This window comes from Bufo gargarizans, chromosome 6 (assembly GCF_014858855.1).
Source record: "Bufo gargarizans isolate SCDJY-AF-19 chromosome 6, ASM1485885v1, whole genome shotgun sequence".
NCBI classification, from domain to species: Eukaryota; Metazoa; Chordata; class Amphibia; order Anura; family Bufonidae; genus Bufo; species Bufo gargarizans.
Window position 1 is genome coordinate 117,620,531 of NC_058085.1, and position 278,726 is coordinate 117,899,256.

Here is a 278,726-nt window from a genome sequence, read left to right on the forward strand (position 1 = left end):
TCCTCCCCCCCATCATTGGTGGCAGTGTCAGTTCCGATCGGAGCCCCAGCAGTGTAATGCTGGGGCTCCGATCGGTTACCCATGGCAGCCAGGACGCTACTGAAGTCCTGGCTGCCATGGTATGTTAGTGAGCAGAGAGCAGCGCATTATACTCACGTGCGCTGTGGCCGCCGGTCGCTCCTTCCTCTGTCTGTGCGGCGGATTGCTAATGCTTACAGCATTAGCAATGCGCCGCACAGACCGATGAGAAGGAGCGACCGCCGGCCACAGCGCACGTGAGTATAATGCGCTGCTCTCTGCTCACTAACATACCATGGCAGCCAGGACTTCAGTAGCGTGACTCCTGGCTGCCATGGTAACCGATCGGAGCATTACACTGCTGGGGCTCCGATCGGAACTGACACTGCCAATGATGGGGGGGAGGAGGGGGACCCTGTGGCCACTGCCACCAATGATTAATACTGGGGAGGGAGGGGGGGGTTGCGTTACCAGAGGGGGCAGGCAGATCAGAGGCTGGGGGGAGGGGGGAGGCAGATCAGAGGCTGGGGAGAGGCAGATCAGAGGCTGGGGAGAGGCAGATCAGAGGCTGGGGGCAGGCAGATCAGAGGCTGGGGGGGAGGCAGATCAGAGGCTGGGGGGGAGGCAGATCAGAGGCTGGGGGGGAGGCAGATCAGAGGCTGGGGGGAGGCAGATCAGAGGCTGGGGGCAGGCAGATCAGAGGCTGGGGGGAGGCAGATCAGAGGCTGGGGGAGGCAGATCAGAGGCTGGGGGGAGGCAGATCAGAGGCTGGGGAGAGGCAGATCAGAGGCTGGGGGCAGGCAGATCAGAGGCTGGGGGCAGGCAGATCAGAGGCTGGGGGGAGGGGGGAGGCAGATCAGAGGCTGGGGGGAAGGCAGATCAGAGGCTGGGGGCAGGCAGATCAGAGGCTGGGGGAGGCAGATCAGAGGCTGGGGGGAGACAGATCAGAGGCTGGGGGGGAGGCAGATCAGAGGCTGGGGGAGGCAGATCAGAGGCTGGGGGGAGGCAGATCAGAGGCTGGGGGGGAGGCAGATCAGAGGCTGGGGGGGAGGCAGATCAGAGGCTGGGGGGGAGGCAGATCAGAGGCTGGGGGGGAGGCAGATCAGAGGCTGGGGGGGAGGCAGATCAGAGGCTGGGGGGAGGCAGATCAGAGGCTGGGGGAGGCAGATCAGAGGCTGGGGGGAGGCAGATGGAGAGAGAGTGGTTAATGGAGACTGCAAGCACCACCTTGGCATGTATAAAGTTATTGGTTTAGAGAGGGGTTAATGAAGGCACCTCCAAGGTGCTTTCATTAACCTCTTCAAACCAATAACTTTATACATGCCTAATGCCAAGGTGCTTCCATTAACCCCTCCAAACCCAATGGGCATGTATAAAGTTATTGGTTTGAAGGGGTTAATGGAAGCACCTTGGCATTAGGCATGTATAAAGTTATTAACCCCTTCAAACCAATAACTTTATACATACCTAATTACGTACGTTATTTTAAGTAGCTTTTTCTTATTAGATTACTCGATGAATCGAGAAATATAATCGATAGAATACTCGATTACAAAAATATTCGTTTACTGCAGCCCTAGTCCCAGGTGCATTATCTTGCCCTTATCAACATTAAATTTTAGTTGCCAGATTTTTTGACCATTCCTCTAGTTTTCCTAAGTCCTTTTCCATTTGGTGTATCCCTCCAGGAACATCAACCCTGTTACAAATCTTTGTGTCATCAGCAAAGACACACCTTACCATACAGTAGAGCATTATAGCAACACACAGTATACGGTAGAGCAGTATAGCACCCAGCATACAGTAGAGCAGTATAGCACCCAGTATACAGCACCCCACAGTATACAGTAGAGCACCACACGGTATACAGCTCCCCAGTATATAATCTCATACAGCAGCCCCCCAGTATATAATCTCATACAGCAGCCCCCAGTATATAATCCCACACAGCAGCCCCCCCAGTATATAATCTCATACAGCAACCCCCCAGTATATAATCCCACACAGCAGCCCCCCCCCCCCAGTATATAATCCCACACAGCAGCCCCCCAGTATATAATCCCACACAGCAGCCCCCCTCCAGTATATAATCCCATACAGTAGCCCCCCCCCCCCTGGCCCCAGTATATATTCTCATATAGCAGCCCACCCCCCAGTATATAATCCCATACAGCGGCCCCCCGGCCCCAGTATATAATCCCACACAGCAGCCCCCGCAGTATATAATCCCACACAGCAGCCCCCCAAGTATATAATCCCACACAGCCTCCCCCAGCATACAATCCTCAGACCCTCCCCGGTAGTCACATCCACCTCTCCCGCGCTGACAGACTCTCTCCCCTCTACAGACGCTGCTGAGAAGCCATCCCTGATCTTCCTACTCTGCAGACAGTCGGCCAGTGCCTGTGATAGCAGAGCACTGCCGACCCACATGACCTACCCTTCTCCTGCAGGCTGCAGCAACACTGAGTCCTGGAAGAAAGAAAGGACCTTTGATTACCTCATAGCAATGTGACCAGTAATATCTCTATGTTACTGGTCACATGGTGATGATGTCATGTAAGGTCCTTTTCCCCACAGCTCTCACTTTCACAGTTCGCTCTGGAGTGTTGGTGTTCTGTCAGAATACTATACCTTACCGGCACGCAGGCAGGCATGGCAGCACCCCCTGTAGCTGACTAGCTGACAGCCTGACACCTGGGCGGACGGCCCTCTCCCCCGCTGCCTTTGGGCCCCCCAGGAACAACTGGGCCCGGGGAAGCTGCCCCTTTTCCCTGCGTTAAAGACGGCCTTGGGCTTGGGACAACATAAAAAAAAGAAAGCATTAAAGGGGCAGGGGCTATAACTACCTTTGAGCCCTATGTGTGCACGTCCCTGGTGGAAACCCCCCATTAAAGACTCCATTGTAGAAACTACACCGCTCAAGTTATTCAGTACTGATTTTACAAACCTTGTTAACCCTTTAGGGGTTCCACAAGAATTAAAGGAAAATGGTGATGACATTTCAAAATTTCACTTTTTTGGCAGATTTTTCTTTTTAATCCATTTTTTTTCTTAAAGGGATTCTGTCACCCCACTAAAGTCTTTTTTTTGGCTACTTATAATCCCTATACTGCGATATATCAATCTATAATGCTATTACTCATTTTGGTTCAGCAGTTAACCACTTCAGCCCCGCTAGCTGAAACCCCCTTCATGACCAGGCCACTTTTTACACTTCGGCACTACACTACTTTCATCGTTTATCGCTCGGTCATGCAACTTGCCACCCAAATGAATTTTACCTCCTTTTTTTCTCACTAATGGAGCTTTCATTTGGTGGTATTTTATTGCTGCTGACATTTTTACTTTTTTTGTTATTAATCAAAATGTTACGATTTTTTTGCAAAAAAATGACATTTTTCACTTTCAGCTGTAAAATTTTGCAAAAAAAAACGACATCCATATATAAATTTTTCGCCAAATTTATTGTTCTACATGTCTTTGATAAAAAAAAAATGTTTGGGCAAAACAAAATGGTTTGGGTAAAAGTTATTACGTTTACAAACTATGGTACAAAAATGTGAATTTCCGCTTTTTGAAACAGCTCTGATTTTCTGAGCACCTGTCATGTTTCCTGAGGTTCTACAATGCCCAAACAGTAGAAAAACCCCACAAATGACCCCATTTCGGAAAGTAGACACCCTAAGGTATTCGCTGATGGGCATAGTGAGTTCATAGAACTTTTTTTTTTGTCACAAGTTAGCGGAAAATGATGATGATTTTTTTTTTTTCTTACAAAGTCTCATATTCCACTAACTTGCGACAAAAAATAAAAAATTCTAGGAACTCACCATGCCCCTCACAGAATACTTCGGGGTGTCTTCTTTCCAAAATGGGGTCACTTGTGGGGTAGTTATACTGCCCTGGCAATTTAGGGGTCCAAATGTGTGAGAAGAACTTTGCAATCAAAATGTGTAAAAAATGACCGGTGAAATCCGAAAGGTGCACTTTGGAATATGTGCCCCTTTGCCCACCTTGGCAGCAAAAAAGTGTCACACATCTGGTATCGCCGTACTCAGGAGAAGTTGGGGAATGTGTTTTGGGGTGTCATTTTACATATACCTATGCTGGGTGAGAGAAATATCTTGGCAAAAGACAACTTTTCCTATTTTTTTTATACAAAGTTGGCATTTGACCAAGATATTTTTCTCACCCAGCATGGGTATATGTAAAATGACACCACAAAACACATTCCCCAACTTCTCCTGAGTACGCCGATACCACATGTGTGACACTTTATTGCAGCCAAGGTGGGCAAAGGGGCACATATTCCAAAGTGCACCTTTCGGATTTTGCAGGCCATTTTTTACACATTTTGATTGCAAGGTACTTCTCACACATTTGGGCCCCTAAATTGCCAGGGCAGTATAACTACGCCACAAGTGACCCCATTTTGGAAAGAAGACACCCCAAGGTATTCCGTGAGGGGCACTGCGAGTTCCTAGAATTTTTTTTTTTTGTCACAAGTTAGCGGAAAATGATGATTTTTTTTTTTTCTCTTTTTTCCTTACAAAGTCTCATATTCCACTAACTTGCGACAAAAAATAAAAAATTCTAGGAACTCGCCATGCCCCTCACAGAATACCTTGGGGTGTCTTCTTTCCAAAATGGGGTCACTTGTGGCGTAGTTATACTGCCCTGGCAATTTAGGGGCCCATATGTGTGAGAAGTACTTTGCAATCAAAATCTGTAAAAAATGACCGGTGAAATCCGAAAGGTGCACTTTGGAATATGGGTCCCTTTGCCCACCTTGGCTGCAAAAAAGTGTCACACATCTGGTATCGCCGTACTCAGGAGAAGTTGGGGAATGTGTTTTGGGGTGTCATTTTACATATACCCATGCTGGGTGAGAGAAATATCTTGGCAAAAGACAACTTTTCCCATTTTTTTATACAAAGTTGGCATTTGACCAAGATATTTTTCTCACCCAGCATAGGTATATGTAAAATGACACCCCAAAACACATTCCCCAACTTCTCCTGAGTACAGCGATACCAGATGTGTCACACTTTTTTGCTGCCAAGGTGGGCAAAGGGGCACATATTCCAAAGTGCACCTTTCGGGTTTCGCAGGCCATTTTTTACACATTTTGATTGCAAGGTACTTCTCACACATATGGGCCCCTAAATTGCCAGGGCAGTATAACTACGCCACAAGTGACCCCATTTTGGAAAGAAGACACCCCAAGGTATTCCGTGAGGGGCACTGCGAGTTCCTAGAATTTTATTTTTTTTGTCACAAGTTAGCGGAAAATGATGATTTTCTTTTTTTTCTCTTTTTTCCTTACAAAGTCTCATATTCCACTAACTTGCGACAAAAAATAAAAAATTCTAGGAACTCGCCATGCCCCTCACGGAATACCTTGGGGTGTCTTCTTTCCAAAATGGGGTCATTTGTGGGGTAGTTATACTGCCCTGGCAATTTAGGGGCCCATATGTGTGAGAAGTACTTTGCAATCAAAATGTGTAAAAAAATGGCCTGCAAAATCCGAAAGGTGCACTTTGGAATATGTGCCCCTTTGCCCACCTTGGCAGCAAAAAAGTGTCACACATCTGGTATCGCCGTACTCAGCAGAAGTTGGGGAATGTGTTTTGGGGTGCCATTTTACATATACCCATGCTGGGTGAGAGAAATATCTTGGCAAAAGACAACTTTTCCCATTTTATTATACAAAGTTGGCATTTGACCAAGATATTTATCTCAGCCAGCATGGGTATATGTAAAATGACACCCCAAAACACATTCCCCAACTTCTCCTGAGTACGGCGATACCAGATGTGTCACACTTTTTTGCAGCCTAGATGCGCAAAGGTGCCCAAATTCCTTTTAGGAGGGCATTTTTAGACATTTGGATCCCAGACTTCTTCTCACGCTTTAGGGCCCCTAAAAAGCCAGGGCAGTATAAATATCCCACATGTGACCCACTTTGGAAAGAAGACACCCCAAGGTATCCAATGAGGGGCCTGGCAAGTTCATAGAAATTTTTTCTTTTTCGCAAAAGTTAGCGGAAATTGATTTTTTTTTTGTTTTTTTCTAACAAAGTCTCACTTTCCGCTAACTTAGGACAAAAATTTCAATCTTTCATGGACTCAATATGCCCCTCAGCAAATACCTTGGGGTGTCTTCTTTCCAAAATGGGGTCAGTTGTGGGGTGTTTGTACTGCCCTGGCATTTGAGGGTCTCCGCAATCATTACATGTATGGCCAGCATTAGGAGTTTCTGCTATTCTCCTTATATTGAGCATACAGGTAATAAGATTTTTTTTTCCGTTCAGCCTCTGGGCTGAAAGAAAAAAGTGAAAGGCACAGATTTCTTCATTCGCATTGATCAATGTGGATGAAAAAATCTCTGCCAAAAAAAAAAAAATGGAGGGGAAAGGCGTCTGCCAGGACATAGGAGCTCTGCCCTACATCCATACCCACTTAGCTCGTATGCCCTGGCAAACCAGATTTCTCCATTCGCATCAATCGATGTGGATGAATAAATCATTGCCGGGATTTTTTTTTTTTTTTTTTATATATATATACAAATTGTTTGCCAAAGCATAGGAACGCCGCCTCCTCCTCAGCTCGTATGCCTCGGCAAACATATCTGTTACTGCAGAGGAGAAAATCTCGTCTTGCAGCGCCGCATACACCGACTTGCGTGTAATCTGACAGCAGCGCAATGCTTCTGTCAGAATGCACATCGGTGCTGCAGCTGGTCGATCGGTTGGTCCACCTGGAAGGTAAAAAGACAACAAAAAAAAAAAAAAAAAAAAACATGCCGCAACGCAATAATTTTATTAACTTTGCAACAGAACATGTAACTAACTTTTTGAACTGAACATTAATGTGTTTGCTTACTGGTGTGATTTTTTTTTTTTTACCTTTATAGAACAAACCTCTCCTTCCCCATGGGTCAATGTGCAAAGCGCAAATCGCCCAAAGATGTGGCGAAGTGCGTTATGCACTTTGTCCCATGTGAAAGGAGACGTTTGCAGCAGCAGTGAGTGAATGGGCCCTAATAGCCCTGTGTGCCTATCCTGGTGAGATGATCCCTATGCTAATAGTGTACCTGTGAGTGGTACTTCCGGAAACACTCTCCAAAGCATAGGGCAGGGTGGTCAGGACAGTCAGGACAGAAATAGCGGGTGTCACGCCTTATTCCACTCCTGCTACAGACACGACATCTTTTTCGGGGTGACGGTTGGATTGAGGTACCAGGAACGACATTGGGGAAATGTCGCTCGTGTAGACGGCTAACTACACTGGTGGATGGGGCCACGGAACCTCCTGGGTACAGGAGGTTCTCGATGATCTCTTCCTGAAATTTGAGGAAGGATCCAGTTCTCCCAGCCTTACTGTAGAGAACAAAACTATTGTACAGAGCCAATTGAATTAAATATACAGACACCTTCTTATACCAGCGTCTGGTTCTGCGGGAAACTAAATACGGAGACAACATCTGGTCATTGAAGTCCACCCCTCCCATGTGGAGGTTATAGTCGTGGACTGAGAGGGGCTTTTCAATGACACGGGTTGCTCGCTCAATTTGTATTGTCGTGTCTGCGTGAATGGAGGAGAGCATGTAAACGTCACGCTTGTCTCTCCATTTCACCGCGAGCAGTTCTTCGTTACACAGTGCGGCCCTCTGCCCCCTTGCAAGACGGGTGCTAACGAGCCGCTGGGGGAAGCCCGCGCGACTAGTTCGCGCGGTACCACAGGCGCCAATCCGTTCTAGAAACAAATGCCTAAAGAGGGCCACACTTGTGTAAAAATTGTCCACATAAAGATGGTACCCCTTGCCGAATAAGGGTGACACCAAGTCCCAAACTGTCTTCCCACTGCTCCCCAGGTAGTCAGGGCAACCGACCGGCTCCAGGGTCTGATCTTTTCCCTCATAGACCCGAAATTTGTGGGTATAGCCTGTGGCCCTTTCACAGAGCTTATACAATTTGACCCCATACCGGGCGCGCTTGCTTGGGATGTATTGTTTGAAGCCAAGGCGCCCGGTAAAATGTATTAGGGACTCGTCTATGCAGATGTTTTGCTCTGGGGTATAAATATCTGCAAATTTCAGGTTGAAATGGTCTATGAGGGGCCGAATTTTGTGGAGCCGATCAAAAGCAGGGTGGCCCCTGGGACGGGAGGCGGTGTTGTCACTAAAGTGCAGGAAACGCAGGATGACCTCAAATCGTGTCCTGGACATAGCAGCAGAGAACATGGGCATGTGATGAATCGGGTTCGTGGACCAATATGACCGCAATTCATGCTTTTTTGTCAGGCCCATGTTGAGGAGGAGGCCCAGAAAAGTTTTAATTTCGGAAACTTGGACTGGTTTCCACCGGAAAGGCTGGGCATAATAGCTTCCCGGGTTAGCGGTTATAAATTGTGTGGCATACCGATTTGTTTCTGCCACAACTAAGTCTAAAAGCTCCGCAGTCAAGAACAGCTCAAAAAATCCCAGGGCCGAACCGATCTGAGCTGTCTCAACCCGAACTCCAGACTGGGCGGTGAAAGGGAAAACTACAGGTGCGGCTGAAGTTGGGGACTGCCAATCAGGGTTTGCCAGCACCTCTGGGATTCTAGGGGCTCTACGGGCACGTCTTTGCGGTGGCTGCGACGGGGTCACTACTGCACGTGCCACCGTACCAGCTTCAACTGCCCTTCTGGTGCTCGCTACTTCACCAGGTTGTACGGCAGTGCTGGTACTAGGTCCAGGAAGGGCTGGGCTGCTGGTGTATGCCTCACCACGTAATCCGACAGCACCAGCCCCACTCTGCTGCTCTTGAAGCGGATCCTGCGCAACCTGCGGTCTAGCGACACGGGGCCGGGTACGCCTGGTGGTATCAGGGACCTCAGCCTCCTCGTCCGAACTTTGGGTCAGAGAGCCACTGCTTTCTACAGGTTCGTATTCTGACCCGCTGGATTCATCAGATGAGGGTTCCCACTCCTCATCCGACTGGGTCAGAAGCCTGTAGGCCTCTTCAGAGGAATACCCCCTGTTAGACATGTGGGCAACTAAATTTAGGGGTATTCCCTGAGACTACCCAAGGAAAAAAAAGCAAGCCTGTCTTACAAAGGGGAGGCTAGCGAAGTACCGGAGGCCGCTGCGGTTGATAAAAAAATATCAAAACTGATTTTTTTATCGCCGCAGTGCGTGTAAATTGAATGTGCAGCGATCAAAAAAAAATTGTTTTTTTGTCACTGCGGTGGGGCGGGTGTGGGGGCGAACGCACGTGTGGGCGAGCGATCAGGCCTGATCGGGCAAACACTGCGTTTTGGGTGGAGGGAGAACTAAAGTGACACTAGTACAATTATAGATCTGACCGTGATCAGTTTTGATCACTTCCAGATACTATAAAAGTACAAATGCTGATTAGCGATACGCTAATCAGCGAATAACGGACTGCGGTGCGGTGGGCTGGGCGCTAACCGATCCCTAAACTACCTAACCAAGGGGCCTAAACTATACTGAAACCTAACGGTCAATACCAGTGAAAAAAAAAAGTGACAGTTTGCACTGATCACTTTTTTCTTTTCACTTGTGATTGACAGGGGCGATCAAAGGGTTAATTGGGGTTCAGGGGGGTGATCTGGGGCTAAGTGTGTAGTGTTGGTGTACTCACTGTGAAGCCTGCTCCTCTGCTGGATCCAACCGACGAAAAGAACCAGCAGAGGAGCAGGCAGCCATATAACAGATCATATTTACAAATATGATCTGTTATTCGGCTCTCTGATTGGATTTTTTAAAAATCAGCAACCTGCCAGCCAATGATCACGGCTGGCAGGTTGCTGACGAAATAGTCCTGAACGAAATGCCGGCGCGAACTGCGCATGCGCGGGCGCATATTCGCGTCATCTCGCGTCTCGCGAGATGACGCGTATATGCGTGACTCTGCGCAGCGCTGCCACCTCCGGACCGCACATCTGCGTTAGGCGGTCCGGAGGTGGTTAATAAAAAAAATATGCAAATGACCTGTCTACCAGCAAGTAGGGAGGCTACTTGCTGGTAGCAGCCGCATCCTCCTTTCATAAAGACGCCCCCTCCTCCTGTTGATTGACAGGGCCAGCGACCGCTCTCATCCTCTGGCTGGCCCTGTCTGCATTCAAAATCTGGCGCCTGCGCCGTACCTCTCTTCAGTCTGTGCAGGCGCACTGAGAGGAGGACGCTCGCTCGGCCGCTCCTTCCTCAGTGCGCCGGGTGTAGATGTGACGTCATCGGCGCAGGCACATTGAGGATGGAGCGGCCGAGCGAGCGTCCTCCTCTCAGTGCGCCTGCGCCGACTGAAGACAGGTACGGCGCAGGCGCCAGATTTTGAATGCAGCCAGAGCCAGCCAGAGGACGAGAGCGGTCGCTGGCCCTGTCAATCAACAGGAGGAGGGGGCATCTTTATGAAAAGAGGATGCGGCTGCTACCAGCAAGTAGCCGCCCTACTTGCTGGTAGACAGGTAATTTGCATATTATAAAAGTCAGTTTTTTGAATTATCTACTGAACCAAAATGAGTAATAGCATTATAGATTGATATATCACAGTATAAGGATTATAAGTAGCCAAAAAAAATAAAAAAAAGACTTTAGTGGGGTGACAGAAGCCCTTTAACACAACGAGGGTTAACAGCCAAACAAACATCCATATTTATTACCCTGATTCTGCGGTTTACAGAAACACCCCACATGTGGTCATAAACTGATGTAAGGGCACATGGCAGGGCGCAGAAGAAAAGGAGCGACGTATGGTTTTTGGGAGGCAGATTTAACTGAACTAGTTTTTAGATGCCATGTCCCATTTGAAGCCCCCCTGTGACCCCATTTTGGAAACTAGGGGACAGGGTGCCAGTTTTATGTTTTTGTGTCTCCATTTTCTCAACGCCATATTTTTATTTTTTTTCTGCCGATAGTCTGGTGCAGGGGCTCGTTTTTTGCAGGAAGAGTTGATGTTTTTATTGGTACCATTTTTGGGCACATATGATTTTTTGATCATTATTTTTTCACTTTATGAGGCAAGGTGACCAAAAAATTTGTCATGTGACATTTTTATAGAGCTGGTCGTTATGGACGTGGCAATAACTTATATATATACTTTTTCTTATTTATTTAAGTTTTACACAATAATAGCATTTTTGAAACAAAAAAAAATTGTGTCTCCATAGTCTGAGAGGCATAGCTTTTTAATTTTTATGACCGATTGTCTTAGGCCTTGTGATGAATACCACCCCTCGTGTCCGCTGACGTCAACCACGTCGAGCTCACGAGACCCGGTATGATCACAGGGTTTACCAAAAACGTGAAGTTACGCCCTCCAGAGGAGCACGTAAGGTCAGGCTGGTATAGTTTACACACACACCTCCTGTCCACGCGGGCACAGAGAGGCAACAAGCTGGAAGGGCCTTTTCACTGCCACAGTGAAAACAGCCCACACTCAGACCGGGTAACTGCCACCAGTTTCTCATTTGATATAGGCCCGGTCCGCTAACGGGATTATATAGGGTCAGAAACCAACCCGCGGTAGCTTATAACTAGGCCAAAACACGGACGTGGGGATTCGTGATCGAAATACAAGATAGCACAAGATTAAACTATAGATTTAATCGCTGTAAGAGCACACTAGATATGACACAATATACACAGACAATATATACAGTGGTCTGAGATTACAGATACAGATTATATGGGTACAACTGGGCTAAGCAGTGTAAAAGGAAGTTACCAAGTATGATGAAAGTTCTTTGTGATGTCCTGAGCTGGAGTCCACACGAGGGGCTGTGATCTCCTGCTATTTCCTGGGTCCCTCTAAACACATGTGTAGGATGTGACCCCTCTTCAGAGAAAAGACGCCGCCTACTTGCTGGCACTAGGCTTTTAACCTGTAGCCGGCCCCTCCCCTCCATGCCTCAGGGAGGGGTCAACTCCCCCTCTTCTGGGCTGACGGTGAATGACCCACAAAACACTTTAGGGGTCATAGCTCCAGACCAGAGGGTCACAGGGAGATGGTTCTGGGACTAATGGACCTGCCTGGGTTCCGGCTACAAGTAGAGCCCAAACCTGGTACCGGTAGGTGGCTTCTATGGGGAGATATGGGTATCTCCCTACCCCGACTGGGTACGAGTAAACAAAGACCATGGGATCGTACCTCGTGGCCACCGTGACACAAATATGTATCTGGTTTGCGCCTGCGATGGCCAGGTGATTCATAATTCCTTATGAGAGGTAGGTGCCAATATGTCTAGGAAATCTCATTGATCCAGGCAAAAGCAGATACCCACAGCAGGGGGTTTTCCTGCAGATTCAGGTGGCTCCCAACTGCTGCACAGAGGTGTGAACTTCTCCTTGAAGCTTGGACCCCCTGAGGGGTGTCTTCCTGGCCAACTGACACTCAGTTGGCTGGGGGGGGGGGGGGAGTGGAAACTTATTTGGCATGTACACAGAATCATGACAAGAGGTGCATCAAATTACAATCAGAGCTGGGGGCTTTGAAGCAGGGAAATCCTGTAGATTTCCCTACCTCTGCTGTCTGTCAGCAAATGGGGGGTGTGAGGACATGGCTGACAGTAAATATTAATCCATATTCCTCACAGGCCTCATGCACACGACCGTTCTTTGGGTCCGCATCCGAGCCGCCGTTTTGGCGGCTCGGATGCGGACCCATTCACTTCAATGGGGCCGCAAAAGATGCCACCACTCCGTGTGCTATCCGCATCCGTGGCTCCGTTCCTGCGGCCCCATTAAAAAAATATAACATGTCCTATTCTTGTCCTCGCTTTGCGGACAAGAATAGGCATTTACAGTTGCAAGAAAAAGTATGTGAACCCTTTGGAATGATTTGGATTTCTGCACAAATTGGTCATAAAATGTGATCTGATCTTTATCTAAGTCACAACAATAGACAATCACAGTCTGCTTAAACTAATAACACACAAAGAATTAAATGTTACCATGTTTTTATTGAACACACCATGTAAACATTCACAGTGCAGGTGGAAAAAGTATGTGAACCCTTGGATTTAATAACTGGTTGAACCTCCTTTGGCAGCAATAACTTTAACCAAACGTTTCCTGTAGTTGCAGATCAGACGTGCACAACGGGCAGGAGTAATTATTGACCATTCCTCTTTACAGAACGGTTTCAGTTCAGCAATATTCTTGGGATGTCTGGTGGGAATCGCTTTCTTGAGGTCATGCCACAGCATCTCAATCGGGTTGAGGTCAGGACTCTACTGGGCCACTCCAGAAGGTGTATTTTCTTCTGTTTAAGCCGTTCTGTTGTTGATTTTCTTCTATGCTTTGGGTCGTTGTCCTGTTGCAACACCCATCTTCTGTTGAGCTTCAGCTGGTGGACAGATGGCCTTAAGTTCTCCTGCAAAATGTCTTGATAAACTTGGGAATTCATTTTTCCTTCGATGATAGCAATCCGTCCAGGCCCTGACACAGCAAAGCAGCCCCAAACCATGATGCCCCCACCACCATAATTCACAGTTAGGATGAGGTTTTGAGGTTGGTGTGCTGTGCCTCTTTTTCTCCACACACAGTGTTCTGTGTTTCTTCCAAAGAACTCAACTTTGTCCACAGAATATTTTGGCAGTACTGCTGTGGAACATCCAGGTGCTCTTCTGCAAACTGTAAACGTGCAGCAATGTTTTTTTGGACAGCAGTGGCTTCCTCTGTGGTATCCTCCCATGAAATCCATTCTTGTTTAGTGTTTTACGTATCGTAGATTCGCTAACAGGGATGTTAGCATATGCCAGAGACTTTTGTAAGTCTTTAGCTGACACTCTAGGATTCTTCTTCACCTCATTGAGCAGTCTGCGCTGTGCTCTTGCAGTCATCTTTACAGGACGGCCACTCCTAGGGAGAGTAGCAGCAATGCTGAACTTTCTCCATTTATAGACAGTTTGTCTTACCGTGGACTGATGAACAGCAAGGCTTTTGGAGATACTTTTATAACCCTTTCCAGCTTTATGCAAGTGAACAATTCTTAATCGTAGGTCTTCTGAGAGCTCTTTTGTGCGAGGCATCATTCACATCAGGCAATGCTTCTTGTGAAAAGCAAACACAGAACTGGTGTGTGTTTTATAGGACAGGACAGCTGTAACCAACACCTCCAATCTCATCTCATTGATTGGACTCCAGTTGGCTGACACCTCACTCCAATTAGCTCTTGGAGATGTCATTAGTCTAGGGGTTCACATACTTTTTCCACCTGTGCTGTGAATGTTTACATGGTGTGTTCAATAAAAGGAGATTTTTGTGAAACTCACCTGTAAAATCTTTTTCTCGTCTTTTCCATTGGGGGACACAGACCATGGGTATAGCTTAGAGGTATTAGTAGGAGGGACACTATGCAAATGAAAGAGCTCCTCCTCCTCGGGCTATACCCCCAGACTCCACCAGGAGGAACTCAGGCGTTGCACAAGCAGTAGGAGAAGGAGCAAGAAAAAATCATGGAAACCATCGGACCAAGCCATAAGGTCCAACCAGAAACAGAAAAACTGAACTAAAGACCCCTCCTGCAACAGGAATAATGGGTGGGAGCTGTGTCCCCCAATGGAAAAGACGAGAAAAAGATTTTACAGGTGAGTTTCACAAAAATCTCCTTTTCTCGTGCTTTTTTCCATTGGGGGACACAGACCATGGGACGTCCAAAAGCAGTCCATGGGGTGGGAAAAAATATCAGCACCGCCAGGAGGAACGCCCCAACGGTCAAACAGGAACCACAGCCTGCAAAACCCTGCGGCCAAAGCCGCATCAGCCGAAGCCAGTGAATGCAACTGACAAAAATTTGCAAAGGTATGCAAGGACGACCAGGTGGCCGCCGTACACAGCTGAGACGCAGAGGCACGACTGCGTCTTGCCCAGGAAGCCCCCTCCGCCCCAATGGAGTGAGCGGCAATCCTAGCCGGGGGAACTCCACCACAAGCGTGACAAGCCGCGGAAATAGCCAAGCAGATCCAGAGTGCCAAGAACGGCGGACGGAAGCAGTAGCCGCGAGACACACCTTCAGGACCCGTACAACATCCAGGGAATGCAGAGTGCGTTCCTTGGGGTTAGCCGGAGAAGGACAAAAGGAAGGCAGGACAAGATCCTCATAAAGGTGGAAGGGAGAGACCACCCTGGGCAAAAAGAAGGGGACTGGACGGAGCACAACTTAATCCTGGTGGAAAACCAGAAAGGCTCCTGACAGGAAAGAGCGGCCAGCTTCGACACCAGTCTGACTTAAAAGCTCGTGATGGGATGTGAACTCACAGCCACTGCATAATAGCCCAGAACTTTAATCACTACGCTATGTAGCTGTATCAGAAGCTATGGTCACAAGGAAGTCCAGATGAGAACAGTCAGAGAGACCCTCCTCAAAGGCTCGAAGGGGGCCGACTGCAGAGCGCGCAGAATCAAATTGAGATCCCAAGGAGACAAAGGGGGAACATACGGGGAACCGAATGCGCCACCCCCGAAGAAAGGTCACCACCGGACCCTTAAGAGCATGGGACCTCTGACGGCCCGCGCCGAAACCTGACCTTACAGGGAACTAAGCGACAGTCCCTGCAGAAGCCCAGACTGAAGAAAAGACAGTACCATCAAGATGGAAAACCGAAGGGGAGGGAACCCCGAACCCTCAAAAAAGGATAGGAAGGCCATCCAGGTACGATAGTAAATCCGGGAGGAAGAAGACTTCCCCGGACTGATCATGGTCCTAACCACTGAATCCGAGAACCCCATCTTCATCAGGATGGCGGTTTCAACAGTCACGCCGGTAAACGAAGAGACCGCAAATTCCGGTGGAAGAACGGGCCCTGAGACAGTAGGCCCTGTCCGTCGGGAAGAGGCCATGGGGCGTCCGCCAGCAACCGAGCCACGTCCGAAAAACCACGCGCGGCGAGGCCACTCTGGGGTGATGAGAACGGTCGGAGTCCCTTCCGCCTCGAACTGGCGTAGACCCTTTGGTAGGAGAGGAAAACAGAGGAGGCTGAAGTCCTGCCACGGAGACACCTGCGCATCCATCCGTACGCCTCCGGATCTCGGGCGCGAGCCAGGACCACTGGGATCTTGTTGTTGAACCCGGACGCCATTAAGTCCACATCCGGACGGTCCCATCTGTGGCAGATTTCTTCGAACCCTTCTGAATGCAGAGACCACTCGCTTGGATCCACCGTGTTGTGGCTTAGAAAGTCCGCTGTCCAGTTGACCACTCCTGGAATGCAAACTGCTGACAACACCGGAACGTGCGTCTCCGCCCACGTCAGAATTCTCTTCACCTCCTGCATCACCATCCGGCTGCGGGTCCCGCCCTGATGGTCGATATAGGCCACGGCCGCGGCATTGCCCGTTTGAACCCGCACTGGGAGGCCCGCAAGGAGAGAGGTCCAATAGGAGAGAGAGAGCGGAAAAAATCGCCCTCAGTTCCAGAAAGTTGATTGGAAGGCGAGACTCTGCCGCCGACCAAATTCCTTGAACCGTGCGAGACTGGAAAACGCCCCCCCAACCCAGGATGCTGGCATCGGTGGCGGCGATCGTCCAGGAGAATGCGAGAAAGGAACTCCCCGACCTCAGGTTCATCGGGAACAGCCACCAAGGGAGAGCTGCCCGAACCCGCTGAAAGGTAAAGGATCTCCTGTTGCGCCAGGCGAGTGTGAAACTGGGCATATGGAAGGCCTCGAAAGAGGCTACCATAAGACCCAGGACCTGCAAGTATTCCCGAATGGAGAGGCACGGGGAGCGCAGCAGATGCGACACTGCCCCCTGGACCTGGGAGGACTTGAAGGCTGGTAGAATACTTTGGCAGCCGAGGTGTCCAAAATCACCCTCCGGAAGGAGAGCCTCTGGGACGGGAAGAGGCAGGAGTTTGGGAAAGTTACCAGCCAGCCGAACCGTTCCAGGGTCTGAACAGTGATCCGGACGCTGTCCGTGGTCTGCGGTAGAGAGGGGGGCCTCTATCCGGATATCGTCCCGATAGGGCAGCAAAGGAATGCCCCTGGTACGAAGAAGCGCCATGAGCGGTCCAGGACCAGTGGCAAGGACCCGCGGGGTGGTCGCCAACCCGAAGGAAGGGCGACAAACTGACAGTGTCGACCCATAATGGCGAAGCGCAGGAATCGATGGTGGGATTCCGCAATCGGGACATGTGATAGGCCTAGGAGCAGCAGGGCGGGCTGACTGGGCCCTCTAGTGCCGGGAAGGCTGGTGCAAAGGAAGGCCTCTTTGCGGGTGACCTGAGACCCCCGGCGGAGGAAGCAGGCGACGGCCTACCAGATGAGAAACGGCAAAAGGCATGCAGAGATGAACTCGTCCAGCTGATCCCCATAAGGTCTGGAAACCCCAAAGGGGAGATTAGCAAGGGAACGCTTGGTGGAGGCGTCAGCGTCCCACACCTTCAATCAGATCTCTTCGCGCTGAGTGACAGAGATGGCCAACCTGCGGGCAAAGAGGGAAACAATGTCCCTAGAAGCTTCGCAAAGAATCTTAGAAGCCTGAGACATCTGGAGAACCAACTCCAGTGTGTTAGTAGCCGCATCTCGTACCGCCAGTTCCTGGTGGTGGTGTTGTAACCACACCGAGAGAGCACTGGCTACCCCTGCTGAGTGAAAGGTAGGTCACAGGGACGCGCTGCCAGCGAAAAAAGGACCTGGAAGAGAGTCTATGCGTCTGTCTACAGCATCCTGGAAAGAGGAACTGACTAAGACAGGAAGGGCCACATAATTGGCTAATCCGGCCACCGGAGGATCCACCTTAGGGGGAGGAGACACCTCTCCTCGCCGTCAGCAGGGAAAGGAAAGTATATTCATGCGCTGGGTGGTCGAGAACCTTATTAAGACTACCCCAGGCCCTGGACATGACCGCGGAAAAATCCCTCATGGACCGGGAACATGGTAGTCTCCGACTGCCTGGACGGAAAAAGGGGGAACTCCTGACCAGTGGAAGGAGGAGAATCCCCTTGGAGAATAAAGGTGTCTCGGACAGTCACCACTAAGTCAGCCACCCTGGTGGAGAGCTTAGGCGAGGGGTCCCGCTCCATGACCTAATCAGAGCCGGAAATTCTCCTTCAGACTTGCGCTCCCTAAGGGAGGGGAGAGTCGCCCGAACGCGCCTCTAGACGAGGGGGGGGAGAGCCAGAGCCATCCGAGGAGGGATGCTGCTGCTCACGCTCCCTGTTAGTAGTCGGGCGTCTTCTGTGGAAAACCACTTAGAGAGGTGGTTGGCGTCACAGGATTTGAAAATGCCCTATAGTCCAAAAAGGACCTGGCTCGTCCGAGCCGGATAATTCTCCTTCGGATTACTCTCCCTAGGGAGGGGGAAGAGCAGTCCGCAAGCGCCACCAGCGAGGTGAGGGGGGTGGAGAGACGGAGACATCCGAGGTGGGATGCTGCCGCTCACGCTGCCTCTTCGTAGTCAGTCACCCACTGTGGGGACCACTGAGAGAGATGGAGTCGTTAGCGCCACAGGATTAAAAGACATGGTTGCCTTGGCGACTAAGACCAATTTAGCGGCCGCGCTGGACATGGCAGATGCCCAAGCGGGGACCGCAGGCCCCCAGGGACGTGGAGGAGGGGTGGAGGAGGGGGGTAAGGCAGGGATGCAGGTAATACTTATCTGCTCCTGCAGATCTTCTCCCTCGACTCCAGGACCAGCAGGGATGCACCTCTTCAGGCGTCTGACTCCTTGTCCAGGAGTGCAGTGTTCTGGTGGAGGGTGGCAGCAGGAGACCCAGTAGCTGGTGGGATACCGGAGCTGCAGGTCGAGCCCGGATCCACTTGTCTTCTTTGGGGGGCAATGGAGGCAGCCAGGCAGCGTCCAAGGACGGCAGCGGGCATTCCACGGGGGACCAGGAAGGCGCCATGCCGACCTGTGTCCCCATCTAGAATAATGTAAACAATTTTTGAAGGCTGAAAGGGGTTTTGAACTCAGAAAGCCTGGACATGGGGCAGCAGCAGCAGTACCACTGAGCTACCAGCTTGCCTGGCACAAAACGGAGTAGAGTGATGAGGAGCTGCACGGCCATGAGCAAACAGAGTCTCCGGTGTAAGGAGAGTCAGAGCGGCATGCCGAGGCTCCGCCTCCCCGAACGCGTCATTATGGCGCGAAAAAAGCGCGCGAAAATAAGCGCGCGCACGAAAAATAAGCCGCGAAAATAAGCGCGCGCGCGAGAATATATGCGCGCACGCGCGAAAATATGCGCACGCGCGAAAATAAGCGCGAAATATGCGCGAAATAAGCGCCGCGGAAATAAGCACGCGCGTGATTTCAACAAACACCACGTGGAGGAGCGGCCTGCCGGCGGGCGCTGAGGGAGCGCAGCAGCCAAGGCCCGACGAGAGAAGCGCTGAAGCCCACAGTTTAAGGGGGAAGAGATGCCAGTACTCCAGTGCCAAAATGAAGAAAGTGCCCCATCAGGATCCTTCTTCAAGCTCACCCAGGTAGCCACAGACAAACAGACACAGAGGGAGGGGGAGGGATTGGGCAACACTTATCTGCTCAGCATGCTCCCTCGATGTCCAGACCAGCAGGGATGCGCCTCTTCAGACTTCTGACTCCAATCCAGGAGAACAGTGCTCTGGAGGAGGGTAGGCAGCAGGCGTCCCAGCAGCTGGTGGGATGCCGGAGCTAACAGGTCGAGCCCGGATCCACTTATCTTCTTGGGGGGAAATGGAGGCAGCCAGGCAACGTCCCAAAGACGGCGGCGGGCACTCCACGGGGGACCAGGAAGGCGCCATGCCGACCTGTGTCCCCATCTAGAATAAAAATAACAAAAAGGAGTAGAATCAGAGAGTGTCAACCTCCTTCACCAGACACTAAGCAAAGACTGAGTTCCTCCTGGTGGAGTCTGGGGGTATAGCCCGAGGAGGAGGAGCTCTTTCATTTGCATAGTGTCCCTCCTACTAATACCTCTAAGCTATACCCATGGTCTGTGTCCCCCAATGGAAAAAAGCACGAGAAAAACATGGTAACATGTAATTCTTTGTGTGTTATTAGTTTAAACAGACTGTGATTGTCTATTGTTGTGACTTAGATGAAGATCAGATCACATTTTATGACCAATTAGTGCAGAAATCCATATCATTCCAAAGGGTTCACATACTTTTTCTTGCAACTGTATATTGCCAGAGCCTGTTCCGCAAATTGCGGAAGGCAACATGGGCGGCTTCCATTTTTTTGCGGACCGTTTGGTGTTGCGCTTTATGTGATGTTAGGTGACCAAATTTTTTTTCACCTGAGGGGTTAAGTCATGTGATATTTTTATAGAGCTGATTTTTACGGATGCAGCGATACTTAATATGTATACTTTTTTTTTATTTATTTCACTTTAACACAATGATAGCAATTTTGAAGAAAAACATATTTTAATATCTCCATTGTCTGAGAGTCATAGTTTTTTTTTGACCGATTGTCTTAGGTAAGGTCTTTTGCGGGATGGGGTGACTGTTTGATTGGTACTATTTTGGGGGGCATACACCATTTTGATCGCTTGGTGTTGCAATTTTTTATGCTTATTTTTATTAAATTGCTTTTTTGGCACTGTTTTTATTTTTTTTATGGTGTTCACCTGAGGAGAGTTAAGTCATGTGATATTTTTATAGAGCTGGTTGTTACAGATGCGGCGATACCTAATATGTGTACTTTTTTATTTCACTTTAACACAATAATAGCATTTTTGAAACAAAAAAAATATGTTTTAATGTCTCCATGTTCTGAGAGCTATAGTTTTTTGTTTTTTTGAGTGATTTTCTTATGTAGGGGCTAATTTTTTTCGGGATGAGGTGACTGTTTTATTGGTACCGGGGGTGCCTTCTCTCTGGGGTGGCTTGCTGTAGGCAGCCACACGATTAGCGTGGAACGTCCATTCAGAGATAAAAATCCACCCATAGGACGTTTATATACTATGGGCGGATGTGAAGTGGTTAATAAAGCCCAATAGAAAAAATATTTTTAGCTCAAAAGGAGTACAATGTAAATAATAAAAAAAATGCCCCCAAAGGTGTACATAGCCCTGTCATCTCTCCTGACATGTCTGGTTTAGTAACTACTTGCATTCCCCATATAACAACAATTCTTAAAGAGGAACTTTCATGCCAGATCCAATCACAGCGGAGAGCGTCACAGCCAGGGAGAAAAAAAAGCTCACCTTCGCCCTGGTTGTGACGCTCTCGGCTGTGATTGGATCACGGCACAGCCAGGGAGAAGGAGAGGCCCATTGAGAAACCCTGGCATCTCCTCCTCCTCCCCCCTCCTTAGCATACTGTTGTGGAAACTATGATGCGGGCTGATCACAACTATTAATATTTTTACCACAACAATACTGAGTGTGAAAACTGCAGGGGGGCACAGCAGGGTGTAGGAGCGATATTTTAAAAAATCAGGCAGGGTGGCAGCATCAGCCAGGGTGGCAGTACCCCACAAGTAAAGGTATTTATCTCAATTAATAAAAAAAAAACATGAAAGGTCCTCTTTAAGACTCTATGTTGTTCCATTCCCGTACTATTCCTGCTAGAAGTTTACAAGTAAATTGCCAGCAATTTGCAGAGAAGGTACTACTGAGTGTTACCAGTAGTGGGTGTGTCTGACTGTGATCAATCAGTGCTGCTGGTATCAGATTGATAAGAGACACACCCGCAACTGGTAACACCCAGCTGTACCTTTACTGCAAGCTGCTTGCAATTCATAAACTTCTAGTAGCAAAACAGAGGAATGGTACAACATAGACAAAAGAATAGATGTTACAGAATTGTTGTTAAAGTCTGGAGAGGTGACAGGTCCTCTTTAATGGAACCTACAATGCAGATCCGAACATTGCCTAATCCAATTATTTAACCTGACTCTTTCTTGGACTGGAGTTTTGGATAGCAAATATCTTCAAAAGAAGAAGGATTATGTAATACAGAACATCAAATGCTACATTTTAGTGTCATTATGTTTGTCACCTGATAGATACTGTAATAAAATGTGAAAGATCTCTATAGGCAAAACTTTGAAATGACCCAAAGTTGATGCACGTGCTTGTCTCTCCTCAGCTGCGGGTACTGCAAGGCGTCGCTTACTCTTTTTAAACTTCGGGTTAGGAATGACAGTAAAGGTGGAGCTGGAGGAGAGTGCCATTGATATCGGTCCTCACACAATGGCTCTGAAAGACACGTGAACAGATCTTGTTAGTGCAGAAGCTTCTGTGAAATGAATTGGCTGAATTCATATTAACACCAAACAACAAATGCAAATGTTTATTATAATCTATCACAGACTACATTGGCGATGTATTAAAGGGGGTTTCTTCTATATTGATGGCTTAGCCTCAGGATAGGTGGGGTCCAGCTCCCGACAACCCTGTTGATCAGCAGTTTTCCTAGGCCAATGACGTGACGTTCGTTGGTTTCATGGCTTAGGGGCAGATCAAGTGATTGGGCCTGAGCTGCAATACTAAGCACAACCACTACAGAATGCATGGTGCTGTGCTTCATATGCTGCGAACAGGCCGCAGCACTCACTGGAGTGCGGTTGCCTTTTCAAACAGCTGGGGGTCCGAGAGTCAGAGTCCCACCCCTATTGGTGACCTATCCGGATCATAGGCCATCAATATAATAGACTCGGAAAACTATTTTAAAACAGTAGTTGTTTCATATTCTGGTGTTAAAGGGGTTGTCCTATCTCAATATCTCTAGCATAGTGCTAGGACAGTGGTGGCGAACCTATGGCACGCGGGTAAAAGCTCTCTCTGTGGGCATGCGGATCGGTGTGGGTCATGCATAGGGTTGGCACCTGTGCACTATTACTAATCAGCACTTCCATTGTGGAGCACTCATTAGTACAGCCTTTGCCCCCATCCTCTGCTTGTGTTAAAAAATAAAAAAAACGTACGTCATCCATTTGATTGCACCGCGGGGAACACTTGCTGCTCAGTGGATACGCAGGACAGGACCTGCACTCCAGCGTGATGATGTTTTGCAGCACTGACTGGAAGGAACAGGACCTGCGAAACATCATCACACCAGAGCACAGGTCCTCTCTCGCGTATCCAGTGAGTGTTGCCTGCAGCAAGATCAAATGTATGAGGCAAGGTTCTTTTTTTTTGCACAAGAAGAGTGGGGAAGGGGGCATTAATGATACTGTGGCCTCTAATGGGGGCATTATTAATACTGTGAGCCATTAATGGTGGAAAAATAATACTAGGGGGGCTCTAATTTTACTCTGGACCATTAATGGGAGCCTGATTAATACTGGGGGCCACTAACGGGGCCTCATTAATACTGGAAGCCACTATTGGGGCATTGTTAATCCTGGGGCCACCAATGGGGCCTTATTAATACTGGAAGCCACTATTGGGGCATTATTAATGCTGCAGGCCACTAATGGGGCATTTTTAGTACTAGGGGGCGCCAACGGGGGCATTCATTTTACTAAGGCCTGAGTAACGTCACGCCCCCCATAGCTTAAAGGGGTTGTCCGGGTTCAGAGCTCAACCCGGACATACCCCTATTTTCACCCAGGCAGCTCCCCTGATGCTAGCATCGGAGCATCTCATGCTCCGATGTGCTCCTTTGGCCTGCGCTAAATCGTGCAAGGCAAGGTCTCTTTTGTTTTCAATGACACGCGGCTGGGCGGAAACTTCCACCCAGCAGAGTGTTCGGTGACGTCACCGGCTCTGATGGGCGGGCTTCAGCGCTGCCCTAGCCGTTTTACTGAATAGGGCAGCGCTAAATCCTGCCCATCAGTGCCGGTGACGTCACCGGGGTTCCTGGCAGCCCCATACGTCACCAGATCTCCAAAAAATGCCTTTGCCCTGCATGACTTAGCACAGGTCAAAGGAGAGCATCGGAGCATGAACTGCTCAGATGCTCATGTCAGGGGGGCTGCTTGGGTGAAAATGGAGGTATGTCCGGGTTCATCTCTGGACCCGGATAAACCCCTTTAACTTGGCCAGTATTTTTCAGTATTCCGGTTAAATTGCTGTTGGCAATTTGCAATAAATAAGTGGGTTTTGGGTTGCAGTTTGGAGCTCTCTAAAAGGTCCACCATCACTTTGCTAAGATATGTTATGAAAGTCAGATAGGTGCAGATCCCACCTCTGGGACATGCTTGTATCTCCAGAACGAGCCACTGAAGTGGAGGAGAGCACACCGCACATGTGGATTGTCTTCTCCATTCACTGCTATGGCTATTTGGGAGTAAACCATGCAAAAGCAGGCACCTCTCCATTCCTCGCTATGGGAATTCTGAAAATAACCAAGCACTGGTTCAACTATTACTGGTACTACCATAGTGGTGGGGACATCTGTAGCCAACACACAGTCAGGCCTCTCGCACATGGTCGTTCTGTGCGGCTGCTGAGACGGATCCAGACCCATTCAACTTGAATGGATCCGTGACCCGTCCGCAACGCAAAAGAAACAGAACAAGTTCAGTTTTTTTGCGGTGCGGAGACATTGAAAGAAACCCCATGGATAGTGCATTTGTGGGGTTCCATGGATCCGTTTCGCACAGCAGCTCCGGATTGCGGACCCATTCAAGTGAATGGGTCCGCATCCGTGATGCAGTGAGCACATGGCTGGTGCCCGCATATTGTGGACCTGCAATACGGGCCACAGCCGGCAACAGCTGTGTGCATGAGGCCTTACGGCAATCTCTGGGACTTAGGGGACATTCAGATGGTGGTTTTTGCTTGTACAGATCCCACGCTAAAAAAAGTCAGCCACCTACTGCCAATTTTTGTCACATAATATGGGCAGTGTGCACCTCAATAAGTAATGTTAGTTATACAGCACAGTAAGGAATTAAAATATTTCTAATATTTGTTCTAGAACCTTCACTGTAGAACAATAACCCTCAGTATTCCTCAGTACTACAACCTCGGAATTCTGTAACCCAGTAACCTGCTCCTTGACTATACTGTATGACAAGAACGGAATATAATGCACCCCCACACCACAAATACACATTATAACGTATATGGGACACAGGTTCTCACAGGGGGTTACGGCAGCGACGCTGGAGGAATCTGAGGAGGCATTTCCCGCGCTTTCTCCTCACTCCAGGCTCGCGCTCACCCCGGCTCCTGGTCTCACGCGGTTAACCTGAGGCTGACATGGGCGGTGTCGGAACACGCGAAGAGCCAATAGGAGTGACGCTTGAGGTGAAGTGGGATGATTGGCGGGCTGTACGTCCAATGGAGGGCTTGGTGTGCTCTCTCTTCCCTCCCTCAGAAAGGCGGTCTCTGGTGATATAGCTATTAGTGCGTAATGGCTGAATGTTGTTAGGGACAAGGTAAATTAGCAGTAACCTCTATAATGTGTATACACCGGGACTCTGCAGGTATAGTAATGCAAGGTCTGCTAGGCCGAGAGAAATATACTACTATACTGTACTAACCCTGACCTAAAAGATGTACTGAAGCGAAACAATATGGTGCCGAATGAACAATCCGTCCACTAGTGCTATACAGTGAACACATTCAGTAACCATTTTTATATTTTTTTTTAGTACATGTGGTTTCAAAACCAGTTGTTTATTGCGTCCTGTTTTCCGTGATACATATTTTTATTTTAATATATTTTTTTAATCCCCAGGAAAATAAAAAGAGAAAAGGATATTTTTCCACATTTTTCTCTATTTTTTTCAATAGCGCAAATTGTATTTAGAATGCTTTTTAAGTTTTGTGCCATCTATTATAATTGCTTTTATATAGGGGAGGCTAGAAGCTGTGGTGGGGACTATTAATGGTGTTGTTTTTTTTAGTTCTTCCTTCCTTTCTCACATTATATTATTTTATTTATTTATTGCTAGTCCTCCTTGTAAAGGTGCAATTACATGGCCCGAGAAACAGGCAGATCATTGGCAACAACCGATCCTGCAAATGGCTGTTCTCGACAATCTGGCGATGTAAATGTGCCACCGATCACCCGATGGATTGCCACCAATCATGGCTTCTAGGCAGCAGATCATGTGGTCTAAACAGTGATCTGCTGCTCAGAAACAAAGATTTTGTATGAGGACGATCCCTCGTCCTCATACTGTGTAGGAGATTGCTGCATGTAAATGTACGGTCTCCTTCACTGAGCGAGCAGCCGACTGTCGGGAAGGAACACTTCTTTCCTGACAATCAGCGGCTCGGACGGCACTTCAACATGTGGCATTTATCATGTATAGAAAGTTAATACAAGCCACTTATTAATGTATTGTGATTATCTATATTGCCTCCTTTGGTGGCTAGACTTATCTTTCCATCACATAATACACTTCTCGTTTCCATGGTTACGACTACACTGCAATACAGAATCGGTGGCCGTACTTGCACACTATAATAAAAAGCACGGGCCTCTGGTGGCCAGGACCATACCGGTGCTTTTTCCTATAGTGTTCACACATGGCCACCAGTGCTGGACTGCAGGGTGGTCGTAACCCCTAGATATGAGCAGTGTATAATGTGATGGAAAAATGTGTCCATATTGCTTCCTTTACTGGCTGGACTATCACAATACATTAGTAAGTGCCTTGTATTAACTTTCTCTACATGATAAATGCAATTTGCTGAAGTGAGACAACCCCTTTAACCTCTTGGGGACATAGGGAGTACAGGTATGCCCTGATGTCCCGGTACTTAAGGACACAGGGCTTACCTGTACGCCCTGTGTATTTCTGATTACTGCTACGCGGCGGGCGGTGATCGGAACTGTGTGCCTGGGACAATGCTGAGGGGGGTCCTGTGACCCCCCCCCCCCCCCCATATCGGCGATCGCTGCGGATTAACCCCTTCTATGCCGCTGACCGTGGCATAGAAGGGGTTTGTGCTTGAGTGAGCCCATCGAGTCCCCCTGATGCCGTGCAGAGGCTGCCCAATGCCTTGCACAGCATCGGGACCTGCCTTCTACGGGTGCCGAGGAGATCCAGCCTCAGGCTTGGTCTCCTAGGCAACCTGTTAGTGTATGACTCAGTGTCATAATCTAACAGGCAATGCATTACAATACAGATGCATTGTAATGCCTTGCAGAGGGGATCAGACCCCCAAAAGTGAACATCAGAAATAAAGTAAAGAAAAAAAAGTTAAATAAGTGTTTTTAATAAAATTAATATAGTAATAAAGTAAAAAAAGAAAGTAAAAAAAAACCCTTTCCCCTGATTTTATAATAAAAAAAACAGAAAAAAACAACAAAACCCACACATATTAGGTATCGCCGCATCCGTAATGACCGGCTCTATAAATATATCACATGATCCACCCTGTCCGATAAATACCATAAAAAAAAAAAAATCGCTGTAAAAAAAATAAAAGAAGCAATTCTTGTCACCTTACATCACAAAAAGTGCAACACAAAGTGATCAAAAAGGTGTATGCCCCCCAAAATAGTACCAATCTAACCGTCGCCTCATCCTGCAAAAAATGAGCCCCTACCTAAGACAATCGCCCAAAATATAAAAAAAACTATGGCTCAGAATATGGAGACACTAAAACATAATTTATTAATTTTTAAAAAAAATGCTGGTATTGTGTAAAACATAAGTAAATAAAAAAGTATACATATTAGGGTAGGTATCGTCGCGTCTGTAAGAACCTGCTCTATAAAAATATCACATGACCTTACCCCTCAGGTGTATACCGTAATAAAATAAAAACGGTGTAAAAAAAAAGCTATTTTTGGGTTACCTTACATCACTAAAAGTGCAACAGCCAGCGATCAAAAAGTCATACGCACCCCAAGATAGTGCCAATTCAAACCGTCATCTCATCCTGCAAAAATCATACCCTACCTAAGGTAATCGCCCCAAAAACTGAAACCCCTCAAGTGAATACCGTAAAAAAATAAAATAAAAAAAGTGTAAAAAAGGCCATTTTTTGTCACCTTACATCACAATAAGTATAATGGCAAGCGATCAAAAAGTCATACGCACCACAAAATAGTACCAATCACACCGTCATCTTATCCCGAAAAAAAAATGAGCCCCTATACAAGACAGTCGCCCAAAAAATAAATAAAACTATGGCTTTCAGAGTGTGGAGACACTAAAAAAATCTTATTTTTTATTTTTTTCAAAAATGCTTTATTATGTAATACTGAAACAAACAACCCCCCAAAAAGTAGTTATATTCGGTATTGTCGCGTCAGTGACAACCTGCTCTATAAAAATACCACATAATCTAACCTGTCAGATGAATGTTGTAAAAAAAAAAAAACGGTGCCAAAACAGCTATTTCTTGTTACCTTGCCTCACAAAAAGTGTAATATAGAGCAACCAAAAATCATATGTACCCTAAAATAGTACCAACAAAACTGCCACCTTATCCTGTAGTTTCCAAAATGGGGTCACTTTTTTGGAGTTTCCACTCTAGGGGTGCATCAGGGGGGCTTCAAATGGGACATGGTGTCAAAAAAAAAGTCCAGCAAAATCTGCCTTCCAAAAACCATATGGAGTTCCTTTCCTTCTGCACCCTGCCGTGTGCCCGTACAGCAGTTTACAACCACATATTGGGTGGTTCTGTAAACTACAGAATCAGGGCCATAAATATTGAGTTTTGTTTGGCTGTTAACACTTGCTTTGTAACTGGAAAAAATGGATTCAAATGGAAAATGTGCCCAAAAAGTGAAATTTTGAAATTGTATCTCTTTTTTCCATAAATTCTTGGGGAACACCTAAAGGGTTAACAAAGTTTGTAAAATCAGCTTTGAATACCTTGAGGGGTGTAGTTTGTAAAATTAGGTCATTTTAGGGTGGTTTCTATTATGTAAGCCTCACAAAGTGACTTCAGACCTGAACTGGTCCTGAAAATGTGGGTTTTAGAAATTTTCTGAAAAATTTCAAGATTTGCTTCTAAACTTCTAAGCCTTGTAATGTCCCCAAAAAATAAAATGGCATTCCGAAAATGATCCAAACATGAAGTAGACATATGGGGAATGTAAAGTAATAACTATTTTTGGAGGTATTACTATCTATTATAAAAGTAGAGAAATAGAAATTCGCTAATTTTTTCCCAATTTTTGGTAAATTTGGAATTATTTTTTTTTATAAAAAAAAATTAAATATTTTTTACTCAATTTTACCACTGTCATGAAGTATAATATGTGACGAGAAAACAATCTCCGAATGGCCTGGATAAGTAAAAGTGTTTTAAAGTTCCGTAGCCCCGCAAAAAAAAAAAACATGTCCTATTCTTGTCCATGTTAGGCATTGTTACAATGATCCGCAAAAAAAAAAAACGAATGGCATACGGATGTGTGCATGTAGGCTAAGGCTGGGTTCACATATGCATTGATTTTTCCATTCTTCCGATCTATCAGAAAAATTATTAAAAAAACATTTTTTGATGTTAATTTTTCTCAATTTGCATCAGTTTCTGCATCAGTAGTTATTTTTGATGGGAGAAAAAGTACAGCAGACAGGACATTTTCTCACATCAAAAATAACTGATAACTGGTGCAAACTGATACTCAAAAAGAAGCCGATCAGTTTTTTATTTTTTTGTTCTTATGACAGATCAAAAGAATGGAAAGCTGAATGCAGATGTGAACGAGCTCTATCTGGGGTTGACATATTAGCCCTAGTTACAGGGGGGACAGTCTCTCGGGTCTCACTGTATAACTGTCCCCTGGGTATTGGCTAGGGCTGGGCGATATGTCCTAAAATCTATATCGCAATATAATTTGAACTGAAGCATGTGCGATATATTGCGATATGTTATTTTCTTCTGTATGTATAAAACTTAAAAAATGCCATCAGCCCCATGCCATTGCCACCATCATCATGTCCTCCAGCCAGCTCCATCAGCCCCATGCCATAACCATCCACCCCCCTGTAGATTCAGGCCCCTGCTACTTACCTTTCCTGCACGGCTGGCTGATGGAGTCCGCAGGAGACGGGCCGCGTCTTCTTCCCAGCATGCACTGGGAGGGACCTGACGTCACATACAGCGTCAGCCAGCGTGCTGACGATGTGTAAACGCAAGGCCCTGCAGTGCTGTGCAGAGTTGGGAGGCCACGGAGCATTGTGTGAGAAGCTTCTTCAATTCACTACAGCTCTGTGGTTATCTATCGCGATGTGGCGATTTAACTAAAATCTATATCGTCGGCCGAATTGATGACTATATTATTGTATAGTGTTTATATTGCCCACCCCTAGTATTGACCCACTGTAAAGTTTCCCTGTAGGCAGGGTTGGCAAACTGGGCAATTGCCCAGGGCCCCCATTGTCTAAGGGGCCCCCTGCTTCAGTGATGATGTTCAGCTGAATGTCCTTGGAAGCAAACGTGTGAACAGCTGCTCTTTACAATGCAGTGTAAGGTCCTCCCCAAACATATAAGAGAAATTATTACCACAGCGCTCACAGCTCGGCACCAGCAGCGCTCTTCTACTGGAGCTGTAGGAGCTGCGATGATGTCAAGTGCAGGAGGCGGAGCTCAGCAGAGACGACGTGATAAAGGACCTGCGATGACATCACCATCATGTGACCAAAACAGGAGTAATGGGCTGTGAAGAAGACCAGTGATGTCGGCATGGGAAGAAGTGAAGAAGGATGGATTCAATGTAAGAGCCAGGGAAATGCTGGGAGTATAACAACCGCCTGTTGTTATAATGGCTTGGACATTATGTGCTCTGATATTACATAATAACGGTCTAGACATGCTGGGAGTTAGTTTTCTCCTGTATTTCTCCTGCTGTAATTTGCTCTGAAATAGGGCCAGGGCGATGGATAGGTGAGAGTAGTCGTCCGCCTAGGATGCCACCTCGCTACCCATAAAGGGGGTCGCACTCATGGCCACATGTGTGCAGGGCTGTGGAGTCGGAGTCGAGGAGTCGGAGTCAATTTTGGGTACCTGGAGTCGGAGTCGGCAAAAAATGACTCCGACTCCTACTAAATTTAAATTGGAATAAAAAAATAAAAAAGCAAGTTTAAATGTCTGAATTCATAAACAGTTATAATTAATGACTTCTCTACTGTAAGAATAAAGGCCAATGCATGCAGTGCCTCACGTAACCGCAAAACAAACGCGTTTAGTGATGTGAAGAAGCATGCTTTTCATATGCTTCACTATATGGCACGCAATGCACAATTAGGAGTGGCAATACATATACTTTCCATTGTGTTGTGTTCTGATGTTACAGGGAACACAATGCCCATGGTTTACCTAGCCTCTCACTGATAAGGGATTAAGTAAATATGTGTTTTGCAGGACTAGAGACACTTGTATAAGTGAAGGGAATGGAGGGTCAATAGTTCAAGACTGAAGCTGTAAACCATGGATGTCAAACTCATGGCCCTCCAGATGTTGCAAAACTACAACTCCCATCATTCCCTGATAGCTGTAGTATGCCCAGGCATGATGGGAGTTGTAGTTTTGCAACAGCTGGAGGGCCACGAGTTTGACATCCCTGCTGTAAACCATTGGAAAAACTGCTGTCATTCAGCTAAGGCTATAAAACGTGTAAACTCAGAATGTTATCTTAAACTTTAAACATGACTATGGGATTCTTCTAGGGAAATCATGTTTTAAAATAAATGTCCCTTCTTGGATCCTCCCACTGCCCTGTCTTCAGCAGAAGATCAGCACACAAAGGAGAAGGCAGCAGCTTCTGCCCAACTACCTCTCTGTGCTAGAAGAGCTTAGAAGAACTTCTTTCTTTCCTTCAAGGAATGTATAAAACAAATTTGCATATTAAATACAGAGGAGTCGGAGTCGGAAGTACAAAAAACTGAGGAGTCGGAGCATTTATCTACCGACTCCACAGCCCTGCATGTGTGGTCATTCAACCTCACAAGCCTCATGCTGCTATACCTGAAGCCTTTGAGGCATTAGAACAGTGCAAGAAGCTGCAACAAAATCAACGCGACCTCCTGCGCGGAGTCTCGTGTGATCACATTATCACACGAGACCCGGTGCAGGAGCCGTGATGTCATTGGGTCCCCATGCCTTACAAAAAGTGTAGTAGCAAGCTATCATAAAGTACCATGTACCCCACAATGGTACCGCTGAAAACATCACCCCAGCCTGCAAAAAATGAGCAACTACACAAGACGATTGAAAGAAAAATATAAAAAATATGTCTCTTAGAAAATGTCGACACAAAAACTTTTTTTTTTTTCGAATATGCTTCTATGAGGGTAAAGATCAGACCCTGGAGCAGGTCGGTTGCCCTGACTACCTGGGGAGCAGTGGGAAGACAGTCTGGGACTTGGTGTCACCCTTATTTGGCAAGGGGTACCATCTTTATGTGGACAATTTTTACACAAGTGTGCCCCTCTTCAGGCATTTGTTTTTAGAACAGATTGGCTGCTGTGGCACCACGCGACCTAGTCGCCGGGGCTTTCCCCAACGGCTCGTTACCACCCGTCTTGCTGCCTTGTGTAACGAAGAAATGCTTGCGGTGAAATGGAGAGACAAGAGTGACTGTTTACATGCTCTCCTCCATTCACGCAGACACGACAATACAAATTGAACTCATGGGAGGGGTGGACTTCAATGACCAGATATTTCTCTCACCCAGCATGGGTATATGTAAAAATACACCCCAAAACACATTGCCCTACTTCTTCTGAGTACGGCGATAGCACATGTGTGACTCTTTTTTGCAGCCTAGGTGGGCAAAGGGGCCCAAATTCTAAAGAGCACCTTTAGGATTTCACAGGGCATTTTTTACACATTTGGATTTCAAACTACTTCTCACGCATTAGGGCCCCTAAAATGCCAGGGCAGTATAAATACCCCACAAGTGACCCCATTTTGGAAAGAAGACACCCCAAGGTATTTCGTGATGGGCATAGTGAGTTCATGGAAGTTTTTATTTTTTGTCACAAGTTAGTGGAATATGAGACTTTGTAAGAAAAAAAAAAAAAATAATCTTTTTCCGCTAACTTGTGACAAAAAATAAAAAGTTCTATGAACTCACTATGCCCATCAGCGAATACCTTAGGGTGTCTACTTTCCGAAATGGGGTCATTTGTGAGGTGTTTCTACTGTCTGGGCATTGTAGATCCTCAGGAAACATGACAGGTGCTCAGAAAGTCAGAGCTGCTTCAAAATGTGGAAATTCACTTTTTTGTACCACAGTTTGTAAACTATAATTTTTGCGCAAACCAATAAATATACACTTATTGCATTTTTATTTTTATCAAAGACATGTAGAACAATAAATTTAGAGAAAAATGTATATAGAAATGTAGTTTTATTTGAAAAATTTTACAACTGAAAGTGAAAAATGTCATTTTTTTTGCAAAGAAATCGGTACCGTGAAAGTAGTGTAGTGCAGAATTGTAAAAAGTGGTCTTGTCATTAAGGGGGTTTAAGCTAGGGGAGCTGAGGTGGTTAAAGCCTTTTGGATGCTTTTCTTTTCACCACTCATGACATGTCTGTTCTAGTAAATAATTGTTTTCCACATGAAATGACAGTTCTGGAGTATTTTTCCTATGAATCTATAGTGTGCAGTTCCTCTATTATTCCTGCTAGAAGTTTAGAATTAAAGGTACAGCTGGGTGTTGGCAGTTGGGAGTCTGTCCCTGCACATCTGAAATTATCCAATCAGTGCTGCCAGTGTCAGACTGTGCAGGGACACATCATTGGATCCAGAGGCTTTCCAGCTTTTTAACCAGTTCCGGACCGCCTTACGCAGGATTGCGTCCTGCCGGCGGTCCTGCTCTTCTGGGTGGACGCATATACGCGTCCTCCCGCGAGAGCCGAGCTTTCCTGTGAACGCGCGCACGCTCACAGGTACGGAAGGTAAGGGAGTGGATCTCCAGCCTGCCAGCGGCGATCGCTCGCTGGCAGGTTGGAGATGTTTTTTTTTTTAACCCCTAACAGGTATATTAGACGCTGTTTTGATAACAGCGTCTAATATACCTGCTACCTGGTGGTCCCTTTTGTTTGGATCGACCACCAGAGGACACAGGTAGCTCAGTAAAGTAAAACACTACACTACACCCCCCCCCCCCCCTGTCACTTATTAACCCTTTATGAACCACTGATCACCGCATACAGACTCCCTGATCACCCCCTGTCATTGATCACCCCCCTGTCATTGATCACCCCCCTGTCAGGCTCCGTTCAGACGTCCGTATGATTTTTACGGATCCACTGATACATGGATCGGATCCGCAAAACGCATACAGACGTCTGAATGGAGCCTTACAGGGGGGTGATCAATGACAAGGGGGTGATCACCCATATAGACTTCCCGATCACTCCCCTGTCATTGATCACCCCCCTGTAAGGCTCCATTCAGACGTCCGTATGATTTTTACGGATCCACGGATACATGGATCGGATCCGCAAAACACATACGGACGTCTGAATAGAGCCTTACAGGGGGGTGATCAATGACAAGGGGGTGATCACACATATAGACTTCCTGATCACTTCCCTGTCATTGATCACCCCCCTGTCATTGATCACCCCCCTGTAAGGCTCCATTCAGACGTCCGTATGATTTTTACGGATCCACTGATACATGGATCGGATCCGCAAAACGCATACGGACGTCTGAATGGAGCCTTACAGGGGGGTGATCAATGACAAGGGGGTGATCACCCCCTGACATTGATCACCCCCCTGTCATTGATCACCCCCCTGTAAGGCTCCATTCAGACGTTCGTATGCGTTTTGCGGATCCGATCCATGTATCCGTGGATCCGTAAAAATCATACGGACGTCTGAATGGAGCCTTACAGGGGAGTGATCAATGACGGGGAGATCAGGAAGTCTATATGGGTGATCACCCCCTTGTCATTGATCACCCACCTGTAAGGCTCCATTCAGACGTCCGTATGTGTTTTGCGGATCCGATCCGTGGATCCGTAAAAATCATATGGACGTCTGAATGGAGCCTTTCAGAGGGGTGATCAATGACAGAGGGGTGATCAATGACAGAGGGGTGATCAGGGAGTGTATATGAGGTGATCACCCCATATACACTCCCTGATCACCCTCCTGTCATTGATCACCCCCTGTAAGGCTCCATTCAGACATTTTTTTGGCCCAAGTTAGCGGAAATATTTTTTTTGTTTGGTTTTTCTCACAAAGTCTCATATTCCACTAACTTGTGTCCAAAAAATAAAATCTCACATGAACTCACCATACCCCTCACGGAATCCAAATGCGTAAATTTTTTTAGACATTTATATTCCAGACTTCTTCTCACGCTTTAGGGCCCCTAAAAAGCCAGGGCATTATAAATACCCCACATGTGACCCCATTTTGGAAAGAAGACACCCCAAGGTATTCCGTGAGGGGCATATTGAGTCCATGAAAGATTGAAATTTTTGTCCCAAGTTAGCGGAAAGTGAGACTTTGTGAGAAAAAAATAAAATAAATCAATTTCCGCTAACTTATGCAACAAAAAAAAAAATTCTATGAACTCGCCATGCCCCTCATTGAATACCTTGGGGTGTCTTCTTTCCAAAGTGGGGTCACATGTGGGGTATTTATACTGCCCTGGCTTTTTAGGGGCCCTAAAGCGTGAGAAGTCTGGGATCCAAATGTCTAAAAATGCCCTCCTAAAAGGAATTTGGGCCGCTTTGCGCATCTAGGCTGCAAAAAAGTGTCACACATGTGGTATCGCCGTACTCAGGAGAAGTTGGGGAATGTGTTTTGGGGTGTCATTTTACATATACCCATGCTGGGTGAGATAATTATCTTGGTCAAATGCCAACTTTGTATAAAAAAATGGGAAAAGTTGTCATTTGCCGAGATATTTTTCTCACCCAGCATGGGTATATGTAAAATGACACCCCAAAACACATTCCCCAACTTCTCCTGAGTACAGCGATACCAGATGTGTGACACTTTTTTGCAGCCAAGGTGAGCAAAGGGGCACATATTCCAAAGAGCACCTTTCGGATTTCACCGGTCATTTTTTACAGATTTAGATTGCAAACTACTTCTCACACATATGGGCCCCTAAATTGCCAGGGCAGTATAACTACGCCACAAGTGACCCCATTTTGGAAAGAAGACACCCCAAGGTATTCCGTGAGGGGCATGGCGAGTTCCTAGAATTTTTAATTTTTTGTCGCAAGTTAGTGGAATATGAGACTTTGTAAGGAAAAAATAAAAAATCATCATATTCCGCTAACTTGTGACAAAAAATAAAAAGTTCTATGAACTCACTATGCCCATCAGCGAATACCTTAGGGTGTCTACTTTCCGAAATGGGGTCATTTGTGGGGTTTTTCTACTGTTTGGGCATTGTAGAACCTCAGGCATCATGACAGGTGCTCAGAAAGTCAGAGCTGTTTCAAAAAGCGGAAATTCACATTTTTGTACCATAGTGTGTAAACGCTATAACTTTTACCCAAACCATTTATTTTTTTTGCCCAAACATTTTTTTTTTTTTTTTTTTTTTATCAAAGACATGTAGAACAATAAATTTGGCTAAAAATTAATATATGGATGTCGTTTTTTTTGCAAAATTATACAGCTGAAAGTGAAAAATTTCATTTTTTTGCAAAAACATCGTTACATTTTGATTAATAACAAAAAAAGTAAAAATGTCAGCAGCAATAAAATACCACCAAATGAAAGCTCTATTAGTGAGAAGAAAAGGAGGTAAAATTCATTTGGGTGGTAAGTTGCATGACCGAGCGATAAACTGAAAGTAGTGTAGTGCAGAAGTGTAAAAAGTGGCCTGGTCATGAAGGGGGTTTTAGCTAGCGGGGTTGAAGTGGTTAAAGGCTATGTACAACTTTGGCGTCAATTTCTTTAACTTATTTTTGTCTAAAAATCATATTTCCAATTGGCCTTTATTAAAAATATTGAGCTGTTCAGTCACAAAGGGTTAACTGTTTTTCTAACTGTGTGATTGGTACTTTTACTTTGTGCTGTTATCTAATAACCCTTATCTATAAACTACTAAGGCCCCTTTCAGACGGGCGAGATTTCCGCGCGGATGCAATGTGTGAGGTGAACGCATTGCACCTGCACTGAATCTGGACCCATTCATTTCTATGGGGCTGTGCACATGAGCGGTGATTTTCACGCATCACTTGTGTGTTGAGTGAAAATTGCAGCATGCTCCTCTTTGTGCGTTTTTCACGTAACACAGGCCCCATAGAAATGAATGGGATTGCGTGAAAATCGCAAGCATCCGCAAGCAAGTGCGGATGCGGTGCGATTTTCACACACTGTTGCCAGGAGACGATCGGGATGGAGACCCGATCATTATTATTTTCCCTTACAACATGGTTATAAGGGAAAATAATAGCATTCTGAATACAGAATGCATAGTACAATAGCGCTGGAGGGGGTTAAAGAATAAATAAAAACAATTTAACTCACCTTAATCCACTTGATCGCGCAGCCCGGCTTCTCTCGTCTTCTTCTTTGCTGTGTGCAGGATAAGGACCTGTGGTGACGTCACTCCGGTCATCACATGATCCATCACCATGGTAAAAGATCATGTGACGGACCATGTGATGACCGGAGTGACGTCACCACAGGTCCTTTTCCTGCACACAGCAAAGAAGAAGACAGAAGAAAAGCCGGGCTGCGCGATCAAGTGGATTAAGGTGAGTTAATATTTATTTATTTATTTTTAACCCCTCCAGCGCTATTGTACTATGCATTCTGTATTCAGAATGCTAATATTTTCCCTCATAACCATGTTATAAGGGAAAATAATACAATCTACAGAACACTGATCCCAAGCCCGAACTTCTGTGAAGAAGTTCGGGTTTGGGTACCAAACATTCCGATTTTTCTCACGCGCGTGCGAAAAATCGCGCATGTCCCCGCAACGCACCTGCGCCTTTTCCTGCAACGCCCGTGTGAAAGGGACCTAAGGGCTCATGCCCATAATTGTAAGGGCTCTGTGTCTGTGCTGCAGACCCCAAATAGCAGTCCGTAATTTATGGGCACCTGCCTCAGTGTGCCCTCAGTGCTGCGGATGCAGATCCATTGACTTAAATGGGACCTAAAACGGACCCACGGAAGCGCGTCATAGTGTTTTCGTGGGCTTTGGATCAGTGCCTCCGCTCCACAAAATATAGGATATGTCCTATCTTTTGCCGTTTCTTGCGGATTGCGGACCCATTCTTGTCAGTTGGTCTACATCCGCAGCATGGAGTGCACATGGTCTGTGCCTGTATATTGCAGACCTGCCGTTTGCGCTCCACAATAAAGCAGGGAGCCCTTATGGTCGTGGGCATGATGCCCTAATGCTCATGCATACAGCAGACTGTGAAGGAGGACATTGTATGAAGTACCACCCCATGCAACGTTGCAGGTTTACTCTGTGAGTGACTCTCTGAGCATTGCATTCAACCCTGAAAAGCAGTGCTTCAAGGCTTGGGGTCATCTGGGTTATTAATGAGGTTTTAAAAGAAACATCAGTACATAAATGAAAGTATGCGTGATTGTCTGCGAATATTGGCGTGGTTCTGATGAGAACCAGCTGTGCGGTCCTGTTTTGTGCTGAGCCTTTCTTGCCCTGTTTATGAACTTCTCATGTTCGGCTATTGTTGTGAGCCCTGTCTTTTTGTCCTCCCTTGGCAGTTTTTCTTTTATTCTTTGTTATTAATTCAAAACATTTCATATAAAAAAAAAAACGTATTCGACGACTGTCATCCGTGGGAGTCATATACTGTATATGCTGGGATTCATCTGCCCCTGAGCTCTTCATCCTTGTAGGAAACAGCAAGTTATGGCAGCCATATTCTGCAGCTGAGGAGCCATGGAGCTCTGGTCTCCTGCCACCTCTCAGACAGTAAATGGGTTGTCGGGTGAAGAACCTCGCTGATCATCCAATGCTGCTATTTAGACGCTTACTGGATCCCCATTGGTCTCTGCTTCTTACCACAGAAAACTGTAGGAGATAGAGATACCTGCTTAGCCAGTGACTGGATCCGCCTTATAGCCAGTGATTGCCTGAGTAGCCGACTACAGATATTTCCTGTGTGTCAAGCTGGGACCAAAAATTGAGGCCAGAAGAGAGCTGGAATGGCAGTGACGGAAGATTGGAAAGGGGGTAATGTTTCTTTTTTAAATCCATTCTGCTCCATATATATAAAAAGTGGTGACAACATCATTGACCTCCTGCAGATTGTTTAGCTTGAGGCCGTGCACTTGTCTACATATTTTTATTAGGGCATAATATACAGTTGTGTTCAAAATAATAGCAGTGTGTTTAAAAAAGTGAATAAAGCTCAAAATCCTTCTAATAGCTTTTATTTCCATACACACAAATGCATTGGGAACACTACGCATTCTATTCCAAATCAAAACATGAATAAAAATATATCAAATTTGTGTTGTTCCTCAAAAAAAAGTGAATATTTGACTTAAAAAATATAGCTGTGTTTGTATTCTTCTTTACAAACTCAAACATTCGCTATATTAACTGAAAAATGTTTGAAGATTTTGCTTTCCTTTGAATCACTTAAATAATATTTAGTTGTATAACCACTGTTTCTGAGAACTGCTGTACATCTGTGTTGCATGGAGTCAACCAACTTCTGGCACCTGTGATCAGGTATTCCAGCCCAGGATGATTGGACTAAATTCCACAGTTCTTCTCTATTTCTTGGTTTTGCCTCAGAGACTGCATTTTTTTATGTCACCCCACAAGTTTTCTATTGGATTAAGATCCGGGGATTGGGCTGACCACTCCATAAGTCAGTCTTGTTGGTCTGGAACCAAGATGTTGCATGTTTACTGGTGTGTTTGGGGTCGTTGTCTTGTTGGAACAGCCATTTCAAGGGCATTTTCTCTTCATCATAAGGCAGCATGACCTCTTCAAGTATTCGGATGTATTCAAACGGATCCATGATCCCTGGTATGCGATAAATAGGCCCAACACCTTAGTATGAGAAACATCCCCATATCATGATGTTTGTGCCACCATGCTTCACTGTCTTCACAGTGTACTGTGGCTTGAATTCAGTGTTTGGGGGGTCGTCTGGCAAACTATCTCCGGCCACTAGACCCAAAAAGAACAATCTTGCTTTCATCAGTCCACAAAATGTTGTGCCATTTCTCTTTAGGCCTGTCAATGTGGTCAAATTGTAACCTCTTCAGCACATGTCTTTTTTTCAACAGTGGGACTTTGCGGGGGCTTCTTGCAGATAGCTTGGCTTCACATAGGCGTCTTTTAATTGTAACAGTACTCACAGGTAACTTTAGACCTTCTTTGATCTTCCTTGATCTGATTGTTGGCTGAGTCCTTGCCATTTGGGCTATTCTTCTATCCATTCGAATGGTAGTTTTTTCACTTTCTTCCACGTCTTTTAGGTTTTGGTTGCCATTTTAAAGCATTTGCCATTTTAGCAGAGCAGCCTATCATTTTCTGCACTTCTTTATATGTTTTCCCCTCTCTAATCAACTTTTTATTCAAGGTACAGTGTTTTTCTGAACACTGTCTGGAACTGCTCATTTTCTTGAGAATTTCAGTGAAATGCACTGTTACCAGCATGTACATTTGCTGCCTTCCTTCCTTAAATAAGGGCAATAATTGCTACCTGTTTTTCAAAGAATGAGTGACCTCACTAATTGAACTCCGCAATGCATATATTTTGAACATGCCCCTTTCAATAAGTGATTGAATTACAGAGAATCAGCAGCATACATGTCATGACTGTTGGGTCTGTTGGATTTCTATTACTCTACTACACCTGCTAGTAAATTATTTGTCATGTAGAAATATTATTTCTACCAAAAACAGTGATCGATCAAGTTAGTGATGTCTGACTGCTATTATTTTGAACACAACTATAGATGCCCTAAAATGAAACCGTTTGATGTACATTAACAATGAATTAAAGTGGTTTTCTGACTATCTGATGACCTGTTTTCAGTCGGGGGCGGATTGGTCATAGATCTTACAGGAAAATTTCCCAATGGGCCAATGCATAGGGGGCCGTCTGAGCCCTCCTCACAGCCGGTCAGTGGAAGTTTTTGGGGATCTATTTAGTTATGGACTGTAGTATTTGGCTCAGTTTTTTTTAAAATAACATTCCACAATATGGTATGGCTGGCCCCACTTACTTGTGTTGGCCCTGTCTTCCTCCAATTTTGTCAAAACAGGGCCCTTTGTAGTATTTTTTCCAGGGCCACTTTAAGTTCTCAGTCCACCCCTGTCGTCAGTATTTGATCAGTAGGGGTCCGACCCCGATCAGCTGTCTGAGAAGGCACTGGCGCTCATGTGAGTGGCCATCTCGCAGCTTTAACAAGCACCGCACCATCCATTGTATAGCGGCAGTGCTTGTTATTTCAGCTCATCATCATTAACTGAATAGGACTGAGCTGCGCCTAGGCTATGTGACCCATGAACACGATGGAGTATCGATGCCTTATCAAACTGTTGATCAACTGTGGTTCCAGGTGTTGGACTCCCACTGATCACATCATCAAAAAGTGTTGGAAAACCCGTTTTAACGGCTTAATGCATAATGCCGTACGTGTATGGCATTATGCACCCACAATTGTTTGGAGTGGGCTGCTGTGGTGAGCCTGCTCCAAAGACAGCGGGTCCCAGCTGTATAATACAGCAGACACCTGGTAGCAATGACGGGGAATGGCGATCACGCCGAATCCTGTCACTTAACCCCTCAGATGCCGCAATTTTCTGAGTTCCAATCAGTTACCATGACTAGGGCTGCAGTAAATAATTATTTTAGCAATTGAGTATTCTACAGATTATTTTTAAGATTAATCGAGTACTCTAATAAGAAAAAATGAATTAATAGACTGTTTTCCTTTATAAAAAAATAATAATAATTAAAGAGGTTGTCCCACTTCATTAAATAGGTTTTATCTAATTTATTTACCCCCACAGAACATATCTTCCTATCTAAGTCATAATCAAAAAGCTACCTTTCTTACAAAAAATCATGTTATGCGATCCCTTTGTTGATTTCGGTATCCCATGGATACGGCCTCTTTCGTCCGGCCGCATCGCTGGGCCGCGCCTGCGCACAACAGCTGAACAAGTACTCGGGCCGCCTCTCCATTCCTACAAGTACGCGCACGTCCGCGCATGCGCAAATACAGGAGGCGGGTGCCGGAATCAAATAGCCGGCACCCGACCTCTATGACAGGGAGCGGGACCTTAGGGGTTAACTGCCGCTGATCGCAGCCCCCTATCATAGAGGTCGGGTGCCGGCTATTTCACTCCGGCACCCACCTCCTGCATTTGTATTAACATTGGTGGCGCAGTGCGCCCCCCCCCCAGTATAATATACATTGAGTGCGGCCACCCCCCCAGTATAATATACATTGGTGGCGCAGTGGGAAGTGCCAATGAGGGTTAAAAAAATAAATAAAAAATTAACTCACCTCCACCAATTGATCGCGCAGCTGCCGGTCTCCTGTTCTTTCTTTAGGACCTGTGAAAGGACCTGTGGTGACATCACTGTGGTCATCACATGGTACATCATATGATCCATCACCATGGTAATGGACCATGTGATTAGCTCAGTGACGTCACCACAGGTCCTGAAGCAAGAACAGTAGACCGGCAGCTGCGCGATCAATTGGTGGAGGTGAGTTAATTTTTTATTTATTTTTTTAGCCCTCATTGGCACTTCCCACTGCGCCACCAATGTTTATTATACTGGGGGGGGGGGGGTGGCCGCACTCAATGTATATTATACTGGGGGCAGTGGGGGGGGGTGGCCACGCTCAATGTATATTATACTGGGGGGGGGTGGCCGCACTCAATGTATATTATACTGGGGGGGGGTGGCCGCACTCAATGTATATTATACTGGGGGGGGCGCACTCAATGTATATTATACTGGGGGGGGCCGCACTCAATGTTTATTATACTGGGGGGGGCGGGACCTCACATACATTGTCGGCTCCATGTGGATGACTCATCCACATGAACGAGCACGCAAGGACTGAGCTCTCAGGGTGAGTCATGAGGAGGCGTGGCCAGCCTTCACTCAACTACAGGAGCCAAACCAGGAAGTTATCAGGACATCTACTGCTGGTAAGATTAAAAAAGCAAAGTGGGACAACCCCTTTAATAGTTTGGACTTTTTTAGATGTGGCGATATGTAATATGTTTATTTATTCTTTATATATTTTATATGTAAAATAGGGAAAGGGGGGCGATTTATACTTAATTTTTTTTTTTTTTCTCCCCTTTTTTTTTTTTTTGTTATTTAATAACTATTGCACTTAGGGGCTAGAGCTTTTAATCCCTTGTCCTATTCACCCTAATAATCTCTATTAGGGTTAATAAGACTTTACACTGTCGCTGCTGCCCTTTGCATAATGCGCACAGCATCAGGGATGTTACCATGGCAGCCAGGGCTTCAGTAGCGTCCTGGCTGCCATGGTAACCGATCAGAGCCCCAGGATTACACTGCTGGGGCTCCCATCACAAGCTGCCACTGCCAGCAATGAACAGGGGACCCTGTGGCCACTGCCACCAATGATTTTAATACTGGGGTGGTGCACTGCGCCACAAATGACTTTAATACTGGGGGAAGGGGGGGGCACACTGCGCCACCAATGATAATTAACTTTTAATACAGATACAGGAGGCGGGTACCGCCGGCACCCGCCTCCTGTATTTGTATTAAAGGTTAATTATCATTGGTGGCGCAGTGGCCAGGCACCTGCTATGCTGGCTACTTGACTCTGGGGAGGACACTCAGGAGGAGGAGGCTGCTGCCGTTCGCAGAGCTCACTTGCTCAGATGGCGCTTCAGTGTATTTACTCTCCGTCCCGCCTCCTGCTTTAATTAATAGCGCCACATTCATTGGTGGCAGTGGTGCGGGCAGCTTCATAGCCCGCTCACTTCATTGGGCTCAGCGAGGTCATGTCATAGGAGGGAGGGACTCCCTCCTTTTGAACTGTCTGTGCGCACGCCAAGAGCCATAAGAGGAGAGTCTAGTTAGTATAGAAAAAAATGAACATCCTGATACCGAATAGATACTGGCATAAAAGTATTGATTGGGTATCGAAAGTTCGATACCCAAAACAACCCTAACCCTAATCGTATTGAGCTGCATGTTTTTAGTGCACAGTGAATGCCATGATCGAAGCATCTAAAGTGGAATTCGATCTGAAGTTTAGGAAAAATTCAATTCGCAACGAAGCCTAATTTCCTGGCACTTCGTAATAACAAGTCGTTTTTCCTAAAATGGCGATTACAAGTGTTAATAAGTGAAAGTAAGACGCCCAGGAACAAGAGATCACCAATAATGCAGTGCAGCAGATGCCATCCCTTATAATGTCACAGCCCTATAAAAATCCTAATCCCGCCCTGTCTCTGCCATTTTACAGTGATCTGAGCATAGGGACAGATGTGCCAAGTGCTAGGGACAGTGTTTAACAAAGCTTAAGTTGTATAATTTTGGATAGGGAGACTGCAGTGACAGTATAGGGAGTTTTTATACACTGTATGGCTGTATGGAGAGCATAGGGAGAGTGCAGGGACTGTAATCTGAAGCTGAAGGAATCCATAAGAGACAGCTCAGTTTGCATCAGTCCCTGCACATAGCTATGTAACTGAACACTGTCCACCTTGTTTAATAGAAAAGCAATTCCATTACTCCTTGATTGTCAAATTGGGGTGAATAAGTAGTGTAATTTAACTGTTATTGGGATGTCCCCCTTGTTAAATAGATAAGCAGATCTATTACGCCTTAATTCTCAAATTGGGGTGAATAAGTAAAGTAATTTAATTTAACTGTTTTTTGGGGTGCCTGCCGTGTTAAATAGAAAGCAATTCCATTAGGCCTTGATTCTTAAATTGGGGTGAATCTCAAAGTGCGGTCAGGGTGCCGATGTTGGCACCACGGCCCTGTGTCAACATATGGGGCATCACCATAAAATGGCCTGAGAAAACCGTGGAGCTAATGTAGTGGTACAGCCTGACGCAGCAACCGCTGCATCTCTCAGTGGCCCCCACCCCTTCTCCATTATTTAAGGCTCCACCACCTCATCAGAAGGGAGCAGTGTTTCCTTCCCATCGTCTTTTGGTTCTGATGCACCTGCTAACAAGTGTTCCAGACTAAAAAAAATAACCATGAGCCATTGGTTCCTAAACAGAAAAATTTAGTTGCCAAAGTAAATCTTTAGTCGCCAAATTTAAAATGCAGATAATTATAATAAAAAAATAAATAAATAAGACGCAGGTCACAGTAGTCAACCAACTCTGCATATATCAGAATACAGCACCACATACCTCTTACATCCAGTGATATCTCCGGTCATGTAGATGTTCTCTTTCCTCCTTTTGACCCAGACCGCCATTACAAATTCTTTCAGCCACGTCTCGTCTCCACAGAGTTTGTTACACAGACACGTTAAATTTTAAAAAAAAATTTCCATCATCTTCCACATCCTGGTGTCCCGACAATGTCTGCCACTCCCAATACTGTGCCCACTATGCTCCCCAATGCCCCAGGTACTATACTGCTGAAAAAATAGTGACCCCAGTCGAAATTATGTCCCTATAGTGTCTACAGCAATTATAAATGTTCCCTAGACTGCCCCGGTAATAATAAAACCCTAGATTGTACTCCAGGTAATGCCTGTATAGTGTCCCCAAAAATAATGTCTATATTCACAGCCTGCTGGAACGTTGAAAAGAAAATAATAAAGTATTTATTAAAGCACTACGTTAAAATGGGGTATATTATCAAAAACAAATAAAAATCAGTCAACCAGGATCCCCACTGTATAGAGGGATAAAACAAAAAATCTACATGTAGGAGATCCTGGAAAAAGGTCCAGCGTTTGCTAGCACGCAAGTGCTCTTGATGGCTGCAAACAAGGACTCAAAACGAGCACACTAGGGCGGAGATGAATGGACATAGACTAATGGCTATGATAACTGTGGCAAACATCGCCACTTATAGAATGTCTTTCTTGTCTGTACCTCTTCCCCTCCCCCCTCATCCTCCCATCAGCCCTTGCTATTGTCTGACCCCACCTCTCCTTGTACCATAGTAATCTATGTATTGTATGTAAATGAGGCTGTTGGAGGTTTGAAAGCAGGTGCACATGCCTAGTAAAGTCAGTTGACTCCCAAACTGTGTGTCGTCCAGTCACTGGGGAAATTGTCTCTTGAATATTGACCTGTTTCTTCAGCTACAAGGGGATTTAAGTGAAGATATTGAGGGTATATCTTCAAGCTCCGCAACAATTGGTGGCAAGCGGCGGGATTCAAACCGCACAGCAAAGCAGCAGTTCGTTGAAACAGCCATTCGGATATACCGGAGTTCAAGAATATGTGCAGTCATTCGAACGAACAGTGAATGGAGACGAATTATGCAACATTGAAACGAACTACGTTAAAGGAATTATTGGAAGCAAGGGGAAGAAAAGCCAGCAACAAAACCAAAGCTACTCTTGTGGCCGAACTCATGGAGGGGGACAGAGCGACCACTGCGGCAACTCCACAGGAGACAGAGCCAACGGAATTTGCAAGAGAGCTCAATAGCAGGTTAGCTTTTTACCCAAACACCCCCTCCGTGGAGACACTAGAAAGACTGATAGCAGATGTACACGAGTACATTGTAGCTAAGCAAAACGCTATTCAGCGAGTTGGGGAAAGAGCCCCAGCGCCCACCAGCACTACCCAGGGAAAAGCTAAGATTCCCTACCAAGCTTTTAAAAATTACACAGAAGGAGAAAGTGATATTGACGAATACCTACAGGATTTCGAAAGGTTGTGCCAGCTACGCGACATCAGCCCAGCCGACCAAGTACCCCTGCTGGCAGGTAGATTGTCAGGCCGCGCCGCAGAGGCATACCGAACCGTCCCAGACGAAGACATCAGGAATTATCACAAAGTCAAACAAGCCATCCTAGCACGGTATGCCATTACCTCTGAGGCATACCGACTCAAATTCCAGGACATCAAGAAACAAACAAAAGACTCACACACTGAATGGGCACACCAACTACAACGAGCCGCCAAGGGGTGGATGGAAGCGACACGGGTCACCACTATGGAAGAGATGTTCCAGTTAATAGTAATGGAGCAGTTTTTTAATGGACTAACCACAGAACTGCAAAATTGGGTACGAGATCGCAAACCCCGTACCCTACCAGAGGCAGCCAAGCTAGCTGACGAGTTCCAAGACACCAGACGAGACCAACGCACACCACACCGGACCACGTATGGATCTACCACCCCTCTGCCAGCAGTGACTACCTTGGCTCACCCACGACCAGCTGCGAGCCACAACCAGTACCCTCCTAGGTACAATACCCGACCACCGATCCGCTGCCACACCTGCAACCAACAGGGGCACATCCAGAGAGACTGCCCACGTAACCGACCTCGCCAGAACTGGAACTACCAGGGTCCTTCTCCCCCCAATCGGGCTGCAGTACACTGCTGCCAAAGAGAATCTGTGCTCCCAACATCCACAATCACCTCAATAGAAGAGCCTCTGGGGATCCTACACGAGGTAAACCCCATACAAGCCGCCTCAGACAACCGTCAGGGGCACTGCCAGGTGGTACACATGGAGGGGAAGAGTATACAAGGATTACGTGACTCTGGGGCCACGTTAACCCTGGTCCGAAATCATTTGGTGCCTAAGCACACCCTCACCGGAGACTGTGTAGCTGTACGGGTGGCAGGGGGAGCAATTTACAAAGTTCCCACTGCCAAGGTGCATTTGAATTGGGGGGCAGGGCATGGAAACGTGGAGGTGGGAATTATGCAGGATTTGCCCGCTGATGTTATTTTGGGCAACGACTTGGGGGAGCTCACCTCTGCTTTTGTCCCTCAACCAACTATCCAAGAGGCCTACCCGGTTGTTACCCGGCAGCAAGCACGCACCACGGCTCCATCCGATCACTCTAAGGCTCAGGTAAACAATATGCCACACACCCCTCCTATTCTCCCCTGGGATGCCCCCCTGGAATTTGGCAGTGAGGTGGCCCTAGATCCCTCCCTGCAGGTATATAAAGATAGGATTAACAAGGACCAAGGAGGGTTGGAGGGAGAGAGATATGCTTGGGATAAAGGTCTCATATACCGCTATGCAGAGAAGGTAGTAGCAGGGTCCATACCCGTGCCCACTAAGCAGTTAGTGGTACCCCGAAAGTATAGACAAGAGTTGCTGCGCATCGCGCACGATATACCATTATCAGGACATTTAGGAATCAGCCGAACGAAACATCGGCTGACACAGAACTTCTTCTGGCCAGGTATCTCAAAGGATATTAGACAATACTGTCAAACGTGCGATACCTGCCAGAGGGTAGGGAAGAGAGGGGATCGCTATAAAGCCAAACTCAGATCCCTGCCCATAATTGAAGAACCCTTCAGTCGAGTAGCCGTAGACATAATAGGACCCCTAGCGAAACCCAGTCCCTCCGGTAAGAAATACATCTTGACCGTGGTGGACTACGCCACTAGATACCCAGAGGCAGTGGCGTTGACCAATGTACATGCAGAGACTATAGCCGATGCCCTTATGCAAATATTCTCCCGTATGGGATTTCCCCGGGAGATTATATCGGATAGGGGCACCCAGTTCACTGCAGAGGTCACCCACCAACTATGGAAAGTGTGTGGGGTGAAACCGATCTTAAACTCCGCCTACCACCCCCAGTCCAACGGGCTCTGTGAACGGTTTAACGGAACACTTAAACAGATGATCCGCACGTTCATAGACACTCAAAAAGACTGGGAACGGTTTTTGCCCCACTTGCTCTTTGCCTATAGGGAAGTACCCCAAGAATCCACGGGATTCTCCCCTTTTGAATTATTGTTCGGGAGGAGAGTGAGGGGTCCCTTAGACCTTATCAGAGAACACTGGGAGGGAGGGGTAACTACGAATGGTACCCCTATTGTTCCATACGTGTTGGAGTTTAGGGAACGCTTGGAGGCTCTGACCCAGGCGGTACGTACTAACCTCCAAGCGGCCCAACAACGACAGCGCAGATGGTATGATAAGGGGGCCAGGGACCGCAGCTTTCAGGTCGGGCAGAAGGTGTTAATCCTACGGCCAGTCCCTAATGACAAGCTGCAGGCCTCCTGGCAGGGCCCATACAAGGTGGTGGAGCAAATCTGTGATACCACCTATGTGATCGGCCCGTGCGCTGGAGCAGGGGGCAGACGCATGCTCCATGTGAACATGCTGAAGCCCTACTACGAGCGCATAGAAGAGGTGACTGCTATTTGCGCCTCTGCCGCAGAGGACTTTGACAATTTACCTCTCCCAGACCTCCTAGAGAAAGAGGGCCAGAAAGAGGACCTGGAAGAGGTTCAGTTAGGTGAACGGCTGAGTCCCCAGGAAAGGGCGCAGGTTCATAGTCTAATAAGGGAAAAAGGAACCACTTTTTCTAATATCCCCGGGTACACCCCGTTAGCCACCCACAGAGTAGAAACACCAGGGCAGACCCCTCTCCGCCAACCTCCTTACCGCATACCTGAATCTGTAAAGGATAATATGCGCAAGGAAATTGAAGAAATGCTAAAACTAGGAGTTATAGAGCACTCTGAAAGCCCTTGGGCCTCCCCAGTAGTTCTGGTGCCGAAGCGGGATGGGACTACCCGCTTCTGCGTAGACTACCGGAGGCTTAATGATAAGACCATATCCGATGCCTACCCTATGCCCCGGATAGACGAGCTCCTGGACAAAATGGCCAGGGGCCAATACCTCACCACAATAGATCTTTGTAAGGGGTATTGGCAGATTCCCCTAGCCGAAGACGCCATCCCTAAGTCGGCGTTTGTCACCCCGTTTGGCCTGTACCAGTTTAAGGTCATGCCATTCGGGATGAAAAACGCTCCGGCTACTTTTCAGAGGATGGTGGATCGGCTATTGGATGGGTTCCAGGAGTACGCTTGCGCCTATCTAGATGATATAGCGATCTTCAGCAAGTCCTGGACTGAACACCTGACCCACATAGGAGCCGTACTAGACCGTATTAGGGAGGCAGGATTAACTCTGAAACCCAGTAAGTGCCATATAGGGATGGCAGAAGTCCAATACCTAGGACACCGGGTAGGGAGTGGCCAACAAAAACCTGAACCGGCTAAGGTAGAGGCTGTAGCCAAATGGCCAACCCCTCGGACCAAAACTCAAGTACTGGCATTCCTAGGTACCGCAGGATACTACCGTAAATTTGTACCCAACTACAGTACCCTGGCCAAACCCCTCACCGATTTGACCCGCAAGAATCTTCCTAAGATAGTAGTCTGGACCCCAGAGTGTGAGCAGGCATTCCAGCAACTAAAAACGGCTCTTGTGAATGCACCTGTACTTGCCGCCCCTGATCCAACTAAACGCTTTCTTGTCCACACAGACGCTTCTATGTTTGGATTGGGGGCAGTACTGAGCCAAGTCGGAGAAGATGGCGGCGAGCATCCAGTGGCTTACTTAAGCAGAAAACTTTTACCCCGGGAAGTAAGCTACGCCGCCATAGAAAAAGAATGCCTGGCCGTGGTGTGGGCCCTTAAAAAGCTGCAGCCCTATTTGTATGGACAACCCTTTTCCTTATTCACAGATCACAACCCGCTGGTGTGGCTGAACAGGGTGTCAGGAGACAATGCCAGGCTGCTGCGCTGGAGTTTGGGGCTGCAGCCTTTTGACTTTACCATCCACTACCGCCCTGGGAAGCAAAATGGCAACGCTGACGGGTTATCCAGACAAACTGAACTTGAAAAGTGATCTGTGAGCGCTCCTCCGGACATCCCCAAGCCGATCCGTTGGGATCAGACTGTGTATGCCGGCTTGGTTCTGGGGGAGCATTGTGGCAAACATCGCCACTTATAGAATGTCTTTCTTGTCTGTACCTCTTCCCCTCCCCCCTCATCCTCCCATCAGCCCTTGCTATTGTCTGACCCCACCTCTCCTTGTACCATAGTAATCTATGTATTGTATGTAAATGAGGCTGTTGGAGGTTTGAAAGCAGGTGCACATGCCTAGTAAAGTCAGTTGACTCCCAAACTGTGTGTCGTCCAGTCACTGGGGAAATTGTCTCTTGAATATTGACCTGTTTCTTCAGCTACAAGGGGATTTAAGTGAAGATATTGAGGGTATATCTTCAAGCTCCGCAACAATAACCCTATCCCCTATTGATAGACACTTATATAGGTGAGAAGAGCCGCTAGTCCAGTGGATGGTAGATAGCTCACTATGAACGGCTGCCTAGTAACACTAAGTGTAGATGAAAAACGAATAATTCATGTTTTTAAGATACAGCAGCCTCCCCATACACATACTCACGGCAGGGATAGATGATGCAGATAGGCGCCTATGATGCAGATCCACTGCTCCGTGTATGTGAGGCAGGGGGCTAAAGGAACCTTATATCTGCCAATAGATCAATTGTAAATCCCAATAGGACAATCCCCCTTGAGTATAACGTACAGCCCTGCCTGAAAGAGCTCGTGTCTAAACAAGCACACAGGCTCACTGAATATGGCCCTGCCTAGTGAGCTACATCTAAGAAATACATAAGCTCAAGGCGTTTCTACATGGTTTTGATACCCCACGTGTTAGGAAAGTATTACCTGTAACAACATAGCTGCCGCACCGTTTTGTGACGGCATTGGCGCTGTGATGGTCGTATGCGGCCGAACACATGCCGAGTTGATATAATGATAACTCCTCCCACCAGAGGAGTGTGCCGGTGTGAGCATCCAATCAAAAGTGTGGGCGTGTCAGTGGACCAGCCCACTAGACCTGCCTCACGCAAATAGGGCATCTGTCCAGCCGGAAGGGGTGCGCATGCGCACTGCAGTTATTTCTGGAATCGAAGATGTGGTATAGTTCAGATACAGTGTCTGGCCTGGATGGAGTAAAAGGGGGAGCACATTGAGGGTAGTATAACATGCAAAGAATGCACAAACAGATATGGACACTAAGGGAGGGACTATAGATGGTGGAAGAAGATCCATTATCCATAGCAGATCAAGCTGTGGTCCCATAGAGAGCAAGTCTAAGGCAAATTGATAGAAGGAATCAATATCAGCCATAAACAGGGGCACATAGCACTCGATACCAAAGTAGTGCGCGCTCCATTAAATATAGCATGCAAAGGACATACAGTGGGATGCGAAATTTTGGGCAACCTTGTTAATCGTCATGATTTTACTGTATAAATCGTTGGTTGTTACGATGAGAAATGTCAGTTAAATATATCATATAGGAGACACACACAGTGATATTTGAGAAGTGAAATGAAGTTTATTGGATTTACAGAAAGTGTGCTATAATTGTTTAAACAAAATTAGGCAGGTGCATAAATTTGGGCACCACAAAAAAGAAATTAAATCAATATTTAGTAGATCCTCCTTTTGCAGAAATTACAGCCTCTAAACGCTTCCTGTAGGTTCCAATGAGAGTCTGGATTCTGGTTGAAGGTATTTTGGACCATTCCTCTTTACAAAACATCTTTAGTTCATTCAGGTGTGGTGGCTTCCGAGCATGGACAGCTCTCTTTAAGTCACACCACAGATTTTCAATTATATTCAGGTCTGGGGACTGAGATGGCCATTCCAGAACATTGTACTTGTTCCTCTGCATAAATGCCTTAGTGCATTTTGAGCAGTGTTTAGGGTCGTTGTCTTGTTGAAAGATCCAGCCCCGACGCAGCTTCAGCTTTGTCACTGATTCCTGGACATTGGTCTCCAGAATCTGCTGATACTGAGTGGAATCCATGCGTCCCTCAACTTTGACAAGATTCCCAGTCCCTGCACTGGCCACACAGCCCCACAGCATGATGGAACCACCACCATATTTTACTGTAGGTAGCAGGTGTTTTTCTTGGAATGCTGTGTTCTTTTTCCTCCATGCATAACGCCCCTTGTTATGGCCAAATAACTCAATTTTAGTTTCATCAGTCCACAGCACCTTATTCCAAAATGAAGCTGACTTGTCCAAAGGTGCTTTAGCCCACCTCAAGCGGCACTATTTGTGCTGTGGGCGGAGAAAAGGCTTCCTCTGCATCACTCTCGCATACAGCATCTCCTTGTGTAAAGTGCGCCGAATGGTTGAACGATGCACAGTGACTCCATCTGCAGCAAGATGATGTTGTAGGTCTTTGGTGCTGGTCTGTGGGTTGACTCTGACTGTTCTCACCATTCGTCGCTTCTGTCTATCGGAGATTTTTCTTGGTCTGCCACTTCGAGCCTTAACTTGAACTGAGCCTGTGGTCTTCCATTTCCTCAATAACTGTGGAAACAAACAGCTGAAATCTCTGAGACAGCTTTCTGTACCCTTCCCCTAAACCATGATGGTGAACAATCTTTGTCTTCAGGTCATTTGAGAGTTGTTTTGAGACCCCCACGTTGCTACTCTTCAGAGAGAATTAAAAGAGGAGGGAAACTTACAAGTGACCCCCTTAAATACTCTTTCTCATAATTAGATTCACCTGTGTATGTAGGTCAGGGGTCACTGAGCTTACCAAGCCAATTTGAGTTCCAATAATTAGTTCTAAAGGTTTTGGAATCAATAAAATGACAACAGTGCCCACATTTATGCACCTGCCTAATTTTTTTTAAATAATGATAGCACACTTTCTGTAAATCCAATAAACTTCATTTCACTTCTCAAATATCACTGTGTGTGTCTCCTATATGATATATTTAACTGACATTTTTTTATTGTAGCAACCAACGATTTATACAGGAAAATCAGGACGATTAACAAGGTTGCCCAAACTTTCGCATCCCACTGTAGTTTCATTCAGCCCTTAGGGTGGACAGTATCCAGTCTGAAAATCCAAAAGGTTTCTTTGCGGAGCAATATCGTATTAATATCGCCAACGTGTGTGGATTTTCTAATCTGTTCAATCCCTTGTACTTACAGCACACTTGGATTGCCGTCATGATAATCGCAGATGTGATGTGCCACAGAGGTATCCCTATTGTTTCTGATGTCCGCCAGATGTTCACCAACCCGCCTCCTCAATTCTCCTCTGGTTTTGCCTACATACTGTACACCACACTGACATGTAAGTAAGTACACGACCCCTACTGATGTACAGTTGATAAAGAATTGGATGGAATATCTTTCATTATTTACCAAGCTCATGAAATATGCGCATTTCATCACATTCCGACATATCACACATGAGCCACATGAATAGGTGCCTTTCAGCTGATTTTTTTTTTTAGCCATGTACTTGGTGTGGGGCGTATATAAAGGCTGTGCACCAGTCGGTCACGTAAGTTCGAACTGCGTCTGTAAGTAATGGAGGGATGTTCTGTTACTAGTGCACCAATATCCGGGTCGGATTGCAGGATAGGCCAATGTTGCTGCAGAATGTTACGTACCTGCTTATGAGCTTTATCATATGTGGCTATGATTCTCGGGCTAAGGTATGGTGACTCACTTATACTATTGTTCCAAGACGTAGCCCCCTCAACTCTGGCTAAACGCTGCATCCTTAGGCCACTTACAGACCATCTCAGATACCAAAAGCTGTTATATAAGTGGCTGTACCCTTTTGGTCTTTCTTTGGCAAAAAATGTCCGCCGTTGTGTAATTCGTACACCACAAGACCTGGATTCTGCATGGAACATTCTAGAAATATCGCCTCTGAGTATAGAACCCTGGTTACCTGTGGATATCACTGTATCTGGCTTACCCCAGCTTCCTGCCCTGAAGCCCTGGGAAGTGCTCTACAAGTAAAAATCCTCCAACAGCAAAAGGCGCCTAAAGTGAAGTGCAGTAATTCTTCTGGGCCTATAACTTCCTGATCTGTGCTGCAGTCATTGAAACCTATTCAATTCAAGATGGGATGTCGTACCGCCTCTCAATAAAGAGGATGTCGTCCCAAAGACCTTGCTTAGTACCTATGGTCGAATTTTCTGCCTTAGATGCGCATATCCAGTCATAGGTATTCCAGCGTTAGTTGTCACATGCCATATCGGGCTGTCTTAAGAGTGTCCTGTTGTCACTACTAAGAGTGTCGCTGTTGGCACAGTATATCCGCTTTAGAGACGTTACACCAAAGATGTTATAGATGTTGTGCATCATTGCTTTATCTGTTTGTCACCTGTTTTGTTTAGCAGGTGTATGTGTTGAAAGAAGCATGGGCATGAGGGTACGGGTTGGTATGCTGTTTCAATATCACCTGCCCTCACATGTCCCTGCAGTGTGGTTTAACACTAGGGGCCTACAGACGTTTTTGCTTCTTGTGCTGTGGGATCTGCTAAATGTCACAGAGTCTAGCACAACTAGCAAAGTGCTAAATTAACAATCACTTAATGTTAATAAATGTTCTTTTGTTTTAATTTCACTTGAGGTAATGCGTTTTATATTACCGTGAATGATGTACCAGTGAACTGAATTGTTTGCTACTCTAAGCTACCCATGTCAGAAGTAAACATAACTACCTTTAAAGTGAGAGGTCTTAACACGTTCCAAAAAAGGTCACAGATCCTCACACTTTTATGAAGAAAAATAGAAGCAATATTTGGTTTCTACAAGAGACCCATTTTAGAGTGAATAAGATCTCTAAACTTTCCCATACTGAATACACACAGTGGTTTCACAGCACGTATAAGTCAGCTTCTAGGGGTGTTAGTGTTGCAATTAGTAAAAATATACCTTTCACACAATAGGACCCAGAAGAAAGATTCATCTTTGTCAAGGGAAAAATTGGTCAATTAATGGTATCGCTGGCAGGTGTCTATGTGCCCAACACCCATCAGCACAAGTGGCTCAAATTGACTCTCACTATATTTCTGGAATTTGCTGAAGGTTTAGTGATAATCGGGGGAGATCTAAATGTCGTTATAAATCCGACTTTAGACACCTCAACGGGGAGTTCCACCAAATCCCAGAAAACGCTAGGAAGAATACAAAGAACATTGAGTGACAGCCATTTAATAGATACATGGAGGACGCTCAATGTTTCAGATAAAGATTATACATTCTATTCAGCTGTTTATCGGTCCTACCAACGATTAGACTATATTTTAGTATCTGAAACACATCTAGAGTGGATATGCTAATCCAATATTGGCCCCATCACTGTTTCAGACCATGCCCCGGTAACAACTACACTCACCTTCACTAATCTACCTATAAAGGAATGGATTTGGCGACTAAATGAAACCATAATAGATTCAGACGAACATGTATCTGATGTTTCTCGCAAATTAACACACTATTTTTGAGACAATAAAACCTCAGATACCTCTCAGACTATAGTCTGGGAGGCTCATAAAGCTTTCATACGTGGCGAATTTATAGTTTTGGGATCCAAACTCAAAAAAGAGAAACAGAAAAAACTTGATTCATTGTTAGGCCAAATCGCAGCCATAGAATCCACCCAGAAACAATCTAAAATGCATCTAGATCAAGGCGAACTAATCTAATTGAGGAGGCAACTAAAGGAGCGTCTTAACATAAAATGCGCAAAAGCCTACCAGTATGTAAAATTCCAACAATATATGCACGGGGTAAAGGAAATAAATTAATGATGCACCTGATTAACAAACGGAAGGATAACACAATATGTCTCGGCCATTAAAACGGGTAACTGAGCTTTGGTCTCCTCTACTAAAGATATAGCAGAAGAATTCTGCTCTTTCTACATGAAATTGTAAAACCTAGACACCACCCATGGTGTCTCATCTGAGGGCCACCAAGCTAGTGAAAGAGAGAAACACATAGACGAGTTTTTAAACAATCTAAATCTCACTAAACTGAGCGCTGAGGAGTGCTCTCCTTTACTGAAGCCTTTCACAGAAGAAAAGATCAAAAAGATTGTTAAAGACATGCCCTTCGGTAAGGTTCCAGGGCCAGACGGCCTGCCAGTCGGGTACTATAAAAAATTCCTCTCCATCCTAGCCCCTCACATAACTAACTCGTGCCAGGCCCTAGCTGAAACTCCCCCAAAGCAATCACTTGAAGCTGTTATTACCATAATCCCCAAAGAATGTAAAGATGATAGGGAATGTGGTAACTATAGACCCATATCCTTACTTAATCTGGACATTAAAGTATGAGCCAAATTATTAGCATCTAGACTTAATACCCTTATTCCTAGAATCATCAATCAGGAACAGGCTGGATTTGTTCTGGGCCGTGAGGGAAACTTCCAGTCATGCAGACTCATTAATGCAATCACATGGGCCAAGAATAAAGCACGATATCTCGTTCTTCTAAGTACAGATGCGGAAAAGGCATTCGACAGTGTCAATTTGGCTTTATACACAACGTACGCTTCATAGATTTGGAATACCTGACTCTTTCATTAAGGTGGTTATGTCTGTATATCGCTCTCCCAATGCTAGAGTGAGAGTGAATGGAACATTATCCAGACCTTTTGGCATCTCTAATGAGACACGTCAAGGGTGCCCACTTTCTCCTTCCCTATTTAAAATGGTGATGGAGACTTCAAGCTGTTCGAGATAACACGCTGATAAAAAGTTTGACAGTGAACAAACTTGAGCATAAATGTTCTGCTTTTGCGGACGACCTCCTGCTCCTTGTGACAAATCCAATACAGGCGTTCCCACAGTTTCTAGAACTCTTCTCCACATTTGTCTCTTTATCCAATTTTAAGATCAATTATTCCAAATTTGAAGCTATGAGTGTGTTGCTCCCGCCACACATGGTCCATTTTCTCAAATCATCCTTTCCTTTTAGGTGGAGCCCAGACTCCTTAACAATATCTGGGAATAACACTCACTAATGACCCTACAAGACTATATAGAACCAATTATATTCTGCTCCTGAAAAAGATCCAAAGTCAATTGTAATCTCTATCGTTACCCTGGGTGTCCTGGTTGGGTCGTAAAAACCTGCTTCAAACATATGTTGTCCCAAAACTATTATATCTACTGCAAATGGTTCCTATACATGTCCCACAGACATTCTTTAGACAGGTGAGATTGATTTTAGCAATCTTCCTTTGGAAGGGTAAAAAAACCTACAATTGCTTACGACAAACTAATAAAAGATCGCTCTCAGGGTGGATTTGGTCTACCTGATTTGGGTTATTATTATAAGGGTATACAGCTGAAGAGATGGCTGCAGCTGTGTATCCCTAATTATAGAACTTTGGGGTCCAACATTAAGCTAGCACTCTTGTCAAGAAAACAATATGCGGGTCTCTGGGGGATTGGTGAGCCCTCAGTATTTCCTGCGGGTTTAACTAAGGGTCTGTATTTGAATATACATCCACCAATACTGTCACCCGCCTCTTCTTTGACCCTCCAAGGATCCTGCCAGTAGAGACCATTCCATACTTACTAAAACCAGACACAACCCATACTCCTCCACTTCTGGAATCTTCTAGAAGGTATACAGATCTCTACACTTATGACAGCTAAACTTATGACAGCTAAAATCTTCAGAAGATATACTGCCCTTCTGCTCTTAAACTATCAAGGAAGGAAACTTTCTAGCTAGACAAGAGTTACATCCTTCATGTAAGATTATAGTAACTAAATACACTACTTTCCCTGCGCCTACTTGGTTTGAAAAATTTGCATTACATGACAGAATACAGAGACACACCATTTCACTCCTATATAAGTCACTGATTTCCATGATGAGTAGTGGGGTTCTAGCGTTCATTAGAGCATGGGAGAAGGACCTAGATAGAATATTAACTCCACAAGATATAACCCACATTTTTAGGAGATCCCATGGATTTTCTAGGTGTATAAAAACACAAGAGCACTCCTATAAAGCTATGACAAGGTGGTATAATGATCCATCCAAACTATTTAGAATGATGCTTTCAGACACGACACGTGCCTGAGGTGCAAAACACAGAAGAGCACACTGGGGAATATTATGTGGTACTGCTCCATCATATGCCCATATTGGGAGCAGATTGAACAAAAAACTAACGAGATTTGTCGGACCTCAATTAAGTTCTCCCCCAAGTCGGTTCTACTGTGGCTTCCCTCAAATCACTGGCAACCGTCATGCTCAGACTTACTGACCCTGCTGTTACAGACAGCTAGATTATTGATCCCACTCTATTGGCTAAAAGCTTCTCTATTGGCTAAAAGCTACGAGTCTCGTAGCTGGCGCATGCGCTATGCGATGCCCGGTCCTGGCAGGGCATCGCAATACCTACTGCGCATGCGCCGGCTACGAATTTGTCCGCGCAGCCGCAATGGAAAAGGCGAGGGGAGGGGAGTAAACGGGCGGTCACAGGCACAAGGAGGGCAGGGTTATGAGCCGTTAGGGAGGTCCGGTCTTGGGCTCGAAAGATTGAGACACCGCCCTGGGCACTTGAGAGGGCTCGTTTACACAATCTTCAAAGTTCATTTTTGGCAGAAAGAAGACTCGGTTATATGCAACAAAGGTACCGTTTTTAACTGCTGGGTGGCACATATAACGCTATAGGATCTGTCTAATATGGTCAAATGTGGTGACAGACTCCCTTTAATAAAAAGAGATTTGTTTAAAAAAAAAAAATCACTTAATTCAGAGCAATTCCTTTTTAGCCCTCAGATACTGTCCCTTGGGGACATAGCGGGAGAACGGAGCGGCGCCCTGGAATAATAGTAAGTGCAGTAAGGTGCCGCTCTACACAGCCTGATAGTCATCTTACAATGTTTGGACCGATGAAAGGTCCTCTGTAATGTCAACCAATTGGGCCTGTATTTCACCTCAGAGATCCATGAGTGCGAAATTACGTTCCTGGATCTCACCATCTCATTGGGAGTTGACAGGAAAATTACCACCAACCTGTTTAGAAAACAGACATCTACCAACAGCCTGCTACGGTGGGATAGCGGTCACCCACTAGCCCTGAAGAAGGGAATCCCTAAGGGACAGTATGAATGGGTTCACACCCGTTCCGCAATTTGCGGAACGGATGCAGACCCATTTTATGGACGTGTGAATAGACTCTGTTAGTGATGCACGCCGATGCACACATCTATACACTGTATGTGACCTGCATGTCATACTGACGCACAGTAACTTTCACTACCAGAAATGACTATCTATCTGACAGCTCATGTATCATGCTGAGCTTCAGGACCAAGAGTAGTGAGGATGCATTGTGAAACCACTGGCACTAGGAGATCTCACTCTGTCCCTGCTTACCAGTCGGCAATTCTAGACCGCTTAAAGAATCGTTATACAGTTGGAGTATGTTTTGTGCTTCTCTTGTAGTTTTGGCAATTGATTCACAGAGCAGTGTCCTTAATATAATCACACAGAACAGAACATTCAGTTTTAGCTGGAGCTCTGTTCACTGTGTCTAATTGTCAACCACATCTGCCCACCACATGTGGCTCCTCTCGAGCGCTGCCACAGGTGAGTCAGGTGCAGAGGATTCTGGGTATTGGCATGAAAATAAAAACATTTTGTCCACTGCTGCTTTTAGAGATTGTGAATTTGCCAAGGACCGTTAATTAACATTAAGAACAAGGCAGTTGTTTTTTTGTTTTTTTTTTGTTGTCACAGAGAAGGTCTTATATGTATTATTCACAGGTATGGGACTTTGTAAAGGCATGTTTTATAGCTGTTGTTGTAGGCAGTTCCTCAATATAAGTTATTGAGTGTTATTACATCAGTGCTAGAGAAAGTGACTCTTTCCATTTCAGTTTATGTAGTAAAGTGTAAGGTGCAGATGTAATATATTATGTGTTGCCAGAAGTTGTTGGACTTTCCATTCCAAAACCATAGGCATTAATAGGATTCAGGCTCCTTTTTGTGGCTGTATCAGCGTCCACTCTTCTGGAAAGGCTTTGCCTAAGATTTTGGAGCTTGTCTTGAAAATGTGTCCCCGTTCAGCCAAAAGAACATTTGTGGGATCAGGCACTGAAGGCATTACAATTCATAAGGTTGCGGTCCGGGCCATACAGGTTTCTCCACATGAAACTCGTCAAACCATGTCTTTATGAACCTCCCCATGTGCACAGGGGCACAGTCATACTGGAGGAAGAGAAGGCCTTCCCCAAACTGGTCCCATAAAGTTGGAAGTGACAATTGTCTAAAATGTATTTGTGTAAAGCAACATTAGCATTATCACTGTAAATAAAGGCCATAGTCATAACCCTGAAAAACCCATACCATTACCCCTTCACTAAATTTAGCAGTAGGCACTGTAGCGTTCTCTCTCTTGTCATTTGCCAGACCCAGATTCATCCATCAGGCTTCCAGATACTTCAGTGGCAGCATGTTACACCTCTCCAGCCAATGGAGGAACATCATGCATGGTGATCTTAGGCTTCTGTGCAGTTGTTTTAAAATGGAAACCCATTTCATGAAGCTCCGAATGCACAGTTCTTGCACTGATGTCTCCTCCCGAGGCCGCCTGGAACTCTAGTGAGTGAGATGACAGGGGATGGAGGAAATATCAACGAGTGCTTCAGCACTTGGCAGGTCTGCTCTACAACTTTCCATGTTCTACCGCTTCATGCCTGGCGCTTTCACATTACAATATTAGGGCTTACAGTTGATCGGGGCAAATCTAGCAAATCAGAAATTTCATTAACTGAATTGTGCAAATGGTGGCATCCTTTATAGCAGAGTCCCTTGACATTACATCATTATGCCGCCTCACTGCATTATAGCCGTAACACCAGACAAGGTAAGTACGTATTTTTACAGGTCACTATGACTGGCCCCTATACAACCTTTTTAGTATATGAAGTTCATATGCTCCTTTGTACTTAATATTTAGCAACATGGTTTTCTTTTTATGTTTGTATTTGTAGAAGAGAAAGCAGGGCTGGACCAGATATGTTATTTTGGATCAGTTTCCATTTTCATTTATAAAAGGAACAGGAAGGGAAAAACAAGAATCTAAATGTGAAAAGACCCTTACCAGTAGCACTAAACATGTTTTATTCATGTTTTGCAAGATTCAGAAATGTAACATAACAAAGAATCTCTTCATACACAATCATCATTATCCTGTTTTGAGAAGAGGCAGATACCGCTCGACTGTCAGGATTTCCAGAACAATAGAGAAATATCCTCTTGTACTTTTAAGCCAGTTGTATTGGAAGAAGGAACATTTAACTGCCCACCCTGACCCACTTCCAGATTAATTAGGATTCCTTGTTTCTGAGAGCATTATTTGGCTTGAAACTGATGGAGAGCTGCTGGCAAGAACACAGTAAGACCGGCCTCCTGAGATTAACTGTGATATTGCTGGAAGATATTTTTCACTTAACAAACGCGCTAAGTGCTTTTATATCAGTGTCCTCTGTCAGACTTCACACATCACATCTTGTGTTTCCTCCATCATACCTGTATATCATTTTTGCGTCCGTCTGCCATTAAAAATGAATGAATTCTCCCATCACATCCTAATAGACCCCTGCTTTCTATTTAGGAATTCATCTATACACACCAAACCCTTTAATAAATGTGTTTAAAAAAAAAAAAAAAGGAATTCATTCTGCTTTTATTTTCATTTAAACTCTTGCAGTGTCCTCAGTATACATAATGCCACCTGGACATCAAATACCCCACCATAGTGCCCCCTTTAATAGTGCCCCATATAATGAATGCCCCCTTTAAAGACCCCTGGTATTATTAATGCCCCCACTAGTGCCCTCCAGTATTATTAATGCATCATTAGTACCCCCAGTATTATTTATTGCCCCATAAGTGAACGCCAGTATGATTAGTTTTCCCATTAGTGGCCCCCAGTATGATTATTGTCCCTTACTGCCCCCTGTATTATTAATTCCTCCATTAGTGGCTGCCAGCATAAAGAATATCCTATTCTGCTTGTCTTTAAAAAAAAATAAAAAATTATAATTTAACTCTGCCCTTTGATTAAAAAAAATGGCCATGTGAATAGCCTCATTGACTTTAATTGGTTCTAAAAATGGCCATGTAAATATAGCCTAAGAAAATACACACTTGGAAAGATATGAGTTTACTAGCTGGATGACTGGCGTTCAGTTAGTCTGGTGTCTCCTTTCAGCCATTGTGTTGTCTACTGTCTCTCCTTTCCTGTGGATCTCCAGAGGAAGTGACAAGGACAGGAGGGACAGCTCCATTTTGGAAATGAGGCAAGGCAAATACTTATAATAGCATTTCTGGACTGTGCCTAATGTCACAAGATGTACACATACTTTTGATTTTTTTTGTGGTGAGATACTTTGGCAAGGTAATGTATGGGTTATTATATGTTAAAAATAAGGTTAAAGGCATTTTTCCACAGATAGCATTGTATACTGATAGGATATCAAGTAACTGTCTGATCCTTTGGGCCTGACAGCTGGGATCACCACAAAGCACAGGTACTCGGGTGCTTAGTAATCCCCTCTGAAAGTAAGGGCTCATTCATACGACCGTGGTTTGGTTCCGCATTTTTTGTGGCTCAGGTGCAGACCCATTTACTTCAATGGGGCCGCAAAAGATGCGGACAGCACTCTGTGTGATGTCCGCATCCGTTGCTCCGTTCCGTTGCCCCACACAAATTATAAGTCATGTCATATTCTTGTCTGTTTTGCAGACAAGAATAGGCATTTCTATAAAGGGCCGTCCGTTCTGCAAATTGCGGAAGGCACACGGGCGCATCCGTGTTTTGCAGATTTGCAATTTGCGGACCGCAAAACACAGCACGGTCGTGTGAACAAGCCTTTAACAGGAAGTAACAGTACAGCATATACCGTCCTTTTCACCTAATAAAACATATTTTTGATGTAAAGTATTATAAACATCTGAAAAATGTTCATAAACCAGAATGGGGGAAATGTATACATTTTCTAACTGTTGTACAAAAGTCACATATTTTAGTGTAACTGCCGTTTCTTTTTTTTTTTTTTTTTACACTTCCCTTTCCACTTTTGAAAAGTGGTATAAAAGTGGGCACAGCTTAAAAAGTCACAAAAGCAGACCAGCAAGGTGGGTGGTGTAGGAAAAGCGAAGTAGAATTTCTAGACAGTTTAAAGATGTGCCAAAATGATCGAACATTGTACGACTTTTGATAAATTTGGTGCATCTTCTGCCAACTCTAAGGGTGCATTCACATATCCATATTTATTTTGTGGTCCGCAAAACGTGGATCCTCAAAAAATACAGATGATGTAGGAAATGTTATAAGTAGCTTACTGAACCACCTATGAAATACAGAAGGTATGACTACAGATTCACTAAGTATGTGTTAATTGTGGGACTGGAGCCATGGGTAAACATGGTGCCCACGCGCACATGCAGCGGGTGCCCTGGCCGGCGGGTCTCTGCTGTTTCAAACAGCAGAGACCCGCGGCTAATGACCGCGAAAGGCAATAATGTCGATCGCTGTCATTAAATCCTTTGGGTGCCGTGATTAAATGTCCTTAAGTGTCCTTACCGGCATTCCCTGCGGCCAATGGGGATGCCGGTAATTGAATTTAATACGATCGGTCTCTCTGAAGAGACCCAGGGTATTAGAGCTGCAATTTATATGTTGGCCAGCAGGTGTCAGGCCAACATAAGAAATGAGCAATTCAGCTATTACTATGCTTCTTTATGGAACATGGTAATATTGAAGAAAAAAATACTGGCTACAAAAACGTGAAAAAAATATCTAAAAAATTTAAAGCACCCCTCCTTTCCGTAGAATAAAAAATTAATACATAAATAACAAAAGAATATAAATATCATGGGCATCCCCGCATCCAAAAACGCCCATACTGTTAAAATATTTTTCCAATACCGAGAGTGGCCTAACGGAAAAAAGGATAAAAATGGCCAATTTGCCATTTTTTCATTGCTTCTCTTACCCAATGTGACTAAAAAGTCACACACACTCCAAATAGTATTAATAAAATATACAGATCGTCCAGCAAAAAATGAGCCCCCACACAACTCAGTAGACACAACTATGGGAAAGTTATATAGTGAGGTAAAAAATTTTTTTTTTAAAGGGAACCTGTCATCAACTTTATGCTGCCCTTACTAATGGCAGGATAAAGTAGAGACAGGTGAGTTGATTTCATCGGTCTATCATTTAAAAGTTAAATGTAAGTGGTTGCTGTGAACCAACATCACAATCATTGTAGACTGGGCCTGGAAAAGGGTCCCGGCCACCAGAGAAGAGTCCTGGTTCTTCATGATGTCCTGCTCTCCTGCCCACCTGCTGATGACTGACAGTCTTCTACCTATTTTTTTCCCTTTCCTCTCTAGGAGAGAACTGTCAGTCATCAGCAGGTGGGCGAGGAGAGCAGGAGATTATGGATAAGCAGGACTCTTCTCAGGTAGATGTGACTCTTTTCGAGGCCTGGGCTGCAATGATTATGATGCTGGTTCTCGGCAACCACTTACTTTTAGCTCATAAGTGACACACCGCTGACATCAGCATTTCTGTCACTATTTTATGCTGCCCTCAGCAAAAACGAAAAAAACCTCTGGTATCCAAGGGGTTAAAGAGGTTTTCCAGGTGTTTAATATTGATGACCTATCCTCAGAATAGGTAATCAATATCTGATTGGAGGGGGTCCGACACCCCCGTCAATCAGCTCTTTGAAGAGGCTGTGGTGTATAATGGCTGTGCTTGGTATTGCAGCCCAGGCCCATTTACTTGAACAGGTTGGACTGAGTTGCAACTAGGCCATGTGACTGATGAACATGACGTCGGCATCGCAGCCTCTTCAAACAGCTGATCGCGGGGTGCCAGCGGTTGGACTCCCACCGATCTGAAATTGATGACCTATCCTGAGAATAGGCCATCAGTATTAGGCCTCTTTCACACGACAGTATGTCCATTTCAGTGTTTTGCGGTCCGTTTTTCACGGATCCGTTGTTCCGTTTTTTGCTTCCGTTGTGGTTCCGTTTCCGTTCCGTTGTTCCGTTCCGTTTTTCCGTATGGCAAATACAGTATACAGTAATTTCATATAAAAAATTGGGCTGGGCATAACATTTTCAATAGATGGTTCCGCAAAAAACGGAACGGATACGGAAGACATACGGATGCATTTCCGTATGCATTCCGTTTTTTTGCGGACCCATAGACTTTAATGGAGCCACGGAACGTGATTTGCGGCCAAATATAGGACATGTTCTATCTTTAAACGGAACGGAAAAACGGAAATACGGAAACGGAATGCACACGGAGTACATTCCGTTTTTTTTGCGGAACCATTGAAATGAATGGTTCCGTATACGGACCGTATACGGACCGCAAAAAACGGCCCGCAAAACGGAAAAAAAAAACGGTCGTGTGAAAGAGGCCTTAAACACATGTAAGGCTGCTTTAAGTAGCTCAGGAAGTGGCATCCATTAGCATCAGCAGAAAATACTCTGAAAGGTTATCTGTCATTGTGACAGACCCGTTTACTTAGGTCAGTGATGGCTAACCTTGGCACTCCAGCTGTGGTAAAACTACAACTCCCAAGATGCCCCCCTTGCTTGGCTGCTCTTAGGGTACTTTCACACTTGCGTTGTTTGATTCCGGCAGGCAGTTCCGTTGCCTGAACTGACTGCCTGATCAGGCAAACTGTATGCAAACGGATGTCATTTTTTCTGACTGATCAGGCATTTTTCTGACTGATCAGGATCCTGATCAGTCAGAAAAATGCCTGATCAGTCAGAAAAATGCATTGCAATACCGGATCCGTTTTTCCGGTGTCATCAGGCAAAACGGATGCGTTTTTTTTTTTTTTTTCATTTTTAAAGGTCTGCGCATGCGCAGACCGGAAGGACGGATCCGGCATTCCGGTATTTTGAATGCCGGATCCGGCACTAATACATTCCTATGGAAAAAAATGCCGGATCCGGCATTCAGGCAAGTCTTCAGTTTTTTTCACCGGAGATAAAACCGTAGCATGCTACGGTTTTCTCTTTTGCCTGATCAGTCAAAACGACTGAACTGAAGACATCCTGATGCATCCTGAACGGATTGCTCTCCATTCAGAATGCATGGGGATATGCCTGATCAGTTATTTTCCGGTATAGAGCCCCTGTGACGGAACTCTATGCCGGAAAAGAAAAACGCAAGTGTGAAAGTACCCTTAGAACTCTATAGAAATAAATGGAGCATGCTGGGAGTCGTAGTTTCACCACAGCTGGAGTACCAAGGTTAGCCATCACTGACTTAGGTCATCAATATTGAGGACCTAATGGGTACTGTTTTAACTAACATACCCTTTTCAGGCCAAACAAATGGCAACCAGCCACCCCTCACAGAAGCTTGGAGAGGACTCTTGTGATTTTGTTTAGAACTTATTGTTTCAAGGAAATGTGTAAAGCTGCCAATGCACACTAGATGTATGCTGTCTGAACCTGCTGATTTTGGCAGCAACAGCCAACTATCTCATGTATGGGACCTTATGATTCTTTTCCAGTTGACTTATAATGATTGTTTTCAACATACCTAATCCTTTTGTTCTCTGGGAGATAAGTTGCCCTCAAAAAGTGTCTGGCTGCAGCTTTCTCCCCTCTCCCGTTCACAGCACTTGCACATTTAGTCGATGTAGGTTGTGGGGACTGGTAATAATAGCCGTTGGCCGAGCACTTTTTATTAGGGTATCAAATACGGTGTGATGACAGCATTTTGTATTTTTTGTATTTTAGATTTCAGGTTACAATGTGGTTAACCTGCACAGATACATAAATTCATATTATCATATGTAAAAAAAAACACCAGGACTAGCAATAGAAAACTTTTAATTACAATATAACATGGCCATGCTCAATCTAAGTAAATCTGACCAGCAGTTAAAGTATCCATGCATGCCAGCAAATTCTGTAGATGGGACAACACAGCAGTGGTTTCTCAGGTACAAATAACAGTAACGTTAGGAACCCTGCTACACAGCAAAAATATATATTGTAACCTTAAACATCCACATTGTCTAAACTGTTCCAAAATAACAGCGGAGGTGACAATACTGGTATACAGCAATGGATAGTGAATGTAGGTTGATGGAGATAATAACTTATAATTAAGCTGGCTAAAAGCTGCAGTCAAGGACATGTACCCTGAGATTTATATCTGCCTACACATCAGCTTTTTCTGTGATGTATATTGCTCTATAATGTGCTAGCAGCTAAGCTTTTATGATATTTAGCAAAGTATCATGGAGAAGTAGCAAACACTACCAATGATTGATGAGCACCAGGGTTGCCGAAAAGTTACCGTAATTATAAGAGAAACATGTTGGGTATATTAATATTCTGTTTGCAGAAGTGTAAAGCACTGTAACAGAATAGAGATTAAAAATGAGTAGCGTCAACAGAAGTCGTGAACATAGAGAAAAAATGCCAGCTTCTTTCTGGTGCAGGTTCACACTGTTGGGACAACAATCCTGTGTGGTCCTCAGGCCATCCTCTTTTGTTAACGTAGCATGGTTGTAGAAAAAGTAGATAAAGGGGTTGGGGGTCTGTAGGCAGATTAGTATACAATTATTTACCCTCACTACACCCCCTTTTCAGGAAACTGGCAAGGCTGACTAGGTAAATTTTTGCGCAAGTGCCATTGAAAAAGTTACCCACACTGCAGTTTGCGACTTTTTAACACCATGTGGCCCGAAGTGAATGAGTTAAGTAGAAATCTCATTCACATGCTGTGGAAATTGACCTGCAGTGCAGATTGTTTGGTCTGCAGTACATAAGTTTATGTTGTGATTATGGATATTTGGAAGATTTTACCTGTTGACTTTAAAGGGAACCTGTTATCAACTTTATGCTGCCCATACTAACAGCATCATAAAGTAGAGACAGGTGAGTTGATTTCAGCGGTCTGAAAGTTAAAAGTAAGTGGTTACCGAGAACCAACATCACAATAATTGCAGACTGGGCCTGGAAAATAATTTCGACCTCCTGAGAAGAGTCCTGGTTATTCATGAATTCCTGCTCTCCTGCCCACCTGCTGATGACTGACAGTCTTCTACCTAGTTTTCTCCTTTCCTCTCTAGGAGAGAACTGCCAATCATCAGCAGACCTGTGCTGCAATGATTATGATGCTGGTTCTCTGCAACCACTGACTTTTAGCTCATAAGTGACACACTGCTGAAAATCTGTATTTCTGTCACTAATTTATGCTGCCCACAGTGAGGTCAGCATAAAGTTGATGACAGGTTCCCTTTTAAGGGAGACGTGAAAGAAAAATCTGCACTGTTTTTCACATCAAATCCACACCAAAATCTGTATGATTTGCAAGTTACATGTGGATCTGCCCACAAAGTGCATAATTACAGCAAGATTACACCTTAGGTTTTTCCAGGATTTTACTATTGATGTCCTATCTCTGTGATGGCTAACTATAGAGCTGCTCCCACTGAAGTGAATGGGAGCAGCACCAAGGTCTGTCCACTATAAATAGAGCCGTGTTGTTACCCCGAAAAAGCTATGTAGCTACCCTGAAACAGCTGATCAGCAGGGAAGTGCGGCTGTCAGACCCCCACCTTTCTTAAGAATAGGTCAAACCCTGGAATAGCCCTTAAAGGGGTTGTCCGAGTTCAGAGCTGAATTCGGACATACCCTCATTTTCACCCACTCTGACATGAGCATGGGAGCATTTCATGCTCCGGTGCTCTCCCTTGCCCTCCGCTGGATCGTGCAGGACAAGGGGTGTTTGTTTATATTGTCACACTGCTAGGTGGAGGTTTCCGCATAGCAGTGTTGTCTGTGAAGTCACCGGCTCTGATGGGCAAGCTTTAGTGCTGCCTTAGCCGTTTTACAGGCTAGGGCAGCACTAAAGCCTGCCATTAGTGCCGGTGACGCCACTGGGCTCACTGCTAGGTGGAGGCCTCCACCTAGCAGTCCTAATGGAGAGCCCGGTACATCACCGGATCCCCAATTCAGCGCAGGGCAAAGGAGAGCTTTGAGTATAAAATGCTCATATTAAGGGGACCAGACAACCCCTTTAAGCAATCTATTTTGTGGGACAAATATTTAATGCTGAACTAACAATGCGTGATCTCTCCACATCTGATGTAAAGATGCAATATTCTCAGTTGTCTTTTCACGGCAAATGAGTTGACATTCTTTGTCACAAGGTGGATACAAGATTTATAATGTCTTTGCAGGTAACCTTTTGAAAATAAAGTAAAATTGTATAGAGCTTTGCAGTCCTATGGCAGGTATGAGACTGACTTCTAGATGTTTAATGATGGGATGCATGCTTTTACTAGCAGGCTGAGCTCTGGAGTGGTATAGTTAGGCGAGATGTTGAGAAAGTCTTTGAAATGGATCTTCTGATGCATATGGTTATTCATGATGAGATGTATTGGTTTTTAGATATCTGACAGCCAGGAATAATTTTCTGTTGATAACAGACTGTGGTACTTTTCAGGGCAGATCTCTTGTGGACAATGCAGTATAATCTCTTCTTATATTAGAAATGGAGATGTATTGCTGTGCAGGGAGTGCAGAGAGAAGAAAGTAATATATTCTGGAGTTAGGAACGAGTCTAGAGTGAGTTCTTCATCTTGTGTAGTCTTTAAAGGTGTAGTTGGGCATCTGTTAAGCTGGATGTAATGAACTTAGCATATTGGGAGGTCCCAGCCCTTCCATCTCCCTCACATGAAGGGGTTCAAGGGCTCTTATTGTTCTGTCTTCATGAAGCCATCTTTATCAAGTCCTGGTGTCGGGTCCACCACAGTGTACACACCTGGACTACCATGGTTGTTGAACTTCATAACCGCCCAGTGATGAGGATGATACTGCAGTGAATTGGAAATTCATAAGTGTGTATTATAGAGGAGACATGATTGTCATTAACCCTAATTTAAAAAATGTTACACAGGGGATTCCAGGCTGCCTCTCAGCATTTTACCCCAGTCTCTGCCTCCCTATATGTGCCATCTCTGCCTGTCTCTCTGCTTATCTGACTTGTTGCCAGGCAGCGCTAACCTCTGGCATCTCTGCTCATTTATCTCTGTTCCCTGCACATCTCAACTACTGAGTGCAGGGAAGAGGGAGAAGAACAGAAGTGGCAGTGACCACAGTACTATGTCCCAGTATACCTACTGTTAGCACTGGCAGTGCCATTCTCCTCTTCCCTGTTAGTTACTGAGCGCATGGAGAAGAGGAGATTGGGACTTCCAATGCTTAGTGTTGACAGTAGATATACAGAAACATAGTACACACTGTCAGCGCTGTTCTCTGTCTTTCCAGTGATCACAAACTAAGAAACACAAGGAAAAGACAAGCAGAGATGCCAGCGGTTAGCACTGGTGGCAAGTTAGATAAGCAGGGAGACAGGCAGGGACTGGAGTAGTTATAGACAGGCAGCAGACAGCACTTATTTCCTTAGTAAGCCGCAGAGACCTATGGCACCTGGTTGCATCATGGCCACATTTTGGATGGGCAGTTTTTAAAGGGTGTTTCTGGGTCTTTTATATTGATGACCTATTCTCAGGATAATAGACGGTTCAAAGAAGGTAGCACAGCAGCATATCCAGTGTGACTTTTATTGGGGACCAGAGTGCACACACAAGTACAACGTTTCGGCTACGCAGTAGCCTTTCTCAAGTATGAGAAAGGCTACTGCCTAGCCGAAACGTTGTACTTGTGTGTGCACTCTGGTCCCCAATAAAAGTCACACTGGATATGCTGCTGTGCTACCTTCTTTAAACCGTCTATGTCCATGGGACGGCGTTGGATTGGCTGTCCCTCCACGGCTGGGGCATTCCATACAGGCCAGAAGGTCCATTTTTGTGCTGCTCTACAACTACTTTTATTACTATTCTCAGGGTAAGTCATCAATATGTGATTGGTGGGGTTTCAACTCCCAGCATCTCCACCGATCAGCAGATTGAAGAGGCTTTGGTGCTCCCGTGAGCGCTACATCCTCTTCGCAGCATACCAACAGTGCCATACATTGCATAGTGGCTGTGCTTGGTATTGCAGCTCAGCCGCATTCACTTGAATGGGTCTGAGCTGCCTCTAGGCCATGTGACCAATGAATATAAAGTGTAGCAGGGCACACCTGCACTTGAGGTCACACAGGAGAGTAGGGTGGATAGTTATATATTTTTATTTATGTCAATTCAATACAAGAAAAATATACTTATAAAATTATTAAACAGTATGCTATATAGACTTAAATTCCTCTAAAAATGGGTATCGCTAAAATGTAACAACACATGTGTGATCCTATGGGAAGGATATCTTGATGGCCAAGTTCCTTACTAATGATAGTGTCCAATACACTTGGTATGATCAGGTTTGTATTGTCAAGAGTCATAGATTGAATGCCGTATAGTCAGAGTGCCACTCACTCCGGTTTCTTTTGCCGTTAGTTGACAATGCAACAGATCGCTCTGCCTGTGTATACACTCGTTCGGCACTTTTGTTACTTACAGTTCTGTAGGTTTGTGCCGACTGTGCTGAAATTTCACGTGGCGTCCCACGTGTGATGCGTTATTCAGGCTGCGGTATATCCTCCAGGAGATAAAATCAGGGATCCACGGTAATCCACGGTGATCAGTTGTAGAAGTGCAGTCTCAGTAATTTGGTAAACTTCAGTTCCTGCACGGGTACTCAATCACGCAGGCAGGTCAGATGTTGCTGCGGCTGATGAGTTTTAAAAGATTTTTCAATTTTTTCTACCAAGTTGTGATTACCAATCCCGTTACTCCTGGTCGACTTGAAGCGCTTCAATACGTCCTTAGTCTCATGGAATTGTCCTACCAGGTAGGACAATTCCATGAGACTAAGGACGTATTGAAGCGCTTCAAGTCGACCAGGAGTAACGGGATTGGTAATCACAACTTGGTAGAAAAAATTGAAAAATCTTTTAAAACTCATCAGCCGCAGCAACATCTGACCTGCCTGCGTGATTGAGTACCCGTGCAGGAACTGAAGTTTACCAAATTACTGAGACTGCACTTCTACAACTGATCACCGTGGATTACCGTGGATCCCTGATTTTATCTCCTGGAGGATATACCGCAGCCTGAATAACGCATCACACGTGGGACGCCACGTGAAATTTCAGCACAGTCGGCACAAACCTACAGAACTGTAAGTAACAAAAGTGCCGAACGAGTGTATACACAGGCAGAGCGATCTGTTGCATTGTCAACTAACGGCAAAAGAAACCGGAGTGAGTGGCACTCTGACTATACGGCATTCAATCTATGACTCTTGACAATACAAACCTGATCATACCAAGTGTATTGGACACTATCATTAGTAAGGAACTTGGCCATCAAGATATCCTTCCCATAGGATCACACATGTGTTGTTACATTTTAGCGATACCCATTTTTAGAGGAATTTAAGTCTATATAGCATACTGTTTAATAATTTTATAAGTATATTTTTCTTGTATTGAATTGACATAAATAAAAATATATAACTATCCACCCTACTCTCCTGTGTGACCTCAAGTGCAGGTGTGCCCTGCTACACTTTATATTCACTAAATCCTTTTGAAGATTGGGTGTAATCTTCCCGCAGGTGCACCCACTCCATTTTTTGCCTAGGAGGTGAGCCTTCTCTAAGCTTTTTCTCATGTGACCAATGAACCTGACATCACTATTAGAGATGAGCAAAGTATAAAAAAATTTGATTCAGCTGCTTCACCGAATTATACAAAAAAATTAGCTTAGTGACGAATTACTTCATCACGATGCGCACTTCTTTGTAAGTAGTGGGTGCAATGACTGGGACCGGCGATTGCACAGTAATAAGAGTGTAAAATAAAATAAAATAAAAATACTTGCCTCATCCATTTGCTCGCGTCGGTTGCTGCCATCTTGACTGAAGATCTAGAAATCTTGCGCAACCAGTGATGCCGTTGGCCGGTATGGTGACGTAATAAGTCACCACTCGTGGGATTTTGTGTGTGTAAGTTCTTCATGCCGGGAGCAAATGGATGAGGTAAGTTTTATTTTATATATATATATTTTTTTTTTTTTTTTTTTTTACTGCCTTTCAGGGAAAATTGATTTGCTATCGAGAAGCATGAGGAAATTTGGCTATGCAGCGAATCAATTTGGTGAACTTTGATTTGCTTAACACTAATTACTTGCCTAGGAGGCTGCAAGCGTGTTCATCAGAACACCACGGCCGCTTCAGATAGCTGATCATTGGTGGTGTGCTGGAGCAGTCAAACTTGATGCTAGGTTGTCATTTATAGACGACCCAGAATACCCCTTTAAGCCTTTGAAAATATCACAGGATCTATTTAACAAAATAATAATTTTGTAGCAGTGCAGTCAACATTACACTTTTATTTTGAATACACATGAATAATTTAGTAATTTGGCACAGTACCCTCACCTCTATACAGCAGTGTCTCCCTTGTTTTCCTTTATGATGGTTTATATAGATGACAACAAGGATTATGACGGTGATTAGCAGCACGGCCAGTATTATGCCCACAATTGTGCCAGAATGCACATGAGAGGCGCTCTTCTTTGGAATCTCCTCAAGTGGTTCTAAAAGAGTAGATTATACACATATAAAGGTATGTAATTGGTAGTATCAGGCTCAGCTAAGGTTTAACCATCTGACTTCTTGTCTGTGTACTTACCATCTCCCACATGCGTCATTTTTGTGTCATCTACATTAAAACAAAATAACATAATAAGGAATAGTTTAAGAAATCACCAGTAGCATAGAAGTAAAGGTGTGTGAAATGATTGTATTTATACTAAAAATGGGAGAGTAGAATTTGCTGAACATGCTTTAATGGTACGGCCACAGGGTCAGGTGTTTTTATGCAAAACCAGGAGTGAATTAAAAATGGAGGAGAAGTTGTATTTGTCTGTTTGTATACGTTCTCTCCTTTTATGATATTCTCCTGATTTTGGCTTTGCAGAACGGCATGCAGAAACCTGGCCTTGTGGTGGTATCCTAAAGGGAACTTGACATGCTAATTTTTTTACTGCTAAACTGTCACCATAACTTTTTACATGACCAGATAATGCTTTTAAATATGCCCCTGTATGCCAACAGGTAGCTGGGAAACAGTGGAGCAGTCTGGTGCCACGCTATTTCAGTAGCTCCAATTGCAGTGCCTGAGAGCTACTGAACCAGCGTAGCACAGCAAGCTATACTGCTTCCCAACTCAGAAACACCATAGCTTGCTGCGCTACACTGTTTCTGTAGCTCTCATACACTGCAATGGGAGCTTCTGAAATGGCTTCTCCACTGTTTCCTGGCCACCTGGTGGTTGGAGCTTAGTCCCATCTCGCCTTAGTAATAGCGAAATCAGATACCCCCTTTAATAAAACTATTCTATTTGTAGAATAGCCATTTAGGCTGTGTCAAAAACAGTCATACAGTCAGCACTTCAGCCCTGCTTCCCCTGGCTTGATTGAGATTTCGGCCTCTGTACATCACCTGCGGCTTCCATACACAGTGGAAAATGTCTGATACTAATCAGCATAAAATGCACAAATTTTTAATCTGCAGCTTGTCAGCTTATGTATGGATTTCAACGGAGGGTGTCACCCTTTTTAATGCAGAGGGTGAAATCCTTGGCAAATCCGCTGCCAAATCTGTGGTAAAATCCACATGTACGGGTGGGTTCACACTAGCGTTATGGAGTCCGTTATGGCTTTCCGTTATAACGGAAAATAACGGAATCCATAAGACCGAAGGACGGCTCCGTTATGCTGCCCATAGACTTGTATTATGACGGAATGCAAAACGGAAGCCTTTAAAAGTAGAGTTGAGCGAACACCTGGATGTTCGGGTTCGAGAAGTTCGGCCGAACATCCCGGAAATGTTCGGGTTCGGGATCCGAACCCGATCCGAACTTCGTCCCGAACCCGAACCCCATTGAAGTCAATGGGGACCCGAACTTTTCGGCACTAAAAAGGCTGTAAAACAGCCCAGGAAAGAGCTAGAGGGCTGCAAAAGGCAGCAACATGTAGGTAAATCCCCTGCAAACAAATGTGGATAGGGAAATGAATTAAAATAAAAATTAAATAAATAAAAATTAACCAAAATCAATTGGAGAGAGGTTCCATAGCAGAGAATCTGGCTTCCCGTCACCCACCACTGGAACAGTCCATTCTCAGATATTTAGGCCCCGGCACCCAGGCAGAGGAGAGAGGTCCCGTAACAGAGAATCTGTCTTCATGTCAGCAGAGAATTAGTCTGCATGTCATAGCAGAGAATGAGGCTTCACGTCAGCCACCACTGCAACAGTCCATTGGCATATATTTAGGCCCAGCACACACACAGGCAGAGGAGAGAGGTCCCGTAACAGAGAATCTGGCTTCATGTCAGCAGAGAGAGAATCAGTCTGCATGTCATAGCAGAGAATGAGGCTTCACGTCAGCCACCACTGCAACAGTCCATTGTCATAAATTTAGGCCCAGCACTAGTGTTGAGCGGCATGTCCCATATTCGAATTCGCGAAATTTTGTGAATATTCAAAAGAATATTCTTAAAATATTCGCGATTATTCAAATTCGTTATTATTTCGCATATGCGATAATTCGAATTATCGCATAATACATATGCTATGCAAAATTCACATGTGTGCTAATGAAATCGCCTTACGAAGATTCGCAACTCAATTCAATCACTAATGTATGAATGCAATGCCCTTTGCCTCTGTTCTGGGACAAGTGTAGATATTCGCATGTGCGCTAATAAAATCGCCTTACGAAGATTCGCACCTCAATCACTTTCTAGGGAATGTGAGACTTTTGGGAATCAATCGAGATACAGTGGGGGGTGATGACAGTAGTTGACAGAGTACAGATCAATGTAATCTGTAAGGTGGAAAGTAAAATAAAAAATACGAATATTCGTAAATCGAATTTTACGAAGTTCTACGTATTCGCGAATATGGTGCTATACTATATGAATGCACAGGCCTTTGCCTCTCTGTTCTGGGGACAAGTGTAGATATTTGCATTTGCGTTAATAAAATCGCCTTACGAAGATTCGCAGCTCAATTCAATCACTAATGTATGAATGCAAAGCCCTTTGCCTCTGTTCTGGGACAAGTGTAGATATTCGCATGTGCGCTAATAAAATCGCCTTACGAAGATTCGCAACTCAATTCACTAATGTATGAATGCAAAGCCCTTTGCCTCTGTTCTGGGACGTGCCGATATTCGCATGTGCGCTAATAAACTCGCCTTACGAAGATTCGCAACTCAATTCACTAATGTATGAATGCAAAGCCCTTTGCCTCTGTTCTGGGACGTGCCGATATTCGCATGTGCGCTAATAAAATCGCCTTACGAAGATTCGCAACTCAATTCACTAATGTATGAATGCAAAGCCCTTTGCCTCTGTTCTGGGACGTGCCGATATTCGCATGTGCGCTAATAAACTCGCCTTACGAAGATTCGCAACTCAATTCACTAATGTATGAATGCAAAGCCCTTTGCCTCTGTTCTGGGACGTGCCGATATTCGCATGTGCGCTAATAAAATCGCCTTACGAAGATTCGCAACTCAATTCACTAATGTATGAATGCAAAGCCCTTTGCCTCTGTTCTGGGACGTGCCGATATTCGCATGTGCGCTAATAAAATCGCCTTACGAAGATTCGCAACTCAATTCACTAATGTATGAATGCAAAGCCCTTTGCCTCTGTTCTGGGACGTGCCGATATTCGCATGTGCGCTAATAACATCGCCTTACGAAGATTCGCGCCTCAATCACTTTCTAGGCAATGTGAGTAAGATCTGAGCTGTTGGACCTTTGGGAAACAATCAATTATATGTGTACTGTAATTTTGTGGGGGGGGGAAAAAACAAAAAACAAATATTCGTTTTTACGAATATATAGCACTATATTCAAAATATTCGCGAAATCGCGAAGTTGCGATATTCGCGAAAAAAATTTGCTTTTCGAATATTCGCGCTCAACACTACCCAGCACCCAGGCAGAGGAGAGAGGTCCCGTAACAGACAATCTGGCTTCATGTCAGCAGAGAATCAGTCTGCATGTCATAGCAGAGAATGAGGCTTCACGTCAGCCACCACTGCAACAGTCCATTGGCATATATTTAGGCCCAGCACCCAGGCAGAGGAGAGAGGTCCCGTAACAGACAATCTGGCTTCATGTCAGCAGAGAATCAGTCTTCATATCATAGCAGAGAATCAGGCTTCACGTCACCCACCACTGTAAGAGTCCATTTTCATAAATTTAGGCCCAGCACACAGGCAGAGGAGAGAGGTCCCGTAACAGAGGATCTGGCTTCATGTCAGCAGAGAATCAGTCTGCATGTTATAGCAGAGAATCAGGCTTCACGTCACCCAACATTGGAACAGTCCATTGGCATATATTTAGGCCCCGGCACCCAGACAGAGGAGAGGTTCATTCAACTTTGGGTAGCCTCGCAATATAATGGTAAAATGAAAATAAAAATAGGATTGAATGAGGAAGTGCCCTGGAGTCCAATAATATATGGTTAAGGGGAGGTAGTTAATGTCTAATCTGGACAAGGGACGGACAGATCCTGTGGGATCCATGCCTGGTTCATTTTTATGAACGTCAGCTTGTCCACATTGGCTGTAGACAGGCGGCTGCGTTTGAGGCCTAGTATTTAGGCGCTGGGTGACCGGTATGGATTTAGTGACAGAATTAGACTTGGAAATGCACAGTAGCGTGTGTGTGAAGTTATTCTGAATGACCCTATGTGCACCTTCAATATTATATACCCTTTTAGGGATAGATTTCAAATAGCTCTGATATAGCAGAAACCACTAAATTATGAAATTGCTAAATTGGGAATTGTATTTCAACCCAGAACAAGAAATGTGCTTGAACGGACACTAAATAACTCGCCCAGCTACAGCACTAACGACAGATTTAGCTGGATATGAATTTGAGGCCTAGTATTTAGGCGCTGGGTGACAGGTATGGGTTTAGTGACAGAATTAGACTTGGAAATGCACAGTAGCGGGTGTGTGAAGTTATTCTGAATGACCCTATGTGCACCTTGAATATTATATACCCTTTTAGGGATAGATTTCAAATAGCTCTGATACAGCAGAAACCACTAAATTTTTAAATTGCTAAATTGGGAATTGTATTTCAACCCAGAACAAAAAATGTGCTTTGACGGACACTAAATAACTTTCCCAGCCACAACAGGACAGCGTTAACGAGAGATTTAGCAGGATATAAATTTGAGGCCTAGTATTTAGGCGCTGGGTGACAGGTATGGGTTTAGTGACAGAATTAGACTTGGAAATACACAGTAGCGGGTGTGTGTGAAGTTATTCTGAATGACCCAATGTGCACCTTGAATATTATATACCCTTTTAGGGATAGATTTCAAATAGCTCTGATATAGCAGAAACCACTAAATTATGAAATTGCTAAATTGGGAATTGTACTTCAACCCAGAACAAAAAATGTGCTTTGACGGACACTAAATATCTTGCCCAGCAACAACAGTACAGCGGTGGGTAACGAGAGATTTAGAGGGATTTAAATTTGAGGCCTAGTATTTAGGCGCTGGGTCACCGGTATGGATTTAGTGACAGAATTAGACTTGGAAATGCACAGAAGCGTGTGTGTGAAGTTATTCTGAATGACCCAATGTGCACCTTGAATATTATATACCCTTTTAGGGATAGATTTCAAATAGCTCTGATATAGCAGAAACCACTAAATTATGAAATTGCTAAATTGGGAATTGTACTTCAACCCAGAACAAAAAATGTGCTTTGACGGACACTAAATATCTTGCCCAGCAACAACAGTACAGCGGTGGGTAACGAGAGATTTAGAGGGATTTAAATTTGAGGCCTAGTATTTAGGCGCTGGGTGACAGGTATGGGTTTAGTGACAGAATTAGACTTGGAAATACACAGTAGCGGGTGTGTGTGAAGTTATTCTGAATGACCCTATGTGCACCTTCAATATTATATACCCTTTTTGGGATAGATTTCAAATAGCTCTGATATAGCAGAAACCACTAAATTATGAAATTGCTAAATTGGGAATTGTACTTCAACCCAGAACAAAAAATGTGCTTTGACGGACACTAAATATCTTGCCCAGCAACAACAGTACAGCGGTGGGTAACGAGAGATTTAGAGGGATTTAAATTTGAGGCCTAGTATTTAGGCGCTGGGTCACCGGTATGGATTTAGTGACAGAATTAGACTTGGAAATGCACAGAAGCGTGTGTGTGAAGTTATTCTGAATGACCCAATGTGCACCTTGAATATTATATACCCTTTTAGGGATAGATTTCAAATAGCTCTGATATAGCAGAAACCACTAAATTATGAAATTGCTAAATTGGGAATTGTACTTCAACCCAGAACAAAAAATGTGCTTTGACGGACACTAAATATCTTGCCCAGCAACAACAGTACAGCGGTGGGTAACGAGAGATTTAGAGGGATTTAAATTTGAGGCCTAGTATTTAGGCGCTGGGTGACAGGTATGGGTTTAGTGACAGAATTAGACTTGGAAATACACAGTAGCGGGTGTGTGTGAAGTTATTCTGAATGACCCTATGTGCACCTTCAATATTATATACCCTTTTAGGGATAGATTTCAAATAGCTCTGATATAGCAGAAACCACTAAATTATGAAATTGCTAAATTGGGAATTGTACTTCAACCCAGAACAAAAAATGTGCTTTGACGGACACTAAATATCTTGCCCAGCAACAACAGTACAGCGGTGGGTAACGAGAGATTTAGAGGGAATTAAATTTGAGGCCTAGTATTTAGGCGCTGGGTCACCGGTATGGATTTAGTGACAGAATTAGACTTGGAAATACACAGTAGCGGGTGTGTGTGAAGTTATTCTGAATGACCCTATGTGCACCTTCAATATTATATACCCTTTTTGGGATAGATTTCAAATAGCTCTGATATAGCAGGAACCACTAAATTATGAAATTGCTAAATTGGGAATTGTACTTCAACCCAGAACAAAAAATGTGCTTTGACGGGCACTAAATAACTTTCCCAGCTACAACAGGACAACGGTAACGAGAGATTTAGAGGGATTTAAATTTGAGGCCTAGTATTTAGGCGCTGGGTGACAGGTATGGGTTTAGTGACAGAATTAGACTTGGAAATACACAGTAGCGGGTGTGTGTGAAGTTATTCTGAATGACCCTATGTGCACCTTCAATATTATATACCCTTTTTGGGATAGATTTCAAATAGCTCTGATATAGCAGAAACCACTAAATTATGAAATTGCTAAATTGGGAATTGTACTTCAACCCAGAACAAAAAATGTGCTTTGACGGACACTAAATATCTTGCCCAGCAACAACAGTACAGCGGTGGGTAACGAGAGATTTAGAGGGAATTAAATTTGAGGCCTAGTATTTAGGCGCTGGGTCACCGGTATGGATTTAGTGACAGAATTAGACTTGGAAATACACAGTAGCGGGTGTGTGTGAAGTTACTCTGAATGACCCTATGTGCACCTTCAATATTATATACCCTTTTTGGGATAGATTTCAAAGAGCTCTGATATAGCAGGAACCACTAAATTATGAAATTGCTAAATTGGGAATTGTATTTCAACCCAGAACAAGAAATGTGCTTGAACGGACACTAAATAACTCGCCCAGCTACAGCACTAGGGACAGATTTAGCTGGATATAAATTTGAGGCCTAGTATTTAGGCGCTGGGTGACCGGTATGGATTTAGTGACAGAATTAGACTGGGATATGGCCAAAAAATGAACAGACTATTGCTGGTTAAATGCACTTGGTGTGACAGCTTCACCCTGATGTAGGCTTTAGCCAAAAAACAACCACACCATTGAGGGTTAAATGCACTTGGTGACAGGCGCAGCTTGCCCCTGATTTTGTATATGGCCAAAAAATGAACAGACTATTGCTGGTTAAATGCACTTGGTGTGACAGCTTCACCCTGATGTAGGCTTTAGCCAAAAAACAACCACACCATTGAGGGTTAAATGCACTTGGTGACAGGCGCAGCTTGCCCCTGATTTTGTATATGGCCAAAAAATGAACAGACTATTGCTGGTTAAATGCACTTGGTGTGACAGCTTCACCCTGATGTAGGCTTTAGCCAAAAAACAACCACACCATTGAGGGTTAAATGCACTTGGTGACAGGCGCAGCTTGCCCCTGATTTTGTATATGGCCAAAAAATGAACAGACTATTGCTGGTTAAATGCACTTGGTGTGACAGCTTCACCCTGATGTAGGCTTTAGCCAAAAAACAACCACACCATTGAGGGTTAAATGCACTTGGTCGCAGCTTGTGCTGGCGCACCACAAGACACAAAATGGCCGCCGATCACCCCAGAAAAATGAGACTGACAAACGGTCTGTGCAGCCTAAAAACAGTGAGCAATTGAGGATCAGCAGCTCAATGATCCACAGCTGCAGATCGATCAGTTAATCAAGTCCTTTGGAGGAGTTAATCTGCCTAATCTCGCCCTACTGTCGCAGCCGCAACCTCTCCCTACGCTAATCAGAGCAGAGTGACGGGCGGCGCTATGTGACTCCAGCTTAAATAGAGGCTGGGTCACATGGTGCTCTGGCCAATCACAGCCATGCCAATAGTAGGCATGGCTGTGATGGCCTCTTGGGGCAAGTAGTATGACGCTTGTTGATTGGCTGCTTTGCAGCCTTTCAAAAAGCGCCAAGAAAGCGTCACAAAAGCGCGAAGAAAGCGACGAACACCGAACCCGAACCCGGACTTTTACGAAAATGTCCGGGTTCGGGTCCGTGTCACGGACACCCCAAAATTCGGTACGAACCCGAACTATACAGTTCGAGTTCGCTCATCCCTATTTAAAAGCTTTCCGTCTTAATAGAAGTCTATGGGGAAGCATAACGGATCCGTCTGGTTTCCGTTATGCAGAACGGAGAAAAAAAGTCCTGTTTGTTTTCCGTTTTGCATAACGGGACCCAGACGGACCCGTTATGATTCCCCATAGACTTCTATTAAGACGGGTCAAAACGGAATGCCTCTAAAGGCTTCCATTTTGACTTCCGTCTTATGCATTCCGTTATTTTCCGTTATAACCATGTTATAACGGAAAGCCATAATGGACTCCATAACGCTAGTGTGAACCCACCCTAACTCATGTGGATTTTGCAGTGGATTCATTGCAAATTTTTCTGCAGATCTCCAGTGGATTTTCTGCTTGAAAATACATCCTGTGTGGATATACCCTGAAGGGTTAATCTTATCTGCACATCCAATGTATGTGTTTTTACAGGAACACGGAAAGATCTTTACAGCAGAAGGTATTTACAGTACATGTTCTCTTTCAGCACATGTTCACGCAAGTAAATTTATCTTTAAGGCCTCCTGCACACAAACGTGTGCGCCCAATGGCCGTGCTGCGGCCCGCAAATTGCGGGCCGCCATGCATGAACACTGACTGCGGGGCAGCCGCAGCGGATCGCGGACCCATTCACTTTAATGGGTCTGCGTTCTGCAAAAAGATAGGACATGTTGTATCTTTTTTCAGAACGGAAGTATGGGACGAAACCCCACAGAAGCACTCCGTAGTGGTTCCGTTCCACACAGTTCCGCATCTCCGGATTTGCGGACCCATTGAAGTGAATGGGTCCGCATCCACAATGCAGAATGCTCACGGAACAGCGCCCTTGTATTGCGGTGGCTGCCAGCAAGTAGATACCCTACTTGCTGGTAGTGAAGTCATTTGCATATTTTAAAAGATCGATTTTTAGTGAAACAAAGTCACAGAGCAAGGTAAGAGCCCTATATAGGGAATAGTCATCCAATAAGGATTTTAATATGCCCAAAAATGAAAAATGAGTTTTGGGGGTGACAGAAGCCCTTTAAGGCTTGAGGGAGATTCCTGTTCATCCTTCCTTTTGGAGGAACAGTTTGTCTCAGTTCTGACATTAGTACCAGGGTCCTATAGGGTAAATTAGGACATTAGGTATTCCTGTGTATGAACTCGCCTATCTCTGGGGTCTGTTCATACTGGTAGTTAGACAGGACTTTGATTAGGGTTTTACTAGGAGGTGTCCATCTCCTTTCCCTAGTTTCCAGGCCTTATTCCCTTACCCCTTTCCCTCCTATGTTTGGTGTGGTGTTTCCCTCACACACCCGAACCTGACAGTTAGCCACATGACTCCTCAAAATTTGATCAAGTTGTGTAGGATGGTTGTGCGATGCTTCCTGTTTTTCCGATGTGCCAGTTATTGCCACTTGTTGCAAACTGAAAGGGACAGAATCCTTGAACTGAGAGACCTTAATCACTCCAGTAGATCACTACACGTCTAGGATTAGTTGTCAGCATGGTTGCTTGTCCTGGTGGTTGTAAGAACAACAATAAACTGGAGATACACAGAGGCGAACCTCTGCAAGGACGGATACTCTGATTAGAAGAATACTGCAAGGAAAATTGGACATCATATCCCTATCTTAGAGTGGCAAACAGGGTCTACACAAACCATTAGAAGGCGTTTGCACTGCATTGGGCTACGAGCCATATGTCCAGCTACAGGTGTTCAATTGATCTCACACAATTGGTCTCAAAGGCCATCATGGTGCACAGCAAGACAACAGAGGCTGGAATGAAGGTCTATCCTCTACAGCGATGAATCCCGCTCTTGTCTCTAAAGCAATGATAGCCAGAAATTGGTCTTGAGACAACATGGGCAATGCCACGAAAAGGCCTTCACAAGGGAACATCACACTGGTCCTACTCCACGATAATGGTGTGAAGTGGCATAATTTATGTTAACCGGATCCCTCTAGTCTTCATTTCAGGCAAACTACCAGTTGGTTGTTACATTGATTTGGTCATGGAATCAGTTGTATGCACATTTCCTCAAAGTGTCCCGAAATCTGTTTTTCAAGAAGATAACACCAGGCCAAATGTTGAGCTTGCTACTATGAGCAGCCTACATTGCCTAAATGTGCTACCGTAGCCTGCAGAATCTCTGAGCTTGTCTCCCATTGAGACATCTGGCTCATCATTAATCGGCAATTGCAAAGGGAGCTGCCAGTGACTGATCTTGATGATTTGTGTGCCCTACTGCATTTACTATGGAATAACTTACTTCAAACAACCATTAATAATCTTATTGATAAGCATGCCAAGGAGTGTAAGGATGGTTTCACATGAGCGAGTGTCACGGTCCGGACAGCTCTCGTCCTGAAAAACCAGCACTGCCGGTGTCGCATAGCATTACATTGATTTATGATGCTCTGTAACCCTTACAGTTCTGGAATGTATTGTATAACACTGACAGCATTATGTCAGTGTTATCCAATGCATTCCAGAGCTCTAAGGGTTACATAGTATCATAAATCAATATAATGCTATGCGACCCTAGCAGTGCTGGGTGTTCAAGACGGGAGGTGTCTGATACCCACACTGGGAGTCCAGAGCGTGACACTCGCTCGTGTGAAACCAGCCTCAGTGTATTTTTGTTCGTGGCTCTCATACTCAATACTGAATAAATCTAGACCATTTTAAATATTTTGTTTCCATTTTCTTATCATTTGCATAGTTACAAAGTTAATACGGTTAAAAGAAAAGCCAAAAGTCCATCATGTTCATACAAGGGATAGCTGGGTATGCGAATCCCAGAAGGAAGTGAGACTCAGATTTCTACACATTTTCATAAGCATCAATGTCATTTACTTTTAAGAATTCATCTAAACCCTTTTTAAAACTGTTCCCTGTTCCTGCTGTGACCACGTCCTGAGGAAGTCTATTCCTCAGATTCACAGTTCTTACAGTAAAGAAGCTTTGACGCTTCTGGAGACAGAACTTTTTCTTCTCCAGTCGGAGGCAGTGCCCCTTGTCTTTTGATATGGAACAGTTGTTCACCATATTTCTTGTATGACCCATTTATATATTTGTATAGGTTAATCATGCCCTCCCTTAGGCATCTCTTCTCAAGATTAAATAAATTGAATTATTTTAATCTTTCTTCATAATAAGACCCTCCACGCCCCCTATCAGTTTAGTCACTCTCCTCTGTACTTTTTCCAGCTGCAGTGCGTCCTTTCTATGGACTGGTGCCCAGAACTGAACTGCATATTCCAGATGAGGCAGTACCAATGCCTTGTAAAGTGGTACTATTACATCCCTGCCCGTGAGTCCATGCCTCGTTTAATGCATGACGATATCCTGGTGGCCTTAGAAGCAGCTGATTGACATTGTGTGCTGTTTTTTAATCTACCATCTACAAGGACACCCAAATCCCTCTCTATAAATGACTCTCCCAGTGCTACATCACCTAGGACATATGATGCGTGGAGATTATTACTACCAAGATGCATAACTTTAGATTTATCCACATTGAACCTCATTTGCCAAGTTGATGCCCAATCACTGAGTGTTCAAGTCAGCTTGTAGTTTATGGACATCTTCCATAGACTGTACAGTACTACATAGCTTAGTGTCATCTGCAAAAATAGAAATGGTGCTATTAACCACTTCAGACCCGCTAGCTAAAACCCCCTTCATGACCAGAGCACTTTTTACACTTCGGCACTACACTACTTTCACCGTTTATCGCTCGGTCATGCAACTTACCACCCAAATGAATTTTACCTCCTTTTCTTCTCACTAATAGAGCTTTCATTTGGTGGTATTTCATTGCTGCTGACATTTTTACTTTTTTTGTTATTAATCGAAATGTAACGTTTTTTTGCAAAAAAAAGATATTTTTCTCTTTCAGCTGTAAAATTTTGCAAAAAAAACGACATCCATATATAAATTTTTCGCTAAATTTATTGTTCTACATGTCTTTGATAAAAAAAAATGTTTGGGAAAAAAAAATGGTTTGGGTAAAAGTTATAGCGTTTACAAACTATGGTACAAAAATGTGAATTTCCCCTTTTTAAAGCAGCTCTGACTTTCTGAGCACCTGTCATGTTTCCTGAGGTTCTACAATGCCCAGACAGTAGAAAAACCCCACAAATGACCCCATTTCGGAAAGTAGACACCCTAAGGTATTCGCTGATGGGCATAGTGAGTTCATAGAACTTTTTATTTTTTGTCACAAGTTAGCGGAAAATGATGATTTTTATTTTAATTTTTTTTTTCTTACAAATTCTCATATTCCACTAACTTGCGACAAAAAATAAAAAATTCTAGGAACTCGCCAGGCCCCTCACGGAATACCTTGGGGTGTCTTCTTTCCAAAATGGGGTCACTTGTGGGGTAGTTATACTGCCCTGGCAATTTAGGGGCCCAAATGTGTGAGAAGTACTTTGCAATCAAAATGTGTAAAAAATGGCCTGCGAAATCCGAAAGGTGCACTTTGGAATATGTGCCCCTTTGCCCACATTGGCTGCAAAAAAATGTCACACATCTGGTATCGCCGTACTCAGGAGAAGTTGGGGAATGTGTTTTGGGGTGTCATTTTACATATACCCATGCTGGGTGAGAGAAATATCTTGGCAAAAGACAACTTTTCCAATTTTTTTATACAAAGTTGGCATTTGACCAAGATATTTTTCTCACCCAGCATGGGTATATGTAAAATGACACCCCAAAACACATTCCCCAACTTCTCCTGAGTACGGCGATACCAGATGTGTCACACTTTTTTGCAGCCAAGGTGGGCAAAGGGGCACATATTCCAAAGTGCACCTTTCGGATTTCGCCGGCCATTTTTTACACATTTTGATTGCAAAGTTCTTCTCATACATTTGGGCCCCTAAATTGCCAGGGCAGTATAACTACGCCACAAGTGACCCCATTTTGGAAAGAAGACACCCCAAGGTATTCCGTGAGGGGCATGGCGAGTTCCTAGAATTTTTTATTTTTTGTCGCAAGTTAGTGGAATATGAGACTTTGTAAGGAAAAAAGAAAAAAAAAGAAAAATCATCATTTTCCGCTAACTTGTGACAAAAAATAAAAAATTCTAGGAACTCGCCGTGCCCCTCACGGAATACCTTGGGGTGTCTTCTTTCCAAAATGGGGTCACTTGTGGCGTAGTTATACTGCCCTGGCAATTTAGGGGCCCAAATGTGTTAGAATTACCTTGCAATCAAAATCTGTAAAAAAAATGGCCTGTGAAATCCGAAAGGTGCTCTTTGGAATATGTGCCCCTTTGCCCACCTTGGCTGCAAAAAAGTGTCACACATCTGGTATCGCCGTACTCAGGAGAAGTTGGGGAATGTGTTTTGGGGTGTCATTTTACATGTACCCATGCTGGGTGAGAGAAATATCTTGGCAAAAGATAACTTTTCCCATTTTTTTATACAAAGTTGGCATTTGACCAAGATATTTTTCTCACCCAGCATGGGTATATGTAAAATGACACCCCAAAACACATTGCCCACCTTCTCCTGAGTACGGCGATACCAGATGTGTGACACTTTTTTGCAGCCTAGATGCGCAAAGGTGCCCAAATTCCTTCTAGGAGGGCATTTTTAGACATTTGGATCCCAGACTTCTTCTCACACTTTCGGGCCCCTAAAAAGCCAGGGCAGTATAAATACCCCACATGTGACCCCACTTTGGAAAGAAGACACCCCAAGGTATTCAATGAGGGGCATGGCGAGTTCATAGAAATTATAATTTTTTTTGCATAAGTTAGCGGAAATTGATTTTTTTTTTTGTTTTTTTCTCACAAAGTCTCACTTTCCGCTAACTTAGGACAAAAATCTCAATCTTTCATGGACTCAATATGCCCCTCACGGAATACCTTGGGGTGTCTTATTTCCGAAATGGGGTCACATGTGGGGTATTTATACTGCCCTGGCTTTTTAGCCAAATAGGAAATAATTATTTGACCCCTCACTGATTTTGTAAGTTTGTCCAATGACAAAGAAATGAAAAGTCTCAGAACAGTATCATTTCAATGGTAGGTTTATTGTAACAGTGGCAGATAGCACATCAAAAGGAAAATCGAAAAAATAACTTTAAATAAAAGATAGCAACTGATTTGCATTTCATTGAGTGAAATAAGTATTTGAACCCTCTAACAAAAAAAGACGTAATACTTGGTGGAAAAACCCTTGTTTGCAAGCACAGAGGTCAAACGTTTCTTGTAATTGATGACCAAGTTTGCGCACATTTTAGGAGGAATGTTGGTCCACTCCTCTTTGCAGATCATCTCTAAATCCCTAAGGTTTCGAGGCTGTCTCTGTGCAACTCTGAGCTTGAGCTCCCTCCATAGGTTTTCGATTGGATTAAGGTCCGGAGACTGACTAGGCCACTCCATGACCTTAATGTGCTTCTTCTTGAGCCACTCCTTTGTTGCCTTTGCTGTATGTTTTGGGTCATTGTCGTGCTGGAACACCCATCCACGACCCATTTTCAGTTTCCTGGCAGAGGGAAGGAGGTTGTCGCTCAGGATTTCACGATACATGGCTCCGTCCATTTTCCCGTTTATGCGAATAAGTTGTCCTGTGCCCTTAGCAGAAAAACACCCCCAAAGCAAAATGTTTCCACCCCCATGCTTGACGGTGGGGACGGTGTTTTGGGGGTCATAGGCAGCATTTTTCTTCCTCCAAACACAGCGAGTTGAGTTAATGCCAAAGAGCTCTATTTTGGTCTCATCAGACCACAGCACCTTCTCCCAGTCACTCTCTGAATCATTCAGGTGTTCATTGGCAAACTTCAGACGGGCCTGCACATGTGCCTTCCTGAGCAGGGGGACCTTGCGAGCCCTGCAGGATTTTAATCCATTGCGGTGTAATGTGTTTCCAATGGTTTTCTTGGTGACTGTGGTCCCTGCTAATTTGAGGTCATTAACTAACTCCTCCCGTGTAGTTCTAGGATGCTTTTTCACCTTTCTCAGAACCATTGACACCCCACGAGGTGAGATCTTGCGTGGAGCCCCAGAGCGAGGTCGATTGATGGTCATTTTGTGCTCCTTCCATTTTCGAACAATCGCACCAACAGTTGTCACCTTCTCTCCCAGCTTCTTGCTAATGGTTTTGTAGCCCATTCCAGCCTTGTGCAGGTCTACAATTTTGTCTCTGACATCCTTGGACAGCTCTTTGGTCTTTCCCATGTTGGAGAGTTTGGAGTCTGCTTGATTGATTCTGTGGACAGGTGTCTTTTATACAGGTGACTAGTTAAGACAGGTGTCCTTAATGAGGGTGACTAATTGAGTAGAAGTGTCTAACCACTCTGTGGGAGCCAGAACTCTTAATGGTTGGTAGGGGTTCAAATACTTATTTCACTCAATGAAATGCAAATCAGTTGCTATCTTTTATTTAAAGTTATTTTTTCGATTTTCCTTTTGATGTGCTATCTGCCACTGTTACAATAAACCTACCATTGAAATGATACTGTTCTGAGACTTTTCATTTCTTTGTCATTGGACAAACTTACAAAATCAGTGAGGGGTCAAATAATTATTTCCGCCACTGTAAATGTCTAAAAATGTTTACATATTTGGATTCCGTGAGTGGTATGGTGAGTTCATGTGAGATTTTATTTTTTGACACAAGTTAGTGGAATATGAGACTTTGTAAGAAAAAATAAACAAAAAAATATATATATTTCCGCTAACTTGGGCCAAAAAAAATGTCTGAATGGAGCCTTACAGGGGGGGGGTGATCAATGACAGGGGGGGTGATCAATGACAGGGGGGGTGATCAATGACAGGGGGGGTGATCACCCATATAGACTCCCTGATCACCCCCCTGTCATTGATCACCCCCCCCGGTAAGGCTCCATTCAGACGTCCGTATGATTTTTACGGATCCATGGATACTTGGATCGGATCTGCAAAACACATGCGGACGTCTGAATGGAGCCTTACAGGGGGGTGATCAATGACAAGGGGTGATCAGGGTGATCACCCCCCTGTCATTGATCACCCCCCTGGTAAGGCTCCATTCAGACGTCCGTATGATTTTTACGGATCCACTGATACATGGATTGGATCCGCAAAACACATGCGGACGTCTGAATGGAGCCTTACAGGGGGGTGATCAATGACAGGGGGTGATCAGGGTGATCACCCCCCTGTCATTGATCACCCCCCTGGTAAGGCTCCATTCAGACGTCCGTATGATTTTTACGGATCCACTGATACATGGATTGGATCCGCAAAACACATGCGGACGTCTGAATGGAGCCTTACAGGGGGGTGATCAATGACAGGGGGTGATCAGGGTGATCACCCCCCTGTCATTGATCACCCCCCCTGTAAGGCTCCATTCAGACGTCCGTATGATTTTTACGGATCCATGGATACATGGATCGGATCCGCAAAACACATGCGGACGTCTGAATGGAGCCTTACAGGGGGGGTGATCAATGACAGGGGGTGATCAGGGAGTGTATATGGGTGATCACCCGCCTGTCATTGATCACCCCCCTGTAAGGCTCCATTCAGACGTCCGCATGTGTTTTGCGGATCCGATCCATGTATCCGTGGATCCGTAAAAATCATACGGACGTCTGAACGGAGCCTGACAGGGGGGGTGATCAATGACAGGGGGGTGATCATGGGTGATCAGGGGTTTATAAGGGGTTAATAAGTTAAGGGGGGGGGGTGTAGTGTAGTGTGGTGTTTGGTGCGACTGTACTGAGCTACCTGAGTCCTCTGGTGGTTGATCCTAACAAAAGGGACCACCAGAGGACCAGGTAGCAGGTATATTAGACGCTGTTATCAAAACAGCATCTAATATACCTGTTAGGGGTTAAAAAATTCAGATCTCCAGCCTGCCAGCGAGCGATCGCCGCTGGCAGGCTGGAGATCCACTCGCTTACCTTCTTTTCCTGTGAGCGCGCGCGCCTGTGTGCGCGCGTTCACAGGAAATCCCGGCCCTCGCGAGATGACGCGTATATGCGTCGTCGTGCGCAGGGCTGTCGCCTCCGGACCGCACATCTGCGTTAGGCGGTCCGGAGCCAGTTAATCCCCGCCTCAATTTCATTTAATAAATAAATTGAATAATAGAGGGCCTAGCACTGAACCTTGGGGTACACCACTTATAACCTGGGACCATTCTGAATAGGACTCTTGACCACAACTCTCTGGACACTGTCCTTCAACCAGTTTTAAATCCAATTACAAACTATACTTTCCAAGCCTATAGACCAGGGGTGCACAACCTGCGGCCCGGGGGCCACATGCGGCCCTTAAAACCATTCTGTGCGGCCCCCCAACCATCTGGTAACAGACATGAATGCCTATGTCTTGTGGCTGCTCACATGTATTTTTCATGTATTTCTCCCATTAGATGGGAGTCCTGGAAGTGTAACTCGACATTAATGGTATATAATGTGTGTTCAATATGCCATAAGTACAATATTTCAGTTGTTAATACACCTTTAAATTTTTATTTCGGTCCTCGTCATTGGTTCAGTCTGGCAATGTGGCCCCCAACCAGAAAACGTTGTGCACCCCTGCTATAGACCTTACTTTACCTATTAAACGTTTATGAGGTACAGTATCAAAAGCCTTTGCAAAATCCAGAAACACTACATCCACAGCTGCCCCTCTGTCCAGGCTACTACTCACCTCCTCATAAAAACAAATCGGGTTAGTCTGATAACTTCTGTCCTTGGTAATCCCATGTTGGTTATCACTTATAATATTATTTATAGTCACATACTCCTGTATATAGTCCTTCAAACATTTTTCCTACGACAAAAGTTAAACTAACTGGTCTATAATTACTTGTGGAGGACATAGATCCTTTTTTGAATATGGGCACCACATTTGCCTTGCGCCAATCATTTGGCGCTATACTGGTTCCTAGAGAATCTTTAAAAACTCTTTAAGAATCTTTAAGCACTCTTGGGTGTAATCCATGTGGACCCAGAGCCTTGTTCACATTTACCTTATTTAACTTTGCTTGGACCATATCTGCAGTTAGCCAATTGAGTATCGCAGCCAAAATTCATTCATTTCACTAGTATTGAGCGGCCCCTAGGCAATGTGAGTGATGAACATGACATCAAATGGCCTAGACAAAGCTACAACAAGGCCACTGCTCTACTGCGTGTGCTGGTGCCGTCTCAAACCATGGGGGTTCTGGGTATTGGTTAAAATATCTTGGAAAACCCCTTTAATGTCTATTGATCATGTGATTTTCATAATTCCACAAATTTTCCTTCTTGGTGTTGCAGTTTCAATGTTGAGGAATTTGTTTACATTCAGACACCAGTTTACACATACAATAATCTACATAAAACGTTGAATAGCTCTGCAAATAATTGCATTACTGATTCTAAGTTACTCCCTATTTTGGGCATTCGCTGGCCTGGTTCTGTTAATGTGCTGCGCAGAAAATGAAGCCGTTGGGACATCCAGGAAGCAGTCATGTTAGTAAATCACAAAAATAAAACCAAACACAGTATGGGCTCATGCACACGACAGTAGTTTTGGTCCACATTCAATCCACATATTTTGCAGATTGATTGCAAAACCATTGATTTTAATGGAGCCACAAAAGATGTGGGCGACACACTGTGTGCTGTCCGCATCCATATTTCCATTCCGTGGCCCTGCAAATAAATAGAACATGTGCTATTCTTGTCCATGTTGTGGACAACAATAGGCATTTCTAAAAGAAGGCAGAACATACCGATCCACAAAATGCAGAACGTACATAGCTGATATCCATCTTGGTTACCATGGACAGCAGCGACTTACGCAGGTTGTGAAGATGGAGTCTTTTAACCAAGGTGAGGTGATAGTAATGCCTCTGTACAGCTGCTAATGACACATTATGCACTTTAGGAGCATTTGGGAAAAATTGGTAAGAGTTAGAAACCTCTTAGTCTAATGGTCTTTTAGGCCCAAATGCCTTAAAATGCCTGACTTGATCAATGCCTTTTTGTATTGTTTATTTAATGTGTTTTAGCCTTTTATTTAAATCATTTCTTGTAGGAAAGTACAGTATGTGTCCCCCATGTAATGTCACTTCCTCCGTCATTCTGCAGATCCAAATACCTCAGTGAAACACAATAAACTACACCATCAGCATAAAAAAACACATTGCAGTACAAAATAATGCCCCAGCAGCACAAGTGCCTCTTCAGAGGCTGCCCCTCTGTGTTGCATTCTGTCCTACTCCACTTGCCTTAGGATGGCAATATAGTTAAATCCGGAATCAGCAGGGCATGTGTGGTCGCCAGCCAGGTACATAACTACTGGACGCCCCCATCGTTAAATTAACTCGGGGAACAATAGATCATTACTTGCCTGGCTGGAGGCCATGAGGAGGGCTCAGGGGGCCCCCTGGGTATCAGCCCATCAGGAAACTTCCCTGTAGAGTCTACGGCCAATCCGCCCCTGGCTGTACCTGTGCGATCACGTCGGGAGCCTGGCTGTAAGTGATGGCCAAAATTGCAGATAACTTCGATCCTGGAGGTCAGTTATGATCATGGCATCTAAGTGGATCACAGCATCTAAGTGGTTTGACAGATGGAGGAGGCTCTCTTATTAACCACTTCAGCCCCGCTAGCTGAAACCCCCTTCATGACCAGAGCACTTTTTACACTTCGGCACTACACTCCTTTCACCGTTTATCGCTCGGTCATGCAACTTACCACCCAAATGAATTTTACCTCCTTAGTTATAGCGTTTACACACTATGGTACAAAAATGTGAATTTCCGCTTTTTGAAGCAGCTCTGACTTTCTGAGCACCTGTCATGATTCCTGAGGTTCTACAATGCCCAGACAGTAGAAAAACCCCACAAATGACCCCATTTCGAAAAGTAGACACCCTAAGGTATTCGCTGATGGGCATAGTGAGTTCATAGAACTTTTTATTTTTTGTCACAAGTTAGCGGAAAATGATGATGATTTTTTATTTATTTTTTTCTTACAAAGTCTCATATTCCACTAACTTGCGACAAAAAATAAAAAATTCTAGGAACTCACCATGCCCCTCACAGAATACCTTGGGGTGTCTTCTTTCCAAAATGGGGTCACTTGTGGCGTAGTTATACTGCCCTGGCAATTTAGGGGCCCAAATCTGTGAGAAGAACTTTGCAATCAAAATGTGTAAAAAATGACCGGTGAAATCCGAAAGGTGCACTTTGGAATATGTGCCCCTTTGCCCATCTTGGCAGCAAAAAAGTGTCACACATCTGGTATCGCCGTACTCAGGAGAAGTTGGGGAATGTGTTTTGGGGTGTCATTTTACATATACCCATGCTGGGTGAGAGAAATATCTTGGCAAAAGACAACTTTTCCAATTTTTTTATACAAAGTTGGCATTTGACCAAGATATTTTTCTCACCCAGCATGGGTATATGTAAAATGACACCCCAAAACACATTCCCCAACTTCTCCTGAGTACGGCGATACCAGATGTGTCAAACTTTTTTGCTGCCAAGGTGGGCAAAGGGGCACATATTCCAAAGTGCACCTTTCGGGTTTCGCACTCACACATTTGGGTCCCTAAATTGCCAGGGCAGTATAAATACCCCACATGTGACCCCACTTTGGAAAGAAGACACCCCAAGGTATCCATTGAGGGGCCTGGCAAGTTCATAGAAATTTTTTTTTTTTCGCATAAGTTAGCGGAAATTGATTTTTTTTTTTTTGTTTTTTTCTCACAAAGTCTCACTTTCCGCTAACTTAGGACAAAAATTAAAATCTTTCATGGACTCAATATGCCCCTCAGCAAATACCTTGGGGTGTCTTCTTTCCAAAATGGGGTCAGTTGTGGGGTGTTTGTACTGCCCTGGCATTTGAGGGTCTCCGCAATCATTACATGTATGGCCAGCATTAGGAGTTTCTGCTATTCTCCTTATATTGAGCATACAGGTAATGAGATTTTTTTTTCCGTTCAGCCTCTGGGCTGAAAGAAAAAAATGAACGGCACAGATTTCTTCATTCGCATCGATCAATGTGGATGAAAAAATCTCTGCCCAAAAAAAAAAATGGAGGGGAAAGGCGTCTGCCAGGACATAGGAGCTCTGCCCTACATCCATACCCACTTAGCTCGTATGCCCTGGCAAACCAGATTTCTCCATTCACATCAATCGATGTGGATGAATAAATCATTGCCGGGATTTTTTTTTATTTTTATATATATACAAAGTGTTTGTCAAAGCATAGGAACGCCGCCTCCTCCTCAGCTCGTATGCCTTGGCAAACGTATCTGTTACTGCAGAGTAGAAATCTCGTCTTGAAGCGCCGCATACACTGACTTGCGTGTAATCTGACAGCAGCGCAATGCTTCTGTCAGAATGCACATCAGTGCTGCAGCTAATCGATCGGTTGGTCCACCTGGAAGGTAAAGAAAAAACCAGGCCGCAACGCAATAATTTTATTAACTTTGCAACAGAACATATAAACTTTAACTTTTTTTAACTGAACATTAACCTTTTTGCTTACTGGTGTTTTTTTGTTTGTTTTTTTACCTTTATAGAACAAACTTCTCCTTCCCCATGGGTCAATGTGCAAAGCGCAAATCGCCCAAAGATGTGGCGAAGTGCGTTATGCACTTTGTCCCATGTGAAAGGAGACGTTTGCAGCTGCTGTGTGAGTGAATGGGCCCTAATAGCCCTGTGTGCCTGTCCTGGTGAGATGATCCCTATGCTAATAGTGTACCTGTGAGTGGTACTTCCGGAAACACTCTCCAAAGCATAGGGCAGGGTGGTCAGGACAGTCAGGACAGAAATAGCGGGTGTCACGCCTTATTCCACTCCTGCTACAGACACGACATCTTTTTCGGGGTGACGGTCGGGTTGAGGTACCAGGAACGACATTGGGGAAATGTCGCTCGTGTAGACGGCTAACTACACTGGTGGATGGGGCCACGGAACCTCCTGGGTACAGGAGGTTCTCGATGATCTCTTCCTGAAATTTGAGGAAGGATCCAGTTCTCCCAGCCTTACTGTAGAGAACAAAACTATTATACAGAGCCAATTGAATTAAATATACAGACACCTTCTTATACCAGCGTCTGGTTCTGCGGGAAACTAAATACGGAGACAAAATCTGGTCATTGAAGTCCACCCCTCCCATGTGAAGGTTATAGTCGTGGACTGAGAGGGGCTTTTCAATGACACGGGTTGCTCGCTCAATTTGTATTGTCGTGTCTGCGTGAATGGAGGAGAGCATGTAAACGTCACGCTTGTCTCTCCATTTCACCGCGAGCAGTTCTTCATTACACAGTGCGGCCCTCTGCCCCCTTGCAAGACGGGTGGTAACGAGCCGTTGGGGAAGCCTGCGCGACTAGTTCGCGCGGTACCACAGGCGCCAATCCGTTCTAGAAACAAATGCCTAAAGAGGGCCACACTTGTGTAAAAATTGTCCACATAGAGATGGTACCCCTTGCCGAATAAGGGTGACACCAAGTCCCAAACTGTCTTCCCACTGCTCCCCAGGTAGGCAGGGCAACCGACCGACTCCAGGGTCTGATCTTTTCCCTCATAGATCCGAAATTTGTGGGTATAGCCTGTGGCCCTTTCACAGAGCTTATACAATTTGACCCCATACCAGGCGCGCTTGCTTGGGATGTATTGTTTGAAGCCAAGGCGCCCGGTAAAATGTATCAGGGACTCGTCTACGCAGATGTTTTGCTCTGGGGTATACAAATCTGCAAATTTCTGGTTGAAATGGTCTATTTTGTGGAGCCGGTCAAAAGCAGGGTGGCCTCTGGGACGGGAGGCGGTGTTGTCACTAAAGTGCAGGAAACGCAGGATGGCCTCAAAACGTGCCCTGGACATAGCAGCAGAGAACATGGGCATGTGATGAATTGGGTTCGTGGACCAATATGACCGCAATTCATGCTTTTTTGTCAGGCCCATGTTGAGGAGGAGGCCCAGAAAAGTTTTAATTTCGGAAACTTGGACTGGTTTCCACCGGAAAGGCTGGGCATAAAAGCTTCCCGGGTTAGCGGTGATAAATTGTGTGGCATATCTGTTTGTTTCTGCCACAACTATGTCTAAGAGCTCCGCAGTCAAGAACAGCTCTAAAAATCCCAGGGCCGAACCGATCTGAGCTGTCTCAACCCGAACTCCAGACTGGGCAGTGAAAGGGAAAACTACAGGTGCGGCTGAAGTTGGGGACTGTCAATCAGGGTTTGCCAGCACCTCAGGGATTCTAAGGGCTCTACGGGCACGTCTTTGCGGTGGCTGCGACGGGGTCACTACTGCACGTGCCACCGTACCAGCTTCAACTGCCCTTCTGGTGCTCGCTACTTCACCAGGTTGTACGGCAGTGCTGGTACTAGGTCCAGGGAGGGCTGGGCTGCTGGTGTATGCCTCACCACGTAATCCGACAGCACCAGCCCCACTCTGCTGCTCTTGAAGCGGATCCTGCGCAACCTGTGGTCTAGCGACACGGGGCCGGTTACGCCTGGTGGTATCAGGGACCTCAGCCTCCTCGTCCGAACTTTGGGTCAGAGAGCCACTGCTTTCTACAGGTTCATATTCTGACCCGCTGGATTCATCAGATGAGGGTTCCCACTCCTCATCCGACTGGGTCAGAATCCTGTAGGCCTCTTCAGAGGAATACCCCCTGTTTGACATTTTGGGCAACTAAATTTAGGGGTATTCCCTGAGACTACCCAAGAAAAAAAAGCAAGCCTGTCTTACAAAGGGGAGGCTAGCGAAGTACCGGAGGCCGCTGCGGTTGATAAAAAAAATCAAAACTGATTTTTTTATCGCCGCAGTGCGTGTAAACTGATTGTGCAGTGATCAAAAAAAAATCTTTTTTTTGTCACTGCGGTGGGGCGGGCGTGGGTGAATGCACGTGTGGGCGAGCGATCAGGCCTGATCGGGCAAACACTGCGTTTTGGGTGGAGGGCGAATTAAAGTGACACTAATACAATTATAGATCTGACCGTGATCAGTTTTGATCACTTCCAGATACTATAAAAGTACAAATGCTGATTAGCGATACGCTAATCAGCGAATAACGGACTGCGGTGCGGTGGGCTGGGCGCTAACTGATCACTAACTACCTAACCAAGGGGCCTAAACTATACCTAAAACCTAACGGTCAATACCAGTGGAAAAAAAAAGTGACAGTTTACACTGATCACTTTTTTCCTTTCACTAGTGATTGACAAAGGGGTGATCAAAGGGTTAAATTGGGGTTCAGGGGGGTGATCTGGGGCTAAAGTGTGCTGTTTGGTGTACTCACTGTGTGCTTGCTCCTCTGCTGGATCCAACCGACGAAAAGAACCAGCAGAGGAGCAGGCAGCCATATAACAGATCATATTTACAAATATGATCTGTTATCTGGCTCTCTGATTGGATTTTTTGAAAATCATCAGCTTGCCAGCCGCGATCATTGGCTGGCAATCTGATGACGAAATGGTCCTCTACGAAATGCCGGCCCGAACTGCGCATGCGCGGGCCGCATAGCGCGTCATCTCGCGTCTCGCGAGATGACGCGTATATGCGTCGTTGTGCGCAGCGTTGCCGCCTCCGGACCGCACATCTGCGTTAGGCGGTCCGGAGGCGGTTAATTACCCATCTGTGACCCACAAACTTGATCGTGGGCTGCTAATGGCTTGTCACAGCAGCCAAGAACCTAGTAAAGGCTATTGCCTTTTAAGCTGTGCCTCTTGGTCAGCGAAAAAGAAGCAGTAAGTGCAGAGATGGCAGTGGTCCTGAGAAGCATTGGAACAGGAGCAGGTAAATATTACTTCTCTTTGCATTTTAAGTATATATATTTTTTAAAATAATTCAAGCTGCTAAACAACCCCTTTAAGGCTGAAATAAGCCTGGTGGGTAAAGGGTTTAATCATAATACAATGTCTATGGTTGATTGTGCCTAGCGGACATGTGCATAACATATAATAATTATGAACTAATCACCCCTTCCATCCTCTGGATCAGACATTGATTCATACATTACCTTCTGTAGTGAGATCTATGGAAGGTGTCGGTGTGGATGAGCCTTCTTTGGATGAGGTGGTTTTGATTGTGGTGTCAGCTGGGGTGTAAAAATCGATGTATTCCTCACACGATGTCTTATTCTTTTGAATAAGGTAATGGGGAAAAAAAGATGACTTTATTCAATTCTGTTTTTATAATACAGTGTTTCAATGTCCTGCAATACAAAAGTCTGCGCACCTCTTTCTCACATCCGTATGTTATCCAGTCCTGTCGATAACGGTCAATGCCACTGGAACATCTGCACAACATTACATAAGATAAGTGGTTGCTAATTAGTAGCATTATCGACATTGGCACCACTGTTGGAGAGCGCCCCACTGAATGAATGAATCTTTTTGAGAGGGTTAACATTTTTGGTGGCGTTACTGTATCTTATGGTTCCCACAGATAACTTGTCACAGCTATTTCTCCTGAACCCTCCATATAGCTGAGCATTCACGTGGTCTCAGGGAGAGTAGAATAAGCTGCTGCCTCTTGTGGTAGCTTATATCCTGTAAGAATAAAGGATTGGCCATGTTCAAAACCAACATGGCCAATCATTGTTTTCCCCCGGCAACTGCCGTTGGTGGAAATTCTGAATAAACGCCCCCATACACATGAGATTGTCGGCCATTCCTACCAAAATGGAGGGTTCAGCTGATGTTCATCTATGGCCAGCTTAACAGATCTACTTACTCACTCACCTAGACCTCTTGCACATGACCGTATGTATTTTGTAGTCTTTAAACTGCAAACTATGGGTGACGACCATGCTGCATCTGCTTTTTTGAGGACCCACTGACTTCATTGAGTCTGTGCTCCACATTTTGTGGCCAAGTATAGAACATGTTCTATATTTTTGTGGAACGGACATACGGATGTGGGAAGCACACAGATCATCCGTGTACTTTCTGCATCCGTATGTCAGTTCCTCAAAAAGATAGAATATGTCCACAAAATGCGTACCACAGACACTTTGAAGTCAATGGGTCTGCATAAAAATGTGGATGGCACATATCCGTATTTTACAGATACGCAAAACAGATACGGTCATGTGCATGACGCTTGACATGCATTCAGGTCAATAAATATTGGGACATTAGCACAATTGTAAGATTTTTGGTTCTATACACCACCACAATAGATTTGAAATGAAGCGAACAAGATGTGCTTTAACTGCAGACTGTCAGCTTTAATTTGAGGGTATTTACATCCAAATCAGGTGAACGGTGTAGGAATTAGAGCAGTTTGCATATGTGCCTCCCACTTGTTAAGGGACTAAAAGTAATGGGACAATTGGTTTCTCAGCTGTTCCATGGCCAGGTGTGTGTTATTCCCTCATTATCCCAATTACAATGAGCAGATAAAAGGTCCAGAGTTCATTTCAAGTGTGCTAGTTGCATTTGGAATCTGTTGCTGTCAACTCTCAAGATGAGATCCAAAGAGCTGCCACTGTCAGTGAAGCAAGCCATCATTAGACAAACAAAACAAACCCATCAGAGAGATAGCAAAAACATTAGGCGTGGCCAAAACCACTGTTTGGAACATTCTTAAAAAGAAGGAACGCACCGGTGAGCTCAGCAACACCAAAAGACCCGGAAGACCATGAAACACAACTGCGGTGGATGACCGAAGAATTCTTTCCCTGGTGAAGAAAACACCCTTCACAACAGTTAGCCAGATCAAGAACACTCTCCAGGAGGTAGGTGTATGTGTGTCAAAGTCAACAATCAAGAAGACCACCATAGTGAATACAGAGGGTTCACCACAAGATATAAACCATTAGTGAGCCTCAAAAACAGGAAGGCCAGATTAGAGTTTGCCAAATGACATCTAGAAAAGCCTTCACAGTTCTGGAACATCCTATGGACAGATGAGACCAAGATCAACTTGTACCAGAGTGATGGGAAGAGAAGAGTATGGAGAAGGAAAGGAACTGCTCATGATCCTAAGCCTACCATCAGTGAAGCATGCTGGTGGTAGTGTCATGGCGTGGGCATGTATGGCTGCCAATGGAACTGGTTCTCTTGTATTTATTGATGATGTGACAAAAGCAGCAGGAAGAATTCTGAAGTGTTTTGGGCAATATTATCTGCTCATATTCAGCCAAATGCTATAGAGCATTGAGCATGCATTTCACTTGCTGAAGACAAAACTGAAGGGAAAATGCCCCAAGATCAAGCAGGAACTGAAGACAGTTGCAGTAGAGGCCTGGCAGAGCATCACCAGGGATGAAACCCAGCATCTGCTGATGTCTATGCGTTCCAGACTTCAGGCTGTAATTGACTGCAAAGGATTTGCAACCAAATATTAAACTGTGAATGTTTGATTTATGATTATTATTATGTCCCATTACTTTTGGTCCCTTAACAAGTGGGAGGCACATATGCAAACTGTTGTAATTCCTACACCGTTTACCTGATTTAGATGTAAATGCCCTTAAATTAAAGCTGACAGTCTGCAGTTAAAGCACATCTTGTTCGTTTAGTTTCAAATCCATTGTGGTGGTGTATAGAGCAAAAATGTAAGAATTGTGTTGATGTCCCAATATTTAAGGACCTGACTGTATTTTGCAGGACTTTATAGACATCATCACTTGCTGTCCCCAGTGGAGCTCACCATCTAAGCTTTGCAGTGTGGAGGGAAAGCCACACAAACACAGGGAGAACATGCAAGCTCCTTCCAGATGTGAACCCCAGTGCTGCAAGGCACCAGTGCTAACCACTGAGCCACGAGCTGTCCATCTAATAATGGAATCTAGCTCATTACAGTAGCCAAAACATAACCTAAACTTTTTTTTATCATAGTGATCAGAATGACCTTCACATGTGTCTGGCGATCTGGTTCAGTTCCCCTCCGGCGTGAAGCAGAAAACGCTTGGGGGGAAGTGAAGCCAGAACCGATCTCATAGTTCCTATGTGATTGTTCTCATACTGCTGGTGCATCAGTTGTGATGTCGGATGTCAAATAACTTGGACAGAAAATTGCTGCATGCTATCAATATATAGAGGCAGTACACATACTGTATATCGGTTGTGAAGTAGCTGGCCCGACACAACTTCTAAAGCGGGCCTCAGCATTATGACTTATTTATAAAGACTCACCTTTGTAGTACATGGCACCAGCTACAGTTGAGGCTAGAGGAATAGGTCAGGCACTGGTCGCAGGTTGTATGCTGCAGGCATGCTGAATTCAGGGAAAGTACAGTTTAGTGTCATTAAAGTGCATTACATAAAGTACATTGTCTAAAGTCACCTGCTTGTTTCCTATATGGTAATGAGTGTATGTAGAAACAATGCCACCCACTTCATATTTCACATTTGCCATTGAAGTTTTTATGATAAAGGAAGGAAATGCACAGAAACGGGGGAAATGCCAGCAATATACATTGTAACACCCCAGCAGTACCTAATAGTTTTCTAAGTGTTTGTGAGCCTCTCCAATAACTATGTAAGTGAATTTTCTGAGCAAATTAAATCTCAAGAGTGGAAATAATTTCAAGAGGATATATGGGAAAACCTGTGGAAGACCCTCTTGTACATGGTGTCCCTCAGACGTCATGTGGTGAAATAGGCACCAGTGATAGAAGTAGAACATTCCAGGGCTGGATCTGAGGGGAGGGGGGCAAACTGGGCAATTGCCCAGGGCCCCCATTGTCTAAGGGGCCCCCTTCTTCAGTGCTGCTGTTCAGTTGAACGTCCGAGGAAGCAAATGGGCTTTACAAACTTTACAATGCAGTGTAAGGTCCTCTCCCTCACATATAAGATAAATCATTACCACAGTGCTGACAGGACCTGCGATAATGTCAGATGCAGGAAGCGGAGCTCAGCAGAGAAGAGGGAATGAAGGACCTGCGATTACCTCACCATCATGTGACCAGAACAGGAGGCAGAGCTCAGCAGTGCAGTAAAGTAATGAAGAAGACTAGCCATGTATGTTAAGAAGTATGGATACAATGTAAGTGCCAGGGAAATGCTGGGAGTTCTAGTCCTCTCCTCTTATACCTCCTGTTATGTAATATCAGAGTTCATAACAAGAGGAGGTATGAGGAGAGGACTACAACTCCCAGTATGTCCAGCTTTTTATGTAATATCAGAGTACATTATAAGAGAAGAGGACTACAACTCTCAGCATGTCCAGGCCATTATTATATAATATCAGGGTACATTATAACACCCTGGATATGCTGGGAGTTGTATACCTCCTCTTATAATGTCCTCTGATATTACATAACTGCTTGGACATGCTGGGAGTTGTAGCCTTCTACCTCCTCTTGTAATATACTCTGATATTAAATAATAATGGCTTGGATATGCTGGGATTTGTAGTCCCATATTCTTATACGTCCCCCTGTAATGTGCTCTGATATTAAATAATAAACATGCTGGGAGTTATAGTCCTCTCCTGTTATACCTCCTGCAGTAATGTGCTCTGAATTAGGGCCAGGATGGTGGATAGGGGAGGGTAGTCATCTGCCTAGGGTGCCACTACGCTACTCATAAAGGAGGGGGTACTCATGGGGGTCCAACTTCACAGGCTGCTAGGCCTGAAGCCTGTGAGGTGTTAGAACAGAGCAAGAAGCCGAAATGACATCACTGCAACCTCCTGCTCTGGGTCTTGTATGATGACGTCATCATGTGAGACCTAGAGCAGGAGTGGTGATGTCATTGGGACCGCATGCATCAGGACACAGCAACACAAGCCACAGATAAAACTGCGGCGGGACGGCAGGGAGGCATTTTTTATTTATTTTTTTCTTGGGGAGTATTATCACTATTAGGGGCAATATTGCTAATGAGGGCAGTCTGGGTGTATAGTATAGTGTTTGTGGACATGGAGGGGAGCAGAACAGGCACAGTACTGGGGGTAGCTTCAAGAGGTTCTCTGGGGTTTTTCACATTGATGATAGGTCATCAAAATCAGATCGCTGGGAGTCTGACACCCACCACTCCCGACGATCAGCTGTTTGAGAAGAAAGCGTGCGCTGTGCGCACATGCCGTCTCTCTTCCTGCTCTGCTGCTGTATGTCTATGAGACAGCATCAGTGAACAGCACGCGCCGTCTCTTCAAACAGCTGATCAGTGGGGGTGTTGGATGTCGGACTGTGATTTTAGCACATTATTACAAGATGTGGGCCCCCTCTTTTGATTTTGCCCAGGGCAACATTTTGTCTAAAACCATCTCTGGTTTTATGATAGCTCATAGGAGCTAAGTACACTACATCATAATCCTGTGCTGCTGGATAAAGATGTGCGACTTGACAGAAGACTATGGTGAATCAAATGTTCACAGATTCACTCATGTCTACATATTAGGTGCTGGTTCTAATTTTCATATGTTAAAAAACATTTAAAGAGGACCTGTCACCTCTCCTGGCAGGTCTGTTTTAGTAACTTCTGTGGAGCATCTATTCTTATGACGATTAGTAAGTTCTGTGGAGCATCTATTCTTATGACGATTAGTAACTTCTGTGGAGCATCTATTCTTATGACGATTTATTATACCTGCTAGTAGTTATGAATGAATTGCCAGCAGTTTGCAATGAAGGTTCATCTGGATTTTTGGGTGCCTTCACACACGGCCGATTTTGTAGCAGAAAATTCCACGACTGAAAATCTGTTCCATTCACCTTAATGGGACTTGCAGAAACCAATGTGCTTGCTGCCCCATTCAGATGAATGGAACTGATTATCAGTCGCAGAATTTTCTGCCACAAAATCTGCCACCTGTGAAGGCATCCTTACCAGTTGGGGTATGTCCCTGCACAGTCGGACACTGACAGCACTAATTACAAATAAACAGAATTAGGCCTCCTGCATACTACCATAGGTGTCCTGTTGCCGTATTGCGGATCCGCAATACACGGGCACCGTTCCATGTGCATTCCGCATCATGGATCGGGACCCATTGACTTAAATGGGTCAGCAAATCCAGAGATGCTGAAAGGACGCAAGAAACACTACAGAAGCACTATGGTGGGGTTCCGTTGCGTACTTCCGTTCCACAAAAAGATAGAACTTGCTCTATCTTTTGCGGAACGGACGGATGCCGACCCATTCAAGTTGAATGGGTCTGGATCCGTCTAAGCGGCTGCATGGCGGTTGCCCGTGCATTGGGGACCAAAAATTGCAGTCCCCAATGCATGGAACGGAACTAATGTGTTCATGTGCAGGAGGCCTAAGGCTAGCATAGGATTAAGGCTAGTTTCACACTAGTGCTAAAATGTTCCAGCAGGCTGTTCCAGGAGTTCTTAGGATCCGGCATTGCTGGATGCTAGCGGAATGCCTGCTGGCCCCATTAACTATAACGGGTTCAGTGGAGATCCGGCTGTACCCGGACAAATACGAAGAGAATCGGCCGTATTCCTGGTATTCCAAGCTGGACCAGCCTGCCGGAAGGCTGTACCGCATTTGTGAAACTAGCCTAATATATGTGCTTTCATTTATTATATTTTTAGATTACTTGGTAGAGGGGTGAATTCCACAACAGTTTGACTCTTAATCCTATCGAGGTCCACCTGTACCCGATGATACTCGTAGATAGAACGCCTCTGGGATGCTGTATGACAGGAGAAAAATAAAAGCATGTTTTTATATTATCCTTCATCAGTGCTTTTCAGTATTTTAACTTTTTCTTTTTTTCTTTTTTTTACAGTGGAAACTGTATGGATAATGTTTATTAAAGTGCTCTTGTATATTACTATGTAAACTTTACTAATTTCTTAAAGGGAATCTGCAGTACTGCATGACTATAACTACAGATAAAGAGTCCAGATCTTTTTATTTTCCTATTATCCCCCTTCCCCCACTTTCAGTGCACAGTCTGCACTGCTCTGCTGTTCTAACATAATTGAGAGGACTCATCAGCGCATGCACAGCAGTCCCAACAATGTATTTCAGTGCAGCTCTGAGAGCTGACAGCGGAAGAAAGGGGGCAGAAGGAAAATAAATTGTGATTTTGGCTCATTATCTGTGGTACTACTCATGTATTACTGCTAAGAATAGTCCAAGATCGTGGTGATGGACGCCCTTTAAAAGGGCATTCTTATATTAAAGGGATTCTGTCAGCGGGACTATGCTGTGTAGAGACAGACTTTCTGATTTCAGTGGTCTGTCACTGCCATGATGACATTTAGTACTTATAGAATAGTTACCCGCCGAAGCCTGCAGCACAACTAGTGCTGCGAGCGAAATGAGTCTGATGCTGCTCGTTTTCCCCCACCTCCTGACGATACTTGACCTGTTTCTTTCCTATGCACAGCACTATATAACCTCAGACTCTCTGAGGCAGAGCCATATTCAGAACTGCCCTGTTTTATTGATCTCTAATTATTAATGTAATTTTTTGTAGTATTAAACATTGAATTACTTTCAATTAATATTATTTTATTAATATAGATTAAAAAGGTGATATCCAAAAAACACCCATCGGTATAAAATTAACGTTTTGCAACTAACCTGAGACTTCTAAGAAAGGGTCAAGAACTACAAAAGCATCAGAGAGGCCGGATTTTACAGGGTGCTGCTCCGAACTGATATTTTGCACTGGTAAAGGAATCTGCAGGAAAGTTATAACCATAAAACAACGTAGAACATAGCACTTCTTTGTGATCTATAGGATCCATAATACAAGTTACACATTTTGTCAACCTCTAAAAATGTTCTGCGCCTATGCATCAGTGTGATTTAAATGATTAGGAATGTAAGACAACCAAGTCCATATGAGTTGTCCTTCTCCAGTTTGTGAACGTATTTGTGCAGACCTTCAGAGTGCCAGCTAGAAACACAACAGATTATGTTGTCAGTAGCTGAGATCCTGTAGTTGTGTCATACTGCTGGTATCACCGCTCAGCAGTGGGAGCCATGATGTAGGTAGAGTATGGCATGTGACGGCTGAGTAGAATCATGGGCTGCAGCAGTCACATACCGGCTGCTTGGAAACAAAGACCAAGGCCACTGTGCCAGATCAGTGAGGTATCAAAGAGGTTTTCTTTTGTTTGTTTTTGTTATAACATTTGGTGCCTTTAAAAAATAAGAAGAAGTTGGATAACCCCTTTAGTAAAGGGGCATCCACAGTACATGACTTTTAGATTTTGAAGACCTAACGAGCCATGTCTCAGTAATTGCAGAACAAATGTCTGTATGTAGCTCCAATCTGAGACTGAAATTATACGTTAATTTATGAGATGTCATTTATTTTAATGCTCCCAGAGAACACATTGCAGCATAACCTTTATTATGAGTCAAAAGATTGTTACTGATTTTTCTTGAACTTAAAAGGTTTTCTAGGACTGATAGATCAGTATCTGATCGGTGGAGTCTGACACCCAGGTCCCCTGCAGATCAGCTGTTTGAGAAGGCACCGGCGCTGGCAATAGTGCCGCAGCCTTCTTGCGGCTTTACCTGTGCCATGTGACATCACGATTATTGGTCACGTGGCCTAGGTGCAGCTCAGCTCCATTAAAGTGAACGGGGCTGAGCTGCGATACCAAGCACAGCTGCTATATAATGTACAGCGCTGTGCATGGTAAGCAGAGAGACTACTGTGAGCGGCGGTGCCTTCTCGTATAGCTGATCGGCGGGGTCCCAGGTGTTGGACCCCCACCAATCAGTACTAATGACCTGTCCTGAGGATAGGACCGGCACAATTTATTTTCTTTATTGATCAGATATGAAGACACTTGTGATGTGTTTCGGCTCAGGGAATGAGCCTTTCTCAAACAAGCAAGTGTTACAAAGAGGCAGAGATCACATCATATAGATCAAACGTAAAGCAAAAAATATATTTTTGTTGTATAAAATCACAGAAAATCCATCACGTTTTCTGTAAGAAAAAAAATGAAGGGAATTTTTTTTTTTTATCAACAGGATTAAAATTTATCAATGTCTGGATAGGCTCTGGCCATAATATTCCAATGTTTATTATAGAGCTGCATTTATTTATCCAAGCATGATATTTCACTATAAATGGAATCAGTGGTTTTTTAGAGTATGAATTTCAGAATCCACCGATGATATGCTACAAGAGGTCTAAAAATATACATGATATGGTGGTCAAGGCTGATGTTGGCAGTGATAAAATGGCGAGACAGATGACACTCTCAACACCTAGAAGAGGTACATTTCCCTGTTTGCAGTGTATACATTGCTCAAGTGTAATTGGAGAAGAATATTTTACTCATCCACACACAGGTCAGAGATTCTCTATCAATGGCTTTTTCACATGCAACAGTAATTTTGTTATATACATCCTGAAATGTCCGTGCGGACTCATATATGTTGGTGAGACATCTACTAGAATGAAGGACAGATTTTGTAAACATAAATCAACCATACGGAAAAAGAATTTACTACTTCCAATACCGTACCACTTTGATCAATGTCGACATAACATCTTACAATTGCGTTTTCAGATAATAGAACAAGTACCTTGTCCACGGAGAGGTGGTGACCGAATTAAATCTAAAAAACGACGAGAAGCCTTTTGGATCCACAAATTGCAGACCCTGGAACCAAAAGGGCTAAATATGACCTGAAAAGTTTCCTTCGATGTAGAGTTTACTCTGAGCATAAATTTTAATCCTCTTGATAATTTTTTTTTTTCCCTTCCCTTTTTTTCTTACAGAAAATGTGATGGATTTTCTGGGAAAAAAATTTTTCTTTGCGTTTGATCTACATGATGTGATCTCTGCTTCTTTAGTATAGTTAAATAGTAACACTTTTGTATGCAGCATACAAATAATTTAAAAATATGTGATCTACTTTGAACACTGATTACCTTTTTCTGCTTCCGATTTTTTTGTATACATGATTTAACCTGACGTCATATCCTGTGTCTTGCGGGCTATTTAAATCCCAGATTTTTGTCTTGTTATGCCTGTTTGAGAAAGGCTTGTTCCCTGAGCCGAAACGCGTCACAAGTGTCTTTATATGTGACCAATAAAGAAAATAAATTGCATCCGAGTGAGTGCCGGTCTTATCTTCAACTATGTACATGGGAGTCTCACCTTCGACACGTGCACCACGCCATAGAGAGGACGGAGTGTCAACTGCTTTTTACTTGACCTGTCCTGAGGATAGGTCATCCCTTAAAAAATCCCGGGAAACCCCTTTAAGTTTGTGTATTATTTATAGACTATCAGGGCTTGCAATTTCTGGAATCATGACTAAAAAGCGTGGTTGAATGCAGCTGCAAACCAGTATACAGGAGGAAAAGCAAATGCCACCTCTTGGAATACAAATATCTTGTCTTAAGCTCAACAGTAAAAGGCAGTGCGTTCTCTTTGAAAATGGCACAACTACTTGTTGCCATCTACATGAAATTTCTCACCTCTGTTCTGAACACTTCTGTACGTCAGAGTGATAAATCTCCCTTAGGAACTGAATGACACACAGTGGAGCCTGTTAATTTCTTGTGTATAACATCTCCTGGTACGAGGGGGCAGGGGCAGAGCATGGCGCCAGTGAGCAAGGTCCAAATGAATAATGTAGAGCATGCTCACCACCCCTCATATCTTATGGCACCAGGAAGGAGTAAAGGAATTTGTAAAGTGATGACACTTCACTGCAACATGACTGCCTTTATTTACTGTGTAAAGCATGGACATCTGTATTGTAGCCAGGTCAAATTAATTTTTTTCCAGATTGTAATTTCGATCAAGAATATACCATTTTTAATCATTCATTCAAACTTTTATGTAATAATAGTAATCATATACCTCTTTGTACCCAAACACAATCCGTCCATCATTATATAAAGCAGCTAGAAAAGTAAAGTTTCCAGCATTTTCTCTGTCATGGAGACGAACTTGGTTCCACTGAACCACAACACATGTACCTGTCAGAGACAACGCAAGGTTATGCTTGTGAACATTTTCTATTCACATCAGTATACATGTTCTCTTTAAAATCATTACTCAGTAATGCAGTGAAAAATTGTCTTCTAGAAGTATGTGCTCTCAAAGAAGAGGGGTCATGTTCAGTGGGTAAAAGGGAATTGAAAATATATCACAGAATATATCACAAATATATCCCAGAATAATCTGACTGTAGATTGCAGCGCTTCTATAATACTGTACTTACCATTGTCCCTGTACCTGATTGTAGATTCCTTGGAGTAACTCGGGTTGAAATTTGCCATTAGAGGTGCTATGTACTGTGTTGCAGTCAGCATGCTATGAAGGATGTCACCCATAAAGATAAAACCTGGGGGTAATCCATATATTATTTATATCTTGTAATATATAATTAGCAAAAAAAAAAAAAAAACAACAAAACAGCAGGGTTTTATTTCTCTCACCTCCAGTAGCTATTGTGATGTGCCTCAATGGATGCCCATAGAAAGGGAAGTCAAAGGAAAGAACGACTCTCTGTAAGCGAAAAATACATACGGTAGATGATATACAGTGGAGGAAATAATTATTTGACCCCTCACTGATTTTGTAAGTTTGTCCAATGACAAAGAAATGAAAAGTCTCAGAACAGTATCATTTCAATGGTAGGTTTATTGTAACAGTGGCAGATAGCACATCAAAAGGAAAATCGAAAAAATAACTTTAAATAAAAGATAGCAACTGATTTGCATTTCATTGAGTGAAATAAGTATTTGAACCCTCTAACAAAAAAAGACTTAATACTTGGTGGAAAAACCCTTGTTTGCAAGCACAGAGGTCAAACGTTTCTTGTAATTGATGACCAAGTTTGCGCACATTTTAGGAGGAATGTTGGTCCACTCCTCTTTGCAGATCATCTCTAAATCCCTAAGGTTTCGAGGCTGTCTCTGTGCAACTCTGAGCTTGAGCTCCCTCCATAGGTTTTCGATTGGATTAAGGTCCGGAGACTGACTAGGCCACTCCATGACCTTAATGTGCTTCTTCTTGAGCCACTCCTTTGTTGCCTTTGCTGTATGTTTTGGGTCATTGTCGTGCTGGAACACCCATCCACGACCCATTTTCAGTTTCCTGGCAGAGGGAAGGAGGTTGTCGCTCAGGATTTCACGATACATGGCTCCGTCCATTTTCCCGTTTATGCGATCAAGTTGTCCTGTGCCCTTAGCAGAAAAACACCCCCAAAGCAAAATGTTTCCACCCCCATGCTTGACGGTGGGGACGGTGTTTTGGGGGTCATAGGCAGCATTTTTCTTCCTCCAAACACAGCGAGTTGAGTTAATGCCAAAGAGCTCTATTTTGGTCTCATCAGACCACAGCACCTTCTCCCAGTCACTCTCTGAATCATTCAGGTGTTCATTGGCAAACTTCAGACGGGCCTGCACATGTGCCTTCCTGAGCAGGGGGACCTTGCGAGCCCTGCAGGATTTTAATCCATTGTGGTGTAATGTGTTTCCAATGGTTTTCTTGGTGACTGTGGTCCCTGCTAATTTGAGGTCATTAACTAACTCCTCCCGTGTAGTTCTAGGATGCTTTTTCACCTTTCTCAGAACCATTGACACCCCACGAGGTGAGATCTTGCGTGGAGCCCCAGAGCGAGGTCGATTGATGGTCATTTTGTGCTCCTTCCATTTTCGAACAATCGCACCAACAGTTGTCACCTTCTCTCCCAGCTTCTTGCTAATGGTTTTGTAGCCCATTCCAGCCTTGTGCAGGTCTACAATTTTGTCTCTGACATCCTTGGACAGCTCTTTGGTCTTTCCCATGTTGGAGAGTTTGGAGTCTGCTTGATTGATTGACTCTGTGGACAGGTGTCTTTTATACAGGTGACTAGTTAAGACAGGTGTCCTTAATGAGGGTGACTAATTGAGTAGAAGTGTCTAACCACTCTGTGGGAGCCAGAACTCTTAATGGTTGGTAGGGGTTCAAATACTTATTTCACTCAATGAAATGCAAATCAGTTGCTATCTTTTATTTAAAGTTATTTTTTTGATTTTCCTTTTGATGTGCTATCTGCCACTGTTACAATAAACCGACCATTGAAATGATACTGTTCTGAGACTTTTCATTTCTTTGTCATTGGACAAACTTACAAAATCAGTGAGGGGTCAAATAATTATTTCCTCCACTGTATAGACTGCAGAACGAAGGAAAGGGAGTGAGGTTGTAAACCAAGGTTACAGTAGTAAAGCTTACAGTGATCCAGACAAGACCATGCAAGTATAAATAATGTACACTGTAAAAGATCTAGTAATGTTCTACAGCACTATTACTGGATATCAATATAATATAAAACGTAACCTTTATTATACTATTATATTAAAATAACCCCACATATAGCACATATTGAACGTCCTACATATAGCACATGATGTAGGAAGGGGCAATTTCATAGGCAGGGTGGTTATGTAGACTTGGGGCTCTCTCCCTACTAGTCATCCTAAACTTTGATCCCTGCCTACAAAACAGAATGGCCGCCCCGATAGGGGCGATCCCATATTCAGGAACCTCCTATATGCCCTAGGATGGCCCTGAAACCAGGTGATACCGGCCCACCCTATTGGGGTGGCCTATAGTTGATAATGTGGACTCATCTAGATGCACAAAAAATAATAAATGCAGAATATATCAAAAATATATTTGCTCATATATGATGATGGAATTCATATTCCCCCAGTAAAGATTATTATGAGCAAAGCAACAGTCCAAACAGATGCCAAGTATACTTTCAACTCTATTGTATATTATTGATGTTATTAAAAGGGTACCTCCATAGTTAGAAAATACTAACACATATATAAGGTCCCTTTGTCCCAATCCCAACATGTTTTGCCCGGTTTAATAAATCGGGCTCCTCAGGGGACACTCAACACGTGTCCCAATAGGCATCAGACAGGTATAAAGTATAGTTGTCAAACATTCAATGGTAACAGTATACCAATAATTAATAACTTTTTCAGCCGCGAAATAATGATCAAACTCGAACCATAGACCAAAGATTAAGTTTGGCTTGCCGCTCCCAACTCTCCTTAACTGGTTGTGCCAACAATCAAGATGCCAACTTGTAACACCAATCTAGTGCTTTCAACGTATCGCACCAGTTCAATTGTATGTGTTCACGTCTCAAGTACGTGTTACATTCATTTCGAAATTTACCCATCAAATCATATATAAACTGCAATTCTACTGGGGTTATTTATGTGGTGGAATGTAAACAATGCGACTTACTGTATGTGGGTAGTACATCTAGGAAATTCAAAGCAAGAATTCTTGAACATATAAACTACATCACAAATTCATCTTATGTGAATATCTCCAGTGCAGCAAAACATTTCATCACAGAACACAATCATTCATTACAGTACTTTTATGCTTATGCTATTGAACAAGTTTTTACTCCGGTTCAAGGAGGGGATATTAAAAAGCTAATTTTACAAAGAGAAGCCTTTTGGATATTCAGATTAAAAACTAGATCCCCAACAGGCTTAAATTTGAAGAAGGAACTGATGCATGTTTATTTAATATATTTTCAGAATCAGCATTTTATGTTCTTACATTTCCACCAATTTTTCTTATATTTGTATCAGCCATGTGTATCCTTGTTGCACTATACGCAGTGATTAACAATAGTTTAGTTTATTTTCACATTTGTATTCAGATTGTGCGACTTGTGGGACATGCAAGCTCATGTTCGCGGTTTTTTGTAGGATAAGACTTTGGATTTTACCAAAACGCAAATGAGATCCATGGACTATATTGCCATCCATTGCTTTTATTAATGAGCACACAAAATGTCACATTTTATATGTTTATTGCACTTTGTATGTAATAAGGATAGCAACAATCAATGAAAATGAGGCTACACACCTGTCTCCTCCTTCCCCCTCTCAATAGAGTTGGAAACAGGAATAGTCCTTTATAAATCTCAGTTGGTTGGGCAATTCCTTTAGTCATGACGAAGAACTTTTTTGTTCGAAACGTGTAGACTATTGCTGGAGTGAGAGGATTTGTGTCGATGCTGTTTTATATACTTTAAAACGCCCACACCACCAATAAAGAAACGAGCAACTCAGAGATACTTCGGTGCTGGGTTCAACTTTGTATGTTTTGTAAAATAAAGGTATCGTTTTAATCAGCATGATCAACCCTACAAGGCAGTGTGCCTGGTTTAATAGGTTTCACAGAGCCTCTTTAAGTCATGATAAGCTTATTAAGCGTATTTTTTCTAAAACTCGTAAATTTAAATTCAACTTCAGTTGTCTCCAATTTCAGTTTGCCTCCCCATGTCATACGCACAGGGATCCAGGAGTTCTATGGTGTTGTTTGACACTGCTGTCAAACATCTTTTAGAGCTACTGCCTGTTCCTCTGTCTTTTAACTTAATTTGAATGGTCCTCAATTTTTCTCCAGAAAAATATATTGGTTCAGTAGCATATAAAGAATCCATTTGTGTTCCTGGACACAGTAGAGTGTTATTGGTTTCAAAAAGCTGATCAACAGTTACCAATCTGATTTTGACAACCTATCCTAAGGATAGGGCGCCAGTATCATCATTTTGGAAAACCCATTTAACAATATCTCCATGAGTGGTGTCAGGCTGTATGCACACACCGTTTTGTGTATGAGGCCTGTACAGGAGATTCGTAAAAGCCTGCTAGAGATCTGTGTGCTCCGGTAAAATGCTTCTGTACAGCCAGATATATTCTTTCCTCTAAGCAGTAACTTTAGGCAAGAATAATTCTGTAGTATGGCATCCAGTATGAAACCATAGCGCACTGAGGGACTGCACTGACCCATAGACTTATTTGGGTGCCACATTTCAGCTTTCTACAACTTGAACTTGTAGATAGCAGTAATATGCCTGTTTTTTTGTTTATTTTTCAACTGAGCTTATCATGCAACACATAGAAAAAAAATCTGACCCTTAATGCTAGGATGGCTGTATATGTAATTCTGATTGTATTTTTTCAGTGAACCACAACAGTTTTTGTCCAACCTGGGTGGTATGAGGTCAGGTGTACTGTTTGTCTAGGCTCAGCACAGGGGAGGTCTCACCGAGGCTTGCCTGTGTGCTCTCGACAGAATGGTAAGCACTGTGGCCTTTCTGGTGTCCTCTTGCAGTAAATCCTCCAACAGGTTCTGACCTTGCAGTTCCGCTGGTCCCAGCACTCTTGATGAGTAGTATTTGTGATTGTTCTCCTGCAGTGAGAAGAGTAATATATAAGTAATGTATAACAGTAAAATCCAGTCTTTCTGTTCACACTGGCAAAAATTGATATCAGAGAAATAATTTGTATATAATAGAGTGATCAAAAGCTAATTAGCTGTAAATAAAGGTTGGGCATTCACCCTAATCAGGGAGACCAAAAGGAAGAGAGGGAGTGAGTGGACAATAGACACACCACTATAGCATACCTATAATCCCAATAGGTGGAAATAATCACATATATTAGCCATATGACGATATATTGAAGTAGCCAAAGATAATAATCAACTCACTTCACGGGGGGTGGCCAGCTGGATAAACTCAAGACACCAGCATGGACCAGTAACCCCCCAGCCAGGAGCGCCCGTAGAGTCTTCAAAACTGATGGTTGCCCAGTAGGAAAGAAAAGGCTTCACTTCAGTGTTGTTGTTGAAGGCTTTGGCTTCTTTAATGTAGAAAACTGGTTCATAAAAGGCTCAGCGCGTTTCGGGGTATGCAAACCCTTTCATCATGAGCAGGTACAGATAAAAATGCCTATGATAACAATAGTAGTCTTTACCTGGTGGCCCTATATATACGGCTGTGAACATGCCAGTAAAAATGTCTTTTGGCGCCAAAGTGGAACACATGGGACGCTGAAAGTAATGGACCGCTTCCTTTAAAAGCCCGCTCGCGGCATTAACCAGTTAAAAGAAGGGACGGAAACCGAACTTCCGGTCTACCATGCGCTCCACCCTGGAACGCATCTAGGGCTTCTGGTCCGGCAAGCGCTCCAACCTGGAACGCATTGAAAACTTCCGGTTCCTCCCTCACGATGCTGAATCATAGACTTCCGGTTCCTGTTGTGCGCCTCACGCTGGACCGCATGAATGGACTTCCGGTCCGGCGGTGAAACCGCTGGGTGATATAAAATTTTCAGGACAATGCAGTAGAGAAGGGGACTAATATAAATACTTTAGAATCACATAGAAAGTGAGCCGGATGTTGATGTACACTAAAAATGCATAGGCATACATATCATACTGTAGAAGACATCTATGTCCCCATGTGTGCACACACATACTATGTATATACATAGATTTAAAAAAAATATTAAATGGGGGGGGAAAAATGGTTGGCCACAATATTATGGTTAAGAATATTAGCACTATTACAACTATTAAAATGTATTTTAATCATCCTATATAGAATGAGATAAGATTATATAAAAATGCCATAAAATGTTATATTACTGTAGTTACATGGTGGTAGTTAGGGGATGCCTAAAAAAATATAATAGTAAAATAATCTACCTAAAAACAAAGGAGACTCCCATCAATAGTTAACATATTCGAGTGCCTCATTAACCCTTTCATGACCAAAGGTCATTGATGCTCCAGTGTCCAGGTCAAAATTTACAAATCTGACATGCGTCACTTTAAGTGGTAATGGCTTTGGAACACTTTTACTTATCCACGCCATTCTGAGATTGTTTTCTCGTGACACTTTGTACTTCATGACAGTCATACATTTGAGTCAATATATATCACCTTTATTTATGAAAAAATCCCAAATTTACCCAAAAATTTTAAAAATTAGCAATTTTCTAAATTTCAATTTCTTTGCTTTTAAAACAGAAAGTGATATCTCATAAAATATTTATTACATAACATTCCCCACATGTCTACTTTATGTTGGCATCATTTTGGAAATGTTATTTTATTTTTTTAGGACATTACAAGGCTTAGAAGTTTAGAAGCAATTCTTTAAATTTTTAAGAACATTTCCAAAACCCACTTTTTAAGGACTAGTTCAGGTCTGAAGTCACTTTGTGGGGCTTACAAAGTGATAAATGACCCCATTGTAGAAACTACATCCCTTAAGTTACTTAAAACCAATTTTACAAACGTTATTAACCCTTTAGGTGTTCCACAAGAATTAAAGGAAAATGGAGATGAAATTTCTAAATTTCACTTTTTAGCAGATTATTTTATTAAATTTTTTTCTTTAACACATTAAGGGTTAACAGCCAAACAAAACTCAATATTTATTACTCTGATTCTGCGGTTTACAGAAACACCCCACATGTGGTCGTAAACTGATGTAAGGGCGCACGGCAGGGCGCAGAAGGAAAGGAACACCGTATGGTTTTTGGAAGGCAGATTTTGCTGGATTGGTTTTCTGAACGCCATATGTTTTTTATTTTTCTACCGATCGTCTTGTGCAGGGGCTCATTTTTTGCAGAAAGAGTTGAGGTTTTTATTGGTACAATTTTTTGATCATTCAGTATTACACTTTATGGGACAAGGTGGCCAAAAAATTGGCTGTTTTGGAACAGTTTATTTATTTTTGTTTTTTACAGCGTTCGTCTGAGGGGTTAGGTCATGTGACAGTTTTATAGAGCAGATCGTTACGGACGTGGCAATACCCAATATGTATACTTTTTCTTATTTATTTAAGTTTTACACAATAATAGCATTTCTGAAACCAAAAAAGTGATGTTTTAGTGTCTCCATAGTCTGAGAGCCATAGCTTTTTTATTTTTTGGGCGATTGTCTTAAATATGGGCTCATTTTTTGCGGGATGAGGTAACGGTTTGATTGGTACTATTTTGGGGTATATACGCCTTTTTTGGTCGCTTGGTGTTGCACTTTTTGTGATGTAAGAGACAAAATTGGCTTATTTTTTTACACCGTTTTTATTTTTTATGGTGTTTATTGGACTGGGTTGATGATGTGATATATTTATAGAGATGGTCGTTACGGACGCGGTGACACCTAATATGTGTTTTTTGTTTTGTTTTTTATAGGAAAAGGAAATTTATTTTTTACATTTTTATTTTTTTTATTTTTACTTTTTATTATTTTCACTTTTTTTTTTTATCAGTTCCCTCTTGGATCTTGAAGATCCAGTGGGGCTGATGGTTGTACTATACTTTGCAATGCTCTTGCATTGCAAAGTATAATACAATCAGATGCTTGTAGGTGGCAGCACTGGACGCCTATACCATGGCAACCGGACGCCTTTGCAAATCGCAGCAGCCCTGATGGTTGAGGCTACTGCGGCATCTATGGGGTTACAGCAGTATCAGCATAGAGCTGACGCACGCTGCTGATGGCGGCGGCTCAGGAATGTAGCCGCCGCCATCACACACACACAAGGGGGACCACATCGGGGGCAGGGGGCAGCGCTGGAAACAGGGGAGAGGGGGGGCAGCATTTGACTTATTACAGATCGCGGCAGGAGGGGGCGGACCGCATCGGGGGGGCAGAGCGCAGATCAGAGCCTGAAACCGGCATTTTATCACTGCCGCGATCCGATTGGTTAGATCGATTGCCGGCAAGGGGCCACTCTGATTAGTCCCTTGCCGGCATTACTGCACTGTATGCTGTCCGTGACAGCATACAGGGCAGGGGCAGAAGCTTTAATCCAAGCGCTTTGCAGCGCTTGGATTAAAGAGCTGCCAGAACGTATATATACGTGGTAGCTGCACGGGGTATGTGCAGCTATCACGTATATATACAGATTGCAGTCGTGAAGGGGTTAAGGCCAAAGGGCGTTAGTGTATTAACCACTTCAACCCCGCTAGCTGAAACCCCCTTAATGACCAGGCCACTTTTTAAACTTCTGCACTACACTACTTTCACCGTTTATTGCTCGGTCATGCAACTTACCACCCAAATTAATTTTACCTCCTTTTCTTCTCACTAATAGAGCTTTCATTTGGTGGTATTTCATTGCTGCTGACATTTTTACTTTTAGTGTTATTAATCGAAATGTAAAGATTTTTTTGCAAAAAATGACATTTTTCACTTTCAGCTGTAAACTTTTGCAAAAAAAACGACATCCATATATAAATTTTTCGCAAAATTTATTGTTCTACATGTCTTTGATAAAAAAAAAATGTTTGGGAAAAAAAAAAAATGGGTAAAAGTTATAGCGTTTACAAACTATGGTACAAAAATGTGAATTTCTGCTTTTTGAAGCAGCTCTGACTTTCTGAGCACCTGTCATGATTCCTGAGGTTCTACAATGCCCAGACAGTACAAACACCCCACAAATGACCCCATTTCGGAAAGTAGACACCCTAAGGCTGGGTTCACACTTGAGCGTTGCGCAAACGCGCGTTTTAGTCGCGCATTTTTATGCGCGTTTTTGTAATAGTAAACGCGCGTTTGACGCGCGTTTGTGTGATTCACTACAGTGTCCTATGGCCACAAACGCCCCAAAAGTCGCTCATGTACTTTTTTGAGCGTCGGGCGTTTTACAGCGCGATCGTACGCGCTGTAAAACGCCCAAGTGTGAACCATTCCCATAGGGAATCATTGGTTTCTCCTTGTTGAGCGTTTTACAGCGCGTAGGAACGCGCTGTAAAACGCTCAGGTGTGAACCCAGCCTTAGGTATTCGCTGATGGGCATAGTGAGTTCATAGAACTTTTTATTTTTTGTCACAAGTTAGCGGAAAATGATGATTTATATTTTTTATTTTTTTCTTACAAAGTCTCATATTCCACTAACTTGCGACAAAAAATAAAAAATTCTAGGAACTCGCCATGCCCCTCACGGAATACCTTGGGGTGTCTTCTTTCCAAAATGGGGGCACTTGTGGTGTAGTTATACTGCCCTGGCAATTTAGGGGCCCATATGTGTGAGAAGTAGTTTGCAATCAAAATCTGTAAAAAATGACCGGTGAAATCCGAAAGGAAATATCTTGGCAAAAGACAACTTTTCCAATTTTTTATACAAAGTTGGCATTTGACCAAGATATTTATCTCACCCAGCATGGGTATATGTAAAAGGACACCCCAAAACACATTGCCCAACTTCTCCTGAGTACGGCGATACCACATGTGTGACACTTTTTTGCAGCCAAGGTGGGCAAAGGGGCACATATTCCAAAGTGCACCTTTCGGATTTCGCAGGCCATTTTTTACACATTTTGATTGCAAAGTACTTCTCACACATTTGGGCCCCTAAATTGCCAGGGCAGTATAACTACGCCACAAGTGACCCCATTTGTGAAAGAAGACACCCCAAGGTATTCCGTGAGGGGCATGGGGAGTTCCTAGATTTTTTTAATTTTTTGTCACAAGTTAGTGGAATATGAGACTTTGTAAGAAAAAAAAAATCATAATTTTCCGCTAACTTGTGACAGAAAATAAAATATTCTAGGAACTCGCCATGCGCCTCACGGAATACCTTGGGGTGTCTTCTTTCCAAAATGGGGTCACTTGTGGGGTAGTTATACTGCCCTGGCATTCTAGGGGCCCTAATGTGTGGTAAGTAGTTTGAAATCAAAATGTGTAAAAAATGACCTGTGAAATCCTAAAGGTGCTCTTTGGAATGTGTGCCCCTTTGCCCACCTAGGCGGCAAAAAAGTGTCACACATCTGGTATCGCCGTACTCAGGAGAAGTTGGGGAATGTGTTTTGGGGTGTCATTTTACATATACCCATGCTGGGTGAGAGAAATATCTTGGCAAAAGACAACTTTTCCCATTTTTTTATACAAAGTTGGCATTTGACCAAGATATTTATCTCACCCAGCATAGGTATATGTAAAATGACACCCCAAAACACATTGCCCAACTTCTCCTGAGTACGGCGATACCAGATGTGTGACACTTTTTTGCAGCATAGATGCGCAAAGCGGCCCAAATTCCTTTTAGGAGGGCATTTTTAGACATTTGGATCCCAGACTTCTTCTTATGCTTTCGGGCCCCTAAAAAGCCAGGGCAGTATAAATACCCCACATGTGACCCCATTTTGGAAAGAAGACACCCCAAGGTATTCAATGAGGGGCATGGCGAGTTCATAGAATTTATTTTTTTTGGGCACAAGTTAGCGGAAATTGATTATTTATTTTTCTCACAAAGTCTCCCTTTCCGCTAACTTGGGACAAAAATTTCAATCTTTCATGGACTCAATATGCCCCTCACGGAATACCTTGGGGTGTCTTCTTTCCGAAATGGGGTCACATGTGGGGTATTTATACTGCTCTGGCATTTTAGGGGCCCTAAAGCGTGAGAAGAAGTCTGGAATATAAATGTCTAAAAAATTTTACGCATTTGGATTCCGTGAGGGGTATGGTGAGTTCATGTGAGATTTAATTTTTTGACACAAGTTAGTGGAATATGAGACTTAGTAACAAAAAATAAAATAAAAAATTCAGCTAAAAAAATGTCTGAATGGAGCCTTACAGGGGGTGATAATGACAGGGGGGTGATCAGGGAGTCTATATGGGGTGATCACCCCCCTGTCATTGATCATCCCCCTGTCATTGATCACCCCCCTGTCATTGATCACCCCCCTGTAAGGCTCCATTCAGACGTCTGTATGATTTTTACGGATCCACGGATACATGGATCGGATCCGCAAAACGCATACGGATGTCTGAATGGAGCCTTACAGGGGGTGATCAGGGAATCTATATGGGTGATCACCCGCCTGTCATTGATCACCCCCCTGTAAGGCTGCATTCAGACGTCCGTATGCGTTTTGCGGATCCGATCCATGTATCAGTGTATCTGTAAAAATCATACGGACGTCTGAATGGAGCCTTACAGGGGGGTGATCAATGACAGGGGGGTGATCAATGACAGGGGGTGATCAGGGAATCTATATGGGTGATCACCCGCCTGTCATTGATCACCCCCCTGTAAGGCTGCATTCAGACGTCCGTATGCGTTTTGCGGATCCGATCCATGTATCCGTGGATCCGTAAAAATCATACGGACGTCTGAACGGAGCCTGACAGGGGGGTGATCAATGACAGGGGGGTGATCAGGGAGTCTATATGGGGTGATCATGGGTGTTCAGGGGTTCATAAGGGGTTAATAAGTGACGGGGGGGGGGGGTGTAGTGTAGCGTTTTGTGGTACTTTACACAGCTACCTGTGTCCTCTGGTGGTCGATCCAAACAAAAGGGACCACCAGAGGACCAGGTAGCAGGTATATTAGACGCTGTTATCAAAACAGCGTCTAATATACCTGTTAGGGGTTAAAAAAAATCACATCTCCAGCCTGCCAGCGAGCGATCGCCGCTGGCGGGCTGGAGATCCACTCGCTTACCTTCCGTTCCTGTAAGCGCGCGCTTGTGTGCGCGCGTTCACAGGAAATCTCGGCTCTCGCGAGATGACGCGTATATGCGCAGGGCTGCCGCCTCCAGACCGCACATCTGCGTTAGGCGGTCCGGAGGCGGTTAAGGTGATATATCCAAAACATCTCTTTGAGGCTAAGTTGCTGAAAGGAAGAAGATACATGTTCTAGAGGAATCATTTTTAACGTAGCCAAATTTCCCTCATGCTTTAGAGCAAAGTGGCGTGATATACTATGGGTTGTAATTTTTCTATTAATGTTGGAGCGGTGCTCATTCATGCGCTCCCTTAGAGTTTGGGTGGTACGACCTACATAATGGAGACCACAGGGGCATATCAGTAGATATACGACGTTCGTTGTGCCACAATTCATGTGGTGTTTTGGATATATCACCTTAATACACTAACACCCTTTGGCCTTAATGAGGCACTCGAATATGTTAACTATTGATGGGAGTCTCCTTTGTTTTTAGGTAGATTATTTTACTATTATATTTTTTTAGGCATCCCCTAACTACCACCAAGTAACTACAGTAATATAACATTTTATGGCATTTTTATATAATCTTATCTCATTCTTTTATATAATCTTATTTCATTCTATATAGGATGATTAAAATACCTTTTAATGGTTATAATAGTGCTAATATTCTTAACCATAATATTGTGGCCAACCATTTTCCCCCCATTTAATATATATATATTTTTTTATTATATATATATTTTTTTATCTATGTATATACATCGTGAAATCTCAAATCCGACAATATATTCTAACACAGAGGCGTTCCCATGGTGATGGGGATGCTTCAGGTTAGAATATACTAAAAGAACTGTGTACATGACTGCCCCCTACTGCCTGTTTTTAACTCATTGGTGGCCAGTGCGGCCGGCCCCCCCTCCCCCCTGTAGTTAACTCTTTGTTGTCCAGTGCGGCCGGCCCCCCTCCCTCCCCTGTAGTTAACTCGTTGGTGGCCAGTGGGCCCTCCCTCCCCCTCCTAATTAAAATTTCCCCCCCCCCCCCCTATCATTGGTGGCAGCGGAGAGTACCGATCGGAGTCCCAGTTTAATCGCTGGGGCTCCGATCGGTAACCATGGCAACAAGGACACTACTGCAGTCCCGGTTGCTATGGTTACTTAGCAATTTGTAGAAGCATTATACTTACCTGCGAGCAGCGATGTCTGTGTCCGGCCGGGAGCTCCTCCTACTGGTGACAGGTCTGTGCGGCGCATTGCTTAATGATCTGTCATTTACCAGTAGGAGGAGCTCCCGGCCAGACACAGGCATCGCAGCTCGCAGGTAAGTATAATGCTTCTACAAATTGCTAAGTAACCATGGCAACCGGGACTGCAGTAGCGATTAAACTGGGACTCTGATCGGTACTCTCCGCTGCCACCAATGATGGGGGGGGAGATTTTAATTAGGAGGGGGAGGGCCCACTGGCCACCAACGCGTTAACTACAGGGGAGGGAGGGGGGGCTGCCCCCTGCTGCCTGGCAGCACCTGCCAGGCAGCAGGGGGCAGTCATGTACACAGTTCTTTTAGTATATTCTAACTAGAAGCGTCCCCATCACTGAAAGTCAATGGGTCCGCCAAAAGAAAACGGCACAACGGCCACGGATGCACACAACGGTCGTGTGCATGAGGCCTTAGATAAATTAACTGTTTATAGTCTGAAAAGGGGGTGTGGCTTACCAGGAAATGGGTGCTGCTTTTTTTAGAAAGCGGCATGGTTTAAATGGAATCTGTCAGCTCCAACAACTCCCCCTCCCCAAACTAGAGCAACAAGTGTATGGTGTAAGTGATGCCGAGTCCAATTATGTCATTTTTATCTTCATATCACTTGCACTCCCACAAACCAGCAGTACAATGCACTGAGGACTCCTCCATGAGTGCTCTCAATGCATTTTAAAGGGATTCTGTCACCAGTTTTTTGCCCCTCCATTTAAAAATATAGTTATGTTCAGGGAGCTTTAGTGATTCCTAATGTGGTCTTATAACTGAAATCTGTAGGCTCATTTTGTCTAAAAAAACGTTATAACTAACCTGTCATTCATCCAACTAAGGTGCCCAAGGGGATGTGCATGTCGCTGCTCATCCTTTTCTGACATCAGCGCCGCCTCAGAATCCTTTGTTACGGCTCCGGCTCTCCCTCACTCCCCCCTCCTTCTTCTCTAACATCTTGCGCGTGCGCACAGGCCTGTCCCTGATGCGCCTGTGCACTTCGCTCAACCTCCCGATGACCTGAACACTGGCGCCAGCCTGTGCGCACGCGCGAGATGTTAGAGAAGAAGGAGGGGGGAGTGAGGGAGAGCCGGAGCCGTAACAAAGGATTCTGAGGCGGCGCTGATGTCAGAAAAGGAGGAGCAGGGCACGAGCGGGTGCGGGCGGCATCTGGAAGACATGCACATCCCCTTGGGCACCTTAGTTGGATGAATGACAGGTTAGTTATAACGTTTTTTAGACAAAATGAGCCTACAGATTTCAGTTATAAGACCACATTAGGAATCACTAAAGCTCCCTGAACATAACCATATTTTTAAATGGAGGGGCAAAAAACTGGTGACAGAATCCCTTTAATGCACGTTTGATGGAGCACAGCATCAGAATTAGGGATGAGCGAATCGACTTTGGATAAAACATCACGGGGCTCCAATCGGTTGTCATGGCAGCCTGGATGCTGCTGAAGAGATCCAGGCCTGCCATGGCTTTCTCCATACTGAGCTATGCATGAGGTATGGTGCAGAATGGAGTGTGTAAAAATCCTATTCACCGTGATAGATCCCTATTATGGTGAATAGGAGAGGGGATCAAAAGATCCCATGTACGAGGCCCCTATGGGGGATAACTTTTGTAAAAAAAAAGTTAAATAAAGTAGTAAAAAAACACCAATATATTAAAAGTTTGAATCACCCCCCCTTTCCCAATTTTACATATAAAAATACATAAACAATAAAAAATATAAACATTGGATATCGGAGCGTCCGGAAATGTCTGAACTATTAAAATATTTTTTTTTAATTCTTGTGCGGTGAACGCAGTAACAGAAAAAAAAATTAAAAACATGCGATTTGCCATTTTTTTTTTCATTTTGTCCCCCCCAAAAATTGAATAAGGCTACTTTCACACTTGCGGCAGTGTGATCCGGCGGGCAGTTCCGTCGTCGGAACTGGCCGCCGGATCCGCCGATCTGCTGCTGCCTGAAAGCATTTGTGAGACGGATCCGGATGCAGATCCGTCTCACAAATGCATTGCAAGGACGGATCCGTCTCTCCGCTTGTCATGCGGACCGACGGATCCGTCTTGTACATTTTTCTCATTTTTACCGATATGCGCATGCCGGAACGACGGATCCGGCATTCCGGTATTCTGAATGCCGGATCCGGCGCTAATACATTCCTATGGGAAAAAATGCCGGATCCGGCGTTCAGGCATGTCTTCAGTTTTTTTCGCCGGAGAGAAAACCGTAGCATGCTACGGTTTTCTCTTTTGCCTGATCAGTCAAAATGACTGAACTGAAGACATTCTGATGCAAACTGAACGGATTACTCTCCATTCAGAATGCATGGGGATAAAACTGATCAGTTCTTTTCCGGTATAGAGCCCCTGTGACGGAACTCTATGCCGGAAAAGAAAAACGCTAGTGTGAAAGTACCCTAACTGTGATTAAAACGTTGTATATACTACAAAAATGGCATCAATAAAAACTACAGTACTTTACGCAAAAAAATAAAAACAAGCCCTTATAAAGCTCTGTAGACCGCAATATAAAAAAGTTATGGCTGTCAGAATATAGCGATGCAAAGAACATTTAGATTTTTCTAAAGGTAAAAAAAAAAAATTTAAGTAGTAAAACAAAAAAAGCAACTTGAGTTTGGTATCGCGGCATTTGTATTGAGCTGCAGAATAAAAACGTCAGGTGATTTTTATTGCATAGTGAACGCTGTGATGTCAAAACCGCAAAAACCTTGGTGGAATTCATTTTTTTTTTTTCAATTTTGCCACACAAATATTTTTTTTTCTAATACAAGACATGGTAAATTAAATGGTGGCAGTAAAAAATGCATCTTGTCCCGCAAACAAATAAGCCCTCATATAGTGAACAGAAAAAAAAAAGTTATGACTTTTGGATCATGAGGAGGAAAAATAAAAAATTTAAAAATGAAAATGGGCCTGGTCGTGAAGGGGTTAATATTCTTGTAGGTGACATAGTAGAAGGCTTGGTAGGAAAGATTTGCCTGATTACAGTGTGCAGTGACTGGGAAAGCGAGTTGGATGCTTGGTTGTAAAGCTAGATTTCTAACCAGTAGGCAGAGACATTGTGATCTCACTGTATATAGCGTTAGTGAGAACATTTCTGGAGACCCCTCCCCTCTAAAAAAAAAGGTATAGAAAAAGTTGAAAGGGTGCAAAGATTGTGGAGGGTCTGAAGCATCACTTACAAGTGTATAGGACCAAGCCGTCCCATTGAAATGAATGGGACAGCCTAGGTGTAATTGCACCTGCTCGTCGCTGCGGATGCGACAGCAAGCAAGTAAACAATCAAGAAGAGGAGGCATCGCTGGCACGGAGTGCACCTTCTCTTAAAACAGGTGATTGGAGGTGCTAGGTGTCGAACCCACCCCAATCTGATAGGTCATCAATAAAACTAACTTGGACAACCCCTTTACAGTGTTATTAACGGAAATACTGTATTTATGGCACATCAAACATGCAATATGTACCATTAAAGTCTAGTTACAGTTCCAGGAATCCCATCTAGTGGAAGAATACATGAAAAATACATGTGAGCAGCCACAAGACATAGACATACATGTCTGTTACCAGATGGTTGGGAGCCACACAGAATGGTATCAAGGTCCGCAGTTTATGTACCCCTGCTGTACATCAAATGTACATTTCTAACTGGAGGGGAGGTTTGGTTTATGAAGCATGTTAGTTTTAGATCACTTAAGCCTGAGAACAGTGGTAGACAGAGATGAAAGAGGGGATATAGGCCCTGATTTATCATGCCTTCACTCCAGAATTCTGGCTTCAAAAAGTCTCAAAATGGGGTGATTTTTGTTTTATACACCACTCATTCCAGTTTGGAAATATGGGTGGGCAAGTGGGTGTGGCTAGCTATGTTAATGAGTTTCACTCCACATTTATCACTAAGGCTACTTTCACACTAGCGTTGTTTGAATCCGGCGTTCAATTCCGACACCGAAACTGCCCGCCGGATCCGGAAAAACGTGTGAAAACTGATTACATTTGAATCCTGATCAGGCTTTCGATCACAATGGAAAAATGCATTGGAAAAAAACGGATCCGCCATTTATGGACTTTAACTTTTTTTTCTTATTTTTCGGGTTTAACATGCAAAAGCCGGATTCGTTTTGACTGAACACACGGCGCCAGATCCGGCGTTAATGCAAGTCAATGGGAAAAAAGCCTGATCAGGCGTTCAGTCAAAGTGTTCAGGATTTTTGGCCGGAGGTAAAAATACTGCATGCTACGTTTTTCTGAAAAGCCGGATCAGTCAAAAAGACTGAACAGAAGACATCCTGATGCATCCTGAGGGACCGACTCTCCATTCAGAATGCATTAGGATAAAACTGATCAGTTCTTTTCCGGATTTGAGCCCCTAGGACGGAACTCAGCGCCGGAAAAGAAAAACGCTAGTGTAAAAGTACCCTGAGACAAAAGTGTTAGGTTTAAAAGTGTTTTTAGAGACCTATCCTCTGATTGGTGGGGGTCCGACACCCGGGACCCCTGCCCATCATCTGTTTGAGAAGGCACTGATGCTCCCGTATGCTCCGCGGCCTTCTCCTTACTCACCAAGCACAGCGCCGTACATTGTATAGTGGTTATCCTTATTGCAGCTGAGCTTTGTTCACTTCTATGGGGCTGAGCTACTCTTAGGCCACATGACTGATTAACGTGACGTCGCCTAGTGAAAGCTGAGAGAAGGCCGTGGCGTTACTGCGAGCGCCGCTGCTTTCTCAGACAGCAGATCGGCTAGGGTCCCGGGTGTCAGACCCCCACCAGTCAGATATTGATAACGTATCCAGAGTCTCGGAAAACCCCTTTAACCACTTCCCGACCTTTCACATACTGTTACGTCATGGGAACCACTAAGTTCCCGCAATTTGACGTAATAGTACGTCATAGTGATCGCACGGGCACCGGAGCGGTACGTGCGAGATCACTGCAGGGGCCCGGCAGTCCGTGGTAGCCGGGCCCCTGCTGTATACGCCGGCATCACTGTAAAAGCCGATGCCGGCGGATTAACCCCTTCTCCTAGGCAACCTGTTAGTGTATGACTCATTGTCATACACTAACAGGCAATGCATTGCAATACAGATGTATTGTAATGCATCGCAGAGGGGATCAGACAATGCATTACAATACCGCTCATAAATAAAGTCAAGTAAAAAAAAAGTGTTTTTAATAAAATTTATAAAGTAATACAATTAATAAAGTAAAAAAGAAAAAAAAAGCCCCTTTCCCCTTATTTTATAATAAAAAACTGAAAAAAAAACCCACAAAACCCACACATATTGGGTATCGCCGCGTCCGTAATGACTGGCTCTATAAATATATCACATGATCCACCCTTTTCGATAAACACCATTAAAAATAAAAACAGTATAAAAAAAAGCTATTTTTGTCACCTTACATCACAAAAAGTTTAACACCAAGCGATCAAAAAGGTGTCTGCCCCCCAAAATGGTATCAATAAAACTGTCACCTCATCCCGCAAAACATTACCCCCTACCTAAGACAATCACCCAAAAAATGAAAACTATAGCTCTCAGAACATGGAGACACTAAAAAATATCTATTTTTTTGCTTCAAAACTGCTATTATTGTGCTAAAGTGAAAAAAATAAAAAAAAGTATACATATTAGGTATCGCCACGTCCGTAACAAACAGCTCTATAAAAATATCACATGACCTAACCACTCAGGTGAACACAGTAAAAAAAAAGCTATTTTTGTCACATTACATCACAAAAATAGCAACAGCAAGTGATCAAAGAGGTGTATGCCCCCCAAAATAGTACCAATCAGATCGTCACCTCATCCAGCAAAAAATCAGACCCTACCTGAGAAAATCGGTCAAAAAGTAAAAAAGCTATGGCTCTCAGACTATGAGACACTAAAATATCATTATTTCGGTTTCAAAAATGCTATTATTGTTTAAAACTTAAATAAATAGGAAAAAGTAGACATATTAGGTATTGTCATGTGCGTAACCATCTGCTCTATAAAAAAAGTCACATGAGCTAATCCCTCAGGTAAACGCTGTAAAAAAAAAAACGGTGCCAAAACATCCATTTTTTTGTTACCTTGCCTCACAAAAAACTTAATATAGAGCAATAAAAAATCATATGTACCCCAAAATAGTACCAATAAAACTGGCACCTTATCCCGTAGTTTCCCAAATGTGTTAAATTTTTTGAGTTTCTACTGTAAGAGTGCATCAGGGGGGCTTCAAATGGGACATGGCATCTAAAAACCAGTTCAGCTAAATTTGCCTTCCAAAAACCATATGGCGTTCCTTTCCTTCTGCTCCCTGCCGTGTGCCCGTACAGCAGTTTACGATCACACGTGGGGTGTTTCTGTAAACCGCAGAATCAGGGTAATATTTTGTTATTTTTGGCTTTTAACCCTTGCTTTGCTACTGGAAAAAATTTATTAAAATGTAAAGTCTGCCCAAAAAGTGAAATTCAGAAATTTAATCTCCATTTTCCATCAATTCTTGTCGAACACTTAAAGGGTTAACAAAGTTTGTAAAATCAGTTTTGTATACCTTAAAGGTTGTAGTTTTTAAAATGGGGTAAGTTTTGGGTGGTTTCTATTATGTAAGCCTCACAAAGTGACTTCAGACCTGAACTGGTCCTTTTAAAAAGTGGGTTTTGGAAATTTTCCGAAAAATTTCAAGATTTGCTTCCATACTTCTAAGCCTTCTAACATCCCCAAAAATCAAATGTAATTTTCAAAAGGATCCAAACATGAAGTAGACATATTGGGAATGTAAAGTAATTACTATTTTTGAAGGTATTACTATCTATTATAAAAGTAGAGAAATTGAAATTTGGACATTTTTCAAAATATTTGGTAAATTTGATATTTTTTTATGAATAAAAATGTTGTCTTTTTTTTACTTATTTTTACCACTGTCATGAAGTACAATATGTGACGATAAAACAATCTCAGAATGGTCTGTATAAGTAAAAGCGTTTTAAAGTTATCACCACATAAAGTGACACATGTCAGATTTACAAAAAATGGCCTGGGCAGGAAGGTGAAAACAGGCCAGTGGTTGAAGGGGTTAAGGATAAGACAAAGTTATTAAACAACATGGGACATTTGATAAACGTGGCATACAATATTCCAATACAGACTCCACTGACTAATATTCCCCTCAGGGCCGTCATTAATATTGATTGGACCCTGGGCAAAAATTTACTTGGGCCCCCTGGATCCCGCCTTCCCACACCTTAGCAGGCAATCACGCCCTCCACCACAACACACACACAACAAATCTACACATCTGGTAGAGTACAGTGAATGACTGTAAATACTTCCAGTTCTGAAGACTCCAGCGGCTCAGGATCAGTGCTCTGGGCAGCTGGGCTCAGGCTGGAAGTGGGCACCGCTCTGCAGAATGGAGACCGGGGCTCGGCTCACCCTAGTGTTACAGTGTACCCCAGCACCCCACAGTATGCAGTATAGCACCCTATAGTATATAGCAACCCACAGTATGCAGTATAGCACCCTATAGTATACAGCACAGTAGCCCACAGTATACAGCACCCCACAGTATACAACAGTATACAGTACAGCAGTTTAGCACTCCACACTATACATCACCCACAGTATACAGTACAGCAGTATAGCACTCCACACTATACAGGCCCCCCACACTATACAACCCCCCCCCCCCCCCCCAGTATACAGGCCCCACACAGTATACAGCACCCCACTATACAGTAGTTTACAGTATATTAGCATAACAGCCCCTGATTGTCACCTTTTTCTGATATAATCTTCACAAAAAAAGCTCCACAGTTAAGGCAAACTTCACCTGCAACACTCCTGCTAGGACCTGTGATGACCTCATAGCCATGTGACCAGTGATATTGCTAGGTTACTGGTCACATGGTGATGATGTCATTAAGGTCCTAGATCACATTCACAGCTCTAACACAGTACGGTGCCTGGAGTGCCAGCAGGCATGGCATGGCAGCACCCCCTGTGAAGCTGACAGCCTGACACCCGGGGCAGTGGCTAGCAGGGCTCAAGAGGCAGCTGCCTTGGGCCCCCCAGGAGCAACTGGGCCCGGGGCAGCTGCCCCTTTTGCCCCTTGGTAAAGACGGCCCTGATTCCCCTCATGATAAATTCCCCCCATAGAGTGGTGTAGCACTGTGGAGAGCTAGGAGAGGGGAAGACCGATTTAATAGTGAGTTACAGGAATTAAAGGAGTTATGCTATGATTGTAAAATGAAATGAAAATCGGACATTGTATAGTACATGACAATATCTTTCTAGCAAAGCTAAAACTAGGCCTGTTCGAATCTATATATATAAAAAAGGACGTATATATGTGTGTATGTTCTGCAAAAACGCAACCATCCATTTCAACGAAAATTGGTATACAGATCCCTTGCTACCTGGATAGAAATCTTGCGGGGGTCTCAGCTCTCTATGACGTACCGTTCCAGAGATATTCCCAAAAAATGACCTGCATTATCCAATACAAGCCTGCCAGCCTTTTACTTAAATCCTAACTGCCATACACACAGTCACATGTCCCTTATCAGCCAGTAGAAGCTCGCAGGTCCTACTCCAGGTTGCCTTAACAGCTGATCACAGGTTTTAGCAATTCGCAGGTCCTGAATTATTCAGTCATATGACGTATGATGGCACAACTACACTGCTACATGCATGGGGGGGCAGGTGCCACTAATAAACGGACGGGTGCTGTGGAGTTCACTGTTAAAGGGGCGGGCACCGTGAAGGTCACTGTGAAAATCACTGTTGAAGGGGCGGTCACTGTGAAAGTTAAAAAAAAAAACACTGAAAAAACTAAGATAAAAACATCCTGCACGGTATAATATATAAATTTGCTAATGTCACTGCCCATATTATTGAGGAAAATCTCAGAAACAAGATAATAATGCACTTAATAAAGTCGATGCAAGCATTATATACGGACAAAGTCCTCACTCTGATATGATATAATCTGAGACACTTAGCCAATATATTTTGATCAAAACACATTTGTGCGCGCCTACCAAGCGCCAAGGTGGTCTCAGGTCAGGCGGGTCCTACGCTAAACCTACCTAGGCCATTGGGCCTCTATGTTCAGGAGCGCAGATGCCGCACATATGGTGTGCTGCTCCTAGTCACCTCCATGTGCGTCAAGCAATCAATGGGAGGAGGAGCAAGCACACCAATATGTACCACCTAATCAAGGCGCTCTATTGGATAGGAAGGGCAAAAGTGCAGAGGAATGCTACTTCCAAGATAAATGGGTGCACATTCACACTTGAAGCAACTACATAGACAAAAAAATAAATAAGAAAAAACGAAGATAAAAACAACGCACATGGAGGTGACTACGAGCAGCACACCATATGTGCGGCGTCTGCGCTCCTGAACATAGAGGCCCAATGGCCTAGGTAGGTTTAGCGTTGGACCCGTCTGACCTGAGACCACCTTGGTGCTTGTTAGGCGGGCACAGATGGGTTTTGATCAAAATATATAGTGTCTCAGATTTTATCATATCAGAGTGAGGACTTTGTCCATATATAATGCTTGCATCTACTTTACTAAGTGCATTATTATCTTATTTCTGTGATTTTCTTCACTGTGAAAGTTACTGTTAAAGGGACAGTCACTGTTAAAGAGGTGGTCACTGTTAAACGGGTGGCCACTGTAAAAGTCACCGTTAAAGATGCGGCTACTGTAAATGTCACTGTTAAAGGGGCGGTCACCGTTAAAGAGGCGGTTATTGTTAAAGGGGCAGCCATTGTGAAAGTCACTGTTATTTAATATAAAATTGCAATAAATAAATACCCGAGCAATGCCGGGTCATCAGCTAGTAAAGAATAAAGCAGTCAGCACTCACCACTGTATCCAATAGAAGCTCTTTATTCCTCCGTAGAGATCAAGAAACATAGGCTGGCGCAGACAGCTCACACACAAGCTAAAAGCAGCGACGGACATTTTGCGCTCGCGCGTTTCCTCGGGCCGCTGTCCAGTCAGTGGCCTAAGGAAGCGCACGAGCCCGAAACGGCCGTAGCTGCTTTTTGCTTGTGTGTGAGCTGTCTGCCCCAGCCTATGTTTCTTGATCTCTATGGAGGAATAAAGAGCTTCTATCGGATACAGTGGTGAGTGCTGCCTGCTTTATTCTTCATTCACAAATGAACTTTCTACATTATTCTGAAGGCTTGAGCACCGCGACACTGCGTGACACGTATGGTCAATAACACCGGTATCCATTTGCCTATGTGGGAAAGTAGCTGTGCCGCCCATCTCTTGTCTGTGTTTAATAAAACTGGGCCTATACCTCACATGGATCCAGAGATCTCCCCATTCATTGCTCCAGTTGCTCTGCTAGGTTCCCTTCAGACTGGCAGCTTAAGGTGTGTGTCCTGTCTCAGGGGGCGTATCCTTTCTCAAGAGGTGTGTCCTTTCTGCTGCAGCTCTCTCCCTGTAACTGCCAGAGCTTCAAACAATATTTTTTTGACATGAGCCTTTAACTTATGCGGTATAAGGAGTGAAAGAAATATGTGAGTGAGCATGCTGCCTAGGAGATGGCAGTACCACACAATGAAATGAAAATACCACATTTAGATACCTGCAGAGGTTCCAGCAGGAGCCTCCTTCACAGATTTCAGCAAAAAAAAAAAAAAAAAGGATGAAATACCATTGTATGCAGCAGTATTGTGCAACGGGTGGCCTCCTCCAGGGCCCTACTATATATCGTGTGTCCCAGGTGTAGGAAATGCTGAGTGGTATGTTGCAGCCTCTTTATGTGTCACGGTGCTCCTACCTGGATACAGCTGGACCCAGGCTTTGGCTCCGAAACAATAAATAGGGGGAATGATTGAGGGACAGAAGAATAACCTTGAGATGAAGTTCAATGGCAGCTTTACTTTGAAAAAAAAAGTTTTTCCAAAACAGATTACAGGCCTTGTCTTGGCTCCAGTAGACTTTAGCATGAAACTAGCAGGCAAACTCTGCAGATAAGTCAGTTACACTGGAGTGTAACTGGCTTTTATCTGCACTGAAAAATAAAGGTAACATTTTAATCGAGCTGGACCCTTTTCTCTTTTTACTCAAGTAACGCCGTGGTTCCTGGCATGGTCCGTGCTCGGTGTGACAGGGTTTGAGCACGCCTACATTTTTCTTTCTGCCTAGCAGGCAAACTCTGCTCTCTTTCTTTGCTTTTTTCTTATGTGCTGCACTTTCTCTCTGTAGTCTGCCTTACGGTTATGCTAGGGAACTTTCCTCCTGGCTCCTGAGGCTTCAAGCTTTGGCCTCCATGGCCAGCAGAGTTTAAGGTGCTCTGGCTGGCGTGGGCACGTCCAGCAGATACGTGCCCCTGCACACCTTTCCTTTAGCAGGGGGTAAGCTAAACAGGAAATAACTGGTCTCCACCCTTCCTGCAGTTAGTAGGTTTGGCCCACTCTCCTACAGAGGGGGGGGGGGGGGGTAGAATGGAATGGTAAGTTCCATTCTATCTAAGTACATCTCTGCTGTGTTTTCTGCCACCTGCTAGTGAACCAGGCACATTACATGAACAGTTACATAGCATTAGAAATACACAGTGTGGAGGACCTTGAATAAATGCATAAGATGACATGAGGTTAGACCATTAGAGATAGCAGCAGGGTGTAGGAGTGGCAACACCACTTGGGGTGTTACAATTGCATCTGGCACCATTATAGTGAGTTGGATCTGGCGGGCGCTGGCGATTCCAGTATTATATTCCTGTGCCAGAACAGAATACCGAAATGTAGGCGCAGGTGTGCACCCAGCCTTAGTAGATGGTGGAAAATAAAAGCCCTTGAGTTTTTGCTGCATTGTAGTGGTGCAGACTTATGCTGCAATACTATTTCCAGATGTGAATAAGGCTTTATGTTGTGCTGATGCCAAATTAAACTTCCTTTACTTGCAGTTTGCCATATCTCTAACTAACTCTTTCCTGTCATGTCACTGTTGTAAGCTGATACTGTATGTAATTTAGTCTTACTTACTAAATTATCTTGCAGACATAGATATTTTTATTAAATGTGAGCAGTGTCTGTAATTTCTTTTTTAAGCACATGTGCCAGAAAAGTGGCTACAAAAAGTTACCTTTTGGGGATTTGTGTCACACTCATTACTTTTAGAAATGTTGTATGGGTGGGGCTCAGAAGGAGGGCATGGCTGCCTGAGGCCTGGAATATTTACTATATTTTACACCAGAAACTGGCGGAAGTTATGGCTCAAATGCATAACAGCTGGCAGCTAACGCAGGTTTGACTTTCTGGTGCGTCGTGGGGCAGAGATGCACTTATGTGAAGTCTGTAGAGCTCTATTCACATTGCCTCAACAATTTGTATCAAATGTGTAATTCCAAGTTTTTATGAAGCATGCTACCATTTGTATGCTATGAACACTGTATCTATACAACCCAGATCCCTAAAACAACTGCATGCATTAAAAATGGTCCAAATGGTTACACTGGTGAGGGAGATGCAAGTTTTTCTCCTAGTTATATAGGGTCTTTGCCTTTATCCTTATATTGTAATGCCACACACAGGGGCGGAATGGCCATAGACTCTTCAGGGAAATTTCGTGGGACACCAAAATACAAAGCTGCAGGCAGTGTAAGTGAACATTCAGAGATACCACGTGGGACGCCGTGGCGGAGCGCAGCAAGTGGTACACATACCATATGTATCTATAGACCGGCGAATAGCTCTATCTTCGAGTCAGAGGAAAAACAGTGAGTACATACTCAGGCTTTTAAAGCCAAATCCTGGGCAATATAACTAACAACAACTAACAATAACTAATTATTTATTGACATTTATTGGATATGCTCTATATACAATATGGCCGTGACTGCGCTGCTATAAATAATTGATTGAACTGCTACATAAAATACGGCCAGAATTGTGTTGCAACACAATGAGAAGTACAAGCTATAGTGTCAACATTTATTAAGCCATCAAGTTATATTGGCAGTATATGGTCAGTTTTTTTTTATTTGTTGCTAGCTATCAATATCCTTTTTTGGCTGCATGTGAACATTCTGACGATTCTTTGCTACATTTTGGATTATCTAACAATAGTGGGTTATCTAACATCTTGGTGTTTACTGCTATTTTATCTTGGTTTAACATCACACAAGCTATCTGGTATGGTGTCGGACTCAATTGATGGGAATATAGGAAGATCAATTATATCATATGTCACTAATATTTTTATCTGTCACTATATTTTTAAATATTTTTGTTTTTATTTGAAAATAATTGTTTATATTAATATATGATATATAAGAGCAATTTTTTGGTGCAATTCCTAGGTGCAAGTGTGCCTGTCAATTAAAATTTTTTACAAGTATCTACTACAAGTTGCTAGTCTACTTGTGGTAAGATTACAGTAAGCCATTGGTTCTGGTCTCATACTTTTTGGATGATAAATCAATATCACAAACATAACAACAAATTATATTTTATCTTTCAGACTTTCTATAGTAAGTACTACTTCATACCATGGAGCTATAGGTACTCAGTGTGATAGAGAACATCTTTGCAATATGCCTTCAGAGATTTTCAGGCATACAGAATTACAGTAGCACCTCCAATACTTCCACAGTTGCTGTGATAGGTAGGAGGAGGCTACTGCTATGGGGTGCATGGGCTATTAGGGCCCAAAGAGTCAAGATACTTCATAAGAGTTATGCAGTTGAGCCAGTGGGGAAAATCATAAACAGTCAAGTACTCACTAGTATCTGTGTCTGGTTATCTGGTAGAGTGTCGATAGACAGACTGTCCCCCCCTTGGAAGACGCGTGTGGCGATCTTGTTCTGTCCATTGTGAACGTCACGCTGAAGCCTAACTAACTGATTGTCCCTTCCTTTGGTGTTCAGAAAGCTGGGACCTGAAAAATAATAACGTTAATATTATTTTGTAGAAGGCTTCTATTTCACATAACCTGTGGGGAAAAAAATCTGAATGTAATTTTTCCTGGTTAGTGGCGGATTTTACCCATTCTTATGCAGAGGGTGAAATCCATTGCCAAATCTGCATTGGGATCCATGGCAAAAATCCACAGTTAGAGTACGTCAGGATGAAAGATACAGCAGAAAAGTCTGCTGGAGATTTTGATTTAGATCTACTCTAAAATCCACATGAATTTTGTCCTTTGAAGATTTCAACCTCTCCATTGGAAATGATTACATTTGCAGCCAAGCCTCAACATTTAAGGCTACTTTCACACTTGCGGTAGCCTTTTCCTGCAGGGAAACTGTGGGGGCAAGGACCCCTTACTCTTATTTATGCTGAGTTCCAAATCATCATTGCCCATAGATTTAGTAATGGGTACCCATTTAGAATTGATTGTACCGACACTCAGTGATCAAACAAGTCTCTGTTTATTCAAACAAAATGCAGATAGTATTATACTGTCTTGGCAAAGAGGGGGGTGGAAAAGCCACCCACACACATCTCATGAAAGTCATGATCACATTTTAAACAACCACAATTGCAGAAATCGGCTTAACCACAAATTAGGAACCTAGTTTCTCTGAAAATTATAAGAGAAAACAACAACCAGGTGCAAACAGCTAAAACTGCCATGACATTTAAAAATGAAAAAGACAGAAGAGTAAGTATGTGAAATATGTAACCATTATTTTAAAATAATCACAACCACTTCAACCATTTAAGATGGCTGACATGAGACAAGAAAAAATCTCTTGTCATCAACCTTTTAAGATGGCTGACATAAGACAAGAAAATATCTCCTATCCCTCACATTCCCCCTTTAGAGACAATGGTGAGCTGGCCGGACGTACCCCAGATGTTTCGCTTTATGGATGAAATGTACATCTGCCGCCAGCCGTGCGAAGTTTAGTTGCACCAGGGTTCCAAGCTCACCCATGGTCTCACTACAGAATTGGTAAAAAGTTACTTCTGTCTACAGTCTTTTCAAGCAGTCTTCTAATACATGGCAGAATATAATATACCACTATTTCAAGCAAAATTATAACAACAAGCAGTGATACAAATATTCAAGATGGACCCTCCATCTTTGAGACATCAGTGGACTGTCACCACCCAAAAGTACTTCAGAACAAGCTAATCCCATTCTGTCCTTTGGGATCCCTTCCAGGGTGGGAAACAGTGCCACATATACTCTCATTAATCTCAATATTGTTTCTCCTTCTTGCAAACTTTATTAATAAACATATCTATGTCGGAATGGGGTATTATAAAGGTTGCAGGAGTAAGGCTACTTTCACACTAGCGCTTGATCGGATCCGTTCTGAACGGATCCGATCATATTAATGCAGACGGAGGCTCCGTTCAGTACGGATCCGTCTGCATTAATAACTTAGAAAAATTTCTAAGTGCGCAAGATGCCTGAGCGGATCCGTTCAGACCTTCAATGTAAAGTCAATGGGGGACGGATCCGCTTGAAGATTGAGCCATATGGTGTCATCTTCAAACGGATCCGTTCCCATTGACTTACATTGTAAGTCTGAACGGATCCGCTCGCCTCCGCACAGCCAGGCGGACAGCTGAACGCTGCAAGCAGCGTTCAGCTGTCCGCCTGGCCGAGCGGAGCGGAGGCTGAACGCCGCCAGACTGATGCAGTCTGAGCGGATCCGCTCCATTCAGACTGCATCAGGGCTGGACGGAGGCGTTCGGGTCCGCTCGTGAGCTCCTTCAAACGGAGCTCACGAGCGGACCGACGAACGCTAGTGTGAAAGTAGCCTAAGCCGGGAGATTGTACATAAACCAGTGACATTTCTGAGCAACTACTTGTAAGCCTTATGCCCACAGACCAGGAATATATCTTCTGGGACTGCAACCACCGTACTATTAAACAACTAAGTTATCAATTTGGCCAGTAGGACATCTTCTGCCAGTTTTTGTCCCTTTTCCTGACTCTCTGATGAGTTAACGGTCATTCCAGCTAGGGTTGTTGCGGGTATCGAAATGTCGATACCCAATCAATACTTTTGTCCCGGTATCGATAAGATACCGGGATTTCCATTTTTTCGATACTGGGCTGCGCTGCTGGGCAGTCTAGTATCTCTGAAAAAGAGCACGCTGCTGTCGGCGCGCTCATGTTCTCTCAGCAGCACAGGGGAGAAGGAAGCAGTCTCTCCCTCCCCCTGTGCCGCTGCCACCAATGAGAAGAGAGGGGCGGGCGCATTGCGCCACCAATAATAGGACTTTTCCTGGGTCCAGACTTTAAGTAGCAGGCTACACAGAGAGGTGCCCAGAGATGTCCCAGCACTTACTATTATTCCCGCTCCGTTCGCCCGCTGTGCCCTCATTACTGTCTCCTGCGCTATATGCTAATTACTATCGGAGCGATGGGGAGGAGACATCAGCTTCTCTTCTGGGCGTTCCTTCTCCCTGCGCTGCGCTGCGATTGGACAGCTCTACAGCCAAGGAGAAGGAACGCGCACTAGAGAAGCTGATGTCTCCTCCCCATTGCTCCGATTGTAATTAGCATATGGAGCAGGAGACAGTGCGGTGGCGTGGATGCGCTGGGAGATGGCGTCGTGCATCATGGCGGTGTTGCGCCCGCTTGGTTGGAGCACAGGTGTCCGCAATCCAGGTACTTTACTCACTAATGCTACTCTTGTGTATATATACCCTGCTCTTTCACATTCTCATACCTCCTGACGAAACCGCTGAGGTGAAACGGGCGTCGAGGTCTTGCGCTTTGGGCTATGATATCTCTTCTGGGCTTGATCATGTCTTCAGGTACGTCCCGGGTCAGGTGTGACTATTAAGACACTGTCCCATACAATATCCATATTAGGCCTATGTTATTGACTAGGCCGTATATATACCATCATTGTGTTGTGCTATAGACTAGGCTGTGGATATACTATTACCACGCTTGTTATATACATATACAGGTCTATGGTTACCAAGGATGAAGGCTGTGGACCTCACAAACATCCTGGGAGCACTCCCTGATATAACTGTATCACGTTGTACAACCCCCTATTGGGGTGCTGTATACTCTGTATCATCCCTGTGGTACATAATTTGGGTGTTTATGAGAGACAGTATTTGACCTGGTACCCGGTAAGTGCTTACTAGCCTTGTGGGGTTACATGGCAGTCCAGTAGAGTGAATGCCCTTCACTTCTCTGTATACCTGTTTCCATCTTGCCTTTTTTTTTCTACATATTTTAATATGTAATAAAGTTGATATGATTTTGGATATATTATCTCCACTGGCTCTTTTGTCAAGTCAGACAATGAGGACTGGTCAGTTTTTACCCTTTCAGTCAGTAACTATTCTTTTAGAGGGTTATATGGTAATTCTTCCATTTTTAAGGCCACTAAGTCATTTTAGTTAGCCCATGTCTCCCTATATGTGGCTTGTATCTGTTGTAAGATATGGTGGGCAGGCATAGGTCTTGTCAATGGGTCAGGAATTCTACCTAAAAGTCCCATTTGGTCCTTAGGACTCCATGGGGAGTAGGACTATATGTGCTGTTGCATATATTGGACTTGACCACCGGGTGGTGGTGCCTGAGGGGCTTGATTGTCTCACCCGTCTACTGGTCCCCCTCCTCCAACCACTGATGAAGGTGGAGGGACTTGTGGGGTGAATCCGGTACATATGATGACTGGATAGAGTCCTGTACGCAGTCTAGGTCGGGATGCTCCACATACTCTACAAGTTTCCGTCCAGTCACGATTCTGGTTTCCACACATTGTACATGTCCAGCCTGGTCTACCAATCTTCCCAGAAAATGACGGTGGGGGAGTTGAAGGTGGCGGACATATTTTTTTTTTCTGTCTTACCATCATTGTCATGTTTTAGACTTGTGTCATAATACAAATTTCCTCCAAATGTTACATTTGTCCATTTCTCATTCTTCACTTTTTCTGCTGTCCGACACCAACATTCCACAACCTCCTCACATTCCTGATCCTTCATCCAACCACTACGTATTCTTTTGAACCTTTCCTAAACTTCAGAATCTAAGTTTCATACCCGCCTTCTGTATCACCTTCTGTGTCTTTTTCTTGTCTTGGTTCCCTTTTTTCTCATTCAAGATTTTATTGAGTTTTCCAAGGTAAATAGGACAAAAGCACTGAAGCAAAGCTGAACATACAGCATGCGGTAGTCTTGGTTCCCTTTTAAATCTTCAACTATCTGTTGGGCTAATTTGTACCCCTCAGGTATACTCTGCGTATTGCCCATGTCTATGTGTAAATAATTTCTCTACCAGACGTCTTAAATATATACAGTTATTACTGTAGACCCATCTAATCTGCTTCTGTATAGTGACTTCCCCATTAACCACCTCAGCTCACCTAGCTTAAACCCACTTAATGACCAGAACATTTTTTACAATTCTGCACTACACTACTTTCACGGTTTATTGCTCGGTCATGCAACTTACCACCCAAATGAATTTTACCTCCTTTTCTTTTTACTAATAGAGCTTTTATTTGGTGGCATTTCATTGCTGCTGACATTTTTACTTTTTTTTATACTGCTGACATTTTTACTTTTTTTTATATTAATCAAAATTGAACGAAATTTTAGCAAAAAAGTCATTTTTCACTTTCAGTTGTAAAATTTTTCAAATAAAACTACATTTCTATATACATTTTTCTCTAAATTTATTGTTCTACATGTCTTTGATAAAAAAAAATGCAATAGGTGTATATTTATTGGTTTGTGCAAAAGTTATAGCGTTTACAAACTATGGTACAAAAATGTGAATTTCCGCATTTTAAAGCAGCCCTGACTTTTTGAGCACCTGTCATGTTTCCTGAGGTTCTACAATGCCCAGACAGTAGAAACACCCCAAAAATGACCCTATTTTGGAAAGTAGACACCCTAAGGTATTCGCTGATGGGCATAGTGAGTTCATAGTTTTTATTTTTTGTCACAAGTTAGCGGAAGATTTTTATTTTTTTCTTACAAAGTCTCATATTCCACTAACTTGTGACAAAAAATTAAAACTTCCATGAACTCACTATGCCCATCACAAAATACCATGGGATGTCTTCTTTCTAGGGGTGCACCGAAATGAAAATTCTGGTCCGAAACCGAAAATTCAGGATGCCCTTGACCGAAAACCGAAACCGAAACTGCCTTTTTGCCCAAATACTTTTAAAATACTTTTTTTTTAATGATTTTATTAATAATTCTTTTTCATGAATTTAATAAATCATATTATATAACATGGTGCTTCCGGGGCGTGTCCTGACTATGGCGGAGTGAACACGCATCGCTGAGAGCTCCTGTCCTGAGAGGGCCTTAGCAATCATTTTTAGCTCACCAGCACCTGCAATCCCAGGCTCCGATGGTTCGGACGAGAAGGGGATCCCCTGCCGGTTCCGTTAATACCCCCACGGACGTGAGGCATAAGAACATCCAGCAGTTTTTCGCTCCCGAAGGCCAGAAGGTAACGGGCCGCGACTTGGGCGCCTCGGATCTCCCACAAGCTGCGAGTGAATTGAACGCCGCTGCACCCCCATACAAGCCCTTACAGACTCTGAGACAAGCGGAGAAATCTGGGGTAACTCACCGCAACATGAACCAGCCCCACTCGCCCGCTGTAAATCAGAAGAGGGACTCGCCTCCTCTGGCCCACGCTATGTCTGGTGGAGACAACAGGTTGGCGCCATCTTGCCAGGCCCCACGAGATTCCGCGTCGCCGGTTCAGGCCGCACAGACTCCACAGAAACTGACCTTATCCCAGGCTATCCCTCCGGTGGACTCAGAGGGGCCACCCTGGGACTGGAGAGCCCATGTCCGACAACTGCCGACCAGGCAAGAGATGGAACAGTTTATTGCACGCCTTGAAACCTCCTATAAGCAGGAACTTCATACCCTGTCCACCAATTTACAAATGGTGGAGGAGAGGGTGGACGATATATCCTCCCATCAGGCCGAATTGTCATCCCGCCTGGACGTGCTGGAAGATAAAGGGGTGCAGAGAGATCAACATATCAGCCAGCTCTATCGTCTACATGAAGATGTGGAAAATCATAGTAGGCGCAACAATATCAGGCTGCGGGGCCTCCCTGAAGCCATCCCTTCTGCTGATCTTATTCACACTTTACAAGAACTGTTCAAGACGATCCTGAATAGGCCGATCTCGGGTGACCTAGAAGTTGACAGGGCGCACAGGACACTCGGCCCCCCAAATTCGGATCCTGCTAGACCCAGAGATGTGATATGTCGCCTACATTATTACTCCATCAAAGAAGAGATCATGCGTAAGGCGCGCAACACCGCCACGATCGAGTTCAGGGGAGCTCATATCTCTCTTTTGCAGGACCTGGCTCGCTCCACATTACAACAAAGAAGAGCTCTTCGTCCCTTGCTGGAATGCCTCCGTGAAAGGGACATCCCCTATATGTGGGGCTATCCGTTCCAGCTGGTGGTCAGAAGGGGGGGCAAGCGCTATGAACTGCGTGATCCGTCTGAGTTAGCTGACTTCTTAGCAGCGCTGGGTCTCCCTGATATTGACCTTCCTGACTGGTCCATTACCCCCCCCCCGATCCCATCGAGATTCTCGGTTTGGAAGGCTGCCTCTCCAGGACGGAACAGAGGGGTGGATGACTGGAGACAGCCCCTCTGATTGTGTCTCTTAGCTATGATTCGAGGAGTAGGATGTACCCCTTTGTGCAGTTTCCCCACGAGGCCTCTAATGGCTTATGTCCAGCTCCCAAGTGCCCAACTTTTCTATATGTTTTAGGGACGGGGTCCTCTTTTCCCGGGATGAAGTAACCCATCTCACTAGGCATCCCTTCCCCACAGCTTGATCTCTGGCTACTGGGTTTCCTGTTTGTTTGTCGGGGGTGTGTGCATTTTTACAGAGCTGCTCTCCCCCTTCTCTTCCCGCCATCTCTTTGAGGCGTGCAGAAGTACAAAGCTGGTCAAATATACTCTCAGGCAGGTCTCTACACCTGCTGTTGGAAGACAGGTCCCTGTTTAACGTTTATTCGTTACTTACCTCATTCCCGAGGTTTTCTTGATACCTTAGGGTGTCTCCCCTGTCTGGGATTGTGTCTATTGTCTTTTCCCTTTTTCTTTTTGTGGTCTTGTCTTGTCTGATTACCTTTCCCCTTCCCTTATTTTGTGTATCGTTGTGTCCTTGTGTGATTCTCTGTTGTGCGGTTTTACCGTTGTGTGTTTTCCCCACCCCCGTTCCTGTCACCTCTCCTGTTAGGGTCTCCCTGTAATTTGGTCATGGCGCCTCCGACCAATCAGAGGGTTGAGATCAAATTGGTCTCCCTGAATGTAAGGGGCTTTAATATCCCAGACAAAAGGGCACTGATCCTAGCTGGGTTACAAAAAGAAAAGGCTCAGATCCTACTTCTCCAGGAAACACATTTTAAGACGCACCATGTACCAAATTTCAGATCTAGAACGTACACCACTTGGTTCCATAGTACTAATCCAGATGCTAAAGCAAAAGGTCTCGATAGCGTTGAACAAAAATTTACCTTGCTCTGTTTTGGATTCTAGATCTTGCAGTACTGGACGGTACGTCTTTGTCAAGTTGGCCATACATGGGAGAGTGTACACAGTAGGTAATATATATCTCCCGAATTCGGGTCAAGGTAAGGCATTTGCTGCTATTATGTCAAAAATGGAATCTTTCTTGGATGGTATTGTACTGCTGGGAGGGGACTTTAACCTACCTCTTGACCCGTTGCTGGACACCTCCCTTGGTAGATCACTAATTCCTCACTCGACCCTTACTAGGGTCCGCTCTGTTTTGCGGTCCAATAGGCTGGTGGATGTCTGGAGGGTGTTAAATCCGACGAGCCGTGATTACACATACTACTCCCCAGCCCATGACTCCTATAGTAGGATTGACCTGTTCGTTATTTCCCATCATGCCTTGTCCTATCAGCCTGGATGTCGGATCGATATTATGGTCGGATCATGCCCCAGTTTTTCTTACCCTGGCTCTACCTGATTTAGTAGCTAAAGAGTGGACTTGGCGGCTCAATGCACATTTATTGAAAGATATGGTCTGTAGACAAGCCATAGAGAAATCCATTTCAGATTTCATGGTCACTCACACCAATGACTCCACAGCTCCTCCTCTGCAGTGGGAAGCACTTAAGTGTGTTCTGAGAGGGGTTTTTATCCAACACGGCTCGAGATTGAAAAAAGAAAGGGAGGCACGCATTAGGAGCTTATCGGATGAGTTACTTCGCCTCAAATCCCTTCATAAGGGATCTCGTACCCCAGATCTGTTGTCAGAATTGTCCTCAGTGAGAGATAAATTGAGGGAGGAGATTGGCAGGAGACATGCACAAGCTAGGGAAAGGTATCAGGGCTTTTTGTTTGAGAACACCAATAAATGCGGATCGGCCCTTGCCAAACTTCTCCATCCTAAATCGTTGCAATCCTACATTCCTGAGATTAAGGATTCGCAAGGTAAGACTTTGCACCATCCTCTCCATATTGCTGAAGCTTTCAGAGAATACTATGCATCCTTGTATAATATCAAAGGCCAGTTCGCGGACATGCGGCCCTCTGATCTGGATGGTCGTATATCTTCCTATCTAGCTGAGACGGCCCTGCCTGCGATTACGCCTGAACAGCAAGCTGATCTAGATTTACCCCTCTCTGAGACTGAGGTAAAAGTGGTGATTAAATCTCTTAAAAGCCATAAGAGTCCGGGGCCGGATGGATTTACTGGCGTTTTCTATAAAAGATTCCTTGATCTACTTAGTCCCTTGATGACAAAAGCGTTCAATTGCGTCTCTCCTGCTTGTCCCTTCCCTAAACAATCCCTAGAGGCTCATGTCGTTGTCATTCCCAAGCCCAATAAGGATAGTACGGTTTGTGGTAATTATAGGCCGATATCTTTAATAAATTGTGACATTAAGATCTATTCAAAGATCCTGGCGAATAGGTTGCGGCTGATTCTACCGCAATGTATTGGCCTAGATCAAGTGGGCTTTGTCCCTGGCAGAGAAGCCAGAGACAATACCATACGCACTATCACATTGATCCACCATGTGCAAGAAAGTCGGATCCCTGTTGGTCTGATGTCTGTAGATGCCGAAAAGGCATTTGACAGGGTCCACTGGCGATTTATGTTGGCTTCCTTGCAACATCTTGGATTGGGACATAGATTCATAGAATATGTGTCAGCCTTATATACTAACCCTACCACTAGAGTTAGGGTTAATAGGGTCCTAGCACCACCTTTTGAGATCCATAATGGAACCCGTCAGGGCTGTCCACTGTCCCCTCTCCTATATGTATTACAAATGGAACCTCTCGCTCAGGCTATCCGCCTCAATCCCAATATCCCAGGTGTTTCCGTCAGGAATAGACAGCAGAAACTGGCGTTGTACGCTGACTATTTGCTCCTATACGTGTCATCCCCACATATCTCAATTCTATCTTTACTCCGAGAGTTTGACAGATTTGGCCACTTGGGCAATTTTAAGGTGAATCTCTCTAAGACGGAGCTACTCAACATTTCTTTGTCTAATGCGGATGTAAACTCCCTCAGAGCCAACTTTTCTTTTAAATGGAAAGAGCAAAGTTTGGTGTATCTGGGTGTCCAGATCCCTACGCAGCTACATTTGCTTTTTTCACTCAACTACTTACCTCTGCAGAGGAGAACGCTGGAGGACATGCAGAAATATTCCCTCAAAAAGTTGTCTTGGTTTGGCCGCATGTCCGCCTTCAAGATGGACATCCTACCGAGGTTTCTTTACCTCTTTCAGACCGTTCCGATATATGTACCACGGTCGTACTTCCAAAAGCTGCAGAAAGGCCTGAATAAATTCATATGGCAAGCTAGCAAACCTAGGTTAGGGAGGCAAGTCCTGACTAAACAGAAATCCTTGGGCGGGTTTGGCCTCCCAGACATGCTAATCTATCATAGCGCCTCTGTGCTAACCAGAATTAGGGACTGGCTTCATAAGGATGCTCAGAAGTTGTGGATGGGATTGGAGCAGTCTTTGTCTCCCCTCCCTCTTCAAGCGTTGCCTTGGCTTGAATTGGATAAACGGCCGGCTCCTGAAGAATGGCCATACTTGGTAAGACATGCTCTATCTATCTGGGATAAGTGGAACTCCATGTCACAGGTGTCGGCTAGACCAGGCCCCATGACCCCATTGCATGGCAACCCTGCATTTTTACCGGGCCTTTGACCATCTGCTATTCTCATCAAAACCGTAGGGGATGGGATCTTGAGGGTTAAGGACTTAGTCACCTCGGGGCTCTTATCCTCCATTGAATGCCTCAGACAGAATGTGGCCTTTGCACAAGTTTCATGGTTGGGGTACGCTCAGGTCAGGTCTTTTATGGGTCAGATGTTCCCTGGTGGAGTGGTAGGTCAGTTGACAGACTTCGACAAACTTTACCTGGCCTCCATTGACGGTCGGGGTACAATATCATCCATGTATCAGGTTCTGCTACATTCCCAGAATGGTGACAGAGCCCCCTGCTTCGCAAAATGGGAAAGGGACTTACAAGTTACCTTCTCGGCAGATGAGGTGGAGAAGATTTGTACACTCTCCCATGGGATGTCCATGGCATCTCAAATTAAAGAAAATAATTATAAAATTGTCTCTAGGTGGTACTACTGCCCTACTATTCTGCACCAGATGTTCCCGTCGGTTCCTGATCACTGCTGGCGGTGTGAAAGAGAGCAAGGTTCCATGCTGCATATCTGGTGGGACTGCCAGCTAATAAAACCGTTCTGGGAGAAAGTTTTGAGCATCTATACCAGCTATTCGAACCAGTCAGTAGCTAATACTCCTCAGGTTACACTGTTATCTCTAATTCCTGGCTCAATCTCACAAGTTAAGAAGGGGGCACTACGCCTCTTCTTGGCAGCGGCGCGCATGGTGATTCCAAGGCACTGGAAAACCACTACCCCTCCCACTTTGTCTGAATGGGCCAAGGAATTAAAACCTATTCTCAGGATGGAAGAATTAATAGCGGATAGTCAGGAGAGAGGTGGGATTTACCAGAACAGATACAATTCTCTGATTCTCTTTTTAGACTCGCAGAGATTTGGTGATATGGTTAGTCCCTGAATTTTTCCTTAGTAGGGTTCTTGTCAGGCGTATCCTCTCCTTAGTACCCTTCCCTATTCCTATTCCTCTTCCTCTCTGTGTCTTTTATGTCTATTGTGTGGTTGGGTCCTCCGTTTAGGTTTACTCACTTAGTGTGATTATTTGGGCTTTCGGGGGTTAGAACATGGATAATTCGTCTGCATAATGATAGCCCTCCCTGTTTGGGGTTCCCTGTTTGGCTGGGACGCCTGCGTCCCACTAGTGGTTAATGTCTTTATGATATTTCAGCTGTTCTTCGAGGGTCCTGCGTGTCCCTGTGTTGGACTATGTCCATATTACTTATATCAATGTCTGTGATGTAATGAGTCATTTGCTTATGAAAACCAAAAATGAATAAAATAAGATTATACATAACATGGTGCTTCCTCATACACAAGTGATTGTGCCATCCACAGACCCCCCACTCCATAACAGTGCCATCCACAGACCCCCACCTCATAAGTGCCATCCACAGACCCCACCACCCCATAACAGTGCCATCCACAGACCCCCACCCACCCCATAACAGTGCCATCCACAGACCCCCCCCACCCCATAACAGTGCCATCCACAGACCCCCCCACCCCATAACAGTGCCATCCACAGACCCCCCCACCTCATAACAGTGCCATCCACAGACCCCCACCCACCCCATAACAGTGCCATCCACAGACCCCCACCCACCCCATAACAGTGCCATCCACAGACCCCCCCCCCCCCGCCCCCATTGCCGCTCGAGTACAGACTAGTTATAAAATGTGTACAATTAATAAGGATTCTATTCATGAGGCCCCCTCTGCAGTAGAACATTCAATATAGCCACATCCTACTCACAGGGCTGTTATCTTAATGCTGGCCGGCCGGGCAGACGAGCGGCAGCGTCACGACTGACGTCACATGCCTGCGCCGCCTCCTTCATTCAGAAAGTAGGCCGGGCACATGACGTCAGTCGTGACGCTGCCGCTCGTCTGCCCGGCTGGCCAGCATTAAGATAACAGCCCTGTGAGTAGGATGTGGCTATATTGAATGTTCTACTGCAGAGGGGGCCTCATGAATAGAATCCTTATTAATTGTACACATTTTATAACTACTGGAGCTGGGGGCCGGAGAACAGTGAACGCACCGGCCCCCAGCTCCTCCTCCCAGTCCCTCCCCGCTGATACATCGCAGCCTGCGATGCTGGAGCATGGCAGGCTGCGATGTCAAAAGGTGGCGGAACGCCGTTCCGGTGCGTTCCGCCAGAAAAAAAGCCCTGTATATAACCAACCATATTTTCTGCCGATATGTACCAATATTGGCCGAAATGGATTAGGCCCATTTTCGGCCGATATTTTCGGCCGCCGGAATTTCGGTGCACCCCTACTTCTTTCCAAAATGGGGTCACTTGTGGGTTATTTATACTGCAGTATAAATACCCCACATGTGACCCCATTTTGGAAAGAAGATACCCCAAGGTATTCCGTGAGGGGCATGGCGAGTTCATCAAAGTTTTTTTTTTTTTTTGGCACAAGTTAGCGGAATTTGATATCTTTTTTTTTATTTTTTTTTCTCACATAGTCTCCCTTTCCCTGGCATTTTAGGGGCCCTAAAGCGTGAGAAGAAGTCTGGAATATAAATGTAAAAAAAAATTTGCGCATTTGGATTCCGTGAGGGGTATGGTGAGTTCATGTGAGATTTAATTTTTTGTCACAAGTTAGTGGAATATGAGAATTTGTAAGAAAAAACAAAAAAAAAAAATCAATTTCCGCTAACTTGTGGCCCAAAAAATAAAATCTTCTATGAACTCGCCATGCCCCTCAAAAGTGACCTTTTAATAGCGCCGCAGCGATCTTACTGTGTTTTTGCAGTGATTCGGTGAGGCGGACTGAACGCAAGTGTGCGCACAAGATCAGGCGAACACTGCGTTTTTTGTAGAGCCTATAGAACATGTCCTATTCTTGTCCGCAATTGCGGACAAGAAAAGGCATTTTCTATATAGTTCTGGCAATGTGCGGATCCGCAAAATGCAGAAAGCACATTGCCGGTGTCCGTGTTTTGTGGATCCGCAAAACACATACGGACGTCTGAATGGAGCCTTACAGGGGGGTGATCAATGACAGGGGGGGTGATCAGGGAGTCTATATGCGGTGATCACCCCCCTGTAAGGCTCCATTCAGACGTCCGTATCTGTTTTGCGGATCCGCAAGCCACATACGGACGTCTGAATGGAGCCTTACAGGGGGGTGATCAGGGAGTCTATATGGGGTGATAACCCCCCTGTCATTGATCACCCCCCTGTAAGGCTCCATTCAGACGTCCGTATGTGTTTTGCGGATCCGCAAACCACATACGGACGTCTGAATGGAGCCTTACAGGGGGGTGATCAGGGAGTCTATATGGGGTGATAACCCCCCTGTCATTGATCACCCCCCTGTAAGGCTCCATTCAGACGTCCGTATGTGTTTTGCGGATCCGCAAACCACATACGGACGTCTGAATGGAGCCTTACAGGGGGGTGATCAGGGAGTCTGTATGGGGTGATCACCCCCCTGTAAGGCTCCTTTCAGACGTCCATATGTGTTTTGCGCATTCGTGGATCCGCGGATCCGTAAAACACATGGACGTCTGAATGGAGCCTTACAGGGGGGTGATCAAAGACAGGGGGGTTATCAGGGAGTCTATATGGGGTGATCACCCCCCTGTAAGGCTCCATTCAGACGTCCATATGTGTTTTGCGCATTCGCGGATCCGCAAAACACATACGGACGTCTGAATGGAGCCTTACAGGGGGGTGATCAGGGAGTCTATCTGGGGTGATCAGGGGTTAATAAGTGACAGGGGGGGTGTAGTGTAGTGGTGTTTGGTGCTACTTACAGAGCTGCTTGTGTTCTCTGGTGGTCGATCCAAGCAAAAGGGACCACCAGAGGACCAGGTAGCAGGTATATTAGACGCTGTTATCAAAACAGCGTCTAATTTACCTTTTTGGGGTTAAAAAAATCGCATCTACAGCCTGCCAGCGAATGATCGCCGCTGGCAGGCTGTAGATCCACTCATTTACCTCCGGTTCCTGTGAACGCACGCTCCTGTGTGCGCGCGTTCATAGGAAATCTCGCGTCTCACGAGATAATGCGCCGGCGTGTCAAGGAGGAACAGATCGACCGCCGCCAGGACGCAATCCTGCGTTAGGCGGTCCGGAGGCGGTTAAAGGGCTTCTGTCACCCCTCAAAACTCATTTTTCATTTTTGGGCATATTAAAATCCTTATTGGACGACTATTCCCTATATAGGGCTCTTACCTTGCTCTGTGGCTTGGTTTCACTAAAAATCAAGCTTTTAAAATACGCAAATGACTTCACTACCAGCAAGTAGGGCGTCTACTTGCTGGTAGCTGCCGCATCCTCCTTTTAAAAAAAACACCCCCTCCTCCTGTTGATTGACAGGGCCAGCGAGCGTTTTCCTCTTCTGGCTGGCCCTGTCTGCAATTCAAATCCCACGCCTGCACCTTACGTGTCTTCATTCGGCGCAGGCGCTCTGAGATAAGGACGCTCGCTTCCTCAGCACTCCCACAGTGCGCCTGCGCCGATAATGTCACCTCTAAACCTGAAAGAGAAGACGTCATCGGCGCAGGCGCACTGAGGGAGTGCTGAGGAAGCGAGCGTCCTTCTCTCAGAGCGCCTGCGCCGAATGAAGAGACGTAAGGTGCAGGCGTGGGATTTTAATTGTAGACAGGGCCAGCCGGAGGAGGAGAGCGCTCGCTGGCCCTTTCAATCAGCAGGAGGAGGGGGCGTTTTTTTGAAAGGAGGATGCGGCGGCTACCAGCAAGTAGACGCCCTACTTGGTGTTTTAAAAGGTTGATTTTTAGTGAAACCAAGCCACAGAACAAGGTAAAAGCCCTATATAGGGAATAGTCGTCCAATAAGGATTTTAACCTCCTCCCGTCACACTAACGCCGAAAGGCGTCAGTGCTGCGGCGCTCCCAGATCACACTAACGCCGATTTGGCGTCATCTCGCGTGAGCCGAGATTTCCTGTGAACGCGCGTTCACAGGATCGCGTAGTTCACAAGTTCATCTGCAGCCTGCCGGCCGCGATCATTGGCTGGCAGGCTGTGGATTTTTGAATCGACCAATGAAATGGTTATGTCAGACGCTATTTTGAAAATAGCGTCTGATATAACTGCTGCCTGGTCCTCTGGTGGTCCCTTTTGCTTGGATCGACCACCAGAGGACACAGGCAGCTCTGTAAGTAGCACCAAATCACCACACTACACATTAGATATTACCCTGTCATTTATTAACCCTTTATTTAGCACCTGATCACCCATATTAGACTCCCTGATCACCCCCCTGTCATTGATCACCCCCCCTGTAAGGGTCCCTCATCCCTGCCAGGTAGTTAGCTACTTGCTAGGTAGTTTAGCGCCCAGCCCACCCGCAGTCACTGATTTTTCGCTGATCAGTGTCATTGCTGTCGCTAATCAGCACTAGTACTATATAGTATCTGTAAGTGATCAATACTGATCGCAATCAGATCTATATAAGTACATTAGGGTCACCTTAGGTTCTACAAAAAACGCAGTGTTCGCCCGATCAGGCCTGATCTTGTGCGCACACTTGCGTTCAGTCCGCCCCACCGCAGTGAAATTATTTTTTTTTTTCTGATCACTGCAAAAACACCGTAAAATCGCTGCGCCGCTATAAAAGATCACTTTTGAGCTTTTTGGATCTTTATTAGCGATCGCAGCTTTACTTCGCAAGCACTCCTTTTTACTAGGTAGGTTTGCTCTTTTTCCCGGGTAGTCTCAGAGGAATACCCCCTAAATTTAGTGAACCCAAAATGTCAAACAAGGGGTATTCCGCTGAAGAGGCCTACAGGATTCTGACCGTGATGGATGAAAGCGATGGGGACGCCTTATCCGCTGAATCCAGTGGTTCAGAATATGAACCTGTAGACAGCAGTGGCACTCTAACCGCTAGCGAAGATGACGAGGTAGAGAGGTCCCTGCTACGGTCAGGCGTACCCGATCCTATGTCAGAGTTCTGCAAACCCCGCATGATGATCCTCATTTGCAGCAGAGTGGTGCTAGCGCTGATCTTGCTTATGGTGCGGCATACACCAGCAGCGCAGCACACCCTGGACCTTCTACCAGCACTGCCGTATTCCCTGGTGAAGTGGCGAGCACCAGAAGGGCAGTTCCAGCTGGTACGGTGGCACGTGCAATAACTCCCCCGTCGCAGCCACCACGTTCACAGGCCCGTAGAACCCTTAGTCTCCCAGAGGTGCTGGTAAATCCTAATTGGCAATCCCCTGATTCCGCCGCACCCGTATTGCCCCCTTTCACCGCCCAGTCTGGAGTTCGCGTGGAGACGGCTCATTTAGGATCGGCCCTTCAGTTTTTTGAGCTGTTCTTCACCGTGGATCTCTATGACCTAGTTGTGGCTGAAACCAACCGCTACGCCACACAGTTTATTACCGCCAATCCGGAAAGCTACTATGCCCAGCCTTTCCGGTAGAAACCAGTCACCGTTTCCGAGTTTCCATTCTTTTTTGGGCCATATCCTCAGCATGGGTCTAACTAAAAAAAATGTATTGCGGTCATATTGGTCTAAAGACCCAATACATTACATGCCCATGTTCTCTGCTGCAATGTCCAGGGCACGTTTTGAGGTCATCATGTGCTTTATGCATTTCGCTGACAATAGCACCTGTCATCCAAGAGGCCACCCTGCTTATGACCGGCTCCACAAAATTCGGCCCATCATAGACCATTTGTCATCCAGATTTGCAGATGCGTATACCCCTAATCAAAACATCTGCATAGACGAGTCCCTAGTACATTTTACCGGGCGCCTTGGCATAAAACAGTACATCCCCAGCAAGCGCGCCCGGTATGGGGTCAAACTGTATAAGCTCTGTGAAAGGGCCACAGGCTATACATATCGTTTTAGGGTCTATGAGGGAAAAGACTCAAAACTGGAGCCGGTCGGATGTCCTGACTACCTGGGGAGCAGTGGCAAGATTGTCTGGGATTTGGTGTCACCCTTATTCCAAAAGGGGTACCACTTATACGTGGACAATTTTTACTCAAGCATGGCCCTCTTTCGGCACTTACATATAGTCGGAATTCAATGCTGTGGCACCGCGCGACCTAGTCGTCGGGGCTTCCCCCAACGGCTCGTTAGTACCCGACTTGCACGGGGGGAGAGGGCTGCCTTGTGTGACCAAGAACTGCTTGCGGTGAAGTGGAGGGACAAGAGGGACGTTTACCTTCTGTCCACTGTTCACCGTTGGAGTCATTGTGAAACCCCTCTCTGTCCACGACTATAACCTTCACATGGGAGGGGTGGACTTCAATGACCAGATGTTGGCTCCCTATTTAGTTTCCCGCAGAACCAGACGCTGGTATAAGAAGGTGTCTGTTTATTTGATCCAATTGGCGATGTACAATAGTTTTGTTCTCTACAGTAAGGCTGGGAGAACAGGATCCTTCCTAAAATTCCAGGAACAGATAATTTCAGAAATCCTGTATCCAGGAGGGTCCGTGCCCCAAGGCCCTGATGTAGTGAGCCGGCTACATGGCAGACACTTCCCGTCTGTCTATCCTGGTACCCCAACTCAACGTTCCCCAAGAAAAAGATGTCGTGTCTGTAGCAGGGGTGGAATAAGGCGTGACACCACCTTTTTTTGTCCTGACTGTCCTGACCAGCCTGCCCTTTGCATAGGGGAGTGTTTCCGCAAGTTCCACACTCAGGTACACTATTAGCATAGGGATTGCGTACACAGGACAGGCACACAGGGGTCTTAGGGCCCTTTCACACAGAGCTGCCACAAACCTCTCCTTTCACCTGGGACAAACTACAGTATAACTACCCCACAAGTGACCCCATTTTGGAAAGAAGACACCCCAAGGTATTCCGTGAGGGGCATGGCGAGTTCCTAGAATTTCTTATTTTTTGTCACAAGTTAGCGGAAAATGATGATTTATTTTATTTTATTTTTTTCCTTACAAAGTCTCATATTCCACTAACTTGCGATAAAAAATTCTAGGAACTCGCCATGCCCCTCACGGAATACCTTCGGATTTCACCGGTCATTTTTTACAGATTTTGATTTCAAACTTCTTCTCACGCATCTGGGCCCCTGAAATGCCAGGGCAGTATAACTACCCCACAAGTGACCCCATTTTGGAAAGAAGACACCCCAAGGTATTTTCTGATGGGCATAGTGAGTTCATGGAAGTTTTTATTTTTTGTCACAAGTTAGTGGAATATGAGACTTTGTAAGAAAAAAAAAAAATCATCATTTTCTGCTAAGGCCTCGTTCACATCAATCCGTTTCCAAAATCATTTTCTGAGCGTAAACCTAACGGACTCCATTATAGTCTATGGGGTCTGTAGGCTCCGCTCGTCTCAGTTATGTGCCCAATCCGTCCTTTCCGTTCTCCTGCTCCTATAACGGAGCAGGAGAACGGAAAGGCTGAACGCTGGTGTGAACTCGTTACAAAAAATAAAAAGTTCTATGAACTCACTATGCCCATCAGTGAATACCTTAGGGTGTCTACTTTCCGAAATGGGGTCATTTGGGGGTTTTCTACTGTCTGGGCATTGTAGAACCTCAGGAAACATGGCAGGTGCTCAGAAAGTCAGAGCTGCTTCAAAAAGCGGAAATTCACATTTTTGTACCATAGTTTGTAAACGCTATAACTTTTACCCAAACCATTTTTTTTTTTTATCAAAGACATGTAGAACAACAAATTTAGCGAAAAATTTATATATGGTTGTCGTTTTTTTTGCTAACTTTTACAAGTGAAAAATGTCATTTTTTTGCAAAAAAATCGTTAATTTTCGATTAATAACAAAAAAAGGTAAAAAAGGCAGCAGCAATGAAATACCACCAAATGAAAGCTCTATTAGTGAGAAGAAAAGGAGATAAAATTAATTTGGGTGGTAAGCTGCATGACCGAGCAATAAACCGCTAAAGTTGTGGAGTGCCGATTTGTAAAAAAAAGGGCCTGGTCACTAGGGGGGTATAAACCTGTGGTCCTTAAATGGTTAATATGCCCAAAAATGAAAAATTAGTTTTGGGGGGTGACAAGCCCATTAATCAGATTAGGAAAACTCACTTTCTCAGAGAACTCCACTGTTCACTATTTCTTCTACTGGCATTTTCTGTGATACGATACAAAATCCAAACAACAAACAGTCCGTAAATCACAACACCAATAACCAAACCAAACGTTTACCAAGACCAAGACCAATCAAATATTGTATCTCAGCATAAATAGGTTCTTACCATTTTTTTTTTTTCAATATAATTTTTATAGAATTTTTCATAGTATATCCTCCGTACAGAAAAGAATAACATTGATTCTAGATACACGTGTTATAGCATAATGAATCATTGTCAGTGCAGTACAAAGGTGATACATAGCATAACACCATAACAACATGTCCCCATCCCACCCCCCTTCCCAACACTCTCCATCTCTCTCCCCATGTCCTTCAATACTATCTCAATCTATCTGGAGATTCCCTAATGTATTTGCATTTTTTCTTTTTAAGTACCACTCTGATGAGATAAAGGGTTTCATCACAACCCGCATTTCAGCGTTTGAAAATACTACTTTAATGAAATCTTCCCATCGTTTAAAGAAGGAGTCTATGCTTTTCCCTCTGAGTTGCTCCGCCTCTACTTTCTCAAGGTCAAAACATGACTTTGCGTGGGTAAATACTTCAGACATCGTCGGCACTTGGGGATGAAATGGAAGAACATGAGTCCTCCCAATCTGAGCATGAAAGAGGATCAACTCAGGAGAGACTTGGGGATTGTTTTTTTTTAGAAACTTAGCAATTTGCGACTTAACCACTTTCCAGAATTTAATGTGGCTGGACATGACCACAGTCCATGGCTAAGGTCAGTTTTGTCCTCTTTGCATTTCAGACACTGTTGTAACCTATCTGGAAATCGCGTATTTGGAGGGAACCTAATCCCATAAATGGCCTTGTGTATGATTCTGAAATGGGTTTCCCTCCAATTTTGGGAAACAATAATCTTGTTTATGAGCCGCCACCCCTGGAGTACTGTTGTCTCCAAGGTTTTCTGTTTGTGGTCTCTGAGTTTCTGATAGATCTCGGAGATGGATTGCTTTCTGCGCCCTGTTCCCAGGGATTGGTCAGAGTTATTAAAGCCAAACTCCTCATCTAAACTTGATGCACTGCTTCTAAGGAAACCAGCAATCTGAAAGTAAGCTAGCGAGTGCTGTTTGGCCAGCGGTTGGTACTTCTCCGTGAGCTCAGTGAAGGAGAGGAGTCGTTTGTCCTGAGAGTTCCAAAGGTCTCTCACTTTGTTCAAACCCACTCCCTTCCAAGTTTTGAAGTGCGCGGCCTCTATACCCGCTTTCAATTCCGGATGTCCCCAGATATTCATATGTTTTGAAATCGCACAGGGAAGTTTGAATAATCTCCTTGTTCCTTTCCATGCTGCAATGGTATCTTTTACCAATAATCTAGACTTAAGGAGGGTAGAGCCCTGAATTTGGTATAGAGTAGGGCTGATAAGTTCCATGGGCGCACCAACTGGGACTCCAGAGGGGGGTTGGAGAAGTGGTTTTTGTTAAAGGTCCAGTCTATGGCGTGTCTCAAGAGACTGGCTAAGTTGTAGCATTTCAAGTCAGAGATAGCTACAGTAATTCCCCTGACTCCCTGGGGATTTGTAATTTGCGGTAGGCTATACATGGTCTACGGTTCGCCCACATAAACGCCCTGAACGCCGTGTCTAGTTTGTCAATGTCAGAGTGTTTGAGGAGGATAGGGATCGTTTGGAGGGGGTAAAGAAGTCGTGGCACACACATCATCTTAATGAGTTGTCCTCTACCACCTAATGAGAACGGATAATTCATCCATCGCTCCGATTGGATCCTTTTTATCAAGGGAGGGGGGGGGGTAGTTCAAGGAATACAGAGATTCCGGTTGTTTGCCTATGTGTATTCCTAAGTATTTTAAAGAGTTGGAGGCTACCTGAATGGGGATGTCCAGATGTTGGCCAGTTGCTTTGGCAGTGTCCCGACCAGGAACATTATCTCTGACTTTGACGCGTTCACCTTAAACCCTGAGATGCTCCCAAACTCAGATAATAAATTAAATAGGTTATTTAAGTCACGGTGGGGGTGTTCTAGAAAGATTAACATGTCGTCTGCAAAGAGAATATGCTTAAGCTCCATGCTGCCAATTTTAATGCCTTCTATGTTCGTATCAAGAGCTAATTTTCGTGATAGGGGTTCCAGCAACAAGTTAAATAGAAGAGGGGGGAGCGGGCACCCCTGTCTTGTGCACTTGCCCAGACTGAAGGGTCTAGATAAAAATCCTGGGGTATGAACCCTTGCTTGGGGGTTTGCATATAGCGTCCTGAGATAGTCTCTGAAAGGTCCTCTAAATCCCATATGCTCCAGGACTGCGTTCATCCAACCCCAGTCCACATTGTCAAATGCTTTTTCTGCATCAATAGTCACTATGGCTGGGAATGGATGAAAGCCAGGTCTCATTTTGACTTCGTCAAGTACCGCTAGAACTTTACGGACATTGGTTACCGCTGCCCGTCCCTGAATAAAGCCCACCTGATTTGGGGAGATCAGCTTTGGTAAGACACTCGCCAGCCTATCGGCAAGAATTTTAGACGCCAATTTTAGGTCAACATTGATCAATGAGATCGGTCTATATGAGGCCAATAAGGTTGTGTCTTTACCCGGTTTCGGTAAGACTTTGATATGCGCTGAATTTTTTAGAGTCGGCATGGCTTCCCTTGCATGTATGCCGTAAACAATTGTGCTAGCATTGTTGTTATATCTGCGGCCAATATACAATAGAATTCCCCAGTGAAGCCCTCTGGGCCAGGGGCCTTCCCCAACTTCAAGTTTTTAATGGCTAGGGTTATTTCATCCTGCGAAATGGGAGCATTAAGCATTTCTCGCTCATCGAGTTAATTTCGGTAAGGGAATCTCCGATAGCCACGACTCAAACTCTTTTAGTGGTGTTTGCGGGGCACGATGTAGACTTTCATAGAAGTCTCTTAAGATATCATTTATTTCCTTTGGGTGGGTTTTTGCCTGCCCCTGCTTATCTCTCAGAAGTGTGATATTTGTTAAGGGTCTGAATACCCTAGCAAGATTAGCTAATAGTTTGCCGGCTTTGTTACCATGTCTATATAGATGGGCCTCACGTATGGACTGGGCAAAGCTTTCCCAGGTCTGCAGCCAGTTTTCATATTCTTCTTTAGTAAGTCACCATTGTTTTGCGGGAGAGGAATTTTTGTATATGCGTTCCGCATGGCTCTACTTAACTAATATAACTTATTCCTGACCATTTTTTTCCTATTGTATACATATGCTATGATTATACCTCTCAAAACTGTCTTCCCACCATTCCATATAAACTGAGGGTCAGATGTTGTGCTATTGTCTTGCAGATATTCAAGCCACCAACCCCTCAAGAGGTCCCTAAAATTTTCATCTGAAAAGAGATTAGAAGGGAATCTCCATATGAAGTCTTCCCCACTAGGCATTGCGGTTCGAAATTTGATTAAGACTGGAGAGTGGTCTGATATGGGGAGATCTTCTATTTTCGATTCTCCCACCCTTCCTATCCCTGCACTACTGACCAGAATATAGTCAAGCCTGGACCAAGAGCTGTGTGTATTCTCTCCCCTCTGGTTTGAGTGCTCTCTACGTATCCACTAATTGGGTGTCCTGTAAGAGGTGGGCTGATCTGAAAGTCATGATCACATTTGCTTACAGAGCAGAAAATATTAAACAACCACAATTGCAGAAATCGGCTTAACTACAAATTAGGAACCTAGTTTCTCTGAAAATTATAAAAGGAAACAACAACCAGGTGGAAACAGCTAAAACTGCCATGACATTTAAAAATTAAAAAGACAGAAGAGGAAGTATGTGAAATATGTAACCATTATTTTAAAATAATCACAAGCACTTCAACCTTTTAAGATGGCTGACATAAGACAAGAAAAGATCTCCTATCCCTCACACCCCCGTTATAGTGAATAGGGCCGGAGCGGACTTCCGCCAGCATGGTGGACTTGTGGTAGCACGGATCCGGCAGGCTGTTCCCCCCGCCGGAACAGCCTGCCGGAAAAGGCTACTGCAAGTGTGAGACTAGCCTAAGCCACGTGTGAACCCGCCCTAAAGGGTTGTAAAGAGACACAAGGAACTTCAAAATAAATAATTTCCTCCTATAATAGAGGGTCTGCAGTCCAAAGCTCTTTCAGAGACAGATAAACATAACCCTCAATTTTCATGGAGGAGAGGACAGAGCAGACAGTTTTTTAGGTTGTGGGAGAAAACATGACTTGCTCAGAGGAAATCCACATAAACAAGGGGGATTCTATACAAATGACATGCAGATGTTTAGGCTGTTCAGGAACCAAACCCTGAGCTCAGTGTCTCTGCAATTATGCTGCCCAGTTTACATTTTTTCTTTTACTTGTCTATATAGTTTCTACCTATCTATCTCTCTATCTTTCTATCTATCACATTATACCACCTACCTTTTAGGGCTCATGCCCACAAACGTAAGGGCTCCGTGCCCGTGCTGCGGACCGCAAATTCTGAACCGTAATGCACGGGCACTGACCTTGGGGCAGCCGCGTGTGGATCGCGGACCCATTCACTTGAATGGGGCCTGCACCCCAAAAAGTAGTGCATGTACTGCTTTTTTGTGGTGTGGAGGCACAGCCAGAAACACCACGGAAGCACTCCGTAGTGCTTCAGTTGGGTTCTGATCCGTGCTTCCGCACCGCATCTCCGGTTTTGCGGACCCATTCAAGTGAATGGGTCCGCATCCGTGATGCGGAATGCACACGGCTGGTGATCTGTGTATTGCGGAACCCACGTATGCGGTCCGCAGTACGGGCACGGAGCCCTTACGTTCGTGGGCATGAGCCCTTATTGTGTAGGTCTCCCTAATGTCTTCAAAACATATCCGACATGTTGACCATTGGACTTCACAAGACCACTGAAGGTTGCTGTAGTATCTAGCTCCAGGACATTAGCAGCAGATTGTTTAGGTCCTGTAAGTTGCAAGTTGGGACTGCCATGGGTCACATGTACAGCATAACCCTGCCACTGGTTTATAAGCTGTCCTTTAGACCACTTTTGATGGGTACTTACCATTGCATACCAGGAACACAAAATTTACAGTTTTGAGGCTGCTCTGACCCAGTTGTCTATCCATTTCTATTTGGCCTGTGTCAGAAATGCTCAGATCCTTAGGCTTGGCCATTTTACCTGCTTCTAACACATAAACTTCTAAAACCGACAAATATATCCCACTCTTCAAGGGTCCCATTGTACAAGATTATATTCACTTAATTTGGTTTTAATCTTTTAGCTGAACAGTATATATGGATCACGTGGCTAGGGTATGTCTTTATAATTCATAAAGTGGTCCTCTAAGACTGGGAAACACTTTTCATATGAGCAGTTGGGGTGCGGGGGTAAAAAAAAAAAAAGAAGACTCACCTGTCACTGGCGCCCTGTTTCCAGGGCTGAGCTCCCTTCTTCTGCATTTCTGGTCCCTGCTGGATCGGTAGTGTGATGTGCCATCTGCAAACATGTCACCGCTGCTGCCCAATCAATGGCCTCACTGGTGACATGCACACACAGCACTTGACTGGTGAGGCCATTGATTGGCCAGCAGTGTTGACATGTATGTAGGTGGCACATCATACTCTTTAACTCTGCCTAAGGGCCCATTTACATCAACCAAGGTTCTGGCCAATCGTTATAGACGAACGTTTGTGCGAGTGCTTGTCACTATAATTGGTTTGTGTGCAGCATATAGCTGTGTATAAACAGGGATGCGATAGTAACGATTGTTCATCCCCATACATCACCGATTACTGCAGCACGTAAGTATTTACTTCCTCATACAGGATGGGAGCCTCTCTGTCGGCTGATGTAAATGGGCCCTAAGAGTCCGATATAGAACAATCTTCTTATATTTGATATATTTTCCCTCATTGAGTAGTAAAAGTTAATAAATAAAATGCTTTTGATTTGTTAATCACTGAATCCAAGTTTACTTTTGGGTTCTGTCTTGTAAAATCCCAACTACCCACCATTAGACCTGTCAAATTATGACATAGATTTATTTGATAAAAATACCACATCCCACAGGCCTGCGGCCTCATCTCAGCTCTGCAGTGTAATTAGGCGTGCGAGATACCATCTATCATCTGTCGCTAATTTTTGTTGCTATTAATATTACTCTGAACGAGAATAGATGTACAGCCCTAGCAGATCTCCCAGATGTCTTGATTCCTTCTGCCTCAGCATTGACCTTCTGTAGGGGAGTTTATATAATTTGCTTGCATCAAATTGCAATCAGATGAGAATATAATTCAGTAGTCTTGTTTTCATCTAAACACATGTGGTTACTGGTTAGAGGGGGTGTCTGGTTTAGGCTTGTTTCACACAAGAGCTAAAATGGTCCGACAGGCTGTTCCAACAGAGCAACAGCCTACTGGAGTTATCCGGATACTACCTTACCCCGCCGGAGCCCATTGTCTATAATAGGACTCGGCAAGGATGTGGCCTGTTTCCAGCATTAGTGGCGGGATTCGGCCGGACAAACAAACCCTGCTAGCAGCTGTACTTGTCCAGCTAAAGCTCGGCACTAATGCCAGAAACAAGCCGGATCCCCTCTGGGACCATTATAGGGTTATACTGGACGTGTTCTGGCAGAGGAACAGCCTGCTGGACCATTTTAGCACTAATGTGAAACTAGCTTCAGAAAGATTATTGTTTGTATAAAATGTTAGAGTATCCTGAGTTAATAAGAGGATTCCCTATTCATCATTTTCATTAATTAGCCAGTGCTAATTGATTTTAGTTAGCATTGCACTGTGTAATGTGTCATTGCTGCTGTGGGGATGGAGCAGTGAAATTGAACACTTTCACTTATCCTGCTAATTGCTTGTGGTCAGTATGCCAGCACTTCTCTATACTTTAATTCATATGGATGCTCCTTTCTCAGTCCAAATTATCACCTATCTACAAGATACGCTGGGACCCCCAGAGATCCCGATGGAGCGGTAGTTTGTAGCTTCATTCATTTCTATGGGACCTGTCTACATCAGCCTTGTAGAAATGAATGTAGTGGTAAAACAACATGCCCACTACACTTCTATTCAGAGAGACCTACAGTTTTGGGACCTTTTCGTTGGTATGTTCCAAAACAGTGTTAAATTTCATATATGATATAAAAATTGTTACCTGTTAACCCCTTAAGGACTCAGCCCTATTTCACCTTAAGGACTTGGCCATTTTTTGCAAATCTGACCAGTGTCCCTTTAAGTGCTGATAACTTTAAAACGCTTTGACTTACCCAGGCCGTTCTGAGATTGTTTTTTCGTCACATATTGTACTTCATGACACTGCTAAAATTGGGTCAAAAAAGTTAATTTTTTTGCACCAAAAAATAAGATTTTTACAATTTTTTTTGAAAAATTAGCAAATTTCAAAGTTTCAGTTTCTCTACTTCTGTAATACATAGTAATACCCCCAAAAATTGTGATGGCTTTACATTCCCCATATGTCTACTTCATGTGTGTAGCATTTTGGGAATGATAATTTATTTTTTGGGGATGTTACAAGGCTTAGAAGTTTAGAAGCAAATTTTGAAATTTTTCAGAAATCTTCAAAATCCCACTTTTTATGGACCAGTTCAGGTTTGCAGTCATATTGTGAGGCTTAGATAATAGAAACCTCCCAAAAATGACCCCATTCTAGAAAGTACACCCCTCAAGGTATTCAAAACTGTTTTTTCAAACTTTATTAACCCTTTAGGTGTTCCACAAGAGTTAATGGCAGATGGAGAAACAATTTAGAAATTTCTATTTTTGGGAAAATTTTCCAATATAATCAATTTTTTCCAGGAGTAAAACAAGGGTTAACTGCCAAACAAAACTCAAAATGGGTTGCCCTGATTCTGTAGTTTGCAGAAACACCCCATATGTGGTCGTAAACTACTGTTTGGCCAAACGGGAGGACATAGAAGGAGGGGAACACCATATGGGTTTTGGAAGGCAGATTTTGCAGGACTGGTTTTGTTTATACCATGTCCCATTTGAAGCCCCCTGTTGCACCCCTAGAATAGAAATTTCAAAAAAGTGACTCCATCTAAGAAAGTACACCCCTCAAGGTATTCAAAACTGGGTTTACAAACTTTGTTAACCCTTTAGGTGTTCCACAAGAGTTAATGGCAGATGGAGAAACAATTTAGAAATTTCTATTTTTTGGAAAATTTTCCAATATAATCAATTTTTTCCAGGAGTAAAACAAGGGTTAACTGCCAAACAAAACTCAAAATGGGTTGCCCTGATTCTGTAGTTTGCAGAAACACCCCATATGTGGTCGTAAACTACTGTTTGGCCAAACGGCAGGACATAGAAGGAGGGGAACGTCATATGGTTTTTGGAAGGCAGATTTTGCTGGACTGGTTTATTTACACCATGTACCCTTTCAAGCCCCCTGATGCACCCCTAGAGTAGAAACTCCATAAAAGTGACCCCATCTAGGAAACTACAGGATAAGGTGGTTGTTGTTTTGGGACTATTTTAGGGGTAAATATGATTTTTGGTTGCTCTATATTACTCTTTTTTGAGGCAATGTAACAAAAAAATTAAATTCTAAAAAATTTTCTACATTCGCTATTTAGTTTTGTGGAACACCTAAAGGGTTAACATAGTTTGTAAAGTAACTTTTGAATACCTTGAGGGGTGTAGTTTCTTAGATGGGGTCACTTTTTTGGAGTTTCTAGTCTAGGCTACATCAGGGGGGGCTTCTAATGGGACATGGTGTCAAAAAAAAAACTGTCCATCAAAATCTGCCTTCCAGAAACCGTATGGAGTTCCCTTCGTTCTATGCCCTGCCGTGCGGCTATATAGCCATTTACGACCACATATGGGGTGTTTCTGCAAACTACAGAATCAGGGCCATAAATATTGAGTTTTGTTTGGCTGTTAACCCTTGCTTTATTACCAGCAAAAGGGATTCAAATTGAAATTTTGCCCAAAAATTGGTGTTTTGGCACCGTTTTTGTTTTTTATATTTTTAACACCGTTCATTCGAGGCGTTTGGTCAAATGTTATTTTTATAGCGACGACTTTTACGCACGCGACGATGCCCAATATGTATGGCTCTCAGACTTTGGAGACACTAAGCAGGCATCCTAAAAACTGCGGCCCTCCAGATGTTGTAAAACTACAATTCCCACCATGCCCTGCTGATGGCTGTAGGTTGTCTGGGCATGCTGGGAGTTATAGTTTTACAACATCTGGAGGGCCGCAGTTTGAGGATGCCTGCTCTAAAACTAATATTTTTTTGGGGGAAAAAAATTGTTTCTGTGTCTCCAAAGTCTAAGAGCCATAGTGTTTTATGTTCTCTAGTGGACTGTTGGGGATTATAAAAATTTAGTACTCCATGGAAGTGTGATACTCCCTGAAGCAATCGATAACGCAGAGGCCCGGATGATCGGGGCACGTGTCACATTGAGTGGTGGTGTCCTTCCGTATCCCCCTCTTGTGACGCACTCTGCATCTTTTTTGGGTTCGTCCCTTCTTTCCAGTATGGGGGACCACACCTGGAAAGTGTTGGCCAGGGACGATCCGGGCGCCTCCAGTTCCCGAGGTACTCCGGCCTGCTCTTTCCCGGTCCGAAAAGATCAGGTCTTTGAGGACTGCCTCATAGAATTGGAGGAATGTCCCTGTGCTGCCAGCGCTTCGGGATAGTACAAAAGAGTTGTACATGGCAACCTGCACCATGTAGACCGTAACTTTTTTGTACCATGCCCGGGTTTTGCGCATGGCATTATATGGCGTGAGGACTTGATCAGAGAGATCAACTCCTCCCATATACCGATTGTAGTCGACGATACAATCGGGCTTGAGGACCGTTGCCGCGGTACCTCGCACAGGGACTGGGGTGGTGCTGTTACCGTGGATTGTGGACAGCATAAGGACATCCCTCTTGTCCTTATACCTGACCAGCAACAGGTTTCCACTGGTAAGGGCACGGGTCTCACCCCTGGGGATAGGTACCTGGAGGGGGTGGGCAGGGAGGCCGCGCTGATTTTTCCGCACGGTCCCACAAGCGAACGTGGATCTGGCGGCAAGGGACCTGAACAAGGGAATGCTGGTATAAAAGTTATCCACGTACAAGTGGTAACCCTTATCCAGCAGTGGGTGCATAAGGTCCCACACGAGTTTCCCGCTAACACCCAGAGTGGGGGGACATTCTGGGGGTTGAATACGGGAATCTCGCCCCTCGTACACACGAAATTTGTAAGTGTACCCTGAGGTACTCTCACAAATTTTGTATAGCTTCACGCCATACCTCGCCCGCTTTGTGGGAATGTATTGGCGGAAACTGAGTCTCCCCTTGAACGCAACGAGAGACTCATCAACCGCGACCTCCCTTCCAGGTACGTAGGCCTGCTGAAATGTGGCCCCAAAGTGATCGATGACCGGCCGTATCTTATACAGCCGGTCATAGGCAGGATCACCTCGGGGTGGACATGCTGCATTATCGGAATAATGCAGACATTTCCGGATGGCCTCAAACCGGGGACGTGTCATGACCATACTGTACAGTGGGGTCTGGTATAGGACGTCCCCACTCCAGTATTGCCTGACACTGGGTTTTTGGACTAGACCCATATGCAGCACGAGGCCCCAAAATGTCCTCATTTCGGCTGCACTGACCGGCGTCCAGCCACCGGGTCTAGCCAAAAATGAGCCTGGGTTTTGAGCGACGAACTGTTGGGCGTACAGATTCGTCTGCTCCACCATCAAATTCACCAGTGGGTTACTGAAAAAAAAAACTAAAAAAGTCTATTTCAGTAAACCCCACTGTGGGAATCTGGATTCCAGGATTGCCAGCGAAATCCGGAATCTCAGGCTCAAAGTCCACTGGGGGACACCAGCTAAGTTCATCGGCAGGGGGCTCCGGTGAACTTATTTGGTGGGCCGGGAAACCAGTACGAACCCCAGGGCGGCTCGTACTAGGGTGGGCCACAGGATCCCTAGCATGTGTGGCCCCTGGCTCCGCCTGGCGGCGTCTCCGCCGCCTTGGTGGCTCATCGTCATCCGATGATGATGAGGAGGATGCGGATGACAGAAGGAATGTGGGGTCATCCTCATCCTCACTGGGGCTCTCGGAGTCGGAGGCAATCTGGGCGTATGCCTCCTCGGCCGAGAACACCCGGCGGGCCATGGGTGTGTGTGCGTGTAGGTGTGCGTGTGTGGAAACCTTTATTATATTTGCGTGTGTGTGGGGGCAACGGGTGTTCGCGTACTAAAAAAAGGAAAATAAAGGGGCAAGTGTTAGAAAAAAAAAAAAAAAAAGTTCAAAGTTGCTGATCAGCGGTACAACGCTGATCAGCGGTGGGGCAGGCGATGCTCTAACAGTGGACGGACGCTAAAGTGCCGACCAGTCAGCGAACGCAGAAAAATAAAAAAAAAGTGGTGGTAAGGGGGCTAGTGGTGAGGGGGGGGGAGGCTGGGGGAGGGCTGGTGGGGGGATGGGTGGGGGGGGCTGGTGGTGGGGGGGGGCTGGTAGGGGGGGGGGCAAGTGGCAGGGGGGGCTCTGGGGTCTGATAGATGGATCAAAAAATTTTTGTGTAAAATTTCTTTTTTTTTTTTTTTTTTTTCCTAACTAACTTTTCCCTTCTTTCCCTTCCTAATGGTGCCTCTCCCTCACTGACCCTAACCTACCTGAGTGGCGATGGGTGCAGGAGGGTGATGGATGCCGATTAGGGGGACACAGGAGCTGGTGCTGGACGATGCTGCACGGTCAGGGTGCTGGACAGGAAGAGGAGGGGAGAGAGGAGCGCAGGAAGTTTGAATCTCGCGCCTCTCTCCCCTGCACCAATCAGCACCCTGGACAGCAGTGTTCAGCACCAGGGCCAGCACCGCCTCCTCAAATCCTCGGACTGCGATTGGTGGTGTAAAATTACGCCACCGATCGCAGTCTTTTTCCGGTTCATCGGGTCACAGCACACCCGAATGGACCGGAAACGCAGAAAACCGCAGGTCTGAATGGACCTGCGGTTTTCTGCGATCGTCTATACGGGGGGGTCAAATGACCCCCCCCTGTGTTGTTACGGGATGCCGGCTGAATGATTTCAGCCGGCATCCCGTTCCGATTAACCCCCGCAGCGCCGGAATCGCGAATTGAAGCCATGACGTACCGGTACGTCATGGGTCCTTAAGGATTCGGGAAACATGCCGTACCGATACGTCATGGGTCCCTAAGGGGTTAAAATGAAATAAGTACATACTGAAATGAACAATAAACAGATTTTTTTTTTTTTTGCCTTTTATTAGTTATATCTGTTGCCGGGAAAAACAACTTGTCTGCCAATAGAGCTACATGCACTGTCACCAAGTTTTTATTTTTGTTATGCAATTATGCCTTAACTGCTCCATAGTTAAAGGGGTTGTCTCACTTCAGTAAGTTGCATTTATCATGTAGAAAAAGTTAATACAAAGCACTTACTAATGTATTAATATTATTCATATTGCTTCCTCTGCTGGCTGGATTCATTTTTCTATCACATTATACACTGCTCGTTTCCCTGGTTACAGACCACCCTGCAATGAATCAGTGGTGGTTGTGCTTGCACACTATAGGAAAAAGCATCAGCCTCTCTGGTGGTCAGGACCATGGGAGCGCATATAGGCTAGTGCTTTTTCCTATATTGTGCAAGCACGACCACCACTGAAGGATTGCAGAGTGGTCTGTAACCATGGAAACAAGCAGTGTATAATGTGATAGAAAAATGAATCCAGCCAGCAGAGGAAGCCATATGGACAATAACAATAAGTTAGTAAGTGCCTTGTATTAACTTTCTCTACATGATAAATGCCACTTACTGAAGTGAGACGACCCCTTTAAGCTTATCTGCTAGTCAGGAGTCTGTGAAAGCTGAGAGATACCCCCTATGGCAGCTGTAAGGGGTATCACTTGTTAAAAGTAACCTCCCATACATTACTATAACAAAAAAACTATGGAATAAAATCTATAAGAGTATAAGACTAGGGCTACATAGCGATCTTGGGTGGCATGGGTGTTGCTTGATCAAGGATCACAGCCATAGAAATGAATGTGACTTGCATGTTTGCCGTGACTATGACTCCATTCACTGACATGGCTGCCCTGCTACACTGCAATCCTTGTTTGCAAGACACCTGTGATGCCCAAGATCGCTGTGTAGCACCAGCCTTATTGCAGAAGAGAGGTTACTTAGTTATGTAGGGTTCACTGAGCTGTTATCTGCAAGCAGAATATTTATTGAAAGATGTGCTTGAGATAATCAAATAAAGTAACTTACAATAAAGAGGTTAACAAAGTATAAAGAAAAAAATAGAATATGTGACTATGACATAGTGGAAATAACTGAGACATGGCTGGATGATAGCTATGACTGGGCAGTTAATGTACAGGGTTACAGTCTGTTTAGAAAGGATCGTCAAAACCGGAGAGGGGGAGGGGTCTGCCTTTATGTAAAGTCCTGACTAAAGCCCACACTCCGTGAACATATAAGTGAGGGGCATGAACATGTGGAGTCACTGTGGGTAGAGATACATGGCGCTAAAAACAATAATAAATTACTAATAGGAGTTTACTATAAACCACCTAACATACCAGAGTCCACAGAAAATCTACTACTAAACGAGATAGACGAGGTGGCAAATCATAATGAGGTGGTTATTATGGGGGACTTCAACTACCCAGATATAGACTGGGAAACTGAAACTTGTATATCTCATAAAGGAAACAGGTTCTTGGCAATAACCAAAGACAATTACCTCTCCCAACTGGTTCAGGACCCGACTAGAGGGATGGCCATACTGGACTTAGTATTAACCAATAGGCCTGACAGAACAACAGATGTGCAGGTTGGGGGACACCTGGGAAATAGTGACCACAAAGTAATAACCTTCCAATTATCATTCAAGAGAGCGTTTCTACAGGGAGGAACAAAAATACCAAACTTCAAAAAAGCTAAATTTAGCCAACTAAGAAAGGCCATAGGCCTAACTAAATGGGATAAAGTCCTCACAAATAAAAATACAGCCACAAAATGGGATATCTTTAAAAGCATCCTAAAATCTCATTGTGAGAGGTACATACCGTATGGGAATAAAAGGTTAAGGAACAAAAAGAAACCAATGTGGATAAACAGAACTGTAAAGAAAGCAATAAATGACAAAAAGAAAGCATATAAAACACTAAAACAGGAAGGTAGCACAGAAGCACTGAAAAACTATAAGGAAAAAAATAGAACATGTAAAAAACAAATAAAAGCGGCCAAACTAGAGACTGAGAGATTAATTGCCAAAGAGAGTAAAACTAACCCTAAAATGTTCTTCAATTATATAAATGTTAAAAAGTATAAATCTGAAGGTGTCGGCCCGTTAAAGAGTAATGAGGGGGGAGTCGCAGAGAGCGACGAGGAGAAAGCAAAGCTGTTAAATATTTTTTTCTCCAATGTATTCACTGAGGAAAATAAACTGTCAGATGACATGCCGAATGTTGAAATAAATTCCCCATTAAAAGTGTCCTGTCTGACCCAGGAAGAAGTGCAACAGCGACTTAAAAAGATTAAAATAGACAAATCGCCAGGACCGGATGGCATACACCCCCGTATCCTAAGGGAATTAAGTAATGTCATAGCCAGACCCTTATTTCTGATATTTGCAGATTCTATATTGACAGGGAATGTCCCACAGGATTGGCGCATGGCAAATGTGGTGCCAATATTCAAAAAGGGTCCAAAAACAGAGCCTGGAAACTATAGGCCGGTAAGTTTAACATCTGTTGTGGGTAAACTGTTTGAAGGTTTTCTGAGAGATGCTATGTTAGAGCATCTTAACGGAAATAAGCAAATAACGCCATATCAGCATGGCTTCGTGAGGGATCGATCATGTCAAACAAATTTAATCAGTTTCTATGAGGAGGTAAGTTCTAGACTTGACAGCGGCGAATCAATGGATGTCGTGTATCTGGACTTCTCCAAAGCATTTGACACTGTACCACATAAAAGGTTAGTATATAAAATGAGAATGCTCGGACTGGGAGAAAACGTCTGTAAGTGGGTAAGTAACTGGCTCAATGATAGAAAACAGAGGGTGGTTATTAATGGTAAATACTCAGATTGGGTCACTGTCACTAGTGGAGTACCTCAGGGGTCAGTATTGGGCCCTATTCTCTTCAATATATTTATTAATGATCTTGTAGAAGGCCTGCATAGTAAAATATCAATTTTTGCAGATGACACTAAACTGTGTAAAGTAATTAACACTGAAGAGGACAGTATACTACTACAGAGGGATCTGGATAGATTGGAGGCTTGGGCAGATAAGTGGCAGATGAGGTTTAACACTGACAAATGTAAAGTTATGCACATGGGAAGGAATAATGCAAGTCACCCGTACTTATTAAATGGTAAAATACTCGGTAACACTGACATGGAAAAAGATCTAGGAATTTTAATAAACAGCAAACTAAGCTGCAAAAAACAGTGTCAGACAGCTGCTGCCAAGGCAAATAAGATAATGGGTTGCATCAAAAGGGGCATAGATGCCCGTGATGAGAACATAGTCCTACCACTTTACAAATCATTAGTCAGACCACACATGGAGTACTGTGTACAGTTCTGGGCTCCAGTGAACAAAGCAGACATAGCAGAGCTGGAGAGGGTCCAGAGGAGGGCAACTAAAGTAATAACTGGAATGGGGCAACTACAGTACCCTGAAAGATTATCAAAATTAGGGTTATTCACTTTAGAAAAAAGACGACTAAGAGGAGATCTAATTACTATGTATAAATATATCAGGGGTCAGTACAGATATCTATCCCGTCATCTATTTATTCCCAGGACGGTGACTGTGACGAGGGGACATCCTATGCGTCTGGAGGAAAGAAGGTTTGTACACAAACATAGAAGAGGATTCTTTACGGTAAGAGCAGTGAGACTATGGAACTCTCTGCCTGAGGAGGTGGTGATGGTGAGTACAATAAAGGAATTCAAGAGGGGCCTGGATGTATTTCTGGAGCGTAATAATATTACAGGCTATAGCTACTAGAGAGATATCGTTGATCCAGGGATTTATTCTGATTGCCTGATTGGAGTCGGGAAGGAATTTTTATTCCCCTAAAGTGAGGAAAATTGGCTTCTACCTCACAGTTTTTTTTTTGCCTTCCTCTGGATCAACTTGCAGGATGACAGGCCGAACTGGATGGACAAATGTCTTTTTTCGGCCTTATGTACTATGTTACTATGTATAAGAGAGATACAGCTTATTTCCAAAGAGAATAAAACTAACCCTAAAATGTTCTTCAATAATAATATGGTAAAAAGGTTAACCCTGAAAGTATTGGACTATTAAGGAGTGATGAGGGAGAAGTTGTAGAGGATGATGAGGAAAAAGCTAATTTATAAAAAAAAATATTTTTGCACTGTCTTCACTGAGGAAAATGTAATGCAAGATGAAATGCAGAGTGTGAAAGTAAACTCTCCAATAAATGTGGCCTCTCTGACCCAGGAAGAAGTGCAGCGGTGTCTAAGATTAAAATAGACCAATCACTTGGTTCAAATGGCATACACTTCTGTATCCTAAGAGAATTAAGTGATGTAATAGGTAGACCCTTATTTCTGATGTTTGTGGACTATATAATGATGGAGTCTGTTCTACAGGACTGGTGTTTTGCAAGTGTTGTAGCAATATTCAAAAAGGGGTAAAAAACTGAGCCTGCAAACTGTAGGCCTGTAAGTCTAACATCAGTCGTGGGTAAACTGTTTGAAGGTTTTCTAAGAGATGTTATCTTGAAGTAACTCAATAAAAAGAAGTGTATAACGCGGTATCAGCACGGATAAAGGAGCAGTTTTTTTTCTGACGGATCAGAAGAACGTGAACAAAACGGTGATGTGAACGAAGCCTAAACTGTAGCAACCAGTTTCAGGCAGCTGCTGCCAAGGCCAGTAAGATCATGGGATGCCTCCAAAGCGACATGGATGCCTGTGATGAGAACATAGTCCATACCACACATGGAGTACTGTGCACAGTTCTGGACTCCTGTGAACAAGGCAGACATAGCAGAGCTGGAGAGGGTTCAGAGAAGAGCAACTAAAGTAATAACTGGAATGGGTGGACTACAGTACTCAGAAATATTATCAAAATTAAAGAGATATTCCAGTTTCAGATTGGTGAGGGTCCTACAGATCCTGTGGAGCCCCCCTGAAATGGACGGAGCGGCTGGTCAGAAATCCATTTATTTCTATGGGAGCACCATAGAAGGGGATTCTTTATAGTAAGAGAAGTGAGACTATGGAGCTCACTAAACAAGATCAAGAGGGGTCTGGATGTATTTCTGAAGTGTAATAATATTACAGGTTTTAGTTACTACAAATTTAAGGTCGTTGATCCAGGGAATTTTTTCCCTCTAAAATGAGGAAACTGGCTACCTCGTGTTGTTTTTCTTTTTTTTTTCTTTTTGACTTTCTCTGGATCAATTTTGCAGGATAATAGGCTGAACTTGATGGAAGTATGTTTTATTTTTTATTTTTTTTTAAGCTTTACAAACTAAAGTGTATGTTACTATGTTTATGCATTACGGCATAAAATATTAGCCTTGGGCTCCAAAATAACTTGTCCTAAAACTAAGCAACAGCAAAGGTTCTCACTAGTATGGCTTGTTGCCCTGTGCAGTTCTAGCTTATAATGTGGGATGTACTGGCAAGTACCAGTGTTACAATTTAACCACTTTGCTGCCAAAAGCCTACAGTACACAGCTATATGGGAGGAATAGATGAACGGTTTCTAGGGAGGACTGTGCTGCACAGAACATTGCGGGAGATGTACGTGTCCGAAGTGAAATATCTGTGATTTGATGAAGACAACAAGCTGCACTCATACCACTCCTCTGTAACGCTCCTATTGATGGAAACATCCAAGTGATGCTTGCAGCCTCCAAAAGTGGCTCAGCTGATAAATATGATTTCTGGATTATGACTCTGCACAACATCCAAGTTCTGATGCAGCACCCATAGACTTCTATGGGGCTCAGCTGTACCTCTGCATGCCTCTGATTTCAAAATGTAAAGCAATCTGGTGTGCTCTATTGGATAAGGCACCAGAGTTCTCCTCTAGAAGAAATAACTTTTTAGTATAGAGCCAGAAGGACTCCATACAGGCACTGCACACATCTCCTCCTTGTGCAGGAGGCCTTATGATAGTTTTTAATTGATTAATCTGCCTATATGCCTGTTGGAATAGGCTGAATTATGATGATGCCGTAGCATAATTTTTTGCATAACATTAAAACTATCTGCTGCCAAAACTGCTCTGACCCCCCTTGATGCATGATCTTCACGCAGTTCGTTGTGCTACAGTGTTTCCATAGCTTTTATTCACTTCTGCGGGAACAGCATAGCACAGTCTGCGGTTGTTTCACCATGATTGACTGAGGTGGGAATACCATTGTAAGTCCTGTAAGTTTTCTAGCAAAGCATTTTCCAGAGTATCACACTACTCCTGCCAACTTGCTTCCATCCCATTGTACTGTACACCCTAGTGCTGATAAGTAATGCAGACGCACCTGGCTGTCTGTGTCATGGAAAAGATTAATGTGATTTACCTGGCCATGGTGCAGTGTCCATAATAGGTGCTGGACAAGGGTCGGCATGGCCTGTCTGACTGGTCTCTTGCTACACAGCCCCATATGCAGCATGCTGTGTTGCACTGTGTGTTCTGACACCTTTTTATCATAGCCAACAATGAGTCAGATTCAGTAATCCTGTCTACTAAACAGTGTAAACGTAGACAGTCTAAAGATCTGCTAGATTTATCACAGTGGGTGATCCTAAATGAGAAATCTGGCGTGTCTTTAGCCTATTGTTTGTGCCAAAATTGTGGTGCAAAATAGTGTATCTTAAACCAAATCCACATTCATTTCCCCACAAAGCCATAACCCCAGTGGATTATTCTTTTTGTCTTTCTTTCTGCACAAATGTGTCTAATATGAGACGTGCAAAACATGCGCCAATTATTTTTACCTGAGAATTCAGGCATAATCAAAAGTAAATTTGGGATGTTAAAATTTTCAGCAATTTCTGGTTCAGTAGCTTTTCTGTGGGATCAGGCTAGTCTTCTTGGGTGTCCATGGCAGTGTCCTCTTGTTCACCATTTGTCCTTGCTTACATTTCCTTGGTAGGTACTAACCACTTCATATCAGGAACACCCTACAGGACCTGGCTCTGACCAAGTCGTCTAGCCGTCTCAATTTGGTCCATGTCAGTTTCTCCCTTAGTTGCCTGCTTCCAGCACATTAACCCCAAGGTCTGACTGTTGCTGACTAATATGTCCTACCCATTGACAGGTGCCCTTGTCACAGGATAATCATTGTTATTCACTTTAATTTTATGGCTAATCGTGCAGCTGTTTGATTGTATTTACAGTATGGAATTGATTTGGATGTGTAGTAATCACATATAATTTATTTTCCTTTAATAGTTCTAGATATAATACAATCCTTTGCTACTTCCAGGAGCCAAGAAAGCAAAGAGTTCCTGCTGACAGCTAACATCTGGCCATATATTGCATGCACACAGTGGAGTTGGGGAGACAGTGTTTGGTTAATCGCTATCCTAAATGTGTGACTGAAGTTCTGTTGAGGACAAGAAATCTTGCTTCATCTGGCTAAATGGTATGTCAAAGAATACAATTTAGTCTAGAAGGACCTATAGATAATATGTAACCAATAAAACATGTTGAAAGGGGTTATCCGAGTTTTTCATATTGCTGGTCTATCCTCCGGATAGGTCATTAGTATCAGATAGGTGGTTATGCCGGCACTCCCGCTGATCAGCTGTTTGAAGAGACCATTCAGACCCCCGGCAATCTGATATTGTGAACCCCTTTAATAAGACAGAAGGAGAAACAATAAAGGACTGTGAGTACTGTAGTCACTGCCAATAGTGGTTGTCACCGAAGGTTTGTTACTTATGTAGTACAACGTGATAACTCACAAGAGAACTTCACGCAAGAAGAATAACCAGGAGGAGTGCTCTTTAATATAAAACAGATAGTTTATAATATGCATCTAATAAATTGTGCCTTGGTATTTTCAAGATTTCTTGTTCTTACCATCTTCATTTTATTCCCTAGAGAGTTAGTGCTCAGTGTTATACAGTTCAGTGACTTTTTTTTTTTAACTTTTTGTTCATTGCAGCTTTTGCTATGATATGTTGTCTCTGTAACTATATATAAAGGATAAAACCCCCACTTTTAGGCTGGGTACGAAGCACTGGTATCTGCCCAGCTGAAGAGCTATGAGATAGTAAACTGAACATGTAGTGAGTACACACATAGACAGACCTAAAGCTCTTTAGTGCATACATGTTCTTTCTGTGACCGCCCTGCCTGTCTGGTAATCAGTTACTAGACTGAGTGTGCCATCCAAAGAGGGCAGTTTATGGCAGACAGGCGAGTCCATGCTGCCTGGTTCACAGCATTATGATAACATTTTAACATTACTAGAGGAAACAAAAGCTCATGTAGATATAAAGACTTACCCAAGACAGGTGAGTAGTCCCAGGTCTTGACAATCCCCTCAGTGCTAATTAGCAGAGCCAGGAAAACGATAGGGATCCAAAGCATCCTCACACACCAGAAGTGGCACATTGCCCCAGCTCCTCAGTGCCTCACTACGCTTACCTCTGAGCTGCTTCGTCTTCTCAACATACCCGGTACAAAGGTAGACACCCCACTGTAATATCTGATCCCCTCCCTGAGCATCTGAAGGAGATGGAGACAGCTAAGTGTGGGATGTTCTGTTTATTAAAAGCAACTGGAGCCTAAATACATCGAGAGGGGACGCGTTACTACACCCCATCTAGTGGCCAGCTCATTCTTCACACTCAGTTTCTTTCCTAAATAAGTTTCAGTGAAACCTGTTCATGCGATTCCCATGTTTTTCCAGTAAAGAAAGATAATATATGTATGTGGCACTGAATAAATCTTGAAGTGCAAGTATTGTATAGATTTATTTCCTATGTGATTTATCAATAAGGATTAGTGAAGCTGGTGATATGTTTCTTAGGCCGATAGCCACCTTTGTTCAGCACAACTAAGCTCGCATATTGTTTTAGTAGTGGCTGGGATAAGGGGCTGTCAGGTGCCACTTTAGATTATATGGGAAAATAAGACTATCGGCATACATCAAATTGTCTGCAGATCCCACTGAAATTGTCACTGCATGTAAACGGGTATGTGATGTGACCAAGTCATCTCTAAAAGGCCATGACATGTTACAAGTTTTTGTATCATTAATAGATGAGGCTGAAATAAGCGATTGACAGATATCAAAGTTTTTTTTAGTTTTTTTTTTTTAAGAGCAAGGAACCGGTGGGAACCAGTGGGCAGCACGGTGGCTCAGTGGTTAGCACTGGTACTCCCACACTACAATCAGGGAACTTATTGTGAGCCCCATTGGGGACAGCTTGACGCTAATGCCTGTTAAGCGCTGTGGATTAATCAGCGCTATATAAGTACATAACATAAATAAAAATAAGATACTGGTATAATGGTAAATACAGTAGGTCCTTTTGTCAATTTCATTAGATCTGTGTCTGTGACCACTAGTAATGTTCCCGCTGGGGTGTCAGTCAAGTGTCAGAATATTATGTACCTTAGAGAAAGACCGGACCACTGTTCCTCCATGAAGAGAGAGGGAATCCAAGCCTTGGTTGGACATTTTACTCCCTTCACCAAAGGAACTGCATTAGTAGCAAACAAAGGGATGAAAGATTTGAGGGAGGGAGGGAAACAAATAGGCCCTCCTGTCCTGAGTGGCAAGACAAGGCACATTTTCTTTTCTTTTGGTCTCACTGTCATCTGTGTATTTGGCCGAAGTAGTCTACAAAATTAATAAATAAAAAAATCTGTTCATTGAATAATTGGCTGCATGATTTACTGTATTGTATGTTATTAGCACCGTGTGCTGCCTATTTGCTGTTCTATACGCTGCCCTTCCAAAAAGTAATGAAATACTGATGCTGAAATATACTGATTTAATTTTTTCTAAGTAGGGATGCTCTCAATATATTAGTACTGGTGAAATTCTCATGTGTGTAGTGCATCCGGACAGTCCCTGAACGCTATTGTGGTCATGTTGGATTTTAGCACGTGTGACCTTGTAGTTGTAGGGCAGGGGTGCACAACCTTTTTCTGGTTGGGGGCCAAATTGTCAGCCTGAACCAATTCCAAGGGCCAAAAATAAAACTTTTTTAAAGGGGTATTACCAACTGAAATACTGTGTATATATATATGGCATATGCATATTGAACATACAGTATATATCATAGATGTCTAGTTACATTTCTAGGACTCCCATCTAATGGGAGAATACATGGAAGATACATGGGAGCAGCCACAAGACATACTCATACATGTCTGTTACCAGTTAGTTGGGGGCTGCACAGAATGGTATCAAGAGCCACAGGTTGTGCACCCCTGCTGTATGGGATGCATAGGTAGAAGACAGCAGTGATAAAAAAAAAAAAGGCACAGGTTACAGATTCTGCATTGAGCTCGGGCCTCTGCCTGATCTTTACCTTTCCTAGTATATCAGCACTGGCAGAGGTGTCTAGCGGTCACTTTTCCATGCTCGGTCAGCCACCGAACATGCCTTTTTATTGGGGCATTGGAGGAGATAGCTGTCCCGTTACTTATATTACATGTATGGATGGTTCTTTGAAACTCATTTCTCTTTAGTGAGTTTTAAAAGTAAAGATAAAAATGATTGTGGCTTAAATAACCATTACCTCACATGTCATCCAGCCTAAATATCCAAACATCTGTCTGCTAATATCATCAGTGCAGCTGCAAATCCTTCATAGAGCAGAGAGGGAGATTCTGGAAGAGCGTTCACCGTACAGAGGATTGTTTTCAGAGAAACTTTATCCACTGACCTCCCCCTCGTGTCAGAGAGAAGTGGCTTGTTGCTATGTAATTAAATGTAACATCTTCTTTTCTGCACATTAGTAGACAGAGATAATTATAAAGATTTGAGGATTGTGGTTATCTTCTAGACAACTAGAATACATAGAGGAAAATGGAGGTTAGTGCCTAATGGAGACTGCTCAGTCCCCTTTACTGGCAGGATGCTTGTGGGACTGCAGGTCAGGAACCAAATGAAAGCACTTGTTTCTGTTTTATAAAGAAATTTCCATCTGGAGCTGGAACTTCACCGCCAGTGTGATCATTAATGGGACAATAAGCCTAGAAATGAATGGAGGAAATAAAAAAGTAAATGAGGCTCTTGTCACCTTACGTTTATTGAACACCATCGATGTGTCTTTTGGCGCTGAACATAGACATATGCTATAATTCTCCCAGCGGAGGTCAGAGGATTGTCCTTTTAATATCAGTTTGGGTGGCCAGCACTGGCATTCCTATTTTTTTTGACTGTGTAGGAAATCCATCAGACTGCAATTTCCTATATAGTGAGCCTCCAAAAATGTAACTCATGGATGCCACTGTATGAATATTCTCTGTGCATATCTCCAACATATGACCCAAGTGTAAGGTGAACAGATTCTTAGCTACTCCGCAAGACTTCATAGTCTTTCTTCTCCTGGTCCCCTCCGAAGAAATTGGCTAAAAGGGTAGGACATTGTCTAAAAGGATAGCCATGCTATCATTTCATTTTACTGGAGGATAGTATTTTCACAGCAAAGTCAAACTATCTGTATGTGCTACAAACGATATGTGTGCTGTCCATGGAGAACATGGACAACATGCAAAAAAAGATAGCTGTGAATGAATACTCATGGGGGGAATTCATTAAAGGTTCTGTGCCAGTTTCCTGTGCAAGCCCTGATTTGTGCAAAATTTCCATCTTTTTGCCACTTTACAGTGTGCTTGCCACTTTTGTAAGTATGCAGTATAATAGAGTTACGATTACTTATGCCAGTTTTCTGCAAAAAATTACACCTGAAATCTACGCCAGCTCTTAAGGCCACTATTTAGGAGTTACTGTTGCTCATGCATGTAGAAAGGATAGGTTTTATTTCTTACAAACAGTTATATGCGACTTTTTGGCGTATATCTGTCGCAGATTGTGGCGCAAAGGTCTAAAAAAAGGGGCGTGCCGCGGAAGGGGGGCAGGCCAGTCTCATTTATCATTTTCTACACCTGTTTTAGGAGTGGAAAATGGTCTAAATCTACGCCAACATTGAATCAAGCATAGATTTAGACAGGTGGTGGATACACCAAAGTTATGTAGTGGGTAGAGGCTAGCGCCTCTACATAAATTCAGCACATACAGCGCCAGCTATATGGGTATTAAGACCGATGTCTATAACTCCCGTCTTAATAAATGCCCCCCATAGTCTTCTAAAATAAAAAAAAATGCACAAGTTGTGAGAAAATAAGTAATGTATCCATACATTTTCTAGTTAAACTTTTTCATAAAAAGTTATAAAAAAAAAAATCATGATGTGCTCTATTAGGGTATTCATATGCAGATTTTTTGCAAAATAAGTTCCATTTATGTGGATAAGGGCTCATTCAAACAACCGTGCCGTGTTTTGCGGTTGTGTGCAAGAGGCCTAAACAGGGCTCCAGATGGCGACCAAAATGATCGCCAATGCGACTTAGAATTTACAAATGACGACAAGACTTTTTAGTCTTGTCGCCATTTGCGACTAGACCCGCCGCCACCGCAGGAGCTGATAGTTCCCTGCCCCGCCGCCGATGTTCTTCTCAGCAGCGCAGTGAAGGAGTCTCTCTCCCTCCCCCCTGTGCTGCTGCCGCCGCCTCTGCCAGGAGGGGAGGGGCTGTGGCCACTGCGCCACCAATGAAGATAACTGACCTGTTAATACAAATACAGGAGGCGGGTGCCGGAATCAAATAGCCGGCACCCGACCTCTATGACAGGGAGCTGCGATCAGCTGCAGTTGAGTTAACCCTTCAGGTGCGGTACCTGAGGGGTTAACTGCCGCTGATCGCAGCTCCCTGTCACAAAGGTCGGGTGCCGGCTATTTGATTACGGCACCCGCCTCCTGTATTTATATAAGAAACATTGGTGGCACAGTGCGCCCCCCCCCCCCCCCCCAACACCACAGTATAAGAAACATTGGTGGCACAGTGCACCCACCCCCCCACCCCCAACACCCCAGTATAAGAAACGTTGGTGGCTCAGTGGGAAGTGCCAATGAGGGTTAAAAAATAATTTAAAAATTAACTTACCTCCTCCAGTTGATCGCGTAGCTGCCAGTCTCCTGTTCTTTCTTCAGGACCTGTGGTGACGTCACTGAGCTCATCACATGGTCCATTACCATGGTGATGGTTCATGTGATGTATCATGTGATGAGCACAGTGATGTCACCACAGGTCCTTTGACAGGTCCTGAAGAAAGAACAGGAGACGATCTATTGGATGAGGTGAGTTAATTATTTTTTAACCCTCATTGGCACTGCCCACTGCGCCACCAATGTTTATTATACTGGGGTGTTGGGGGGGCGCACTGCGCCACCAATGTTTATTATATTGGAGGGGGGCACACTGCGCCAATGTTTATTATATTGGGGGGGCGCACTGCGCCACCAATGTTTATTCTACTGGGGTGTTGGGGGGGTACACTGCGCCACCAATGTTTATTATATTGGGGGGCGCACTGCGCCACCAATATTTATTATACTGGGGTGTTGGGGGGCGCACTGCGTCACCAATGTTTATCATACTGGGGTGTTGGGGGGGCGCACTGCGTCACCAATGTTTATTATATTGACCTTCTACTATGCATTCTGTATTCAGAATGCTATTATTTTCCCTTATAACCATATTATAAGGGAAAATAACACAGTGAATAGACTTTCATCCTAGCAACCATGCGTGAAAATTGCACCGCATCCGCACTTGCTTGCGATTTTTTAAACAGCCCCATTAACTTCTATGGGGCCTGCATTGCGTGAAAAACGCACAACATAGAGCATGCTGCGATTTTCACGCAACGCACAAGTGATGTGTGAAAATCACCACTCATGTGCACAGCCCCATAGAAGTGAATGGGTCCGGATTTAGTGCGGGTGCATTCCGGTATTTTGAATGCCAGATCTGGCACTAATACATTCCTATGGGGAAAAATGCTGGATCCGGCATTCAGGCAAATCTTCAGTTTTTTTCGCCAGAGATAAAACCGTAGCATGCTGCAGTATTATCTTTTGCCTGATCAGTCAAAATGACTAAACTTAAGACGTCCTGATGCATCCTGAACGGATTGCTCTCCATTCAGAATGCATGGGGATATGCCTGATCAGTTCTTTTCCGGTATAGAGCCCCTAGGACGGAACTCTATGCTGGAAAAGAAAAACGCTAGTGTGAAAGTACCCTAAAATATTAAGTTTAATTCCCCCCTTTCCCAATTTTACATATAAAATATATAAACAATAAATAAATAAACATATTACATAGCGCTGTCCAAACTATTAAATTATTAAAAAATATCTCCTATGCGGTGAGCATTCGCCATTTTTTAGTCACCTTGTCACCCCAAAAAATAGGATAGAACTGTTCTATTATGGGCCGAACGTTTCATAAAATGCGAAATGCACGCAGCTTATTTTGGTGTTTTTTTTTTTGCGCTGAATTGAGTATCGCAATACTTTTTTATGGTGGCGAAAGCAAATCAAAATTTTGGTATCAAAACAACCCTACGCCGATCTGATCGGCGTAGAGTTGTCACAATACAAAAATTTTGATTCGGTTTCGATTTGGCGACTAAAAATTTGATTTGGCTCCTAAATTTTTCAGTTCAGGAGCCAATGGCTACTAGGTATTTTTTTTAGTCTGGAGCACTGGGCCTAAATCTTTCATAAATCTGTGCACTTGCCACCAAACCTACCACAGGTGAACGGAACTGATTTGGTTGGAAATGGTTGTTCAGAATTCTAAGAAACTTGACTGAAGAGGAACTCCTCAAGTGGATTACTATTGCTGATAAGGCCTCATGCCATCGACCGTTTTTCATGCTGTTTTTATGCAGATATCATATTTTTTAAGTTACCTCCATGTGCAGGGGCAGTTCCCCTGAGCAAGAAGGTATCTGCAAATTGTTAATTTCTTTGTTATGTAATGCTATGCACTGCACCCAGTATAATCGCGTATAGATGACACAGCCAGGGTTACTAACCCTGGCTTGTTGTCTGGGAAGAATTACACTGCTGGAATTGTGTTTTGCTATTGTCTGATCTGGCCTGGTTACTGACAACTGTATCATAAGCCATCACACCCATACAAACAGTCAACATTACAGGCACCCCCAATACCATCAGGCAGAAGCCCCAACATCAGGGTGTGCCCCAAGGGAAGAAAAGGTGCGCCCTCCTTTCACTGCATGGCCCCACGGAGCAGCGGTGTGAGGATTGCCACTGTGATTTAGGCCTCATGCACACAGCCGTTGTTTTGGTCCGCATCTGAGCGGCAGTTTTTGCCGCTCGGGTGCGGACCCATTCACTTCAATGGGGCCGCAAAAGATGCGGACAGCTCCGTTCCGAGGCCCCGCAAAAAAAAATATAGCATGTCCTATTCTTGTCCGTTTTGCCAAGAATAGGCATGTCTACAATGGGTCGCCCGTTCCGCAAATTGCGGAAGGCACACGGGCGGCTTCGGTTTTTTGCGGATCCGCGGTTTGCGGTCTGCAAAAAACATCACGGTCGTGTGCTTGAGGCCTAAAGGAGTATTTTACAGGTACTGTAAGTGTTCTTCGAGAAGTACCTGTCAACAGGTAATTTAATATGTTTTATTGCTTAACACATATGCTTGTTCTCCTAGGACAGAGAAATACTTATTGCATACACCCCAAAATGGTGATTTATTTGAAGGATTTTCCTGTGAATCAGACAGCAAAGAAGTACAGCTTGCATATAAAAGGGAATTTCTAGACCAGGAATCGGCAACCTTCAGCACTCCAGCTGCTGTGAAACTATAAAGCCTCATTCACACGTCCGTGTCCTTGCTTAAATCCGTGAGAAGGTGGTCAGTAATGCATCCGTGAAGCTGGTCCGTGAAGGATCCGTGTTGGGTTCGTGGGTCAGTTTTTTGCTGTCCATGTGCTATCCGTGTTTAACACTGAACAGCTGAAAAATAATTTTCAAAGCATCTCTTCTTAATGATCCGTGTTGCATCTGTGGTTTTCACAGACGCATAGACTATAATGGACGTGATGGATCCGTGAACACGGACAAAATAGAGCATGCATCCATGCTAAAAACACGAATCCACGGACCGTGCTTAACCACTGATATCTGAATGCACACATTAGAATGAATAGAGACGTGTGCTGTCCGTGGCGAACACGTACAGCACACGTCCGTGAAACACTGACGTGTGAATGAGGCTTAACTCCCAGGATGCAAACTTTTTGGGCCGTTCTTACAACTCCCATAGAAGTGAAAGGAGGATTCTGAGAGTTTTAGTTTCAAAACAGCTGGAGTGCCGGAGGTTGCTGATCCCTGTTCTAGACAATGTTTAAGAGTTACTTCTGACAGGTCGCCATATCTTTTATGTCAGCGCAGCTTGTGTTGTGATAATAACGCAGGATTTTATTTGAAATAGCTTCAACTTTTACTTGCCATGGCACTGATAGAGGGTTAACATCTGGGACGATTTATAGAAACCTTTTCCATTACAGACCTTGGTTTCCACAATTTTAGATAAACATGACAAAAACTCATTTTACGAAGACTTGCAAAAAAAAAAAAAAAAAGTGCAGCCATTCTGCTGTAGACGCTTGGGAAACATGATCTTTAGAGAAACTTTTACTATAATAAGTCAATATAACTATAATAAACACAGGATTTTAACATGGTTGTACAGGGAACAGCGAGCTCCAGCTACACAATCTTATTATAAGTTTAACCCCTTAGTGACCACCAATATGCCTTTTTACTGCTGTCACTAAGGGGCTCTCACATGAGAGCCGTGCTCCTGCTCTAAGAGCCCAGACTGGCAGTAGTTTAACCCTTACATGCCTCTCTGGCACAGCTTGCTGGTCAATGTCTGTATAGCACTGACATTAAAATGCAATGTACTATAGGGATAGTGCGTTGTAGACTCCTTGTGGGATTACTGAGTGGTAAAAAAAAAAGTAGTAAATAAAAAATAAAAACGCTTTTTTCCATTAAAGTACGCTTTTCATGTTTGGTAACGCTGCGTCCATAACAACTCACATTACACAAATATTGTGTAAATTATCCCGTACGGTGAACGCCGTGAAAAAAAAAAAGGGCAGAATTGCTAATTTATTCTTAGTCGCCACTGAAAAAACTTAACAAAAAAGCCATCAAAAAGCATAATTTACCCTAAAATGGTAGTCGTCCCGCAAAAATTAACCCCTCCATAGAAAGAAAAATAAAAAAGCTATGGGTCTTCGGATGCGGCAATGCAAAAAGATTTTCTTCCTTTTACTACTTTTGTGCAATAAAACCTCTTTTTTAAAAAATAAAATAAAAAAATATATATTTATTTGGTATCGCTGTTATTGTACTGACCCAGAGAATAAAAATATTGGCGGTCATTTTTTATACTAAAATTGCGCTGCTATCTGCGACTTCGCCCTGCTCATACCAGGTCTAAAATTGTGTACGGGGAAGGGGACGGGGCCGGCAGGCCCATCTCGATCATCATTTTCTACGCCTGTTGTAAGTGTCTAAAACGCCGGTCTTAATAAATGTACCTCATTATGTAAGGCTATTTTCACACTTGCATTTTTTTGTCTGATCTGGCAGGGATCAGCAAAAACGCTTCCGTTACTGATAATACAACCATCTGCATTCGTTATGAACAGATCCGGTTGTATTATCTTTAACATAGCAATGACGGATCCATCATGAACTCCATTGAAAGTCAATAGGGAACAAATCCGTTTTCTATTATGTCTAAGAAAATGGATCCGTCCTAATTGACTTGTATTGTGGGTCCTGCTGGATCCGGTGAGTAGCGTCATTGTTGCCAAGCGGAGTCTCTTGTGTACTGGGCAGCATGACCTCTGAATGACACTACAAGTGCCATTTGCATGCATTGATCACAATTATTTTTACCACAGCGTGACTAATCAAAATTTGCTCATTTACCATTAAAGGGGCACTGAGTTTTCATAAAATATTTGATAGGCCATAGAGATATATCAAAATTTTTAATCGGTGGGGGCTGAGCACTAAAATGAGAAGAAAGAAGCACTCTTATATCACGCTCTCTCCTCACTTCAGAAAAGGAAGTGAGAAGGACTCAATGGAAAGTCCATGGGCCGGTCTCAGTTCTGTCCCCTGCAGTAAGGAGGTGGAGTGTGAGCGCTACTCTCTCCTCGTTCTAGCGATTTGTGGCGGTCTTAGCACTCAGGCCCCCACTGATTAAAACATTTGATGAGACATATCAAAAATGTTATGGAAAATCAGTGACCCTTTAATATTTTTCTGCATTCGCCATTATAAATTATTATGGTTATTCGGAATTGAGTGAATCGTGACAGGAAACAAAAGTCACAGTCCAGAATGAGACGTGTTTATGTAGTCCTGAACAAGCAGCACCCAGGGTTTAAGTAAAAAGAAGTCATCACTCAGATATCTAGCCCCATGGAAACAAATCCTCTTTTTTATTTTCAAATCTATAAAATACATGGCAGCAATCCAGCTGCGTTCTATGGGCAGTAATTACTTTTTTTTTTTTTCGTAGGACAACTTTGATTCAATGCCCCACTGAAATGATGGCAAGTTCTCTCTGTTGGGAAGCATAAACTGTAATCATGTCTGTGCCAGATCATTTTGATGGCAAGAATGGTTCTGCATGTTGTACTCTTCTTTCTGTCAAAGTTATGGAATCCCTTTCCAAAATCTCTTAATTGAACCTCAAACGATAGTGTGAACTTAGCCATAGTCTTAGCTGGAGATGTTTTTACATTGTTTCTTATCAAAGATGGCAGCCTGCCCGCATAACCATAAAAGCTGCGTAAATGCACTTTCTAGGCATCACTAGCATCCTGAATCTCTGCTCACCCTGACACTCTTTTGCATGACAATACAAAGGCGTCTGTAGGTATGAATAGGGAGGTTATATGGCCCAAGCAAAGTGTCCTTATGGATAACTCCTTCCTGTTCTGAGGCAGGGTACACCTATACCAGCATCTCACCTAAATTTACATTTTAGCTCATTTTTTCTGATCCCTTTTCTTTTTCTTGGCCCACTGGAGATAATGTTAACACACAGAGATGTTGCATATGTCCAACTGAGATGCACCAATGAAAGGATGTGCATGGATGGACTGCCAGAGACTAGAGGACCTATGACACATAGGAGAGCACCTGCTATTCCCCACCCCCTCTCCTGCTTACTGTCTCCCCCGGCATTTATTAATATACCCCCTCCCATCCCTTGCAGTGAATGTGCGGATCCCTAGAAGAGTAGGACTGTCTTCATATCATCAGCAGACTGCTGAAGTCCTCTTTTATAATCCGTATTAATAAACGTCTTCTTACTACAAAATATAGGGCTCAGAATGATACCTCTTATATGCCCTCTGGTGGTGTGAGGATGAAATGACAGCAGCTGATAGCTTGGAATTAATAGAATGGAGCACTACCTTGGCACTGAAGGGTAAACTAGTAAAGGGGGAGAGTAAACAATGTGTTAGCAGCTCATTAGTAGACAGGCAGGGAGCAGGAGACAGGCTGACTGACCATAATCCTCTGGACAAACTGAGAGAGTGCTAGGTGCTTAACTGTTTCATTGCAACCAATCTCGTCAGGGTGAAAAAAGCAATGGAAACAATGTTAGCCATAGATATAGAGATAATGTATCTGTTGATTCCGAGCAATAATCAGTGTATCTCTGTAGGAATTAATGAACATCTGAATGTGCAGGGTATTTTATCCATTGTAATCTGCATTGTGCGTATTAGTTGTGAAACACGTTCCTATAATTGTCTTCACTTATTTGGCACCTGTAAGTAGACAGCATTGGCACACATGTAATCATTGGATGCAGAAAAGCTATATTGAGTTTGTGTTATATCTGCAGTGTTGCAAAGGCGTCCTAAATTTAAACCATCCACTAATATAAAGAGGTATGTATATAATAAAGGAACCCAAGTGTTGTGAAACCTCCAGGCTTTTCACAGGAGACAAAGGCTGGAGAAGCACGGGTTAGAGACCACTGGACTCTATAGTATCGTAATGAGTTTTGATTTCTAACTTAGTTTTGCCTAGAATAGCTTCAAAGATTCTCCTGGATCTTTCAGACTCAATTATATAAACAGAGCTTTCTGCCTAAAAGTATGCTGCCAATGAAGCCTGTTGAAGGAAACGTGTCACCACAATTCTGGATTATTGTGTGCAGCAATACATGAGTAGTCCTGCACATGAAGAGTTCAGATCGCCATTTTTCATTTTCCTATTGCCCCCGTTCACCCGTTGTCTGCGCTTAAAGCTGCGCTGAAAAACACAGTCCGGACTGCTGTGCTGTGCTAACATAATGGAGAGGACTCCTGTGTGCGTGCACAGCAGTCCTGACAATGTATTTCACTGCAGCTTTAAACACTAACAGTGGAGGAATAGGGGCAATAGTAAAATTTCTAAAAAAAATTGCAATCTGGACTCCTCATCTGCAATACTACTCATGTATTACTACAGATAATAGTCCAAGATCATGTTAGTTATATAAAGTCACATTGCATGGATCCATGCAGAAGTAATAGAAATGTATGGACCTATACTATACTTTTCCATGCTTCTAGTTTCTGATTGTTCCTTAGAAACATTGCTTATAGCAGAGAAGAATAATGTGCTGTCTCCAAGAACCATACAGCTCTGTAAAGCGGAAGCATAGGGACTTTATGCTGTCATACAGGTCCCATGCACCTGGCATTACCGTGTACATGAGTCCTTAATGTGCATTTGTTCATTCATTACATAGTAACATACTTTATACGGCTGAAAAAAGACATCCGTCCATCCAGTTCAGCCTGTTATCCTGCAAGTTGATCCAGAGGAAGGATCCTAAATAACCCTAATGTTGATAATCTTTCATGGTACTGTTGTCCCCCCATTCAAGTTATTACTTGCCCTCCTCTGAACCCTCTCCAGCTCTGCTATGTCTGCCTTGTTCACTGGAGCCCAGAACTGTACACAGTACTCCATGTGTGGTCTGACTAGTGATTTGTAAAGTGGCAGGACTATGTTCTCATCACGGGCATCTATGCCCCTTTTGATGCAACCCATTATCTTATTGGCCTTGGCAGCAGCTGCCTGACACTGGTTTTTACTGCTTAGTTTGCTGTTCACTAAAATTCCTAGGTCCTTTTCCATGTCAGTGTTACCGAGTGTTTTACCATTTAGTATGTACTGGTGACTTGCATTATTCCTTCCCATGAGTATAACCTTACATTTGTCAGTGTTAAACCTCATCTGCCACTTCTCTGCCCAAGCCCCCAATCTATCCAGATCTGTCAGTAGCCGTATACTGTTCTTTTCCGTGTTAATTACTTTACACAGTTTAGTGTAATTTCCCAAAATTGATCCCGAACATTACAGTTGGTCTAGACCTTTGCATTTCGGACATTTTGGTCGGGCACAACCAGATGGCAATGGAATTCAACACTTGTTTCTTTGCTGTATGGATAGAAATTGTCATCATTAGCAAATGTTTTGTTAGAACATTACCCAATGATAAGGGGATGGGGGGGGGGGGGGTGATAAAGGTCCATGTGCTTTATCTGTGTGTTATGCTGCACCATAGTTATCAAACAGCAGCAGCATTTTTTCCACTACTGACAATACCTAGGATTGAGGCTGCGTACACTTCTCCAAACTTTTTGCTATGACCCTAGTAACTAATCTGCCCTATATCAGCCCTGAATGAGAAGCTAAAATGAATAATATTTAGCAACACAGCAGTCTAATAAACAAGTGCAAATGACGTGGGACTGGAAAAAACATACTGCTGGTAAACCACTCCTGATACACAAGGATTGTAATATTATATAAGCTGCTCGGTTGATCTTGTTTTCTCAACCAGAGCATTGTCTTCTCTGCTGGAGTCTGTGTCGTAGCCATGTATAAAGTGGATTTGGCAGTGTACACAGCCCTAGGATGTGCTGGATGCTGGCATACATACATGTACTTCTACTCCTATATACAGGTATTACAGGATCAGCTCATACCTGTTCTCACCATTCTACGCCAGCCTATTATACACTCTCTTGGGTGGACTAGCGTCACTTAGGCTGCTGCCAGTTTTGGTAGATGAGGTGTGTGATCCCTGCTGTGAATTATTTTGCCTCTGATTTGCCATATCAGTAGAATCCTTAATTGTGCAGAAATTTTTATTCTGGTGTGAACACTGTTAATGGCTGAGTGTTTACAGTCACCTATATATGAGTACCCTGGACTCCCACCAAGTCTGCTGTTCAGTGCTTATCTTCTACACACACCGCCCAGCAGGATCTCGTCTCCAGGAGGGTCTGACGAGATGGAGTGCACAATTAATGATCCCATCACTAATTACCTGCGATGCCAGGAGAATGGGGGGACTGCATACATACAAGCGCTGCTTCCTGTACTGCATCTCCATTAAGCCATGATTATCTTGTATCCACATTCTTTAAGGGCCACCACCATGCACTTGTTGGATTTCACCATTTCTTAAGACAGAGCTGTAAACTATGACATCTGCAACCCAAGTCATACAAAGGTGATCAATGCAGCGTGAGAATCAATGCAGGTCACTGATGGAAATATGCTTGTGACTGATTCATTAGACAGCACAATACCAGCGCTCAGTTGTTTTCTCAAGCAGCAGGTTCATCTTTTAGAGAACTGGCCTATCACTTTACTGCACTGCATGATGCTACATAGATGCATTTGGATCAGAGTAGATATCGAGAGCAAAAAAAAAAAGTTTTGTTGTGACAGAATGACACAGTAGATATACAGTACTGATCGGGTATGTTTAATCACAATGGGGCTCAAAATGTCCTCCATCAATTCTGCAACATTCATTAATGCTACTCTTTTATGCAAGGACATCCCGATTTCGGTGCATTAGTTACTGAGCCCATTTTATCAAATTACCAGCACACTCCATATCAGTAAAAAAAGAAAATAATGAAAAATAAAAATGCCATGACCTCATCAAGACTATATACCTACTTTTGGCTCATCCTGTATTTTGCAGGTCCACATTTGAAGTATCTTACAATCCTTTTGGTGAAAACTAATTGTTGAGAATCCCCTAGTCATTGTGAGATGAAAGCCTTTCAATTTAAAATGAATACATGTTTAGAATATTATATACAAGGAAAACTAGGAAATAGGACAGGGCGAGGTAATAATTATAGCAAACAAGGCACTGATATAAAGATAGTACAAATATAAGGAGAATGAATAAGTATAGCAGAGTAGTCACCACGGTGGGCGGGAAGAATAGTAGGGTTATGGAGGCATTGATGAATTAAAACACAGATTATAGAATCATTATGATGCCTTATTCCCTGGAACTTCCATACGGTGGGGAACCTGATAAGGGCTCATTCACTTGACCGTGTGAAGCCCGTATTGCGGACCTGCAATACACGGGTCTCGTTCAGTGGCCATTCTGCATCACGGATGCGGACCCATTCATTTCAATGGGTTCGCAAATCCGGAGTTGCGGAACAGAACCACGGAACGGAGTGCTTTCTAAGGTTCTGTTCCATGCCTCCGCACCGCAAAAAGATAGAGCTTGCTCTATCTTTTTGCCGAACGGAAGGATCGCGGACCCATTCAAGTGAATGGGGCCGCGATCCCTATGCGGCTACCACATGGCAGGTGTCCATGCTTAGCGGACCACAATTTGCGGTCCACAGCACGGGCTTCACACGGTCTTGTGAACAAGCCCTAATGCTGTAAATTCTCAGAGTGGGTGTGTTAAATCCAGAGTACTGGCCACAATTACAATTACTGCACAATTTTAACTTTTATTATATGTAAATTAGCCTGTAGATGCTGGGGGTCGTTGCACCTGCTAGGGGCTTCCTTCTCCCACCTCATGTCACGCCCTGCCATCTTTAATTGACAGGGCCAAGCAGCGCTCGTCTCGTCCTGCCGACCCTGTGTGCTGGGTAAACGAAACTGCGTAGGCACGAGATTTATCCAGCACACAGCCGGCAAGAGAAGATGAACGTTGGCCCTGTCAATCAAGGATGGCAGGGCGTGACATGAGGTGGAAGAACGGAGCCTCTAGGAGCAGGAGCAACGCCTTCCCCTGCTCCTAGAGGCTAATTTGCATATCATAAAAGTTAAAATTGTGCAGTTAGGGGGCCATCAATGAGCATAGGAATAGTAGAGTTAGGGTCTGCTGACATTAGCACATCGCTAATGTCAGCCAGTTTAATAGGGTTAATTCTTGTGACAGAAACCCTTTAACAAATATATAAAAACCCTTTCTCATCCTATAAAATATCCTCAGCTCCTGGTGGTCCACTCTGTACTTGAAGTGGCAGGGATCGATCCGTTCTTAGTCATGAGAGAGCTGCAGCCAGGTAATGGCCTCAGTGTTCACATATGCAAGATTGGCACGTCACTGATAAGGATCAGCATTGACCATGTAACCGCTGAGGCCATTGCTACTTAGTCATAGTGGTACAGGGTATAGCAACTTCGTCCTCTCCTGAACAGAGAATAAAACATTGTGTAAGCAAAGAGGACTACAAGATGAGTAAAGTAACTTTAATGGAAATTTAAACTGTGTAATATTGTAAGTTGTCAGTCAAAAGTGGAGTTCTCCTTGAAATAAATATATATTTTAAATTTTTTTTATCATCATTTAGCTTTCAAATCCGTTATTTTGAGCAACACTTATGATCAGTTTGCATCCATTTTATGTCACTTCCATCAAAGATCAGTTATTTTTGACTGGAGAAAAAATTGCTGTGGGCAGGACTTTTTCTACCATCAAAAATAACTGATCTCTGATGGAAGTGACACAATGGATGCAAACTGATCATAACTGGTGCTCAAAATAAGGCTACATGCACACGACCGTATGTGTTTTGTGGTCCGCAAATTGCGGATCCGCAAAAAGAATGGATGACATCCATATGCCATCCTTTTTTTTTTTTTGTGTGGATCCATTGTAACAATGCATAAAACGGACAAGAATAGGAAATGTTCTATTTTTTTTGGGCGGGGCTACAGAATGGACATACTGATGCGGACAGCACGCAGTGTGCTGTCTGCATTTTTTGTGCTGTCTGCAAAAACGCTGGTCCTAATAAACCCCTAAGCTGATGGTGGTTCCGCTAAAGTTATGAAGAGGCGTTGGACTCTTCATAACTTTGGCGGATCCTCTGACAGTTCTAAGGCCCCTTTCACACGGGCGAGTATTCCGTGCGGATGCAATGCGTGCGTTGAACGCATTGCACCCGCACTGAATCCCGACCCATTCATTTCTATGAGGCTGTTCACATGAGCAGTGATTTTCACGCATCACTTGTGCTTTGCGTGAAAATCGCAGCATGCTCTATATTCTGCGTTTTTCACGTAACGCAGTCCCCATAGAAATGAATGGGGTTGCGTGACAATCGCAAGCAAGTGCGGATGCGGTGCGATTTTCACGCGCGGTTGCTAGGAGACGATCGGGACCCGATCATTATTATTTTCCCTTATAACATGGTTATAAGGGAAAATAATAGCATTCTGAATACAGAATGCATAGTAAAATAGCGCTGGAGGGGTTAAAAATAAATAAATAATTTAACTCGCCTTAATCCACTTGATCGCACAGCCGGCATCTCCTTCTGTCTTCATCTTAGCTGTGTGCAGTAACAGGACCTGTGGTGATGTCACTCCGGTCATCACATGGTCCATCACATGATGGATCATGTGATGACCGGAGTGACGTCACCATAGGTCCTCTTACTGCACACAGCTAAGATGAAGACGGGCTGCGCGATCAAGTGGATTAAGCGCTATTTTACTATGCATTCTGTATTCAGAATGCTATTATTTTCCCTTATAATCATGTTATAAGGGAAAGTAATACAATCTACAGAACACTGATCCCAAGCGGGTTTGGGTACCAAACATGCGCGATTTTTCTCATGCGAGTGCAAAACGCATTACAATGTTTTGCACTCGCACAGAAAAATCGCGCGTGTTCCCACAACGCACCCGCACATTTTCCCGCAACGCCCGTGTGAAACCAGCCTAAATGTAAGACAACTTCTGAGCTGCTGACCCTTCCTCTTCCCCGCCCATGCCACGCCCACTTTTTTAGACCTGCCGCGAGCGGGGAGAAGTCGCAGATTGCGGCGCAGTGCAATCTGCATCTGAAATATGCCTAATATTTCAGTATAATAAATGACCGCCTGAATTTATAAATAGTGTTAATGAAAAACTCATAGAGCGTCAATAAAAACTAGTACACACATCGCAAGGGGAAAATGTGAATCTAGACATCTAAAAGCCCAATCACTTGAGCTCTAGCACAAACATATTTATTTATAATACTCACATTATCATTGCTTGCTTTCTCCACACAAACACAGGAAAAACATACAAACCTAGAACCCAAGAGCTGCAAGGCACAAGTGCTAACCACTGAGCTGCCCACAAAATGAATAATTTGAAGTGGAAAAAGAAAATTATACAAAATCACAATATACAACAGTAATGGGTTAAAACCAACTATGCTAAAATATTACAGTGTACACATCCATGTGCCAGTAAGCTATGAAAAACTTGTGAACTGACCGAAAAGGCCCATTACTTAAAACAATAGTAATGTTATAAAAGGTTAATTGAACATGATGAGGATTTTATCTAACTAGCCCCCTTACATTATGTTTTAAGTATAATATGTACACTTACAGCTTATAAATATCAGTTCTCAGATCTGTGGTTACATCACGTATATCATCGTTCGCCCTTAAGTTTAATTTATCTGTATGTATTTTATCATTACAACATTCATTTGATTAAAAACATCATCGTTCGTCTATCATAAAATTTCATGCATGTAAAGAACGTGTGGAAAAAAAGTTTATCCACTTTTAAAAACTACATTTAAGGGGGTTGGATCCACCCAGACACCCCTTGCCCATATGCTTTTTTTAGGGTGCAGCCAGAATCTGCAGTGGAAGTCGGCAGCATAGATGTAACAGTGAGAAAATGAAATCTGCACCGCAGGTCAGTTTCTAACTTTTGTACACAATGTGGGGGTGAGAAGTATTTAAATCTCATTCATTTTGATGCTACTATAAAACGCGGCAAATCTCCCGAAAGCAGTTCTGGTTGTGGGAAATCTGCAATATTGACACTGTGTGGTTATACCCTTAGGATACTTATTCCTGCAAAAGTGTGGTTATGTATTACATGGTCAATCTTTTCAGCAGCCATTGGGCCGCTTCCAAGCCGCAGAAAATGTGGACAGCATACTGTGTGCTGTCCACATTCGTATGTCCATTCTGCCATTCAGTTTTGCGGACAAGAAAGGGCATTTTTCCAGTAGTGCGCAACATGCAGAATGGGAAAGTTTTGGATGCACACACCTGATATTCATGTTATGTGGATCCACGGTTTGTGGACCACAAAGAAACAGATACTGTTGTGTGCATAAGGGCTCATTCACATGGCCGTGTGCAATGTACAGGCCCCGGTCGTGTGCTCACTGCATCACGGATGCGGACCCATTCACTTAAATAGGTCCACACTACGGAGTGTTCTATTTATTTTTTCGTGCAGATGGATCAGGGATGCGGAGTGATTCGTCTACAGAATCCGCAAGGATGTTGCCTGAGAATTGGGGACCGCAAATTGCGGTCCCCAATGCAAGGAACGGCAGAGCAACGACCATGTGCATGAGCCCTAAGGACTATTGCTGCATTTGTTCTGCAGCTTATGCACTCAGACTCCTGGCCTACGGTGATCAGCTGATTGTCAGAACCATTTCATTGTCAGAAGGGCTTGTGGAGACGGGACAATTCGTTATCCATTTCCAGACAGGTATATCCTTTGTCAATACAAACTCTTTATGGGTAATTCTCACTAAAGCTTGGGTTGGGAAACAATTCATTCTAAGTTTTTAACTATTTTGAGCATTAAAAGCAATAAAAATCTAGACAGTTAAACTACGTGCTGGCAAAAAATTGATTGTTCTTGCTTGTGTGTCAGTGTTGAATGTGATAGGTCTATGTATTTGTCACCCACATTGGTCCACAAATACATACCTGTATCTGTCATATGCACAAGTCTAGACAGTCATGCTGTATAATCCCATATGAGACGTCTAGTAGGACCAGCCCTTGTGTGGCTGCTACGTATCAAGATCAGGCTTTTTTTCATTTGTTGGTGAGTAAAATGAATCTTGTCCTTATCTGTTGGTCCAGGAGGTGAAATCAGGGACCAGATTATTTTTTTAAAAAAAGTCTTTATTTAGTGTCTGTTCACACTGCAAATTTCCATAGTTTTTTTTTAATAGTGAGAATATCATACTCCGCAGCACTATACCTGTGGAAAATATCAGAAGTCCAATGGAAACAGAACCAGTAATAGGTCAATGGCATCTTATTGAATTTGGATCCACCATAGCGTTCACGGTTCCATAAAGAACAGGACTGCAGTGTGAACAGAGCATAAGAAGCGTGATAATAACTGGTATAATGTATCATAAGGTACATTTGTTACAAATCCAGAATGGTAAATGACTTGTCTGATTTAGAATAACATTGTCCCAGCCATAAGATTTGTCTTTGAATGTGTAGAACTTGTGGCTGATTACATTTCTTGTGATATCTATTTTCATTCATGATGCTTTACTAGAAAATGTTACCTGCGATGCAAACATCTTGCAGTGACTGACACCAGGTGTTGTATGTGGCCAAATGACAGACTTGACTACTGATACTTTTCATACATGAGTTCGTTCCCCACCATTGATGAATTCCATAATTTTCAGTTATAATAAGATTACGGTAAGATTAAAGTATTAAATTAATTTAGTCTTAAGAATAGGCGTAACGTTCAGATTTGTCACGGATGTTGCTGTGGATTTGCCACAGGTTTCACCAGATGCATCCCAAAGGGGCAAAAACCACTGTGCAAATTTGCAGCATAAATCGGATTTAAAATGCACATTTTTCCACAATGGACATACAGTATATCTTCTTTTAATGGTATTGATGCCTTAATGAATGAACACATTTTATTACAATGCTTTCCAGTGTTTTTGCAGCACACAAAAAAGGGTTCCCCCCGGGCTGCACATGCTGTAAAAAAAACAATACTAAAAAACTAGTACTCATCTCATTGATCCCCGCCACTACTGTTCTAACAGTGCCAGGATCCCGTCACCACGTGGCAGAAAATTGCTGTGAATGCTACTCAACCAATCAATGGCTGCAACAATCACCCACCGTAGCAATGATTAGGTGATTAACAATCAAGCCATTCTCTGCCGTATGGAGACGGGTGCAGGAAGTGGTGATCCCAGCACTGACAGAGCGGCGGCAGTGGGGAATTGGTGAGGGCAGTATAAATTCAGCAACTTTTTTTTAACTTCATATGAAGCCCTCGGGAACACCTTTTTTTGTGATGGAATACCCCTTTAAAATGTGTCAACCATATGTGTTAACTCAGATTCTAGAAAATATTTTTCCCACTAAAATATTTTATTATGCCCAATGTCACTTGTCCCTACCTTTTGCCCTTTATATGGCTACTACACCACCAATTCCCATTAGCAAGGGTGTGAGTGACGCTAATGAATCCCCTGCAGGTTGCTATGTAATTGGGTTTGTTTCTCTGTATGGTGGGAGATTGTTCTGGGGTCTGGAAGAGGGGGGCGGTGATTAGGTTAAGCTGATAAATACTGATTGCCCCATTATGTTAGCAAACAGATAGCAGGGTGTAGAGAGGGTGGGGGAGGACCCCACACCAAGTATATATTGCAGGTCCCTATCAGCTGTGTGTCTCATCATTCACTATCACCATGAAGCTGCTAGCATCTCTTCTTATCTCACTCCTGCCTTGCACACATGGGTATATTTGGGCCTGGATGTTGTCAATGCCATATAACAATCCAGAAGATGCAGTTGGACTTCCAAGAAGCCCTACAACCAAGGGGTCCATGGTAAGTGTTACCCTTCTCCTTCTCAATAACCGTATTAGAACTATCTAATTCTTCTAAAAGTTAATAGTGTTTTATAGAGATGTAGCAGTGCTGAATTTGTCATTAATATTTGGATTAGGGTACTAAATGTTGTCTGATTAACAAACTCTGCTCTGCTACATTTGTCGGTATAGTATAACACTATTCCATATACGAAAAGTTTTTACCTTTTACTTATTGCTGTTACAGTTTTACAAGGCGTACAGATTTCGGTTACTGATGGCTTTTCTAGGGAAACATGTAAACGCCAAGTATTTTGTGTGAATTTACTGATGTAGCCTTATCAGTACATGTTAATGCAATCATCTATTGTAAGGTACAGCTTCTGCCTTATCAGCACATCTTAATGCAGCTGACTATTGTAAGGTGCTGAAAATGTTTTTCATAACAGGAAGTTGGTGCTGTGCAATGTTACTAGACCTCGTGGATAACATTTTTAAGTACTAATAGGCCCATAGTTTCAGTTACAGGACACTTAATGGCTGGGACTAGTCGCTGATCATGTGACCAAAGATCGCCGTACAGCCAGTGAACTGAATGGGGTCGCAGTACGGCTCATAAGTTACCACACTGTTACACTGTGTGATCTTTGGTCACGCCAAGATTGCCATGTGGACCCTCAATTACTGGCTGTATGAACATTCGTAAGTGCCCCATGAGAAAAAAGCCCTGCAAACAACTGACAAATGAGTAAACTCTTGCTTATCATCTGATTGCATCTTTTAATGATTGTTTGCTTGCTGGTGGGTCGACGCCCCGTGTAAACAGGGGGTGCACTGACGACACCAATGGAAAAGACGAACGGCAGCATGATTAATCATAAGTTATGAAAGATCATTAATTTGCCTATTCACCCCTTACAATAGCCCAGTGCAGAAATCTCTTTTGCAAGCACTGACTTGCTATATCATTGATGTGTGGTTGTTACTGGAATGGTATACTATGTGTATAAATGGACCCTTAGTTAAAGGGGTTCTCTAGGTTTTTGGAAAATCCATACTTTCCTCTAAGGGCATATGGTCACATCAGCGTTCGAGGCTCCATCACAGATTTTGTAAAAAAAAAAATAGCAGAGAGAAAAGTCCTGCATGCAGGACTTTTTTCTCCGTTAAAGTGTTTTCCCTTTTTACATGACTACCTCTGGAACTTTGTATCATTTGTACTATCTGTAACTTACCTTGTTACCTTTAAAAAATCTATTATAAATTACAATAAACATTTAATGTTTAAAAAAAAAAGGGGGGGGTTTCCCGACCATATCCGATTATAGTCAATGGGATCTGTTTGGCTAAGTTCTTGTCAGTTATGTGCCATATTCTGCATTTCTGTTATTTTTACAGAAATAAAAATGCTGATATAAGAACGCTGTAACCAGTGGAAGACAGTTACTACTTACTCCTCTGATGGCGCCGTCTCCGATCCACTCAGAAAAGCTGTGGGCTCTTCCGTTTGGTCCCAGATGTCTTCCCCTCTCTTCCTGTTCAGCTGCATTTACTATTACGCAGCTGAACAGGAAGAAAAGGAGAGCTAAACTAAACTGTCTTTCTTCCACAGGTTAGAAGAAAGCATGGATTTTTTTTTTTTTTATAATCATGGAAAACTGCTTTAAAGATAAATTGGCTGCAGAGTTAGGCCAGGTTCACATCACCGTTCTGGATTCCGTTATTGTTTTCCATTATAACATGGAAAATAACGGAATCCATAAGACGGAAGTCAAAACGGAAACTTATAAGAGGAATTCCGTTTTGATCCTTCATAATACAAGTCTATGGGCAGCAAAACAGATCCGTCTGGTTTACGTTATGCAGAACGGAAAAAAAGTCCTGTCGACAGGACTTTGTTTTCCGTCTTGCATAACGGTGACCAGACAATTCCGTTATGATTGCCCATAGTCTTGGATTATGAAGGATCAAAACGGAATGCCTCTTAAAGGCTTCCGTCTTATGGTTTTCGTTATAACCATGTTATAATGGAAAGCAATAACGGAATCCATAACGGTGATGTGAACAAGCCCTCACATACAGTACATGCACTGTGGTGTTACATCAAGCTGAGAGTGGGCCACAATTCTTTGAAATGACAAGACAATGATATCAAAATACCTAAAATTGTTCTTTATTTCCAGGTAACATGTGACCATGACCGAGGTTGTGGACGTGGCCTGTTCTGTGATCGCCATTTTGGTCTGTGTGTGGCACTGCGACATGAAGGTCAATACTGCAGAAAGGATTCTCAGTGTGTCCGAGGTCTGGGCTGTATGTTTGGGCGCTGTCAGCATATTATACCAAGTGGACATGAAGGTATGATCAGTTTTATGTTTTTACCTAAAGTGACATCACTATTGTCAAGTTATATCCATCAGACATAACATCACTGATGACTAATCACTGGTAAATAATTGATATCACACATTTTTCTGTCTGTAACAAATAATTGATGAGCCATTGCTGTTTCCATCAGGTTCCAGATGCCGTCAAGATAAGGATTGCTCTCCTTCTATGTGCTGCGCCAGACACCATGGAGAGATGATCTGCAAGCGCAAACTACCTGCTGGGGGCAGTTGTTATGTTCCAGAAGGGGGGTTGGCATTCAGCATCAATCAGCTGTGTCCCTGTGAAGAAGGACTGCTCTGCAGTTCCACACACCCATCACGAGAGTGAGTACCAGTCTTGTAAACCAATGCTATTTTACTATACATTATTCCTTCCAAATAAAACAAAGACTATCATTAATTTGATAGATTTATATCAAAATAACATGAACGATCGACTTTTTACACTTCTCACCCCTTTTTAAAAGTATCAGGGAAGTGTGTGGGGCTTAGTGGGAGGCGTGTGTAAGCTCGTTGCAAGCGTTTATTTGATTTTCTGCTGCACGGACTGCCAGAAAATGCCCTAGATTATTCAGAGGCGTATACATACGCCCCATGCACCCAGCATATGTCAAAAGAATTTCCTTTTTGCATATACTGGCATACTTTTGTTTTTTTGGGACTGTACAGGAAAACATAGTCTGCTGTGCTTTCTTATACAGAGAGGCAAACAACTTATACCACATGCTATACATTTTTTTCACAATGGCCGACATATGCCCCTCTATGTCTATTCAGTGGCATATGCCACAGGTATCGAAGAATATGAACAATCACTTATAAAGCTGTTGAGCTCCTTTAAACGACCACTCCAATTGTATGTCTATTGCAAGGCCTGAACACTATTTCATTGAACACCAGAGATAGGCTCTGCACTAGACAGAACTCAGTGCATAAGTTGTTCCTGGACTGTCCCTTTAAATATTGCTGTTATTGCACTAATACCCTACATCAACAGGATGATGTACTGAGGTGAACAGCCGTATTTGTATCATAAAACCAGCCTCCATCAATGCGTCTTTTAGACTTTTCCAGGAACATGAGTAAACTCCAGTAGGAAATAATGCCAACAAAGCAACAATTTCCTTCCGGACCCTTCCATTTAGCGCAGTGTATAAGCGGACGAAAAATTTAATTCATTTATATTTGGGATTATATCCTTGCAGAATTGCGTACGGGTCTCTGTTCTGTAAAGAGTGTTTTCATACTATTGTCTTAAAATGTAAAGTTGAACAAACAATGGCTTTCCCCAGGGCACACTATTGGCATAGACCCTCTTAGGAGCAGAAGAAGATTTGGGAGCTCTTACACTTACTCCCCCTCTTGTGTTTATTTCCGCAGGAAGGAATTTGTTTACAGTCCCGGCTTAGACTGGAAATGCGTGGCTCCCTCCCCATGATTCCCCTGCTGTATGACTCCTTCCAAGACTCTGTAAATATCCTGTACATACAAATTATATCAATAAAGAGCTTTATTGTTTCACTCTGCTGTGCCATTCTTATTTAAAATCCTGAAACCAGCTGGTTTTAGCAGGTGAAAGCTTCCACATAGTGGTCAACCGGAGATATTTCAGACATAGCCTTTTTAGTTGTTATCAAGCAGGTGCGGGTAGCATTCAGGAATTATCTTCTAGGATTATCCTAAATTTAGTGTATTTTAGTCGTAAGGGAATTTCACTAACATCAGTTACCCAAAATATTACATTTATGCTTTTATTAGTTAGATCCATATGGAAATAAAATAATGGAGAGGGGAAAAGTCTCAGCAATTAGGCCTCTTTCACACGACCGTTTTTTTTTTTTTCGGTTTACGGGCCGTTTTTTTTCGTTCCATATACAGAACCATTCATTTCAGTGGTTCCGCAAAAAGAAACGGAATGTACTCCGTATGCATTCCGTTTCCATATTTCCATTTTTCCGTTCCGTTGACAGATAGAACATGTCCTATTATTGCCCGCAAATCACGTTCCGTGGCTCTATTCAAGTCAGTGGGTCCGCAAAAAAAAAAACTGAACACATACGGAAATGCATACGTATGTCTTCTGAGTCCGTTCCGTTTTTGCGGAACCATCTATTGAAAATTTTATGCCCAGTCCAATTTTTTCTATGTAATTACTGTATACTGTATATGCCATACGGAAGAACGGAAACTGAAACACAACAGATCCGTGAAAAACGGACAGCAAAATATTGAAAAAGCCATACGGTCATGTGAAAGAGGCCTTAAAGGGGTTGGTTGCCTTAATGCAATGCACTTACTAATGTATTGTGATTGTCCATGTTGCTTCCTTTGCCGGCTGGATTCATTTTTTCATCATATTATACACTGCTAGTTTCCATGGTTACGACACCCTACAATCCATCATTGGTGGTTGTGCTTGCACACTACAGGAAATAGCCCCAGTCTATTTGGTGCCTGGGCCATGGTAGCACACATGGGTTTGTGCTTTTTCTGATAGTGTGCAAGCTTGACCACCACTGATGGATTGCAGGATGGTCATAACCAGGAAAATGAGCAGTATATAATGTGATGGAAAAATTCATCCAGCAAGGGAAGCAATATGGATAATAACAATACATTAGTAAGAAGTAAGTGTCTTGTAGTTACTCCCTCTACATAATAAATGCTATTTGCTGAAGTGAGACAGCCGCTTTTTGTTTTTTTGTTTTTTACCTTTAATATCCTGCTTCCTTGTTGAAGACTAAGGCCGCTTTCAGACGAGCGTATTGAAATCTGTCAGTATTCTGGCTCGGGATCCATATGATAAACCATCAGTATTGTCATCAGGATTTCATCAGGATTTCCATGCGTATTTGAAAACAAATCTACACAAAACTCGGACATGCTGCGGATTTCAAATACTGACGGAAATTTTACGCACATAGCTGTATTCATTAAAGGGGTTCTCCGGGAATTACTAAAATGAAAATACTTAAATATAAGGGTACTTTTACACTTGCGGCAGAGGATTCCGGCAGGCAGTCCCGTTGCCAGAACTGCCTGCCAGATCCGGCAATACGGACGCAAACAGATGCATTTGTGAGACGGATCCGGATGCGGAAAAACGGTTCCGGTATTCATTTTATTCTCATTTTTAAAGGTCTGTGCATGCGCATACTGCAAAACCGGTTTCGTTTTGCCGGAACACTTGGGGCCGGTGACTGCATTAATGTATTTCAATGGAAACTAATGCCGGATCCGGCATTCCGGCAAGTGTTCAGGATTTTTGGCCAGAGAGAAAACTGCAGCACGTTGCGGTATTTTCTCCAACCAAAAAACATAAGAAGGACTGAACGTATGCATACTGAACGAAATGCTCTCCATTCAGAATGCATTAGGATAAAATTGATCAGTTTTTTTCCGGTATTGAGGGAACTCAATACCGAAAACCAAAAACACTAGTGTGAAAGTACCCTTACTTTATTATAAATATCTTACCAAATACCTTTCATTAGTTATAATGGCTTGTTTTGTTTACGGGGAGCAATCATTAGGAGAAATAATATACAAAAAGAAAATTTAAGTATTCCCGGAGAACCCCTTTAACATTAACAGCGGATTCCGGAACATAAAATCCGGACTATATATGCATTGCAAATGGCCATGACAGCATTATAGCTGTGTACAACCTTTGGGTCTATGGGACCCACTTACATATACCTCCAATTTCACATAAAGGTATAATGAGGGTTTTTTCTGTCGGATTTCATATGAATCTTTTGAAAATAACTTTTTACAATTCCATATGGTGTCACCTTACCTTGTACAGGCTCCATACACTGCCAGGTGCATAAGGATTAGGTGAAGTTCACAATTTAACTATCTATAAATCCACAAAAAAATGGCTGCAAAATAAATTCAGAAAATTTAAGAATTTTCTAATGAGAACCACCTAAGGTAGTAGACAGAAAAAAATTATAAACAGTTTAACAGAACTGAAATCACTGGGAAATAATAGTGTATTTTGGAGGCCATGTTGTGACAACACCTAGACCCTTCTTGTTTCTACTGAGGACATTGTAAACCCACAGAGTGGTCTAAGTTTAATTCATTAGAACCATAAGGTGTCCACGTTTTGTATCTGTAATATTGACCCACAAATGCTGCAAAATTTAAATTTTCGGAAAGTGATCTTCTGCCAGGAGACATCTGCAGTGGAACCTGATAAAAACTACACCTGTTGGCATATACAGGTCCTTCTCAAAACATTAGCATATTGTGATAAAGTTCATTATTTTCTGTAATGTACTGATAAACATTAGACTTTCATATATTTTAGATTCATTACACACCATTTAAAGTAGTTCAAGCCTTTTATTGTTTTAATTTTGATGATTTTGGCATACAGCTCATGAAAACCCAAATTTCCTATCTCAAAAAATTAGCATATTTCATCCGACCAATAAAAGAAAAGTGTTTTTAATACAAAAAAAGTCAACCTTCAAATAATTATGTTCAGTTATGCACTCAATACTTGGTCGGGAATCCTTTTGCAGAAATGACTGATTCAATGCGGCGTGGCATGGAGGCAATCAGCCTGTGGCACTGCTGAGGTGTTATGGAGGCCCAGGATGCTTCGATAGCGGCCTTAAGCTCATCCAGAGTGTTGGGTCTTGCGTCTCTTAACTTTCTCTTCCCAATATCCCACAGATTCTCTATGGGGTTCAGGTCAGGAGAGTTGGCAGGCCAATTGAGCACAGTAATACCATGGTCAGTAAACTATTTACCAGTGGTTTTGGCACTGTGAGCAGGTGCCAGGTCGTGCTGAAAAATGAAATCTTCATCTCCATAAAGCTTTTCAGCAGATGGAAGCATAAAGTGCTCCAAAATCTCCTGATAGCTAGCTGCATTGACCCTGCCCTTGATAAAACACAGTGGACCAACACCAGCAGCTGACATGGCACCCCAGACCATCACTGACTGTGGGTACTTGACACTGGACTTCAGGCATTTTGGCATTTCCCTTTTCCCCAGTCTTCCTCCAGACTCTGGCACCTTGATTTCCGAATGACATGCAAAATTTGCTTTCATCCAAAAAAAGTACTTTGGACCACTGAGCAACAGTCCAGTGCTGCTTCTCTGTAGCCCAGGTCAGGCGCTTCTGCCGCTGTTTCTGGGGAATGCCGCACCTGTAGCCCATTTCCTGCACACGCCTGTACACGGTGGCTCTGGATGTTTCTACTCCAGACTCAGTCTACTGCTTCCGCAGGTCCCCCAAGGTCTGGAATCGGTCCTTCTCCACAATCTTCCTCAGGGTCCGGTCACCTCTTCTCGTTGTGCAGCGTTTTCTGCCACACTTTTTCCTTCCCACAGACTTCCCACTGAGGTGCCTTGATACAGCACTCTGGGAACAGCCTATTCGTTCAGAAATTTCTTTCTGTGTCTTACCCTCTTGCTTGAGGGTGTCAATGATGGCCTTCTGGACAGCAGTCAGGTCGGCAGTCTTACCCATGATTGCGGTTTTGAGTAATGAACCAGGCTGGGAGTTTTTAAAAGCCTCAGGAATCTTTTGCAGGTGTTTAGAGTTAATTAGTTGATTCAGATGATTAGGTTAATAGCTCGTTTAGAGAACCTTTTCATGATATGCTAATTTTTTTAGATAGGAATTTTGGGTTTTCATGTGCTGTATGCCAAAATCATCAATATTAAAACAATAAAAGGCTTGAACTACTTCAGTTGGTGTGTAATGAATCTAAAATATATGAAAGTCTAATGTTTATCAGTACATTACAGAAAATAATGAGCTTTATTACAATATGCTTATTTTTTGAGAAGGACCTGTATATGCTGCACCTGTAACATTAAAGTGGTTGTTGACCAGGGTGGACTGGGAACTGCTCTACACAGTTTGCCAGTACATGTGCATGAAACACTCCCAGGCAACGTAGAACACAAAACAAAACTCAACTCCACAGATTTCTTATTTTTTATTGAGTGGAAGACATTTAAATTTTTAATCTAAAAATAAAGCAAAAAAAGTAGTCACCCTTGGCCTAACCCATTTTATCCAAATTCTATGCCAGAAAAAGTAGAACAAGTGCTTCATAAATATGGTGCTCATTCTGAACAGCATATTTCTCAATGTATTGTGACACAGTGAGGGGTTGTGTCTGGGAAAGCAGGTATTTTTCTCCCAGCATGTGCGGCTGGGCTGATTTCCAGCCAGGTGAGCTTGATGGAAGCGTTTCCATGAGGTGAGTGGGAACATTTCTCCAAGTGGTGAAGACGCCCGCACAAAGGCCATCTACTGTCTGGAACTGTTGTCCAGTTTTGTAAACTTCCCTTGCCATCCACCCCTAAAGGTTCTCAATTTATGATCAGGGGAACACGCAGGATGGGCCAAAAGAGTGATGTTATTCTCCTGGAAGAAGTCCCTTGTCCTGTGGGCATTGTGTACTGTAGCGTTGTCCTGTTGAAAAACCCAGTCGTTACCACACAGACAAGGGCCCTCAGTCATGAGGAATGCTCTCTGCAACATCTGGACATAGCCAGCGGCCATTTGATGCCCCTGCACTTCCTGAAGCTCCATTGTTCCACTGAAGGAAAAAGCACCCCAGACCATTATGGCACCCCCTCCACTTTGGCACGTAGAAAACATCTCAAGTCTGATCTGCTTGTCATGCCAGTAATGTTGGAAACCATTAGGACCATCAAGGTTTTTTTCTAATCAGAGAATAAAACTTTCTTCCACCTTTGAATGGCCCATGTTTGGTGCTCTCTTGCAAAGTCCAAACGAGCAGTTCTGTGGCGTTCAAGGAGACGAGGTCTTTGAAGACGTTTTTTGTTTTTGAAGCCCTTCAGTCTCAGATGCCGTCTGATGGTTATGGGGCTGCAGTCAGCACCAGTATGGGCCTTAATTTGGGTCGAGGATCGTCCAGTGTCTTAACGGACAGCCAATTGGATCCTCCGGCTCAGTGCTGATGAAATTTTTTGGGGTCTTCCACTTGACTTTTTTGTTCCATAACCCTCAGGATCATTTAAGAAATTCCAAATGACTGTCTTACTGCATCCCACCTCAGCAGCGATGGCGCGCTGTGAGAGACCCTGCTTATGCAGTTCAACAACCTGACCACTTTCAAAAAGGGAGAGTTTTTGGGCCTTTGCCATCACAACGTGTGACTACCTGACAGAAAATGACAATGAATCCACATCTTAGCACAGATTTGGCCTTTTAAAGGCATGTGGTCCTAAAATTTGGATCAGCTAAAAAACTGCCTGTTTCAGTTTAATCGTTATTTTCAATTAATTGAATGCTCAAAAAATGTTTTATCTCACTCTCATTTCTTCTTGTTGCATGTTGAAGCTCTACTTGGAACCTTGTTAAGATCCAACAATGTAAAATATGATTTTTTGCCATTTTTCAAGTGGTCTTAAACTTTTGATCAGGACTGTATGTGATGAGCTCAGTGGCATCACCACAGGTCCTTTGACAGGTCCTAAAGAAAGAACAGGAGACCGGGAGCTACGCAATCAATTGGAGGAGGTGAGTTAATTATTATTTTAACCCTCAATTTACCTTTTACTAAGCATTCTGTATTAAAGAATGCTATTATTTTCCCTTATAACAATGTTATAAGGGAAAATAATACAGTGAATAGACTTTCATCTTGGCAACCATGCATGAAAATCGCATCCGCATTTGCTTGAGGATGCTTGCGATTTTCACGCAGCCCCATTCACTTCTATGGGGCCTGCGTTGCGTGAAAAACGCACAATACAGAGCATGCTGCGATTTTCACACAACGCACAAGTGATGCGTGAAAATCACCGTTCGTGTGAAATGCGTTCACCTCACGCATTGTACCCGTGCGGAAATGTCGCCTGTGTGAACCCAGCCTAAGACTGTTACAGGCAGTGGTGTCTCTAGCTTTCAAATTTTGGGGGGGCACACTGGGGGCTAGGACAAAAGTAGGGGGGCAGCTATAACAACAATACATTTACACAAGTATGCTTAGAAATGCTGCGATACTTTACCCAATACCTAAAACCGCAATAGGGAAGAAAAACCTCAATCACTCCGATTTCAACATGTCCTAGCTGCCTGGGGATCTGTGGATGACACTTATGGAGGGGGATCTGTGGATGACACATACCGTTTATAGCATCTTATGCTATGTGTCATCCACAGATCCACCCCATATCAGTGTCATATCGGGATCCCTCTCCCTATAAGGCCCCATTCATACATCTGAAATTTGCGTAACGGAATTGCGGACCCATTCATTTCTATAGGGCAGCACGATGTGCTGCCGGATACGGAAATGCAGACCCGCACTTCCGGGTCCGCAATTCCGTTCCTGAAAAAAAATGCGGACCCGCACATTGCCGCTGTTACGAACGTCTGAATGGAGTCTAACAGTGTCATCCACAGAGTGGCACAGATCCCCCCCCCCCCCCCATAACTGTGTCATCTACAGATCCCCCTCCCTATAACAGTGTCATCTACAGATTTCCCCCCCCCCCCCCCGTAACAGTGTCATGACATCCAAAGACCCCCGATCCCCCTCCCCATAACACTATAAGAGTATCATCCACAGATCCCTCCCCCCCCCCTGTAACAGTGTAATGACTCATGACATCCACAGATCACCCTCCCACCGCTCACATTTGAACATGATTTCTCTAAACGGTAAAGTAAACACTGTAATCATCCAGGCTGCACTGACAGTAACTTTAAAGGGGTTCTGCACTTTCATTTAACTGATGATCTATACTCTGGATAGATCATCAGCTTCTGATCGGCGGGGGTCAGACACCCGGTACCCCCGCCGATCAGCTGTTTGAAAAGGCACCGGCGCATCTTTATGAAAGGAGGATGCGGCTGCTACCAGCAAGTAGCCGCCCTACTTGCTGGTAGAGAGCTCATTTACATATTATAAAAGTCAGTTTTTTGAAGAAACTGCCCAACCAAAATGAGTAAGAGCACTATATATTGATATATCGCATTGTAAGGAATTTAAGTTGCCCCAAAAAAAAAAATGACTTTTGTGGGGTGACAGAAGCCCTTTAAGCAGCTGCTGCCAGTAGTTGAATGAATCAGAATCAGCTAGTCTCGACTAGCCTCGCGCTGATTTATGCACAGCACTGCCACTGAGTCTGACTGTGTCACGAACTATGGATCCGATCGCTCCGGATCCCACAACTGTGACGTAGTGGTCTGTGACGGAGTCTGCGCACACACAGAGACCTCACGTGACCGGGGTATTACCATCCAGCTAACACCCCCCCCCCCCCCCCACTACACTTCGGTAACTGCCACCACGTCGGTTCCTGGTCCACGAGCCGACTATCCGGGTCATTCACTATCACACAGATCAGTGGATGAACCGGATATCAGTTACTGACCAACCGCAGTCAATCACCCCCAGCTACAATTCCTGAATGCAATTTAACTAACTACCTGGTAACGTCTCTTCAAAGGCAAGGTACGTTGTTCAGCAGCTTAGAATATGGAAGACTTGGCCATTTAGATTTTATAATCTTTAATAAGCGGTAAAAAGCAGTGCATACAAGTCTAATGAAAATGACTATAAATCTACAGATTAATAATAACAATATAAATAATCACGACAGTTCAAATGAAAGGGAAAAAGATGAAAGAATACTTAGTTTCTCTGGAGGGTTTCAGATGGTCGTTCATATGTCCTTTTTGAATCCTTGCAAACCCCTTTTCGGTATGTATCAGGAGAGACCCTCAAAGTTCTTCTGATACAGGGATATGCAGTCAATGTCCAATTAAGTGTCTGGTAATGTTCCATGGGTCTCTCTCCTCTGTCCTTGTGCACGGATTTTTATGAACTCTCCCATGGGCAGGAGACTTACTCCTGTCAGCCAATGGCAGCAGAGTGACTGTGAAGCCAAGGGATTGGCCTCCAAGTGTTTTATGACCCCATCAAAGTTCAGTTCCTACAATGAGGATTATACTTAAGCCCGTATCTCCTTGATACATCGGCATATTTTTATACAGAATACATATTTGCGATCCTTATTTATTTACCTACAGAATGAGACCACACACGATAATGCTGGGACCTGTAGTTCTTCTACCACCCATAGGTCAGCTACGGAATCACATCCTCTAGTCATATTTGATACCCAATTAACCACAATACTCTGTAGAGCCTGGGTCTGGTGTCAGAAAGGGCATAAGTTGATTCATAAATTAAATATGAAAGTGGACTGGTTTTATGCCCAGAGCTAATTAAGGGCTATTAGCTCTCCTCAAACCAGACCTGGAAATTAATGACGTCACACTCCAGCCAGGCTTGACAGCAAGCTGATCTTTATCTTAAAGAACAGGATGAGCTGGGCCTGGTATAGCCTTTATGACCTTTTATAGCCGGCCTCACAGAGTAGTGGTAATAAAAGTGTCCATCTATATCATAGGTGATCCAGGCTTCAGGAAGATGAGAGTTCACTGTTTTTTTACATAGGCCAGAAGCATATAAGATGGCTATCCAGAAGAATTATGTATGTATGCCGGCACACCCTCCCCCCCCCCCTATAACAGTGTAATGACTCATGACATCCACAGATCACCCTCCCACCGCTCACATTTGAACATGATTTCTGTAAACGGTAAAGTAAACACTGTAATCATCCAGGCTGCACTGACAGTAACTTTAAAGGGGTTCTGCACTTTCATTTAACTGATGATCTATACTCTAGTGGGGTGACACTTTAGTGGGGTGACAGAAGCCCTTTAAGCAGCTGCTGCCAGTAGTTGAATGAATCAGAATCAGCTAGTCTTGACTAGCGGCGTGCTGATTTATGCACAGCACTGCCACTGAATCTGACTGCGTCTGACTCAACTGGTCAGGTCCTGGGGGCGGAGCTGGAGGCCTGGGCGGAGCTGGAGGCCTGGGCGGAGCCGGGGACGCGGCACGGCGGCGGTGGGTGGAGACTAGAGAGTGAGACCGCAACGGCACCGAGTCCGAAGCTGCCTAGTGCCTACGAAGTGCACAGCAGCGGAGCATAGACCAACTAGTACCAAAATGAATGGGGGACATTTTAGTTGGGGGGGCACAGCTTGATGTAGGGGGGGCCGTGGCCCCCCCTGGCCCCCCCCCCTAGCGACGCCACTGGTTACAGGGGGTTCTTTTGGGAGGGGGCAATCAAACCCCGTAAATCTCCATCCCAAACCCGGCGACTTGTACCAACCAAACCCACCCGGGATGTGCCCTCTACGGACCTGGCTCCGATAGTCTGCTGGCGGTGTCCGGAGCCTGGCCATGTAAGAGCTGACTGTCCCCATCAGGTGAGACCCATGGATACTAACTATAGCTACCGTCAGTCGCTATATGCCAGGAATCTGTGTGCAGCAGGTACCCCAAAAACTCTAAACCACCTGAGCCAGGTGAAGGTATGAGACACTCCAGCGGAGTCTTTGCTGGACTCAGGTGTCCCTAGTAAGGGCTCCACTGGTACAGTCTGCAGAGCATACTTGCGGGAATGTCGAGGTCATGTGCATCCATTGAGACTTAAAAGACTGTCCCACCGCCCTGGTGTCTCTAACCACAGGGGCTGGCAGATGGACTCACGAAGTGGCAGTTGCCCCAAATTTACACCACAAACTTATAGTAGGGAGAGACTTCCTGGCACTGTGGCCTGCTATGAGAGTGACTGATACCCAGTAGACAGGGGTAACCCCAGCAGAGTGGCCTTGCTCTGGGGAGAGGCCAGAACCTTGGGAACCCGAGGCCGGAGTGCCAGCGGTAGGGGTGACCGCCACTTCAGTGGAAGAGGGGGAGACAACCCCGCTAAGTGTGATGGTGGGAGACGTGGAGGACTTGCCGCCGGGTCCTGAATTGGCAGACCTTAATGTCTCTGGGGATAAATTTAGTACCACCCAACGTCTGTACCTAACCCTATTCCGTGCCTGGGAAAATGTGTTAATAGTAGATGGTGAACCATAACAACCTGGGGCAGAGTTAGTGTTTCATCGTTTTGTGGTTGATCAGGATATGTTGTATCGGGTAAACCAACTACAGGGTGAGCCTATTGAACAGTTGGTGGTCTCCAAGGCTTTTCGCAAGCTTGTGTTTGACCGAATAGTTATGGACCTCATAGGCCCAGTACCGAAGTCCGCCAGAGGGCATCAACACATCTTAGTCATTCTAGACTACATTACTCAGTACCCGGAGGCGGTGCCACTACGACATACCTCGGCCAAACTCAAAGCTAAGGAGTTAATGGATATGTTTTCCCGAGTAGGACTACCTAAAGAAGTTCTAACCGACCAAGGGACCCCTTTTATGTCCAAGGTGATGAGGGAACTCTGTAAGTTGCTGCACATAAAACAACTATGGACGTCCGATTATCATACGCAAACGGACGGTCTGGTAGAACGGTTTAACCAAACATTAAAAAATATGTTGAAAAAGGTAGTGTCTAAAGATGGGAAGGACTGGGACCTCCTTCTGCCCTATCTCATGTTCGCAGTGTGAGAGGTACCCAGGCCTCTACTGGGTTCTCGCCCTTCAAACTGCTACATGGCAGACACCCTCGCGGTCTCTTGGACGTGGTCAAAGAGGCATGGGAACAACCACCCACTCCACATAAAAGTGTCATTAAATACGTTACCCAGATGCAAGATCGGATAGAGACAGTGTTGCCTCTTGTTAGGAAGCATATGGAGGCAGCTCAGCGAGCCCAGAGTCGGGTCTATAATTGGCAGGCTCGAGTCCGTATATTTAACCCGGGTGATCGGGTTTTGGTTCTGGTGCCGACCGTGGAGAGTAAGTTCCTGGCTAGGTGGCAGGGGCCCTACGAGGTACTCGAAAAAATTGGAGATGTAAACTACAAGGAGAAAGCCGGAGCAGGTTTACCATGTGAATTTACTCAAACCGTGGAAAGATAGGGAAACCTGCACAGAAGACACAGCCCACAGCCGAGTTTTCTAGGAGAAGAGGTACCGGCCCCTCTGTCTGATACAAGAGAGGCGGCTGCCACAGTAAAAATTACTGATAACCTTTCCTCTAACAGACTCAGTAGACCAGGGAGTTCGTTAGTCGGAACACGGATGTGTTCTCGGACCTCCCTGGACGCACTTCCATAATCCAGCATGACATTGGCAAAAGTCTGATTAAAACCATACCGGGTAACCGAGGCTCGGCGACAAGCCATATCGGAGGAGGTGCAGCTAATGTTGCAGCTAGATGTCAAAAAAAGAGGAGTCAAAAAGTGAGTGGGCCAGTCATATAGTATTGATACCCAAGCCACACGGGACAATGCGGTTTTGTAACGACTTTCGAATACTTAACAAGGTTTCCAAATTCGATGTGTATCCCATGCCCTGGGTGGATGAGCTCATCAAGAGGTTAGGACAAGCCCGGTATTTTTCTGTTTTGGACCTCACAAAAGGGTACTGGCAGGTGCCCTTAACGGAGGCTGCCAAAGAGAAAACTGCCTTCATCACGCCTGAGGGGCTGTATCCATATAAGTTCTTACCCTTTGGTCTGCATGGCGCCCCCACCACTTTTCAGCGACTAATGGACATTGTGCTTTGTCCACATCGTCGGTACGCTTCGGCTTACCTGGACGATATTGTCATCCACAGTACCGACTGGGAAAGTCATCTACCCAAAGTGCAATCTGTAGTGGACTTCCTTCAGAAAGCTGGCCTAACCGCTAACCCAAAACAATGTGTGATAGGGTTAGAAGAGACTAAGTACCTGGGATGTCATTGGGCGCGGAGTCATTAAACTCCTAGTGAACAAAATAGAGGCGATACAGAATTGGCCCTGACCTGTCACCACTAGGCAAATAAAGTAATTCCTGGGAATGGTGGGCTATTACATGAGGTTTGTTCCCCACTTTGCTACTCTAGCCGCGCCCTTGACAGGGCTTTTGAAGGGACAAAAATCAGTGATGCTTCACTGGGATGATCGGGCGAAAGAGGCTTTTGCCGCTTTGAAGTCGGCCCTGTGTGGGTCACCGGTTTTGGTGGCGCTCAAATTTAATAGGGAGTTTGTGGTACAAACAGATGCCTCCGAAGTAGGAAGGAGCATCCCGTTGTCTTCTTAAGCCGCAAGCTCACTCCAGCCGAAACCAGGTACAGTATAGTGGAGAGAGAGTGCCTGGCTATCAAGTGGGCACTCGAGTCTCTCCGCTGCTATTTGTTGGGGAGAAAGTTCCGCCCGGTGACCGACCACTCCCCTCTCAAGTGGATAAGCCAGGCCAAAGACAGGAATGCCCGGGTCACCAGATGGTTTTTGTCTCTGCAGAACTTTAAGTTCTCGGTAGAACACAGAGCAGGGGTTGGAGGGAAACGCAGATGCCCTGTCCCAGGTGCATTCTCTGGCGTGTGTTTACCCCCTCGGTTGAACAAGGGGGGGGTATGTGACACAGTGATGGGTTGTGTTTGGCAAGGCAGGTATTTTCCTCCCAGCATGTGGGCTGGGCTGATTTCTAGCCAGGTGAGGTCAAATACTGGACCGGAGTTTAAGTGCCAGTCCGGGTTTTTGGCAGCACCTGGCTGTCCTAAATAGGCAGCTGGGCTCAGCAGAGAGGTCTCTGTTTTTGGGATCTGAGACTTTGTGCCGTGCTGGAGGCCTGAGAGCCGCACACTGGGGAACCAGGCCCCCAAAAGCCTGCTACTGGACTACTGGAGGCAGGACTGCCAGCAAAGTGACTTCTGTTAAATGAACTTTCCATTGTGTGTGAATTAACACCAAGACTGCAAACTTACATGCTGTTTTGTGCAATTGCCTCAAGTGTGAATAAACACTGACGTTTTGAGTTAAGAACTTGTATTTTGCCTCTGTACTGTGCCCGCTTACCCTATCTACCAGAGCGAAACCCCACAGTATTTACAGCAGACAACTAGCATAAATACATTGTTATATCCCCCTATACACTCCTAAATCACTGCTTCCCTTAACATAATACAGTATATTACAAAACTGGCTGCCTGCAGCCTCCACTAGGGGGAGTTCAGTGCATCTGAATTTATACAGTTACCGTAACAATCTTTTTGCACTAAATGTGCTTTCATGTCGGTAAGAAAGTGCAGAGTTGAGCCACTTCTCCCACCAGTCCCCATAGCATTCACTTGGTCTGCCTCCATTGAATGTATGCCATTACCCATGTTGTAGACCAGGGGTGCACAACCTGCGGCCCGTGATACCATTCCATGCAACCTCCAACCATCTGGTAACAGACATGTATGTCTATGTCTTGTGGCTGCTCACATGTATTTTTCATGTATTTCTTCCATTAGATGGGAATCCTGGAAGTGTAACTAGACATTATTGGTATATACTGTGTGTTCAATATGCCATAAATACAGTACCAACCAGAAAACGTGCACCACAGTTGTAGACAGTTTCAAATTGACCAAAGGGAGGGCCAAGACAAGTATGTGGGACCAACAAAAGTAGGAAGGGTCAGCAATACCATAATGCTGCAAAAATAAAGCCCCAGAAATAAGTGCAGCACAAAATATCTCCCCAGAAGCTACCAGTATGTAGTGGCCAGCCCGTTCTGCTCTCCTTCTCCTCTTTCATGTGTCTCTAATCAACATTGAGAAAGAAGCTGACGAGATTTTATGCAGGTCACAGAACCAAGGCAGCCCTACCTTCAGCATACTGACTAGTGTTTCAGCACTACCAAACATAAAGGAGAAGACAGCATTAGATACCTATTACATCCAGTAACATCTCCTCTGATGTAGACACAGCGTTTACCCATCATCTCCGTTCGAAGAAGACCGTCATGACAACTTCTTTCAGCTACGTGTCATCTCTAAAGAGTTTCTAAATTCTCACACAGCATCTTAGATCCTCAATTATGTGCCCACAATGCTCTGCAATAGTGTTGATCGAGCACCATAGTGCTCGGGGGCTCGGGCCGAACACATCGTGATATTCAGGTGCTCGACCGAGCACCCGAGTATATTAGAAGTCAATGGGTGAACCCGAGCATTAAACCAGGTACCCCCTGCTCTGAAAAGGGGAGGGTGCCTGGTTAATAAGAAAATGTCAGAAATGGTTCTGTAACAGCATGGGAATGGATGCATCTTGGACTTTCTGGTCACTATGTTGTCCAAATAGTATGCCACTTTTACATAATGACAATAATATGCACAAAACTAAGGGGAAAAATAGATTTTAGAGGAAAAATTGATAGAAGACATTCTTTCCTGAATATTTACTTGTATATAAAGTGCAATTGCTGCCAAAAATTACAAGGAAGAGGCACTCCGATACACCCTTAGTTACATATAAAGGAGGGCATCATACACACCCTTTAAAAATTATGATTGATGGCCTGCTGGTGACCCTCAAAAACATTAGGAGCAAGGGCCTGCTGATCTGACCATCTAAAGCATTATGGGCGATGGCCTGCTGCCGCTTTGGTGACTCTAGTTAACCTGGGGCCGATGGCATGTCTCCATGACGGCGACGATCCATTCGTATGTCTGGCCTATCAAACTTTTGATGTAATTGTCAGTCCAAAACCATTGTAAACTACAGGTAACGGGGAATCAGTGTTTGATTCCGGGGAGGGAGCCTGAGAAACAGCAAACACATCCAAGGAAGGCAAGCTGGTGTTGTGCAAATCACACACTCCCGACTCGTGGCGGTAGTGACGATAAATAACAATACAGGACTCTTAATATGCCTTTTTATTGGAATGAGTAATACAAAATTACAGGGAATGTCACTGCGGCATTTTGGATGAGGAAACGTTATACAGGAGAGGCCCTGCTGCCGCTTTGTTGACTCTAGATAACTTCTGCCTGATCGCACATCCCCAAGACGTCCACAATTCATTTGGATATCTTCCCTATCAACTTTCGATGTTCTTTTATGCGCCTAACATGGTGACCACCAGTAACGGGTAATCATTGTTTGATTTCGGTGAGGGAGCCTGATAAACGGCTATGGCTACTACTTCAAAGCAAGGCAGCATGAGTTGCGGGCCTGCAGGTAAGTTGACCCTGTAAAAGATTTTAGGTGTGGTCCTGCTGGTGAGCTGACCCTGTAAAGCATTATATGCGAGTGCCTGCGGGTGAGCTGACCCTGTAAAACATTATATGCAAGGGCCTGCAGCTGAGCTGACCCTCTAAATAATTCTATGCGAGGGCCTACATGTGAGCTGACCCTGTAAAGATCTGAGTGGCGGGCCTGCATGTGAGCTGACCCAGTAAAAAAATTTAGGTGCGGCCCTGCTGGTGAGCTGAGGAGGAACTGACATACCCAACTTGATTTTGATGGCTGCATTAATCTGCAGATGACCGTCATACAGCTCTACAGATTTGTTTCCATCTGCATCTTTCTCAACAATCTGTGGCCTCTCACCTTGCCACTCATTTTTATCACCATGCTGATGCTGATGCTGCTTAAAAGGCCTTAAAGTGATCACCAGGCCCACAATTTAATTAAAGTTTTGGAATCGATAAACCGAACTTGCTTTTGTGGGCTGCATCAGTGGTGTAGCTAGAAATGACTGGGCCCCACAGCAAATTTTGGAATGGGGCTCCATCCCACAGTTATTTTTTAGCAACCCCTTCCTTTTATGCTGCACCCATTTCTGCAGCTAGTATAGATCGCTCTCTCAGACCAGGGCCGGCAGCTGTTCCATCTGTTTTATACACTGTCTATTCTGTCACTGTATATAATTTAATTGTGTAATACTGTTGAGGGGGCCCTAACCAAATCCTTTAGTCCTCCTCCTCCTGGATGGGCCCCTTCTGGGTTAGGGCCCCAAAGCTGCAGCTTCCCCTATAGCTACGCCCCTGGTCTGCATTAATCTGCAGGTGACCGTCATACAGCTTCACAGATTGTTTGCATCTTTCTAAACAATCTGTGGCCTTAGTCTTTTATCCAGACTCAATCATTGTGCCACTATGTGGCTTCCTCATGCTGCCATCTCCACAGTATATCACCTTGCCACTCATTTTTATCACCATGCTGATGCTGCTTAAAAGACCTTAAAGTGATCACCAGGCCCAAAATCTAATTAAGGTTTTACGCACAAAACTGTAGATCCCTCCCCCTCTGTACTGCTCTCCTTGCTCAGCTTGATGCCACCTTCCCAGGTTGGGTCAGTGACCTCGTCGTCCAGCATCTCCTCTTCCACTTCCTCACTCTGATCATCCTCCTGATTTGTTGACCTAACCACAAGCTCAGTGATTGACAACTGTGTGTCATCCTCTTACTCAACCTCTTGAGACAGTAATTGCTGTTGAGTCATTGGCAACTGTGTCTCATCATCATCCACCTCATTACACACTAATTGCCGTTCCCCAGCGACATATTCTTGTGACTCTGGATGCTCAAGAGGTTGGAAATCAGGGCACAAGATCTCAGGTCCCTCTTCAAGCGTGCTTGGCGAGAGGGCCAAATCATTTAATGGCGATGCAAAGAGGTTCTTGGAATATCCGAGTGTGGGATCACTTGTTTGGCCAGACTGTAAATGGTGGGAGGAAGGAGGATCAGGGTGAGGATTGTCTGGACCAGACTCCTGGCTACTGAGACTGGACTTGGTGGAAGACAGAGTGGTGCATAACCGACTGGAAGCACTATCTGCTGCAATCCAACCAACCACCTGCTCGCACTGGGCTGACTTCAAGAGTGGTGTCCTCTGCCGCCCTGCAAACTGGGACAGGAAGCTAGGTATCTTGGATAATTGTTTTTCTTGTGCTCTGGCAGCAGGCACAGTTTTACCGCGCCCAGGGCCACAGCCTCTGCATGCACCATCAGCATCACGGCCACTTCCCCATCCCTTAATGCTTGCCTTCTTCATATTAAATGTTATAAGGGACCGTTTATAGGCAAAGATGTGACAGGTCACTGCAGACACCGTTTATAGGCAAAGTGTGGATAAATTATGGAAAATATATATTTGTTGTCAGTAATATTTTTCCCAATATCTGGCCCTGACACACACACGCTTGCAGCGCAGATGTGACCATTTACTGCAGACACGGTTTATAGGCAAAGTGTGGATAAATTATTGAAAAATATATATTTGTTGTCAGTAATATTTTTCTCAATATCTGGCCCTGACACACGCTATTGCAGCACAGATATGACCATTCACTGCAGACACCGTTTATAGGCAAAGTGTGGATAAATTATGGGAAAAAAATATATATTTGTTGTCAGTAATATTTTTCCAAATATCTGGCCCTGACACACAGAAGGTATTGCAGCACAGATGTCACAATTCACTGCAGACACCCTCTATCGAAAAAGTTTGTAAAGTGTCGAAAAAAAAATTTGATGGCTAAATTATATTGCTGCCAGCATGACACCACACACAATAGTCCTTAAAAGGACTTTTGGGTCTTTGAAACGTTTTTCTATCGAATATATTGCGATCACACTCCCTTCCTAAGCGTAGCTCTCCTTGACTCACAATGAGCCGAACCCGCGGCATTGGTGGTATATAGCACCCGATGACGCGTTCCGGCCAGCCAATCACTGTAATGCCGGTAGCCAACATGGATACTGGCACTACATTGATGGCAGTACTTACCTGCACGTTTATTGGCTGCTTAGCAGCCGCAAAACGTGTGGGGAGGAGACTCAAGTACAGAGTGCCATGTGCCGAGCATAGGGATGCTCGAGCCGAACAGGTATTCGGCCAAGCATGCTCGCTCAACACTAATCTGCAATGCTCTCAAGTACTACCGTATTTTTTGCCCTATAAGCGCACTCCCCCCCCCCCCCCCAAAAAAAAAGTGTGGGGGGGGGGAATAGCAGTGCGTCTTATGGGGCGAATGCTGTGACCGTCCGGTGAATATACTGAGAGGGAGGAGGGGCTGGGGGCCGGCATCTGTTTCTGTAATGGCAGCGGGGCCCGGTGCAGTCACTGTATTCTACTATACCGGGCCCCGCTCTCTGTAGTATACGGTAATCATATCTAACTTGTGGGTATTGTTAAAGTATACCAATCATCTTAAATCTAGCGCTGTACTACTTACAACTAACTTCTTGGCGGTCAGGAGGCCGGGCGGGCACTCTTAGCGTAGCTCACTGCGCTTGCGCCGCCCACTTTATGAATGAAGCAGGCGCAGTGAGCGTAGTGAGCTATGCTACGAGCGCCCGCCCGCCTGGCCTCCTGACTGCCAAGAAGTTAGTTGTAAGTAGTACAGCGCTAGATTTAAGATGATTGGAATACCTTAACAATACCCACAAGTTAGATATAATTACCGTATACTACAGAGAGCGGGGCCCGGTGTAGTAGAATACAGTAACTGCACTGGGCCCCGCTGCCATTACAGAAACAGATTCTGGCCCCCATTCACTACACAGGGACACTGTTATGGGGGATCTGTGGATGACACATAAGATGCTATATATGTGTCATCCACAGATGCCCCCATAACAGTGCCATCCACAGATGCCCCCACAATGATCCCCCATAACAGTGCCATCAACATATGCCCCCATAACAGTGCCATCCACAGATGCCTCCATAACAGTGTCATCCACAGACCACCATTACGGTAGTTCAAAACCCACCAAAAGCACACCTTTTGGTTCAAAATATTTTTTTTCTAATTTTCCTCCTCAAAAACCCAGGTGCGTCTTATGGGCAGGTGCGTCTTATAGGGCGGAATATACTGCATAACAAAATAGTGCCACTAGCAATAATAATACCAACTATTGTGCCCCCAGTAATAACAATGCCCTCCATTGTGCCCTGGTAATAAAAATGCCTCCATATTTCACCAGTACAAGTTTTAAAATCAGTGGGCCAGTCAACCCCGTGCTCCTTTACTTTTGATAGCCTATCCTTGGCATAGGCCATCAGTATCTGATCATCAGGGGTCCGACACCTCATAGCTCCATTGTTTCAAAGTAGCTCTACTGCTGGAAGCCGAAGCAGTGTAGTGGAACAAGAGGTGATTACTGCAGCACTGCTTCCACTAAAGTAAATGGGAGCAGCGATACAGTTACAAGCTACGCCCACTACACAATAGACGGAGTTCCACCACCGATTACTGGCCCTGGAATGAAAAAAACTTTTAATGGGGTTATCCGGGAAATAATGTTGATTAACTATCCACTGGTCATCCATATTACATCACCAGGGATCAAGTCCTGGCACTCCCGACGATCAGCTGTTTTGGAAAGCTGCAGAGCTCTGGTGAGCGTGATGGCCTCCTGGGCGCTTACCAAGCACAGCGCTGTACACATCGTATGGTGGCTGTGCTTCATATGAATGGGGCTGAACTGCAGCTAGGCCCTGTGACCAATGTACGGGGATCGCTTACACACGTTATAGTTTGTGGGATACAACACAGATATCGATACAGTATGTATTTTGCAGTCCGCAAAACATGGATCCGCCAAAAATACGGATTATGTCCGTGTGCTTTCTGTATTCAGCAGAAAGGAACAGCTGGCCCCTAATAGAACAGTTCTATTCTTGTCTGTAATGTGGACAATAATAGGATATGTTCTATTTTCTTGCGGAACGGACATACGGAAATGGAATGCACATGGAGGAACTTCAGTTTTTTTTTGTGGACCCAGTGAAGTGAATGGTTCCACATACGGTCCATTAAAAACACATAAATACATTCGTTTGCATGAGCCCTTAAAGAGTTACTCTGTTTGGTTAAAGTTATTCCCATCCTGTGGATAGGGAATAAGTATCAGATCAGTGGGGTTTCTACCACTGGGACTCCTACTAATCATGAGAACAGGTGCCCTTTGTTATGGAATATTGAGACAAAATCGATACTTGCTTGTTGAGAACTATACTATAGTTAAAATGGTGGTCAGGTACCCAGCCAACGCCTATAACAAGAATCTTGCTCTTTGCTTTATCATGTGTCACAAGACGGTTTCCGTTCAGCTCAAGCAAGCAGCCTCAAAGAGACAGAAAGTAACAGCTTCCCCCATCTGGAAGGGGGAGGGGGGAACTTCCTCTTGCACATAGATGTGACAGAAGATACAGAGTTTATAGCCAATATAAAAGTTGTACGCCACCTTACACCCCCCTCTCCTTCCTGTCCTATATACTGTCTGCTGTTCCGCAATAAATCAGAGATATGCTTTGACTCCCACTTGAGTGGTCAGTGTCATTTCTCTCTAGGCCTGTAAACCTACTTCTATAATTTGGACCAGCACATTTAACTTTACTGACCATTGATCAGATCCAAAACAGTTGGCGCCCAACGTGTGGCTTAAGGATAGGATCCCCTGATCCAGCACCCCTAGAGATCAGACAAGGAAGACCTCACTAATGGACACCAGAACTTCAGGCCTGTGATAAGAGGTAAGAAAACTGTCTTATATGACCATGTGTCCTTTGGTGTAGTCCATCCGTGTATGTCTGAGGGAGGGGTGCCGTGTCAGCTTGGGACGTCCTCGAGGGCATGAAAGTAAGAACCCAATGTATTGTATAATAACTTGATATGTTGTAAATTTCGTTATCTCGTTATGTGGAAACAGGGAGAACCTTGATTATCTGTTTTGAACGTTAGATATCCAAAGTCTACCTCAATTGCCTGTATCATGGGACAGCCAGAGGCGTCTGCCCGGATCACAGATGGGAGAAGGCGGTCAGACTTAGCCAGTGAGTCGAAGGTCTGACTAGAGAGATATCTGAGCACTTGATACAAGTATAGGTTACGAAGGCCTCTACAGAGAGAGACAACATGGGAAACACATATGTTTTAGAGTCTTGATGTACTGTGTTGCGTTTATAAGTTGTGAAGACTCTGTTGACAAGTATCACTGACTGAGACACGGAGTTCTCCTATTAGCCTGTATTGGAGTGCAGCCTGGCGTCTGACTCAAATCTCCAAAAAGGGGATGATCACAGAAGGGGGGAGAGTGGTCCACGGTTGCCCAGAGTGTGCTTGACCAGGACTCAAAGGTCATCAAGTCTAGTGATGACTATACAGAGGTCTTTAGTAGGTACAGTAGGTGCGAGAGACGATGGAAAATCAAGGGAGTGTCCCGAAGGGTTACTGTTCCCCTGAGCAGTACGTGGCGGACAAACAAGGAAAACGATTTGTTAAATGTTTAAGCAAGTTAGAAAAAATTGATAACATACCAAAAGGTGGCACACTGCCCTGTTATGTGGCAGACATTGAATGAGAAAAGAAGGAAGTTGGAGGACGAAAAGTTAATAGATACCGTCCGTGTGTGGTTGGACTGTAGTATGGAATTTGAAAAGACGGGGGGGGGGGGGGAACTAAATTATGATGAAAACAACCGGAGATACTACTGTAAACCCGGTATATTAACGAGAGCAGCCACCACCCTATAAAATGGCACCGTCAGACAAGAAAAAAAGCTGGACTTGTAAAGTGTGCGGTCAACAGAATTCTGCCTCCAGTAATGCGTGCCTAGACTGTGGTGCTTTATGCCCACATAACCACACCTCTGTAGTTCTCCAGCACGTCTCATCAGACCCCGCTACGGCGCCATCTTTTCTACAGCCAACGCCCATGGCTGGACCTTTTAATCTCCTTTGGCCCGGATCCCCCCGTCACCCCTAGTGTTCTGGTGGTCTCTACGCGATGATAAATCCGGATGGCACTTTTATAACTCCCCATCAGATCACGACCACCACACCCATAATGGACAGAAGAGCCCGATCAAACGCAGTCTGAAGAGGCGGTAGAACCTGTCAGGCACAAGGACTCCCACCCCTCCCCAATTGGCACCATGGAACAAGGGTAGTCCTGCTGCACAGAACCCAAACACCGCCCTCTAGTCTCAGATTACTGCATTGCAAAGAAACATGTAAGATCTAGAGAGGGGCGATTACTAAACCCTTAGGGAAGCCCTGGCACTAATACGTCCCCAGGGCCCGCCCAAATATGTGTCCTTCACCCCACAGCAGTTGTTCACCATAGTAAATCTCTTGCCAGATCCCGATACTCACCCAATGCCATTTTACAGGAAACTCTTAGGTGCACCAAACCTATGGATGCACATGGTCAGAACTGCAAAGCATCGTGGAGAACAAGACAGGCGAATAATCCTCACTGATAATGGACCACATTCCCATCCCTGAGCTGAAGGGTCAAAACTTTGACCCCTGGGATCATGAGTCTGGGGAATACTTTATAGAGTAACTACAGAACACTACTGTGCAGCTGCTGGGGAGGTGTTAAGCCCCACCTTTTCTTTTCTCAGAAATGCTAAGTTCTGCTGTGTTAGTTTAACATCATCTTTCTGATAAGACACTGTCTCGCTTCTTTGTGGTTTTTCGCTCAAGCTATGTGACGCTCACGACTGACGGATATCTGACAATAAAATTCTGCACTGATTCATATGAGCAAGGGGATTCGCTGCAAACCATTTTGCACCTCATTCCCGATACTCTCTGGGCCAAGCACCCCAGGATATCGGACGCCTCAATGTCCCACCAGTCACTGTGGGACATACAAAGAGACTAGACGCAGTAGCCAGGGCAGCCCCTTCCTGTGTCAGAGCTGTACATCCAGCTAGTGCCCTGCTGGACACCACTTCTGATATGGCACTAGGCCACCCCCTCACTATCCTAGCACCACATGACATTTCTGCCATTCTCCAACAAACACAACCTAGCCATCTGACTAATCAACGTCACCAAGCCTGCTCCTACCTGATAATGTCACTATTCAAAGATGTCACATCCCCAATCCTGCTGCTCTTCTCCCTCTTCCAATGGGGGAGTACACTGGAGAATCTGAAGATTTTATTGATCTACAGGCCGAAGAGGATCTTCAAGAATAAGAACTATGGGGTTCCTCTGACTCAATTTATGCTGAACCGGAACATGACTGCCTCACAATGATGGAGGCTGAAGCAGGAACGCCACCATCAATTCAGGACACTCCATTACTGAATCCACACTAGACTCTCTTTGTGGACGGCTCAAGGTATGCCGATGACAAGGGGAAGTTCCATACAGGCATGGCAGTCACTAGTGAGCATGAGGTGCTATGTGCAAGACAATTGCGCCCAGCCCAGTCAGCACAGGAGGCTGAACTCTTTGCCCATACTGAAGCCTGCCTTATGGCAAAATACTCAACTGCCAACATTTACACCGACTCTAGATATGCCTTTGGAGTAATATGGAAGGCCCGGGATTACATCACGGCCGCAGGAACCCCAATCAATAATGCTTCAGCAGTAGCGGCTCTAATGGCAGCATTACTCCTGCCCACCCAAGTGGCAGTGATTAAGGTAGAGGCTCACACTCGAGCGGACACCCCTGAAGCCAGAGGAAATGCCCTAGCTGATCAAGCAGCAAAGCAAGTAGCAGTGAAAGAGGAAGAACAGCCCTCACAAGTCTTGATGGCAACAGTGTCCACAACAGACCCAACACCGAAACCAAAAGAGGTCTCCTAGTCCAGTTACAGAAGCAGGCCACACAACAAGAAAAATTGGATTGGCTAAAAGAGTCAGCCCAAGAAGAGAAAGAATCTGGACTGTGGACCCAATGAAAGAGAGTATGTCTGCCCAAAGCTTTCTATCCTCTGATAGCTTCAATAGCTCATGGGCCCACCACCCACCAATCTAAGACCATCATGAAAGAACTAATTGACAAAACATGGGTGGCCCCAGGGATAACCCCTGTCCTGGTGAGGCATATTCAGTCTTGCCTCATCTGTGCACAGTGCAACCTGGGAAGAACTAAGCCTACACCAACCATATGTCTCCCCAAAGCCCAGTACCTGTTTCAACGGATTCAAATTGACCACATCCAGATGCCAATGTGCCAAGGATTTCAATATGTGCTAGTAGTAGTAGACTTTTTCTCTGTGTGGCCAGAAGCATACCCTGTCCGAAATCAGACAGCCACAACAACTGCTAAGAAACTAATGCAGGAAACGGTTTGTAGGTTCGGAGTACCTGAGGTCATTGAGAGTGATCAGGGCCCAGCATTCACTGCTAGCTTAACCCAAAAAGTCTGGAAGATGGTAGGGTCACATTTAGCCTATCATACGCCGTACAGACCCCAATGCAGCGGCAAAGTCGAACGACTGAACGGAGTACTGAAGTCAAAGATGCTGAAAATGACTAGGGAGACAGGGCTCAGTTGGGTACAATGCCTGCCAATAGCACTATTTTCAGTTAGACACACCCCTAGGCCTCCACACAAACTGACTCCATATGAAATTTTGTTTGGGACAGGGCCTAGGATGGGGCAGTACTTCCCACAGCAATTGCAAATGCATTATGAATCTGTTGCAAAATATGTGATTGCCCTGAGTAAACAATTGTCTAACATACGTGGACAAGTTTTCTCTTCCATTTCAGATCCTGACTCCCTAGAGCAGGGGTCAGCAACCTCCGGCACTCCAGCTGTGGCAAAACTACAATTCCCAGCATGCTCCATTCATTTCTGTTAGAGTTCTGAGAAGAGCAGAGGAAGTATGCATGCTGGGAGTTGTAGTTTTACAACATCTGGAGTGCCGGAGGTTGCCTACCCCTGCCCTAGAGGGTGGTGGTCAAGAAACACGTTAGAAACACCCTTGAACCACAATACGAGGGGCCATACCAGGTGTTGCTGACTACCCCGACCTCTGTGAAACTCAAAGGGAAACCTACCTTGAGCCACACCTCACATTGTAAATTCACAAGAGTAAAGGCTGTCCCGACGACCCTGGAACAATAAGCCATGAGGGTCCACCTACTTATCATAACTTTGACTGTAGGCATATCAGCAGTGTTCACACCACTGGGTGATGAATGGGACAATTCACTGATATGGCACCATCAAATTCTAGTCCAGGGGTTGAATGAGACTGAGACTCTGAGAGATTGTTGGATCTGTACCCACAGTCTTATGAGCTCAATCAGTATGCCTTATGTTGCAATACCCCTGGACCTTTCTGACCTGTCTAAATCTACTATCTTTCTCACTAGCATATACCGAGTTAAATCGAGAAAAGATAAGGACAGGGAAGAGTCCTTACCTGTCGCAGGGTGGGCAGATGCCCCATGGCTCATGATAAACAGATCAGGACCCTCAATAGATTATAGCTCTACCCATTTGCTTTATATACCCGACAACCCCCTGGCAAGAGGGACACTGGGCTAATGTTACATGTTTTCCTAGCTGGACACACTGTTATTGTCTCCAAGTACAAACCAAAGGTATGACATTTTGTTCACACAAACACTCAGGTTGCAATGACTCAAAAACAGACAGCCATGTGCAGTGTATTGGTGTAGATGCTGTGAACAGAAAGGACCTATCCTGTAACAGCCATACTGTACAGGACCTTATCACAGGTATATTAGCTAAAAACACCGAAGGTCAGTTAAAAGGATATGAGCTGGTGAAAGGGATAAAATTTGCCAAATCAATTACCTAATTATTTAAAAGCACAGCAGTGGCAGTTCCAGAAGACATATACTTAGTTTGTGGACACAAAGGCCTCTTTCACACGAGCATCATGTTTCTGGCCTGGATAAGATGCGGGTGCGTTGCGGGAAAATGCGCACATGGAGGTAACTTGTATGCCAAAAAATATATATAATATCTGCATAAAAACAGCATGAAAATGCAATAAAAACACACTTAAATCCACATCATCTATTACAGATCCGCACATTTGACTTGCTACACCTAAAAGCCACACCACAGGTCAATTTCTATGAGTACAAATACAGACTATGTACATGAAATTTGGCAAATCTCATTCACTATGCTTGTACTGTATTACACTGCAGATTTTCTGCACAAAAATCAGTGCAGGAAAAACTCCTGTAATCTGCACTGTGTACAGGTACCCTAAGTAAACTAATAACACACAGTCGTACCCATTCATGATTTTTATTGCGCATATTTGGGGAGATTTATCAATGTTGCCATAATTTGCGCCATGACTAGCTTGTAGAGCTGGAGATAAAAGTGGTGAAAGTAGAGACCCCAAGTACAGATAAATTTTTGGAGGAAAATTGAATTAATTTTTTTTTAGCAATTGCGGCATTTTTACAGCTATTTGTAGAAGAAAAGCAGGAAGTACCTGCAACTTTTTAACAAAAAGTGTGCAACTTTTAATGAGTTTGCACTTCTCTGGGGTATGCTTAAAACATTGCCTATATTTGCGCCTTTTCTTTGATAATACATCCATAAATGTATGTGATGGTCCTAATGCCAGTTTATTAGCCATGTCCACTTTTCTCTGCAGATTTCTATTTCGGCGTGAATCCTTCTTTTGGAGTAAACACTAACGTATGCAAGTGATACATTTGGCTCAGTTTAGGTTACATTACATTTTGTGTTATTTATTTATACACAGTAAGTGAACCCTTATATTTAATAACCTTTAGGTCACCTCCTGTAGCTGCAAATAATATTTACACACAAATGAGGAATTTTGGACCATTCTTCCTTGCAAATGCAATATGGGGTTCGAAGGGTTGCAGTGACATTCCAGACATGCCAGCGCTGAGGCCAGAGGTATGCCAGCTTTATAAAAACTCAAAATTTGTAGTATCAGATCAAATAATTATTCAGCATGTGCAAAAGTTGTTTTTGTAGCACATCGATCCTTACCTTATCAGGTAGGAAAGCAAGGGTCAGTTCCTTGGGTGCTGACAAGGCATCTCCCAGTGTACGGTCAGTTTTACAAGCATACATCCAATATTGTGATAACTTGTACAACGGACTACTAGAGCACAAAGTGCAATGGGGCAGTGGCCTCGCTGAAGCAATCATTCGGTATTAAAGGGGTTATGCGAGTCTTTGTTACTTATGTCCTATCCTCTGGATAGGTTATCAGCATCTGATCGGTGGGGGTCTGACACACGGGACCCCAAACGATCACCTGTTTAAGAAAGCCCCAGTGTTTTAGTGAATGGGTCTGAGCGGTGCCTAGGCCATGTGACCGATGGTTGTGACATCAGTGGCATAGGGTAAGCAGCCAGGAGCATCGGGGCTTTCTCAAACAGCTGATCAGCAGGGGTCCCAGGTGTTGGCCCCCCACTGATCAGATGCGGATGACCAATCCAGAGGATAGGTCATCAGTTCCAAAGAGTGGGATAACCATAAGGCTGGTTTCACACGGGCGTTGCAGCAACATGCGCGATTTTTCCGCGCGAGTGCAAAACATTGTAATGCGTTTTGCACGCGCGTGAGAAAAATCGTCATGTTTGGTACCCGAACTTCTTCACAGAAGTTCGGGCTTGGGATTGGTGTTCTGTAGATCACTCCGGTCATCACATGATCTTTTACCATGGTGATGGATTATGTGATGACCGGCGTGACGTCACCAAGGTCCTTTGACTGCAATCAGTAAAGAAAGAGACAGAAAAGATGCCAGCTGCGCGAGCAAGTGGATTAAGGTGAGTAACATTTTTTATTTTTTTTAACCCCTCCAGCACTTTTGTACTATGCATTCAGAATGCTATTATTTTCCCTTATAACCATGTTATAAGGGAAAATAATAAAATGAGCAGGTCTCCATCCCGATCGTCTCCTAGCAACCGTGCATGAAAATCGCACCGCCTCAGCACTTGCTTGCGATTTTCACACAGCCCCATTCACTTCTATAGGGCCTGTGTTGCATGGAAAACGCACCATATAGAACATGCTGCGATTTTCACGCAACGCACAAGTGATGCATGAAAATCACCGCTCATGTGAACAGCCCCATAGAAATGAGTGGGTCAGGATTCAGTGCAGGTGCAATGCGTTCAACCCGCGCGGAATACTCGCCCTGTGAAAGGGGGCCTAAGGCATCCACTCATAGATCAGCCAGCTGTTGTAAATGCTATTTCTCTGTTGCCCTGTTGTGAGGAACAGGGTTGTAAAAATAAATTACTGTCTGTAAAAGACATTCTTCTCTGGATCTAGGTTACATGGTAGAAAGCTAAGCAGTGTGGTACCATGGTAGCCAAAGAAATCTATACAATGTTATATACACACACACACACACACACACACACACACACACGTGTAAAAAACCCACAAAGACCCAAATTTACTAATCCTAAAGATGGCGTAAGCTTAGACATACTGTCTAGACCTGCATCAGTTTTATCACAGGGGTTCAGGCTGGATGGTGAATCTGGTGCAGGGACAGACACTTTTCTCTGACTCTATACCAACTATTGGTTGGCTTCCTATGGCCCAGATTTACTAATTTATATGCACCAAAAATATGGCTAAAAAGTGGCACATCTATGGTTTCTACACTCTCAACATTCTGAAAGAGGGGGGCGGGTCAAAATAGCAAAATTTTCTGTCACAATTCTGGCATAAAAATCAGTTTCAAAGTAAGCCAACCACTAGTTGGTATAGCAGCAGAGAAAATTGCATGGCCCTGCACCAGACGTAGGCCTCATGCACACGACTGTTTGGGTCTGCATCTCAGCCACAATGTTTGCAGCTCAGATGTGGACTGTTCCATAACTCACTCAGGCGACATCCATGTTTTGCGGACTGCAAAACACGGCGCAGTCTTGTGCCTGAGCCCCTGTGATAAATCTGGTGAAGGTCTTGACAGCCTGTCTAAGTTTACCCCATCTATAGCATTAGTAAATCTGGGACAGAGCTGAGGACATGGGCTGCTAGATGGCTGCTAGCACATCCGCAATATCCAGTCCCTATAGCTCTGTGTGCTTTTATTGTGTAAAAAAAACTGATTTGATACATATGCAAATTAACCTGAGATGAGTCCTGTATGAGTATCAAATCATTTGAGATGAGTCCTGTCCCTGACTCATCTCACATACAGGACACATCTCTGGTTAATTTGCATATGTATCAAACGTTTTTTTGCTTGCCCAGATTTTAAAGGGGGTTCTCTACTTTTGCTATACAGATGGCCTATCCTCAGGATAGGTCATCAATATCAGATAGGTGGGAGCCCGACTGCCGACGCCCCCGCCGATCAGCTCCTTAAACCGGAATAGCCATAGGGCAATGAATTGCCAGTACTGAGTGATGCCCCTTGGCCAATCCGTAGGGTAGGTGCAGTAATTTGCTCATGGCACTCTTATTACAGCTGCAGAAGAACAGACTGAAGTATAGTATAATGAGCATCTTTTATGAACATTGTGACATATTTCTCTAGCACAGGCTCAGTCAGGCCACCACACAGACGTATAATACATTTCCTGCTATGCCCCTTACATGCGAGATCCTTTTGTAGATTGCCGTTTGTTACTAAAAAGAAATAAAAAGCACTGGCAAATTTATTTGGGCAGGTCGGATATTAAAAAGGGATTTAGGCTGGGGTACTTGGTGAGGTCCGTCAAGAACATGAAAATCATCCAACATTGTATCTAATTGACAGTGGTGTTCCAGTGCGACATGCTGCAATAATTGCAGAAAATCCAACACTGTTGGATTTTTTTGTTGCAAGTCAAACACGACTTTGCTATCATAAACCACATCAATGCAAGATGTGTGCAACATGAAACACACTACACAGTTTCACAATATGTCACATGAGGAGCGTGATAATTGAACATTGCAAGACTGTACTTGAAGTCAGTCTCTCTTCATAACCTTAAAATCAGTTTTGCATGACCTAAGGTTACATCACAAGTATACAGCTAAAGCAGGACAAAGGCCAATCACAGACTATCCACCAGCCATGCAGAACCCAACCCCCATAACCTCCTTTCCCTCAACAGAAGAGACCTAGACATCACATGAATAGAACATGGTTTAATACTCCCTGACTGATGCCCCGTGTACAGACAATGCCAGCACACTGCACAGTCAGGCACAGAAAGGGTTAACACTGTACAAAACACCCCCGTTTATACCAGGGGTTCATAGCACCAATGAAATGTCTTCATAAAAAGTGAACAGCCTTCCTTCTCCAAATTGTCTCAGATTGGGGCAATGCAAAGATAGGACGAGCTTGTCCTGACGTACATAATAAATATATTCTTTCACGGAGGGAAACATACATATACACAGTGACAAAGGAGAATTTTAACCTATAGCCCATCTAAGGGGCCTGTGCTGCTTAATGGTGCATTAAAGACCTCGGTCAAAGAAGGTACAGATTAAAAACTCAGCATATTAAAGGGTTAATATATATAAAAAAAAAAAAAAAAAAAAAAAAAAGGACACAAAAAACACATGGTGCAGCTGTGGATACTCTCATCTAAACCAGATGTAAATTCTTGTGCCTCCAAAGCAAACACAGGGCGCTTCATAGCAGAAAACGCCCGGTAAGCAGAATGGAGAAAGCTGAGGTAGTCATACTGGAGTTACAAAAATACACACCATTCAAAATACCCAGAATGCCAAAAGGGAGCAAGACGACATCCCCATTTTGTAAAGTTAATGCATGGGCTGTAAACTGCATATATAGTTTTTTTTTTCCAGTCTCTCCAACATTGTATTATGAAGTCTTCTCGCGTCCTCGCAGATTCTGAGGATTGGATGCTGCTTTTTAATGGAATTGGCTCGAGCCATCCACAGCCCACGTCATAAAGTCCACAGCCGCTTCTCTTTTCACATAAAAATAAGCAAATATGTCTGTATAAAAAGGATGAAATTTGTACAAAAGCAATACGAAAAAGTGTCCAGCGTATGGAAAATAAATAGAGGCTCCCATCAAAGTCAGTTAGCGGTAACCCGAGACTTCAGCCAGTCTAATCCAGCAGGCAGCCTGTGGAAGAAAGGCAAACAAGATCAATCATTAACTTTAGAAAGAGCACATGCAATCTCCAGCCCTTCAGAGTTTTGCAATAGTTAAAATTATAGGTTCTATGGGGAAGAAATTTAAATAGGTACATTGTTACAGCAGACGAGGAACTTTCCACTTCTCTGTCAGCTGACTGATGCAATCGTTTTGTCAGAGATACTAACTCAGCAACCTTTCATAACCCAAAATTAGAAAAATAAAAATAAAAAAAAAATTAAGTAATCTCACATTGACCTAGATGCTAGCATACTGCCTGTTCAGCTGGCCATGGAGTTAAGGGGGGGCCTTGCCGGCATGGTGCGCAAAGATTAGGCCACTTGTAAGCCAGGGCCTCAGAGTCTGTTATAATGACTTGCCCACATTCAATGTTTCCTTATGGGAAAGTTTTTGACAGCATTAGGTCAGTGTTAACCAAAACATTCCAGAACTGTAAGGGTTACATGGCATCATAAATCAATATAATGCTATGCAACCCCCATCAGTGCTGGGAGGTCAGGACAGGAGCTGCCGCATACTCAAGCATGACACTCACTCATCTGAAAGTGTCCTCAACTAATACAACACATCACACTAACTGTTCTGTTGCTATAGGAAAGGTTAGAATCAGCCATTATAATAACACACTTACCCTTCTCCAGTAAGTGCACAGCAACCCTGAATGTGCCAGGCTCTGTCTTTTATGGCACTAAGTGCCAACATGGTAGAGATCTCTGATGCCGACATGGAGTTCTTTACATCCTGTTTGTTGGCAAAGATTAGCACGGCTGCGTTCTGCAGGTCCTGTATGAAGATGGACAACTGTTTAGAAGGAGCGAAAACAACCAAAATCTGGCATTTCCCATTGAGATTAATTAATCGGGGGGGGGGGGGGGGGGGGGTTTAGAGGCCAGCAGACTTAGATTAATGTTTTTTGTGGGAATCATCTTGGAAGAGCATGTCTGTATAGGCTTGGGGCGTGCTTAGCAAAACAGCCAAACAAAAACCATCATTCATTAAGAAGTCAGTAGGACTCGGCAATGAATAGCTACAATGAGAAGGTCTGGAATTGTTTGGGCTGTTGCTTCATTTATTTTTAATCTGGCAATGAAAGGAGGGTGGGGGGGGGGGGGGGGGGTAGTCCCTGCTGGAGTCCCTCGTCAATTAGTTATGACCTACTTATCCAGTAACTTAGCCTAGAAACCATAAGAAAGTTAGAGGAGGACTTGCCTCATGTGCCAGCATCTTGTACAGTTCATCCCGCGTTTCCGGCAAACGTTCTCGATCAGTGCTGTCAATCACCAAAATGACAAACTGAAAAAAAATAGACAGAATAAAATATGAATACCCTAGGATTAGAAGCTACTTCACGATGTACAAATATGCCTGCAGTATGATAGATCTTTCCTTCAGAAGACTTAAACGGGTTGCCCCATCCTAGCAGGAATAACCAGAGTACAACAATGGGGTGGCCTATATTATGGAAACTACTGAGCAGGCAATGCTCCATGCAGAGCCAGTGTCACTCGGCCATTTTACATAACTCCATATCCCATGGCTGGGGCTTAATGTGATTATGTCCACTTTGCCCATGAAAGGCTGAGATGGGACAACCCATTTAAAGGGGTTATCCTGGAAATGATTATGATGACTTATCCTCTGGATAGGTTATCATTATCACAACAGTGGAGGTCCAAGACCAGGCTTCACCACCAGTCAGCTGTTTCAGGGAGCCACTGTTCTCACTGGAGCTCTGGTGAGCGATGCAGGCTCCCGGCAGCTTTCCAAAGACAGCGCTCTACATAATATAGTGGCAGTGCTTGGTATTGCAGCTTAGCCCCATTGACTTGAATGGGGCTGAGATGCAAATAGGACATGTGACCAATTTACAGTGATGTCACTGGCCTAGGAAGAGGCTGCAGCGCTCAAGGCCTCTTCTAATAGCCAATCAGCTGGGGTCCCCGAGTGTTGCACCCCTTGCAGATCCGATACTGATGACCTATCCTGAGGATAAGTCATACATATCTTTTCCTGGATAACCCCTTTAAGTAAAGCAGGATCACTGGAGTCATTTTAACATTTAGATAAACACAGATAACACTCTAATATTAGTCTTGATATTTTGCTTGTTTAAGGGGACCACCACGGGTGATTGCAACAGCTTTTTTTTTTTGAAGTTTAAGATAGATCATCAATATCAGACTGGTGGGGGTCTGACTCTTGGCACCTCTACTGATCAGCTGGGGCCGTGGCTCGTGTGAGCGCTGCATCCTTTTAAGAGTTTACTATATAGCAGTGCGTCTGAGCTCTTACCTCAGTATTTGAGTAGTAACTGTTCCATGTTGCTCGAAGGGTCTCCTGTCCCCCAATATCCCACATCAGGAAGTGTGTGTTCCGCAGGACAATTTCTTCCACATTACTGCCAATAGTGGGCGCTGTATGAACAACTTCATTCATGAGACTGGAAGACAGACGCAAACACTTGTTAGCATCCATACAGATTGTGACTAAACAATGGAGCACTTATGCTTTATGGATGTGACAAATTGTGACCCACTCAGTAAAGGGAAGAGGCTCCCGAGCTCGGGTTCTGTGCCGAGCGAAGTTCAGCCCTCAGCTGGAGCTGCTCAATACTGATTTTAGGAAGGCGACTGACTGGGCCAATACAATTGTCCCAGCATTTCCATCAGGGTCTCACCACTGGAAGCTGCTGCTCTCAAAGAGGACAGATTCCCTTCAAGATCACTTCTGTGTCATTTTGTTGTTGGAGGTTTGGGTGAATGGGCAACGTCTATCCAACTTAACCTAGCTAAGTGGTCCCTAATCTTTGTTGTTGGAGGTTTGGGTGAATGGGCAACGTCTATCCAACTTAACCTAGCTAAGTGGTCCCTAATCTGTTGCAAAACTATAACTCCCAGCAGCCTCTGAGGCTGTATAAGCATTGTTGTTTTGCATCAGCATGGTGGCTCAGTGGTTAGCACTGCTGTCTTACTTGGTTCGAATCCAACCAAGAGCAACATCTGCATGGAGATTGTATGTTCTACCCATGTTTGCGTGGGCTTCTTCTCACACATACAGATAGGTTAGATCTGAATGTGAGCTCCAATGGGAACAGGTATGGATGCGAGTGATGCAGAATATGCTAATTCAGCTGGAGAGCCGCATGTTGGGGGTTCACCTCCCTAGATAAATGTATACTCGCCGGCATAGAATAGGCTCACACCAGAGCCATTTACATAGAAATAGCTGCAGTAAAGGTCAATCTCCTTTCTCACACCCTGTCAAGTGATATATCCTAACTAGCGAAGTGTCTGTCTCTTTCTCTATTGTGTCTAGACCATCTGCTGGGGGTGTGAATACTCACAATTGGTACAGGATGGTGGTCTTCCCAGCATTGTCCAGTCCTACAATGATCACTTTGTGCTCTGTGGAATAAAAAAAAAAAAACGAGTGGTTATGGTCTAACAGTCTTACAGTTTATGCACCTTGACGGGACGTAACTGCAGCGCCAGCTGTGAACTTTTTACAACTTGAGGCTACAAATGTAACGTCTGTAGGCGACTTTCCATAGGAGGATACAGTTCACATCCTATACATAACCCAGGCACACACATCAAACAGGAGAAACCACGACAATTATGTGTATTCATGAGAGCGCCATGGCCGACCGACATACACCCACTTCCTTCCACCCCTTGAGACAGATGTGGAGAGAATGGAATGCGAGCTATGTCTGAACTCAGAAAACATCCAAGAGAGACAGAAACTTGCTAAGAGCTATACAAAACTCTCCCCTCCCCCCTCTTCAGAAGACAAACAACAGGGCATGCAACCTATTCACACCCAGCTGTGCAGGGATAATAGCCTGAAGCCTCAGTACACAGAGATGTGATGATGAAACTACTAGGGGGCACAGAGGCCGAGCAGATACAATACACTTCCCACCAGGACACTGGAGATGTAGAGCGGCCGTCTGCGCAACCTACAGGGAGGCCCACATTATTATATAGCAGACATTAGTGACAAAAGCCGCTTTGCTGCATAAGATGAGCAATATAGGTGCAAAGCACATAGGTGTAAGCTCACCTGGACAGGGGTCATACATACCTCCCACAATATCAGGAGGACAGACATTTACTAAGAATGGCAATTGGTCAGATCTTTCTCCAGCGGGTTATTATCATCATTATTATGCCCATGCCTCAATAAATAAGTGTCCATGTCCCAGAACTGGAATCTACTCCAGCAGCGGACTTCCAGTCTAAAGGGCGACAGTTTTCTGGTGCACACGGGCCTCCTCCTGCCCACTTTTTGGAGTGGCAAAGGTGTCAGGGAAAAAAAAAACTAAAACGTTGCACTTGCAACAAAATTAGTGACTTTCCTACACTAGAAAACTGATGTAAAGCTAGGGTTAGCGGCTCAAAAAGTCCAGCAATTGTACCCTGTTCAATGATTAGATAACTCAATTTAATGAGAATAAACTAACTTCTACATAGTCAATAGGGTGGGCCATGACACAGTTAGACACACTATGTGAGTGGTGGGGAAGCTAGGGTTAGCGGCTCCCATCGTCTTGCTTTACCCATCATGAGCCAAACCTGGAACAATTGTTCTGACTGATACGGAAGATTACAATTGTATTATTGACCATAGTCTATGTCTGTGGTACATGTGACAACCAGACGGACACCAATAACATTGGGGGAGGGGATTTAACACACAATCATCCTTTCAGCAGGTCCAATCAATTACAGTGATACAAAATGGCCTCAGGATACAATATTTTCAACATCAGAAAAGCCCCACCGTAAGCTAAAACCAGACGCAGCATACAATGTCTCAGAGCCAACCAATCCAGGCCACTTCTCTGGTAAAGTAGCTGGATTAGTTGCTAGTTAACAGCCATTCCTGACTGTTATATGTAAGGAATTGTTTTATCTGCTTATTTTTCCTCTCATCTTGGATGACATTTTGGGGCTTTGGAACCAATTACTCAACTTACAATGTTTTCAACATACAGTGGTCATCCTGGAACCAATATTGTAACTTGAGGGACCACTGGTCAGGGATTGGCCTACAAAAAAAATATTCCTCACTAGTGTTGAGCATACTTTCGGTTTCAAGTTATCTAAGAATTCCGTTATGGATTCCGCTATACCGTGGTCCATAAGTTATGGTCCGTAGTAGCTCAAACCATAACGGAATTCTTAGATAAACCCGAATCTTGCACGCCGAACTTGAACACAAGTTCGCTCAACACTAGTCATCACCCATCCACAAAACACAGGTAACGAGTCTTAATCGTTTCCCTGCTTGCTTTAGATGCGCCACAGGCACATCCATACAATGCGACAAAGCTGAGATCTAGACCAGCAATGTGACTATAATCTAGGCAGGTTTTCTGGCGTACGTTATAATACATGTGACGGAATTCCTACTCTGGTGAGCGGTGGGTAAAACACTCAGAAAAGTAATAAACTTTTGCACAACAGCATGAGGGGGAGAGGCCTGTGCGCCCTGCCTGCATAGAGCGGTGGTCAGGCATGCGCCCCCCTACCTCACTCCAGGACTGATGGACAAGTGCTGTAATCTGCTCCCATCTCAGGCAGTCGCATACACAAAGGGGGTCCCCACTGGTTAACTCTCTCTCTGCCATCATACATTTATCACAGTAGGCGATAAGTATTTTTTGCAGGCACCCCCTTAACCACTTGATGGAATAAATCTGATCAGAACCAGATTTCTCACCACTAACACCCCCTTTCCCACTATCAGACTGGGCAATTGTTGGGGTGCAGGCCTAAAATGGGTTCACATACATTGTAGAAGGTGAGGAAAGATAGAGCAATAGTGTAACTATATCAAACCATCAACAAGGCTGGAGGACAACAAGTCTCAGCAGTCACCACTGTGTGTAAGGAGAACAATAGGACCCGCTGTCACACAACATATGATCAGATGACCATATCACCCCGGTATACTAGTGTCAGTCCAGAGACCCCAACAAAACCAAGGGTCGCCGATCTGTAGACCCTCTGGGCCTCTTCAGTGGGAGCCCATACGCCCCGATATCCACACCGGGCAGTATAGATCAGCCTCAGGTACCTGTCTGTAATCCTCCGGGCTCTCTGGCACCCCACAGCTCAACCCCCTGGTCGGCCGACCCTCCACTACCCACCTTTATTGCCGAAGATGCTCATAAGTTTAGTGAACAGTTGTCCCATTGTCGTAGCTGTAGTAATAATCCAGCCGATCGATGAAGCGGCGCACCCTGCGACCTCCCTGTCCCGACACGATCTTCACAAGCTCGAATACAGCGAGCTGCACTTCAGAGCATTTAAACTCGAGTGACGTCACCTTAAGCGCCGCCCACCGGAACGTTCCCGGGGAGTCCCCGTGACGTCCATTACTGGGTAAGGGAGGGAGAAGGCGGAGCCCCTGACGCTTTCCGCGGAGTATCAGGGACGTGCTGATGATGACGTCACACTGACGAGGCTGCTTGTTGACTTCCTCCATCATTAGCAGTTTCCGTTTAAGGACTATTGTTAGAAGGAGCTTGAGGCTATTGCGCATATACTTTACTATAGTCATGTGAAGGGGATGAGGCTGCACTGGATTTATTACCTGGAATATACCTGTTTTTTTTTTTTCTGTGTTGAGGATATGAATGATGGAAATTCATTCTGCTTAGTTATGAACCAGGGCTACTGCCTGGCAGGGTTGATCCTGTTGATTAAAAAGTACCTGTATGGTTAAAATCTCTTGTGCCCTTTCAAAAGAAAAAGGTGTTTTATTCTATAGGCAAATTAGGGTATCAGTGCACTGAGTGTTGGGCCCTAAGCTCCTTGGTATTCCAGCATTTGCCATGCCGAGCATTGGCCTCTTGCCTGACCCTATTACCCAGGGGTCAGCAACCTCCGGCACTCCAGGTGTTGTGAAACTACATCTCCCATCATGCACACTTGCTTGACTGTTCTCTTAACTCCCACTCAAGTGAAAGGAGCATGCTGGGAGTTGTAGTTTCGCAACAGCTGGAGTGCCGAAGGTTGTTGATCCCTGCATAACCCCATGCATGTGCCGTAGATCCTATAATAGGCGCCTGAGCTTTAATCATCGCCTAAAGGATATGTACTGCACATGTAACGATTATAGAATCTGCAACGCATGCGCGGGACTACAAAATCCACTTGAATCCCTATAAGCGCTTTTATATAGTTTCTGCAGAACTATATTCAGTCTGTAGCTGAGGCCTGAAAGACGGTGCGCCAAACCACAAACCCTGACATGACATGAGCATCGGAGAAGTTCATGCTCCGATGCTTCTCTTTGCCCTGCGCTAAATCGCGCAGGGAAAAGGCATTTTTTGGAGTTCCGGTGATTTACCGGGCTCTCCATAGGCTGCCAGGCGGAGGCTTCCGCCCAGCAGTGAGCCCGGTGACGTCACCGGCACTGATTGGTGGGCTTTAGCGCTGCCCTAGCCTGTAAAACGGCTAGGGCAGCGCTAAAGCCTGCCCATCAGAGCCGGTGACGTCACCAAACACATTGCTGGGCGGAAGCCTCTGTCCGGCAGTGTGTTATTGTAAATAAAAGAGCCCTTGCCCTGCGAGATCCAGATGCTTGCCTCAGGGGGGGCTGCAATTACACGATGAATGAGCAAACGCTTGTTCATCGGGCAATCCAGACCCCCCCGCCCCAGTGCACAATAACATTTAAGTGACAGTGTTTTACAATGCATACCTTAACAGAATGCTTTGTATGGGTCTGGGGCACATATGGTGACTGCCCACGATGCAGATTACATGCATTTTCGTGGAGAAAATCCACAGTGTAAGGCTACATGCACACGACCGTTGTGTGTTTTGCAGTCCGCAAAACACGGATGGCGTCCGTGTGCGTTCCGCAACTTGCGGAATGGCACGGACAGCCATTAATATAACTGCCTATTCTTGTCTGCAAAATGGACACGAAGAGGACAGATTATTATTTTTTTTTCGGAGCAACAGATGCGGACAGCACACGGAGTGCTGTCCGCATCTTTTGCGGCCCCATTGAAGTGAATGGATCCGCATCCAAGCCGCAAAAACTGCGGCTCAGATGCAGACCAAAACAACGTTCGTGTGCATGAGGCCCTAAGGCTACATTCACACGACAGTATGAATGAGTCTGCATCCGTTCTGCAATTTTGCGGAACGGGTGCGGACCCATTAATTTCTGTGGGGCCCCAAAAGATGCAGACAGCACACCATGTGCTGTCCTCATCCGTAGTTCCATGCCGCAGCCCCGCAATTGCAGACAAGAATAGACTTTTTCTATGATAGCGCGGCATGTGCAGTCCGCAAATTGCGGACCGCTCATGGGCTGGTGTCCGTGTTTTGCGGATTCTCAAAACACCACGTTCGTGTAATTCATGTGAATGTAGCCTAATGCAGAACTAGCAAAGTAAATGATATTCGGCAAATCTCCTGTACACGGTATATATTTAGTATGTGTGGACATTGGCCCGTGGTCGGCTTTTAAAATCCGCAGTATGTCAATTGTTTGTGCAGCTTCATGACTGATGTATTGTGGGTTTTCCACAAACTTCGTACCAAAAAACACAAAATCAGCAATAAATGCAGATTTATGTGCATTTTTATATCATTGTTCATGAAAACAAAATTTGGGGTGGATTTCTCTGCATTTCCACATCACATGTGCATGTGTTACTTGCATATTTTGATTAGTTTTTTTTTCCCCAGTCTCATCCTTTGCATTGCAAAACATGAAATCTGCACTAAAAATCAGCAAAAACAATTGACATGCTGCAAATTTCAGAATCCACACTGCAGGTCAGTTTCGTCATGGAAAAAATATGCATGGTGTATACAGTGGATATAAAAGTCTACACACCCCTGTTAAAATGTCAGGTTTCTGTGCTGTAAAAAAATGAGACAAAGATAAAACACAACTTTTTCCACCTTTAATGCAACTCAATTGAAAAATAAACTGAAATCTTTTAGGTAGAGGGAAGAAAAAATATAAAAATAAAATAATATGGTTGCATAAGTGTGCACACCCTTAAACTAATACTTTGTTGAAGGCACCTTTTGATTTTATTACAGCACTCAGTCTTTTTGGGTATGAGTCTATCAGCATGGCACATTTTGACTTGGCAAGATTTGCCCACTCTTCTTGGCAAAAACACTCCACATCTGTCAGATTGCGAGGGCATCTCCTGTGCACAGCCCTCTTCAGATCACCCCACAGATTTTCATTCGGATTCAGGTCTGGGCTCTGGCTGGGCCATTCCAAAACTTTAATCTTCTTCTGGTGAAGCCATTCCTTTGTTGATTTGGATGTATGCTTTGGGTCGTTGTCATGCTGAAAGATGAAGTTCCTCTTCATGTTCAGCTTTCTAGCAGAAGCTCGAAGGTTTTGTGCCAATATTGACTGGTATTTCGAACTGTTCATAATTCCCTCTAACTTAACTAAGGCCCCGATTCCATCTGAAGAAAAACAGCCCCAAAGCGTGATGCTGCCACCACCATGCTTCACTGTGGGTAGGGTGTTTTTTTGGTGATGTGCAGTGTTGTTTTTGGGCCAAACATATCTTTTGGAATTATGGCCAAAAAGTTCAACCTTGGTTTCATCAGACCATAACACCTTTTCCCACATGCTTTTGGGAGACTTAAGATGTGTTTTTGTAAAATGTAGCCTGGCTTGGATGTTTTTCTTTTTTGTAAGAAAAGGCTTTTGTCTTGCCACTCTACCCCATAGCCCAGACATATGAAGAATACGGGAGATTGTTGTCACATGTCCCACACAGCCAGTACTTGCCAGATATTCCTGCAGCTCGTTTAATGTTGCTGTAGGTAGCCTATGGCCCCTTTACACTGGCAATCACCCAACATAGCAGGCAATCATCGGGAACAAACCATTTGTTCCCAATAATTTCCTGTTAGAGGACGTGAATGCTGCATTTATCTCCACTATATGGAGATAGTCCCAATCATTGGCTCATGTAAAAGGACCTTTAGGCCTCTTTCACACGGGCGTTGCGGGTGAGTGCCGGATAGGATGCTGGTGCGTTCAGTTTTTTCCGCGCGAGTGCAATGCGAGTGCAAAGTTCGGGTTTGGGTTCGGTGTTATGTAGATTTTATTATTTTCCATTATAACATGGTTATAATGGAAGATGATAGCATTCTTTAATACAGAATGCAAAGTCAAATGTCAATTGAGTGTTAAAAAATAATAAAAATATTACTCACCCTATCCACTTGATCGCGCAGCCGGGATCCTCTTCTTTGTACTCCTTGAAGGACCTGCAAAAGGACCTTTGATGACGCCATCGTGCTTACCACGTGGTGAGCGCGGTGACGTCAGCGCAGGTCCTGCTGAATGAAGATAGAAGGTCCCGGGTCGCTCATCCCTCGTCTCCTTAGCAACCATGCGTGAAAATCGCTTCGCAACCGCACTTACTTGTGGATGCTATGCGATTTTCAAGCAGCCAGATTAATTTCTATGGGGCCTGCATTGCGTGAAAAACGCTGAATATAGAACATGCTGCAATTTTCACGCAACGCACAAGTGATGCGTGAAAAACAGCGCTCATGTACACAGCCCTATTGAAATGAATGGGTCCGGATTCAGTGCGGGTGCAATGCGTTCACCTCACGCATTGCACCCGCGCGGAAAACTCGCCCCGTGTGAAAGGGGCCTTACAGTTCACTTCCTTCTGGACGCTATACTGATACATATAAATAGTAAATGTTTTACAATTAGGGAAACCTCAGTGCAAGTCTTGACTTTCTGAGCAGAGAGGAAATTTAGGAGCCTTTGGCTTACATCATTTGTAATCACAATTATTAGTTGTGCAGTGATCTGTATTGGAATGCACAGAAAGGTTGATTTATTGTGTTGTAGAATCCCTACTAACTTATGTAACATACTGTGTCTCCATGTAATGATTACATGTTCAAGTCCTCTTGGGGGGGGGGGGGGGGGGGAGATCTAAAAAAATTAAAAGAAATTTAAAAATAAACAATAAAAAAGTACGCATCATTGGTATCACCTCGTCCTAAAATTCCCAAATTATTAAAATAGAAAAGTATGTCATATGATGAATGCCATTGTTGTTGAAGAAGCCCCAGTGGATCCGCTGTGTCACTTGACCAGATTTGGCTTGAGGCTGCTCCTAAGGGTGTTATCTAAGTGCCCCCCACCCCCACCCCCCGGTATTTACTCTTTAACCTCTGTACAGGGATCTGCAGAGTAGGCCAACCTCTTTGAGTAGTCTTTTTTCAAGTGTCTGCTGACCCACGGGGATCAAGAGACCACAGAGGGGTCAGGCAAAACCGTAGTCGGGTACAGGTGGAGGTCAGGGCAGGAGGAGTTTGTACGATCCGATAAACAGTCTGAGGTCAGGGCAGATAGCTCAGGGTCAATACGGAGATCAGGCAGAGTTCAGGTCAGACAGCGAAGGGTCAAATCCAGAAGTCAGGCAGAAGTCAGTACATGGAACAGGCAAACAAGCACACCTATTCTGGAAATCTTTTCTGGAATCTATTGCTTAGGTACCTTCTCACAGGGAGTGTGACTTAAGTACCCAGGGTGGCCAGTCATTGGTTGTTGAATTTTAAGGTGCGTGCGCTGGTCCATTAAGAGCCAGAGGGAGTGTGCATGGGCAGTGAGAGCAAGTGCTGGCAAGAAACAGGCCTAAGCTTGTGTGAGAGGTAATTGTCACTGCCCCGATGGTCCAGGTAGGAGAGGAGGGACACTGATGGGACTGCAGAGCCAGAGAACTGGAGCCTGGGAGCTGGGGAGCAGAACAGCGGCTGTGCCTACTGGAGGAAGCAGAGTTGCAGTGAGCTGCAGTTACAGAAAAAAAATTAAAAAAATTGGCGTCAAAATTGTACTAAGACAATTTTTTTAAATTCCAGTGTGACAATATTGGGAATGGCAAGGGTGTGGACGGGGCTGGGGCCTGAAGACAAGCGTAAAAGTGGCTGGAGTAGTTTATACTCTAGGCGCATGGGTTAGCGGAGGTGCGTCTAATTTGTGTCTCGTCATAAATTAGGCGAATCCTCTGGGTGCTGGCACACAGTGCCGTTCTGACATGCATTCAGGATGCAGTTTTCGAATTAGCCAGTTTATCAGCCTCATTAAACCCTTGTGTTCTGCATAGTGGGAATGATTTAATTAATTTCAGCTTGCTACAATATAAAAACTGCATCCTAACTGCATGTCAGAACTACACTGTGTGCCAGCACCCTTATTCTGGCAGCACAGGAGGAAAACATGGACCAGTGTAAAAAGCAGGTCTTTGTAAATGACCCCAATGTGTCCTTTTTCTGCACGGTGAACACTGTAAAAACAAAACCCATAAGACAATGGTGCAATTAAATGGTGCCATTAGAAAGTGCAACTTGTCCCACTAAAAAACAGACCCTCATATGACTGTGGGAATGGAAAAATAAAAACGTTGTTGCTCTTGGAAGGCAGGGAGTAAAAATGAAAAGAAAAATGGCAATGTTGGGGAGGGTTTAAGGCCTCTTTCAGACGGGCGTTGCGGGAAAAGGTGCGGGTGCGTTGCGGGAACATGCACGATTTTTCCGCACGAGTGCAAAACATTGTAATGCGCTTTGCACGCGCGTGAGAAAAATCGTCATGTTTGGTACCCAAACCCGAACTTCTTCACAGAAGTTCGGGCTTGGGATCGGTGTTCTGTAGATTGTATTATTTTCCCTTATAACATGGTTATAAGGGAAAATAATAGCATTCTGAATACAGAATGCATAGTAAAATAGCGCTGGAGGAGTTAAAAAATATAAAAAAAAATGTTTTACTCACCTTAATCCACTTGATCGCGCAGCCAGCATCTCTTCTGTCTTCATCTTTGCTGTGTGCAGGAACAGGACCTGTGGTGACGTCACTCCGGTCATCACATGGGCCATCACATGATCCATCACCATGGTAAAGGATCATGTGATGGATCATGTGATGACCGGAGTGACGTCACCACAGGTCCTGTTCCTGCACACAGCAAAGACAGAAGAGAAGTCGGGCTGCGCGATCAAGTGGATTAAGGTGGGTTAAATATTTATTTATTTATTTTTAACCCCTCCAGCGCTATTTTACTATGCATTCTGTATTCAGAATGCTATTATTTTCCCTTATAACCATGTTATAAGGGAAAATGATAATGATCGGGTCTCCATCCCGATCGTCTCCTAGCAACCGTGCGTGAAAATCGCACCGCATCCGCACTTGCTTGCGGATGCTTGCGATTTTCACGCAACCCCATTCATTTCTATGGGGCCTGCGTTACGTGAAAAACGCACAAAATAGAGCATGCTGCGATTTTCACGCAACGCACAAGTGATGCGTGAAAATCACCGCGCATGTAAACAGCCCTATAGAAATGAATGGGTCGGGATTCAGTGCGGGTGCAATGCGTTCAACTTACGCATCGCATCCGCGCGGAATACTCGCCCGTGTGAAAGGGGCCTAATTCTTCCAGGACCATGTTTTTATGTAGGACCTCTGAAAAATCACTAAAATCCCCTCCCTTATTTAGCTTGGTTACTGGGAATGCTCTTGTGCTGGGAAGAACGGAAATTTCTGCCTGCTTGTATTAAGCCCAGATGAACTTTCAGTCCTGTCTGATGCTCATGTGGTGGTTAAACTGGTTAGGTGGTTTACACACAACGCTAGAGGAATGACTCTACTGGTAACACACGTGTACAGCTGGGAACTGGTCATGTTCTCTAAACCCAGGAACATTCAGGAAATCTAGTGCTGCCTTATGTAACAATGGTGGATGTGAGAGCGGTGCCTCTGAATAACAATAAGACTGTTCACAAGTGTTCAGTGATGTCATTAGACAAGGGAAGTAGATGAAGTCAGATGAAGTGGATTTATTAGAGAAATCTGAGATGTTTGTGATAGGCACATGTCCTGATATCTGATCTCTGTATTAAGGTGCCCATACACCTTCAGCAAATACTGGACGAACACTCTTTTGGCTGACCTATATGTCTCATGACTCCCCCATATACATACGTGTTTCCAATGAGAGGAGAAATCTTGGGGTAGATGCCTCAGAAGAACAAACGTATTGGGTCAAAAAATTTGGTTGATTCTTCTCCTCCCCCCTTCCCCACATCATCTGCTGGGAAAGAGTTGGGAGCTCTCCATGCGCATAAAGTTGTCGACTGGCCCCACTGGAAATGGTGGGTTCGGCTGACAATACATTTATGTGTATTGGGGCCTTTAGAAGGATAGTGGTGGTTTGTGAATTACAGACAAGCATGAGATGCATGTATTTTAGGTGGTGTATCAGAAGGAGGTGTGAGGGAAATGTCCTCTTTGTGTATTAGAAGAACCTAAGCTGCGCTTGTCCTGACGTGTATTAGCAGGAATTGTGAGGTACACGCCTTGGTGACTATGACTTAGATGGAGGTACAGGTCCTGTAGATGTGCCTGTAAAAAATAAGTAGTCGAGCCATACTGTCGTCTGTACATGAGGCCTCATGCACACGACCGTATCCGTATTTTCAGCTGCAAAAGAGGGACACCTTGCCTGTGCATTGTGTATTTTTATCACTCCCACAAATAGAAATAGCTATTCTCGTTCACAATGCAGACCAGAAAGGACTTGCTCCATAATTTGTTAACCGGACATACGGGTGCGGACAGCACACAAGTAACATCCGTGTGGTGTCCATTTTTAAAAAAAAATTTTTTGTGGACCTATAGAAATAAATAGAGCCATGTGCTATCCGTGGTAAGGGTCTATTAACATGACCTGTATTTTTGGTCTGCATCCAATACGCATTTTTTTGTGGATCAGATGCGGACCCATTCATTTCAATGGGGCCGCAAAAGATACAGACAACACACCATGTGCTGTCTGCATCCATATGTCCGTTCTGCAAATAAAAAGAACATGTTCTATTCTACAATAGGCATTTCTCCCAAAGGTTGGAATGTGCTGATCCGTAATTTGTGGACGCAAAACGGAAATACGGATAGCACATGGATGGAAAATTCAGTAGTTTGCATGAGGCCTTAGAAAAAGGTGTATGGTATTTATCATAGTGTCTGTGTAATTAAAGGAGGTACAAGACACATGCCCTGTATATTAGAAAGTGGGCATATAGGTGCCTTTATCTATGGGAAGGTGCCTGAGCGACAGGCAGGGGCAGACTGGCCATGGACCCTAAACTTCCTGGTGTGCCAACGCCCAGGGGGCTGTCTGAGCCCTCCTTACAACCGCCCGCCATGGTAAGTAATGAACTGACGCTCCACACCTGACTCCTGAATTTAACTGTATTGCCATCCTAAGGCAACTGGAGCAGGAGGACAGAATGTGGCAGCTGGCATTGGCCACCACAGAGGGGCAGTGTTTGGGCAGGTATTTTATGCTACTGGGGCAGTATTTTATGATGCACTGCGGTATTTGGGTCTAATAGGGTGGTATAATGTGCCACGATATGGTATTGCTGACTCTGCCTACTTTTGTTGACCCTGCTTTCTGTCAATATGGGCCCCATTGCTAAATAGGGCATTTTTTGTTTTTTACATGGAACTTTAAGTTCCCAGCCCACCCCTGGCTATAGGTTCCTAACTTGTCTAGTCCTGCAAAGTTGCACTGTTGTATTGTTCTGATCTCCCATGCTCAACGTCTGCCTGTTTACTGGATTGACCCTGGCCTGATCTCTGCCTGTTCACCATATTGACCCTGTGCCGCCTGCCCTGACTTACTGTCTGACTACCATGCCGCCATTTTCAACCTCAGCTTGTTCATTGTCTACTCTCTTGATTGTCCCCTTGGCATCACACACTGGTGGCTCGACCCACTTGGGTTAGTAATCTCTGAATGGAGACTACTCCTAGAGGTAGCAGCTTGGTGACCTCTTCAGTTAAGTGCATATCCCCTCAGGATTAGTCCCAAGCCAAATCCGTTCAGTTAGCACAGTGGGTCCACCTCCGCTGCATTACAACTTAGACATTAAAGGGACACTGACAGGGCCAATAAGCATATTTAGGTGTATATATATGGCAGTACAGGTCTTATAATGGGTATTACAATCATATAAGTATCCCCCCTGTCCACATTATACATACAGTAAACTTAAGTTTTATAACCTGCTCCAACGGTCTTCAATCTGCCCAAGGGGCGGCGTTTCACCTCTCTTGCGCCCAGCCAGCCTCCCCCAACTGCCGCTTTGAAGCGCCGCCCAGCTCATGAATATTCAGTTTGCTGGGCGGCTTCTGCGGTCCCCGCTCTGAAGCGCTGCGCTTAACAGTGCCCGGCGCATGCGCCGGATCTTGTGAAGTCCGGTACAGTAAGCGCCGCCCAGCTCATCAATATTCACTTCGCTGGGCGGCGCTTACTGTCCCCGACTTCACAAGATCCGGCGCATGCGCAGGGCACTGTTCAGCGCAGCGCTTCAGAGCGGGGACCGCAGAAGCCGCCCAGCAAACTGAATATTCATGAGCTGGGCGGCGCTTCAAAGCTGCAGTTGGGGGAGGCTGGCTGGGAGCAAGAGAGGTGAAACGCCGCAGATTGAAGATTGAAGACCGTTGGAGCAGGTTATAAAACTTAAGTTTACTGTATGTATAATGTGGACAGGGGGGATACTTATATGATTGTAATACCCATTATAAGACCTGTACTGCCATATATATACCTCAATATGCTTATTGGCCCTGTCAGTGTCCCTTTAAGATTATTTCATATATATATATATAAGAGAAGAAATAGGACTGCACTCCGGATATTCATGAAAAAAATCAAGTGGTTTTATTCACCCATATTTGGCAAATCTTGCGACGTTTCAGCTCTTGCGAGCCTTTCTCAAGCATAGAATAAGTGAAAGTGAACACATATAAAGCGTTACAAAAAGTGTTACACCCATCGGGGTGTGGTTACAATCAACTTAATTACAGACATGTGTTACAATTTAAAGTGCATGTTTGACATAGTAACTAGTGGAATACATTTTTTGATATCAGTGTGTAATTCCTAGACATACAGAATAAAAATATATCCAGGACCAGTGTTCCAATTAGAATCATAAAGTGATATAAACATACTGAATAGGGATCCTAGGAGTAGACTCAGCAAGCCATGGAGCCCACACATACCATCGTGTATCCTTAGCGTCCCGGTCTCATCAATGCGCATGTCCAGAGTGACGACATCATGTACGTCGCCATGCAAGGTAGGTGCGCATGCGTACTATGCAGTAGCATCTCGCCGCACCATCTTCGTTAATGGAACATAGCCCCAAGTGTCAGCTCTATGTCCATCATATAGATGGTAACTAAACGGAGTAAATATCCTCCCAATGTATATAAAGAGCCATAACTATAAGACACAATTCATAAAGGGTGTTAAAGACCGCAGCAGGGATCTCCTGCAGGGACCAGCATCGGGACCGGGGTCCCCACCTCTCGGGAAGGACACCGGACCGTGGGGTCGTCTACGTCAGGGGGGAACATCTCCATGAACCCCACCGACGTATCTAGCCCTCTTGCTGGAAATAAAGCAGTCTGGGAGGGGTAATCCCTCACCTTTACAAGGAGCGAAAACATGCTGGAGCTTAATGAAATATCTGAAATAGCGCATACACCATAGGACACTGTGGTTGGTACAGGGCTGCACCGCTTCCATTGAGTCAAAGTCCAGGGGTCCGTACCCAGCACTGTGAGAGTAAAAAATTCTAAAAGGCAAGAAGAAGATATATATATTTTAGTTTCCAAATCTGTCAGTTATACAGTTGCATATATTACTTTCACAATTCTGTTGCACCTATTATATATGTGGAAATGGTACATCACATACATGCGTGGAAAGGACGGACAGGCAACAGATCAGCAGACACCTATCTAAACTCAACATTTAATCCTCTAGGGTGCAGAGTATCTAAATCGTAAATCCACCTCAATTCTCTTTTCTTGAGAATAGCCAAGCGGTCTCCACCTCTCCTTGGGAGCTCAACATGATCAAGTATCCAGCATCTCAAGTCCCGTTCTGAATGCCCAAGGGACGAAAAATGCCTGGAGACCGGTAAATCGGCACGTTTTTTTCTTATTGAATTCCTATGATTATTCAATCTTAATTTTAGTTCAGTAGACGTTTCACCAATATATACTAAATTGCATGGACATGCTAACACGTAAATCACATAAGAAGATGAACAATTTAGGTGAAACCTGATGGGATATTCTTTATGTGTGGTAGGATGTATAAAAGATCTAGATTTACATATATAACGACAGTTAACACAATTGAGACATGGATAACAACCATGTCCTGATTTAGACAATGTACGTTGTATGCTGATTTTTTTGGGGCCTACATCCGCTCTAACCAAATGGTCCTTAATATTTTTACTTTTGCGATATGATAGGAGAGGAGGGGAATTCAATTCAGGTATATCTTTTATGGACCTACTGAGGATGTTCCAATTATCCTTTAGAATACGTCCCATCTCCACACTGCACTCAGAATATGTGGACATGAAAGGTATTCTGCGGGTCCTCTGTAGGTTAGAGATGACTTTTTTAGGGTTGTTCTGCAGAACGTCATTTTTTTGGGCAGACAGCAATCGGTGGGGATAACCCCGTTTCTTAAATTAGATAATAGCTCGGTCTGCTCGGATACTATGCTAGTATCCGAGCAGACCGAGCTATTATCTACATTGGATATGATGGTAGATAAATTTAAGAAACGGGGTTATCCCCACTCTGCACCCTAGAGGATTAAATGTTGAGTTTAGATAGGTGTCTGCTGATCTGTTGCCTGTCCGTCCTTTCCACGCATGTATGTGATGTACCATTTCCACATATATAATAGGTGCAACAGAATTGTGAAAGTAATATATGCAACTGTATAACTGACAGATTTGGAAACTAAAATATATATATCTTCTTCTTGCCTTTTAGAATTTTTTACTCTCACAGTGCTGGGTACGGACCCCTGGACTTTGACTCAATGGAAGCGGTGCAGCCCTGTACCAACCACAGTGTCCTATGGTGTATGCGCTATTTCAGATATTTCATTAAGCTCCAGCATGTTTTCGCTCCTTGTAAAGGTGAGGGATTACCCCTCCCAGACTGCTTTATTTCCAGCAAGAGGGCTAGATACGTCGGTGGGGTTCATGGAGATGTTCCCCCCTGACGTAGACGACCCCACGGTCCGGTGTCCTTCCCGAGAGGTGGGGACCCCGGTCCCGATGCTGGTCCCTGCAGGAGATCCCTGCTGCGGTCTTTAACACCCTTTATGAATTGTGTCTTATAGTTATGGCTCTTTATATACATTGGGAGGATATTTACTCCGTTTAGTTACCATCTATATGATGGACATAGAGCTGACACTTGGGGCTATGTTCCATTAACGAAGATGGTGCGGCGAGATGCTACTGCATAGTACGCATGCGCACCTACCTTGCATGGCGACGTACATGATGTCGTCACTCTGGACATGCGCATTGATGAGACCGGGACGCTAAGGATACACGATGGTATGTGTGGGCTCCATGGCTTGCTGAGTCTACTCCTAGGATCCCTATTCAGTATGTTTATATCACTTTATGATTCTAATTGGAACACTGGTCCTGGATATATTTTTATTCTGTATGTCTAGGAATTACACACTGATATCAAAAAATGTATTCCACTAGTTACTATGTCAAACATGCACTTTAAATTGTAACACATGTCTGTAATTAAGTTGATTGTAACCACACCCCGATGGGTGTAACACTTTTTGTAACGCTTTATATGTGTTCACTTTCACTTATTCTATGCTTGAGAAAGGCTCGCAAGAGCTGAAACGTCGCAAGATTTGCCAAATATGGGTGAATAAAACCACTTGATTTTTTTCATTAAATATACGGAGTGCAGTCCTATTTCTTCTCTTACATATTGGGGACTGCCGTCATCCCCCTTGGATTTTGCACCCACCCTTCAGGCTGGTGCTCCCGCTGGACTTTCTTTTTCTATATATATATATATATATATATATATATGGAAATACTGTTTAGGAATATAAATATGTGCACAATCACCAGAGGAGTAACTACAGTTTACAGCTGATCATAGACATGAGTTTTTGTCAGCGGGTCCTGCTAATTCAGCAACATCCGCCAACATTGTCATGACTATGATGATCAACAAACTGCCTCTGGGGGAATGAGAATCGAACAGGTTGGATTTCTCCTCATCCAACACTATTGTATCCTCCAAGCTAAACGCAACCAGAGGTGACTAGACATAGCTTATCCCTGCTCCTGCAATTGAATTGCAATGTTTATTAGGCCCACCTAATCAACATGTTTATGGTGGAGCTATCTCGTGTCTATGTAATGTCTCTGAGAGGAACAGAAAGTGCAAAACACAAACCTTATTTTTCTGGTTGCGCAAATAGTAGCTTCATACAACATTAACCAGGTGAAAACAGGAAGCATTCTTGTACAGAAATATATATGTTTTTAGCTGCTTCAGTCTTGTGTAACTTGTGGCTGTCCAGATGATTTGTGAATTTGTTGCAACCATTTTTTTTCTAACCTGAGAAAATAATAATCCATGTACAGCCAGATGAATCTACGGATGGTCTGAGTGACTCAAATAATCCATCGATGGTTACTATATTGTAATTTAGTAAAATATGAACCAGCAACATGCACGTCAGGTTCCTTACAAGGCATCAACTATTGCTGTATATATTAAAGGAGTATTCTGGTTATGAGATGTTATGCCATATCCATAGTATAGGGTATAACCATAAGACTGTTGGCAGTCCTACTGCTGGGACCCCCAGTGATCATGAAACGAGAACCCCGCACCCCTTAGGGCCCTCCAAAATGAATAGTGATGCAGGTTGTGCATTGCCACTGCTGCTCCATTCCTCTCTTTGGGCATTCCTTAAGGCTACATTCACACAAACAATGTGTTTTGTGGATCTGCAAAACACGGATACTGGCCCATGTGCGTTCTGCAATTTGCGGACCGCAGATACCGCGGCTATCATAGAAGATGCCTATTCTTGTCCGCAATTGCGGACAAGAATAGGACATGTTCTATTTTTTTTTTTGCGGGGCCACAGCACGGAGCAACGGATGCGGGCAGCACACCCCATAGAAATGAATGGGTCCGCTCCCGTTCTGCAATTTTAATTCATACGGTCTTGTTAATGTAGTGGACCCCTGTACTCGGCTGTCTCTGGAACTTCAGTAGAGATGAATGAAGCAGCAGTGAGCATGTGCGACCTACCACTCTGTTCATTTCAAGAGGGAGTAGGTCGCAGAGTGCAGGGTTCCAGTTCTTGTGATCAGTGGGGGTCCCAGTGGTAGGACCCCCAACAATTTAATAGTTATCCTCTATCCCTTTGTATAGGATATAACACCTCACAACTCGAATACCCCTTTATTTTGCTCAATTTAAAGGACAGCAGTAGCTTGTAGAGAGGATGAATGTGACGGGCATGTGTCAGTCTCTGTACCTAACGATAACAGAGTGATAGTAAGCTGACCCTCAGTTTTAAAAACAATCTGTGAAGGAACCTGGCTGTAAGTATTGAATTTCTCTGCAGTGCCTCTGCTGGTGATGTGAAGCATTACAAAATTCTCATTAAAATCAATAGGTTGTCAGTGTAATGTACAAATGTAACAGATTCTCCAAAGTTGGAGATGCTGGGTAAAAGATGAGGGTCTTGCACAGGAGACCCTCCCTTCTCAATACTTGCCTCTTATGAGCTATATTATTAATGTGTTGGATCCTTTAATTGACTGACCGTCAAATATAGTGCAAGTACTTTACCATTAGAATATGGACTAGGTTGTAGACAACATGATGGGATCTGCCTTATGTTGCGAATTGAGATCAGAATTAATGAATCTTTTATCATCAAATGTGTCCACATTATTATATCTTCTCGGGCATCTATGCTCTGCATTATTAAGGTCGTAGATTTAGGCTGGGTTCACACCTGAGCGTTTTACAGCGCGTTCCTACGCGCTGTAAAACGCACAACAGGCAAGAACCAATGATTCCCTATGGGAATGGTTCTCACCTGGGCGTTTTACAGCGCGTACGATCGCGCTGTAAAACGCCCGACGCTCAAACAAGTGCTTGAGCTTTTTTTTGGGTGTTTGTCGCACGTTCCCGCACATAGATATTCGGGAACGCGCGACAATGTGTGCACCCCTGTCTCTGTATGCGCGATTGTAAACGCCCGTACAATCGCGCATACAGAGCGCTCGTTTCAGAACGCTCAGGTCTGAACCCAGCCTTAAAGTCTCCTGTTGTGGTAATACTGTGAACGTCTCTACCTTGCTGTATGTTATATTTAGTGCATGTATGCTTATTATGGTGGTTACTACAAAGATTGCCCTATAATAGATACAACATAGGCTACTTTCACACCTGCGTTCGCAATTCCGCTCGTGAGCTCCGTTTGAAGGAGCTCACGAGCGGACGCGAACGCCTCCGTCCAGCCCTGATGCAGTCTGAATGGAGCGGATCCGCTCAGACTGCATCAGTCTGGCGGCGTTCAGCCTCCGCTCCGCTCGCCTCCGCACGGACAGGCGGACAGCTGAACGCTGCTTGCAGCGTTCAGCTGTCCGCCTGGCCGTGCGGATCCGTTCAGACTTACAATGTAAGTCAATGGGAACGGATCCGCTTGAAGATGAGCCCATATGGCTCAATCTTCAAGCGGATCCGTCCCCCATTGACTTTACATTGAAAGTCTGAACGGATCCGCTCAGGCTACTTGCGAACTTAGAAATTTTTCTAAGTTATTAATGCAGACGGATCCGTACTGAACGGAGCCTCCGTCTGCATTAATATGATCAGATCCGTTCAGAACGGATCCGATCAAGCGCAAGTGTGAAAGTAGCCTTAAAGGACTGAAAAGCTTGGGTCACTAGCCTCATGGTAGATCAGATTCATGTATCTCTTAATGAAGAGAAGGAAACATTCAGCTATTTCAAAATGTCTTTATTTTTTAATCACATTTAAAAGAGAAAGCACTTTACAAATTGGAGCCCCGCAAGGGTCAATCTTGCGTACATGGATGCCTTTGCACAATTGTCTAGTTCACCCCTTCAGCTCAAGCACCATCCCTAAAGGTGGCCATAGACATTAGATAGAAGTTGGTTGATGGTTCATCCAGTGAACAATCTTTTTGCAGACACAGCCATACACATTTTAATCCATATTGACTGTTATAGTCGGTCAAACTGGCCATACACAATGAAACCCAGCGATGGACAGAAGATCTTTCTAAGATCTTTCGTTCACGAACAATATTCCTGAAATGTCCGACTATCAGGCAAAAAGTTCATACATAACCAACTTCTTTACAGATGATACTCTGTTAAATTTCACCCAATGAACAATCATCATGGTCAAAATTGTCCATTTTGTTCAACTTTAGACTAATGTGTATGGCCACCTTAAGAGTCGAACCAACTGCATTGATTCAGGGGGTTTGTAGACTGGTAGTGCATGTGGCGCCTCCTAGTGATGCAGTGCTCCTATGTCATGCAGTAGGCAGCTTGGTTGCTTGACGGCATTTGTGGTATTTACAATAAACGCCACTGTCCATGTGGGATTTTGGCACTGGATACTCGGTGGCAGGGAAGACTACTCCACCTCAGTAGCCCCTTTATCCAGAACAGGTTAAGGATTACATTAAGTAAAAAGCAACAGAATGTCGCCACAACAAGGCAGCGGTATAGCCCCGATTCTTTCACTTTGACATACTGGTATTTATCAAAACATTGAGAAAACGTGTCAAGATGTAAAACAGTTTCCATATACACACATATATAAACATGCAGCAATAAAACCCGGATCTGGAGCACAGGTTAAAGGAAAAAAAGAAGAGAGCAAGGAGTGCCATAGTCCACTGCGTTGTTATAGAATTGTGTTCTTCACGTAAAAAAGAAAATGGTAAATAAATCATTTAGTAAAGGGTTTGCTTAGGGGATGGTGCCATAGGAGCTAATGATTACCTGATACAGTCAGACCCTGGTCACTGATTGTAGAGCTCCGCAGTAAGGCTCACCTTCAGTGACCACAATGTCCAGGAATCAACATATCGTCAACATTCAGATCTGATTTACTTGGAAGGAAGACCAAAGGCCATATGTGTAAAGCTGGCCATACACGGAGAGACATAAGAATAAGGAGAGGTCACATAATTGCGTCAACTCTCCATACATGCACCGATATACAGGACCATGTATGACCAGCTTGAGAAAAGCTACACAGAGAATGGAGACATTTGTTACAATGCAAACTATCCATATGCTTGGCTATATATTATTGAGGCACTTCATGACTAGGATTCATGAGGCACTGACTCGTACACGGCACCTCCTTGGTGTTGCCTCCAAGATGACTACATCTAGGAGGACAGTAAGCTTCACTTTGCTGTTGTCATCCTTTCTAGGGACATCACTGATATCGCTCTCATCATGAGTGACCATATTTTCCATAGACATGTTTTGTGTAGTTAGGGTAAGGCCACAGAGTCAGGTTTCCTGATGTAGTTTTAGGGTACTTTCACACTAGCGTTTTTCTTTTCCAGTATTGCGTTCCGTCACAGGGTCTCAATACCGGAACAAAATGCTTCAGTTTTATCCTAATGCATTCTGAATGGAGAGCAATCTGTTCAGTATGCATCAGGATGTCTTCAGTTCATTCCCTTTTACGGTATTTGGCCGGAGAAAATACCGCAGCATGCTCCAGCCAAAATTCCGGAACACTTGCCAGAATGCTGGATCCGCATAAATTCCCATTGAAATGTATTAGTGCCGGATCCAGCATTAAAATTGCAGCATCGACGGTCTTTCAGTCTGCGCATGCGCAGACCTTTAAAAATGTGAAAATAATAAATACCTGATCAGTTTTTCCGGATGATACCGGAGAGACGGATCCAGAATTTCTATACATTTGTCAGACGGATCCGCATCAGGATCCGTCTACAAATGATATCCGTTTGCATACGGATTTCTGGATCCGGCAGGCTGTTCCGGCAACGGAACTGCCTGCTGGATCCTTAGAACGCAAGTGTGAAAGTACCCTAAAACTACAATCCGGAGTGGATCATAAAAGGAGAGAAAGTATAAAGGACAAGTACTACTCTTTTAAATTCATTCCTGGTTTTAGCTTCCAAAATTGCATCAGGAGCTCTGAACGTGTGGCCGTACCCTAAGGAGCCATTATCATTGTGCAATACTGCGGGGGGTGTTTTTTTTCTATAGACACAATTGTCAGGACAGTGGGACTGTTTGTGAAGTATTTAGAGGTCCTACAGTAGTCATGAGGATCTGCGGCAATGCATATTACATTCCATAGGCCTCTGCAGTCCAGTTTCTTGTCTGTCTGGGGTGTGCAGTGTAATCCAGGTGATGTGTCATCGTGCTTTTTCTTTATGTTTCTCTCTTAGAGATGCAGTTTCTGACCTGACCGTGGTCTGATCACCCTAAGGGTCCATTCACACATCCGTGTGTGTTTTGTGGATCCGTGGATCTGCAAAACACGGAAACCGGCAATGTGCGTTACGCATTTTGCGGACCGCACATCGCCAGCACTAATAGAATATGCCTATTCTTGTCCGCTATTGCGGACAAGAATGGGACATGTTCTATTTTTTTTCGGGATTGGAATTGCGGACCCGGAAATGCGGGAAATGAATGGGTCCGCAATTCCGTTCTGCAAAATGCGGAATGGAATTGCGGATGTGTGAATGGAGCCTAACAGCGCCATAGGTCCTTGTAAACGTGAAAAGACCCACAGTCAGGATTTGCAGTTGTAATACAGGCACCCAAATACTCCTGTATGACACTTGTGCAGGGCCGGACTGGCCTACCGGGATACCGGGAAATTCCCGGTAGGCCGCCGGCCTTGGGGCCGCTTTAAGATGTGCCTGCAGTTTTTCGGTGGCCGGCGGGCCGAATCCGAAAGCTCTGATGCAGTGGTGGCCGGTAGGTGGAGCTGAGCAGGCCAGCCTCCGTGGGAGCGGCACTGCTCCCTCCGACCACCTGGTGTCGCTGTGAGCGGCAGCCCATGATCCTCCTGGCCCGGCCTGGCTGTCCTGTGTGTGGCCGCCCCTCTCTTCCTGCAAGTGGCCTCAGGCTCCCGCCGCCTCACCTCCAGATTCAATATGCCGGGGCCCAGGCCGCAGACCGGAAGCAGAGCCCGACCCCTGTGTATGCCGCCGTCATGACCGATGCCCTGAGAGGACTTGAGGAGCCGCAAATACTGGGGGTAAGAAGGGGGGAGGCTGTGCCCACATGTGACTGTGCAGGCTGTCAGGTTATGTAGTATATATTATTTACATACAGTCTTATAATTTATAAGACTGTATGTACACTAATATACACTACATAACCCTGACAGCCTGCACAGTCACATGTGGGCACATCCCTGGCATCCAATACATATCACAGAGAGCTATACTGTGCAGTATAGCTTATAATGCACAGTATAGCTCTCTGTGACATGTATTGGATGCCAGGGCTGTGCCCACATGTGACTGTGCAGGCTGTCAGGGTTATGTAGTGTATATTATTAGTTTACATACAGTCTCTAGTTTACAGGAATCTCCAGGAGTGACATCGCCTGGGCAGATCCGCTTCTAGGATCTGGGCACATGGACATTCTGTAGCCCTCACATGCTTCTTTATGCATCACAGCAAGGAGATTGGGGCAGTTGACAGCAGGGCTCTGGCTGGAGGTAGCACTTTGGGTGCCAGGGGGGTCCAGCAGTGTCTGTCACTTGGAGATGTCAGCGGCAGAGCTCCTGGACACACGACGTATCCTCATCCACACACTCTTCTGTGCGATTCCTCTGCTCTGTCACATTAAGCCACATATTCATCTCCAAAGTACAAGCCCTCCTCAGTCAATCTGATTCCCTGCCCTCTGTGGAGGCACCATGCCCAGCAGATCCTTTGTACAGCACAGTGACACCAGGTTACACACCAAGATGTTCTCCACTCCCAGCCCCTGACAACCTGTGTGACAACCTTTCACAAAGTGCTACCTCCAGCCAGAGCCCTGTTGTCAACTGCCGCAATCTCCTTGCTGTGATACATAAAGAAGCATGTGAGGGCTACACAGTGCCCATGGAGCCCAGATCCTAGAAGCTGATCTGCCCAGCTGATGCCACTCCTGGAGAGTCCCTTGCTGCTCTCTGTACAGGAGGGGACAGTGATCACACAGCTCTCTGCATCCAGCAGGCTGCTCAGCCTCCACACAGGCAGCTCCCAGCAGTCTACTGTGCCTTCATACATAGAAGCCTGGAGGTCACTTCCAGGCAGCTGAAACTCCATGCATGATGGTCAGAGTGGCTGTGAGAAGCTTGGAGCCCACCACCTCCAGGCAGCTGCACTTCAACAACTTTTCCAGGAGAACCCAGCAACTCTGTGACAGGAGGAAGGGGTTGCCAGTCACTCACTTGTCCCTGTGCAGCCTGCAGCTCCAGTCCTTCTCCTGGTGCTGCTGCTGACATACATTCAAGGGGGACAAAAGGGGAAGGGGGTGAGGAAGAGGAGGACAGAGGGGGAAGGCCAGGTACTTACAGGAGGACTATATCTGAGTATAAATTAAAGGGGTTGTTCGGGTTCAGAGATGAACCCGGACATACCTCCATTTTCACCCCGGCATCCCCCCCGACTTGCGCATCGGAGCAGTTCATGCTCCGATGCTCTCCTTTGCCCTGCGCTAAATCGCGCAGGGCAAATGCATTTTTTGAAGATCTGGTGACGTACGGGGCTCTCCATGGGGCTGCCAGGAAGCCCAGTGACGTCACCTTCACTGATGGTGGGGATTTAGCGCTGCCCTAGCCAGTAAAACGGTAATATGAACAATGGGGTTCTACAAAAGAGCTATTGTGGGGCAAAGTTCATATTCGTGTTTACACACGTGTTTTAAAATGAATGCTTTCCCCTTTTATAAACAAGTAAATAATGACGCAACACTGTGGGGCTGGTATGCAACTTTTTCCAGGGCTGGTTTTTATCCCCAGTCCGGCCCTGCACTTGTGTGATATTGGTCTTTTATCTGGCGCACATCCCTGTGTTCTGCAGGACTACATTTTAATACAACCTTCTGTCCTGTGGTTATGTTCCCTTAAAGGGGTTGTCTCACTCCAGCAAATGACATTTATCATGTAGATAAAGTTAATACACAGGACTTACTAATGTATTGTGATTTTCAATATTGCCTTCTTTTCTGGCTTGATTCCCTTTTCCATCGCATTGTGTACTGGCCATATCCATGGTTATGACCACCGCGTAATCCAGCAGTAGTGGCCGTGCTTGCACACTATCAGAAAAAGTACTGGCCTTTCTGATGGGTGGTACCGTGAGAGCGTACATAGGCATGCATGCGCAGCAGCCGCCATCTAAGTCAGCTTGTATCTGTGCTACGGCAGTGGCCGTAACCCCTGGAAACGAGCAGTATATAATGTGACGGAAAAGTGTATCAAGTCAGCAAAGGAGGCAATATGGACAATCACAATACATTAGTAAGTGCCTCATACTTTTTCTTCATGATAAATACTATTTGCTGAAGTGAGAAAACGCCTTTAAAAGAAGTCTGTCCTAAGTACCCAGTTCTCCTTCATACTGTGAGAACTGAGGCAGTAACTTCATTCACAAATTAATTCACAATAGCCCAAGAACTGAGAAAATGACCCGTTATCTTAGTGTTATTAGTAATTAGCTCGTATTTTCCGTATGGCACCCTGTACTGAACTGGAGAACCACAAATGGTGAAAACTTGCACTTCCTTGGGAATTTCAAAACCATGCAACAAATGGGAAATATTCCTGATGCCTCCTGTGGAGATTCCCAAGACACTTTGTCCAGTAGATTGTTATTTCAAGAATTTCTGGAACTAAACAGTTGCAGCAAATGGTCCTTCAGATGTGCATATAAATAAATTCAAACAGATTAAGCAGAACGGACTATTCCAGAAGCAGCAGAGCTAAGGATGTCGTTTGGCACACAAACAATGTTGCCCCAGAGTTAAAGAGATAGGACATATATTAAAAACTTCCGCTTAATATAATTTGGGAGGTTGGTAAATAATCACCCTTTGCCAAGGAGCTGCGCTTCTATAATATACAAAAAAATAAAAGTCACCCCTAAAGCTGGGCATACCGATGATGACATGATCGCTCAAGTACTGCAGCTGCAAACCATAAGGAATTTTATTCAGCAATTAATAATAATGGTCTTGGTAGATTTCATTTATAGGACTCATTTTTGCATGAAATTTTGCTCTCGCAGTCACACTGTCATCAAAATCAGTTGTGTGATAATAGTGTGACCACGATATCGTACAAATTGTATGACTATGGATATTCATTATTGGTGCATCTTGGGGCCCCCATGTAGCTTAGCCCCTAGTCTTTACAAAGAGATTGCTTTATCTACCATGTCTTCTTTTTCTGAGGCGGAACCATTTCCCTTCAGTCTATGACAATCGTGTGTTCTGAGAAGGGCATCAAAAAGTAAATTAAAACCTGTCCAGCTACGAAAATAAAAAGGGAAAACAGAAACTGAAAGCAGTACCTATAATATAGCAGCCAAATAACCGCTCAGCTGTTTACAGATAGTATTAGTCCTGGGAAATTCCACCTTTAACTGAAAGTATATACAGTATTTGTATGGAACTTGTATTGATCTGGCCGCCCCTCCTCCCCCCCTATAATTTTACTTATTGGTTGAGGTTTGTGGTGATATATTCACACTTCGGGCAACTGAATCTCCGAGAGCGTGGTTATATTTTCACACATTTAGTAAGGGACTAGATTCCAGCATATGTTATATATACCAAAATTCCCTAATGGACCCTATCAGGGTATGGGCAAATGTATACTATTAACATTGAAAGCCAAACAAGGCAAATTACCCAAACTTGACCCCGATATAAAGTGTATATAAAATGTAACTTTTATTCGTGCTGGTTTAAAAGAACTCTTGTGAGCCAACAATAGTTTATATTAGCTGCATCCAGTGCGTTTGCTATTAGAAATCATGCACTATACCAGTGGTGGTGAACCTATGGCACGGGTGCCAGAGGCAGCACTCAGAGCCCTCTCTGTGGGCACCCGCACCGTGGAAAAAGTCTTTGGTGTACCAATATTCCTTAGACTTTTCCTGCCATTCATCAGCGCAGGGCGCACCATGAACAGCGCAGGCAGCGCACTGAATGTAGGCAGGCTGTTATAGCTAAATGATAAAGTACATGGAAGATATACTATATTGGGCTGTAGTGTTCAGGTTACATTGCCGTGTTGGCACTTTGTGATAAAGAAGTTGGTTTTGGGTTGCAGTTTGGGCACTCGGTCTCTAACAGGTTCACCATCACTGGTCTATACAGATGGTAGCCTGCAGGGGACGTACACTATCCCCCCAATGCTACACAAACCACCATGTCTGTGAAATGCTAAAGTGAAACTGGGCAAGGATCACCAGTTACTTCACTGGCAATTAGACTCCCATACACTGGTTACATATCCACTGAGGCTTTTAGCTACGCTATACTGGATGCAGACACCTAAAAACTTCTAACTAACCCCAACATGTTTCACCAACAAAATGGCTTTTGATCCTTGCCCAGTTTCACTTTAGCATTTCACAGACATGGTGGTTTGTGTAGCATTGGGGGAATAGTGCACGTCCCCTGCAGGCTACCATCTGTATAGGGCATGATTTCTAATAGCAAACGCACTGGATGCAGCTAATTCTAACTTTTGTTGGCTCACAAGAGTTCTTTTAAACCAGCACGAATAAAAGTTACATTTTATATACACTTTATATCAGGGTCAAGTTTGGGTAATTAGCCTTGCTGGGCTTTCAGTGTTAACAGCATATGTTATGATACAGTATGAGAGAGAAAGATTTGGCTGTTTGATTTCAACATGCCCGATTACCATTTTATTCTCGGGGACATATGCTACCACCAGAAGTGCCACCAAAAGTGAACACGTATGCTCGACCAAACTAAGTATTCATGTGTATGGGATAATAGGAAGAGCTGAACAACATCTGTCTGAAAGGGCCATCTTAAAGTGGTTTTCCAGCCTACAGATATTGATGACCTATCCTCAGGATAGGACCTTAATATCACATCTGTAGAAGTCCGACACCCTACACCCCACCGACCTGCTTTTATGCTGTTAACAATACAGTGTACCAAAGCGGAAGCAGAAAGCACCATACACTGTGTTTTTTCCAGAGCCAGTGTACTGAACCTCTTCTCCCATCCACTGCAGTTCCCCAGCATGGCCACCACGCAGTGTATGGCACTATCTGCTTCCAGCTCCAAACACAGTGTATCTGCCAGCACCAATAGTTACCTGAAACAACCCCAATCTGGACCCCATCAATCTGATAATGATGACCTATGCTGAGGACAGGTCATCAAGATCCGTAGCCCATACAACTCCTTCAAGAAATGGGTGTTGAAACTCAGCATGCCTGATCCTTCTGATGTTGGGCCAGCGCAGTACTCCCCCCCCCCCCCCCCCCCACCATACACATAAGATAGTACACCAGTCTTGACAAAATTGGTGGGTCCACCCAGCTTTTATATGTATGGGGACCTCACCACAGGGCAAAGCACATAAGGAGTTTACAATTATTACAAGCTCTGCATGAGTCAACTAATTCTACATGGATCTAGACCTCAAGAGCATACTTTTTTAAGTATCTTAACATTAAAAAATAAAACATAAAGCGGGGGGCTTCCTAATTGTTGTCACAGCACAGGGAGTAAAAATGTATTGCACATTCCAGGTAAAACAGGTTGCACTTGACTATACTATCAAATATGAGTGGAATTTCCCTTTAAGATGACATGTGAAAGTAAAAAAAAGTAAAGAAAGTTTCTGCTTTCAGTTTCGTCACTTTTTTAAACTGTGTGGCAGCACCCATAGCACAGACCGCATGTGTATGTGGTCACAGGTGAATGGAACAGAACATTTATAGGAACCCTCAGGGATTACCAACAAGGTCTACAATAATGCAACTTCATCTTGACTACTTTAGACACTGACTTTTGGCACCAGGGAAATGTGCAAATTGTTTGTTACATCTACATTTTGACATCAATAATGGTTGGTGTAGTTTGTACAAGTGATTATGTCAGTGCAGCATATACCACATATCAGGAGATCCAAAAAGTGGAGCATTAACCAGCCTCCTCCTACTTGACCGGAGCGCTGGACACTTCACTGACATCATGTAGAGACAAGGAAAGGAAATAGGATTCAGAATGTGGGGACCGTCTTAGAAACCAAAAATATGGGACATGACATAATAAAAAAAACTGCAGGCAAAGATATTCCTATAGGCAGGCACAATGTATACAGGCATTTCCTAACGCTTTACATCCTGCTTTTACAAGAGAGCAAAGTAGGGTTAACGTATTTGTTTTAGGTCAGTGGTTCATTACTCAGTGTTGTTGTAGACCCCTTATCCACTGAGGGGGTTAATACATTCAGCTCTCTTCACTCCAGAAAATACATTTATGGCACATGGTGTATGAAATTTCCAACCTCCAGATTCCCCCCAGTTGTCAGGCTGGGGTTGGCCTCAATGCACATTCCAGTGGGAGGTAAAGAAGCGACTGGGAGCATCAAGTCCAAAGATCTGAGGACGAGGAGGCCTTATTGTTCTTTCAGTAAAGCAGGGGGTGGATGAGTCAGTGCAATGAGAGGCAGGGCAAATAAGGAAGCCATATTGTATTTAGGAGGGGATGGGTGTCAAAAGGATTTCCTATGCAAGGCTGGAGATAGGAGGCAGTGTTAAGTGCAGTGAGGGTGTCAGAAGGCAGTGTTGGTACATGAGATGGCAGTGTGTAAGTGGGTGCCAGGGCTGATATAGAGGTATAGGTCTGATTCAGTGATGAAGTGTATCAGTGTGGTGTTGGATCATATGTAAAGTTTCTTTACATCTAGATTACATATGACCTATAATGGGTAATGCTACATAGATCAGTCATTTTCCCAATGTGTCCAAGTTTTCTAGGATTTGGCAAACTGAAAAAAGAGATAATGGGAACAGGTTCAGAGCTCAGGGCCAGATATAAATAGAACTGCTGATGGGATGGTGGCGCTTTGGGGAATCAAAGATTGAATACCCATCGTTTTCAGTCTGTTTTAGTATTCAGGATGGGTGGATTTCACAGTCTGATATCATTTAGGTCTGGTTAATATACATTTTTATTTTATTTATGGGAATGCTACATAAATGCCGCCTAAACACGTGTTACTACGTGAATTTAATATCTTCCTATGTCAAAGTGTAAAGTAACTGATATTGAATAAAATATGACACCAGATATGGGTTACAGTGTAATCCCTCTCCTCCTAAGAGCATCCATGGAAAGCTTAGGGCCAAGGCAGTGTTACTCTGGGTGCAGGTACCATACGCAGCAGCTGCTGTTAGGACCCTGAGGTGCAAGTAGAAGGAAACCAACAATGTCTGTAGGTGACTGAGGTGTTGGCGTTACAGCTGAGGACTGTAGGCTTATACATGAGCTGAGCTGTGAGGCTTGTACTGATGGTCATGAGAATATAAGGAATGTAGGAAACGTGTGCATTCTTAAGGGTGTTCTGGAAGGAGCACTGTTTGGAGGAAGGCTGTACACGACAGACCTGACATACGCCAGAGGTCTTTGATGCCCTCTCATTCTTATTCCAGGTCTGGTTCCAAGGAGTCTCCATTAGCGAATACATACATCTCTCCCCCAACTGTCCAGCTGAACCCTGTTCCTGCCTTCACCTTCATGCCAGTACTGCTCTCTTCCCTTTCCTTGTGGTCTTGGAGATTCTCTCCTCCTCCTTTGCTGCATGTTCTCTTGATCTGGACCCAGTTCTTCCCAGGAGCCTTGACGTTGGAGCCGTCCATGTTCCCCACCATGGCTTTTTGGCTCTGGATCCTCATATGGGTCAGTCTCTATGTCCATGCAGGAGTCTCCTGGTTCTGTGTAAGCTGAGTCCCGGCTGCCCTGCGTCTCAGACTCCAGTGTGTCGTGTCTAGACAGGACTCTTGAGCCTGTCTGACCCCTCCGCAGTTGCTCCTCATACACACCTGTTTGGTCAGTTCCTTCTGATCTCAGCTCTCCGTGAACCAAATATGGGCCCTGGTTAGTAAAACACAAAGCATACAGAGACACAAACACATTGGTTATTGTCATGCACACACAGCAGTAAGTAAGGCAATTGGGGAATATGTTATCTTCAGGAACAAAGGGGTTTTTATATAGTGTTACATACAGACATATATTAGGAAAGCAGATGTTAGTTATTCAACAGCAATTGCTTATTAAATCTAGATAGATTAGCGAATATACAGTAAATGTTAAGGGTAACACATTGCAAAGAAAATGCAGCCAAAAATTAAAGCATGTGGATCAACTGATAACCTAAAGCCCACACAGCTATGGAAACTGTGAAGCCCTAGAAGCCATACACACATATATGTGATAGCTGATCCCTACCCAAGTGAACGTATGTACCCCCAACCTGATACCTATCCAACCAAACACAGATCAGAACTGATCCCAATTGATAAAACATATATACATGAGAACTGATCCCTACCCAAACGAACACATGTACACCCAAACCTATCCAACCAAATGTATCACAACCGAGCCTTACCAGATCAAGCATACATACTGTATATAACAACTGATCCCTACCCAAGTGAACACATGGCCATCAGAAATGATCCCTAGGCAACAAACAGTAAGCATGTACATCAAAACCAGGTATATACATCATAAACAACTCTTACACAACCAGACACATGTACTTGAGAAATTATTATGAGCCAGACATACAGATGAGCAATCTAATAAAATTCTAGATGGAAAACTATCCTAGTACATCCAGTCCAATACCTAGGCTGCTTTCACACAGTCATTGTTTGGTCAGTGTTTGATCTGTGATTTTCATCAGTGATTGTGAGCCAAAACTAGAACCAGTGCAGATACAGAAATAGGGTATAATGGAGAGAATTGCACCTGTTCTGTGTCTTTGACCCGCACCTGGTTTTGGCTCAAAATCACTGATCAAACACTATGTGAAAATCAGTTCCATTCATTTGAATGGGGCAGCAAGCACATGGACTCCAACAATTCCCATCCAGATGAATGGAACTGATTTTCAGTCATGGAAAATTCTGCAACAAAATCTGCAGCAATGGCCGTATACATTACAATCTCTAGCCTGCTGTGCATGCCAGCCAGCCACTTTAAAATCTTAAATATTACCCTGGTATAGATTTATACTTCAGAATGGTTTCTAAGCCACACACACATAATAGAGTGGATTCTTTGCCATCTGTATACATGTACGACAGAAATAGAACCATGTATGACTAGCCAACGGAACATCAGACCGAATGATTGTTCTCGCCCCTGTAATTGTGCCAACAATCAGGTGGTAAACAAGTTTATTTGTTGGATGATCAGACTGTTCATCTGAATAGGAAAATGCTTGCTGTTCAGCAGCAACAGGTGCTGACATCATATAAAAGTATGGGGGATCACAGCAGCAATCTTTTGTTGGCTTTTAAAGGGTGTTCTGAGACTTTTCTACTGATAGGTCATCACTATCTGATCACTGGGGGTACGACACCTGGGAACTCCACCAGTCAGCTGTTTGAGAAGGCACCGTCGCTCACAGTAGCTCTGCAGCCTTCTCTCAGCTCACCAAGCACAGCGCTGTACATTGTATAGCGGCCATGCTTGGTATGGCAGCTCAGCTCCAATCACTTAAATAAAGTGAGCTGCGCCTGGGCCATGTGACTGATGAATGTGACATGGCCTAGACTAAGCTGTGAGAAGGCCACATAACTATTGCCAATGCTAGTGCCTTCTCAAACAGCTAATCGGACCACCACTGATCAGATACTCATGTCCTATCCAGAGAAGAGGTCATCATTAGAAAAGTTTTGGATAACCCCTTTAAATGCTTGCCAATCAAATAGTTTTGTAGTCGGCACTTGTTATGGCCAGGAACTCAGCCATGTCATAAACATCATTCATAATGGAACTAGCTTGGACCACATCATAACCAGCCAGGGACAGATTTGAACCAATCCCAAGCCAGTCAGTGAATGTATAACATCCGCTGCCTCATATCCATGTATAGTATAGGTTTTGGGATCAGTGATTGATCTTAGTGGTTGACCAATCTCCCTAGATATTCCTGGGTATGGGTATAGGACCGTATTCAGAAGTTTTATCCATCCAGCCTGACAGATCCCTAGTTAAAGAGGGAGAAAAAAGAATTATGGGCAGTAAAAAAAAAAATTGGGGTGGAGGAGTGGATTATGGAGCTCCAGGAGGACTATTGATAGATGACAGGTTGTTTGGGATGGGGTGATTGGTGGTAGTGATTGGTAGTTACTGAGGCTGCACCCTAAAGCAGTGTACGTGGGTACACTGCAAGGTAATTACAGGGATGAAAGCAAGAAAAAATGTTGTGCTGGAAACTTGCCCTGAGTGGCCCAGTGGTTGTGGGGAGGGCGGGCAATAACACAGGGGCGCCAAGCTAAAGGTGAAACGGATGAGATGGGTGTAGTGAGTCAATTGAAAGTTACACCTATACTTTTTTAGTTATTGATTCTACTTTACAGTATCGATATATGGCGGAGCATATATCACTGTGTCTATACTTGTTTTAGTTATTCATTCTGTTTCACAGTATCGATATATGGCGGAGCATGTATCACTGTGGGGGTACTTTAAAATATTAAACGGTGCTAAAAATTGTTAAACCGAAAGGGGGGACTTACTTCACCAGGGAGGGAGGTATAGGATAAACATAATACACCTATACCAGCTCCTCCCCCGCCGAGATCGCTCGTCAGATAGTATGAACTTTCCTCCACGTCCCAAAGAATGGTAGTCAAGGTTCCAAATGGAGAGTTCTTTATTGCAGGAATAAAAGCTCAAAGCGTTTCAGGGTATCTCTCCTTTCTCAAGAGCAGTGTGAAAAAAAACTTAAATAATGTGTTTTTTTTATTTCACACTGCTCTTGAGAAAGGGTATAGGTGTATTATGCTTATCTTATACCTCCATCCCTGGTGAAGTAAGTCCCCCTTTGTTTTAACAATTTTTAACACCGTTTCATATTTTAAAGTACCCCCACAGTGATACATGCTCTGCCATATATCGATACTGTGAAACAGAATGAATAACTAAAACAAGTATAGACACAGTGATATATGCTCCGCCATATATCGATACTGTAAAGTAGAATCAATAACTAAAAAAGTATAGGTGTAACTTTCAATTGACTCACTACACCCATCTCATCCGTTTCACCTTTAGCTTGGTGCCCCTGTGCTATTGCCCGTCCTCCCCACAACCACTGGGCCACTCAGGGCAAGTTTCCAGCACAACATTTTTTTCTTCTTGCTTTCATCCCTGTAGATCCCTAGTTAGTCAGACAGTAGGACATGTGCATGGATTCCTAACCAGTCTCTCATGCTTGTCAGTCTGCAGTACACAATTAACTGTACATTAGTATGAATGATGTAATTGTTAAGAAAGGGGACAAGAGACTGAGATACAAGACAAGGTGTAAGATACAATCTGTTCTGGTTTTACACTTGTCATGACAGGCTCCAGTGGAATATGCCATATACATTATTAGTGAATGATGATTTGGAAATAAAAAGAAGAGACTTCAAATGAAGCATTTACAAATTTATGTACTACAGTTCCAGGAATATAATGTGTCTTCTTTTCTATGAATGAAAGAAGGAATCTGTTGATCTACATAGAAAAGAACAATACCTCTAAATCACCTTTCTAAGAACAAAACCACCCACGGGCATAAAATAATTTATGTCATCTCATGTCTTCGGCTGCCATCAGACACTCCTGAGCAAGCGATTTCAGGGGAAACAATGGTGAGATGAGTTGCATTTAGCAGATTGTTACTATTTCCACTGACATCAGCTAGCCATGTGATTGCATATTCTCTCCTCTCACAGCCCTATTGCCTGGCTCATCCAAAAATACATGCTTGTGAAAATATCTGTCACACAAAAACTATTTTTGTCTTTTATGTCTATGAAAGTATATTTTCACCTTTGCAACATTTTTTATAACTCCATTGCACGTCTATAAAAAAAAAGGCAACTAAACAAATAAAAATATCTTATCGTTTTATGTTTACAGCTCTTATGCAGACCTATGAGTCTCTAAGATGACAGACTATAAACAGGCAATGTGTAGTCTGATCCTGCAGTCACATGGAAGTCATACCTTCCTCTGTCCCTATAGCCTTGCTCACATACTGAATGTACGTTAGTAAGAAGTAGGAGGCAGACGAGAGGAGCATGAATACAGGATCAGGCTGCTACGCGTTGGCACTGTAGACTTAAAATGGTAGGACAATTGTAATCAAGAGTTTTCTACAATGACTTAAAGGGCATCTGTCAGCAGATTTATAGCTATGAAACTTACTGGCTGACCTGGTACATGTGCACTTGGCAGCTGAAGGCATCTGTGTTGGTCCCATGTTCATATGTGCCCGCATTGCTGAGAAAAATGATGTTTTATTATATGCAAATGAGCCTCTAGGAGCAATGGGGGTGTTGCCATTACACCTAGAGGCTCCGCTCTCTCTGCAACTGCCAAGCCCTCTGCACTTTGATTGACAGGGACAGGCAGTGTAAACGTGATCATGTCTGGCCCTGTCAATCAAAGTAGAGAGGGATCTCTTGCAGAGAGAGCAGAGCCTCTAGGTGTAACAGCAACACTCCCATTGCTCCTAGAGGCTCATTTGCATATATTAAAGCTTCATTTTTCATAGCAATGTGGGCACATTTGAATATTGGACCAACACAGATGCCTTCAGCTGCCAAGTGCACATGCAGCAGGTCAGCCAGTTTCATAGGTAGAAATCTGCTGACAGATGACTTATAATTTTTCTGTTTAGAAGCATTGGAGCAGTAAAAGAAATAGTTTGCAAAGCCTTTAAAACACTAAAATGTACATTTGTACAAATCTGTGCCTAAGCAAACATCGAAATAATAGTTCTTACAAGGCTGTTCCTTTATTTTTTATTGGGTTGAAGGAACCTTTACACATACAGTCAGGTCCATAAATATTGGGACATCGACACAATTCTAACATTTTTTGCTCTATACACCCCCACAATGGATTTTAAATGAAACAAACAAGATGTCCTTTAACTGCAGACTGTCAGCTTTAATTTGAGGTTATTTACATCCAAATCAGGTGAACGGTGTAGGAATTACAACAGTTTGCATATGTGCCTCCCACTTGTTAAGGGACCAAAAGTAATGGGACAATTGGCTTCTCAGCTGTTCCATGGCCAGGTGTGTGTTATTCCCTCATTATTCCAATTACAATGAGCAGATAAAAGGTCCAGAGTTCATTTCAAGTGTGCTATTTGCATTTAGAATCTGTTGCTGTCAACTCTCAAGATGAGATCCAAAGAGCTGTCACTATCAGTGAAGCAAGCCATCATTAGGCTGAAAAAACAAAACAAACCCATCAGATATATAGCAAAAACATTAGGCGTGGCCAAATCAACTGTTTGGAACATTCCTAATAAGAAGGAACGCACCGGTGAGCTCAGCAACACCAAAAGACCCAGAAGACCACTGAAAACAACTGTGGTGGATGACTGAAGAATTCTTTCCCTGGTGAAGAAAACACCATTTTCAACAGTTGGCCAGATCAAGAACACTCTCCGGGAGGTAGGTGTATGTGTGTCAAAGTCAACAATTAAAATAAGACTTCAATAATAATAATATAGGCTGGCTCACAGTATTTTTGCATAAAATTTATTAATATACTAAATCAACATAAACTGACTTAATGTCAGTATCAGCATACATACATAGACAAATGTGTATATAGGTATAAAAGTGCGGAGCTCACGCACATACCTAGATATCGGAGTACTCCTAGGAATGAGACCTGTTGGCTAGAGTTAGGTTACAAGGGGTATTTCTATTAGACCGCTCAAATGTCCACGATTGTATTTATCATTTTGCCAAATAGTTGGAACCATAGGTTCAAGATTGTCCTTGTTGTAGTTTCCCACAAGGGGGACTCTGTGTTTAAATGTCGTCTGACAGATAGTAACCACACTTTCTCCGATCTGCGGCGCTCCACTACAGCTAAAATAATCCTACCATACAACAAGGATTATAAGATGGTGAGTAATATTATTCACAACCACTGGCACTTGTTGAAGGATGATAAACTATTGGGTCCTATACTCCCGGTACATCCTCCAATAGTTTATACTCGGGCTCCAGATTTGGGACTACAAGTGGTTCCCACTATAAGAAAACACCAAACTAAAACATTGACAACCCCATGGGACAATTTAAAAGGTTTCTACAGGTGTGGGTGCTGTCAAAATTGTAGACAGACACACTTTGATAGAAACATCAGACAGGTAATATCAACGTCCAATAATTTCAAATGGGACATTAAAGAAATCTTGTCATGTAATAGTAGGGCAGTGGTCTACATTGTTCAGTGCCCATGCCCAAAGCAGTACATCGGCCGTACAAAAAGGGTATTTAAGACCAGAATATCTGAACATATTAATAACATTAAGAAACAATCTGAAACGCATCCCTTATCCAAACATTTTAAATTGTACCATGCAGGTGATCCAAGTAACATGAGCTATATGGCTATCCAGTCGGTTAAACAAGACTGGAGAGGAGGTGATTTTGTGGCCAAAATGTCTAGACAGGAGTCCAAGAAAATATTCGAGTTTGGGTCCCTGATGCCTCAGGGTCTCAACTCGGAGATTGAAATTTTTGGGTTCCTATAGGTGAGAAGGGTTGGCTTACACGGGGAGTCAATGCCGGGCTGTTTTCCAGCGCATTGACCCCTCCTGCATCCCTCCCCTTCTCCCCCTAATGCCACATCCCAGCATGTAATTTTTAGTGTATCTATTTTATTTATAATTGTATTTATTTCTATTGCATTTATAATGTGAGTATTTATTTTAAATATTTGTTTTTATAGTGTAATATTGTAAAACGTATGCAGCAATATACTGGACTATACCGACTATCTATGTATTACAGGGTAAAGGTTGAGACGGTGTGATTGGCCCAGTCCAAAATCCGACCCACATATTCTATCAAACCTCTTCATGTTAAAGTCCAGTCATTCCAGCATATGTTATAATTTAATAGTTTAATTGTTCTATTTTATTTGCAACATGTAATTCACATATGTATAATTATAATGTATCAAGTAAGATATACATTGTGATACGTTTGAAGTCAGCAATTGATTATGTCATTAAAGGTGAAGATTGCGGCTGTGCAGATAGCCCAGTCCGCAATCCGACCCATGTTTTATAATAAACCCAAATAGGGTATATAAAGCAACAACTCGTGTCTGTATCTAGCATTACACAACTATCTACTGAGGAAGGAACTTGTTTCCGAAACGCATCTAGTGTGTATTGAGACCAGGCTATTGGTGCGGCTTTTTTAAAAACGCAAGAGGACTTACTTATTTTCAACTATATACCACTACAAAGAATTTGTTCACCAAGAATCTACTAAGTGGACTAAAACTGTGTTATTATATCTGACACTGCCACAAACACAAGGTAAATCCTGCTGTGTTCACTCTCCCCGGCCTGACAAGTCCAGGCAATTACCGGCTCGGCTCAGCTATACCAGCTTCCGTCTGGCCTGACGGCCTAGGCACCTACGTCACAAGCCAGCAATCGACTACCCGGCTGGAGACGTGGGACGCTGAGCGAGCAGGGTCTGATGGTCTACTCCGCAAGGAACAAGTAAGTGGAGCCCCGCAGATCGGAGAAAGTGTGGTTACTATCTGTCAGACGACATTTAAACACAGAGTCCCCCTTGTGGGAAACTACAACAAGGACAATCTTGAACCTATGGTTCCAACTATTTGGCAAAATGATAAATACAATCGTGGACATTTGAGCGGTCTAATAGAAATACCCCTTGTAACCTAACTCTAGCCAACAGGTCTCATTCCTAGGAGTACTCCGATATCTAGGTATGTGCGTGAGCTCCGCACTTTTATACCTATATACACATTTGTCTATGTATGTATGCTGATACTGACATTAAGTCAGTTTATGTTGATTTAGTATATTAATAAATTTTATGCAAAAATACTGTGAGCCAGCCTACATTATTATTATTGATTTATCCTTTTTTCAGCTGGTAACTGAAAGGCTGAGCTCCAGTAGTTTGCTGGTGGAGCCTTTTCTAATTATTCGATATTAAAATAAGACTTCACCAGAGTGAATACAGAGGGTTTACCACAAGATGTAAACAATTGGTGAGCCTCAAAAACAGGAAGGCCAGATTAGAGTTTGCCAAACAACATCTAAAAAAGCCTTCACAGTTCTGGAACAACATCCTATGGACAGATGAGACCAAGATCAACTTGTACCAGAGTGATGGGAAGAGAAGAGTATGGAGAAGGAAAGGAACTGCTCATGATCCTAAGCATACCACCTCATCAATGAAGCATGGTGGTGGTAGTGTCATGGCGTGGGCATGTATGGCTGCCAATGGAACTGGCTCTCTTGTATTTATTGATGATGTGACTGCTGATGAATTCTGAAGTGTTTCGGGCAATATTATCTGCTCATATTCAGCCAAATGCTTCAGAACTCATTGGACGGCGCTTCACAGTGCAGATGGACAATGACCCAAAGCATACTGCAAAAGCAACCAAAGAGTTTTTTAAGGGAAAGAAGTGGAATGTTATGCAATGGCCAAGTCAATCACCTGACCCGAATCCGATTGAGCATGCATTTCACTTGCTGAAGACAAAACTGAAGGGAAAATGCCCCAAGAACAAGCAGGAACTGAAGACAGTTGCAGTAGAGGCCTGGCAGAGCATTACCAGGGATGAAACCCAGCGTCTGATGATGTTTATGCGTTCCAGACTTCAGGCTGTAATTGACTGCAAAGGATTTGCAACCAAATATATTAAAAAGTGAAAGTTTGATTTATGATTATTATTATGTCCCATTACTTTTGGTCCCTTAACAAGTGGGAGGCACATATGCAAACTGTTGTAATTCCTACACCGTTCACCGGATTTGGATGTAAATACTCTCAAATTAAAGCTGACAGTCTGCAGTTAAAGCACATCTTGTTCGTTTCATTTCAAATCCATTGTGGTGGTGTATAGAGCAAAAATGTTATAATTGTGTCGATTTCCCAATATTTATGGACCTGACTGTATACAGGGCCGGTGCAAGGATTTTTGCCAACACAAGCGAAGCTACAGTTTGGCGCCCCCCCCCCCTCGCTTCTCCTCTCTCTGCTTCAGACAATGGATGGTTTAAGGACCATATTTTTCGCCCTCTAAGACACACCTAGGTTTTAGAGGAGGATAATAAGAAAAAAATATTTTCCATTACACCTCAGGTCAGACCAGCAATCAGACCTCAGCTCACAGCCCCAATCAGACCCTCAATGTTAATCAGACCTCAGATCAGAACCCCATGTCAGACATCAGCCCCCAATGTCAGACATCAGACCCCCATGTTATATTTCTCCCCCTTCATGTCACATTTTTCCGCCCTCCCCCAGGGTGCGCCCTAAGGCGACCGCTTGGTCTGCCTTATGGTAGCACCGGCCCTGACTGTATATTCGTGAATGTTACATGATGCTATGAATCATCTTTTTTCTATATTGTTAGGTTTGAAGGCCTTAGAAAAGAGCAAGAATGTAACTCATCTTCCCATACCCTGCATTCATTAGCAATATAACCCATTTTATCTGCTTTGCTGAATCCAACAACTCCTAGGACATAGGACATAGAGGCCATTCTCTAGGCCAGGGATGCTCAACCTGTGGCCCTCCAGCTGTTGCAAAACTACAGCTCCCAGCATGCCTGGACAGCCTACAGCTATTAGGGCATGCTCGGAGTTCTCATACAGCTACATTGTTTCTGGGAAGCAGATCGCTGTTTAGATTGCCCAGATAATTTAGGTGTCCACATGAATGACTGTTTCACCAGATGACCAAGCTTTTCACTCACTCATCAGGTCATCAGCTGCACTTTTGGATGGGCAGATTATCGGGAACGAGCATTCGTAGGAATAATTGTAGTCCCTAATAATCTACCTGACAATCAGGTAGTATAAACCCGCCTACAGCACTCCCATGCTGTGTGCTCACAGCATAATTAATACTTTTCAAGTCCACTGAAGGGGTAATGTAGCTTTAAGAAAGTATTTTACGTGAAGGACTGTTTAGAAGAAGGGGTTGTCACTGAAGAGTTGTAAATCACTTTTTATAAAACAAAAAAATCAACTCATTTTTGTTCATACAGACCAAACCTACAGACGAGCCACAGCCAAAATCCTGCATGCACAGGTGTACACAGAGCAGTGGAAGCCCCACAGCAGAAGTTATAGGGGGAGATTTACCCAAACTGGCGTAACGGAAAACTGTCTTCATTTTCCAAAGGAGCTCTGAAAAATGAAAGGTGGAATCTGATTGGTTGTTATGGGCGACGGAGTTTTCCTTTACACCAGTTTTGATAAACCTCCCTCATAATTGGTCTTCTTTCGTGAAG

General features: G+C 44.1%; 3 protein-coding genes across 3 annotated transcripts in view; all 3 read right to left on the minus strand.

The window, feature by feature from the left end:
- FBXO47 (F-box protein 47) overlaps positions 1–25,085 on the minus strand; it is a 167,978-nt gene extending 142,893 nt beyond the window's left edge. Inside the window, exons 1-2 of the mRNA XM_044298333.1 lie at positions 24,986–25,085; positions 21,951–22,150 (exon numbers count right to left, since the gene is read on the minus strand). Of these exons, the coding sequence (XP_044154268.1) occupies positions 21,951–22,125 (175 nt within the window). The 5' untranslated portion in view covers positions 22,126–22,150; positions 24,986–25,085. The remainder of the gene's footprint in view (positions 1–21,950; positions 22,151–24,985) is intronic.
- Positions 25,086–68,919: 43,834 nt separating this feature from the next.
- PLXDC1 (plexin domain containing 1) lies at positions 68,920–177,798 on the minus strand. Its single transcript, XM_044297804.1, has 14 exons — positions 177,543–177,798; positions 137,601–137,755; positions 115,382–115,525; positions 110,740–110,809; positions 110,523–110,645; positions 110,159–110,277; positions 106,899–106,998; positions 105,904–105,999; positions 102,546–102,627; positions 99,640–99,700; positions 99,422–99,542; positions 74,276–74,305; positions 74,023–74,180; positions 68,920–70,454 (listed from the first exon to the last, which is right to left on the minus strand). Exons 1-14 carry the CDS (start codon positions 177,649–177,651, stop codon positions 70,335–70,337), a joined length of 1,488 nt encoding a protein of 495 aa, XP_044153739.1. The 5' UTR covers positions 177,652–177,798; the 3' UTR covers positions 68,920–70,334.
- A 55,318-nt stretch (positions 177,799–233,116) lies between these two features.
- ARL5C (ADP ribosylation factor like GTPase 5C) lies at positions 233,117–240,433 on the minus strand. Its single transcript, XM_044299163.1, has 6 exons — positions 240,280–240,433; positions 237,466–237,526; positions 236,415–236,562; positions 235,332–235,415; positions 234,754–234,905; positions 233,117–234,089 (listed from the first exon to the last, which is right to left on the minus strand). Exons 1-6 carry the CDS (start codon positions 240,323–240,325, stop codon positions 234,041–234,043), a joined length of 540 nt encoding a protein of 179 aa, XP_044155098.1. The 5' UTR covers positions 240,326–240,433; the 3' UTR covers positions 233,117–234,040.
- Between the last annotated feature and the right edge of the window lie 38,293 nt (positions 240,434–278,726).

Bases quoted from the DNA above. Each gene is read 5' to 3' on its own strand.
- ARL5C (XM_044299163.1), bottom strand. From the start codon at position 240,325: ATGGGACAACTGTTCACTAAACTTATGAGCATCTTCGGCAATAAAG. The intron at 236,563-237,465 runs GTGAGTATTCAC...TCTGTCTTCCAG, and splicing joins ACCACCATCCTGTACCAATT to TCTCATGAATGAAGTTGTTC. The intron at 234,090-234,753 runs GTAAGTGTGTTA...TTTCTTCCACAG, and splicing joins TGTGCACTTACTGGAGAAGG to GCTGCCTGCTGGATTAGACT.
- PLXDC1 (XM_044297804.1), bottom strand. From the start codon at position 177,651: ATGTGCCACTTCTGGTGTGTGAGGATGCTTTGGATCCCTATCGTTTTC. The intron at 110,646-110,739 runs GTGAGAGAAATA...GATTACCCCCAG, and splicing joins CATCACAATAGCTACTGGAG to GTTTTATCTTTATGGGTGAC. The intron at 99,701-102,545 runs GTGAGTCTTTAT...AATGTTGTGCAG, and splicing joins TGGTGCCATGTACTACAAAG to ATGTTCCAGTGGCATTGACC.